The 217555-nt window shown below is 34.3% G+C and overlaps 5 protein-coding genes across 10 annotated transcripts; 3 read left to right on the top strand and 2 right to left on the bottom strand.

Annotated features, from left to right (window-relative positions):
- The first annotated feature begins 2789 nt into the window (after positions 1–2789).
- Positions 2790–3992, top strand: LOC129940672 (uncharacterized). 2 transcript variants are annotated; one of them, XM_056049075.1, is made up of 6 exons: positions 2790–2921; positions 2979–3088; positions 3177–3417; positions 3485–3551; positions 3621–3718; positions 3784–3992. In XM_056049075.1, exons 1-6 carry the CDS (start codon positions 2877–2879, stop codon positions 3949–3951), a joined length of 729 nt encoding a protein of 242 aa, XP_055905050.1. In that variant the 5' UTR covers positions 2790–2876; the 3' UTR covers positions 3952–3992. The 2 variants fall into 2 exon arrangements, with proteins under 2 accessions (XP_055905050.1, XP_055905049.1); XM_056049074.1 differs by having other exon boundaries at positions 3609–3718; positions 3784–3989.
- An 8364-nt stretch (positions 3993–12356) lies between these two features.
- On the bottom strand, positions 12357–176848 carry LOC129942563 (cadherin-87A). 5 transcript variants are annotated; one of them, XM_056051560.1, is made up of 30 exons: positions 176796–176848; positions 175313–175597; positions 35163–35236; positions 34739–35085; positions 34537–34682; positions 34365–34479; positions 33870–34062; positions 33702–33814; positions 33426–33620; positions 32496–32651; positions 32194–32320; positions 31554–32083; positions 31301–31494; positions 28691–29005; positions 28504–28634; positions 28344–28441; positions 27983–28207; positions 27813–27917; positions 24758–25357; positions 24438–24690; positions 24037–24382; positions 23671–23976; positions 23180–23357; positions 22955–23129; positions 22764–22891; positions 22430–22702; positions 22093–22355; positions 21935–22019; positions 21614–21760; positions 12357–16558 (listed from the first exon to the last, which is right to left on the bottom strand). In XM_056051560.1, the coding sequence occupies exons 3-30, from the start codon at positions 35224–35226 to the stop codon at positions 16484–16486; spliced, it is 5883 nt and encodes a 1960-aa protein (XP_055907535.1). In that variant the 5' UTR covers positions 35227–35236; positions 175313–175597; positions 176796–176848; the 3' UTR covers positions 12357–16483. The 5 variants fall into 5 exon arrangements, with proteins under 5 accessions (XP_055907535.1, XP_055907532.1, XP_055907533.1 ...); XM_056051557.1 differs by having other exon boundaries at positions 176546–176842; XM_056051558.1 differs by having other exon boundaries at positions 176550–176842.
- On the bottom strand, positions 26719–27618 carry LOC129942565 (uncharacterized). Its single transcript, XM_056051562.1, has 4 exons — positions 27446–27618; positions 27243–27376; positions 26986–27186; positions 26719–26921 (listed from the first exon to the last, which is right to left on the bottom strand). Exons 1-4 carry the CDS (start codon positions 27545–27547, stop codon positions 26741–26743), a joined length of 618 nt encoding a protein of 205 aa, XP_055907537.1. The 5' UTR covers positions 27548–27618; the 3' UTR covers positions 26719–26740.
- Positions 68548–73791, top strand: LOC129948679 (uncharacterized). The gene has a single exon (XM_056059762.1). It carries the CDS (start codon positions 68548–68550, stop codon positions 73789–73791), a length of 5244 nt encoding a protein of 1747 aa, XP_055915737.1.
- A 3581-nt stretch (positions 176849–180429) lies between the features above and the next one.
- LOC129942568 (mediator of RNA polymerase II transcription subunit 4) lies at positions 180430–181535 on the top strand. Its single transcript, XM_056051567.1, has 3 exons — positions 180430–180546; positions 180603–180783; positions 180839–181535. Exons 1-3 carry the CDS (start codon positions 180479–180481, stop codon positions 181358–181360), a joined length of 771 nt encoding a protein of 256 aa, XP_055907542.1. The 5' UTR covers positions 180430–180478; the 3' UTR covers positions 181361–181535.
- The last annotated feature ends 36020 nt before the right edge of the window (positions 181536–217555 follow it).

Genomic DNA, 217555 nt, shown 5'->3' with positions numbered 1-217555 from the left:
AAAAATGTATAAATAATTGAAAAGTAAAATACCTTTTGGCGAAAAATTAAGACTGTTTGTGATTTGTGTTGTTTTTAGCTGGACATAAATTAGCCCGTTTTGCAATCAAAGAGTGTATTTTTAATTTTTGTGTTTTTATTTTTAAAGAAAATAATAATTATTTTTTGAGGTAATTAAATATTCCTTTAATGATCTATATTAAAAAATAAAAACAAATTAATTAGTCATGGCAAAAGGAAAATGATGCTTAAAGGAAAAAAGAAGTCTGATCTTGAAAATTAAGTCATAAGGGCGGAGGGTAACAAACATTTCTAAGTTGTAAGAATGCTCCAGGAAGCTGGTTTATAATGCCGTTCGTCATTTCAAAAAGTTTGGAATGATTGAAAACGTTAAACAAAACCCACAGGCCAGAAAGACAACTACAAATGAAGATAGAATTATTTATAGGTTATCGACCAAGGATACGTTTAAGACCTCCAGTGCCATTCGAAGCGAACTTTCAACTAACTATGGAGTAAATGTTTCCTCAAGGACCATAAGACGCCGATTAAATGAAAATAATCTAGAATTGATAACGGTAAGTAAAATTTGATCAAGAAACTGTTAAATGTTCTTAATTCGTGTCCAGGCGAAAAATTGATGTTTCTACATTCCATACTTTTTCTTCTAACAGATATTATATTTGATGAAAAACTATAAAAATATAGTGCTGAGTAATGTAAATAAAATATAACTAATTTCATTATAAGAAAACAAATTTAAAATTAAATGGTTATTTTCTTTAACAAGTGTGCTAAATTCTTGTCCACCACTGTATGTATACTGGATAAAATGAAAGTAGAAATTATTATTATTGAAATAAAAAGAATAAGCTATCAATACAGGTATGTAAGTATATTTGAAAAGAAGACAAATAAAAGTCAATGGCGGATTCAGGGGGTTGTAATGGTGATGGCACCCCCCTGGAAGATATTTTTCTTTTCATTTTCTTAGAAATTCCCTTGAGTTCAAAACTTATAGTATTGCTGTAATGGATTTCACACCCCTTAAGTTAAGTTGCATAATTAAGAACTTTATCTAAAGCTGTTTTTAGTAATTTAACGATATTCACAAAAAAGCGATTTGCTTTCAAAATCAACTAAAATCTTTATTTAAATTATTAATTAAATACAACAAAAAAAAACCTACACAAGTATGTAGTCCAATACATATGCATCCTTTGCATCCTTTACTCTCTTAATTTCTTATGAGAGTGAAAATAATACAACCAACTCTTTTCCTCAACTTGGTTTTTGATTTAACTTCTGTAGTCTCCACAACAAATTTTCAGTTCTCCGAGCGCCGCCTGTCAACCATCAATGACATTGACATACTATACTGCTTCTCTACTACCCCCGGACGAAAACTACTCCCCAAAATAAAACAGAAAAGAAATTTGTATTTGGTTTACAATAAAATCCAAAATTTAAAATTCGTCGGTTCTTTAATCAGTTTGCCCAATAGAAGTGCAACAGCAGAAAGAAAATTTTCAGATGTTAGCCTTATAAAAGATACAAAAAGAAATTCACAAAAGGTAGAAACGGTGAATGCCTTACTAATTGCTAAGGAACTACTAAAAACAATTTCACAAAAAAAAGGGAGCCATCGAAGACTTTAATCGAGAATAACAAAACATTTTATAAGGCTCCAGTTAAAGCTATCATTGGTTTTCATCATTGATGGTAAACATTGGAATTTTTTTGACAGGTCGTTTATAGCTATCCTTAAACATTACTGTCATTGAAAAATTTTTACTGACAGAAATCTATCATTGAAATTTTGTGAAATTGGAACACAAATCAGTAGCACGATTCGTTTCACTTTTGAACATAAAATATCACAAAACACCGTCAAATATTGATTCAATTTTTTTTCGGATCGATTTAATGATAGCTATAATTGGTTCTTTAATGTTTATAACTTAAAATATGAAACATCGAATTTACAATAATGAATTTAATTTATTCAAACGTGTATTTTGAAGTAAAATGTAATTTCCATTGTTAATTTCTTATGAATTTAAATTATTTATTTTATTTATTATTTTAAAATGTTGTCCTTTGAGCAGTGAAAGCAAAAATTTGGTACGACATTAGATCCTTCTATTTGTGTGTTTTCGGAACATTAACTTCGAATTTGGACATTTTTATATTCATTTTCTTATTTTGTTCATTGTCCAAGCATGTGTTTGTTGTGTTTTTGTTTTACTCCTCAATTTAAGAAAATACTCCCTAAAGTTAGGGAAAAATACTACTCTTGACATTTTTAAAACGACAGCACTGCTCACAGCGCACAGGCTGCTTCTGCTTCATTTTACATGAACTGTCAAAATTTTTCAATTACATACAAAAAAACATGGCATCGTTTGTCTTCAACAAATTATACTAGATGTCAATGCTTGCTATGTCAGAAAAAGCTTATCTCAACTAAATACAAACAAATGTCGCTAAATATTTCATAACTTTTTTTGCCACTGTGCCTGGAAGGGCTAGTGTAGCTAATTTGAAATGAATTTTGTTTGGAACATTTACACCACTAGCAGTACATGTATAGTATGTCATGTCAATGATCAATGAACCAAAAATTCTTGTTCCATAAGAGCGCTATAGTTTTAATATACAAATTTAATATGACAGTTCCGGTTTCACTAGCTTTGTAGTGCATTCACAAAGCTAGTTTAATGTTTACTACGTAGTCACCAGATTTATGAATGCGCCCGATACTCTTTAAATGTCACTATGGTCTGTCATCTGTCACTTAACAGTATTTGTTTTCTTTTACAAATTTTTGTTGACATACATTTTTGTATTTGATACAAATTTTAAATCACACAAACTATGCATAAGCGTAAAAGAACAGAAAATTGGACAGCAAATGACAAGGTATAGGAATTAAAAGTTGTACAAAATAATTAAATAATTCTTACAAATTCATGACAGAGATTACTGCGAGAACTGTGTGCCGAAAGGCTTAATATTATTGAAAATAAATGTGTGGACACGGAAAATAATCGCCTGAAAAGAGAGTGTTGGGCCGAAATAAATGATGCGTAAGTTAATATGGTACACATTATATCAATCTATAGAATAAATAGAATAGTAATCTCATAATCTGTAGTATTCGATTTATTTGTGTAGATTCAATGAATTGAGTGAGACAAAGCGAGACGTTGCCCGAATTCAGTTCCAATGGAGGAACATGAAAATGAAGGCAAAAACTGCACAATCGACTTACCAAAAAGCCCTTAAAAAATCTTGTGATGATCCGCCACCTCAATCTCCATCCAAAGACGATCGAGAACTAATTGAACTTGTCTCGACTGAGTATAAGATAGACACAAATGTATTAGACACCTATGGTGTAGCCATGCAAATGCAGGTTTGTTTTCGGAATTCTTACACTAACTAATTCAAAAACATTGAATTTCAATGGCATGCCTACATAGATCAAGGATGAAAACGTTTCTGTAGATACATTAGATGAATTACCCGATGAATATAAGGATACTGAAGGTACTTAGATAGAGAAGAACTTTTCATAACAATGAGTAAAATTTGTATTTTTTGAAGATTACTTTACAGAAAACAATTACAGTCATAGTCGGGAAAATATGAGCGCCAATCTTTCATATTTGCAATCATCAACAAAAAGAATCCAAAGAAAAAAGAAGATCTTTCATGTAAGAATAAATATTCACATATTTAAATAATAATAATCTAATGTAAAATATTTACTACTGTTAAGGACCCTGAAACATCACAAAAGAGGGAATTATTTGAGCTTACGAAAGCTCATATGATAGAGGAACACGCGGAACGAATGGCAGTATTAGACATGGAAAAACAATGTCGACAGAAAGAACTCGAAAACCTCAAGCTGCAAATGGAACTACTGCGAAAGAATATAGGTTAATAATGTTATTTGTATTTATTATTTATTTATTTTACAACTAAAAAAAAACAATACAAAAATTGTGTTTTTTGTAAGTCTGGAGATGGGTTATCAACAAAAAAAAGGGCATCAATCACAGTAACGTCTTTGACTACAAAATGTCAAAAATGTATGTCTAAGAATTGCTTTAGAAAATGACACCAACGCTAAAATCAATCAAGGTCTACCCATCACTGTGCAGGTTCAGGCGACATAGGGGACTTCAAAGTAAGGCAAGTTTCTAGTATCTGATTGGCCAGCTGCCAAAAAACTGCCTTCCAATTAAGGCAACTTTATTGGAAATTTGACTGGAAAGATCAAATCAAATCAAATGGGGTGGCGCAACAGTCCGTTGTGAACCAGGGCCTAGTGACTTACAACTCTCAACCATTCCTGTGTGCGAGTACTGTTGTCAGGAATGGAAGGGACCTACAATTTTAGGCCGAATCCGAACGGCTAGTTTGAGAAAGCACTTTTTCATGACAAGAATTACTCTTGAAGGATTTGTCAATTCCTCGCAAGAGGCAGTACCCGCGAAAATTAATTTTTTTAAATTTAGGTGGCACAGGCAGGGATTGAACCCAAGACCCCTTGCATGACAGTCCAACGCACTAACCATCATGCCACGGGTACTACTGACTGGAAAGATAGTCAAGAAAAATCTCCCTAATTATAAAGTCAAGTGAACTTATGTCACAATGACAATCTTAGACAATTGATGATGTTTTTTTTTAATTCAACTGAAAGCTGAACTTTATTACTCTATGAATTATTTATTTTCTGCACAATTTCATTTAATCTTTTGTGTATAAGGGTTCCTTGTCAAATTGGAAGCGAAATAAGTTATATTTTTCTACAATACAATTGCCTGATTAGTGTTTTGTAGACAATAATGTTTTTGATAGTTTTTGTACAACGAACTGAAGGTAGAGTATAGTGAAGTAAAGTTTCAAGTTCGAAGATTATGATAGTTGAAAAACTAACTAGTTGCCTTGCTCAAAATGTACGTTCACAGAATGCAGTTTACTGCAAATGAAGTCCCTAATGTTGTCTGAACCTGCCCACTGTTCGTCTGGGAATTGAGTTAAAATTAAAATCTTATCGTGGATCTCCAAAACATTTCATAAAAGTTGCATCATCAGGGGAATGGTAATTAATTCTAACTTTATAATTTGTCTTCCACGACAAGTTTTTGAAATGTATGGAGATATTTAAAAATAAAAATTATGATTAGCTCCGTTGTTTTTGAAATTAGGTTATATCAATACATAGCTCTTCAGAAATTGTATGATTATTTCTAACTTCAGTTTTAATACCTCAATAAATTTCCTAAAATGTTCATTAGAAGTAAGACCTTAAATTTGACCTTGCACATGCGTAGTTTTGAAAAACATAAATCATATGATTTCACTTTTTCTTAAAAAAAATAGGTTTTAGATAATATATCATATATGTATAATTGTTGGTGATGTTCAAATGGTGGACATGTGCATTCAAGAGGACACAAGCGTCCACAGGTTTTTCTCAAAACCCACCTCTGTCTATCAACTCCTACTCTCACCTCCCCGCGGTGAACATCGGGTGCCTAGTACCTCAACTGGAGATTGGGTTCCAACCCCAGTGGAAAGTTGTTGGGGGCAGCAAACGAGAGAGGGGGGGAGAGGTGTTTCCACTAAGGCACCTCTCCTTATCCAGGCGGCAGCGGACGAATTCTCGAGATAGAATCAACGGTGGCGTCTACAGTTCCAGTAAGGTCGAACTACTTAGTGAACACCTTATAGGGCTTCTTCGACATATTCGGAGCCCAGGCCTATAAGGAGCGGTTCATCCGGCTCCCCTTCCTTGGAGTTATACTAAGGATCTGGCCCTCCAGGTTGGGGGTTGTGCCGTCGGGGTGACTTCCTGGCCACGTAAAAACATCATAGTCTCGAAGCAACAACAAGCCTCGGATACGGACGGATTCACTGTTGACAACCCACGCAAACGAAATAAGGACAACGAATTTCGGATATGTATGTGGAATGTTAGGTCCCTTAACAGACCACGTGCAGCCGAACAATTAGCGGAAGCCCTAAACTGCTGCAAGGCAGATATTACAGCCATCCAAGAAGTGCGATGGGATGGACCGGGTAAACGCAAACTAAAAGACTGCGATATCTACTACGGCGACTGCTACCGAGAACAAAGACAGCGTCTATTTGGGTGTGGATTTGTTGTTGGAACTAGGCTCAGGAAAAAAGTCTTGAGTTTCAACAGTGTGAGCGAGCGCATCACGACAATCCGCATCAAGGCTAAATTCGCCAACATAAGCCTAATATGCGCGCATGCCCCAACAGAGGAGAAAGATGAAGACACCAAAGATATGTTCTTCGAGCTCTTGGACAAGACATATGAGCAGTGCCCTGGCTATGACATTAAAATTGTCTTAGGAGATTTTAATGCCAAGCTAGGAAGAGAAGACATCTTTGGTGGCATAATCGGGAGATACAGCCTGCACGACACTACCTCCGACAACGGATTCAGGCTGGTCGATTTCGCTGCGGGGCGAGACGTTCTGGTAGCTAGTACGCAGTTCACGCATCTTAATATCCACAAGGGGACATGGAAATCTCCTGATCAATCAACCGTCAACCAGATTGACCACATTGCGATCGACGCACGACACTTCTCCAGTATCCAGGATATCCGAACATTCCGAGAGGCCAACATTGACTCGGACCACTACCTCGTTGTAGCCAAGGTACGGCTACGGATATCACGATCCAAGCCAAAACAAGGAAGTACTGTGAGAAGATTCGACGTTAGACGGCTACAATCGCAAGAGACTGCCATGTCCTTTTCCGATCGAGTCTCTAATAACCTCCTAAGGAGTCCTATGCTTCCTGCATTAAGCATTGAAAACCAGTGGCAATATTGCCTTGCAGCCATCAGAGATGCCGCCTCTGAAGTGCTAGGTTTCACACGGCCACCACAGCGAAACCCCTGGTTTGACGACGAATGCCAGCAAGCTCACGCAGCGAAACAAGAGGCATACAAAACGGCGCTGCACAAAAGGACGAGAGCTGCTCGCGAGCTCTACGAGCAGAAGAGGAGAGAGGAACACCGGCTTCTTAGACGGAAAAAAAGAGAGCATGAGAAACGCGCGATCGAGGAGATAGAGGGATGTCACAACAGGAATGAGGTTCGTAAATTTTACCAAAAGGTAAAAAAAACCTCCCAAGGGTACCAGCCACGAACCGAAGCCTGTAAAGACGATCAAGGGAACATCGTAGTAGAACCACAGTCGATGCTGAGAATATGGAAAGATCACTTCTCCAAATTATATAACGGCGATGACGAACCGAATTCCGCTGTAAGGGAGATAGAACCACTCAACCTCGGCGACGCAGATCAACAATTCCGCCTACCCGACCTTGACGAAGTGAAGATAGCTATATCTAAACTTAAGTCAAACAAAGCTGCTGGAGCTGACGGCATCGCTGCCGAACTATTCAAAGCAGCAGGCGATGACTTGGTAGGGAGCATGCACCAACTCATCTGCAAAATTTGGTCGGAAGAAAGCATGCCCGATGAGTGGAATCTCAGCATAGTGTGCCCGATACATAAGAAAGGAGACCCTCTAAACTGCGCCAACTACAGAGGCATCAGTCTTCTTAACATTGCGTATAAGATCCTCTCTGCCGTATTATGTGAACGTCTGAAGCCATTCGTCAACAACCTGATTGGTCCTTATCAGTGTGGCTTCAGACCAGGAAAGTCCACTATCGACCAAATTTTCACACTACGGCAGATCTTGGAAAAAACCCAGGAGCTTCAAATCGATACCCACCATCTCTTTATCGATTTTAAAGCCGCGTATGACAGCATCTATAGGGAAGAGCTCTACCGAGCAATGTCTAGTTTTGGCATCCCTGTCAAACTTATCCGTTTGTGCAGAATGACGATGGAGAATGCACGCTGCTCTATCAAGGTCGGAAAAGATCTTACCGATGCATTTGATGTCAAAAAAGGTTTTAGACAAGGCGATGCACTGTCATGCGACTTCTTCAACATCGTTCTGGAAAGAATTGTGCAAAACTCAACCGTCAACACTAGAGGCACAATCTTCCAAAGATCCATCCAATTACTCGGATACGCAGATGATATTGACATAATTGGAAGATCAAAGCGTGATGTCAGTGGAGCGTTTTTGAGCATTGCGACGGAAGCGAAGAAGATGGGTTTAGTGGTCAATGAGGGCAAGACCAAGTATATGCTGTCATCAAAAAAGGACACTGAACGACGACGTCTTGGACAAAACGTCACCATGGACAGCTATAACTTTGAGGTAGTTAAGGACTTTGTCTACCTAGGCACCGCTATTAATGCAGACAACGACACCAGCGCTGAAATCAAACGAAGAATAACTCTTGCAAATCGCTGCTTCTTTGGACTTAGAAGGCAATTGAGAAGTAAAGTCCTCTCTCGAGCATGTAAAATCACCATCTATAAGACACTCATCATCCCGGTTCTCATTTATGGCGCTGAGGCCTGGACCCTGTCAAAGAAAGATGAGAGCGTCTTAGGATGCTTCGAGAGAAAAATTCTTCGGGCGATTTTTGGTCCCGTACGCATAGATGGAGAATGGAGGAGAAGATATAACGACGAGCTGTACGGGCTGTACAGCGACACTGACCTAGTTAGCAGAATCAAAGTCCAACGGCTTAGATGGCTAGGTCATGTAGAGCGGATGGACATCAACGCTCCAGCCCGGAAGGTCTTCGAATCCAATCCCGAGGGACGGCGCAGTAGAGGAAGACCGCGACTCAGGTGGCGCACCCAGGTGGGAGAGGACCTCAACCAACTTGGCGTGCGAAACTGGAGACAGCTAGCTAGGGACCGAGCTGGCTGGAGACGCTTGTTGGTTGAGGCCCAGGTCCGCCCCGGACTGTAGCGCCACCTTAAGTAAGTAAGTAAGTATAATTGTTGGTAGAGATTGCGGATTCGAAGACGATATATGATTTTTAGGTATCAATTGAAATTCAGAAAACACCAGTTTCATCATTATATTCATGCTGATTACAGAATGCGACCTTTGTGTTTCGAAAGAATTCGGATCGAGCTTTTGATCATTTTAATATGACAGACATTTCAGAATTGACATTTACATTCCTCTGCAGTTTACTCCTCTAATTCTGTAATCGATGTGATTATATTTTTTCAATAAATGTATTTCAAGAATTTAGTATGATAGCCTTTTATTTAGACATTGGAATCGTTATTAGTACAAAATTTACTTTACAGTTCTAATTCTTGATGTGCCGTTTTTATTTCGCAGATCTGAAGCTCTTTGGTTCTTTTTGAAACAATTGTTAACTATTGTTGTTAAATAAAACTAAATTGTTGAAGTGTTATTGGGGGAGGTTGTTGGCTTAAAGTAAGTAAGAAGGTAAGTTTCTAGTACCTAATTGGCCAGCTGTCAGTTGATCATGTTTTTTTAAATTCAATTGAAAGCCGAACTTCATACCTCTGTGATTTATTTAAAGGTGTGTGTACTGTTCTTGTTGTATTGACATAAATAATAAAGTTCCCAGTTTGAAATGAATGATACATGAAAAATTAACGAGCTGGTTTGGTCCTTCTCTGCGTTCCAATAAAAAGGTTCAGACAGCATCAGGGACTTCATTTTCCAATCAAGTACATTCTTTGAACGCAAACTTTGACCAAGGCAGCTAGTTAGTTTTTCAAATGTCATATATTTCAAACTTAAACATTTTCTGAATCAAATGTTTGTTTTTTTTTTTTTAAACAAAAGGATGAAAAATAAAAAATAAAAAATTAATAGAAAAACATTGGTCATATTGTTAAAAATCGTAACAACCATGCTATTAGGAACGACAATAGTAAACAACTGTTTATAATAGTTAGAAAAAGAACCGACCTCACCCCTCTTTTATGAAAATGTTGGGAGCAAATGACAGTTCAATCATTGGCTAGGTTCAGATGACATAAGGAACTTGAAAGTTAGGAAAGTTTCAAGTATCTAATTGGCTAGCTGCCAAAAATTTACTTTCCAATTAAGGCAACTTTAATGGAAAGTTAGTCAAGAAAAATCTCCCTAACTATTAAGTCAAGTCCACTTCTATCAAAATGACAGTTGATCAAGGGCGGGTGTCGGATCACACACTTAGATGAGCCTTTTACTCTCCGCTTAAAAATGTTCTTTAATGTTTTGTAATAATAAAATAAAATAAATATGTACGAGTACATTAACCTAACCTTTACACATTTCAATTCCTAAAATGATAACTTTAGTTATCAAATTATTTTAGAACACTGTTGTCCAGCAAAGTATGGTCTAACTATTTATGTATGACTCCCTACATAAAAAGGATTCCAGATTCCCAGACTCCAAAAGTTTTCTAAATATGCCACATTTAAGAGCTAAAACACAATAGTTTGTATGGTTTTTGCTGCATTTCACAGATTTCAATGTAAGCAATTGTTTTGAAACGTAGCTTTTTTCCAAAAATAAAATATACGTCTCTTGTACCCATTTCTATTTATGCTAAGAACGCTAAAAAAATCAAAAATCCACAAAGTGAGAGATCGTAAAGGAGTCAACAAAACTTAAACATTTTAAAGAAAAAATGTTTAGTTCTTGAATTTAAGTAAATAGGTGCTTTCGAGTACTTTCGAGTAATTTATCTAAAAAATTAAATTAAAACAAATTAAGTTGGGAAGAAACGTTTGTATAGCACTCACAAATTACACGTTTCAGTATCTCTTTTCACTTCAAATCTCTAGAGATTCAAAGCTTGTATATCAAAAGATATGACCCGTTTATTATGTTTTTCAATTAGCAATTAGTTTAACAAAAGTGTCACTTTTGCTGTTTTTGGGACATTTATATTATTGAAATTCGTGCTTAAATATAATACATCCAAAGCAAATTCACTTCAAAAGTAGATTTATTTAATTTTTTAAAATCTTTTGTATTCAACAGAAAACCAATTTTGAAATTAATAAAATGCACGACTGGGTAGCTATAACTTGCTGATTTCTTCCAAAAAGTCTGTTTAAAAATATTTCCTATATTTAAGGATTTGAAAATGTACCTGCAAAATAAGTTTTGCTCAAAAATTTAAATGCCATTTTATTTTTCAAAAAAATTTAGATTAACTAATTTTTTTTCGAAAATCAATTTAAATTTCAAATTTTGTCTTAAAAATAGTATTGAAATTGAAAAATCACATGTTTTAACCAAAAAATTTATACGGGGACTGCTGTTATTTTTCGTATTAATAAAGTAAAAAAAACGCCTTACGCTAATCGGCTGGAAACCTTAATTTTAATCAACACAATTGTTTGGACTGTCCACTCCACTGTCGTAATGTCATATTTGATTAAAAGCTCTAGTTCGAAATTGTTTACTAGTTTGTTGTTGTTTACTAATTGAACGCTAGTTTAAGGAATTTATAGGCAACTTATTATAAAATTGATAATCTCTTATTCAAGGTTTCTTCTTAAGAACCTGAATATTTGCTGTTTTTCTGATAAATTTTTTTTTCAAATTCTATATCGAGTGAAAACAAAAATTTTAGTTGTTTTTGACAGCAAACCACTTTTTGGCGAATGTAGTTAAATTACTAATAAATCTATAGATGAAATCTTTACTTATACAACTTAATTGTATAAGCTTTATAGCTCATATGACCCCCCCTGGATCGTCAGTTGATCAAAAGTTGTTGAATTTGTCATGACCCCTTTGAACCCCCTGGATCCGCCATTGCAATTGATAATGTGTTTTCTTTCAATTGAAAGCTGAACTTTATTACTCTATGATTTATTGATGTTTCTGCAGAATTTCATTTAATACTTTCTGAAAAAGGGTTCCTTGTCAATATCAAATCGTGGTGGACTTCAAGATAATAATTTTGTTGGTACTTTTTGTACTATGAACTTAAAGTTAAGGTTTGCGAAGTAAAGTTCTGAATTTAAAATTCAATACACTTGAAAACTACTTGTTGTTTTGGTTAAAATGTACGTTCAAAAAAGAAATTGACTGCAAATGAAGTCCCTTATGTTGCCTGAACCTGCCCATTATAAAACCACAATAGAAGTTTGCTTCTGTTGATCTGCCAACTGTAAGAACCTACTCATAAGTTTCAAAAAAACAATTAGGCATTATAAATACGAGAGTACTAAAGATTTACTACACAATGTTATAGGGGAAAAGAAAAGCTTTAAAAAGGCAACACAATCAAAACTGGATTAACAAAAGAACAAAATAAATATAATACAGTAGAACCAAACATAAAATCCCGAATAAAAATCGGAAAATTTTAAGTTAGCTAGTTTAATTTAATTATATATTTATTATTTTTTTTTAATAAAACACAATGGGATACATAAATAACTTATACATTTATTGGCAATTTTATATTATTTTGTTCAATCTCTCAGTTGGTATGTAATAATTTTTGTTTTATTTATTTTTATTTTGTGTTGTTTTTTTTTCTTCCTTTGCTCTACAAATCTCTTTACATTTCTTACTAAAAAAAATTATAATATTCTAGACATATATATGTATGTATATATATTTATGTATATAATATTCTAGTTTATTTAAATATATTTATTTATTCATATTCATATTATGTATAAGTATTTATAAAAAGAATATTACGACAATTCTAACGCTCTTATCACTGTTTCTTTTTTTTTAGTAACCGTTAACTGTCTAAATAAACAAATTATATATGAGCTAGCAATTTGCATTAAATTGGTTTTAGTTTTGTATTTGTTTGCAAATATTTCAGTAAATAAACATTTTATTCCACTAAATATTCCAAAACTTAAAAAATAAATTTAAATGACGTTATTAAGATTTACCGATTTTGTATTTCATAGTTTTTAAAATTTAGTTAAACACAGGTTTATGCAAAGCAATTCCTTGAAACCAGATTTATTTATTTTCCAAAGTTTTTAAGTTTTGGCCTGATTCATCAAGTGAAAAGCTCAAAGTTTAATAGATTTCGATTGCAACAGAACTTGGCCATTTTTAGTTGGCGTTATTAAAATTGAACATCGAATTAAAGTTTAATATTTTATACTTTCTCTTTTTTATACCAGAAGTATATAAGGATCAAGTATCTGATAATTACTAGGTGTGAAGTTAAAGAGGGTGCGAAATAAGATTAAGACTTGAAATTTGTTGATAGTCAAATATTGACTTGAGAGACGGAAATCTAACAACCAAATAAATAATTCGTCAATGCAAAAGTTAAAGAGAAAAAAATATATAAAATAAATTTAAATATCAACGAAAAATATATAAAATAAAGTCTCGCATATTCGTCGCATTTACAAAGCTAGTGGCTACGTAGTCAAGGGATTCTGATTGGCTAAATGTAACTACAAAAGTAGTTGAAATTTCCCCTCCAACGTAGTGTAAAAATCGGCTACAAAGTTAGTGCCCACTGTTTTTGACGTTTCACAATCAGCTGCTCTGTAAGGACAAATTGAAATGAATCTTTCTGTATTTAAATACAAATATAAATCAATTTATATTATATCTTCTTTTTGGATTTTAAAAGACAAAAACTATTTAAAGTTCTGAAAACACAAAATATTTCTTATTTTATATATTTGTAATTGTTATTAATATGACAGTTCCGAATTGACTAGGTTTGTAGTGCAATTTTGCATTCACAAAGCTAGTTGAATTTTGACTACGTAGTCACTAGCTTTGTGAATGCGCCCATTTTGTGTGTAAAATGCAGGTTCATACACAAAGTGACTTAAAGGTAATACAAGTATCTAGTATCTAACTGCCAAAAAATTGTCTTCCAAAAATGCAACTTTATTGGAAAGTTGATGGGAAAGTCAGTCATAAAAATAAAATAATGTCAAAATGACAGCTTGTCATATTCTTTCTTTTAACTGAAGGCTGAACTTTATTACTCTGTGATTGATTTAATTTCATCAAAATTCCATTTAATGTTTTTTGTAAAAGTATTCGTAGTCAAATTGGAAAAGAAATAACTAATGTGTAATTCTTTACAATACGGAATGCATGTCTTCATGGACTTGTAGCTTGTTTAAGGAGTGTTTTGCAGACAATAAGGTGTTTGGTAGTTTTTGCAAAACCTACTAAAGGTTTAGGTTCGTAAGTAAAGCTCCCAGTTAGAAGAAATGTATGACACTTGGAAAACTAAGTAGTTTTTTTTGTTGTGTAGTTGACTGCTAATGAAGTCCCTTATTTTGTCTGAACCTGCCCAATATGTCCCATTTCTCCATTAGCCTTATGTAGTTCTAAAGTTTTTGAAGCCAGTTCAGTTTTTCAATTCATTGAATTCATTAAAATTAAACTTAACGAAAAGAATCAACAATTTGTAAAAACGTAAAAACTTTAGTGGTTTTCAATGACAAGAATCAAAGATTGAAAAGATAAGTTCATACATACAGTTACTCCCGAAATTGAGCATGCACACATATTAAAATAATTCGTTACTTTTAATATTTAAGATGTGCCGTTTTTGGCAAATTCGTTTTATTTTTGTATTATATTTTAATAAATTTTTGTTTGGGTCTGACGGAAGCAAACCGTTTAGAAAATGCCCAATACACAATTCTGTTAAACATGGAGGAGGTAATGTTATGTTATAGGGGTTTATGGCAGCAAGGGAAAAAGGAACCTTTAAATTAATTGAAATAATTATGGGAATATGTACCTTTCGGGACTTTTTTTTAAAAAAGAAATAACAGTCAAGCCGCAGAAAAACTGAATTAACCAGGACCATTTTACTTTCAAATAGATTAAGATCTTAATTATACATCGTTTGTTATGAAGGAATGGTTGCTTTATAATGCCAGAAACCAGTTCAAGATTCTACCTCAGTCACCAGATTTCAGTACCATTCAGCTTTTGTGGGAAGAGATCAAGGTAAGGCTCCAGAACTGCAATCTGAGCAACAAAAATCAACTCAAAGCGAAGGCCATAAATAAAATAGTAGAATTATGCCCTTTTCCGCAAAATTAAACTTTTCGAATTAATCGATTACAGGCTAAGATAATGACTACACAATTTTAATATTCCAATTTTACCACTTCAAAATCTCTTCTTACTTTGATTTTGTGTCATATATTTGAAGAATTTTCGAATTTTTTGGTGCATGTTCAATTTTAAAAGCAACTGATTCAGATGCAGTATACGAGTTGAGTTCAAAAAGTACCCGAAATTTTTAAAATTTGCGGGTCTAATGAGGAGTATTACCTTGAAGTTATGCGACGTTTGCATGAAGAAATCCGAAAAAAAACGCTCAGATTTAAAGAAAAACAATTCATTGCTTTTGCACCACGATAACGCACCTGCTCACTCGTCGTTGCTTGTTCGTAATTTGTTGGCCAAAAACAATACCGTATAGTCATGCCCCAACCTATATATTCACTAGATATGGCTTCGTGTGACTTTTGCCTGTTTTCAAAGTTGAAGAGACTCATGAAATGACGGTATTTTTCCTCGATCGAAGAAATAAAGGCCGAATAGCTGAGAATGCTCAAGGACATATCAAAAAGTGAATATGTATCAAGAGTGCTTTGAAGATTGGAAAAAACGCTGGCGTAACTCGTTAGTGTATTATATCTGGTGGGGACTACTTTGAAGGAGACCACATTGATGTAAACGAATAAATAAATATTTTTTGAAAAAAAAAACGAAAATTCCGGGTACTTTTTGAGCACACCTCGCATAACTAATTATTTATACTTAAATGCAGATCTCTCAATATTATTTTAAAAATTAGAAAATCAGAGTTACATAAAATGAAAACAATTAAATTTATCTGGAAAGATTGATCTGGTTTCAATGGTGTATTACCCCGCACATAAATTATAAATATAAAATATGTTTATGATAAAAAAAAAAACAAAAATATTAATTTGTTTTTTTTTTTTTAATAAAAAAAAAGTGCTAAATGCTTTTTCAAAATATTTGAATTTGAGCTGTATTCTTAATTCCTTATTTGATTTTGAAATCAACATTATTCGTTAATAAGATTATGTGAAATTAAAATACATAGCTTCTTATGAAAAATTAGTATGTTAATTATAATATAATCAAATATGCAAACAAAAAAATAATTAACAATTTATTGCAGTTTATAACTTTTCAACTGTTATATATATAGTAAACATATAACTAAGCTTATTGTCATTATAGAAATATTTTCATATTATGTATGTATGTGTATAATATATAAATGTATATCGTTTTATTTTGTTTTGTTTGCTTGTTTGTTTATTAAATTTGTTCGTTTGCATTTTGATGTGAGACTCAAATAGCGCGTCCGTTGATTAGTAGCTGTGTAATTTATGATGGCATTTAGCCATTTTATATTTGTTTGTTTCGTTATGCACTTTAAATACATAATTATATAGGTATGTATATAAATATTTGTATAACAATACAATCGAATATTTGTGTTTTTAATTTATATCAGGAGTATTGGTTATATATAATGGTTGTTGGTGATTATATAAGTTCCGCAACAGCATCATCACCTTCTCTTATAGGGGCTTGGAATGTTGAGCCTGTGAATTCGTACATCTGAGGATTTTCAAAATCCAGGATAAAAGACAAAAGCATATGGTTAAAAATAAGAAAATTTATTACAGTTTTTAAATTTTTCAAAAAATATAAAACGAAATAGAAAAACATGAAAGTTTGAAAAGGAATGAGTTATTTTTTAACTGAATATTATATGGTGCGAATTCTAGTGCAACTTTAGACTATGGAATATGGTTTGCCCAGGGGACAGACTAATAGGAGATCACAATAAAAACACAAATCCTATACTAATATTTTAAATAGGAAAGTCTGGTTGTATGATTGCTTGTTTTTTTGTGCGTCCTTTACGGCGCAACGGAGCTATATTATGGCATGATTTGTTGTGCGGAGATAGTTACGAAGCTGGAGAGTGCTTGAGCTACTTTTAACAGTTGTAAAATATCTCAATAACAGCTCTATAGCACTAACTTATAATTACATATACGATATGTTCTTTTTTTAGAACACATGAGTATTAGAAGAAATCATTAGGAGCTTTCTACTTTGGAATCTTTTAACGTTACCTATAATAAGGCGTCTCGTATGATAATATTAACTTACGCAACTATGTCGAAAAGCTATTAGAAATAGGAGATGAGAGGTTAAAATTCGATGCCGAGGACTAAGGCCCTTTTGCTGACACGGCTCATAACTATTTAAGTTGCACATAAGTTACTAAGTTCTGCTTATTGGTTTGCACAGAAATAATTGAACTTAAGTGAAACTTATTTTATGGCGAAGAAATAGTAGAATATAACACCTTAAGTTTCACTTAGGAGATTATGTTGTGTGATGACATTTCAGTAAATTGTTGTGCACAAAAAAACTAGGTCTTTGTTCAAACTAAAATAAAATAAAAAAAATGAATTTTGAATTAGCCGATTTGCTGGAAGATGATGTGGAGGTTCTTGAATTGATTGAAGTTGGTGTCCCCCGACAGGTTCACGATAGGAATGAGTAGTTTTTAGTTTTGATGAATTGCCCTTCTACAAAAGAACAAATCAAGAAGGATCTAGAACGGCCTTATAACAGGTTTGATACATGACTTTTATAACAAATCGTTGAACAAAACTTTCTGTCTTCTAGAAATAATTCAATTGCACCCATAAACCAGCTATTGGTAGCTCTACGATTCTTTGCTACAGGCAATCATCTTTTCAGCGTTACTGATTTTGGAGGGATGCGTGTTTCAACTTTTTCAAGAATAGTTTCAAGAGTTGCCACAGGAATTGCAAAGCTGTATGGGAAATATATTAAAATTCCATCTACATCATCATCAAGGTGGCCGATGATCTAATTCTAATTTCTTTTTTATATAATTACAAATATAATTTTTTTGAGTGCTTTAACGGTCCTGTAGCATGCTGAATCCGAATGGAAAGTAAGATTCCATGTTATTCTCTCCCCAGCTGTATTTTGTCCTTCCACTGCTGCTTTTTCTTGATAAGCACTTTCTTAAAGTGTTAGCTTTTCTTTTAGAGAAAAATTGGGATTTCTTGTCAGCCATTATTAATTGATTTTAAACAAACGCAAAACGTTTCACAATCTTTTCATAAAATTACCGTTAATGAAATATCACACATACTTTTACACAATTTGATTTTTTTTACATTTTACATGCAAACGAAGTTAGCTACGTTTCATTTTATATGTAACTTAGTAAAGTGAAACATACAAATTTTCTGACAACCAAAAATAAATTATGTTATACTTAGAATTTAAGATGTACTTAGTAATGGCACAGAATTAAGAAGAGTATCAGCAACGGGCCTAAGATTTGTGTAATTAAGTATAAAGTAATATTGAACATATTGCAAGTATTTACTCTGATTTACAAAGTTACATACATGACGATCAATTTACTCGTATCTGTCAAAAAAAGATTGTAAATAGAAACAAGGAACAATGTTGTTTTTAAAATGAGTCCAAACATTTTGTATGAAGTAGGAGGCATAAGGGAGTGAGGCTTCAATTCAGAGTTATTTCCTTATGACAATTAATTATGCTCAAGGGCAAACAAAAAATAGCGGAGGTAAACCTAGTTACCCATATGGACAGCTATATATTGCGTCTTTATCAGCAAAGACCACAATCACGAAATAAAAGACTTTCATATGAACAAAAAAGACGTTGGAAGAGGAAAAACGAAGATTCATGTTAAGATACCAGGGGTGGAATCGGGTAAGGTGATTTGTGATAGGTGATAGTCACAATCACCAAATTCGGTCTGTGTTAGGTGATATTCACCGGTGACAATCACGATTTGGTGACTTTTTCTGGTGACAGCTCTTGAGTTGTCACTTTCATTCGAAATTGATTTTTATTTTTAGTTGCTGAAATTTCAAGACAATATGAATGTGTTTGTGCCTTTCATTTTACATTCTGAAAATGAAAATATTAGTCATAATAGAAATGTCCGGCTCTTGAGGATTAACCTCCGCAATAAAATAAACATTCTTGATCTTCCAAGTCCAAAGTAAGTACGCATATGTGCTATATATGCGGTCAACACACATTCCCCCTATTCTTCGATGACTTTAAAATTTCTTGGAGGTGGTGGCTACCAAAGGCAAGTTGGCGCTGACTGGTCAGCTCCAATGGGACAAAGTACTGTTTGTGAGGTTATTTCTTTGACCTTAAAAAAATGGAGAGGAAATTGTGCCCACTTACAATCAAATTTAATCTATGGGCTTCAGAAGTAACAAAAATGTTCTTCTACGAAAAATATCAAATTCCTGGAGTCAGGATTTTGTTTCTTAGTAAAAATAAACTAATTTTATTACTTGTTTTTTATTTTATTATTTGTTTCCTAGTAATCGGCTGCATTGATGGGAGTCATATTATGATTCTCCACCCTTCGGAAAATGAGCATATGTATTTCAATAGAAAAGGAAGACATAGTGTAAACGCTTTGATAGTAAGTCAATTTTTTGATTCATTAATTTTTGTTGCCTAGATCTGCAACGAAAACAGAAAAATTCTGGCAATAAATGCAAAATATGGTGGGATTGCTCACGACAGCTTTGTATGGAGACAGAGTGCTCAAAACGTCAGTGAATTTCTTTTAAAGTGATACCAAATTCTAAACAAAATTTGGTGATCACCTTACACAGACGCAAAAATTAGTTTGATCACTTTTTATGATCACAAAGGTGACAATCAAAAATCACCTTAGCCGATTCCACCCCAGGTTACATTTTACACTGGACTTTTGCATTGGTCGGTCTAAGGCCATAGAAGGCATTGCGTCAGTTTTCACAACTCATCAACCGAAAATATTGCTACATGGAACGAAAGAAGAACTGCGTGCTGTTGTTCCAATGATTACCTCGAAATTCACAGAACTAAAAGGCAACACTATAACATGGTAGCTTCAAAAATAAATGTAATACATGCAGAAGCGGGATTCGTCAGACCATTTGTTCGAAGTCCGTCATTTGTGATGAGAATAAAAAGTGTAAAAGAAGCTTTTTAAAATTAAATCAATAAGACTAATCATAGATTAACGATGAGCCAAAATAGGTTCACTAATTTGGCTACACTTTCAGTCGAAAAGGAGCACACAAAAAATATAGATTTGTAAAATTAAATCGAAACATTTAGTATAATAAAAGTTCGCAAGTTTCATAGTTGGTAAAATTGTTGTGCAAAACATTTGCAACTTAGATATTACAACTAAATTTCGAACTATTTTCTTACTTCAAGGCAAGATAATGTTTATATTTAATAGCATAACCTTTTTTTTATATCGGCTATATATCTTCTGGGCATTGAAGCTATAGGGTTATTAATAAGCCTCTGAATTCTAGTGAAGAGGTCACTGTAGTGCTTAAAAATGTTGTTCCAAACTATTCTCTTCACAATTTCCCACAGGTTCTTCATTGTGTCTAGGTCTGGGGATTGGCCTGGCCATGGTAAAACCTCAATCTTTTTTTCTACAAACCACTTTGTGGTCAACTTTGACTTGTGTTTGGGATCATTGTCGTGTTGGAACCACCATTTTCCAATGGGCATAAGGCAGCATGGTGTTAGAAAGGTTGTCTATATAGTCTTTAGACTTCATTATGCCCTCCACTTGTCGAATTGGCCCGATTCCTTGGCCAAAGAAGCAGCCCAAGACCAAAATTGAACCACCTCTATGTTTGACTGTCCCTTTAGTGTATTTTAGATTAATCCTTTCACCTTTTGGCCAAATTTTTTTTTAAATAAATGCTCTTTTGCTATTTGAATACAACGCAATCCGGTCTGCAATGTCTGATAGTTGATGGGTCAATGGGTAACCTAAGTTCAATTTTTGCTTCCCTGGATGATTCCATGGGTTTTCTTCGGAAGAAATTTATTTTATTTTTCAATCATCTTTTACTATGGCGCATCGAGACTTTCCTCCTCTATGAAAGCATAACACCGTTCCACTTTTGATTACTCTACAAATAGTTGATTTTTGAATGGAAAATTTCCTTGGAATTTCTTATGCAACACCTTTTTTTAGTTTAAAAAACAATTTATCTTAAAAAACCGTTTTATCGATCAAAGTCCCGGCTAAAACTAACTAAAGCCTGTGGATCAGTTTTTTAAGATTATGAACAATATGGTGACATATAAATAAGTCCAGAGCAATAAAAATAATTTTATTGGAACAACTTTAATATCTATACACGAATGTTCGTTTTTTGATTTGCAGTGATTGTTGCAAAAGTTTTGCACAGTACTGGTTGTTTTGATAAAGGGTAGAAAGATGGGAAACAAGACAGATTGGATTCTAAAAAAGACAGCTTCAAACTCTCTACAAAAAAATCGAATATGTCACGAGAAAAACCGTAATAATCAGGATTAAAGTGAAGTGATACTAATGCAATAGTCATTTAAAAGAGTTGCATTTCAAAATTCGCTTGGTCAAAGATGTAACATGCAAATTTAACATTCAAGTGAACTCATTTAGTATAAGTGAGACTAAAACATTGAATTGTAATACTAAGAGTGCAATCATATAAAAAAAAAGTTATTAAGAAAATTGAGGTAAAAAAAATATTATCAGACAACAAAATGTTACATTACCGAAGGTGCTCTGTTATTTCTAAGCGTTGCATAATCAGCGAAATCATTCATCGGATGATTATCAGCATTTCTAGGCTGAATTGTTGCATAAGTATTGTCTACTGGATGATGTGCGTGTTCAATAGAATTTCTTCTGTCCAACGGTGCCTACAATAATTTTTGTTAGAAAATACACAAATTTTACAGGATATTAAAAAGCAAAAGTTAGTCATTATCATATCTTAAAAAAAAAAACACACACACAGAAAGCTTGGTGCTTCAAGGGGATAAATTGTGCTCAAAACAAACAGAAATTTAATTGGAAAGACAAAAATAACTTACCGGTGCACCATCAGAATTCGAGCTATGATCTGGCTCGGAGAATACCTGCATTGTAAGTTCTTGTTCTTCGTAAAGTTTAAGTTTCCTTTTAAATTAAAAGAAAAAATTCCATTTTAAATAAGATAAGTAACCAGAAAATAAAAACAAAAAGCACTTACTGTTCAATCCAAAGTGGATTTTCCGTCGTGTTAAGATCTTCGATAATTTGTTTTTTAATCAGTGCTTCTTTACGACGATTTTCCACTGGCACAGATAAATTCCAATGCTTGAGACAGCAACATAGCACAATGAAACTAATGACACCAACAAACAAAACAATAATCAGCGCCACTAAACCAGCCAAAGCCAAGTCGAATTCCTCTTGCACAATTGTTATGTAAGCAGGTACAACATTTTCTATCGCATAACCCGAATAATAGTCCTGAAATTATAAATAAAAGCAAAAAGAAAATTTTAAGAATCTAAATAAAATTAACATCAAATATTAACTCTTACCTTTAAATAGTCATAATTAGTATCAATAACTTTTAGAATATCATCGACAGGAGCAATTTGTTGACTTTCGTCCACAGCATGGAAGAAAAGATCACACCAATCCATTCGAATGCGTCCCATGGAGTCGACATGAAAACGTATTTCATCAACGATAATTCGATGTTGAGTGGCATTCCGCAGTTCAGCGATGATTTCATCTTGCTCTTGGTAAACTTCTTCAGGAGGTCGCGAAAGAATTATGCGAATAAGCTGAGATGAATCGAAGATCCAAATCTGCAATGAAATAAGTTAGATTACCAAAAGAATTAATACAAATTTGGTCACAGGTACATACATTGACTTTAACTTTAGCCGATCTCTCTGGAGGTTCCACTTCTTTAGCCATTATTTCCAGCTCGAAGCGATCTTGATTGTATTCTGCCATAAATGCTGATGTAGTGATCCTTCCTTCAGGAGATATGCCTTAAGAGAAAACATTTGATCATAAATATTATGCCAAATATTTATTGAAAAACAAAAACTCACTGAATGGGCTTGGAACAATCGAACCAGTTGATTTGCTTGAACCGTATTTGTACAGATTCGAAGCTATAATCATATATTCTATTTTGGCATTTTTACCATAATCCTTGTCGGTTGCATTGACAACTGTAACAAAACCATTCAAAGATGATTTTGCATTTATTCCAGCGTAGTAGACCTAAGAAAAACAATAATATTAAACCATCGAGAATAGAAAATAGAACTCACAGTTTTTTCGAAAATTGGTTCATTATCATTGACGTCAAGAACTGTAATGAGAACTTTTGCAATAGTATTGTCTCTTTCGAGAGTTTTTATTGAAAATGATGCACGTTCTTCTTCGGATATATGAAGTTCAGGATTTGTACTAGCCAGGATGTAAAGTGTATAGAAATCAGTCACTTCTCTGAAATATACGAATAAATAAACAATTTAATATTTCTCTAATGAGATAATAATAACAAATTTTACTATTGTCTTATAATTTCTTAAACAATCATGAACAGAAAAATAAAATAAAAAAAGAGTTAATGCTCTCATAGCATGTGAGTACCTATCTAAATTAAATATTGTGGCGTATGAGTGATTTTTTTACAATAATTATTGGTGCCTGAAGAAATCCGTGATACAAATCATAAACATGAGACTTCACTTCCTCATCGTATCCGAATAGATACTTAAGTGCTTAAAACTTAGTAATATTTAAAACACACACTTACCTATCGAGTGACTTATTGGTGAAAATGTCTCCTGTTGTTTTATCCACAAAGAAAGCTCCATCTTCATTACCCAACAACATGTAATAGTAAATATCTTTACTATGCTTACTTCTGGCTGAAGCTTGGATACGTCCAACTTTAACTTCTCTTCCGCTATTTTCGTTAATCGAAACCTTATACGGATTGGCAGAATCGGGAAATTCGGGCCGATTTTCATTGGCATCCACAATACTTATACTCAAAAAACGAAGTGTTTCAAATGGTTTTGGCGTACCGTGGTCTTGAGCTACTAAAATCAAATCGTAGCTAAAGAAAAAAAAATACATTTAGTAAACAAAATATTTTAAATAATTATATACATCTTACTTCGCTCTATCTTTTCGGTGTAGTTCTTTTTTGCTTCTTAACTCGCCTGTAAATTTACTTATCACAAATTCATCAGTTTCTTGAACATTTTGATTGTTTATCTGTAGATGGTATGAAATTCTTCCATCTTCGCCTGTGTCATTGTCATTGGCTTTCACTGTCATTATGAGATAATCTTCTTTTACCACGTCGCCTGGAATTTCAATTGTTGCATTGGACAATGCAGGAATGACAAATATTGGGTGATGCTGGTTAACACCTAAAACGTTAATCACAACCGATGCTGTACTTTCGAAAGTGCCAGCGCCTTGAGTATCTCTTGCAGATACTGTCAAATTGTATACACCTAAAATTTCAAATTAAATATTTCACTCAGAGATCATAGATTTTTAGAATTTTACCTTTCTTATCTTGAAGACTCTGGGCTGGATAGATTATTCCTGAATGTGAATCTAATTTGAAGAGTTCTTGTTCATTTCCACTTATGATGAAATATCGAACATCTCCGAATAGTCCTGTATCAAGATCGTCTGCTCTTACCTGTAGAAGTTTTGCTGGTGGATCTAAAGCTGCATTTTCGGCAACTGTGGATGTATACTCTTTCTGAGTGAACACAGGTGGATTATCATTCACATCAAGGACATTTATAAAGATCTGCAAACAAAAAATAAAAAATATTCCCAAAAAAAGTGTACAAATTATAAGAAAATCTTTAATTTACAGAAGCTGTTGCGGATTTCTGGAGCGTGGAAGGTGCTTTATCTTGTGCAACAGCAGTCAATGTTATCCGACTGGTCTTCTCTCTGTCTAGTATACTCGAATCGGCTACCATTATGCTTCCAGTATAAGCATCAATTAAAAAGTACTTATTGTTTTCTCCAATCAGTGAGTAAGTTATTTCTCCAAAAACTCCACTATCATCATCGAACGCTTCTACTTTGCCAGCAACTGTTCCGCGGGGTGAATTTTCTGTTATATTAAAGTAATATTCCGTTTGGGTAAAATGTGGTTCGTTATCATTTAAATTGATTATGTCCACAATCACTTCGGCAGTTGAATTTAATTGTGGGACGCCAGTATCTGTGACTGTTGCTGTAAATCGAACTTCCTTATTTGTTTCATAATCGATACGTGCTGTCGATGTGATAACACCCGATGTTCGATTTATTTCAAAGAAGGGATTTGGTGAGATACTGTATTCTCCAATTGTTGAGTCTTCATCGATAGCTTGAAGTGTTGTAAGAACTGAACCGATCGGTTGTTCTTCGACCATTTGCAGTTTGATTATGGGATTTTCGGGAGTCCAGGGTGGGTTGAATTTCTGGAACGAAGAATTAGAATTCAATTTTATTCAAGAGATGCTAAGAATATAAATTATATTAAAGGCTGTTTCAAAATTAACACAAGATTAAAATTTTTTGCCATTTGGGAAAGAAAAGTAATTCATTTTTCAAATTTTCACAAATAGCAGTGCCAAGGGAGATCGGTCTAAAGATGATCTTTTATGTAATACAAATACTTGCTAATGTCCATAGTCATCAATGACTTAGGCTGGCCATTCTAACGACACAAAATAAATGCACAAGTTCACCTGAGAAAAAATCAAGATTTCTGCACCGTAAATTGCACAAAATTCTATTCATAACATTGGTAATCTGAAAAAAAACCCTATTTGGACAGTTTGTTTTATATTATATTTTTCCTGAAAAAAGGAGACCCTCTAAACTGCACCAACTATAGAGCAATCAGTCTACTTAACATCGCCTATAAAATCTTCTCTGCCGTAATTTGTGAAGGTCTAAAGCCCATCGTCAACAACCTGATAGGTCCTTATCAGTGTTTAGACGAGGAAAGTCCACAGTCGATCAAATATTCACATTACGGTAGATCCTGAAAAAAAAAACAAGAACGCCAAATTGGCACCCACCATCTTTTCATCGATTTCAAGGCCGCATATGACAGCATCTACAGGGACGAGCTGTATAGAGCCATGTCTAGTTATGGCATCCCTGCCAAACTCGTCCGTGTGTGCAGGATGACAACGGAGAATTCACGCTGCTCCATAAAGGTTGGAAACAATTTAACAGAACCTTTCGATTTCAAAAAAGGTTTTAGACAAGGTGATGCGTTGTCATGCGATTTTCTTTACATCGTGCTTGAAATAATAATGCAGAGCTCACACGTCAACCCTAGAGGCACTATCTTTCAATAGTCTGTTCAATTACTAGCATATGCTAATAACATTGACATAATCGGAAGAATTCAGCATGATGTCAATGGGGCTTTTGTGAGTATTGAGGCAGAGGCGACAAAAATGGGTTTAACGGTTAATGAAGGCGAAACAAAGAACATGCTGTCGTCAAGAAAGGACATACAACTACGACGTCTGGGTCACACCCACAGAACAGCGCAGTAGAGGAAGACCGCGGATCGGGTGGCGCGCACAGGTGGAAAGTGACCTCACCCAACTTGGAGCGCTAAACGTGAGACATCTAGCTAGGGACCAAACTAGATGGAGAGTTTTTTTGTGTGAGGCCCTAGTTCACACAGGACTGTAGCGCCACCTTAAGTAAGTTAGTAAGTAATCCCCCCAAGAGGCCAAAAATCAAATGTCCCACACCTGGCAATAAAGATTTTGATGAAGAAGAAGAAGTGTCAAAGAAAACCAACATTATTGTTTGCCTTTCGTTTAAATTTTATTGTTTTAAGTATTGGAAAAGACTTCACTATTCATCTCGACTTCACTTGATTCCAATATCATCCGCCTTTGAAATATCTTAATATCTTGTACTTGTTTCTGTGAAATTCTTTTATGAAATTTCCGGTTTGGTATAACCTCCAATTCAGGATATCTCAATGAACTATAATAATTCCAGAACACATTTCTAAAAAATCAATCAATAGATGTAATATGTAACTCCAAATTTTAAAATATTTAATTTATCTCACAGCACAATTATTCCGAGTGTACATTTTGCTAATATTTTTATGTAAAATATACTGCACGCTGTTGAATCCTTATCCAAATAATTGTGACAAATTATGTATCCACACCATAATTCCCCCAAGTTCAACAAAATATTTTGAATAGCTTGCATTATAATAGTTGGAATTAGTAAGTCATTTAGTTCGTAATTCAAAATTGGATATCTTGAATATAAAATTGTTGTCCGTAAGAGTTAAAAAAAATGCATTTACCCACTTACAAGGCTACAATATGAGCAGCTAAACTTAAATAGCTAAGAATAAACTTAAAAACCACAAAACATGAAAGGATCAATGTAAGCACTTCTGGAACTAATGGTATTTTCAATCCAACATTTTTGATTGTCGTTTCGATCTTGGAAATAGAAAAACAAAACTTTTTGCATAAAATTTAACATTTTCTAAGTAGTGTTGTAAAATTAACCTCAATCAAATTCAGTTGCAAAATGCGAACAGACGATCTTGCAGCAGTGAATAACACCAAGAAAATGTTTAAAAATAAAACTTTTAAATTTGAATTTGACATTTTTTTTTTAAATTTAAATTTAATACAAATATTTTGTGTTAATTATTTTATAAAACCCCAAAAATTTTAAAATGTAATAATTTTTATCATAAAAAGGAGAGATTGCTCTGTTTTCTAGAGCCTTAGGTTCTATGTGAGTTGATGGCGGAGTAAAATTCTCATATAAATCAATATCTACAGAAACTTGAACATGATGATTTTGTTTTCAAAAGCCGATGTCTGCGAAAAATAGTAAAACAAGAATATAAGAAATTTTCAAACTTACCGGTGGAATTTCATTAACATCTATGATAGATATTATTAATAGACCTTTGCCTTGTTGAGTTGTTGGAGCTGTACTATCGGTTACCAAAACTGTTATTCGAATAACCTAAAAAATATTTGAAATGTTATTTAAGTTTGCTACCTAAAATAGAGAAAAACTTGGAATATTACCGCAAATAGATTACGTTCGAGTTTCTTGCTAACAACTACTTTTCCGTTTCGATTAACTGAGAAATATTCTTTTAATTCATCAGCATTTTCTAATTCGTTGCCATCTTTGTCAATAGCAGTTATTGGATCAGTTGCAGCAAATTCCAATGCTGTATGTGTATCAACATCTGGATCAATTGCTACCAAAGTATAAACTACTGTTCCAACAGGTTCATCTTCTCGGACCTAAAGAAAAGTTTGATTAGTAAAGTTAGTTTTAATTTCAATAGAAGTTTCTTCTTTCAAAGGAAATAGCTATTCATATGGAGAAGAAAACTCACTTAGGTTAAAGAAACCTATGACTACAAGAAATAAAACTAACCTCAGCACGTTGTGTTGCTGGTGTAAAATAGGGATCTTTATCATTGCTGTTTACTATAGTCACTGTTAATGTTGCAGTTCCCGATAGACTTGGTGTTCCTTAGAAAATACAGGTCATATTTTAATTAAGTATTGAACTTTTAAAACATAATTTCAGTTACCCATGTCAGTTGCTAAAACTTCAAGCTGATACGTGTTCCTCCGATCATAGTCCAATTTTCTGGATACAAATATCTCTCCGGAAGTCTCATCAATGCGGAAATCGTCAAAATTTCCTTGTTGTATACGATATCTAGTAAAAGAGGAATTTCAGTAACGATTTGTTGTTATATATTAAAAGTACTTTACCTTAACTCAGCATTAATACCAGAATCTAAATCGGTTGCTTGCAAACGTTCAACACTTGTTCCAATTTCGGAATTCTCCTCAACAATTGCAGAATAACTATCGGACAAAAATTTCGGTGCATGATTGTTAACATCGCGTACAGTTATATTGATTCCACAATTCACAGAGAAGACGCCATCATTGGCTTCAACGGCGAAAATCAAGTTGTCAGATCTTAAATGATTCACATCAAGCACTGCATCGGGCTTAATTGTAACTTGGCCGGATCGTTTGTCGATGTCAAAAATACTATCAATTTGTTCGTTACCAATTATTCTGATGAAAAACAAAGAAAAGGAAACAGAAATTTATTTAAAATTGTATACAAAATCTTCACTTTTATATCAATTGATGAATTAATTATTATATTACATCTACTAACTGGACGCTTTTACTTGCTTATTTATCATAACAAAGTGCGTTTACAATATGTATGAATACTTTATCTACAAGTTTAATTAAATATGTTCCTAAACGTCTTGGAAATCATTTAAAACTTATAAACGCTTACTTAATTTAAAAAATGTGAAAAACAATCCTTTACAAAGTTTTGAAAATTACATTCTGTGGTGACAGCTTTTTCAACAGTTTCGGAAGATATATGATTATCTAAATAAATATTTATAAAAACATTACATACTGAGAATGCAATCCAGCATTTTTTGTGATCCAAAGCTTTTCTGAAGTTTTTTTTAAACAGTCAAAAAACGATAGTGAAAATGAAAAACATCGAATGATTAACAAGGTTCGTGTGAACTTTTTCCTTATTTTTTAAAATCTGTTTATGTCGACCATTCTGCTTTGATTTATTAATCAACGGAACAGTTATTCCATTTGGAATGGTAATATTTCAACTTTTTGAATCAGACATGTTATCTCAAAACTGAAATCCACCTTAACTCCTGGACCTGATGGAGTTCCATCTCATATCTTTAATAAATCTCTTCTTATTGTGCAATTTCTGAACCAATCGAAATGCTCATATGTATGTCCCATTTATAAATTTGGGTGCAAAGAACTTGCTTGTAAACTATCTTCGAATATTTAAAATCTCTTAAAATCCTAAATTATTAAAGCTTAAAGATTTGAAATTAAACAATTAAAGTGCATCTCGGTGCGCCTTAATCAGACTAAATACTTTGGAAAAAGACAGTTTGTTCAGTATGCATTGTTTGTGAAAGATGTATTGTTTTCAAATTAAATGTCCACAGTTTCCTACCTATTTTGAGATAGAAGTTCTGGAAACACAATTGCGCCTAGGTATATAATAATTTAAGACATAAATAAAATGTTATGAACATTAGCCCTCAATTAACATATTTGAATCTAAAATTTAATTGCAATCTGTTGCAAATTAATTAAGTTTATTTTTCTATTTACATAATACAAGGTAGCTGATGCAAATAAAAATGGACGATTATGTTGAGGAAACTTGCATCTGGGTTGTGCCCCTATATCACGTATTAAAGTCAGCAATTCATGCCAAGAGAGTTTTGGGCCACGTCTGGCGGCACTCCTCAAAACCGATGAACGATTATAAAGCACTTTTAAAAGTTTGCCTATAGTGGAGAAGTCCGAAAGAGATACCACCGTAATCTTTTCGTTTGAGCACCAGAAATAATAGATGTCGTAGCTGATTCCATAAAAGTTTGGGATATCAGCAGACAAACATTGTGAACAGTAACGCATTTATTACAACTTATTTGTTTACAAGATTCTTATAAAAAGCAAACTTAACAACGCAGACTTCCCGATACGCTTGGAATTCTGTCAAAGCTGCTCAAAATGGTAGAAAAGCAGCAACCATGTTGAACTGCCTTTTTGTGTCTGATAAAGCCCTCCTCGACTTAAATGACAACATAAATAAGTAAAACTGCAGAATATAGCGTATGTAAAACCCACAAATCCTTAATGAAAAGAACTTCAGTCAATTCAGGTAACAGTGTGGTGTGCAGTTTCTTCGAGGGGAATTATCGCTCCATACCTCTTCGAAGAAAAGGACGTACAGTAACGGTATATGGTGACCGTTATTTAAAAAATGCTAAGGGAATCGTTTTTCTTCTATACTCTGCCAGAAAACAATTTCTTTCAGTTCGTTCTTTTTTCAACGGGGAAAAGCAACTTCGGATGTCACGAGTCCAGTTACGGCGAATCATAACGAAACTTTAATAATAAACTTATTTGAAGACATTCTCCATTCCCTTGGTACCCTTTTCTCCAGACCAAGGAAGTTCACAAAACAAAACCGAATTATTTGAAAACCCTACAGGTATCAATTAAATCTTTTAAGCAATCCCGAGGTCAACAATGCAGTCTCTTATGGCTAACTTTCTAATAAGGTACCGCTTATGTGTGAAACAGTTTATTAATGTAGCAATATTCATCACACACCCTGTATATACTATGTAATAATATTTCAAATTGTTAGTAATATCGGTAGATGAATAAATATTTAAATAAATTAAATGCCCTACTTAATTAGATGAAGGCATAATTAATATAATATAGCTAAATAAAGACGAATACAGAGAGTCATGCTGGTATTTGTATGTTACGAGACTCAAATCTCACCTGTATGTTATGTCTGATACGGTATCAGCATCTCTTGCCTTTACAACTAATGGCGAATCAAATACTGTCGATCCTTCATCTACTGAGGCTCTATACAATGGACTTTCACAAACTGGAGGTGAATCATTAGAGTCAGTTACTGATATCCTCAAAGAGACCACCGAAGTTTGACCTTTTCCATTGTCATCAGTTGCCTGTCAATATATCACATGCCATTAGTTATTTATTTTTCGTTTAACAAAAACGAACTCACCTTATATGACAAAAAATATGTAGTTTCAGTTTCATAATCTAAACATGTCTTTTGAGATGGTGGCGACACAACTTCGTTAGTTACTTCATTTGAATTCGATACATCGACATTTGCAACGGACATCTTTTTCATATTATTTTCCATTTCGTCCTTGGTGTTAATTACAGTATATTCAACAGCAGGTTCAGTGCTTATTTCAATATTTAACAAGCCACTCAACCCATTGGTCGATATGTTGACTTTTTGTCCTTCAGCACTCTTAATATCGTACTCATCTTCGAAATCGGCATCGGCATCAGCACCGGCACGTCTTCGTCGTCGTTTCCTTTTAACAAGTTCAACATTTCCATTTTTTGTTGTTGTTGATTTCTCGCAATCAGCTAAAGTTATAACACCCGTTTCCTCATCCACGTGAAATAATTCCGAACCGGTGCCGGATATACTATATCGTATACCAGCATCACCGTAGTTTCCGGAATCGATATCTTTAGCTGTAATCGATGTGATGTATTGACCAGGAAGAGCCGATTCTGTAAGTAAATTCAAATTAGTCTTACGCCAGGTTGGTAAACAAACAAACAAACAGAAGGCAAGAACAATAATGGCATGGAATGGAAAACAAAAGCAAAAAAACACATACCGGAAACAGAGGCTGAATAAGATTCCCGCTCAAAGATTGGTTTATTATCATTTGCATCTACTACGGAAATGGTAATTGTTGCGGTCGATGAAAGTTTCGGATTTGTTTCAGTTTCTTCAGCAATAACCTAAAATGAATAATTGTTGTTATTTGTTCGTGGCTTGATTGCAACAGAGTACCGGCAAAAAGTTAAAAGAAATAAAAAACAAATGAAGGGTGTTAAAATTATGGTTCTTCTTTTACCACTTCATTCTCGAGAGGGTTTAATTTTCACACCAACCAACAACAAAAAACAAACTTACCAAAACAATAAACTTCCTCTGATTGGGGTTCTCATAGTCTAAAGTTCCATCGCCAACGCGAATGTTTACTTGCGAGAATCCTGTCACGAACTTTGGTTCAACTTCGAAGACTCCAGAGACGTCATCCAACCGAAGGGAAAATTTTGAATTAATGCCCTAAAGGGGTAGAAAGAACGAAACAAATAAAAAATGCATAGAAAAATACCTAAATATATATGTATATAGAAAAGTTAAGGGATTTTGTGTGCTTTTTGTGTGTCTTACGGTTTCATGGTAATTTTTTTAGGGGCAAATCGCTTTTCATTTGGAAAACAGATGTATTCGGTTCGTGTTTGGCTTTTCAGAGTTTAAAATGTTGGTAGCTATAGCACAGGTTGGAGGAACTTGCTTATAAAAAGTGAAAGGCTATCACTGTTATTTGTTTGAGATTATCTCGGAATTGAGAACTTGGTTTTTGTTCAGAAGATAATTTTGGGGAGCAAGTCGTTGGAGTAATATTAAATTGGGATTGAGCTAAAAAGAAGAGCTTATAGAAATGATGATTTTAAAAGTTAAATGGGTCAAACTAAGAATAAGTATATGACTTATGAAATGTTTACGACTTGGTGGGTGAATGTTTTGTACACAAGAAGTTGATATGGAATGCAAAAGAGCATCTACATAATTTTCAAACTTTGTTTAATAACTTTATGTTAATTAAGTAACTTGTTTCAAATAAACGATCCATTTATTTTATTTTATTCACAAAACCAACAAAGAAGCCTTTGGAAATATACCCGAAATAAATTATTGTCATGTTTCTTAGTTCACAAGCTATACATGGCAAAATGTTCTTCGTTAACAAGTTAAACATAAAACACAAGATTTCTCCCCGGACGCTAATTATTATTTTATACAGATATGTAGATAGATACATTTCTACAAACTTACCACATCTCGGTCGGTTACATTCATGTCCAATGCTAAGGGAGTACCTGGTGCGGTGTTTTCCAACAAGGACACCTCGTATTCTTTCTTATTAAACATCGGTGGTGAGTCATTAACATCACGAATTGTAACAGTTGCTTGTGCTGTTGCCATAGTTAGGTTATCATTTCCCGGGACACCATCTATTAGTTCTCGTGCCTAAAAAGGTATATATAAGAAAATAAAAACAGTTTAGGAATATTTTTGGAAAAATTAAGGACAATTTTAAAATCTACTTACTCTGACCAGCAAAGATATTAGTCCAGTGCTGTCATTTAGTGCTTCTCGATCTAAAGGCCTAGCAGTTCTTAGTTCCCCAGTTCGTTCATCAAGAAGAAAATAGTCCATTGGATCTTAAAAAAAGTAACTTTTACTTGGAGGGAGGCTTTATTTAAAAATTTATTTTACTTGTCAAAAGATCATAAACAATCTTTCTGGGTTCCCCCGTATCTCCATCACGGGCTTGTATTTTCAAAACTAAAGTTCCAATTGGACTGTCTTCATCGATGACTGTCGACAAAGAACCTTGAAAGACCGGAGGTTTATCTTGAACGTCCTTAACGCGAACCTCAAAATTTGTATGTGTCAAATGAACTCCATCCTAAAATAAAATCGAAATCAGTTATTACAATTTAATTGTATTTTTAGATTAAGTAAGGTAAATTTAAGCTTAGCGTTAGAGCTTAATTCAGTGTTGGGTTCGGGAAAGGACACTTTTAGAAATGGGCTTGAATTAAAGTTATGATTAGGATTAGGGTGAAGGCCGAGGTTTAAATAAAGGTCAAATGTATTGGATAAGGAAAAGGCCAAGAATACGGTGAAGGCTCAGGTAAAGGGTCAATTAAGTCTACAGATATGGAGTAAGTTATTTAACTCAAGTTGATTTTTTAAATCCTTACTTACCGTAGCTTCAATCTGAAAATGATAAATCATTCGTTGATTGTAATTCAGTGTATCATTTAGCACCACAGCAGCTTGAAGAATATCTTGTTTGCTTTGAATAATCTCAAGACGAAATCTATTAAATAAAACAAAAATTATTTATATTCCAAGCGTCCAACAAAACAAAAAATACTTAGAGCACGCCTCGGGACTTTGATCTTGTGGCACACAAGATATTGCCAAATCATCACCAACAGTATCTTTATCTTTAACTAAAATTTTATCAAAAATGGTTAAACCTATAGCTGCATCTTCTTCCACATCAGCTTCATAGGGCACCTAAAAGCAATGTTTTTTTTATTTTTTTATTTATTAAAATTATTTGATATACATACATTTTGAAACTCTGGTGGATTGTCATTCTCGTCAAGTACAATCACAGTTATTGGTACTTGGACAACATTATCCTGATCGGATTCACCTTCGGGATTTACCCGATCTCGAATAGTTACAAGAAATGTTAGGGTTGCTTTTTCCTCTCTGTCTAAGGGTTTAATTAAGGTGATATTTCCAGATTCTGGATCAACTTTGAAATGATCCGAACCAATCGAACCAAAGGTAACATTACTTCCCTCAGGGTCAAAGGCTTCAAGCTGATATACAACAGAACCAACCGTTTTATTCTCTGACAAAACAATATTGTTCATCTCTTGGGTGAACACTGGAGGGAGATTTGTATCACCTATGGGATAAAATGTCCATATTATATTTTTTTTTTTTCCAATTTGTATCTATGTATATATATTATTCTTAACTTACATTTTGTTATCTTCACCAGGGCTAATACTATAAGCGGTAGAACAACATTTCCTATATTAAACATGGCGCTGGATCTGAAAAAATAAAAACAACAAACGAATTAATAAAATGAGATTAATGGAAGGGAGGTGATTATAAAAAATAAAAGATTTATGTCTTAAATTTTTAGAATATTGCTTTTACCAAAGTTTAAGAAAAAAATTTAATTTAAAACAACCAATGTTTCAAAAATAAACCTGTGATGCAAGAAGTTTTTTACCCCTTCTGATCTGGCTATAATTTACAAAGTCTATATTCGTCCAAAACTCGAGTATAATTCTTACATTTGGGCACCAAATACATACTTAAGGTTTCTTGATAGAATCAAAAAAGAGCTCTAAAAATGATTGGAGATCGTTCTCTCACCGAGACATTTGCTTCTCTTTAACACCGCCGCAAGGTATCATGCCTGTCATTATTTTATCGATATTTTTATAATCAATGCTCTAGCGAAATAGCCAGTTGCATTCCTCCCCTAAACAATTCAATCGTAATACCCTTGAGCCCAGTTTGGGACGTATTGTTAAGTACAGAGATTCTTTCATTAGCCGCACTACACGAATGTGGAATGCTTTACCAGGTTCAATATTTCCCAATGTGCACCGGTTTCTCCTTTCTAATCATATCCTTCTTTCCTAATTGCTCGCACTGTGTTTAATCATTATAAGGGTATTCATAACCCCTTTAGTGCGAGCACAATATATACAAAAAAAAATAAAGTTATGCATTTCATGATTTGGGGTAAGTACGAGGTCTGGGGCTTTTCGGTTCTTATATTTGACAGTTGAAAATTTGTCAAAACAGTTAAAATAAAATTGTAAACAAATTTAATTAGTTTTCATATTACCATTTTGTAAATTGATGCTTAAGGAAATAAGAAATGAGGGAAGGGGGTCCGTTCGTAGATTATGGTCCAACTTTGTGTAGTTCTTCGAGTGAAACAGATGGCGCTTTATTTGTTGACAACTTTGTATATACATAAAACTTGTAGCAGTATAATCGCAGGTTTGTATGTGAGCAGCACCTACGGCAACTGTAGATTTTATATAAAAAGTTGACACGCCCTTTTTGCAAAATAACAAACAAATATTCATCTTATGTCTATTTTTATTTGAGAAAGCTAATAAAAATAAAATTTTGTTTTTATGCAGTTTTCGAATTCATTGTGCAAATATTACAACGATGCGAAGCGCCAGTCAAAAAGATCGATTTTATGCTAAGCAACCAGAATGGGAAGTCAAAAATAAATTTTCTGATTTTCGTCTTTTTTGAAGACTTGTCAAGATACTTTTAAGTTTTTATTCTGAAATGTTGTCGTTCTACAGTTTTCAAGGAGAAGGCGTAACATTTTGTAGGACTATAGAAAATTCAAAACATGCATTTTAGTTAAATTAGTAAACTTTAGTTGAAAAATTTTGAAAAGAAATTCTTTGGAAATTAAGTGGATTTACATGTATCTGCATCTACAAAATTCTGAAAAGTAGAGGGAGGCAGATATACAGTCCCTGGCCATATTATTAGACGCACTGCAGAATTTTTATAATTGTTAGATTATTCACAATATTTTTAACGTCCAAAAATGGATGTATGATTACATTTGTATGCAGGATGGAGCTCCATGCCAAACAGCCCGGTCCAAAAAAACTTATTTGAGGGACGAAAACATCCCTCTGTTGGACTGGTCGGGAAAAAGCCCTGATGAACCCAATTGAAAACGTGTGGCATCTGATGAAGAGGGAAGTAGCTAAAGATGCGGACACTTATTGAGAGAGTAATTCAAGTGTAGAATCACCACCCGCGGACAAAGCAGGAAACAGTCAAGTCATGCATTGACAGTATGCCACGCAGAATTGAGGCTCTTATTAAAACAATATATTGACAAAAATTACAAAAATAACAACAGCAAAAAACTGAAAATATTAATTTAAAAAGATTCTTTAAGTCTGTTGCTTTGTTTCTAGAAAGTAGTTTATATTCTGCATACAAAATAATTTTAATGCATTATAATAAAAATAAAAAAATAAAAAGTTTTAAAATATCGTCTTCTATAAAACAGCTTTTTTTTTAAAATAATATTTTCTTAACTCCCGTTTATTCAAAATACCATTTTATCATAATCCTGCTTTTAAATATTCCGTTTAAAAAAAAGTTGATAAAACTTATTGATTAATGGTATTTATTTTTTTGCAAATGTTAACACAATCCAAGGATAACTCCAATTAAGGAAATTAGTAGCACGAAGTTAGTTTTTAATTACGAAATTTAACGGTCATCCTGCAAGAGCAGAGTCCATACATTTTTATTTAACAGGAAACTTATAATAAAAAAAAACTCCATCAGAGTACTTCCAAAATCCTGATTATTATGCGTTGCAAATTTGATTAAAATAGATAAATACAAAAATCTGCACAGTCGCTATTTAACCATCGGAAATCATACGCGATAGTGTGAGGGAATGTAAACCAACTCTAAGACCATGTCTACTATCCTTCTTAGCACAAAAATAATTACGGTACTTTTAATGTCGTTACTTCATTTATGCGCCAAGTTTTTACAATTATTTATAATCAAAAAGAAGAAAATGGTGTTCCCCTTCTTTATTTAATTTTATTTTATTTCATGGTCCAAAATAAATTATATTCACAATTGAAGACGATAGTGCCGAACAGTTTCCACAAACTCAAAATAATGTCAGATTTAAAGTTTTATAGTCAAACAAACTGATTGTACAAACTTATTGCGAATCTAGCTAAAGAAACGATAGTGTTACAGAAAAATTGGATTTTAAAATTCTATTGAAAAGTAAAACACTTTTTTATTTGTTAAGAAATAGTTTATTTTGTTTGCATACAAATTTTTATGTCGTTACTTCATTTATGGCCAAGTTTTTACAATTATTTATAATCAAATAGAAGAAAATGGCGTCCCCCTTCTTTATTTAATTTTATTTTATTTCATGGTCCAAAATAAATTATATTCGCAATTGAAGAAGATAGTGCCGAACAGTTTCCACGCACTCAAAATAATGTCAGATTCAAAGTTTTATAGTCAAACAAACTGATTGTACAAACTTATTGCGAATCTAGTTAAAGAAACGATAGTTTTTATACATTAAAATGTTGAGTGAATTCAGGGTGGACTTTAGTAACATTCGTGGTTTAAGAAAGAATTCCTATGCCACATATGTCCACATTGCGTCAAACAGGCCAGCTGTTGTGGCATTGAGTGAAACTCAAATAGGTGAAGATTCCGATCATTCGGAATTCAATCTAAATGGGTATAACTTAGTGCCATTATTTTTTCCTCATCATGGACTAGCCGTATATATAAGAAATGATGTTGCATACCAACTCCAGCCACAATATGGTTTGTGCACTAACACAAACTTTAACTTCATGTGGTTAAAATTCACGGTAAATAAACACATCATTCACACTTGTTTTTTATATCGAAGTCCAAATCTGGACAGAAATTCAACTTTTAACGAATTTGATGCTCTGTCTGACTCCATTCAAAGAATTGTTGCCCATTATCCTCACACTGAAATTGTCATTGCGGGCGATTTCAATGTACACAATTCTTCTTGGCTTCGTTATTCTGGTCAGTCAACACCGGAAGGAAGGTATGTTGAGATCTTTGCTGAGTTAAATCAATTAACCCAGCTTGTCGATGAGCCAATTCGAATCCCTGACGTTGCAGGTCAATCCGCCAACACCCTAGACTTGTTTCTTACCTCTGACCCTAATAAATACACAATTAGTGTATTACCGCCTCTAGGCACATCAGACCATTGTATCATATCTGCAAAATTCTCATGTCGAAAAAACCCAGTTAAAGAAAAAACTCCTATGAGAACCGTTTGGCAATATGAGAAAGCCAACTGGGACGGTCTCAATGAATTCTTCAGGAACTTTAACTGGTCACTATGCTTCCTCGATAGTGACGTGGATTCCAGCGCTGATATGGTTACAAATTTAATTCTTTGTGGAATGAGAAATTTTATCCCGAACAGGGTAAAATCTATCAAACCCAAAGAGAACTCATGGTTTGATTCGAGCTGTAAAGAGGTTATTAGGATCAGAGATGTAAGTTTCCGTTGTTACAAAGCCAACCCGACCGAGGAAAACCGGAATAAGTTTAAACAAGCTAGAAAGACCTGTAATGGACATATTCGACGAACCAAATTTTTGCATGATCAGAAATTAAGGCAAAAAATACTACAATGTCCCAAAGGTAGTAAAAATTTCTGGTCATTTGTAAAAAACGTACGAAACACCACGTCATCCTCGGTTCCAACGCTCGTCCACAATGACACTCCCTATGTAAGCTCGATTGATAAAGCCAATTTGCTTGCAGCACATTTTGCTGTTAATTCGACGCTACCGGATAGTGTCATGAGTCCTCCTGTTCTTGAGAGCGTAAATGATTCTATGGGACGAATCTTCTTTCGCACTCGTGCAGTCGAAAGAGTACTGAAAGACCTTGACATACACAAATCCGCTGGCCCGGATAGTATTCCCCCTATTGTTCTGAAGAGGTGTTCTTCAACGCTGGCAAAACCACTGCGTAAGCTTTTCCATCTGTCCTATTCTACAGGTCTCTTCCCGAGTGGATGGAAAACTGCATTTGTCCAGCCTGTCCCTAAAAAAGGCGAATCCTCCTCTCCCTCAAACTATCGTCCAATTGCACTTACGTCCCTTCTTTCCAAGGTCATGGAAACGCTGATTAATTTTCAGCTTAAGAAATATCTTGAAGAACGGAAGCTTCTTAATGACCGACAGTATGGCTTTCGTAGCAATAGGTCCACTGGTGATCTCATGGTTCATCTCACCGAACAGTGGAACAAATCTGTACATCGTTTTGGAGAAAGTAAGATTATTGCACTTGATATTTCAAAAGCATTTGATAGAGTTTGGCACCAAGCTCTCTTATCGAAAACGCGTGCTTTTGGTATTGATGAATCTCTTCTTCGTTGGATTAGAAATTACCTTTCTAACCGTTCAATACAAGTTGTATTGGATGGTTTCATGTCTGAAATTCATAAAATAAATGCTGGTGTACCCCAGAGCTCCGTTTTGTCTCCGACTCTCTTCCTTATATTCATAAACGATCTCTTGTCTGTCACTTCTAATCCATTAAACTGTTTCGCCGACGACAGTACCCTCAGCTTTTCATATTCGTTTCTAGATTCACATCCTTGTCCTTCGAATGTGGAATTTCAACGGCAGCGTATGATAAGCTCATTAAATTCTGATCTTGACAGCATTGTCCAATGGGGAATCAAAAACCGTGTAGAATTTAATGCTTCCAAAACTCAATGCTGTCTCCTGTCGTTAAAGCGTAACCCACCCCCGATGCCGCTATCCATGAGCGGCACTTGCATCCAGGAAACTAATCAACTTTCAATACTTGGTATGAATATCACAGATCACCTCTTATGGAATGATCACATATTTGATATCGCCAAAAATGCTGCCAGATGCTTAGGATTTCTCCGAAGATGCATGAAATTTTTCACCCCTTCTGATCTGGCTATAATCTACAAAGCTTTTATCCGTCCAAAGCTTGAATATAATTCGCATATCTGGGCAGGTGCCCCCAAAACAAATTTAAATCTTTTGGATAGAATTCAAAAAAGGGCTTTAAAAATGATAGGCGACAGAACTATAATCGAAACATTTACATCGCTAGAACACCGTCGCAATGTTTCATGCCTTTCGTTATTTTATAGATATTTTTACAAACAATGTTCTGTCGAATTAGCCAGTTGCATTCCACCCCTTAAACAATTCAGCCGTAATACTCGCACTTCGCTCATCAGTTTACCCTTGAGCTCAATTTCGGGCGTACTGTTAAGTACAGAGATTCTTTCTTAAATCGCACATCGAGAATGTGGAATGCTTTGGCCAACTCTGTTTTTCCCTCCCATTTTGATGTTCAGAACTTTAAGACCAATGTGCACCGGTATCTCCTCTTAAATCCTTCCCTATTTTCCTAACGCTCGCACTGTGTTTAAATATAAACATATAAAGGGTACTAATAACCCCTTGAGTGCTTGTGAATACAAAAAAAAAAAAAAAAAAAAGTGTCACAGAAAAATTGGATTTTAAAATTCTATTGAAAAGTAAAACACTTTCTTATTTGTTAAGAAATAGTTTATTTTGTTTGCATACAAATTAGACTACAAAAACTCTTTTTATTATGTCCGTCAAGTTAGCATTACCCTTTTTAAATTTTAAGAAACTAATAATGGGATTAGCTGTCGTAATTTTGTCGTGAAAGAAGGAAAGTCAAGGTAGCACAACCACCCCTTAAAATGGTCAAAATAAACTTAAGTTAAAAAACTAAATATACAATTAAATGTCGTGAATTTGGCTCAGATAGATGATAGATATTTCCCACAAATGTTCCCTTCCCAATGAAAATTACCTAAAACGTACTGTTTTCAAGAAAATCTAGAACAATCCTAGAAAAACTAAATATGTGTTCTAATGATGTTATCACCTTGGAATTTGTTTAAACAGTTGCTGTAACATGTCTTCTAATAAGTTATGCAATAGTTTGTCGCGCCCTTTTTTTTTGTAAATGTTCACACTTTAATGAAACACTAGTAACAAGTTTTTGTTAAACTCGTATTTGAACATTGTGGTAACACTGAAACCGACGAAGATGATATAATAAAGATGAACTTATTCCTTTTATGCAGGAAGTTATAAATTCTGCATTTTAGTCTTTTTTCATTATCTCACAAATATTAATTTTATTTAACAGAAAAACAAATGCACACTTCAACCAATTTTATGTTGAGTTAAAAAAATTACAAGTTTTGTTTGTTTAATGCCACTCTAAGAACACACCCATCAAACGTACCAACATGTAAACAGGATAAACTCGAAAATTGATTTCAATATACCCATATAAAAGTAATGTCTCTATCCGCAGCAGGATTTCACTTTGCCTTTTACCTGCAGTCATTGTACAGATAAATCGTTTTTTTCTTCAGTTCGATTGAAAAACGCCTGATGCCTGCGCCAGGTTTACACCTTTTTGACTTTCTTCATTATATGTAACTTAGCAAATAAAGCTAAAGGCGTTATTTCGCTATAAAAATTGGATAAAGCCAAATTTGAATATTCCCATATTTAAAGCAGCGAACAAAATTAAGGATAGCGAGACCAAGCAATTTTTACCAAGAAAGTAAAAAATTCAAAGAAGAATATTTTGGCGTTCAAACAAATGCCCTGATTCTACTTGGCGGAACAATTTCGCCTAAAGAATAGCATTTCTCAGAAAAAAGCTCTTATTCCATCAGTTGTATCACCACTTGGTTCACCGGATTGTCGAAACAATTTTGGCCAACAATGAGCATTTTCCAAAAAACAAAAGGAAATATATTTCTTCAGAAGTAAGGTACTTTATTCACCGACTGTTGGATTTCATAGAAATCAAACCAGTTGAAAAAAAACCTCCCTTTCGAATTAAGTTTTCGCAAAAAACTGCATTACCTTTCTACTTCATTATAAATACAAACTTATCTTTTAAATATAAAATATTTATACATTTTGCAGGTGAAATTATGTTACTCTACTCAACAGGATTATCGCTACAAATTTAAACAGTTTAATTCTTCCCTCTATTCACAGTGCGTACTGCATAATCTCTCAAAAAATGTATACTTACCTAAATCACTTACTACCTAATGTTTTCCTGCTAAATCGTTTTAAAGCCATCGCAGTTATTACGTTTACTAAAGTATGCAGGGTTGTGTTTTCTCTTCAGTTTAAATAAATAATTAAAATTTTTGTTTTGATTCTAATTTGCTTGATGTTCACTGAAATATACTCACAAACACATTAACATAAACACTGCTTTATTTTTGTTCTAAATCGTCTTATTTTCTTATTATTCTATTTGTGCTAAAAAGGATGTTTTATTTTTACCTCCCTTGATGGCAACACAAAACTTCCGGCGAATATTAATTTATTTTTGAAAATTCCATCAAAGTTAATAAGCAAGGCGACGCACACAGTCGAAATGATTCGCAAAATCTGCTCAATTTAATTATCTGCACCCATTTGCTTTCTTCCATTATTCGAAAAGAAAAAACGAATAAACTAATTTTCAAAAAAGTATTTCCCTAAAATGCACTCTCATTTTGAATTTTATAAGAAAAAAAATTGAACCCTTTTTTCGGGTTCAGTTTTTTTTTGTTCATACTCTAGCTAAAGTCAATTTATTCAACACCTGCTGCTTCTTATGCTGCTGCTGCTGATGCTTTTGCAGCAGCGGTATAAGAGCAGTCTCCATTTTTTCCTTGTTTTCGTTTTGTCTTTTATTTAAGGCAAACTTAAAACTTAATTATCTAAGAAACTTAACGATAGACCACTAAGAATCATGATTACCTCTTATATTCTCTAAACCACCAAATGACACAAATTCTTGACTTTATTCAATCACACAGAAAACTTAAGTTTAATTTTTTGAACAAAGGTTTATAATATAAAAATGATTAACTATTCTTAGAAAATTCGGCTACAGACCTCTTACAGCTTGTTGATAGGAACGGAGAATGTGAAATAGCTCCTGAACTCCTTTACCCAGCGTTTTATAAAACCAAGCATACAACTTGCTTTATTAACAACAAAATTATTACGATGTTTAAATTCTAAGTTGGCACAGAAGTGAACACTTTAAATGTGAAGACGCGACAGAGTTTTTGCTATGATATACAATAATCAATAATTAAAGGGTTGAGGGTGAGGCTATTTTTGCCACACCAAAATGTGAAACTATCAATGTCGGTTTATAAAATGATATGATATGTCATCAGCAAAAATAAGAACTTCACTAGACATGACGATACGTCGTTATCAGAAGTGTTTACAAAAATCGCTGCATACAATTTTTAGCGACTACAAGTCAAACCAATTCCGAAACAAAGAATGTCTTAAATGTACAAGCTAATGTTTGGAGTTTAAGAAGAACCAGGCTTCATAAGCTTATGGTCTAAAAGCTATGGGAAAGTATCAAACCTATGAACATCCCCTGAATTGAATTTTTAGTTAAGAAAGAAAAAGCATTTGTCGATCTTTAATAGAATGGTCCTGATTCTTACCGAGCGTCTATTGCAGATTTCCATCGGATAGAAAAAAAAGCTTTATACGGTCCGGATTCTAGAAGTATTTCAATTCGAACCGATGACATCCGTCATTATCGTAGGCTATCAAAACTGAAGAATCAAATACTTAATTACTACGTTTAATCATACTTTAAACGATGTTAATCAGAAGCTACTAAATTAAAGTTGAATATAACAAAATTCACTAAGTTACAGGCAGCGATAACAAGTGCCATGAAATACAGTCTCTGATAGCAAGCTTACTAAATTACAGTCTAAAATGCACAGCAAAAGTACACTTGGTTTCAGTCAGAGTTCAGAGTCCAAGGTTATTAATTCCCAACCGAAACTGAAATCGACAAACGAGATGAAATATCAAGCAGTGCTTGATATCTCACAGCGGAGTCAAAAAAATTGTGATCTGTCCAAGCTGTATGAAATAATCAAGGAGTCGTATCCAACTGTAGCTGACAACAAAGCCCGGGAGAACTTCATAGAACCATGGTTTGATGTAGTGTAGACTGTAGAAAGGCAGAAATTATCGTTTCCAGAAGGGAAACTTCTTTTTCAATACGCTACTCTGGGTTTTAACAATGAAACTCTTGATGCTGCAATAAGACACCAAGAAGTGATTTCGGCTGTAATGGAACTTAAGAATGGGAAAGCATGCGGACCGAATGGCATACCAGCAGAATTGTATCATTTTCCCGATTCATAAGAAAGGGAGCTTGGCCGAGTTGTCTAATTATAGAGGAATATCCTTTCTAAATGCTTCATATAAAAAATCACACTGGTCTTGCAAAAACGTTTTAATAAATAGATAGAAGACAACAAGCTCTTATAGGAGTTTCAAGCATAAGGACAGGTTATTCGACGGTTGACCACATTTGTACCCTTAAAAGTATAGCAGAAAAATATGAAATATAAAATAAATCTGCATTTGATATGATCGATAGACATGCGCTTATCTACAAGCTGTTTAGTAACGGAATGTCTTGAAAGTTCGGAAAAGTTATTCAGAATTTAGAAGAGTTGTCGAGAGGGTTTAAAACACAATTGGGATTCAGACAAGGCTGTACATTGAGTCCGAGTCTGTTCGACTTGTTTATTGAAGATCTTACAGATCTCTTACCAGCTGACATAGACTTCGCTGGATAATAAAAGCATTGCTGTTTGCGGACGACATTGTTCTTTTGGCAGCATCACCTGAATCATTGCAGTTAATGATAAAGCGCCTGTATCAATATTGTCAGTTTTGGAGTTTGATGGTGAATTTTAATAAGTCTAAAATTTTGATTTTTTAACGAGGAGGAGGCCACAATTCAGCGAAAGAAAAATGGTTGTATAATGGAGAAGTCATTGAAGTTGTCACGAAATTCAAATACCTTGGGGTTCACTTAATGAAAAATTTGAGCATGGAAATTCATCTAAGAGAGAAACTAGTTAAGGCTAAAGGTGCAATTAGTGCAACTTGGAAAAGGTATTTTTCGAACAAAAGTATAGCACGTAGCAGCAAGTTCAAGATATTTGAAGCGGTATCTGAGTCTGTCATGTTTTACGCGGCACAAACTTGGGGAACGAAACAATTCGAAACAGTTGAGAAACTTCTCCGATACTATATTTAGTGAATTTTTAGACTGCCAACAAATAGACCCAACTATGTTATTATGTTGAAATTAGGATTATCACCTATGTTCATACGAACCCGTGTACCCGTGTCATGATGGTTAGTGTGTTGGACTGTCATGCAAGGGGTCTTGGGTTCAATCCCTGCCTGTGCCACCTTAATTTAAAAAATTAATTTTCGCGGGTACTACCACTTGCGAGGAATTGACAAATCCTTCAAGAGTAATTCTTGTCATGAAAAAGTGCTTTCTCAAACTAGCCGTTCGGATTCGGCCTAAAATTGTAGGTCCCTTCCATTCCTGACAACAGTACTCGCACACAGGAATGGTTGCGAGTTGTAAGTCACCAAGCCCTGGTTCACAACGGACTGTTGCGCCACCCAATTTAATTTAATTTAATAATTTGAACAAATATTTAAAAACTCTCCTAGTTTGGTAACCATATTAGCAACAACGCCACCCCCTCGGCCACCCTATATCAACCTCCTCTAAGTATACGCTCATTATACATCCATTCGTTATTCTTTGTTATATGCTCTCTCCGTCTTTATGGCGTGAACTTTTCCCTAACTTTTCAAGGAAGTTAATTTCTGTTAGAAGAGCGCGCCATTTTTTCTTTTACTTGCTCTAAAAAAAAGGTTACAGAGCTTCCTCTTAGCACCTTCCGGACAGCAAGCAGCATTAGCTTCATCACCATCATCAGGAGGAAAATAATGAAAGTAAATCAAATAAAAAGAAAAAAGAAAAAACAACGTGAACATCCAGCAATTTCAATTTTATTTCAAATTGCATTTGAAATTAATTAAAACCAACTCCCCAACTCTCCTTTTGTCCCAGCAACTTTCCATCAGGTATAAACCAACACAGCCTACTTCCGTTTCCCGTTTTTACCAGCTGCTAATTTGCATTTAAGCCCCTATTACACTCGTTTGTCAGCGGAATTGCCATAGCGCGGTGTTCGGAATTGGGTCGTAAGACTCAAGCAAAGCATCAATCGTCCTTATATGGAGGAATGGCGATGATGGCAGCGTGGCGGACGGATGAATGGAAAGTTTTGTTAACCCTTACACGTCAAATAATCACTCCCATGAGGCTTTTTATGGAGAGTTGCGGACGCCGCCGCGCACCGCGCCACGCCACCGTGGGATACAAGCAAAAAGGTTAAAAAGTGAAAAAGGCTTCAAAACATATGTTATCCTCACATATTGTGCTGTTCTAAATCAAACCCAACCGAGCCACAAACCGCTTAGATACGAGCATATAACCATATACCATTCTCACATCCAGACCCATTTTATAAGCTTTATTTTTATTACAAACGGAATATGTGCAAAACTAAATGCTTTTTACGTATTCATAACATGGTTCGTTTGGCATGATACATATACCGCGTTAATGAATATAATCGACAATACCACGCGCGGCCTTTTTGGTCTAAGTTTGCGTAATCTACGCGCTTAGGCGTGTTGAAAATATTAAAAAAGATTAAAAAAAAGGTCGAAACTCAAAGCTAAACCCTTATAGAGATGAGAGTATACTTTAAGTCAAACAGAAATTAAGTGGATTTTGACGAAAATGATTAGGAACATGATTGTGTCGCACGTTCTTGCTTTCTAGTTGAATTATGAGAGTTAGCGAAATTCTGAAAATAACTAATTTTAACTTAAATTTTAGAGAGGATTTGTTAAGAAAATATCAGGATAATGTATATTCAACTTGTCGCTATGATTTCCATTCAGTGAATTAAAGCTGAATGAGATAAGAACTGAAGAAAGGGGGTGCGTTCATAGATTTTGGTCTGTGTGTAGATCTTCGCGGGCAACAGATGGCGCTATATTTGTTGGTACTTAATTTTTGCAAAATAACAAACAAATATTGTAATTTGCTTATCCATATATTTTTTTTTAAGACTTGCCAAGAAACTTTTAAGGTTTTATTCTGAAAGGTAGTCGTACTTCAGTTAATATGGAAGGGAGTAACCAAAATTTTAAAGGTCTTTATAAAACATAAATTTACAAAAAAGATTACATATAAGCTGAGCCGTCAGCTCATTGGAAAACACACAAATAATTAATTAGCAAACATTAGGTGAAATAAATTGAAAAGAAATTCTTTCGATTGTGTTTTACATGTTTGACATTAGTCTACGAACACATACATCAAACCTTAAGCAGGTATCAAACGCAAAAACGCCTAAAAGTGAAAAACTCGAAAATTGATTTTGATATTCGAATGAAAGTTATATCTCTATCAGCAGCAGGATTTCTCTTTACCTGCAGTGTTGTATTTGATATTGATATAAATGTCTACTGTACTATGAATATGTTTTTAGAATAGTGTTTTGGAAAACAATAACTAAACTTTATTGTAAAGGGTGATTTTTTTGAGGTTAGGATTTTCATGCATTAGTATTTGACAGATCACGAGAGATTTCAGACATGGTGTCAAAGAAAAAGATGCTCAGTATGCTTTGACATTTCATCATGAATAGAATTACTAACGAGCAACGCTTGCAAATCATTGAATTTAATTACCAAAATCAGTGTTCGGTTCGAAATGTTTTCGGTTCGAAATTTTGTTCAGCGATGAGGCTCATTTCTGGTTGAATGGCTACGTAAATAAGCAAAATTGCCGCATTTGGAGTGAAGAGCAACCAGAAGCCGTTCAAGAACTGCCCATGCATCCCGAAAAATGCACTGTTTGGTGTGGTTTGTACGCTGGTGGAATCTTTGGACCGTATTTTTTCAAAGATGCTGTTGGACGCAAAGTTACGGTGAATGGCGATCGCTATCGTTCAATGCTAACAAACTTTTTGTTGCCAAAAATGGAAGAACTGAACTTGGTTGACATGTGGTTTCAATAAGATGGCGCTACATGCCACACAGCTCGCGATTCTATGGCCATTTTGAGGGAAAACTTCGGAGAACAATTCATCTCAAGGAATGGACCGGTAAGTTGGCCACCAAGATCATGCGATTTGACGCCTTTAGACTATTTTTTGTGGGGCTACGTCAAGTCTAAAGTCTACACAAATAAGCCAGCAACTATTCCAACTTTGGAAGACAACATTTCCGAAGAAATTCGGGCTATTCCGGCCGAAATGCTCGAAAAAGTTACCCAAAATTGGACTTTCCGAATGGACCACCTAAGACGCAGCCGCGGTCAACATTTAAATGAAATTATCTTCAAAAAGTATATGTCATGGACCAATCTAACGTTTCAAATAAAGAATCGATGAGATTTCGCAAATTGTATGCGTTTTTTTTTCAAAAAAAGTTCTCAAGCTCTTAAAAAATCACCGTTTACTACAAAAATATTTCCCAAGAAAGTAATAAGAAGCTATTTAATCTCTGGGAACGAGAGAAACATGAGCTATATTAGAAAAACTATACTTTCGATAGGGAAATACAAAAAACCGCATTGGTCGGAGAATCTTTTTGTTGGAGTTTTAAAGGGCAACTGTAATTCTGAGTCCCGTTTAAAAGGGCAGAGCCATCGGAACATTATTCGATAAATTGGCAAAAGTTGTCCTTTTTATGTTTACAATGAAATATATGCGTACGCCAAGTCAAATTGACTATCAATAAATTGAAAATCAACAATAACCTTATAGCCTTGCACAACCAAACCCAAAACCGAGTTTTCGGCAAAAAGTTTTCGAAAACCCGAAAATCGTTCACACCGAACATTTACACGTTTTCATTTGACATTTGAATTTATTTAACACCGGTTGTCAAATTTTGTATTGATAAAAAAATGTGTGAGTAAAATGTTTTGTTCTTCTCAAATTATTTGTGGAAATAAAATGAATTCTACCCAATTCAAAATAATTTTAACGTAACACTATCTCTTCTCGAAGAAGAGTTTCAAATCAAATTCTGAAGACGGGTGGAATGGGCTCATGACATGAAGCAACAAGAACTACAAGCTCTCTTGGCTGCAACTATCCTATTTGTTTACTTCAACCGGTCCAAACAATTCTCTAAGGAGAAGCTAATTATTGTAAAGAAAATATATCATAGAATCAACAACAAACAAAACTGTTGTAATAAAAAATCAATTTATTTAAAACATTTTCTTCTTCTTTCACAATAAATTCAATCCAAAATACAGAGCTTATGACTATTGCTTCTGCTAGCCTAATGTCCCTTCGGAATAGCCATATATTGTAGCCGTCCAAACAACTTATAGGCGAGAAGATTCTAAACGATTTCCTGAAGGTTCTTATAGCCGGAGCAGAAAAGGTCAATTGCTAGTCCTAAGGACTGAGGATCTTCTTGATGTTGGCATCGCTGTCCACTGTTGTGGTTTTATTTACAGGAACAAGAATTATATTGAAATATTTGTTTTGACAGCAGCCATCAACTGTTTTGTTTGCATTTATTTGAGCGCTGAATGTTTCGAAAGGTTTATATGTTCAATTCAACTTTGAATTGCTACTAGTTTTCGATAGGTTTTATATAAAACTTGCGGCTTACCAAAAATGTATGGGAAAACTTGAGCCTTCGGCTAAAACCGATAATTTCGCGAAAACAGGGTTTTGGACTTAGTGTAAAGAGCCTATTAGCCAATTCCACCCAATCCAATTATTTAAACCATCGCTTTGAAATTAATAAATATTTCTTAAAAATATTTTCTTTTAAATCAATACTTGTTGCTTATCTGCAGAGTTTTTCATGTAGTTGCTTTTGAATTTATTTTAACAAATTACAGAATTGTAGAACAAATTGCTTTAGGGCCGAGAATAAACGCTAAATTAAATTTAACTATACAGGGCCTACAGACCTAGTCACACAAGTTAAACATGTATTCGTGAGGTAATTTTAAGTCGACAAATTTAAGATGTTATTTTACATTTCCACTTCCTTGTCGGGTTTCAACTAATTTTCAACTTATTGTATAGCTTTTCCAAATATAAATTCATATGTAATGTACGTATATTGAATATAATTAGGCGTTTTTACGTTTTTAAACTGTAAGTCTCTTTCATCCCTGAAATTACTTGTACATGGGAATGATTGAGAGTTTTAAGTTACTAGGCCCTGGCTCTCTATGAGCTGTTTCGGCAACTATGATTTATTTGTTTTTAAATGATAATTCCTAATTTTCCAAATTCTTTGTTTCACTTTAAAATGTTTTTATTAAAAAAAAAATTGGATTAATATTATCCCAATTTATTTTCTATAAAGGACTTAACGTTCAAACAGTAAACGTTTTTGAAGCCTTAAACTAAAAAACTCAGCAAGTTTAGGTTTTTAGAATTATTTTAGAAGTTTTAGAAATTATTTTTCTGTGTAATCATGAATTAGCTGAACTATATCAGTTGACAGGGGTTTGAGAAGCATTCAATTACAATTTCAACAATTTTAAGAGAACCGTTAAATTGATTTAATTTGTCTCCTCTCATATAGAATAGGGGCAACTAAGTTTCATGCTTAAAGTAGGACACTTTAAACGACAGTTTTATAATTATTAATTGTTTGCTTGAATTTTCCTCACTTGGAAACTTTCTCCTATTTATGGTTATGATGCAATTCTTTCTAAAGAAGGAACATTAATATTACCTCGATAGTGCCACAAGGCAGTTATTTTGGTCCTCTTTTTTTCTTGCTATTTGTCAATAAAATTCCTAATACATTTTTAAATTCGAAGTGCCTCATGTATTCTGCTGATTTTAAATTCTTTCGGTGCATACAAACTGAACATGAATGCATTCTATAACAAGAAGATCTTGAAAGTTTAACATTTTGTCGAAATCGTTTCGACTATAAAATAAACACATCATTTTATTCAACAGTAGCCCTTAAAAAAGACATGGATGTATTTTTTTATTAAAAACTAAACTTCTTAACACATATTGACTTTTTAGTGGCAAAAGGTAATTTGATACTGGATTTTATCTTCAAAATTCAAAAACGCATTGCAAGAGTTTTAGTGAAAATACTTCACTGAGACAATTAGATATATTGAGCACCAGAGGCTTCAGGGCAATAAAGAAGCTGAGGCCCCCTCGCCACAAATTATTTTCAAAATAAAGTAAACCATTTTTTTCACTCGAGTTTTTCAATAAACAATCTCTTGTGAAACCAAGTATTTTTTTGGTATTGAACAAACACATATAAAAAATATAAACGGAAAAAAGAATTATCTGAAATTAAATTTTAGGGTTAACGAACGGAACCTTTCGAACTTTTTTCTCCGAAAAATCGTTGATGATGTCGTTAAAATCCAGTTCTCGCAGTCAATCACTTTCAATGCACAGGAGAGAAAGCTTCCATAGACGGTTTTGTCCCATCGTGGTTCGAATGCCTTTTTTTATAATTTTCATTTTTGAAAATGAGCTCTCTCCAGTGTCATTTGTTAACATTAAAACCAAATACATTCTCAATGCAATTTCGATGTTTGGGAATGTAGCTCTGAAATTTTGATTTTCGTGAACTTGGTAGTAAAATAGTTCCAGCGATTGAGTTGTTCAAAAGTCCTTTTCCTTTTTGTACAAATTGAACCATCACCAAGAATAGGCTCTAAATATTCCGGATACACTTTCACCAATGCCTCTGCTGAAGCGTGCAAATTTTTAGCATCCATCTTCTCGATGTGATTCATGAATCCAAATCTCGAACGTTCAGCTTCATAAGCGTGCAATCTTTCAGTAAGAGAAACGGATAACTGGTCAATCACTGGGATGAAGGCTGATACTTTGTATTTTTCCTTGGGTGACAGATTTGCGTCTTGTGCTTTCGAGCGGATTCAACCTCACATTTCTCGTTTTGGTGCGGGTGCGTGATTGTACATATTTATCTGTATGGGATACTTTTTTGGCTGCTTCCTCGTATTTATCAAAATCATCTCGTTTGGATTAAATAGTGCACGCATTGCCGATTCAAGAATCATTTTTGGGTCTTGCAACATCTTGTTTGTAGCGTTTAAACGCTCCAAGATATCGTTCCAAAATGTTGAAAACAAAGCGGTTTTGAGTCTAATTATCTTCTGTAGAAGGTTCGTCGCTTCATTCCTCATGATGTCTTTTTGCTCTTTATTGGAAAATATGCTGGTTAGAGCTTCTTCGATTTCGGAATAGCCTTTGACTAAGGCTTTCGTAACTTCAGACCGACAAGACCAACGAGTGTCGCTGAGCTTTTTTAAGACCAAAAACTGGCCACTTTTCTTCTCCGATAATTTTTCAATCAGAAATCGGTGCCGCTCTGTACTGGTTGTAATCACAATTTTCAAGTTCTGTGGAACCTTTTTTAGCCCAATACTCGATCATTTAATTTGTTATACTAGCAGGCCAAAGACCGATGTAATTTTCGAGACCACAAACTCCTCCGAGGTTGCGGGCCAGAACCACCCCACTCAGCCAATAAGCGATTGGGGTACTCCCTCAAGATGGGTAGTGAATTGGAACTGCTTCTTATTGGTATATAGTAATATAATTGAATTATAAATGTTGTTATACTTAAAATATAGTGCTGAGTCATACACATCTGTCTATAATAATTGTAATAGAATATCATCTTCTTCTTAGCTTCTTCTATATCATTTAACTTAAGTTAGCTCTCTTCTATTGTTGACTTTCAAGCGAGCCACATCTTACCTAAATACTTTAATAAAACTTTATGTAAGTAAGTAAAAGTCTTCTTTAATCATTTACAAGAAGTTATGATACTTATCAGGGCCATTTGAGATATTGATATATTTCACTGATTTTTGTTATTTAAGATTAATATAATTAGATAATCATGTATGTACAAAGTACTGTAGGCTGTAGGTAAACGTAAAAGAGCAACAAAAAAAACATATCAGAGGAAAAGATTTGTATTAGTGTTTACTAGTTGGAATTTGAAACAAAAATTTTCCGGAGTCTCTATTGTGGGGGCCCCAGGGCTTCCGCCCGGTTGCACTTTCCTCAGTCCGGCCCTGTATTGACGAATCATATTTGTTGCTCTGATATTTCAGCGAGGATGCTGAGAAACCGATTGTTTTTTTATGTTCCATTTTACAGAACAAATAATGGTGGTAATAAACCATTTTCCAGGTATTTAAGAGAAGTCAATGCCGTCTGCGATATTATTCACTTTAGTCTTTATGTCGACCACTTTTTGACACATATTGGGCGGAATCTCAGCCATAACTTGACGAATTTTTATTTTTAAGTGCTCATGATGAGAAATTAAGCGGCCAGGAAATATCTGTTGCAATAAAACCATACACCCCAGCACCCATTCGACGTATTCACGACTTTGTGAATGGTCAGCTGAATTCAGTCGTTGAGTGAGCTGGACTTTGTATGGATGTAGGAGTAGATCCAAATGCAAAATACGCCATAATGTGCCGGAAGACAAGGAATCGACACATTCGGGTCTTCGGCAACACTTTCACTCACAGCAGCGATATCCTCATTGGTACGAGCGTAACGATGATGCACAGCCCTTACAATACATGTACACTATCGTAAATGTCAGACTTCCAACTGAAAACAAATTGATTTAACAACTTAGTTTTACAGGTGTGGAATTCCAAGCTTATACTTTTAGAAATCGCAAAATGTATAACCTGTTGCAATCTTAATTGGTAAGTTTTAGCTTAGTTTTTCGCAATTTTTAAGAGTAAAGAATTTTAGCTTCAATCACGTTCCTCTGCATAGTTACTATCCGCAATCTAGTACCATGGCATAATTTCGAAGCATTTAAATTCCTCATAAGTATTATTGGAGCCCCAATTTTTAAATCCAGTTTATGCGAGGAAGTCCTAATGTATTCAAATCTTGATCAGTCAGATTATTAATAGAAAGATAAGTTTGTTGATGGGCCTGAAACATTGAAAGAATTTTATTATTTATGCTTGTAACAGAAACGTTTTGAGGTGCTAAAATCGCTCGTTCGCGTAACCAATCATCCGTTTTCTCAGAAATTTGGGCGACTTGTCGGTAAACATAAGCTATTAAATTGTCTTGTGAAGTAACGCTAGTTGCAAATGTTGGTTCTATTAGTACTTCACCATCATCATTAAAAATATTTCTATTTCCTATATCCAAAAGAGTTCTTGAAAATTGTGCTGCAATTTTTGCTTGCATTCTAAATTTAGCAAGCAAAACAATTGATCAAGAACGTTTTTCCAGTCCCGTCAGGTGTATCAACAAAGAAAATGTTACCATATCCTAAATCACCATGTATGAAAGATGGAAAATGTACCAATGCATTTAAAAAAGACTTTTTGAAAGACACTCAATCAGGAGTAGAAATATTTTGCTGACACAGTTTTTTTTTAGGAACTCTTGGTGATGGATGGACTTGTAGTACGTTAATTGAATAACCGTCTTCACCACGACTAACAGGACTTTTCTGCTATTCATCGGGGGGAATTTTACTTGAATTTTCACTAATCATTATTCTGCTATTCATTCGAAGTGAATCTGTGTATGTTGGTAAAGTCGGTAATACTGCGGGGTATTCTTCTATTCACGTGAAAGTTTTCATTCTATACAATTCAGATCCACATATAAAATGCAGCGGATTTTTCATTTGATGTCTGGTTTGTTAATTTTTGTAAGCAAAATGTAAGTGAAAACTAATTTACTGCTAAATTTAGAATATTCGTTTTATAAATAAAAGAATATTAACATATTTAGGGGAAGGAAGACACTTTTTAACATATCTCCGAAGCTTACTGTTTGAGGATTCTCTTATTCAATTACAATTGGAATAAAAAGTCCAATACTGCCTATTTCCAAAAATTACACAAATTATTCTGTTTAGGTGGATTTATTTAACTTAATTTTTGTATGAATCAAAACAATTTATCCAACATTCCCAAGATTTTTAAATGAACAGCTATTTATTTGAATGTCAAATTGGTTTGGGATACTGTAGTTCACCCGATGGTTAGTGGCAGTGTGAAAGGGAAAAGGGAATCAAATGGGTGAATCGAATATACGATCCACGAATAGGGCTGTAAATATAAAAGGGTACTGCAGTGCATCGTAAGACCGGTGTATTTCACTTAAACGTTTTAGAGTGTTATCTTGTTCTCGCACAACAATATCCCTTTTTGTAAATTCTTGTCCAACAATTAATATGGCTACATCATCAACTTGAGGTGCATTATAACGGCCTCTGTGCTCTGTCTGTGGCTCACGGTAAGCTCTGAGAATGACTTGAAAATTTTCTATATTTGATGGCATTGCTTCACAAGCACTCTTGAAGCTGCGCACGTAAGGATTGTGACAATGTAACTAATATTGCAAGTCGTTTAATAATTCTCTGCAAGTATTTAGGGCTATCTACATTCGCCGTTGTTCTTCGCTGACCGAATCAAACATGAAATTTTCCGTTCGTCAGGGTTGTTTGGTAAAAGAGATCCAAGTAAATGATAGACTTGACTCTGAAATTTAAATGTAGGCATAAAATCTGCTTGTCTGATATCATTGGCACCAAATGACGGAAAGCAGAATTGTAAACACGAATCATATCAAGAAAATGTTTAGAATCTCGATGGGAATGATTCAATGACGGAAAGCAGAATTGTAAACACGAATCATATCAAGAAAATGTTTAGAATCTCGATGAGAATGATTCAAAAGACTTTTTAATGGTTCCGGTAGATCAGCAATTTCTCCCAATAAAACTTTTCCTTCTGAACAGCAGAGACCTCTGTTGTACGACAAAAATTGCACTTGGTATTCATATTTACCATCGAAACTTGAGATCAGTGACTTAGTGATATTTGGATTTTATATGTATAGATAACTGACTAACATTATCGGACTTTACTATTTATCCCTAAAACATGCTCCGTGATATCCTCTTTCATTTAAAAAAAAAATGCATGACAATAGGACAAGATGTTTCGCAGCCAAAACGCAACAAAGATTTCCTCTTTTGCTTGATTTTAGCTTTACATAGATTAATTCTTATTATCATTGTCAAGTAATCACTTAAGCGTTGTAACTCTGCTTAATGAAATAAACTGATCTAAACTTGACGGAAAAAAGGCAACCAATCTAGATCTTGATTTTATATCTAATCAAGATACATTTCTTAATACCCATCAACCATACGACTGTGAACAATACTCTTTCAATTAACCTCAATTTCTTATTTCTATAATAAATCCAGTATTCCGATTAGCATACCTCAGCATTTGACATAAGAGCATCATCCTTATAACCAAAAAAAAAGTAGCTACGCTAAGGTTTCTAGCTTCACAAAAAAATCACAGTTTTAACACAAATAACATTTTTTGGTAACAAAAACAAAGAACCAATAAAAATAAGTATCCCCGTTTATTTTCCATTGCGTAGGTTAGGTACCTTGCTGTGGTCTTTAAATTACCAACCCTCCTACCCATATCTCATGTACAACAAAGCAGAAAAAATCAAAAAAAAAGGATCAAGAAAGAGATGAAAGGCAAAAAGTTTTTCTTAACAAACAACAACAAAAAAATGAAAAATTGCCATTAGAAATAAAAAAGAGAAAATAACCTAAACGCCTTCAGGCATCAGGAAACTGTAAAAATAGAGACAAGAAAGTAAGCGAAACAAAAAAAAAAATATTTTAGAAACAAAAAGAGATAAAGGGAAAAACTTAGATAGGTTCAAGAAGTTCGTAAATTTCATTACTGAATTAGGAGGAAAAGCCCCATTTTTGTTCGTTCGTCCTTAACGACTCAAATAAATCATCTAAATGAGCAAAAATATATAGGTTGTCGTTCGTTACAGCTTTTTGGCTTAGATATACTTTGACTTGCTCCCACCCCTTTACCATCCCCGTTTTTACCAGCAGTTTGTTATTCATCCCCTTCTTCTTCTTCTTCGTTTTCGTTGTACTCAACAATATCTATGATATAATAAAGAAGTAAAAGAGAATATGAGAGAATAGAAAAAAAAACAACAAAATAATAAAGAATATTATTTAATGCTACGTTTAAGTTGTGTACTCAATTGTGAATTTATATTTATAAATATATAAATAAAATAAAAGTACGATCATAATTCCATTTGATATGCCTATAATCCTACTATCAACTTTGCCATAACGACTTTCTGGCCGACGCCTGTCGATTCGATTTAGGAAGACAGGAGAAAAAGGGTGGTTGGGGCGATTCTCAGGAGGCATTGGCGATGGCGCCCCCAACGAAAAGTATAACAGTGGGGTGGTTTTGCTGACAAATTTGATTATTATCAAATATCTATACTAATTTCTTGTCAATTCTATTGGTAGTTTAGAAAAGAAGGCTATACAACAAATGGAAGCTAAGTAGGTTACGTGAAGAAAGCGTGATATCAACATCTGATAGCCATATTTTCTCAGATAGTCAGGCCGCTATCAAATCTCTGGACTCTGTCTCTACAAACTCTATAACAGGCCATAATTGTTGACCATCTCTAATGGAGATGGCACAACAGTTTTATATTCACCTTTGCTGGATGCGCCGGGCCCTAGAGACATTCCAGGTAATTGTAAGGCAGATGAAATCGCCAGGAATGGTACAGTGCAGCCCATTCTACCACGTTTGCTACTTGTAAATTGTTGCTAAATCAAGGCGCTATGAAGAAGGCAAGCACCAGGTGGAACAAAATCACCACGTGTCAGCTCACGAAATACATCTGGCCAACACTAGATTCAAGCGTTCAAGCTGCTTGCTATCTCTAAGCAGATCGCATATAAGCTCGATAATAGGTGTCATTACCAGACACTGTCTGTTGGAAAGCACGCCACGCGGCTAAGCGTATTCTCAAATGACTTTTGCAAAAGCTTTATGGACGAGGAAGAGGAGGAAACAGTTCTTCACCTTCTCTGTGCATGCCCTACTCTAGCTTAAAAACGCAACAATTGCCTAGGAGAATTCTTCTTTTACGATCTAAACGATCTAAATCATATCAGCATAATCAGCCTCTCACGTCTCGTAAGGGACTCAAACTGGTTCAATTGAGCTTAGGAGGAAGTCACTTTAACCTAACCTGATTTAACCATATCGACTTTAAAATCGTCTAGAGTATTTTTTATCTTTGTTCTGTTGGTTTGGTTGAGGCTTTATCAATTTTCATTGATAAGAGCCTTCGTCTTCAAGAAGATTTTTTAGTCAATACTTTTGTAAAAATCATTTACATAAATCTACACAAAAAGCCACTACGAAACGAGATGCTCATAGGCCTTAACTTTAAGTTGAAGCTGATCGTGATTTAAAAAGTACGTGTCTAGAGTGCGTTTTCAGCCAGCTTGGTTAGCACAATTAGAAACATGAAACATACTCGCAGAAGTATTCTTGGGAAAAACTGTCTGGTAGGATCCTTCTGATCATGTAAGTACTACTTAATTTTTAAAATCTCGCAAGAGATTATGTGTCAAATGAGATTTAATTGAAAGCTATCAAAGAACAATATTTTTAAGTGCCATGATGTTCCTTTAGCGTTGGACTTAAGTGCCGTCCAAAACGATCCTACATTTTATTTTTATTCTAATTGGCCAGAGCGCTTCAGGTAAAAGCTTTGCTCTTTAAATTCCCCACTGTGAACTTCGGGTTAGAATTTTCCGCCTCGTTTTAATTTCCACCTCCCAATCGGAAAATGTACGTAGGTTGTTCTTGCTTTGACTTGTGCTGTGCTATGCTATTTTACTACAGCTATACATATGTACTACATCGTACAACCTATCGCTGCCGGTAGTTGTTCGATATCCTTCTCATCCTGCTGCTGCTGCTATACTAAGAGAAGAGTGAATGAATTGTGTAATTGTGTTTCGTTATCCTTAAATACCCTTGGGTTAAGGCATGAGATTCGCAAGAAGGGGTGTTTATGGATGAAAGTCACATAAGTTTGGTAGTAAGATGATACCCGTAAGCCAATTAAGACCGAGTAAAAGAGACAGAGAGATTCATTGGCAATGAAGGCCTTAATTTGTTTTTTTTTTCTACTGAAGTTTTGAGGGCGTTCTTGGCTTTGATGAATTATTTGTTATTTGTGATTTTGTGAAAAGCGCTGTATCAGACATTTGGTGGGAAAATATCTTTGTTTTTTGTTTTTCTTTTTGTTTTTGTATTTATTTTTGTTTGTAAGTTGCTAATTATGTTCATTAACAACGGTCTTTGATTCAGATATTTCAATTGCTGAGTAAATTTGCATAAAGTCACTTCATTAATTTGTCCTTGAATCAATATTTCAACATCAATTTAACTTAGTTAGGAAAGTTTTTGGAAGGAAAAAAGGGTCAGAAAATTGTTGGCGATAGATTTCTATCAAAAAGAAAAAGCTTTTTTTAAATCGTCGTGGGAGAAATAATATTTATTTTTTAACAAGCATGAAAATTGAGATTGTTTTTTTTTTTAAGAGCAACCATTTCTAGGATTATTTGACTTTACAATAAGAAATAGAAAAATATAGAAGGTGACGTCATGGGAGGCAAATAAATGTGCGGGACGACGGAGCTAATGGTTGATTGCGATATCTTTTGGAGATTTGTAGGGTTAGGGGATCTAAAAAGAATTTACAATCATAACTGTTGAGCGGACAAGTCAGCTACCATGCTGATGGAATATTTTATAAAAGTTTTACTATGATGACTAAATTTAAGATTAACGGTTCAAATAAATACGTAAAACTAATGTAGACTGAGAGGTTGAAATGGTAAACAAGTGTTTACAGGTTTTTCTCAAAACCCATGCTGATCTAGTTAACATAATTAAAGTCCAACGACTTAGATGGCTAGGTAATTTAGGGCGAATGGAACTAAACGCTCCAGCCCGGAAGGTCTTCCAATCCAATCCCGAGAGACGGCGCGGCGCAGTAGAGGAAGACCGCTACTCAGGTGGCTCACGCAGGTGGATTAAGACCTTAACCAACTTGGCGTGTGAAACTGGAGACAGCTAGCTAAGGACCGAGCTGGCTGGAGACGCATGTTGGTTTAGGCCCAGGTCCGCCCGGACAGTAGCGACACCTTAAGTAAGTAAGTAATGTAGAATCAAGAAGGCTTAGCAGTTGTTTTAGAAGCAGAAGCATGGACCTTAATAAGAACGGTAGAAAGACTGTTAGTTTGATTTTCAGCAGACAAATTGTATAGAGAGCGAATGAAGATGAACTTACAAAGTTTCGCGAAAGCTAAAAATGTAGGAAGTTAAGATTTAGCTCACTATCAAGCAAAAATTCAACAGACGGGATGGGTAGTTATCAGTGTGGGTCGCATCCCAGCCTCTTTTTTTTTACTTTTTAATTCAAGCACTTTCCTTAATGGTCAAGCAGAAAACACTATGGACTTGTTTCTAACCCTTATTAGTACACTATTAGCGTACAATCTCTTCTATACACAACTTACCTCCGTAGTTTATCTGCTAATTTCTCTTGCAAAAACCCTCCAGTTTAAAAAAGATCTCCTATAAGACAACTGTCTGGCAAATACGAGAAATCCAACTGGAACATTCTCAAAAATTATTTTGGGATCTTTCACTGGTCACTACGATTCCTCTATGGTGACGTTGACTACAATGCAAATATAATCACAAGTTTGATTCTTTTAAGAAATATGAACTTTCATCCCAAAGAAAACGCATGGTTTGATTTGAGCTGTAAAATTAAAGATGAGAGTTTCCATTTATTTAAAGCCAACTAAACTAAGGAAAACCCGTATTCGAAGACCCAAATTTTTGAATGACAAAAATACTGCAATGTCCCAATGGCAGTACAATTTTTTGGTCAAACACAAGTAATTCTTCGTCTGGAGGCTTCTTAATAACCGATTTCGTAGCAATAGGTCATATGGTGATCTTACTTAACAGTGAAATTAATTTTTAAATACTTTTAGAGGGAGTAATATTATTCGGACAATTTAATACAAGTAGTATTAGATAAGTCCAAGTCTAAAAACTTCAAAATAAATGGTGGTTTGCCCCAGGGTTCTGTTTTATCTCCGACACTCTTTCTCATTTTTATTAATGATGTCCTGTTTAAAACTTCAAATCCATTTACCAGTTTCGCTGACGATAGTACCCTCAGCTTTTCACAACACTGCTCTTCGGTTGTGGATTTACAACGGAAATGTATGATTAGCTCATAAAATTTTGACCTGAATTTAATTTCTCGAAAACTTAATGCTCCATTAGTGCGAGTGCATCAAGATGACTGAAAACCTCGAAATTTTCGGTATGTTTATCTCCAATTACCTTTTGTGGAAGGATCTTCTTCTGTACTCCAAACCTTGTATTTAATACTCATCTTTGGGTTGGTTCTTTTGAAACTTACTTAAGCCTCTTGTACTCTATTGGACGGATATGGTATTCCAATATAATTTTTGATAAGATCATTGTTGAATCATTTAAGTCACTTCAAAAACGTTGTCCCATTTTTTTACCGCATTTCTCCTCTACAGTAATTCAACCGTAATACTAGCGTCTCTAAGTATGCTCCTCAGTATACCCCGAGCTCTATTTTTGTCAAAATGTCAAGTACAGATATTCATTTTTTAGGTGTACTACGCGAATGTGGAATGCTTTTCTAAACTCTGTCTTGCTCAGTCATTGAAATATTCAGCAATTCAAACTCAATATGCACCTACACCTCCTTGCAAACGCTCCTTCCTCCACTGTGTCGTAGAGTACATCAGAAATGGACCTTAATAAGAACGGTAGAAAGACTGTTAGTTTGATTTTCAGCAGACAAATTGTATAGAGAGCGAATGAAGATGAACTTACAAAGTTTCGCGAAAGCTAAAAATGTAGGAAGTTAAGATTTAGCTCACTATCAAGCAAAAATTCAACAGACGGGATGGGTAGTTATCAGTGTGGGTCGCATCCCAGCCTCTTTTTTTTTACTTTTTAATTCAAGCACTTTCCTTAATGGTCAAGCAGAAAACACTATGGACTTGTTTCTAACCCTTATTAGTACACTATTAGCGTACAATCTCTTCTATACACAACTTACCTCCGTAGTTTATCTGCTAATTTCTCTTGCAAAAACCCTCCAGTTTAAAAAAGATCTCCTATAAGACAACTGTCTGGCAAATACGAGAAATCCAACTGGAACATTCTCAAAAATTATTTTGGGATCTTTCACTGGTCACTACGATTCCTCTATGGTGACGTTGACTACAATGCAAATATAATCACAAGTTTGATTCTTTTAAGAAATATGAACTTTCATCCCAAAGAAAACGCATGGTTTGATTTGAGCTGTAAAATTAAAGATGAGAGTTTCCATTTATTTAAAGCCAACTAAACTAAGGAAAACCCGTATTCGAAGACCCAAATTTTTGAATGACAAAAATACTGCAATGTCCCAATGGCAGTACAATTTTTTGGTCAAACACAAGTAATTCTTCGTCTGGAGGCTTCTTAATAACCGATTTCGTAGCAATAGGTCATATGGTGATCTTACTTAACAGTGAAATTAATTTTTAAATACTTTTAGAGGGAGTAATATTATTCGGACAATTTAATACAAGTAGTATTAGATAAGTCCAAGTCTAAAAACTTCAAAATAAATGGTGGTTTGCCCCAGGGTTCTGTTTTATCTCCGACACTCTTTCTCATTTTTATTAATGATGTCCTGTTTAAAACTTCAAATCCATTTACCAGTTTCGCTGACGATAGTACCCTCAGCTTTTCACAACACTGCTCTTCGGTTGTGGATTTACAACGGAAATGTATGATTAGCTCATAAAATTTTGACCTGAATTTAATTTCTCGAAAACTTAATGCTCCATTAGTGCGAGTGCATCAAGATGACTGAAAACCTCGAAATTTTCGGTATGTTTATCTCCAATTACCTTTTGTGGAAGGATCTTCTTCTGTACTCCAAACCTTGTATTTAATACTCATCTTTGGGTTGGTTCTTTTGAAACTTACTTAAGCCTCTTGTACTCTATTGGACGGATATGGTATTCCAATATAATTTTTGATAAGATCATTGTTGAATCATTTAAGTCACTTCAAAAACGTTGTCCCATTTTTTTACCGCATTTCTCCTCTACAGTAATTCAACCGTAATACTAGCGTCTCTAAGTATGCTCCTCAGTATACCCCGAGCTCTATTTTTGTCAAAATGTCAAGTACAGATATTCATTTTTTAGGTGTACTACGCGAATGTGGAATGCTTTTCTAAACTCTGTCTTGCTCAGTCATTGAAATATTCAGCAATTCAAACTCAATATGCACCTACACCTCCTTGCAAACGCTCCTTCCTCCACTGTGTCGTAGAGTACATCAGAAATCTCCTTGAGTGTGCTTCAATTGAAACATTTGAACACTGAGAATTATGTATGAATCGATTTCCAAGGTAACTCTCCTACAAGAAGATAGTAGTTGAGTCGAAATTTGTTTTTAATCAATCAATCAATTTTAAAAGTTACATTAAATTTAACTTCAAAAGTTTTTTTATTTTCTATTTTTAATTTTAAAATAAAGCTGTAAGGTATAGATTCTCCCAGGACTCTGACTACAACCTTATCTTTCAAAATTTGTGAAATTCCTGGCATACCAAACGCTGTGACCCAACAAACCCTTGACAACTACGTTACACGCATAAAGTATGTATATAGGAATTCCTTTTCACAAATAATACAACCTACTGGATGCTGATAATCGTATCGTTCTCAAGTTTTCCAAGAAATTCAGGGACTAGATAATGTTTTTTTTTATATTCCTATTTAAGACCGAAGTATTCTTACACTTATCTAAAATTCCAAACAAAACCCTAGGAACTCTAAATAAATTGATTCAGTTAAGTGAAATTGAGTTGAAAACCCCAACAATCTTTAGCACACGAAACGAACTTAATATCTTCTCATCATTTAGCTACATAATTTGTTGAAACAATGCAAGAATAATTATTGTCTTTAAAATTTCAGAGGCGTACATTATCAGAGGGAAAACCCAACCCCACTTCACCATTCTAAACCTACCCAACAGATTATATAGACCAGGCTCATTTTCCAAAAAAAAAAAATAAGAAAAAAAGAATTTTCTTCTCCATTAACCACCATCAACAGAAATTGTTCATTCTATTTGACATTTCCCAAAGTCAAAGTCCATCCGTATTTATATACCCCCCATCTATAAACTGACTATGTCTCCCACACTGCCTCTCAAAGCTCATGCAGAGGCCGACTCTGAGGCCGAGGCTGACTGTCACCCACATGATTATCTGCAAATGATTTTTGCTTAAAAATGAACAACGAAGATGTAGAAGGAAAAAAAAAGAAGAAAAAAACACAAAAATGTCACCCTAATCAACACGTCTTCAAGCGATTTCGGGCATTTTCATTCTTGGCTTAAACCAGATATCTCGTTAGTATGCTTGGCTGCACAAGAAAAAACCCCAAATGACAAACCAATTTGCAAAACTGGGCCTGTCTCTTGCGTATTCTTCTTCTCTTTATTTTCACCCTGCTGGTTTCCATTTATTGTGGGCTCTGGGTCTGCTGATGACTCTGAATTTGAAGGTCTGAAGGGGAAATAAACGATTCGAAGTATGTTTTCTTTTGCTCTTGCTTTTCTCCCAAGAAACGATTTTCAAACAAAATTAAATTATCGTTTAGTGTACCTACATCTTTGTTCCGCCATCCTCTCACCTACTCACCAGCACCCTAAAGCAGCGCCAGCTAGAGCCCACCTCCCCTTCCCATTTCACCGCATAAAAAATAGCCAGTTATAAATTGAAAAAGTTAATAAAGAGGAAAGTTATGCACCACCCCCAAAAAAAAAAACATGTGAGGCGAGCGAGAATGCTATTTGCTATTCGGGGCTCCGAGCTCTGGTGTGTTCCGTGTGGAACTGTCAGGTTGGCATGAGATCTACTGAGATGTAGGCCATACGACGACGATCCATTTCCATATCCATAGATTCAAGACACAACTGATGGACCGAGTGGAAATTTGAATTTGAAAAGTTGTGTGTTTTCTTTTTTCATTCTATTTGTATTTTCAAAACCATTTTCTTTTCTAGTAAGAATTTTCCCGTAGGAAGAAGATTATAACGAGCAACACAAATGCCACAATTATTCGCACATGTTACACGAGTAGTATACAATTTTTAAGCATGTAGTAACGGATGGTGGGCGGTGAATGGTTGAGTGTGTTTATAGTCGGGACCGTAAAGTTGCATTTTTAAATTATTTTTGTTTGTCATAAACTGCATTTTTTTGCATAATAAGCGCACACTCAAGGGGATAATACTACCCTTATTATGAAGACACAGTGGGAGCACTAGGAAAGGGAGGTTAAAAGAAGGCGTCGGTGCACATTGGTTTTGAAATCCTGAATATTACAATGGCTGGGACAGAGGAGGACAGAGTGTGGCAAGGCATTCCACATTCGCATAGTGCGGCTAAAGAACGAATCTCTGTACTTGACAATACGACCGAAGTTTGGCTCGAGGGTATATTAATGAGCATTCCTAGAAGAGCGAGTATTACGGTTGAACTGTTTAATTGGAGGAATTCAACTGGCTATTTCTCTGACTAGAGCATAAACCAATAAAATAACGGTAAAAGAGGGTGAGACAAGAAACATTTCGACGATGTTCAAGCGACCTAAAAGATACTATGATGGTGTTATCAGCAAATCATTTAAATGCTATACGTTCAATACTGTCCAAGAGGTTTAAGTACGTTGCAGGAGCATCATCTTAGATATGAGAGTTGATGCACATTTCAAGGATGTCAAGATTTTCAGTTTCGTTGATGCAAGTCCAATCCATGGATAATGGCAAGGGGGGTATATCTCCCTTTAACGATACAAGACAGCATTTGGTTTTCGAAACAATAAATTCCACGCTATTTTTTATTTCCCATTGTACAATGCTGTTTAGGTCGGAATTTATTGAACTTATCGTATTTTGTCGTTGCAATTCCACATCCGAAGGAAAAGGGACGTGAGTCTGAGAACGAATATGAAAAGCTAAGAGTACTATCGTCAGCGAAACAATGCATTGGATTAGAAGTTGCAGACAGGAGATCATCCATAAAAATAAGAAAGAGTGTTGGAGATAGAACAGAGCCCTGGGGCACACCAGCATTTATTTTGTGGTTTTCAGACTTGAACCCATCCAATACTTCTTGTATTCAACGATCCAACAGGGAATTACTAATCCAATGAAGCAGGGATTCGTGAAAACCGAAAGCACGCATTTTCGATAAGAAAAACTAATGCCAAACTCTATCAAATGCTTTTGAAATATCAAGTGCAATAATCTTACTTTCTCCAAAACGATGTAGATTTGCTCTGCTATTTGGTGAGATGAACCATTAGATCACCAGTGGACCTATTGCTACGAAAGCTTAATAGTCGAGATATTTCTTGAGCTGATAATTAATCAGAGTTTCCATGACTTTGGAAAGAAAGGACGTAAGTGCAATCAGTCGGTAATTAGATGGTGAGAAGATTCGCCTTTTTTGGGAATAGGCTGGACAAATGCTGTTTTCCATCCGCTCGGAACGAGACTTAAGGAGTAGGACAGATGAAAAAGCTTACGCAGTAGTTTTGCCAGCGTTGAAGAACACTTCTTCAGAACAATAGCTGGGATACCATCCGGACCAGTCGATTTATGAATGTTGAGATCTTTAACAACTCTTACCACAGTACGAGTGCGAAAAAAGATTGGTCCCATAGAATCATTAACTCGCTCAAGTACAGGTGTTTAAGAATGCCGAACATCGGACGCAACACCCTATAAAATATAACTTGCAAAATCATAACATTAAATTTCATTATATCTATGTATGCGCTTCCCGCAATGCACATCATATTTTCTTTTATGTACATACTCTATGTACTAACATAAACTGTAAATTCTCTATCTCCATTGAATTGCCTAATCTGTATACCTTTTTTAATCGTGACTCTGCATTCAATCACCAACGAGATCGGTTGGCTTAAACACTTAATCACAATTCACAACAAGTCAAACATATTTTGTACAGTCAAACATTCTACATAAATTCACACAGTTCACAATCATTAAATAATAAAATACAGTCAATTAATTATTAATAAGTTGAACAAAGTTATTTTATTTAAACAAACAACAGACGGAACATACATACAGACATTTACACGTAATTATAAACACAACAAGGAGGTACACGATTACACAAACACAAATTGGAATTGGTAACAAATTATCAAACTTACTAACACCAATTATTAAATTTACAAAATATTAACAATTTATTAAACAAAACACACTATACATTTTCACACAAATCGAACATTCATACATTCATCATTCATCCAAATCATAAATTTCATACAATCCAAATCATAAAATGGTCCTTCGAGCCGGATAACGCTTTTTTTATGAGAAACCAGTGCCTTTCAATTTAATTAATTGAACTTAAATAAAAAAAAAAAAAAAGCACAGTGCGGTTCGTAATAAAGTGGACAGGTTTTTTATTCCGGTTTTTAGACCACACATAAAAAAAAGAGGTGATTTTGCGGGAAGGTGTAGGCCGTTATTTAGGCGTATAGTTTTGATTATTTAGACAGTTAGTCGCTAACGTTTTTTTAACAAACGGTACCTACTTTTCCTAACGGGCATTTTATGCAGATATTTCATACATTTTGAAATTAAAATTAATTCAAAATACGCTTTAATTAATTCATTGTTTTTTCTAATTAAAATGAATAAAGTTATCGCAAAGCGTGGTCGTGTTAAAGGCTGTATTACTCTTACAGCAACATATGCTAGTGCGATTCCAATTTCGACGACTTCAGAGACATTAGAATTTCGTCTTGAAAAACTTAATGAAGCGTGGCAAGAGTTCATAACATTACAAAATGAACTTTTAGACTTTATCGGTACCAAAGATTACGTTGATCGTGAATCGGAATTTGCCGAATATGAGGCAAAATATTTTGAAACTCACGCTTTGCTGACAGATGCGATTCGCGTTAAATCTAAAGCTCACGGGTCTAGTGAAAAGGGTATCGCTCAAGGTTACCATACGCCGTCGGAAGATTCTGATATGAGCATGCCGTACAAGTCCGTTAAATTACCAACCATTACAATTGAACCCTTTTCGGGTGAATATAAAGATTGGCCAACTTTTCGGGACATGTTCCAGGGAACTGTCGATTCGAATAGAACAATTACCAATACGCAAAAGTTACACTTTCTAAAATCGTTTCTGCGGGGAGAAGCCGCGAATCTTCTCAAACATATTCAGTGTTCGGAAAATAATTATATTGAGGCTTGGACAAGATTAGAGCAACGTTACGATCAAAAGCATCTTATCGTCCGTTCTTTTATTCATTCGTTTCTTTCGCTTCCATCATGCAATATAGCCAACGTCCAATCGCTTCGTAAGATTACCAACGGTGCTGATGAAGCTGTGCGGGGACTCAACGCGTTGGACACGAACACACGTGATCCATGGCTTATTTATCTACTTCTCCAAAAGGTAGATCAAGATACTAAGAGGGCTTGGGCTGAGGAAGTTGGTTCACGAGGTGATTCAACCATACATGAATTTTTAGAATTTCTTCAAACACGTTGCCAGTGTCTTGAAGCTTGCAGTTCTTTTCCAAATCCTACCAGCACCCGAGCGGTTCGTGCGCATTTAGTGAAATCTGGTCCAAGCTGCCCAAAATGCCAAGAAGGGCACTTACTTTCAAGTTGTCAAGCCTTTAAGACCTTGAATATCGAATCTCGTCGTGAATTCGTACGAAACAAGTCACTCTGTTTCAATTGCTTGCGTTCGGGGCATGCCTCCAATAATTGTCGCCTCACAGTTCGTTGCCATTTATGCCGCTCTCGTCATCATTCTCTTCTCCATTCGTCTCAGTCTCAAAATTCTAATCAAACATCAAATCAAACTTCGAATTTTAATTCAAGTCGTAATTCAAATCAAGGTTCTAATGCAGTTTCTGATTCAAATCATCAGTCGATAAATTCTAATTCTGAAAATCCAACTCCACATTCTTCAAATTCACTCATTGCAAATCATTCAATCTCATTCAAACCTAATCACCAAGTTTCAACAATTTTACCAACAGCTGTAGCCCGAATTCGGGATAATCAAGGACTTTATCAAATCGTGCGCGTTCTTCTCGACTCTGGTTCTCAGGTGTCATTTATAACTGAGCAAGCAGCTCAACGCCTAGGGCTCCCTCGAAAACGTTTAAGAATACCAGTAGTAGGAATTGCGTCAAAATCTGCTGGAGTAACTAATGGTTTAGTCAATCTTAACATCGTCTCTTGCTACAGTTCCGAAATGATTGATCTCAGTTGCTACGTTTTGCCTACCATCACTTCATCGCTTCCACCACTATCAATCGATCAAATTCCTCAAAATCTTTCTTCTCTGAATCTTGCTGATCCTAACTACTGCGATCCTGGTCCAATCGACATTTTGATAGGGGCTGATAGAGTTTTCAATATCATAAAGGGAGCTGCTGAAATCGAAAAAGGAGGAACTCTTACTTCGATTCCAACTATTTTTGGCTGGGTCATAGCTGGTCATCATTCACAGCACTCACCAGTAAGATCAGGAATTCAAACATTTTGTACTCGGTTAGATCATGCTCAGGAGTTTGACTTAGAAAAATTCTGGAGGCTTGAGGAAGTTTCCAACGAACAACCACTGTCTCTTGAAGAACAGTTAGCTGAGGAAAACTTCGTCAAATCTCATACTCGTCTTCAAGATGGCAGATACGAAGTACAACTACCTTTCAAGTCAACAAAACTCAATTTCGGAGATTCCTTCGGTACGGCTCTAGCGCGTTTTCATTCCATTGAACGGAAGTTCAATTGCAATCCAAATCTGAAATCTGAATACACAAAATTCATAAATGAATATATTTCACTTGGACATATGGAAGAAGTACCTTCCAATGAAATTCTAAAGTCAAACAATTCAAGCTACTATTTGCCTCATCATGCAATCTTCAAAGGTGATAGTAGTACCACCAAAATCCGAGTTGTTTTCGACGCATCTGCGAAAACTCGATCGTCTCAATCTCTAAATGAAACCCTTCTTGTGGGTCCTACCATCCAACGTGACATATTTTCAATCTGTCTTAGATCTCGTCGACATGCCTATCTCATAACAGGAGATATTGAAAAAATGTACAGGCAGATCCGGGTTTCTCGAAACCACACAGACTTTCAGCGAATTGTCTGGCGCGAAAACCCTGAAGAACCATTGAAACATTTTCGTTTGCTCACTGTCACGTACGGAACTTCGGCTGCTCCATTTTTGGCTGTAAGAGTTTTGCAACAGTTAGCTGCAGAGTCTTCAAAAACTCATCCTCGAGCATCCAAAACTCTTCTCAATGATTTTTACGTTGATGACGTCATCACCGGTTCAGACACCATTGATGATCTTATTTCTCTTCGAATTGAATTGGTGGAGTTGTTGAAATCAGCTGGATTCAACCTTCGCAAGTGGACTACGAATTGCTGGCCACTACTTATCTCTTTACCAGAGGACCAGCGCGAACTTTCACCGGTGGACTTCGAAGAATCTAATTCTGTCAAAGTTCTGGGATTGCAATGGTGCCCATCCAGAGATATCTTTTCATATAAGGTCAAATTGAATCTAGTAAATTCATGTACTAAACGCCACATCTTGTCAGATGCTTCCAAAATCTTCGATCCTTTGGGATTTCTCGCGCCGATTGTAATAGGAGTAAAAATATTGCTTCAGGAACTCTGGAGGAAGCAGATCAACTGGGATGAAGAAGTTCCAGACTCTTTATCACAGCAATGGAACAACATCAGGAACGAGCTACATATCGTGGAAAACTTCGCAATTCCAAGGATCATGCTACAAAATAAAAATGAATGGGAACTGCACGGCTTTTGCGATGCATCCCTGGATGCATACGCAGCAGTCGTCTATTGTCGAAACATAAAACCAAATAATTCTATATCTGTTACGCTCGTTGCAGCAAAATCTAAGGTTGCCCCTTTAAAAGTTTTACCTCTTCCAAGGCTTGAGTTGTGTGGAGCCTTATTACTCGTTCGATTGCTTAACAAAATTAAGATTTCATTACAGGAACCAGAAGTCAAAACGTTTGCCTGGACTGATTCATCCATTGTCTTGCATTGGTTGGCCGCTCCCCCAAAGAATTGGTCGGTATTCATTGGAAACCGTACATCTGAAATCCTCACATCGTTGCCGATAAAATCTTGGAATCATGTACGTTCGGCTTCTAATCCTGCAGATGCCGCTACAAGAGGATTGTTACCATCAACTTTGGAAAAAACTACCCTTTGGTGGGAGGGACCCCAATGGCTTAGTAAAACTCGAGATCAATGGCCATCATCAAGTTACAATACGGCAGATATCGACACTCAGCACTTGGAAGAAAGAAAGGTTAAACCAATCGCACAGGTATTACATTCAAATATAAACTCGAATCACCCATTTGAAACTATAATCAATAACTCTTCAAGCTGGTTTAAAGTAGTACGTGTAGCATCATACGTGTTTCGTTTCATCGAAAATTATTTCCTACCTAAGGAAAAGCAGAATTTAAATCCACTTTTCACGGAAGAGTTATTCTATGCCAAAATTCGAATCATAAAATATGTTCAATCGTCTTTATTTTATTCAGACATTCATTCTTTAAAAACGAAAAACGAACTTTCATCAAAAAGCAGGCTTTTAAACTTAAGTCCATTTATCGATTCTTCAGGTGTTCTTCGTGTCGGCGGTCGGCTAGAACACTCAAATCTTACCTATTCAGAAAAGCACCCGATAATTTTGTGCAAATCTCATCGAGTCGCAAAGCTAATCGTGGATTTTACACATAAAAATCACTTACATGCCGGTGCCTCGCTTTTATTCGCCTTAATCAAACAAGACTTTTATATTCTGGGTTGCAGAAATCTCGCTCGAAAGGTTGTTCGGGACTGTACTCAATGTATTCGTCAGCGTAAAGCAACATCAAAACAGCTGATGGGAAATCTTCCATCCGAACGCATTCGGTACGCTCGACCATTCAGTAGAGTAGGCTGCGATTATGCAGGTCCAATATCACTACGTTTAAATCGGGGTAGGAACCCAAAATTCGTAAAGGCTTACATAGCGCTATTCGTATGTTTCGTGACAAAGGCAATCCACATCGAACTCGTCGGTGACCTGTCATCAATTGCCTTTTTGTCAGCTCTCGACCGCTTTGTGGCCCGCCGCGGTAAACCCTGTGAGATTTGGAGCGACAACGGAACCAACTTTGTTGGTGCTAAACGTCTACTCAACGAGCTCTACAATCATCTCTGCAGTCAACAACACAACAACATCGTCATCGACCACCTGTCTAAAGACAACATCAGTTGGAAGTTTATCCCACCGTCCTCTCCACATTTCGGAGGTCTCTGGGAATCAGGTGTTCGATCCATCAAGCTGCACCTGAAACGTGTCATAGGCGATACAATACTCACCTATGAAGAAATGTACACCTTATTAACAAAAATCGAAGCTTTGTTTAATTCACGCCCAATGTGGCAAACTTCTGATTGTGACCCTATTGCCCTAACACCTTCTCATTTTTTAATAGGGGAAGCATACACAGCTGTTCCTCAACCCGATGTTTCTAACTCTGTCATTTCAATTAAAACTAATTGGTCTCTTTTGCAGGCAATGCTTCAAGGCTTTTGGAAACGTTGGCATGCTGAATTTCTTACTTCATTGCAGCAACGCTCAAAATGGCAGAAATCGCAACCAAACCTCGAAGTTGATGATGTCGTTCTCCTCAAGGAACCCAATTTGCCTCCATTTAAGTGGATCGTTGGACGAATTATCAAAACCCACCCCGGAGCAGATGAAAAATGCCGAGTAGTAACTATTCGCACCAAATTTGGAGACTACGTTCGACCAACAATCAAAATTGCTCGATTACCTTGTTCTGAAAGGCCATAGGCTTTCAGGGGGGGCTGTATGTTTAAGAATGCCGAACATCGGACGCAACACCCTATAAAATATAACTTGCAAAATCATAACATTAAATTTCATTATATCTATGTATGCGCTTCCCGCAATGCACATCATATTTTCTTTTATGTACATACTCTATGTACTAACATAAACTGTAAATTCTCTATCTCCATTGAATTGCCTAATCTGTATACCTTTTTTAATCGTGACTCTGCATTCAATCACCAACGAGATCGGTTGGCTTAAACACTTAATCACAATTCACAACAAGTCAAACATATTTTGTACAGTCAAACATTCTACATAAATTCACACAGTTCACAATCATTAAATAATAAAATACAGTCAATTAATTATTAATAAGTTGAACAAAGTTATTTTATTTAAACAAACAACAGACGGAACATACATACAGACATTTACACGTAATTATAAACACAACAAGGAGGTACACGATTACACAAACACAAATTGGAATTGGTAACAAATTATCAAACTTACTAACACCAATTATTAAATTTACAAAATATTAACAATTTATTAAACAAAACACACTATACATTTTCACACAAATCGAACATTCATACATTCATCATTCATCCAAATCATAAATTTCATACAATCCAAATCAACAGGCGAATTCATAACACTCACTGGCAGCGTTGAATTTGCGACGAACTGCCTAACAAAAAGATAAGCTTTCTCCTAAGAGCTAACAAATGGAGGGGCATTGACAACGAGCGTAGGAACCGAGGAAGAGACAGAATTCCTCATATTTTTTACAAATGACAAAAGTTTTTACTGCCTTTGGGACATTGCAGTATTTCTCGCCGTAATTTTTGCTCATGTAAAAATTTGATCCGTAGAATAACGGCTTTGTAGGCCTTCCTGGCTTGCTTGAACTTATTCCGGTTTTCCTCAGTTGGATAGGCTTTCAAACAACGGAAATTTACCTTCTTGACCCTATTAACATCTTTACAGCTTGCAACGAACCATGCGTTTTCTTTAGGTCTGATGCTTTTAACCCTATTCGGGATAAATGTTCTCATTTCCAGAAGAATCAAACTTGTGATCATATCAGCGCTGGCGTCAACATCACCATCGAGGAAGCATAGTGACCAGTTAAAGATCCTAAAATAATTATTGAGACCGTCCCAGTTGGCTTTCTCGTATTGCCAAACGGTTCTTATAGGGGCTCTTTTTTTAACTGGACAGTTTTTACACGAGAATTTTGCTTATATGACACAATAGTCAGATTTGCCTAGAGGAGATAGAACACTAAGAGTGTACTTTCCAGGGTCAGAGTTAAGAAACAAGTCAAGAGTGTTTTCTGCTCGACCTACAACGTCCTTCAACTTCAACAATGTTTGATTCGATATTTTAAGTTTTGCAGTGTTTTTAAATCAATCTGTAGAAATTCATTATAAAATTATAGAAAAAAACACTGTTCTATCAAATTTATTGATAAAACAGTTGGCTTAATCTGTAATAGAAGTAGACATTTTTTACTTGATCGGATATCACTTTTCATAGTTTGATTTCGGTTTAATTTATCACTAAACAATTTTGGAAACTTATTTCTGAATATCCAGAATCGGCATTATTGGCCCATGGTTCTTTAAAAAGAACGAAAGAGCAGTTACGGTCAATTCAATTTCAAATTCCGACTATCTCAGTGCATTGATGAAATTGATGGCCACCTTCGAGATGTCGTTTTTAAAACCAAATAAAATAAAACTTTAAATGTACAGAAAAACTAGTTAAATCAATATTTCCAATACTTTTACAAATACATTTGATTTGAGCCATTTAGAAGTTGCGAGTTTGGTAACATTATATTCTTGATTTTCGAGAATCGAATCCCTGAAGATATGACATTTATTTATTTATTCACCATTTGACTTTGACACATTCGTGGAGCGAATACATATGATTAGGTACACTAAACGAACACTACAAAATTTGCCCAAATTTAACTATCAACAGAAATTAAAAGAGTGAATATATCTCTTTAAACATTCATTTATTACTTCGTTTGCCACAATATATTAAAGTTAATTGACATAACTAACAAATGATACATAGATTAAAATCGTTCTCATCAACTTTGAAATACATGTTTGTAATGGCAAAATTTTAAAGAAACTTTTGTTAACATTTTACTACGTAGCTGTTTACTAAATATTTAGTAATTTATTAACCGACTCCTCTTTCTAACTAGTAAATTACTTATTCCCTTTTATTAAAATACTGACATCTAAACATGTCTAAATAGTAACAGTTCGTGAAAATAAACAAACGTAAACAGCCCTCTACATTGGAATACCCGATTGAAAACTGGACCTTTTGATCTGGGCTGTTTTTTTTTACCTTCATCGTTTTCTTAAGGTGGTGTTGGAAATTTTATATAAAAAGATAAGTAAGAAAATGGAATAGATAATGGCACCGTAGCCACTAAGTGCAGCCCCGTTAAAACCCACAATGACAGTAATAAAGCTTTAACATTAAAAGATGCCACATGAATTTATCAAATTGCTAAAAGTTAAAGTATCTATTCCGTGACTTAAACAGATTGTTACAAGATGTTTAGTAAGAAGTCCGTTTAAAATTGGGCAAATCATTCAACAAAAAATTCGAAGAATGGTTTTGAAATTTTACTTAATCCTTTAAAATTTTGCGCCAAATAAACAAAAAAATATGTTATTCAAGAATCACTTCTATTAACAAGCTCATGTAGCTTTTATCATTGGTAATATAAATCAATTTATTTTTGATTTAAATCTGTCATAATAAACTTTTTGGCATTCCATTGAGCAAAATAAATGTCTTTTTTTTTATTTAAAATAAAATTTGAAGACTTCAGGTTTCTCAACACAGATATACCCTTCTTGGCATCAAATCCAATACAATTTGTATCTGTCAATTTGATTGATGTGGTTTGTAATGTGTTCGTTTGTGAAGTAAACAAATATTTTAGAAATAATAATGTTTTCTTAAAATATGGAAGCAGTTTTAAGTAAATTAGTTGGTACATTAAGCTCATTTTCGTATTTTGATGATTACATCAAGCAAATAATGTTTAAGAGCTTCAATAGATAAAGAAGAACAATGGTATAAAAAAGACTCCATTCACAGAAATAAAAATGTCCAATCCATAAACATCTTTCAAGTATTTAATTTAGTACTGTTACTATCCATTCATTCCATTAAATTTAGTGCCTTCCAAATTGAAATGACAACTCTGATACGCTAGTGATGGGTGTTTGGGATGGGGCATTGTAGACAGTACCCATGTTCATTTATATGAATGAATATGACAGTTGAGTGAGGGGGATGGTTGGTTTGGTTTGGTTCCATGCCCATTTCAATCTTCATGATCGCATTAGAGCTGCAATATGTACGCACGTCACGTTGCTCTATTTAGGTGGTAAACACAATGACAAAAGGCGAGGTCAAGCAAAAATAATTTCAATTCAATTTTAAAATTACATAACTACTAAATCATGCGGCAGATAATGTACTTTGTACTTCTATCTCTATCTTACAAGGGCTTTTTGACTTCGATGCGGTGCCGGTGTGGTTATATCGGTATATGGGATAAAAATTTGCTTCTTTCTTCTTTTTGCAATTCCATTTTCATAAGCCCCATGAACGGCTCAGCCCGGCCCGGCCCGGTCCGGACATTTTCCATTCCCATTGTTCATTGTTGGCACGACACGGCTATATGTATGTCTGCTACGACAACGACGACGTCGACGGCACTGAAAAGATGAGGTTTGTTTGTTTTGTTCTTTTATTTTGTTTGTTCCCTTTTTTATTTGCGCCTCTCTGCTATGCGGTAATGTGACACCATAAAAATATCATAAAAATATATATGATATTTATTTTTTATTTTGGGAGGGAAAACTTGATTTGTTATCAAATTGATAGTTTCCAATTTCAATGCAATACAAAATATTGGAAAGAATGAATAGAAATATGATTGCAATTTTTCAATCTTTTTTTTTTTACTTTTTTGCGTAAATATTGTAAGCAATTTATTATAAAAAAATAATATTAGATATTCATGGGATCGATAATGGGTTGCAGGAAAAAATGTGTGGGTATTGATTTTAATCCAATTTTTGTACAGATTATGTGGAAAATTTATGATTTTGATTAAATTTCACAAACAAAAATTAAACAAATGGATTTTCAATTGAAATCAAATTTAATGGTCTATACTCGACTCGTATATCTATCTATGTCATGCACACACTCGGGAGATTTAAAGCTTTCTGTCAATAATTTATTTATACAATTTTTATAATGGCATATAATTGTTTTTAATTGTGTCATTGCAAAAGGCAGTCTTTAAGGAAAAAAAAAAAAGAAATCGTTTAAAGCATCCACAGTGGTGCTTAAAACAATTTTTTGTTTGTAATGCCTTCTTTAAATCAAAAGAGGAGCGAGTGGAAATGATGTATTTTAAAATACTTTATGGTCAAAATTCTATATGAGACTGTACGATACTGTACATTTAAAATAATCTATTTCAAAATGATGTATTGTCAAAATACTGTATCTCATAATACTTTATAACACTAGAAGTTTTGACAGATCAAATTATTTGTTGCAATTGCAGATTATGATAGGAACAATTCATGCTAAAAATGGAAAAGATATACAAACAATTAAGAAGAAAATAATTAAAAAGTGAAAATAAGAAGAAGAAACCATTTATTTTGGTTTTGTTTTTATTTACTCAAAGACTTATGACTTAAATAAATAAATAAATTGGGTGGCGCAACAGTCCACAGACTTATGACTTGTCATAGGTAAATTATGTATGTTATTGTTCAAGGGAAGTATATTGTAAAATTATGCTAATGAAAAATTGTTATGATTTTTTTTTTTCAAAAAAGCATTCTGCTTTTAAATTTTTGTATTTCAAATTGCTGTTAATAGGTTGATAAATAAAAATCGATTTTTTCTTTCAGCCTTATTTACAGCATTTTGAAATACAGTACTTTTGAGATAAAGTACTTTGATTATACAGTATTTTATACATACAGAATTTTAAAATACAGTAGTGACTTCAATTATATTTTGTATTATATTATATTATAATGTGAGCTGATACCAAATTAGAAACACCATTATGCAACTTTTGCTGAGAACTGCTAACAGTTAGACATATTTTGCAATTCTGCAAAATAACAAAGGAACATTTCTTGGGAAATGTTTCCAGCATCAAAGAATTATTAGATCCTACCCCAGTACTTCAAAATAGTTTCTGCTATAAGCATAACATAAAGTTCAAATTTAAAATATAATATTATTATCTCAAAATTTCTTACTTATGTAACATTTACTTATTAAATAAATCCGTAAATTCATTAGATTTAAAAATTTTAAATGTAAATAATAATGTATGTACATATATGTATACTTAACTTAAATAGATATAAATATTTGTACTTGAAGTATGTATATGTACAGTTGTGTTCATAAAAATAGCAGTACTGATCACATTATTCATTATTCAATTATTTTAATAACTGAAATTCTTACAAAAAAAATGAACATGTTGCTTGTATCTAACGGTCTTTCGTTTTCATATTAGAGACTTTTACTCTACTTTTGCCGGTTAACACACAATATTTCAATCTCTCTGGATATAGAGTGTTCATAAAAATAGCAGTGCTTTTGATTTTATAATTAACAAGGTTAAAAATTAATTTTTTTTTTTAATTTTCGGTAAGTAAATATTTTACTTTTTAAAGTTTTAAGTATTTTTAACATACAAGTACATACAAAATTAATAAATATTGGCACAAAAATAAACAAGACACTGCACCGAAGCAATTCGAAAACTTATTCAAAAACTGCGTTTGGAGGGAAAAACCTACCAAAATATTCTACACATCCTAGGCTGCTCAGCAAAAATGGTCAGTAACACCTTAAAAGTGCAAAATACTACTGAAAGAACTAACAGAAAAATTATTCAGTTAGCAAAACAGAATCCTTTCATAGGCTCTAGGAAAATAAGAAATGGACTTCAAATGTCTGTTAGCGCTGTCACAATACGAAGACGTCTTTTATAAGCGAAGTTACCAGCCCGAAGTCCACGTAAGGTACCATTCTTGACGAAAAGGTATGTGGCAAAGATAATGGAGTTTGTTAAAGCACATAGAGATTGGGCTAAAGAGAAATGGAGGAATGTTCTATGGAGCGGTGAAAGCAAAATCGTCCTTTTTGGGTCCAAGGTTCGTCGAGAATATGTGCGAAGACCCTAAAATGCAGCATACGATCCAAGGTACACTATTGAAACAGTGAAGCATGGGGGAGGGAAAATTATGATATGATATTACTTTTCATATTACGAGGTCGGGCCCAATAATCTCTTCGGGGGTATAAGAGATGCAACCGAGTATGTGAAAATTTTCGAGGAGGTTATGTTACCATATGCTGAAGAGGAAATGCCGTTAGTTTGGGTATACCGTTATGGAGTGGCCCGCTCAATCCTCCGACCTTAACCCCATCGAAAATTTGTGGCGGGATGTTAAGAACGCAGTTCATAAAGCAAAACCCAAGAATTCGAAAAAATTGTGGGAGCAGTGTGTGATTCTTGGAACGCAATACCAGTCGAGAGGTGTCAGCTTTTAGTGAATCGATGGTTATGCAACAAAGTACTAATTGTAAGCTAACATTATTTGTATACTTTCATATAACTTATTACGTTTTCCTTACTTCTTACGTAATAGATCTAATACTTTATCATTTTTATGAACAGCCATATATTTAAAAGACGTTTTTACTGTGAAAAAGCTAACGGTAAAAAATCGATACTACTTATTTTCTGTTATTATAAATAAAATATTTTAGTTTGTTGTTAGAAGTTTAATGAAATATATTATAACGTTGATATTGAAGTCCTTTTCGTTTTATTTGGAGAGCACTGCTATTTTTATGAACACAACTGTATATAAGATTAATGAAAAATGGATTTTAAGTAACAGTTAAAGTTTTTTTCTATAAATAAAAATAAAATATTTATCACCTCGAATATTTTAGAAAACTCCGGCATATTTTAATGGAACAAAAATTAAAGTTTTTAAAATCTGATAAAAAACAACCTGGTGGACAAAAAATAAAAACCTAAAATACACAATTAAAAGTTAGTAAAAGTTTATTCTAATTTTATCCTATGAGAAACATTGATTTTAACATTTATTAAAATGTCTTTTTTTTAATAAAAAATAAAAGTCGACACAAGAAAATTGCTCAACACTGGTAGAAAATGATGATCGAATCAAATATTTCGAGAAAAAATGAAATAAAGGTATTGTCCTTAAAATTATTTAATTTTATGCAAAATGTTTCTTAAAAAAAAGGAAATCCAATAAAAAATAAAAACTTTTAAAAAATTATGCTAAAATTGATGCAAACTGGTTTTACTCCAATATGGGGAACAAAAACAAATATTAAAATCGAACATATTTTATCATATGGAAAATATTGTTAATAACTTTTAGTTAATGTTTTAGAAAAATTCAATTGACAATTTTTTTTACAAAACACGAAAATCTACAAACAAAATAAAGAACTGATAAGAAAGGATATTCGACTCAAGTATTATGAGAAGAAAGAAAGATTTTGACTTTTAATTTTTGTTATCTCAAACAAAATGTTGCTATTATTATTATTTTGTTAAATTTTTGAAAAACCGAACGAAGGGCGAGAATGGAAAATTAGCAGTTTGGCCCTCTTTTTTCTTAAATATATTTGTATATTTTGTAATAACCCATAAAAAATAATAACGAAAATAAAAGATTTTTGTCCACGGTGGACTCCTAAACTACTTAAATGATTTTAATCATATTTGTACAGCGTGTGGAGTTTGATCCAACTTTAAATATAGAATAGCTTACATTTCAATTTATAATCGCGATATTATTTTATTACAAATTATTTGTCTATTATTTGATAGTCACAATTATCTGTTAGTTCCAAACGATTCTAACAGATGGCGACATCTGTGGACTGAATGAAGTAAGTATTCAATAGATGGCCCTATGTCAAACTTCCACACGTTTCACAAAAGCTGCAATTTAATACCATGACCACCATACGTTGCTGAGGCTAAAGTATAGGTAGAATTTATTTTATAGTAAACGAAATGCAGTGAGTTTTACTTTGTTTTACGTGTTACTTATACTGAAGTATAAAATAAATGTATATTAAAGTGAATATAATACAACCAAATAAACAATACATTAAACTGCCAGATAATTTCTGCACTGTGCTTCAGGGAAAACATAAATTGATTCAGAGTATTTTTTGGGATACACAGAGTAATTACATGAACCGTAACTGGCTCAGTCATCGAGCTATTTTGGTAGCCAAAAATGTTGAAGTTGAATAAATTAACTTGCAAATAAAACAATTTGTTACCTGACGATCTGATGTCTTTTTTTTAATTGAATTGAATTTTTAGATTTACTAGATATACCTGTAATACTACCACATAATCTTCGATTAAAGATTGGTTCACCTATTATTCTCCTGCTCAATTTGAATCTACCTCAATTATGCAATGATACACGTTAAGTTATCAAAAAGATCACCGGAAATATTCTCGAAGAAACAATTTTAACTGGAAAGTTGTTTTGTTGCCAATTATTCATTCAATCATGATACATTCAGATTCTACCATACCCTTCAGAAGGTTACAGTTTTCAATTCGGTAAGCTTTTGTCATACTTCTTAATAAGTCTCAAGGCCAAACAATGTCAATTTGTGGTTTAGATTTGTTGCATGTACACGTGTAGAAAAACCGCCGAGCCTATTTGTGTTACCGAAAGACAGGTTAACTTTAAACCATTGTGCACCAATTAATGCTTAATTAAATTGAAATAATAAATATTATTGTTAGAAGATTTTTAACTATCCGCCACAGCTTCCTCATTTATAAGTTTTACTGTCTCATGTTATTTACTAAAAACTTTGTAATATTCTCATTTGTTGCATACTTGAATAGAAATAATAATAAATATTTTAAACTTAGTTTCTTTGTATTGATTTTGTTTAACATCAACTGTACGAACTTCATTGTAATGAGGGGTAACGGTAGTAGAAAATCAGGCATGAAGGTCTCCATGTTTTTTTTACAAATTGCAAACATATACATGCATATTTATGCAAAAAAAAAACATTATGTGTAATATTCTCCTACCATTTCTTTTAAATAGTTTACAACAATGTAAAATGACAAAATAAAACTTTAGCCACAGCAACGCGTGCACGGGTCAGCTAGTAATATATACATATATTTCACAATATCCCTGCTCAAAACTAGCCGGATATTTAAAAAAAAAATTAATTCTTGATGTTTAGGTTATGGGGAATCAAACTGACTTCCGTGTAGACGTAGGGATGCTATATGCTTGTCTACAATCTGGAAGGAAGTAGCGCTTACTTGCACCTTCACGTGGAGGCTCCCGGGGAGCAAGTTAGAGAATTCAGTGCAGCTGGATGATGAATGATGCAGATCAATTCATAACTATTCAAAAAGGCACAGCTTAGAACTGCACTGACAAAAATTCTCAACTTGTGATCGATCGCAAGAAGCTACGGTTTACTTCCTCCCTAAGATAAAATCTTACGAAAGATGGTAAACACAGGACTGTCGTTATACAAACCCAATAAGTATCAGTAAATATACAAATCGAATGACAATAACAAAGTGTCATCGATATTTAATATAAGTTTAAAAAAGTCTAAAGTAGAATTAAAAATCATTTTTAGGAATGATGTACATTGTAGATAAAGTTCGGAGGATTGCATCCCACAAGATGTCGGGCGACCGCTTCTAGGGTTATCTTCCCTAGATGTCACTTCATCAAAGACTAAATTAACATACCACTGAAGATGTGGCACCACGGGATATGTTGAAGCCTTCTGGTGATTTCCAGGAATATATGTTGGGATGGCCTCCTTGTGAGAGTATGGTGGTAGCTGAGGTTTATTCTATATGCATAGGGCACTGATTTGTCATTACTCAAAAAATCAATATATATAGATAGACTAACCCAGTACCAAAGGTTAACAAAGAGTTGAATTTGTTATGACTTGGTAGCTTAGAAAGACGAACAACCTCGAAGCATTTCGCCAAATAAGAGAGACTAAATCTTTACGTAAATCCTTTTGGTTAATTTCAAAAACTAAGCGAATATACAATGCGAGGGGCTAAGGCTTATAGCCAGGTGTTAATGTTGTAAGCAAATTATTCTTTCTGTTCTCTTGGAAGACATAATTGATTGAAAAGACTTAGCAGGATGTGAGTGGTTAAAACATGTCACACCAACGCAAGGCGTCAGAAAGTGCTACAAAAATATCAAGCCGGTACAAAACAAAATGTTCTTCATAAAAATATAAAATTCCAACTTGAACGGTCTATAGCATCATTCAAAAAGTTTAGAAGCAAAAAGTCAGTAGAAGCATGACATTGTGGTGGACGACCTCGCAAAACAACAGCTAAAACGGATATGTATATACAGAATAAAGTATTACCCGTGGCATGATTTTTAGTGCGTTGGACTGTCATGCGGGAGCGAGAGGTCACATCCCTGCCTGTGCCACCTAATTTTTTTTTTCACGGGTACTGCCTCTTGCGAGGAATTGACAAATTTTCCAAGAGTAATTCTTGTCATAAGAAAGTGCTCTCTCAAATTAGCCGTTCGGATTCGGCATATAAACTGTAGGTCCCCTCCATTACTCGCCTACAGGAATGGTTGAGAGTTGTAAGTCACTAGGCCCTGGTTCTCTACGGACTGTTGCACCACCTAATTTATTTATTTATATACAGAATATTGTGTGCTTAAAGTCCCTTTTGCGTCCTCGAAAAAACACTCGTGAGGATCTAAGTTTGTGGATAATGCCGTCTACAGTAAGAAGTACTTTAAGGGAAAGTGTTCTTTGTGCGTTTCGACCAGAAGAAAAGAAAAAGATAAGACGTTCAATTTCTTAATTAAAATGTTTTATTATTGTTTAATTTGGAAAAAATTAACTGAACTGGTTTAAAGTCAATGGAAAAGTGTGCTTTTCAGCGATGAAAGCAAATTCAACTTATTTTACTGCAGTAGCGAAAGAATAGTAAGGCGCTTAAGAGGGACACGTTTAAAGCCATCAAAAGCTCTTCTTGCGGTTAAGCAAGGTGGCACCTTTGTGATGATATGGGGTTATTTTTCCGATGCATGAGTTGGTATGATGCATTAAATCACAGGAATTATGGCCCGTTTTCAATATTGGGATATTTTTGAGTCAGCCATGCAACCATACCCTGAGAAAGAAATGTCTATGGACTGGATTTTTCAGTAGGATTCCAAACATTATTCAAATCTACTGAAAAAGTGTCTCAGATTGGCCGTCCCAATTCCCTGATTAAAACCTCATCGAGAACTTGTGAGTAATTTTAAAAAGAAAGCTTAAAAAAGACAACGAACGAGAATGAGTAGATGAATATTCCTGTCTCAATTATCGAACATTTTATCGTGTCAATGCTTCGTTGATGTCAAGACTGGAAAAAATATAATTTTTAAAAATGTAACAGACAAAGCTCTGAATTTAAATACATATTAGTTATTGTGTTGCTTATTTTTTTCTGAAAATTTTTGGATATAATTAATAAACTTTACCCAAAAGATCTGGAATCTTTCTAACCCCACTGTATATCCTTTTTAAAAACTTTTTTTTTATTTGTTTGTGTGTCTTATTTTTACACGAAGAATCCCAAACCGTTAAGTAAATTGCCATAGAAATAATATTAAAACCCTGATGATGAATTGGTATTTTTTCCAATTGACTATTTAAGTGTGTAAAGCTTTGGAGATTGGGTTCATGTTCAAAAGCGATAAACGCAATAATTGTGTGTAATATGATGGATCGATTTATGGTTTTCTATTTGCATTATATTCATTTGTTTAAATTATTGTGAAATATGCTTGTGAATAGATCTTTTTTTGTTTACTATAAAGAATCGAAATACTAAATTGGTATTGCAGTATCAATCATATATTATCACAATAAAAGGTGTTTACAAAGTTACGTCACTATACATGGGTAATAATAGTTGACCCGAAAAAACCGTGTCAAATTTAAGTCAGTTATATGTTTTGCTCACAAAAGAAAATGGTAGCATATTTTCTGTTATGCAATTTATTAGCTAAAGCACTGTTTGATGTGTGATTGCAAAATTTACTAAAACACGTGGGCGTTAAGAGAAAGTAATAAAAGAGCTCAAGCGGGAATGGAGTTGCAAGTTAAGGTACAAATTAAACAATCATTGTAAGCTAAGACTTTTTGGGAAAATTGTTGTTACTTAAGCTAAAGCTGTGGTAGACAAATGTTCACGTTGAAACCGGTAATTGAACGATAACCGGTAATTGAACGATAACCGGTAATTGAACGATAACCGGTAATTGAACGATGACAGCCTTACTTGGAAGAGAGGTCAAAAATAAACATACTTGGCTATTGGAAGGGCGAATCGATCTCGAACAGTTTAGGGGGTAGATGCAATTTGAAAAAAGAGGTTGGGATGAGGCCCACATTGAAAAGTTCTAATTCGAGCCCGCCTATTAATTTTACTAAAAGTTTAACAAAATATTAATAATGGGGAGCTACAAAGTCTTAACACCATTTCCTATCAGGTTTTGGTTTTCCTTCTAGATCTTCGTGTTTTGTGGAAAATTTTGTTAATTAGGATTTGTCAAAAAAAAATAAATGAAAGTAAAATCATCATTTTTTATGTGACAAAATAAGTTTAATTCCAATATTTGTTTTTGTTACCGAGATTGTTAGTCGAAATTCTGGTTTTACCGATTTTAGCAGCATCTGTTGAAAGAAACAACCTATATATTTTTTAAGTGCAACTTTTTAACAAACATTTTTTTATTGAATGAAATAATTTTAAGCTCAATACCTACGTTTTTTTCTTGAGATATTACCATCAAACATCAGTTTTTGCCAATTATGTGTAGATGTAGATTCACATTTTCTAATTAAAAAAAAACTGCAGTTTGAATTTTTGTTCAACACAAACTAAATTTTAAAAAACAATGTATAAGATACAATTAGTTCGAAAGTAAATTAAATAAAGTAAATCTTTATTCTATTCGAAAATCAATTTTTACCAACTTTTAGTCGTGTCGCTGTTCTAGGTTTTTATTTTTTATAAGAGAATCGTTATTTCGAACGATGTCAAAAAGTTATTCTTCGTCGTTTAAAATTATAGTGAAGGTTTTAACTTTTTTGTTTCGTAAAATATGATGAGACAATTTTTTTCTTCAAACCATTAATTGATTTTTTCGAATTATAAAAATTTGTTATGACGCCTCAAAGAATTATATATTATTTAGATATTTAGGGTGAACCAAGTTTTTCACTTATTTTATTATTAAGTGTTATAGTAAACAAAAACACACTTAATTTTTTCCAAAATTCTTTCTGCATCTCTTTTATGTAATTATTTGTAAAGCAAAGTTTATTTGGAGTATTCCTAAAAACATTTTCTTTATGTTCTAGAGCAGCGGTTAGCGGTTAGCAAGCGGAACTAAAGGTCAAACGGCGAACCTCGGAACCACGAAAGGTCAAACTTGGCTATACTACCAATTGAATTTAGTATCATGTGTATTAAATTCAAAAAAAATTAAAACATACTTCACCAACACACAAGGAAGTGCGTTTAAAACTCCTTTACGCAATTTTTAAAGCACGTATTCACAGACAAATAAATAAAATTGACATACAAAATGAAAACAATCGCTTTATTTTTAAGTAAAATTTTCTCTACAGTCGAATCGGCGGTTGTCAGTTCTATTGTGAGATTTAATTACGGAGCCTTCGTTCGATATCGAGTGTTTTATAATTGTTCGTGTTTAAAAACGTTTCGTACCAATATTATGGACCATCAAAGCGTTCAGTGAAAATAGAAAGTTTCTGAACGAGTGGACTGAACAGTATGCCTAATATGCAATAAAACTATTGCTATTGTTAAAAGTATCAATTAAAAACGGCAGTACGAAACAACTCATCAGCAATTCTACAAAAAAAAAGCTTCTTTGTGAATGTGAAACGGCGTATTCGGACTTACTGCAACACTACAATATTCGTTGGCAAGAGCAAGTTATGTCCTTCTTGCAAAACTTAGATACGACGCAAGCAAGAAAGCACTTGGAGTTTATAACAAAAGAGAGCTTTGGCTTTTCTTAAAAAGGTTCTGAAATATTCAAATGAGCTTAAAATCCAGTTACAAGGAAATGGGAAATTAATATATGATTTAAAAGAACTCTGAAGAAGAAGATATTGCTGTGTTTTCAAACTTTCTATTCGATCTTAAAAGCTGTAAGATTCCAAGATTTTGCAGAGATTGGGAAGCAACTTCAATTAATTAAATTGCCTTTTGAAGTCACTGTAGTAGTATTTTTTGAAGAACAAATATCGTTCAAGATACACTCCTCGCATTTGCTGAACCAAATTATAAAAAACTGAAACCATCGATATAATTTTTTCATTAATTTAATTATTATTACAGTAACATAAATGAAGGAAAATAAAAACTACAAAACTTTTTTACTTTTTTTCAGGACCTTAATTAAAATGTTTTCAACCGTATCTGAACCCCACTTAGAACTTGCCGACCCCTGTTCAAGAAATTTCAAGAAATATCAATAATAATAAATAATAAATAACTCAAAATGTTTGAAATAGTGCAAACATTTACAGTAAGTTAACATACCAGTTTTGAGAGCCAGACCAATGTTAACCTTTGAATAGTGTTGCCGTTGTTTTGTTTTAATTTTTCATTCTTAGCCATTTTTTTTTTAATTGTTCTATAATAAAACATGAACAGAATTTTGCTACTCTACAAAATAATATTATGAATTTTTAGCACAAAGTTATCCTATTATTTCACTACACAGTGAAAATAATCACAAAATACTATAGCTCTTATGTCTAATTGTGATTTAACGAACGATAATTATTTCAAACTTAAATCAGGAATAAATGTCAACCTGAGGCTACTTTTTGAAAAATTATAAGCATTGAAATATTGTAGTTGTTAAAAAAATTTACTTATTTTAGCTTTCAAACTACAGTTTTTTCTGTGTTCAGTGTGCTGAATTGAAATAAGTTTCAAAAACAACTTTTTGGCGCTTAAAGTTTAAACAAATTAAAAACCGTGATGTTTTGGATTTCTGGTATATTTAACTGGGAAATGAATTAAACTATTATTATCTGTAACTTAAAACATGCTTTGGTTTTTAAAAATAGCTATTTTGCTACTTAAAGGGTTATACACAGGAAGATATTTTTAACAATTTTTTTTCAAAAATTAAGAGCAATGTATTTGCGCCAAAATTCTTCGCATTTTCGTTTCTAGTTTCATTAAACAAATATATTCAATAATTAATACTTAATATCTCAAAACTGCTTGACTAAGAAACCCAACAAAAAATATATGAAGTATGTAGATCTGCATTTACTCTCAAAACAAAAGCCAACTTTAAAATTACTTTAAAGTACAAAGATGCACATTTGAAACACTAATGTGGAATATTTGTACCTATCGTTGGATTAAACTCCCCCTTTATAAAACCCTCTTTATTTCTATAATGCTTGTTTCTGTTGGCGTATCTTAATTCTCCACTTTAACTTCTGTAAACTTTGCGTAGACGCACTTTTGAAATGATATTGCGATACTCAATACATGTACTTTCACCTTTTTAGAGGATATTTTGTACATGAAAGAGTAGAAGAATATTTGTCAGTCCTGCTAGATTTAAAACATACATATAAAAATACATTTAAAAACTGAAACGGATTTCTTGTTTTCCTATAACGATGATCACTATGGCACAATTTTTCTTATATTATAAAGGGTGATTTTTTAGCTCTTATCTTTTTGGCAACAGCTGACGCACGTTTCGTGTTTTGTGTTACTGTCAAACATCTTCTGTTTAGTCTATAATTTAACCATGAATCGTCTTAAAAACAAACAACGCTTGCAAATTATTAAGTTTTATTATCAACATGCGGACTCTGTTAAAATAGTTTATCGAGCGTTTAATCGACCCACGTAAAATTTTTGGTGAATGGGCTCTTGGAAAGTTTTTGCCGAAGACACACTTTTTGGTTCAATGGGTACGTAAATAAGCAGAATTGACTACTAATGCATCCAGAAAAAGTCACAGTTTGGTGCGGTTTATGGGCTGGTGGCATAATTGGACCGTACTTCTTCAAAGATGATGCGAATCGTAACGTAACTGTGAATAGTGAGCGCTATCGGGAGATCATATCCAAATTTGTTTGCCCAAAGTGTGGTTTCAACAAGACGCTGCTACATGCCACACAGCACGCGCAACAACAAACTTTTCAAGAGGCGAGTTCAGTGAACATTTTATTCTACGTTCGGGACCGGTCAATTGGCCGCCTAAACGTGCAATTTAACGCTTTTAGACTATTTTTTGTGATGCTATGTTAAAGTTCATGTCTATACAGACAAGTCCGATTCAATTGACGCATTGAAAGACAACATTGAAGCATTTGTTCGTGAGATACCGCCCGAAATGTTGAAAAGAGTATGCCAAAATTGGACTAAGCGGATGGACCCTTTTCAAACATTAAATTATATAGACACCGTACTATCGATTCAAATAAAGATTTCATGCATTTTTTAATTGTGCTTTTTTTGAAGCTTTTTAATTTATAATCACCCTTTATATTTTAACTAATTTATTATTCTAAAAAGATTTCATGCATTTTTTAATTGTGCTTTTTTTGAAGCTTTTTAATTTATAATCACCCTTTATATTTTAACTAATTTATTATTCTAAAAACCTACACAAGCATATTCGTTAAAATGTGCGTTGTAATCTATACGTTAACAATTATTTTTTAATATAGCACGATTTTTAGAATTCCAAGAAGTCTAAATGTGTTTATTTTCAGTACAAAAATCTATGTAGGCAGAGTATAAGTATACTTACTTTGAAGCAAAGTATAAAGCCAAGTCCACTTACCTAGAATTAGAAAAGATAAATTTATTAATTTTATGAAAATATCATAATAAAAATTTCTTTAGTATTTAATGTTTTGTTTACGTATAAAAGAAACTAAAAAGAAAATTGAATTATTTGAGAATTTGAAAAGGAATTTGAAAGATTCGAGATTAATATTTTTAAATACAAGCACAATTTCTTGCAAATAAGTTATTTCATTACAAACTAATATATAATAAAGAACCATCAAGGCAATTTGAAAACAATCATATAAAATGTGTGTCCTGGTTCCTTCAAGTTATTTTTAAATGTTTTTCAAGTTAGAAAGTTCACACAAAACTATTTTTAATCAATTATTCTTTTGTTAGAAACCGTCCATTATACAAATTACAGAAATGTAATTACATTAAAAGAATCGCATTTCTCTAAGGTTATATAAATTGATTCATCCTGAATTGAATATTAATTGCTTTGATGTATAGGACTTCATCAGTTGCCAAAAATAAAAAAATATTCTTTGTGTAACCGAACCTTTTCTTTTTATTCTTTTATTAGATACGCCCTTTAAAACAATAGCCTAGCCTGAGCTGGACTGGACAGGAGGATAGGGAATGAGGAAACTGCTTATGTAATTAAGTATTTCTCTTTTGTGTCATTAAAATTTCAAAAGAAAATCAACTCCAATTACAATGCATTCGCTATTGATTCGCAGCAATAAAAATAAGGAGAATAGAGATAATTGACATCGAGAACGACGTGGACGATGATGGTAATAGAGTCAAGAGAATGTTAAAAACAAAAACAGAAAAACTAGGAACAGGCAGCGTCAGAATTAAAACGAAATGCCACAGTTGTCAACGACTAAAAGAATATAACTCTGGTCAGCGTAAACGAGTTCATAGTTCCGTGCATCCTTCAATAATTTATTTTTGAAAAACTCTACTCTGGTCTGGTTTAGTCTGATGGTGTAGTAGCCTGGTCTGATGCTCTGTTCGATGGTTCTGCATCTGCCCTGCCTTGTACTGCCTTGCCCTGCTTTGCCTTAGTCCTGTTCTGACAAAATTTGCAATTTAAATTCCTGGATGCTCGACACTCGGTGCAAATTCAAGAGTCATTGTAATTCATGACACAAAAAGCACTGGGATCATAGTGCAACACCTTTATAAAACTCTGAAAATAATTGACAAATTAATTTGTATGCCAATCACAAACAAGGGTCTTCCTGCTGGTGCTGCCACTGATGCTGGTGCTGTATAGTTGGCCCTGCTTCAGTGCTTTTTCCTGTTCGTCGTCTTCTTCTTTATTTTCCTCCAGTCAGTCTGTTCTGTTCTGTTGGTCTGTTGCTGGTGCAAGGGTGGAGACAATCTGTTGTCTCCACTTGAAACGAATAATTCTCTTTCAAGCGTGTCGTCATTGTCATCCCACTTCTGACCCACACACAACCTTTTCCGGGCCGCCTTTGTTATATGGAAAAAATTCCATTCCCATTTGGTTCGTGGTAAATCCTAATCCCAGTCACCTGTTCAATCTCACTTAAGTATATCTCTGGTGCTCATTGAACCCAGTGCCAGCAAACACACAACCTTTCCTCTGGTCCCTCGACCGCGGCATTTCATTCCAATCCAACCCAACCCACCAAATTTCCTTTACTATATAGTCAAGCCGGATGTTGTTGGCACTGGTGGCTGGTAGGGCAGAGCAGGGCAGGGCAGAACAAGGCAGTAGCTGGATGTAGAGTGTAGACTGCTTGTCTCCACACTTGGAATATTATGGCATGCATGCAAAATGGCGCTCACAAAACCAAATCACCCAACTAATTGCCCCTTTTGCCTTGTTAGTTGTAAATTTTAGGGTGATGGTGGCACACATTTTACAAAATCATGTAACGAAATAAATATTTCTTTATATTATATTTTGTAACTTTGCAAACATTTTAAACTATTTTGCGAAGCCCATAAGTTATGACACTTGTGGCCTAAAGTGGTACAAAATTGACGATTGAAATGAACTTCTACAAGGCATAAGCTATAGAACATAGGAAACTTTATTAATTTTTTCAGGGAAAAATCAAACCACAAAAGAAAAACAAATAAAAAAGTATGTTGCCAAACTTCTTAAAAATGTAGAATTCATATTAAAAACAAGTGAATCGATTTGAAAAAATCAAAATCTTTTCATTTCCTCTAACTTAACGCTTTTTTCATATTGAAGAGTTACACAACATATTACAAGTAAAAGGTTTTTCTTTGAGAACTTGACATTTGTTTTTAAATAAAATGCAAACAAAATATTTTAAAAACTGTATGATCGGTTTCAAGTACCGACTTTTACCGATTCATATGACCGACGGTTGCAGTGGTCGATTCTTCGGACCAAGTTTTCGATGGCTCGGCAGCTATTTCGCATTCAATGTTGTCTCTAAGCTCTTATAACGTCGTTCGGCTTGTGTAAACCAACGACTCACCGTAGCTCTACGAAAAATAGTTTAGAGGTTCAAGGCTGTTTCGAGGCGGCCAATGAACTGGGTTCTTAAGATAACACGCTATCTTATTAACATGTCACGCAAGTCATTATCCTCCCATTTTGGGCAAAAAATAATCGGAAATATGACCTAATAACGCCGCATTCAAACCGCAACAAACAGTTATTTGTTGTGGATAAAATGGTGATTCATGAAGCTACGACCTTAAATAAAAGGCTCCTAAAGTTGTGATCACTTATTAAGAATTTTAGTAGAACATTTTCGTTTACTTTATCATGATGAAAACGTTGAGTTTACTGAATAAATAAACAGTGACAGACAGTTTGATGATTAGTGAAAAGGTGCGTTCACAAATTAAATTCAAAGCTGTTAAATACCAATTGGAAACCCCGATATCAATAACCAACAATTGGAGAACCAATTTTTTTGATACATTTTGGATCTTGCAAACCGGAATTCTTTTAGTTCTTTCTAGATTATTGGCCAATTTGACAAGAAATATTTTTATAGAAATATTAAAATTAATTTTTAGCCGCAAACGCATACAATTTGCAAAATCTCATCGATTCTTTATTTGAAACGTTAGATTGGTCCATGACATTTACTTTTTGAAGATAATTTCATTTAAATGTTGACCGCAGCTGCGTCTTAGGTGGTCCATTCGGAAAGTCCAATTTTGGGTAACTTTTTCGAGCATTTCGGCCGGAATAGCCCGAATTTCTTCGGAAATGTTGTCTTCCAAAGCTGGAATAGTTGCTGGCTTATTTGTGTAGACTTTAGATTTGACGTAGCCACACAAAAAATAGTCTAAAGGCGTCAAATCGCATGATCTTGGTGGCCAACTTACCGGTCCATTCCTTGAGATGAATTGTTCTCCGAAGTTTTCCCTCAAAATAGCCATAGAATCGCGAGCTGTGTGGCATGTAGCGCCATCTTGTTGAAACCACATGTCAACCAAGTTCAGTTCTTCCATTTTTGGCAACAAAAAGTTTGTTAGCATTGAACGATAGCGATCGCCATTCACCGTAACGTTGCGTCCAACAGCATCTTTGAAAAAATACGGTCCAATGATTCCACCAGCGTACAAACTTCACCAAACAGTGAATTTTTCGGGATGCATGGGCAGTTCTTGAACGGCTTCTGGTTGCTCTTCACTCCAAATTCGGCAATTTTGCTTATTTACGTAGCCATTCAACCAGAAATGAGCCTCATCGCTGAACAAAATTTGTCGATAAAAAAGCGGATTTTCTGCCAACTTTTCTAGGGCCCATTCACTGAAAATTCGACGTTGTGGCAGATCGTTCGGCTTCAGTTCTTGCACGAGCTGTATTTTATACGGTTTTACACCAAGATCTTTGCGTAAAATCTTCCATGTGGTCGAATAACACAAACCCAATTGCTGCGAACGGCGACGAATCGACATTTCACGGTCTTCAGCAACACTCAGAAACAGACGCAATATTCTCTTCTGTACGCACTGTACGCATTCGTGTGGTTGGTTTAATGTCCAATAAAGTAAACTGAGTGCGAAACTTGGTCACAATCGCATTAATTGTTTGCTCACTTGGTCGATTATGTAGACCATAAATCGGACGTAAAGTGCGAAACACATTTCGAACCGAACACTGATTTTGGTAATAAAATTCAATGATTTGCAAGCGTTGCTCGTTAGTAAGTCTATTCATGATGAAATGTCAAAGCATACTGAGCATCTTTCTCTTTGACACCATGTCTGAAATCCCGCGTGATCTGTCAAATACTAATGCATGAAAATCCTAACCTCAAAAAAAATCACCCTTTACAATGAGAAATGGCCTAAAAAACGATCCGCAGTAGTCCGGTTTTTATATTTGAAAGTTGATACAATTGAATATTTGCCAGAATAATTTATCAAAAATTCAACAACAAAAAATAGCGAAATTCAGACCAGGGGTGAAATCGGGTAAGCTGATTTTTGATAGTTGACTATCAAAATCAAGAAAATACGTCTGTGTATTGTGATAGTAGATTTCAAAGTTTTAACAAATAATTTGACATAAAATACAAACTTCAAGAAGGGGTTTGTTCGCAGACTACTACATTAAAATGTGGTGTTCAAGATAGCTTGAAGCTCGCCTAAATTCTTTATATACCTGAATCGAGTAGAAATGAGCTTGATTCGCCTCGATTCCGGTCGGGGATCGGAGTCGAGTCGAAATTTGTGAAGAAAAAGCTGTGTGGAGGAGATGCGTTATGGTTTGTTTATTTGCATGTTTGTGTACAAAAAATATAGTTTTGTTTTAATTTACTTCTTATATGGTTAACTATTCAGTTTTCAATTGTTTAACACGAACTATCTCACTTGCACTTCATAAGAAACATCGAAACACACATTTTCATTAACAAAACTAAATAATATCAATTGTTACAGATTTATTTTTTCCTCCAATGGAAAACACATGATTCCAAATAGAAAACGAAATCACATAAGATACATTCGAGACTCGTATAAATGTGAAAAACCCATCACTAGTAGGATTCTAGTTAACCTTATATCGGTAGTACTCATACTGCGGATATTTCTTTAATAGATTTTCCAACAAAACACGGGTATTGCAGACTTTACACCTATTAAAACTCTTCACTGCAGATAAAAGTAAAAATAGGATTCAACTGCGGATAGAATTTTGGCGTTTGCTCGAGCCTCGATTGATAACTCTTGTTTTTATCTCGAAGTCATGTTCGGAGTGTATGATAAGTAGTTTTTTGTAAAATATTTCGTACTGTCCAGTGATATGTCACGCCTTTAACTGTTTGATGCGCTTTTTAAGTTTCCTGTTTTATCTGCAACCAAATTAACGCGAGAGAACAAACAACATTTGTCAAACTGAAAAACACTGCATTCTGTATCGTGTTGGTGTCATAGAAAGCTGTGAAATCTCTCCTAAGCCAACGCGGTTTTTGAAGTCTTCACATAAGGTCTCTTAGCTATCTAATTTAACCCATGGTTTCATTAGTATTCGCAAACTAATGTGACAAAAATGCATGTTTTAAATTTTTGTATAGTCGACTCCGTATCAACTGTAGCACGACTAGCTTTAGGAATAAAAATTAAATAGTGTCTTGGCAAGTCTACAAAAAATAAAAAAAAATATATAGCACCATCTGTTACAAGTGAAGACCTACCTACCATAAACCATAATCAAAGACCAATCCTCTTTTCTTGTTACCGAAAAAAACACAGTTAATGGGTTCATATTTTGTAAAAAAAAAGTGAAGCTCTGATGTTTTCTACCCAAGTACACTTGACTAGAAAGTAGGAGAGACTTTTCATGATTAACTTTTTAGTTAACTTTCCAATAAAGTTTGATTAGCCGGAAAGCATTTTTTTGGCAGCTGACCAACTATAGATACAAGAAACTGGCTTTTCCTTTAAGTCCCTTATGTATGTCGTTTGAACCCCATGTAATAAAGGTAGAGCACTTCAGCAGTCATTTATCTTTGTTTACACTTTTGACAGTTCAATGTCAAAAATATATATGGTTGTTATACATGAATCAAGTTCGACAATAAAACGTTTGAAAGTGTTTTTATGTTCCGTTTTGGTATTATAAACCAAAATAAAAAGTGCTTGGGTCTTCTCTTAACGTGGTTTAAAAATCGCCTTATTATCCATATAATTTTGTATTAAATCTTTTAACAAATTAAAAATACTGCCACCAGCTCCCTAATCTTGTGTTTTATTTTTATTTTTATTTTTTTGGGATATGGAATGCTGCCTTTGTGCCACTCGACTGAACGGTTTACCTATACTCTATATAAGGCTCCTCGACCACGGCTCCGATTTCGTCTCTTACTCAACTCTGCCAGCATCCGGTTGAATGAGGTTAAACCAACACATACACTACCATAATCACACACACTCCTCGTCCTCAGGGAAATGTGAGTATAATCCTCATTTTCTTTTATGGTCGATGCATGCACTAAATCACTTTGGTGACATACAGGCTCCCAACTGCTCCCGTCCCGAGTAGTAGCAGGAGCAGCAGTATAAGTGAGGAGAGGCCATAGAGTGAAGTGAGAGCATTTGTGATGCGGGACACTTGTTAGCCCCGATTGTGGGTCGGTTGGGTCGGGTCGGGTTGGTTTGGTTTGGATTGGACTGGATTGGATAGGGTCGAATTGGGTCGGAGTGGTGACGACTGAGGTGGCTGGTGGTTGGTATAGTGGCTGATCGATTCGAATGGTCGGGTCTATTGGTTAGAGTTTTGATATTTTTGTTGTTTTTTGCTTGCTTTCTGTGAACTCTTGTCTTGCTACTTGTTTTTTTTTTAATTTATTTGAGATTGTTCAGTGTGCTGTGTACATAATATAGACCTTGCGATTGTACCACAGATTTCGAGTTCGAGACGCCCGCTCGTCTATACGTGTGTATGCCTGTACGCCCGAAACTTCACCACCGCCCATTTGTTGTATCTTCCTCGCTAGAGCGAAACTATTTTGCTCATAAACATTGAATTCGGTCCTGGGCTGATGATGTTGAGGCTTTTTAAAGGTTGACGTAGAAGCAGAATTTTACAAGTGGGCACTCCGTTCTACATGTATTTATGTGAGGCGAGTATATGCAATCCGTTCTAGTCATCCTGGCGCTGATGTTTTTTGTAGTTTGGGCGTTTTGGGTGGGAGGGGATGGTAGAGTCGTACTCGACTGGTACTCATACCTAACTTGTATACTCAACTCAAGCTCGTACACTAACGATGATGAATCCTTGTGATGCCCATGATTGTGAAATGATGTGCGCATCTAAATCGTCGTCATCAAGCTCTCTAGAGCATGCTTCGTCATGTAGATTGTAGCTTGTAGCCCCATGTCCCATGTGCATGGGCGTTTGAGAGGATAATCAGTGATTATCTTGTTAGGTGGTGATGATGGGACGCATCATCAGCCAGACGGATAGAGGATGTGTGTGCTTTTGAGGAAATTATTGCAGTGCTCGCCGGCCGCTTCCAACTCTTCTCCATCTATATCTGCCTGCAGTTGAAAGGCAAATGCAATTTATGATTGTGCTCGTATGTGTGTGTGAGTGTAAAAGTGTCCTTTTTTCTTTTTGTTCTTTTCGTCGTCGATGTCCTGTCTGTCTCACCGAATCCTGTGTCTCGTTTGTGCATGTTTTCGATATTCTGACTCTTGAATGTTAGAGGGTTTGTATCCAATAACTAGCAAAGAGCATCCATTCCCTCGAACTTGTTCTAGTAGCAGGAAGTTTGCTACTTGCTACATACGGATGGATAAATGATGCAAGAAAATAGATGTTGTTCATCACGATGATGCTCTAACATGCAGAATAAAAACAAAAACAAGAGTAAGGAGTAGAAGTAGAAGTTGAATAAAATCAAAGTTCAAAGTGAACGCCAACGGGCCAACTTTTGTGATGTCGAAGGACTTTTTCTGTTTTTTTTTCGAATTTCGTATTTTTGTTGTCTTTGGACTTGTGTTTAGTCAATTTTTTTTTGTTTTGATTTCCGTTTTTCGTTATTGTTAAGTCTCTTTTATATTGTGTTTATTTTTGTTTCTCTTTTTGAATATTCCAGAGTCATTTGAAAGAATTTTAATACACACAAAATTGAAAAAGAAAGATTGACGCCTTTTTTATAGACACAAGACGTTAATAGTGTTTATTTTAACAATTGTACATATTCCCGAATAGCAAGCAAAACAAAAACAACTCCTTTGATGGAATTTTTAAGGACTTTAAAAGGAGCTTTTAAAGACTTTATTTTATGATTATGGAGTTATAAACGAGTATTTTTGCTCTAATTTTGTTTTTATTGTTTTGCAGGCTTTTATAGATATCGTAGACTTTAAGTAACCATTTTAAAATTGAATTTGAGTGCCTGGGTCTTGCTTTAGGGCTGGGCTGGGCTTGGGAGAGTGAAGGAAGATTTAGATCTATTATTTTTATGTATAATTATTAAGAGATTTTAATCTATTTATCATTCTAACCAAAGAGAATGTGAAGTTATTGGCTGTCTTATTGTTCTTTTGATTTAGGGGTCAGTAATTAACTTTTCAAAATGTTTGTTTTTGGTTTGTTGGGTTTGTTAAAGATACAATCAGCTCACATAAGTCAGAAAACCTTGCCATGATGGGGGGAAAATTTATACTTTGCGGATTTACACCATTGTGAAAGTAGTTACTATAGATTCAGATAAGCGATGAAGGAAAATCAAGGGAAGAGGGTGGAAATGAAAATTATCGGAATTTAGAGAATATATCAAGAGCACGTGCTTGGAAACATTTGTTCTTGTTATCTTGTGGACCTTTTTTGTATTATTATGAAGACAATGTTCAATGAAACATATTGTAAGATTTCAGAATAAAGTTATAGAGTTACGACTGTTAAAATTATTAAATTAACAGAAATATCTATAGAAACCCGTAACTGATGGGACTTTGCCTCAGACGTTAAGTTTTGGGGACATTTTTTATTTGAAATGTTAGGTTTTTCATTTTAAGATTGTTTTTCAGTGTTTATGCTTGGGAAATCTTCCTAACGTAGGTTGGAAGATATATGGATTACATATTTACAAGGGAACAAAAAGCTCAATTTAGGTCAAACACTGATAAATTTAATTTTGAATTTTAACAATTCGAAGCTAACTACAAATAACCTCGATATATTGAAGATCTAAGTATAAAAGGTTAGGAGCAGTAACGTCCTTTTGATATTCACCTCTTTTTAGACACCAATAAACAAAATTTTATTAGCTTCGCACTCGAAGTAAGTACAACTTTTGGTGTCAGCTCCAAAGATTAAGAAAAGTGAATTCATACAAATGTTAATATCATTACAGTATGTGTAAATTCATCATAATAACATCATAACAATATAAGGACTTTAAAGGAGAATTAAGGCCCAGCGAAGATCACATTATTTTTGTTTTGTGGCATGTGATTCTTCTTAAACGCCTTTAAAGGATCTGGTTTCGGAAACTCTTGGTGAAATGTAGGAAAAACTAAGTTTACATAAATCGGTACCAAGGTTTACACAGCATTTGCACTTTCACCCTAACGCAAAGAAAGTTAAGAGGACCTTAGAGAAGACGGGCCCTAGAGAGGATGTGACGTTTGAGAAGATGTGATTTTAGAGAAGATAGAGACATTTCATAGTAAATTTTTTTTTTAAAGTGAAGCAGCTTGAGACGTTAAAACTGCAAATGGAACGGGATGAGAACAACTCACGCAAGAAAATAATTTCAAAATGATGGATATGAAAATCTGAAAAAGATTTTTAGATATTGAAGGAGAAAAAAGGTAAAGACTATGACAAAAAAGATTTTTGGATATTGAAGGAGAAAAAAGTTAAGACTATGACAAAAAAGCATCAATTAAATTCAATTTTGTTACTTATTGCTATATTATTTCAATTCTATTACATTTTATTAATGTAAAGCTAGTGTTTTAATATCAGTACATAATTCAGTTTCGCATTTGAATAGCTGTTTGGTCATCATTGGAAACAAAATTAGCTGAATCTTGACTTAGAGAATGCTGATTATAAAGCAAGATTAGGTCTTTGGGAAAATCTGATTTGTAATTAATGAAGAGTAGTGCAATTTCTTTACAGCAAGGCGACAGCGGAATCGATTCTTCAACATTCCTATCGAGGTTTTGATGATGTTCCTAGTTTTTGAGTGTTTAGCGTTGAAAACACTTTGCTCCCTACTTAAGTCTGGCAATATGAAAAGAGTTATGAGGAACGGCTCAAAGGGATACCCTGAATCGCCTAAAAACGGTTTCATTTTCTCTTACTACAAGTTATTATGGCATAGCCAAAAGCCAGGATCTTTTTGCTGCTCCGTTATAACTCCTTTGCATACCATCTCTTAGCTCACTAGAGTTCCAAATCAAAGAGCCATGGCTTGTTTTAGAATGCCTTGCATTTGGGTATAATATGCGCATTCGATGATCACATGCAATTTCACGTTTGAGATAGATACAAAACATAATTGGCTTATGCTTACAAGGTTACAAGTACGAAATTCAGACCAAAAAATCTTTTTCTGTTGACACCAATTTATCTTTCTCGGAGAGTTCAATCTTGATCCACATTGGGCAAAGAAATTCTGTAATCATTTTCCTGAGATTGATGCTGAATTTTGGCTGTGCCAATCCCAAAATAACACTATTTTGAGAACTTCCTTCAGCGAAAATCCTTACGGTGAATTTCAAATTTCAAATAATCTGGAAAAAATTGTATTTTCAGTTTATACCACTATTTAATGTTGATGGTCTTGATGGGTCAACCTTTTATTTTCAAGATTTTGTAAAATAAAAAGTGTTTAAAACCTTCATCGAAAATGTGAAGAAGGTGTTGTTATATTAAAAGATGTCAGTTATTAGAAAACATTTAAGGTTGAGGTCGTTTCATCAACAATTACTGCAACTAGGTATAAGGAAGTATTCGTTAATACTCTAACATTTTTTGGCCTATTAACTAGCCCTACCAACATGATAAGACGCGTATATTGATTTTGGATAATTCTTTTCAAATTCTTTTCTTAAAACCTTAAAAGAGAAGAAATATTAAATATTTTAAAAAATTTTATTTAACTCGTCTGAAGATAGACAGTTTGGACAGTTAATATGGTGCGACAGAATATCACGAATAAATAAAACAGAGAAGATTTTTCGTCCATTTTTAAGTGACTCTAAACCGATAGGAGGAAGGAAAGAATTTCCGTATTCTATCCAAGTTTCCATACAACAAACCTAGTGAAATTCTTTTGGACTCTTTCAATTTCAAATGAATGAACTCTATAGTATTGGTTCCAAACCACACAACAATATTCTAAAACACATCTTACGTATGCACAAAAAAAAGATTTAATAGTATAAGGGTCTGAAAAGTCTGATGAATTTCTTTTAATAAAACTAAGCATGGAGTTAGCTTTGGCAGCAATATATTCAATATATTTGATAAAATTGAGTTTGAGGTCAAAAACAACACCAAGATCTTTCTTTTCATTGACTCTTTCAAGAACACTACTGCCAATTTTATATTCGAAAATAGTAGAATAGTAAAACCGATAGAATGAAAAACATTAACATTTTGAAACGTTTAAAGATAATTGATTTTTCGTGCACCATTCAATAAGCATGTTAAGGTCATCTTGCAAGCGAAGGCAATCATCAGTTTGTTTTATGCATCTAAAACACAATATCGTCAGCAAATAAAAGTCTAAGGAAATAATGGAAAATATCTGGAATGTCATTAATAAAAATAAGAAAAAGTAAGGGTCCCAGTTGAATACGTTGAGGGACTCCTGATGACACATGTACATGAATAGAGAGAACATTACCAATGAAAACAAATTAAATGCGTCCTGACAAGATTTCAACCATTGCAAAATATTTGAATGAAAACCAATTCTTGATAGTTTGTTTAGTAGAATAGTGTGGCTGGCTGTATCAAAAGCTTTTTCAAAAATAGTATAGATGAGGTCAACCTGGTATTCTGCCTCAATTTTTTATTGAGAACGTAGTTTGTGAAAATAGAAAGGTTAGTAGTTGTCGACCTGCCCGATACAAAGCCATGCTAAAAAGGCGTTATAATTTCTTTAAGCAAAAATGAAGAATTATCATTTCAAAAAGTTTTGGAACAGTGGATAATTTGTAGATTGGACGGTATTTAGATATTTTCTGTTTGGGTCCTGCTTTATGAATAAGAATTATGAAGGATTTGTTCCATTCAGAAAAAGAGAGATTAAAAATATAAAAAAAAGGTTCAGAGACTACTGCAGCACACATTTTTAAGACAATTGGAGCCACTTCATCTGGGACCCGAACGATTGTCATTATTAACATTTGAAAGTACTTCTTTAACTTTAGACTTGCTAATAACTTCCAACATTGATCGCGGTAACCGGATTGTCGTTTCCATAACAAGATTGTTGGTGACCAATGGTACTTGAGTTTGATTCAAAGTATTCAGCAAAAAAAATTACAAATCGGAATAGGTAGCACCTTTCCTTTATATTGCATATTTTTTCGAATTCCACTGTTTTTTGTTTTGTTTTTAATGAACGGCCAAAAGCATTTACTATTTTCTTTTAAACTAGTTTTGAGATAATATACATTTTATATAGAAACTTGTAATAAAATGCAATCATTCTTAATTTTTCTTGAACCTTGAAGCTTTAAAACCTACTTCCAAGTATGTTAATACATGATTTAATGAAATATATTGTTTCGATAATTCAATATGTAAATGTATCGTCGGAAGTAGAATTGTGGGCTTAAATATAATATTTAGTATATAGGCGCCTGAGGACATATACGTGTGTACATTGCACATTGAATATAATTCCATTTGAATATTTAACAACTGTCAAAATCCGTAGCTCAATCAAAATCTTATTCAAAATCTCTCAATCAGCACACAACAGCTACAGCACCTCAAGCACAATCCCAATCTCAAGCACAAGCATACAACCATGCATCGCTCATCAATTGATCAATTCAAAAATTAAATAAATCATATTATCCAAATATCCGCATCGAGTGACAGTGATTAGGGCTTTGAATGCAAAAGCAGTTAAATGGAAATTGGATTTGCGTATTCATTCCTTAACTCATCTCTCTATATATTCAACTCGTCGTCATCGTCATCACCATCGAATCTCTAGAATTTCATCTCATTAATAAATTGAAGGTTCCATTATTTGCGCGATGCGATGACACAATTGACATACACAAGTCAAAGTCTTTACTTATCGGTGGTGGTTGTGTTAATTATTTAAATTGACAGTGCAAAACAGAAGCTTATAATAACAGTTCTATAGTAATTACTATACTCGAAGGTACATGTATGCAAGTTATTATCAAGCTTCCTACCATATCGAACCTACCCTTGGGAAGAATCAGGAAAAAACTTGTATCGATTAGTGAAACATAAGCTAGACAAATGATGTCAATTTCGTTCTCATTCCCTTTTGGCGAACAGAATAAAAAAAAGGTCAAGACAAGGAAGAAACTAAAGCTAACAGAGAAAAAAAGACACAAAATTAATTCAGGAAATAGGGATATTATATTCCTATCTCGGACTGATACAATTGCCATTTGGTCACGTCCATATTAACCAGTCTGTTCCATAAGTCGTCGTTGGCGTTGTCATCGTCTCTCGTTGTCGTAGTCGTCGTCACCCAGCAGCATGTCAGCACATTCTTGGCCATGAAATGCTTCGATTTGAGTGTTGTTGTGCTCTTGTCAACAATCCCATCACAATTATTTTCTCTGCTATCTCTGATGGCAAGGATGAGGACGAGGACGACTATGACTGTGCTGAGTCTTTGCGAGAGTCTGGATCTCAAATTTCCTCAGTCGTCCTATCCTAGTCCGTAGGGAATGTGCGGTCATTATGTTTCCAGTTGTCTTTTTTTGTTTTTTCATTATTTAAGTTTTGTGTATGTTGTGTCGTCTGTGGATTGTGTGTCCTTAGGGCAGGAACTAAACCCACTCAATAAATGGGCCCACTTGTGTGTGAGGGCGAGTGTGAGTGCGATGAATTCCCAAAACGAATGACATTGGTATTAAAGTAATAAAAGTTAAATGCATTGGTCGCACGTATTTGTCCTTGGTTCTACTTACAGCTGTCAAATTGCAATATATTTGTCAATGGTTGTGTGTGGTTGTTTTTAAAATGAACTCTATTGTATAGTAAATTAAATATCATCAGTACAAAAAGAATGTTGGTATTGTCACAGGTGGGACAGTAGTTCAAAAGAGAGTAAAGAAATACTTCTAACTTAAGGACTTCAGGACTCTTATAACTATATAAAAAAAGTGATATAGTAAAGAAAGAGATTGTGAAGGGAAAAGGGAAGACATATAGGGTAAGGGTTATATAAATATAACGAAGTGTCTTCTCCAAACTATTTTTTTTCTTGGAAGCAATGAATAAAACAACAATTTCAACTAAAGCAACGGAATCAATTGTTCAGATTTATATACCAATAACTTACTCTGAGGACCTGCCCTATTTTTATCAAACGATTCTAGAAATAAAGGTATTTGATATTAGATTTGAAGTTATGATTGAATTGAATTTTTGTTTGAGGAAATTTGATTTGTAGGGATAGATGCGTCTTTGTCATTGGAGCCAGGCCAGACTAAGGCAACAAGTCTAGGGCTATAGGAACTTTAACTAGAGTTTCTATAGCGTGTAATATTCGTAAACGCCCTCACAGAAAAGAAGAATGTTAGCACCAAAAATATGTTCTTCCAGCTATTGCATAAAGCATATGAACAGTGTCGTAGATTCGATATTAAAATTGTCTTGGGAGATTTTAATGCTAAGCTAGGAAAGAAGAACATCTTTGGTGGAATAATACAAAAAAATAGCCACTTCTGATAACGGATTCAGACTCATCGATTTAGCTGCCCGGCGAAAAGTCAGGAAAACTAGTACGTTTATCCACAAACGAGCTTCGATTTCTCCAGATCAAGACAAGTTTGACATGCTTCCACCATCGTGCATATCCGAACTTTCCGAAAAGCTTACATCGACTCGGTTCACTATCTCGTTGTAGCCAAGGTAGCACTTTCCAGACCTAATGCAAAACAGGGAGATGCTCGTTTGCCCGATAATAAAAAAAGGAAACCCTCTCAAATGCACCATGCGAAAACTGCTATTAATATGACATGGAAACAATGCTTCATGAATAAGTGTATAGCACAGTAGAAAGTTTAATGGTTTAAACAGAAACACGCTTCGCCTGACGTTTACGAGTTCAGCCATAGGAATTCAATGCATGCTATCACAATGAAGCTTTGACCTCACGTTTCATTTGACAATCGTAAGGAAATAACGTAACGTGACTCCAAATGGAAGCTCTACTTCAAATTTGCTGAACATTTGCTTTGTCTGATAGCTCAGCTGTAAAAAATGTCAACAAACAAAATATATTTGCTTTTGAAGGGATAACCATTGTTTATGCGAAAAGGTTAAAATGTAAGGTATTGAAATATACATAAAATAACCATACAATTTGTACATGAAAAATTTTTATAACTGTAGAACAGAAAATAAGCTTCTAAGAACTCCGTAGATTGAGCTCCCGGACCCAACAAAGTCTTCTTCAGTCTGCGCTTCTTCTTCTACTTCCGCGATAAATTCTATTTGTTCGATTTCCCAATACATATCTTTAACTGCACGAAAAATCAAAACAACTTTTGAGAAAAATATTACATACATTACATTTCACAGAAGGACAGAAGAGAAAGAATAACAGACAGAAAGAACACACGACAACAGCGCGCGGTAGGTTTTGAGACGGTCTCCCATCTGTCTACTAACCACGCTCACTGATGCTTGATTTCGATGATCGGTGGGAACCGAAGCTTTATCAGTGACTAGGCCGTTGCCCTTTTGAGTAAAAAATAACAGCTGGTAATGACAGAAGTGTCATTTTTAAAATGTCATATCAGAAATGTCATTTAATGGAACCTCGAAGCAGGAACATCGCAATGCAGACGAAGCCGAAGCGTGTTTGTGTTTCAGCCATAAAGTATTTGAAGCATAAGTTGAGAGCATATTTTTACATGGATCGCAGGTATGAGGATGTATAAAGTGCAATGCGGCTGAAATACTCCTAACGCACTTCATAAAAAGAATATTTCATTTGCTGAAAAATACGCCAAAGTATGTAATAATGCAAACGGGTCTCTCTCCTTTATTTATCAAAACACTGAAGTTACAAGCTGATTTCTTACTTGTTTTTAAAATGAATGATTCACGGGCCGTAAAAAGAGTTGCCATAAAAAAGCGATACAAGATCAAAATAGTTGGTATTGGGTGTGCCAAGACTTGCTCAGAAATGTCAAATTAATTTTAGGATTTGAGGATTTAACAACCGCTAAAAACGTCTTGTATGAAGTCTTTTCTAAGGTTGATGAGAAATGTAGAGGTGAATATATTGCTGAAGCGTCTAATTCCTTGTAAAAAACGACGTACAGCAGAGTAAATCATAACCTTGCAGAGAACTACTATTTTAAGGATTCCAATAATGTCCGTGTGATTTCTTTGAAGGTCAGACTACGTAGTGAACTAATAGATTTAAATTTCATTCCACACAGACCTGATTTAGCCCTAGATTGTAATATGTGCAACCTATCAGAAAGAGAGGACAATGTCCACTTCTTGGGAAAATGTCCCATTCTCAGAGAAACCAGAAGGAATTTATTCAAAAAAGACTTTTTATCGGAAGTTTATTGAATGAAATAAATGTTGTCAAACTTTACGAATTGTGCAAAACTACGCTTAGATATAGAACTGCTATAAGGAACGAAGATTTCTGATTGTGTTTAAATATTACTTTTAATTTATCATGAACTTTATATTGTTTAAAAATTATAAAAACCATTTTTATACATTTTTGGTGTGTAATGTAAATTTTACTTTCTATCTATCTATCTTAAAACTGCACCAAATATACAGGAATTAGTTTCCTTAACATCTCATACAAAATCTTCTCGGTGGAATTTTTGAATTTAAGCAATCTGATAGGTCTTTATAAGTGTAGATTTAAATCAGGAAATTTCAAACTCGTTCAAATATTGACATTATGACAGATCCTGGAAAAATTCAAGCACATTAAATCGACACACACTACCTATTTATTGATTACAGAGCCGCATATGTGAGCATCTTAAGGGTTATAGAGCCATGTATAGTTTTGGCATTCCTGTCAAACTCTTCTGTTCGTTCGGAATGACCAGGAAGAATTCGCATTGCTCTTGAAAACAACTTAATCGAACCTCTTGATGTCAAGAAAGCCTTTAGACAAGGTGATGCGCTATCATTTGATTTCTTAAACATTGTCCTTGAAAGAATAGTTCAGAGCTTTTAGAGGCACTATCTTTAAAATGCTGTCAAATTTCTCGAATATACGTTTTTATGGTGGCTTTTGTGAGTATTGAATGTTTAAAATAACACCAGCACTGAGATCAAACCAAGAGTTACTCTTCGGGCGGACCCTGTCCAGAGACTGAGATGACTGGGTCACGTAGAGCTCATGAAAACGAAGTTTTCGAATCCACGCCAACAAGTAAATTGCTATTCAAGACATCAGAAAATAGTAAGCAAACAAAAATATCCTGAGAGAAACAAACAAAAATTAGTGACCCCTATAGGAAGGATAGGGGTCACTAATTTTAAGTAAGGACTCATCACTTTTTAATCGGTTTCAAAGTAAAATGATTCTCCTCAATTTTATATACATACATATTTGAGAAAGGTTGATTTTTTCGGAATTTATTTAACATTGAAATGTGGTTTGACAGGCACAATTGAAACAACATAGTTGCCACAAACTGTCAACATCGACTTACTCTTATCAGTAAGCCCATTTAAATGCATCTTCTAACAAAATTGAAATTTTATTTATGTTACCAATATTGTATACTAAAAGCTTCGTTTTTCCCTTATGGGTGGAAGTCACATTGTTCTTGGGAGGCGCACTTTAACTTATTTGCCAATTAATGGAGAAACTAAGACCCAGTCCAGTTAGTTTACACTAACTGACCCTAAAGCAATTAAATCGTATACCATATACCGTGGCCCAACTCTTCCTACCCTTAAAACAATGACGGATAATTAAAAAGCAAGAAAAAAAAAACATAAATTGTAATTACTCAAATTGGAATATGAAAATTTTGTGATGCGTTTGACATTGACAAAATATCAAAATGCAAACATTGTCAATGACTCGATCTGACTGGATGGCTCTGGCTCTATTTCTGGCTTTTGCTCTGACTCTTGCTCTTGCTCTGGGGCTATGTACTCATTTCCTGATGCAGTGACATAAATTTTGAATGCAAGTATATTTCAGGAATTGGATCTGATCCAGGAATCAATTATTTGTCACATACGCCACGCCATGGCCATACCCAGAGAGATTCGCTTTGTTATATTTCAATTCACTGAAATGCCGTAACAGGAAAAAAAAACGTCTGAGCTGAGCTGAGGGGTTTTCCCATAAAATTGAAAGTCCGTTTTTATGTCCCGTCAAAAAACAGAAACAAAAAATGTCGCGATGTGAGTTTCATTCGAAAACGACAACTATGTACCTGCCTTCATACATACGAGTATAGATGGACTTTTTTGGAAAATAATTTAGCCTTTGGTGCAATGTTCCGCGTTCATTTTAATTACGGCAGCGATTTTTTTGTTTTGTTGTTGTTATATTTATACCTGGCTATGGACTGGACATGGACAAGGACACACCACACGGACATGAGATCGTCTAAATCTCCATTGAATCTGCTTGTGACACGCAGAGGAGTTAACAAATTGTTAAATTTATCGTGCACAACTGCAGTGCATTCGTCAGGATATAAAAATTGTCGTCCACAATTGATTGAGGTGATATCAACTTGTATGTAATGTCGTTTATTTTTGTTTTAATTTTTTACTCCAATGCACATTTTTGTTTTACTTACAACGTTTTTTTATAATTTGCCTCCCTAAACGATGACGACTCGACGTTAAAGTGGCACGGTATCGGTGTTGGAAATAGTTATTCTGATTGCATACATAATACGCGAGTAGAAAACACGTTGCAGATGCAGCGCTTCGGTGCGGCGTGTATAGCAAGCGGAATTCGTTTATTCGTTTAGGTCTGGCTCTTCGTGTTGTGGGGTTTTGGGTTTTCGTTTTATGTTCCGTTCCAACATCGGCACTTAAAATACGCTCATTTCGTTAAATGATTTTTTATGTGCATTGTTCACAAAAGTAGTGCTTAGCTGTTTCTGTTTCTATTTAAGGTTGAAGTATAAAACTTTTATGGGTAGATGCTTTTATACATAAGAGGACTGTTTGCGATAGTTTCAATTTATGTGATTTTATTTTAAATCAAAAAAAGAAGATTGAATTTATATTGTTTTTTGGTTTTAAAATTTTTAGAACAGATAGTAAAAATATTTGCTTTTGTCGCACCAAATATGACTTCAGTTTGTACGTCCATTTGTAAATATGCGAAAAATGTGACTTCAAATTTAAATTAAATGACTAAATTCATTCATTCATCTCCGAAACAATGGTCACACTGGTAATTCTTCAATGTTTTTTTTTAAAGATGTGTGGTTTTCAATCTGGCAATACTTTTTAAGGAGTTCGTCTTTTTGACAGCTGTCACTTGATTTATGCTTAGCCATTTCACTATGATTAATAATTTTGGACATTTATTAAGAAAACAAAAGTTCGGTTAATACGACGTATCGCTTGCTTATGCTTGAGACGATTAACGACATGGAAGAGAATATTTGGAGAGTTATTGCTGCAATAACTCTCCAATCGGCCCCGATAACTGCTAAAATTGATCGAAAGTTGGCCGGCCGCCACTTGTTCAAAATCTTTTTATAAAATAATGGCAAACTTGATAAGTTATTAACTATAACATTATGTTATTAGCGATCTATTGACCACACTTATACCCTTCCTAGATGATAGAATAATTTCCAAGTTTGTAGTGTAAAATAAGTGTTCACAGGTTTTGGAACATTCACAGCACAGCGATCGTGATTTCAAAAATAAATAAGGCCCGCAGAATTATTGAGTGTCTAACACAGATTCTTCCTAACTTAAGAACTATGGTTTTTCAACAATAGCCGTGTTTTTTTAGGATACAAAATTGTGAAAAAATTGGCAGAATTTGTACGGAAGTAATTTTAACTTTATAAAAGGTACAGTTTCAAAAAAGATATGTTAAAAAAATATCAGGAGTAATTAATATTTAATTTGTTATCATGTTTACTATTGTTTTTAAATTAAAGTTATTTAAAATAAGCACTGAATGATTATAGATTGTTACGTATGTATTTTGAGTACTACTCTACGAACACATCCATTGAGCCAAAAGTCAAATCCCTATCTGCTTTATCGCTATCTTCCTATTGCCTTTTTGTCCTCACCCTGACGCACTTAAAGAGGATGCGAGTAAATGGAGATACAATAATGATCTTATTTGAATAACCGCTGCCTCCATCTACGTCATTAAACTTCATGCATTAATTACACTGTCCAAACAAAACTTTTACAAATCCAAATTGGAGTCTCAACTTATTATTTCTTTATTAGATCATGTTTTTGGAATATTCCTCTTTAAAAATGTAAAAGAAAAACAAAATACGGTGTTTTCAAAAAGGTTATAGTAAAATGATTGTTGATGATTTTGCCGTTTACAGTTTAAATCATTTTAGTAGTTTACCTAATTTCCGGAAATTCTCATAATCTATTAGATGTTTTTTATTTTATTGCTTACTTACTCACTTAAGGTGGTGTTACAGTCCGCGGCGGACGTGGTCCTTAACCAGCATGAGTTTTTTCCAAAATCTGGCGTAGTGTGAATATTTAGTCGATAGTGGACTTTCCTGAAGTCACTCTGATAAGGACTTATCAGGTTGTTGACGAACGGCTTCAGACGTTCACATAATACGGCAGAGAGGATCTTATATACAATGTTAAGGAGACTAATACTTCTGTAGTTGGCGCAATTTAGAGGGTCTTCTTTATTACAGCGGAATTCGGTTCTCCATCGCCGTTATATAATTTGGAGACATGGACTGCGGTTCCAATACGATGTTCCCCTGATCGTTCTTACAGGCTTCGGTTCGTGGCTGGTACCCTTTGAAGTTTTTTTTTAACCTTTTGGTAAAATTTACGAACCTAATTTCTTTTGTGAGACCCCTGACTTAGCTCTGTTCGCTTGCCAGCATGCGTCGTCAAGCCAGCGGTTTCGCTGTGGTGGTCATGTGAAACCTAGCACTAAGCTGCAAGGCAATATTGCCACTGGTTTTCAATGATTAATGCAGGCAGCATAGGACTTCTTAAGAGGTTATTAGAGATTCTTAAGAGGTTATTAAAGACTCGATCGGAAAAGAACATGGCAGTCTCTTGCGATTTTAACCGTCAAACGTCAAAACTTCTTACAGTACTTCCTTGTTTTGCTTTGGATTGGGATATCCGTAGCTGTACCTTGGCTACAACGAGGTAGTGGTTCGAGTCAATGTTGGCCCCTCGGAATGTTGGGACATCCTATATACTGGATAAGTGTAGTGCGTCGATCGCAATGTGGTCAATCTGGTTGACAGTTAATTGATCAGGAAATTTCCATGTCCCCTTGTAGATATTGAGATGTGTGAACTGCGTACTAGCTACCAGAACGTTTCGCCCGAAGCGGAATCGATCAGCCTAAATCCGTTGTGGGAGGTGGTGTCGTGCAGGCTGCATCTCCCGATTGTGCCATCAAAATTGTCTTCTCTTCCTAGCTTGGCGTTAAAATCTCGTTAGGCAATTTTAATGCCATAGCTCGAAGAATATGTCTTTGGTGCCTTCACCTTTCTCCTCTGTTGGGACATGCACGCATATAAGGTTTATGTTGGCGAATTTAGCCTTGATGCGGATTGTCGTGATGCGCTCGCTCACTGTTGAAACTCAAGACTTTTTGTCAGTCTAGTTTTAACAACAAATCCACGCGCATATAAACGCTGTCTTTGTTCTTTGTTTTCGGTAGCAATCGCCCCTAGTATACATCGCATTCTTTTAGTTTGCGTCTGCCCGGTCCATCCCATCGAACTTCTTAGATGGCTTCCGCTAATTGTTCGGCTGCACGTTGTCTGTTAAGGGACCTAACATTCCACGTACAGAACCGAAGTTCGTTGCCGTTATTTCGTTTCCTTGGGTTGTCAACAGTAAATCCGTCCGTATCCGAGGCTTGTTGGTACTTTTGCAACTAAGGTATTTTTTACGTGGTCAGGAAGTCAACCAACTACCAACCTGGAGGGCCAGATCCTTAGTATAACTGCAAGGACGGCGAGCCGGATAAACCGCTCCTTAATGGCTTGGGCTCCGAATAATTCAGAGAAGCTCTATAAGGTGTTCACCAAGTAGTTCAACCTTACTGGAACTGTAGACGCCACCGTTGATACCATCTCGAGAATTCTTCTGCTTGCTGTCGTCCGGATAAGATGCCTTAGTGGAAATACCTCTCTCCCCTTCTCTCGTTTGCTGCCCCCAACAACTTTCCATTGGGGTTAGAACCCAATCTCCAGTTGAGGTACTAGGCACCCGATGATCAGTTAAAATTTAAAAATACTTGTTTTCAGCATTGTTTTTATAATTTAGTTAATGTATTTTAAAAACTTAATGTGATGACCTTTTACGACGAATTCGTTATGGAAAACAAAACTACTGTTATACCGCTAAGCATTTATTTGTTAAATACATACATTCTTGAGCTTTTCTAAGTGTATTTCTTCAAGATATTGAAAATTTTCAAACAAAATACTTAAGTTAGTTAGATTATATTCATTAACTCCAGTTATATCACTGACACCTCTCTTAGTCAGTTCGTTAATAGTCTAAGCATAGGTCATTTAAGCATTAACTTTCCTGAAGTGGAAAAAACACTATCTTGTCTTGCTGAGGACTACAATTTTCGTTTCTAAAATTGTAGAATTGTTATCAGAATGGAAAACGTCCTTCGTTATTCCTATTCACAAATGTCGCCAAAACAGGAAATATCAAGCTTCCGCCTAATTAGTTAATTGTCACCAATAACTAAGATATTTGAAAAAATAGTTTGCAATAAATTGAATTTCTTATTAAACGAAACTATTTCCCCTTACCAACACGTTTTTTTACGGGTAGATCAACTTCCACTAACCTAACCAATTTCACGACTTATATAGACTCTATTTAAGTGGAGGTTATCTACGGTCATTTCGCAAAGGAGTTCGATAAGTTGCTAACAAAATTTGAGTAAATATAGGTATAGGCTAACAGGATATTTTACAGCACTAAGTTAACTTTTTTGTATTGATTCGACTATGTCTAGACCTTTTTCAGTAACTTCTGGCATTCCGCAAGAGAGTCATTTAGCTCCAATTATGTATGAATGCTCTAACTCAATCTCTTCCAAATTCAATGTCTTATTGCGAATTATTTAAAACAATTTTAACGTGTATAAAATCTAACCAATTGATGCAATACAAACCAATTAGCCATTAGCCACATTGTTAAATGTTAGTAATTTGCATTTAGCCCTCAACTGTTACCTATGGTTTATAATTATAATATTTAAAATCATATTCTTGATAGAGTTTCTACGAAAAAATATCTTGGAGTAATTTTTGATTTCAAGCCTATTTATTTTACGTAATTCCTTTGGCCACATGGTCCCTTACACTCTGAAAGCCCCTTATATCGCGTATTTTAGATCGGTCCTTGAATATTGCTGCGCAGTGTGGAACCCTTATTAAAATGTTTATATTTTTAGAATGGACAATTTTCAAAAAAAAAAAATACAAGATTTTTAATGCACAAACAAGGATGGACATTAAAATGCCTTCGTATATTGTAAGATGTCAGATAATTGACATTCACACATTAGGATTTTTTGGAATTTGAAAAGGCTATATCTCTTAAGATAGATTGATTTTAAAGCCGAATTAAGTTTAGTTTAGTTTATTTATTTAATCAATCAATCTGAGATTAACATTCTCTTTTAGATTACATAAATATAAATAAAAATAACGAAAAAATAGTAACTTAGATATATAATAAATATTTAAAAAAAAACGTACAGAAAACATAAATTTGACATATGTATATATCACAATAATTAATGAAATAACAAAATTAACATTAACATTAATTCGAACTAATCCCGTCAAAAAGGTGGGGAAAAATATCAATTGAATGCCAGTTACAAAATTTTTTCAACCAGTGCTATTTGGTAATTTGGCTACCGTAATTTATTTCACATATTAAGATTTTGAATGCTCTATGAATTGATGTACATAATATTCAGTACTTTATTTTTGCATGTGCATCTATTAAAATACTACTTGAGAATTTTTACTTGAGTTGTGCATTTTATTAACTTTATTTCGCGAAATCTGTCAGTTCTTCATGTTCAGTTTTATCGAAAGGTCTAAGAGTATAAAGTTTTATAAACACTGGAATTAATACTTTTTCACAGGAATGCTATTGAGACATCCTAAAGCTGAAATATTTTCCTTCTAATATTTCACAAGTCCACCATCACAAGAATCTAATATGTATGTTTTTGTATATACACTTTTCTCAAATTTTATGATACTTTAGTTGCTGTGCTTTTTCATAAGAAAATACATAACATTTTTTAACGAGAATTATGTAACATATATTGTGTGTTAAGGTTTGTTTACATTACACACTTTCCCGTCCATACTCTACAACACATCGAATTATTGCCAGAAATAGGTCATGCTTGCATTGCACTTGAGTGTCATTAAAAATTAAGCTTCGTTCTTGAAACTAGATTATATTGATTTGATCTCACACATTTGGTTATATTCAATTTGGATTAGCCTTTGGCCAGTTTTTTTGACGTCTAGAGAAAAGTCTCTTGAACTTGGCATTTGACATTGAACTTACATTTTTTTTTGAATAACAAAATTTTGTTTGAATAACAAAATCAAAAGTAGTGAATGATGGAAAGTGGGGAAAATGAATCATACAATCGACTTTGTGGACTTTACAACTATACTTTTTTTGTATTAGATGAGGACTAGATCATAAAAGTCTGTTGTTGTTATATTTAAAATGTCTTAACCAAAATTTCCACATAGATAAATGACTGTGGAGACCTCCATTTATTCGACGTTAATGCTCACTTTAAAGGCCCTTAATTTTTAACATGTGCAAACAAATTTAGGGAGGTGGGATTAAAGGCTTACTTTCACTTTTTTGTGACTTGATTAAAAACTATAGTCTTTTCTAAAAAAGTTGAAGGTACGCATAGAAAACCATTTTATCCGTTCAGTTCATAAAACGGTCGAAGACATTCAGGTGTTGTCAAAAAATAATTTTCGTTACATAGTTATCGTTACATAGAATGAAATTGAGATTATAATTAATAAAAAAAACTCTAATATCTTATAAACTATAAACGCAATGCAAAGAGTGCTGCGATATTTTATAATCAATCCAATGAGAAAGTATCGCCTGAATTTTATCAGGTTTATTCTCTCTTGGCACCAAATAACAAAACTATTAATATCCTCTTGGAGAAGTAAATGATCGTTTAGAGATTTTATGCTTTGAAGCTTTTTATATCTTCTACATTTATTAAGATATTACTGTATCCTACACAAAGGGAACATTACTGATACGTAAGATGACTAAATTCAAAAGTAAACTCAATTGCCAGTTGGTCAAAAGCTTTAAATAATTACACATAATATTCTTGTAAACAATTTGTTTAAGAAGCTTGGAAATACAGTTCAGTTTAGAGATAGTTATATAATTATTGTCAATGTCAGGCTTTGTTTCAAAGTTAAAAATGGATTATGTGTCTCAAGCTATCTAAAGATAGTCTCAGTTTTTCTCGCCTTCTATAAAGTTAGCAGAATTACTTAAATTTTTGGTCAAATTCCCAAACTTCGAACGGGAATAAAAAAGATATAAACAATTCATTTCTGATAACACGTTTTAGAATTTTCTAGCGATGGGTTTTTGTTTCTGGTATGAGGTCGAGGTGTCCTTAAAGTCTGTGCGCCCACAACAAACATTCCACACAGTTTATCTCTAGAGCTTCACTCATCCTAACACCTCTCTTAATGCAAGAACATCTCAACTAACTTATGGAAAACAATGGTTTGTTAATTCGATTAGGTTGTTCAAAAACACATTTTGAAATATTATTTTCCCAGTGTTTTATATTTGGTTACAAACTTGTTTACAATCAATTCTCTTTCTTTAGAAATTATATTTGATAAAATTGTTTGTGTGCGAGAGACTTAAAAGGTAACGAAAACAATCGATACTAATGTTATAAAGCTGTTTGTTTGTTTGTTTGAACGCTCTAATCTCAGGAACTACTGGTCCAATTTGAAAAATTGATAAATATTAATTTAAAGAGGCTATAGGCTTTAATTCATCAACCTACAAATATTACGAGCGGAGAAATTGATAATGTTTCAATACCGGGCTAACATTGAGTACGATGCGGAAACGGTTCGTTTTATTAAAAGAATGTATTCAAAAACTGTTCCTCTTTCATTCTGCTAAAAAAGTCCACAACAACTTACATATGTCTATCTATTAAATTTGGCTCACTAATTAACATTTCTTTGCCAACCAAATATGTTCTGAAATATAGCATGTGAGTAACGCCGCGGACACAGCTTGTAAAAGGTGATTTTTAAAAAACATTTTTATTTTGTTTAAACATTTCGGCCGGTATCTCACGAATAAATGCTTAAATGTTGTCTTCCAATGCGTCAATTGAAGTGGACTTGTCTGTATAGACATGAGCTTTAACATAGCCCCACAACAAATAGTCTAAAGGTGTTAAATCGCACGATCTAGGCGGCCAATTGACTGGTCCCGAACGTGAAATAAAAATGTTCACCGAACTCGCTTTAATAAGTCCACTGTTGCACGTGTTGCATGTGGCACCATCTAGTTGAAACCACATGTCATGCAAGTCAAAAACTTTTTTTGACTTGCATGACATGACATGACTTTTGGGCAAAAAAAAAAGTTGGATATCATCTCACGGTAGCACTCACTACTCACAGTTACGTTACGATTCGCATCATCTTTGTTCAAGTAGGGTCCAATGATTGGCATCATAACCCATAAACCGCACCAGACTGTTAATTTTTTTGAATGCATTAGTAGCTCTTGCAATGCTTCTGGCTGATATTCACTCCAAAATCGACAATTCTGCTTATATTATTACGTACATATTGAGCCAAAAATTTTTTGGTAAAAAAGTAGATCTTCGGCCAACTTTTCAAGAGCCCACTCACCAAAAATTTTACGTTGCTGTAGGTGTGTCAGAGTCAATTTTTGCACAGGCTGTATTTTGAAAGGCATAAAACCTAAATCCTTGTGCAAAATTTTTCACGTTGTTGAGTAATTGAGGCCCAATTGCTGCGAACGGCGACAAATCGATAATTGATGGTCATCATTAACACTACCCGATACAGCTGCGATATTTTCTTAAGTTCGCATTCTAAGTAAGCGTGTTGGTGGTTTAATATCCAACAGTCTTGTCAGCTGCTTTAGTGGGTCGATTAAACTGACCATAAAATGGAAGATACGCGCGATTAACTTTCTTAGCAGAGCACGCATTTGATAATAAAATTCAATAATTTGCAAGCGTTCTTCGTTTGTAAGACGATTCATGGAAAATTATAGACCAAACTGAAGATGTTTGACATTGAAACAAAACACGAAACGTGCGTCAGCTGTTTAAACCAGTGTTGCCAAAAAGATAACAGCTAAAAAATCACCCTTTATATTATTCAATTTATATTTAATATATATAATTAAATACAAATACGATTTGTGTTAACTTTATTAATTTAGTATTAGCGATGCATTCCATTTTAATACATTTTTAGAATGTCACAATATTACTAACAATCCTTTTGTAAGTGCTCTAAAAAAAACTTTAAAATGGACTTACATGTGTGCATAGGCTTAGTCCCAAAATTCTCCGTACAACAGCCTAAATTTAGCGTTTTTGTCATCAACTTAAAAAAAGGGCAAACCTTGAATGCAACAATCTTGAAATGCACCAATTAGACAAAATGAAAAACCACAAATATGATGCGTGGAATCTGAATCTCTGGTGTAAAGCTATTGCATTGCATCATGCCAATGTATAAAACATTATTTTGTGTATACAAGGGGCTTTTTATTTCAAGACTGAAGTAGGTTAAGAGTTCTATGTTTTCATATAAAAAGAAATCCCATCTCAAAATAACGAGATTACATCGCCATCTGTGTTCCAATGTTGCAACTTAAAACTATACCAAGATGGCAAGAATAAATATTAAAAAGGAAAATATTCTCAGAAAAGTTCTATGATAACACAGCGATAGGATTGCGCCAAACAAGATCAACTTGCCAAATTACCCAGAATGACCTTAAACTGTCACAAAGTGATGACGACAAATATTTATCTTACAAACTCTTCTTGGTACCCTAGTTAAGAAAAACACGCCCAACCCCACATCTACAACATAGGTCTCTAGTTCTCTACCCTATGTGCACTATTAAACTGAGCCTCTCACAATTTAACCTACCTGTTTGTTGATTCGTTTTCTTCGTTTTCACCGTCGTCGCGTCGTCGTCGTCATCGTAGTGGATTCCTCTCTGTGAATCTATAGTCCTATGCAATTCACATAAAGTCTCATATAGGCAAGGCATCGCGCATATACTTATCAAGATTGAGTATAAACCAGAAGGAGGTGGAGGCAGGGCTTGAAACAATTTTTATTGCTTTATGCAAATTAGATCACCGAAAGTTAGTGTTCGGGTTTGGGTTTGAGTTCGAGTTCCACCATCAAAGCTAGAGCACTGCAAAGGTAGGAGGTTATGGGTGCACAGGTACGAGTATATGGTGGTCTTAGCATGACGAGATACGAGTATAGCTGGTTGGTTTGGTTGGTTAGTTGGGTTGGAACTAAATCCCAAAGCTATTTTCTAGTTCGAATTTGTGGCTTCAAGTATAATAATAATATGTTTGAATATTACGCGTATCTTTCCCATCCCATCTATGAGCCGACAACCACCCCCAACCTGAATCTGCTCTAACCCCCTTCACAATTCCAATTCCAAATCCAATTCTCAAAAGCCAGCCACGAATAACTAACTGTGTGTATTACGCTACTAAGCAAATAGTATGTGAATAATTCATTAGCTATTATTGCAAATTCCGGATGGGAATCTCAATGATGTGCGCTTTTGCGTGGATTTATCATTTGATTAGCGTTGATGTTATCATGGGGGTAGAGAAGGGAATTGAGCATTTTCGTTAAATCGTAGTCATTGTAAGCAGCGACGGCGCGACGGCAACGGAGGGCTCTTCGTCGTTCAGTTTCTTTGACGTCCCATTACTGGCATGCATCTTTGTCTTATAATGAAATTATGCTTTATTTTATATTTCCATTATCATCTGACAATGCTTAAGTTAACAATGGGGTAGTTTTTATCAAAAATATGCATGGAATTATTTCCTTTATAGGCTTTCAACTATCTTTTACCTTTGGTGTATAACAAACAAGTATAGGAACGTTTTCAAGAACAGATACAATCTCTGCTTTGAGAGGAAGGCTTAGTTAAGATTGTAATTGAATGTATAACGAAGACGGCCCAGAAGTTTTGGAATAGAGATGATATATGGTGCGGACAAATAAGGAATACATTAAAGTTAGCAAGTTAAAGCCTTGAACTTTGATAATATTTCTTTTAAGGGACCCTTCGTTTTAATTCAAGACACGATATCTTAACTTTCTTTGGAAATACATAGTACATAAGAGAGGGTTTTGAATTCCTGAAAATTTAAATGACTGGGAAAGACATAAAGTGGGGTGAAACACTCAACATTCGACTATGAGTGGACGGCTAGAGAAAGAATCTCTTTTCTTGAAAATGTATGAAAAAATGGGTGTCGATTTGATGTCATCAGGCTTTTCCCTGGGTCTGCAATAATGAGAATATTTGAATGATTATAGACTTTCCTAGCCTCAAGCCAAACTGACAAGGTCCTATCAGGTTGTTGACGGTGGGCTTGAGACGTTCAATAATTACGGTAGAGAAGGTTTTGAATGCGCGATGTTCTAGAAACTGACTGTGTAGTTGATGCAGTTTAGGTGGTCTTATTTTTATAGAATCGAAAAAACAATTCTGAGTTTCTATTTATTGGACAAGTTTTCTTCCGACCAGTTACAAATTTTGTTCAGCGGCTTTAAAAATCCAACTTCCGCTCAAGGTTTATGCACTTGTAAATTCCGTTTTGCCTGCTCATAAAACTTTCGAACTTTATTTCTGGTTTGAAGGTTTGGCGATCGCTTACGCTATTGTAACCGTTCGACTCTTTTTCTTCTCCCAATATCTCTCCCTTTTGCTTAAGGTGTAGAAACTCGAAGGGCTACCTTTTCTACAAGGTATTAGTGCTAGTCGATGTTAGCTCTTCGGAAAGTCCAGACATGATGCTGGCAACGTGTCTATACCCCGTGGCGTGCATCTGAATATGGGCAATCTGGTTGATGTTTGATTGATCTGAAGAGCTATAAGTTCCTTTATGGATCTTGACAATGCGTACTGGCTGCCATGAAGTTTTGGCCGCAGCAATCTGAATCTGTTATCGTTATTGATTAACAATGGATTGTGCAATAATTGTATCATTTTCCAGTGCAAAAACTGTTTGTCTTGAGAAGCACTTTTAGGAAGAAATGCAATAATTCCTGAATTTTTTAACGTAGCCTCCGAGGTGAAAATCGGCCTCATCACTGAATATGAAGACCAATAAGCGAAAATACGAAAAGGTTGCTGGTGGTCGAAAAGTGTAAGTTCTCAACTGAACTTGAAAAGCTTTAAGAACTCCTTCTTTATAACTATAAAGTTAAGGGTTTAACCTTCAACCTAACCGCTTAAATATTTTTGTCATTATCATCTATTATAATTAAAGCACGAAATTACAATATAAACACTCAAAAGCCCGACAAAATTCAAAATTGTTGAACCTTTGCAGCACAGTCCGCAGTTGCGTTGCGTTGTGTTATTTAATTTGTGTGTATTCAATATTTTGACTGCCATAGCTGTTGCAGTTATGTACGTATCCATTGATGAGTGGAAGAAGGGAATTATCGTCAAGCTCCCAAAAAAAGAGATCCAACAAAGTGCGAAAACTGGGGAGGAATTTGCGTTCTACCTGCCGTTGCCAAAATAGTAGCAAAAGTCATAGTGGAACGTATTAGAGAACACCTTGAGGCCACACTCGATGCCGAACAAGCATGGAATTCGCGCTGGATCCTCCTGTATTGATCATACCAACACCCTGCGGCTCATTATTGAACAGTGCTTTGAATATCGATCACCACTACACCTGCTGTTCATAGACTTCGAGTAGGCCTTTGAAAGAGTTAACAGGGAGTATATCTGGTTAGCTTTCCGGAGGAGAGACATCCCAGAAAAACTAATTGTTATTACTAAGCAACATATGATGGATCAAAGTGTCACGTTTTGCACGATGGTAGGTTGTCAGATGATTTTGAAATGCGTAGCGGAGTCAGACAGGACTGTATTCTGTCGCCAATATTGTTTTCGTTGGTAATAAGCGATGCTTTGTCAGGTAGCGGAGGGATTCAATGGAATTTACTATCCTATTTAAAACACTTGGATTATGCGGACGATGTTTGCTTGCTCTCTCATAGGATCATGGATCTCTATCAAATGACAACAAGTGTGAAGAGAGAAGCAGGAGTTGTGGGGCTAAAAATTAATTCCGGCAGAACAAAAATAATAGCCTCGAAACTCGACCATACTCTCAAATAAATATTTCCTGAAAAAAGTGGAGAGCTTTCAATAGAAGTATGGTCTCCATCGAAGGCGGAACCGAACAAGACGTCATCTGCCGCATCGGCTAAGCAAAAGCGGCGTTCGGTATGCTGTCGAAAATTGGGAGGAATAACTCCATCACCTTAAGGACAAAGCTACGACTGCTTCGCACAAAAGTCGAATCTATGCTTCTTTATGGGTGCAGCACTTGGAAGATTACTTCAAACACTACAAGAAAGCTACAAACTTTCGTGAATAGATGTCTTCGTAAAATCCTCAGAATTTTCTGGCCAAACCGTATATCAAATGAGGTTCTTCATAGAAGGACAGGCCAGGTACCTACAAGGTCTATAATACGAAGGCTTAAGTGGCAATGCAGTGGAATCCGCTTATGCAAAAAGGAAGAAGATCTGGACTACTGAGAAGCATTGGAGGGAGCTGAAACACATCTCCGGAAACCGTACACGATGGCGGGTATGCGTAGTAGAGGCCCTATGCCCCTTAAGGGGTTCCCAACGGGCTTAACAGGCTTAAAATGACAAACCCAACAGAGTATAAATTAAGTGACAGCTTCCAAAAAGACCAACTCCGAAAAAAGTTTTACCAGATTGAAAACACACTTCTATAATGGCATAGTGAAATGTCAAGTGATGACAATCTAAAACGTGACAGCTGACCAAATAGCGAAATTGATAACTTCCAATAAATAAGTTCAAAATACATAAAACTCAATATGTCATAAATACGTAGCATAATTGTCGATTAAAATCAAAGACATTTTAAGGATCTGTGAGGTGAATTCGATAAAACAAGTCTTTTAAATAAACTCGAACACAACACTCGATCTAAGTTCACTCACAGTCCGTTCCAGTGATTGAACACTCTCCTGATGAAACTCTACCATCATTTCGTTGAGAAGCCGAATTATTGCTCTACTTACGTACAAAACCGTATATTTTCTCCCAATGAATGACTTCTTTGAATTACCAGTATTTAAAATTCCCTCTACGAACCTATCAAGGCTTTGATTTGACTTTTTCCATCAACGAGTATTTAAACAATTGACTTTTTGTCAGATTTACAGATCAAACATTCCTATGTGTTGCACTGTTGTACACTTCTACAATAAAAACACCCCCTCATCGATGGAACAACGATATAAAGTCCTTTTCAACATGTTTTTGTTGAAAGTACTGTTGCTTATATAATTTCTTCTGATTTTGTTTGTTTGTTTTTATTTATAGGTACACGAGTGTGTGTATTTTGTTTGTCAATTTTCGCGCGTATCTGAGCTTAAATGGTTCATTTATCTGTTTGAGAAAAGATGAAGCCAAGAAAAAAGAAACGCCAGAAACAAGCGACAAATGAAAGATATAAATGGTTTTGAAACTTTTTCTTTTTCGTCCTGCCTTTCCCACAGTGGGAACCTTAATTGAACAAATTTGTTAAAAGGAACAAGATAAACACCCACCCACAAGGACATAAAGAAAGGGGAAGTTTTTTTTAGTATGGGGTTAGGGTAAATAGAGTATAGACCTTTTTATCCGCTTTTGCCACGCCCACACCCACACCCACACCCACCTCCGCCTTCTAAGCCTGAACGAACGATAAAAAATAAAATAACAAACAACACAAAAGTTGCTAATGGAAGCGAGTGAATGCGTGAATCTGTTGTTGATGCAACCGCTTAAGTTTGTGAAATTCTATTTAAGAATATTATTTTGTTTACAGTGTCGTGGCGAGGAAGCTTACACGCGTTGGCTTTACCATTGTCGTCGTCGTTGAGTTTTATACGAGTTTGTGTGTTTGCTTTTGTTTTTGGGGGCAAAGAGAATAGGGGAAATATGTTGACTTAAATATACTCGTATACGTAAATTGAAAGGAAGACTTTTAGCCAAGTTAGTCGTATATACCAAATATGATGCTTGTTAGACAGATTTTGCAATAAACTAAGACGATATAGAAATGCCGATGTAGGGAATAAGCATCTCTGCTTTGTGTTGTGTTCTCAAAATTTAGGAAGCTACACGCAAAAGTTATCTTATTAACAAACAAGCAAGACAAAAAGAAAAAAAACTGTTTTAAGTCTATTTACATTGACGTTATAGCGGAAGTTGTTTTCGTAACGAAATTTCAAAGGTAATCATCTTAACAATTTCACTCTTCGTTGGGTGCGAAGGTCAATAGCCGTGTCTTGAGTTTGGTGGCGTTAAACAGCCTACCTCTTACTTACATTATGAAGGTGTAGATGCTGTAGGAAAGTTCTGCAACGGCAACAACAACAACGACATTGTTAAGGAAGAGGGAAAGGTAATTTTAGGTTTTATGTTCCTTAATGTTTGTAATTTGCATAAATAATTTTTTTTCGTTGTTTGTTAATATTTACGATCTTTTCTTTATAGTATATTTATGTAGGGGGAAAGAAAATGATTATTTTGGAAGATGGATCAGTTCTTGTTTTTTCTTTCTTGTTTGTTTCCTCGTTTTTTTTTTTTAAGGAGTGTACTGAAACAATTATAACTTTATTCTAACTTTATTCAAAAACTAGAAGGTGAGATGTTAAGGAAGAAGAATGTGTAATCATTTGTGTAGGGTGCTATGAGGTGAATTAAGGGTGTAATATTTTTTAAGAAGAGAAAATTCTCATCACTTAAAAGAATTTGGAGTTGGGCAGGAAGTTGTTTGCTATTACAAAGTTCATAACTTTCTTAGGAAATACCTATACAAACAAAAGGGCGGGGGTGTCAAAATGAACATCCTTAAGAAACCTGTTAAATTTTAATGGAGGGCCAGCTAGTTGGGAGCCAGATAAGCTACAGGCCCATCAAAATTAAGGTAGGAACCTTTTAATTTTTGTTTTTATTTAACGCAGAACCAGAGCCACAGATAAAATGGGCAGGATTCGAATCCATAATTTCGCTTTAAAAGTAAGTCCAAGGATTCATTACATTAGGGGAGTATTTAATTTTCATCTTGTTTGGAAACTCACAAGAAAAGATATAAATCAATCACTGTATAAAAATTTAATGAAGCGTTTACAATAAATCTTTTATAAAGGCTCACATTTTTTTAGTTTTTTTTTTAAAATTTAATTTAAGACATAATCATTTTTGACGAGAAATTCACACCTAATAATTTTGTCCAATGGTACGTTGAAATACACATCAGTATAAGGCTCTATGTATTACAACGCATTACAACTTTCAGACATTCAAAACCAATAAGCATCGGTTTTTTCTTTTAAATCCTTTCCCGACTGCTATAAGGTAAAAAAAAGTCAGACCCCCAGTCATAAGTTTGTAGTTTGGTTTGAAGATGATGACAGAAATTTATTAACTATGTAGGATTATACCCAACATTAAGTTAACAGTAGGAAGGCCGCTTCAAGACTCATTTGTACAAGTTTTGAAGTATAGCCTTGGCGATTTCGATCAGTGCAGTTCCCTACAAAATTTAAACTGTTTTCGCTTCAACTTCTTCCCACAAAAAGGGTGTGGCTTGGCAGATTTTTATATTTTTCTTAATGAAAAGAAAAAAAAATATTAAAATTTATCCAGCCAAGACATGTATATTCTTTTCAGGGACATTTAAAAAGAGTGTATTAGAGATTAGGAATTTTCTTAGACATTTGGTTTTCAAAAAGAAAAACGCAAATTTAATATTATGACCATAAGAACTAAGTTTTATTATGAAGACAAAGATGTTTTAGTTAAGTTGCTACCATGCCTTTTTTGAATTTATTCCAGGCCACACCACAGTCCTACGACGCGTGATAATTCACTAAACATAAGTGTACCTCAATAATCGTAAGCCTATTAAATGGCCAACTAAACTGAGGGTAAATTAAGGGCCACTACCAAGACCAACTCCGAAAAAAGTACTTTCAGATTGAAACCACAAGAATTACAAAATAAAGACAAAGATAATGTCACAGAAAGATGCAGGAAGGACTTTTAAAACAAAATATGTGGGTGGTTTTTTAAAGATAAAATATACATTTTAGTTGATCCAAAATATCTAACTTACCAGCGACGCTAACAACTTCAATTAAATTTTGTATTAAACAACGTGCCCAAAATAGTATAATTTTGAAAAATAAATAAATTAGGGGTTTATTAATAAAACAAAACAAAAAAGTGAAATACAAATATTTTACGACCAAAAAATAATTGTATGTAACGAAGAATAACGTTTTTGACATCTGGTAAGATTAGAAACTCAAAGCATTTCTTCAAAATCGCGAAGGAGATCAATGGGAGGAAATATAATATAGGCGTAGGCGTATCTGCTGAAAATCTCTCAGGCTCCTTCCTTCGAACAATTCTAATTTATTGTTCTCCTACGCTGAACCATTAACTGTTGAAGACACATTATAGACGCTGATATATCAATTGAGGAAATAAACGGTGATTTTTTAAGAGCTTGAGAACTTAAAAAAAAAAAAAACGCATAAAATTTGCAAAATCTTATCGATTCTTTATTTGAAACGTTAGATTGGTCCATGACATTTACTTTTTGAAGATAATTTCATTTAAATGTTGACCGCGGCTGCGTCTTAGGTGGTCCATTCGGAAAGTCCAATTTTGGGAAATGTTGTCTTCCAAAGCTGGAATAGTTGCTGGCTTATTTGTGTAGACTTTAGACTTGACGTAGCCCCACAAAAAATAGTCTAAAGGCGTCAAATCGCATGATCTTGGTGGCCAACTTACCGGTCCACTCCTTGAGATGAATTGTTCTCCGAAGTTTTCCCTCAAAATGGCCATAGAATCGCGAGCTGTGTGGCATGTAGCGCCATCTTGTTGAAACCACATGTCAACCAAGTTCAGTTCTTCCATTTTTGGCAACAAAACGTTTGTTAGCATTGAACGATATCGATCGCCATTCACCGTAACGTTGCGTCCAACAGCATCTTTGAAAAAATACGGTCCAATGATTCCACCAGCGTACAAACCACACCAAACAGTGCATTTTGCGGGATGCATGGGCAGTTCTTGAACGGCTTCTGGTTGCTCTTCACTCCAAATGCGGCAATTTTGCTTATTTACGTAGCCATTCAACCAGAAATGAGCCTCATCGCTGAACAAAATTTGTCGATAAACAGATTTCGAACCGAACATTGATTTTGGTAATAAAATTCAATGATTTGCAAGCGTTGCTCGTTAGTAAGTCTATTCATAATGAAATGTCAAAGCATACTGAGCATCTTTCTCTTTGACACCATGTCTGAAATCCCGCGTGATCTGTCAAATACTAATGCATGAAAATCCTAACCTCAAAAAAATCACCTTTTACAAGCTGTGATCCTAAATGCAAGGAATGAAAAAGCTTCAGGTGAAGACAGGATTCCAAATGAGTTTTTTAAAAATTCTACACCTACATTCTTTAACAATCTTCAAATTCTGTTCAACAAAGTTTTCTTCACAGCTGAAATCCCATCTTCTTTTGAAAAGTCTGTAATATTTCCTATCTTCGAATCCAATCCCTAGGGACGGCGCAGTAGAGGAAGACCGCGACTCAGGTGGCGCACGCAGGTGGGAGAGGACCTTAACCAACTTGGCGTGCGAAACTGGAGACAGCTAGCTAGGGACCGAGCTGGCTGGAGACGCTTGTTGGTTGAGGCCCAGGTCCGCCCCGGACTGTAGCGCCACCTTAAGTAAGTAATATTTCCTATTCACAAAAAAAGGACCTTTTGACGTTGTGGTAAATTGCAGAGGAATTTTTTTTATGAATGTAATATGGAAAATATTCTGTGGCGTTCTTGTAGAGAGACTTGAAAAGTGGGTCGAACGCAAAAATATTCTATCTGACCTTCAAGCTGGCTTCAGAAAAAATTATGCAACTATTGATCAGATATTTACTCTGTAGTCCATTGTCAAAGCGTTTCATGCCAGGAACAAAAAAGTTTACTCATTTTTTTGACTTTAAGTTGCGTTCGACCTGGTTAACAGAAATGCGCTCTTCTATAAGCTCGCACAATTTGGCATATCTTCCAACTTCATTAGAGTGATAAAAGAAATGTACACTAACAAAAAAGCAGCACTTTGGGATGGCACATCTTATTCAGAATGGTTTGAGACAAATACTGGTGTGAAACAAGGTTGTCTCCTCAGTGCATTGTTGTTTTCTCTGTTTATAAACGACGTAGTAGATGATCATCCCGGAGGAGTAAGAATTGCAAATTCTACTATTATTGTGTTTTTATATGCAGATGGCCTTGTCATACTCACTGAATTACCAGAAAATATGCAATTAATGATTAATCACTTATCGTGTTACTGCAAAAGATGGGGACCAACAATTAATACAGAGAAGTCAAAAATGATGGTGTTAGCGCCATATCCAAGAGTTCACAATGAAAGGCAATAGACTTATGATGGTGATGATGATTTTCAAGAAACAGCTAAAGAGGTCATATATTGAGGAGTTAAACTAAATGCGGCTTTAAATTTCAACAAACACCTAACTGAAAAAGCCAATAGCTCTCAAAGCTTACTTAACCTATTATAGAAAAATGTGTTTTCCAACAAAAGAATGATTTTGTCTGCAAAATATAAGATATTCAATGCAGTACTTAAATCAACTCTTTGCTATGCTTCTCAAGTTTGGGGGTCATCTGAGTACGAGGAAATTGAGAAATTCCATAGGAACTTAATAAAAAGCTCTTCAATCTACCCCAAAATATGCCTTGTTACGCTATATCCTTTATTCAAGTCGCTAGCTTTATTGGTGCGTGAGATACTTTGGGTTAACCAAAAATACGAACGCACATACCCACACGCTCAGACATCTTTCTAAAAACTTTTATTTAGACAACATATTCAATTCTAAAAATCGGACCGTTTTCAATAACTTCCTATGAGAAGTAAAAAATTGAAACTAATTTCATCTGATAAAAAATTTGGTTCTCAATATTCAGTAAAAATTTTATAAAAATCATTTTATTCATAAAAATTAAAATTTACAAAAATAAATAAAGTTATTGACTTGAAAATTCTGTGCTATTTTTTGTTGTTAACAGAAGATTATGTTCCCAAAAAATTCCAATCGGTATTTTTAATGAGAAATGAACGTTTTTATTTATTAAAAAAACAGCTAAAATTGATAAAATCGGGTTTTCGACTGAGAAATCTCGGAAGCAAAAAAAATATTGAAATCAAACCAATTTTATGATATAAAAAATATTGTTTTTAACTTTTAGTAATTTTTTTTTGAATATTTAAGTTAAAACTTTTTTTTACAAAACACAATAAGAAATGGTTTTCGAATCAAGTATTAGAACAGCAAAGAGAGATATTGACTCCAAAACAAAATTTTGTTTAGCTTACACAAAATATTGGTATTAATTTGACTAATCGACCGAAAGGCAAGGATAAAAAGTAATCCCAGCATCGCTGCTTTAATGGGTTTGTAGATTCTTCACGTAACCACAGAATTTTGCGTAGCTTCACAGAAATGTACATACATTAAAATAATCACTTACATCGTAACTATGTTGCACAGGGCTTACGACATCAGCAATGCTTCCACTCCCTTCAAACGTCTTCACAAACTTACTGATTGCGTCCGAAGTCAGTCGAAAAGTGACTATATAAATTTGAATCGTCATCATTTTGTATAAGAAGTTTTCATAATTTAAAGGCCTTGTTAGATTGTTAGTGACAGTTGAGTTTAACAGGTGTCAAATGCCACCGCTACCAACTTGAAACCACAAAATGAATTAGGTACTCTGTATTATAATTTATATAAATCTGCCTCAGATGTTTTCTTAAAAACTTCCATTATATTTATCGAATCATTTAAGCTGCATCGACTGTATTTGAAAGTGATAATTAGAAATCCCGGTAAATTTTCTCTCATTCGTTGAAAAAAGTGACCTAATTGCATGACGTCGAGTGTGAATAAATAGATAATATAGAACCATATAAATATACATACGTGGACGTGTATACGGAGAAAGAAAAAACTGCGCTCCAACTTAAAAAGATGTATCTATAAATTAAATTTTCTCATTATGACATAAGGGTGACATGCTCTTGTGTCTTCGTGACCTATTTCTATTTCCACATCTATATCTGTGATGCTCAGAGCATTCATCATACTGGCAATTTTTTGTCTTTGCTAATATGCGTTGATATAAAATAAATATAAATATAGAAATGTTGTTGATTGAGATGATGGATGATGACTTCTTAACGGTTGTTGCGTCTTCTTGTGCGCACTTTTGTTAATTAGACAAACGTTCCTTGGGTATATATTTGCTTTTTAAATTAAATGTTCATTTGTAAGGGAACAGAACACACTGTGGCTGTAGGGTAGGAAAGTAGGTAGGTACACCACCGCGCCCGTACACTTATACTCTTTTGTATTTTGAACGATGCGCCAGGCTTCCAGACTCTGAGGCTACAAAGCTCCGAGGATCCACCAGGACTCAGGTGCTGTTAGCTTCGAAAGGGAATTAAAAAAAGATGCTCGAGTGTCATCTGTTTTGTGCTGTCACTTAAATGGCGTGCCTATCAATTAGTGAATTCTTAAATGAAGGCAACCGATGCGATGCGAAGCGATGTGATGTGTAAGATGCGATGAGGGAATACTTCATCCGATTTAATGAATTAAAATTCATTATTTGTATTCGGGTGGTAATGGCATCATCTAGTGTTGTACATAGGTACTCACAGTACAACACGTGTATTTAATTCAAGTGAGTGTACCTGTGCTATGAATTTGAGATTATTCCTTGAGTGCAAAACCAGTGCCAGAAAACTGAAGGTTTAAGGGAGAACAAACCAAAAGGCTACACACAAAAAAGGGCTGATTAAATACATCGCTTCGCATTGGATCGGATTGGATCTCATCGGTGGTGGTGGAAGTAATTCGGATAAAGTTATTTATGCACAAGCATTGCATGAACTTTGTTTGAAAGAATAAAGTTCTTTGGATTTTCAAAGTATTTATTCAGAAGAATAAAGTACTTTTGCAGTTTATATACGTTTGAAATTTAAATCTCTTACTTACCTTACCTATAGGTAATACCTGATGCCCTGCAGCCCTGCCTGCAGCCTTCGGGCTTTGGCAGGAGGACGCTTTTGAATGAATGATATGCGTGATTCTACCTAGTTTCTGAAAAGAATTCCTAGGATTTTATTTATGTTTGTTTTTCTTCGTTTATTCGTTTTTTAAAGCTGTTACCTACTTTAAGATGCATACAGGATTTTACTATCTATAGATTGGACTGCAAGTTTTAAATGCGTTTTAAGTAAAATCCAAGTGATGTGGAAGCGTAAAAAGATACGAAGTTGGGATATGATCCACCAGATGCTCTTACGCAAATGATTTCGATTGGATTTTTTTTACAAATTTTACTAAATATTAACAAAAATATTTTTCATGAAATGTAATAATTTTATGATAAACTAGCTTTTACCCGCGGCTTCGTCCGCATTACATAGTTTTTATGGATGGTAGTATGAAAAAACCTGAGCTGTACTTTTTTGTACTTATGTTTCAATTGTGCAGAGATGGGATGAGGCCATACTAAGTGTGATTGTCATATTTGAGGTTAGGTTAATACATTTTTTTTTTTTTTTTTTTTTTTTTTTTTTTATAATAAACACACACTCAAGGGGATATTACTACCCTTATTATGCAGATGCACAGTGTGAGCACTAGGAAGAGGAGAGAGGGTTTAAAAGGAGATGTCGGTGCACATTGGTTTTGAATTCCTGAATATTGCAATGACTAGGAAAGACAGAGTGTGGTAAGGCATTCCACATTCGCGTAGTACGGCTAAAGAACGAATCTCTGTATTTGACAGTACGACCGAAGTTGGGCTCGAGGGTATACTGATGAGCATTCCTAGAAGCGCGAGTATTACGGTTGAACTGTTTAAGGGGAGGAATGCAACTGGCTATTTCACTAGAGCATAAGCCGTTAAAATAACGGTAAAAAAGGGTCAGACAAGAGACCTTGCGACGATGTTCAAGCGAAGTAAATGAACTTATGATGATATTATCACCTATCAATTTAAATGCTCTACGTTCAATACTATCCAAGAGGCTTAAGTAAGTTGCAGGAGCACCAGCCCAGAGATGGGAGTTATACTCAAGCTTTGGACGTATGTAAGTCTTGTAGATAACAGCCAGATCAGAAGGTGTGAAATATTTCTTGCATCGCCTAAGAAAACCCAAACACCTTGCGGCATTTTTGGCGACATCGCGTATGTGATCATTCCATAAGAGGTGGTTGGTGACACACATACCGAGAATATCGAGGTGTTCAGTCTCATTGATGCAAGTGCCATTCATGGATAATGGCAATGGGGGTATATCTCGCTTTAACGATACAAGACAGCATTGGGTTTTCGAAGCATTAAATTCCACGCGGTTTTTTAATCCCCATTGAACAATGCTGTTTAGATCGGAATTTAATGAGCTTATCATATTTTGTCGTTGCAGTTCCACATCCGAAGAAGAGGGATGTGAGTCTGAAAACGAATATGAAAAGCTAAGAGTACTATCGTCAGCGAAACAATGTATTGGATTAGATGTTACAGACAGAAGATCATTAATAAAAATGAGAAAGAGTGTTGGGGATAAAACAGAGCCCTGGGGCACACCAGCATTTATTTTATGGTTTTCAGACTTGAATCCATCCAATACTACTTGTATTGAACGATCCGAAAGGTAATTACTAATCCAATGAAGCAGGGATTCATGAAAACCGAATGCACGCATTTTCGATAAGAGAGCCTGATGCCAAACCCTATCAAATGCTTTTGAAATATCAAGTGCAATAATCTTACTTTCTCCAAAACGATGTAAAGATTTGCTCCACTGTTCGGTGAGATGAACCATGAGATCACCAGTGGACCTATTGCTACGAAAGCCGTATTGCCGGTCATTAAGAAGCTTTCGATCTTCAAGATATTTCTTGAGCTGATAATTAATCAGCGTTTCCATGACCTTGGAAAGAAGGGACGTAAGTGCAATCGGTCGGTAGTTAGAGGGTGAGGAAGATTCGCCTTTTTTGGGAATAGGCTGGACAAATGCCGTTTTCCATCCGCTCGGAACGAGACCTGAGGAGTAGGACAGATGAAAAAGCTTACGCAGTGGTTTTGCCAGCGTTGAAGAACACCTCTTCAGAACAATAGCGGGGATACCATCCGGACCAGCGGATTTATGTGTGTTTAGATCTCTTAGGACTCTTGCCACAGTACGAGTGCGAAAAAAGATTGGTCCCATAGAATCACTAACTCGCTCAAGTACAGGCGGAGTCATAACACTCACTGGCAGCGTAGAATTGGCGGCGAACTGCCTAGCAAAGAGATTAGCTTTCTCTAAAGAGCTAACAAAAGGAGTGTCATTATCAACGAGCGTAGGAACCGAAGAAGAGGAAGAATTCCTCATGTTTTTTACAAATGACCAAAAATTTTTACTGCCTTTGGGACATTGCAGTATTTTTTGCCGTAAATTTTGGTCATGTAAAAATTTGGTCCGTCGAATATGGGCGTTGCAGGCCTTCCTGGCTTGTTTGAACTTTTTCCGGCTTTCCTCAGTACGGTTGGCTTTATAGCAACGGAAACTAACCTCTTTGACCCTAATAACCTCTTTACAGCTCGCATCAAACCAAGCGTTTCCCTTGGGTCTGATGCTTTTAACCCTATTCGGGATAAAAGTTCTCATTCCCAGGAGAATCAAACTTGTGATCATATCAGCGCTGGCGTCAACGTCACTATCGAGGAAGCATAGTGACCAGTTAAAGATCCTGAAGTAATTATTGAGACCGTCCCAGTTGGCTTTCTCGTATTGCCAAACGGTTCTCTTAGGAGCTCTTTCTTTAACTGGATTTTTGCACGAGAAATTTGCTGATATAACACAATGGTCAGATGTGCCTAGAGGAGATAGAACACTAACAGTGTACTTATCAGGGTCAGAAGTAAGAAACAAGTCAAGAGTGTTTTCTGCTCGACCTTCAACGTCCGATATTCGGGTTGGCTCGTTGACAAGCTGAGTTAGGTGGTTCAACTCAGCGAAGATTTCTGCGCACACTCCATCGGGTGTTGTCTGGCCTGAATGTTGAAGCCATGAAGAATTGTGTACATTGAAATCGCCCGTAACAACGATTTCAGTGCGAGGATAGGACGAAACAATTCTTTGGATGGAATCAGACAAAGCATCAAATTCACGAGAAGTTGATACTCTGTCTAAATTTGGGCTTCGATAAAGGAAGCAGTAGTGAATGATTTGCTTATTCACGGAGAATTTAAACCACATATAATTAAAAAAGGAATTGGTGCAAAGACCATATTGTGGTAAGAGCTGATAAGCAACATCATTCCTAATGTATATGGCGAGGCCATGGTGGGAAAAGAATAAAGGCACCAAGCTATACCCATGAATAAAAAATTCAGCAGGATCGGAATCCTCACCTACTTGGGTTTCACTTAGTGCCAAAACAGCTGGCCTGTATGAAACAGTATGGCGGTATGCTAACAAAAAATTTGCCCTTAGCCCACGAATATTACAATAATCTACTCTGAATTGTCCAGTCATTGCAAAATAAAAAAAATGTCTAAAACCAATACAGATAGAGATGAAAAATAAAATTCACTGAATTGCAACACAGAATAATTATCAATACCCTTCACTGCTAGTGTTATGCCTTAACAGTGACGAGAACCGATCCGACCCTGTGATGCAAAACAGTAAATTCAATTCAAATAATCTGCTGAAACACAGATTAGCAAATGCACCAATTCCAATTGTAATTGATACATAAACTAGGCTGTGCAACTGTGGAAGAAGGGGAAAGTAAGGATGGGATGGTACTCACTGTGAAGTGCTGTGCTGAGTGGCTTATCATTTTTTTGTTTTTGGTGTGTTTTTGTTGTTTTTTGAGTGGCGTGATTTCTATGATATTTTATTATGGGGTTGCACTATTGTTTTTTTTTGTTGTTGTTTTTTTTGGAACCACTAATATTAATTTATGTTTATTTTTTTGTTATGGTGAATTATTGTTATTTTTGTTTGTTTATACTGTTTGTGTATATGTTTAATTGTTATTAAATTTATTTGATGACAAAAAAAAAAACCACTCCACGACACGTTTACGAACAATAAAAATAAAAAAGAACGAGCACAGACAGAACGGAGACGCACAACACAGGGGCAACCTTCCCCAACAAAGGTTCACTGACAACCTCGGGTATCAAAATATCTCCATACCAAATTTCATGCAAATTGGTTCAGTAGTTTAGGCGTGATTGAGTAACAGACAGACAAACAGAGTTACTTTCGCATTCATAATATTAGTATAGAGTATGGAAGTATGGATAATAAATAAAAGGTACAAAATATTTACTAAATATCAAAAACGTTATTGTTCGTCATGAACTGTTCACATCAATTGAAGCCGTTTCACTTCTTGGACAACTAAACGAAAAATCATCTTTATAAATATGTAAACAGAATGTATTTGAAGTCAATATATCAACCAGTTCTTGAGATATGGACGACAAAAAAATGGTATCTCAAAAGTACAAACGTAGACAAAGGCATCTCTCTAAAAATCTTTGACTAAGAAGACCTTGAATTGTCGAGAAATGTCAAAATTTGGAATTGGAAAAAGTCGGGTCAGATTACAATAACTTCATATGGGTCCAAACTTTGTTTCAAAAATGCGAAATTTTACACAAGTTTACAGTGTCAGAATTTGTAATAAAATATTTACAATATTTCTAGCTGTGTTAAGTCAGAATCCACACCTATTCATTATGTCACATCGTCTGTTAAATGAAACATCATAAAAAAGTAGCTTACGCTGCTCAAAATTAATGTTCATATGTCCACCAAAAATTATATCCATCAAAATTTGTTTTTAAAAAGCTTTCAACCAAAACGATAATAAGATAAGAAGTAACTTCACTCGTGAATGAAAAACCGCATTTGAGCAGTTTTAATACAAACATTATTAATTTGGAGTGTTTGAATTTGATTTGGAATTTTTTAAATATTTAATCAATAGAGAAAGTTTAGACAAAAAATGTAATTGTCAAAATTATCAGAAATCTAAGATCTGAAAGAGAAATCTTTAAATGCACCAAACATCATGAATTTTCATCTTTACAACAATTACTGTTGGAATTGTTTCCGTTCTTAATCTTTAAATACTTCACTTGTTAAAAACCAATAGGTTAATGGACACACACAATATAATGTCGGGAGAGCCTAGCCTAGTCTAGATATGTTTTTAAATTGTAGTGCGAGGTCAGAATAGGTTTTACACCCTTAGATGACAGGCCAGCTACATGCATTCTAAAGACTAGAGACCTATAAGCCTTACATCGCTTAGTCAAAAAAACATTTAAAAGACTTAGGCCAAAAGTTTAATCTCCTACACAACATGCTTACTCCAAAAATGCAAAAACCGCCATGAATGAAATCCTTACCAAACATGAGCGAACCAAATAACCCTTACAAGGGTGCAGGAGGAACAAGCACAACTCCTACTACAGAATTGGGAGTAAAACTCAATCTTTGACCGCTGGACCTACATATATGTAAAAGATCGGTTGACAAATCACTTTATCCTATTTTTCCCAACTCTTTTCACCATTTGGCACGTTATGTTAATTTTTCATTTTATAATTATTTTAAAAGCACGAATTGTAATAAATTTAAATTTAACTACGCACAAGCTAATTACACAGACATTGCCAGTTTATTTGTCGGCTATGAATTTGTTTGCATTTTATAATTTCTTCATTGATAATTTGAAAGCGGAATTTAATATGCATGTTGATATGCATCCTTGGTTAAACAAGAGGCGTTGTAACTCAAGTAATACAAAAAACAAGGCTTACAAAAGAATACGCACTTGGTAAGACAATATTGATTTAAAAAATAATTACATTCGGCTAGCGCGAAAATTCGATGTTCTTAAAAAAATTTTATATAAAAATTTCATTTTATTGATTGATAAAACATAAAAACTAATGCCAAATGTTTTTTGTCATTTATTAATGGTAAAAAAATGTCAAATGTCACTATTTTGGTTCTACATTTTCGGATCTTTTAAAATTTTGTAATTCATTTGCCCATTATTTTGAATCAAATAATTCGAAATTTAGTTTAGATCCATTAAGAACAGCTAAATTATCTAATCATGACAATAAGGTTGACATAGGACAAAATTCTAGCAGACTTTTATTTGCAGATGAAAAACATCTTTAAATGATGTTATTCTTTTGCAAAATGAGAGAGAATGGTGTGCAACTACCAATTATTTATGAACGTTAATAAATGTCAAATTTGTTTTGTTCCTTGTTCTTGTAAGTTTTGGAAAAAAAGCACCTTGATGTATTGTTTGATTACAAACTAAACTTTAGCAAGCATACATAATATATTGTAGGTAAATCAAATTCAATGCTAGGTTTTATTTAACGTAGTTCCAAAGACTTCAAGGGCCCTTTTTTCCTTAAATCTCTATTTAACTTCTATGATAGATCAAACTTAGAATACTGTGGTGTGTTTTAGAATCCTTACTACAATATTTATTGAAATAGAATTGAAATGATCCAAAAAAAGTATAAGGTTTATAATTCAGATATTAGGTTTTGACATCAAAATCCCGTCGCACTCGACTAGATGTAAACTTCTTAGAACTCTATCGCCTGAAAATAGAAGGAAAATGTTTTCAAACCAAATGCCCTTTCCTTTTATCGTTGATGGATTTGTATGCTCCCTCGCGTCAAAATAATCACATTTCAAATCATATTGATTTTAATTTTCACATAAACAGATACACTTTAAAAAATAATACACTTTTGTTCTTTTCGAATTAAATAATCAATCCAGGTTTAAATAATTATTATATTAAACATTTAATATTTTATATTGTTACGCCAATTTACTTTTTGACTATTTATTTCTCGACCTTTTGTAGTCTAATTGTAGATCTCTAATTGATGTAAATACATAAATAAATACTCGTAAACACAGACTACATGAACATTTTACTACACTTCCACAAAACCTTTAGCGCCATCTTTCCTGATAGGAAATAAAGTCAATGTTCCACTAGGAATGAGTCGTCAATATCCATATACGAGTATGTATACAAACGGTTCGAAAACGGATGCTGGAGTAGAAGCAGGTTTCTTCTATGAGACACTGAATCGTGCAAATTTCTTCAGACTTCTCAATGTAAGCAACGTCTTTTAAGAATTGGCAGTGACTTACTCCACCATTTTCAATGATAGCCAAGTACCATGACAAATCGAAGAACTCGCGGTTCTTAGCTCACAGCAAAACATTGGACTCTGCTGGGTACCGGGTCACAGCGATGTACCTGGGAATGAGAGAGCTGAGGATTGGTACACCGCTGAACCAACCATAGTCACTCCATTACCTGAATTAAAACGCACATTTTGGTAGCAAGATACTCCAAGAAACCAATAAAAGATGAAAATGTTTTGGAACCCAAGCCTCGGCCAGGAAATGATGGCCCAAATTCGATTGCTTATGCATCTACTCAAAAAAATCATTACGACTGCTTGTTGTAGTACCAGTTGATTCTTTGATACTGTGTAGATATTATGAATATTCCTATTCAAATCTGTCAATTTCGACCCTTCTAAATTCAAAGTTCTATACTGCTTCCAAAAACCCCGATCATGAAGTACCTGCATAAGTAATTCCAGTTTCCATATAACTTTGTGTGGCTCACTTTACTTCTGTAACCTGCTCTGGTATTAAACTAGAAAAATAACAAAAAATAATCAAAGAAAAGCAGCCAGAAACAGCACTTATAAAATACACTATTTAGTTAGTATATGCCCTATATTCAGACCACAAAGAATTATGCATTTTGGTAAACCCACTTTAACATTACAAGAATCTGTACAACTTTTAAACGAATGTGAATGGAAAACTCTTAGCAATTTCTTGAAAACAGTTTACAAATACAGAAAATTGTTAATATCTGAATACATTTAAATACCTGCCATTTTGAATTTATTGAAAATTTATTTTATTTATAGTCATTAATTAAATTTAAAATATAAATTTGCCAATCAGGCTGACGGCTAAGCCATAGCTTTAAGATTCAAATTTTGTAACAAACTATTGTATTTAACTGTTAATAAATGAATAACTTACTTACTTACTTACACTATTTAGTTGACATCTTGTTGTTTTTCAAAGAAATTGAAGAATAATTTAGATGGAAAACTTAATTTCTGCTTACTGACCTGTAACAATCCTCAACATTTTTAATATTAAAGAAATTGTTAAACCCACAAGGTTACAAGGAAACAGTGAAGTGCTTTTTCTTCCCTAAAATTCCCTTTTATGAAATTCATATACAAATTATACCAGTGACCTATGTTATATGAGCATAGATAGTTATTCATTACTTCCAACGATATGGTCTTAGTATAAATAGAAATCTAAACTAAATTTATAGTAACATTTGGCAGAAGTTGTTCTACCACAAATTCTGAATAATTTTAAATTTGAGGAAACACTTTAAAACATCCGCAGCGCAGTTTCGACGCGCGCCGCCGCCGCACCGCCCTTTAAAACAATAGGTACCTACCCACACACTAATTTTGTAATAGAACAAAGGCAACATAAAATTCTCAAATTCATGTAAAATATTCAGCAATGTTTCATTTCATAGAAGTTTATTATATTTTATTTTTCCTACAACAAAACACCTCAATTCATTCTCCTCAGTTGCAAACATTTTTCAAACCGCCTTCAGCTCTTCGTTTCGTCATGTGGTCGTATGCTTTTATCAGTAAAGTTTATAACAAAAAGAAAAAAAATAGTGAAACGTGTTAATTTTTTATTTTACATAAGATGAAATTATTGAAATCCTTTAATGAAATATTAAATAGAAAAAAATCATTTAACTTTTGTAAACTTTTAAACATACCAAAAACATGGTTTTGATTGTTCGGTCGTCGTCGTAGGTGGGTGGCAAGTGGAAGGATAACTTAACATATCTTCAGACTTCAGAATGATGAACAAAAGATATGGAAACAATTTTCCTTATTCTCCATTCTCAATTTCAGACAAAAGATAAACATTTTCTCCTAAGGGTTGATGTGTTCTTTTCATAATCTTGATGTCGACATGTTGATTATTTTCTCCCCTTTCCATAACCGACACAAAAGCACACAAAACAAAACAAAAAAATTAATAAAATATCACCAAAAATTCTGATGATGTGCATGTTCTTGACTACATCAGCTCTAGCTTCAGCTTCAGCTCCAGCTCTAGTGTCAGCTCCTTCCATTCATAAATCTCTGAAAGCTCTAAATTTCACAAAATATCTACCTAACAAAAATTCCTTAAACCATAGAAAACTTAAAATTCAAAACAAAAATTGTTCTATGTAGTACGAACATAAGTATGTCCTATGTTGCCACTACTGCTGCTGCTGGCGGCAAGGTATTAGATTATAAAGGACCCTTTCCCTCTTATGCTTGAATATATAGGGGATTTGGTTGAAAGTTTATCAAAATTCACTTTTCAGCCATTCACTGAATAGGTAATTCAATTTATTCATAAACTTTCACTATCATAAACTTCAACATTAAATTTAATAAAATAAAATAAAATAAAATAAAATAAAATAAAATAAAATAAAATAAAAGGAACAAAAACTAAATAAAAATATATAAGATCTTAACCATATGGAAGTGATTTGTATAAATTATTATGATGATGAATAGAAAAGCTAGAGTATTGAAATATTATTTTCTATGCATTGGGCTGGATCCTTTAAATTTAGAAGTGTGTGTATTTTAAATATTTTTCGAGCTAAATTATTATTTTTAAATGATGTTTTCATTATTCAAAAGTATAATGGGTATACCTGCAGGACTTCACAGTAGCCTTAAATGAACTAATTCTTTATTTGTTGCTTTGGTAGTATTCAAATAAATGTGAATAAACTAAAGCCCATTATAATAAAACGAATAAATGTAAATGACTGGGTCGTTTGTTTTAAGTCTTATGAATAGATGAAATTAATTCAATGGCGGATCCAGAGGGGTCGTAGGGGTCATGACCCCCGGGAGATAATTTGTTTGTTATTTTTGAAGGAATTCCTTTTAATTCAAAACTAATCGTATTGCATTAAGGGACCCCCATTATATTTTGAATTATTAATTTTTTATATGAAAACAAAATTTGTATCTTACTTCCTTAAACTTTATTGCTAAAAGTACTACTTTTAACTGAAGACTGGACCAAGAACATTATATGAATCGGATATTCAGCCCTATTCCAAAAACAGCACAAATTCATTAACTTTTGACCAATGGACGATCCAGGAGGGGGTCATATGGGCCATAAGCCTTATACAGTCACGTTTTATATAAGTAAGGTTTTGTTAGTAATTTAACCACATTTACCAAAAAGCTGTTGGCTGTCAAAAACAAATCAAATTTTTGTTTTCACTCAATTTAGAATTTGACAAAAACTTTAGTCATGCTTTAAATTATTTTCATACAATTTGTTTCTAAGAAAAAGAGCAAATGTTCAGGTTCTGAAGAAGAAACTTTGAATAAGAAATCATCAATTTGAAAATATGTGATTTTTTTTAAATTGTGTGTTCTTAATTTAACTTCTTTCTACAAGAAACACATTGTATTTTGGTATTGCTCTAGAAGCCTATACCTCATAAAACCTTCATTTTTTTTTAGGTTTTTCAAGAACTAATGTACCGATTTCATAAATCTTCATTTTCTGTGCAAGCTCTTGTCGATAATCAAACGATCAAGTTGATGATGATTTTTGATGATCAAAAAAGTTTTTTTTTATTTTTAAAAAAACATTAATTTTGTTTACAAAACTCGATAACGAAAATTTATATATTATAAAATTTATATCTATAAGCACTTTATTAAGTGCTTACCAAACATATTGTTATATTAAACAAAATTTAAAATGATTTTCGAAAAAAAATAAGTCGCATTTTTAAATCTTAAAATATAGGAAATATTTTTAAACAGACTTTTTCGCATGTTCTAGCGACTGTGGTGTATTTTATTAATTTCAAAATTGATTTTCTGTTGAATACCAAATATCTTAAAAAATTAAATAAATCTACTTTTGAAGTGAATGTGATTTGGATGCTCTAGAACTGAGATTTTAACACCAATTTCAAGAATATAAATGTCCCAAAAGTGGCACTTTTGTTTAACTAATGACTAATTGAAAAACATATAAACGTTTTATATTTATTGATATAAAAGCTTTGAATCTCTTGAGATTTGAATTGAAAAGAGATTCTGAAACGTGTAATTTGTGAGTGCCACACAAACATTTGTTTCCAACTTATTTGTTTACCTTAATTTGTTTCAATTTATTTTTTTGGAGAAATTATGTACTTAAATACACCTTTATCCTTAAATTCAAGAAGAAAGCATTTATCTCTCTATAATTTTAAAGTTTTGTTGACGCCTTTAAGGTCAAAATACGAGTAAGCAGACTGATAGCGATAGTAATAATAGACTCCCGCAAATTGAGTCCGAAAAAACTACGTCAAAAAAAAGCTCGACAGTTCTTCACATCAGATCGTCTCTCTTGAATTTTTGTAGCGTTCTTCGCTTTAATAGAAATGGAACAAGAAAAGAATATATTATTTCTTGAAAAAAAGCTACATTTCAAAATAATTTCTTACATTTCTGCATGAAACTATTGTGTTTTAGCTCTTAAATATGGCATATTTAAAAAAACTGTTGTAATTTTGGAATGCTTTTATTTGTAGGGAGTCACCCAAATTAAAGAGATAGACCATACATTGTTGGACAACAGTGTTCTATATTTTAATAACTTAAGTTGCCACTTTAGCAATTAAAATGTGAGGATAAGATCCACAATATGTTATTTAAATTTTGTTTGCCTCCTTTACAAAAACATTAAAGAACATTTTGAAACGAAGATTAAAAAACTCATCTAAGTGTGTTACCCCTCTTGATAAAAAGTCTGGATCAGTTTTTAGTTAATTATTAAAGTTTTGATGATATTTCATATTGAAATCATTAAAAGAAACTTCCCAAAAGCATACTCGTAATGCATAACAATTACCTAAACACGATAAAACAGAACTATTTAAAGCTTACAGAATAGTAAAAAAAACTGATCTACCTTAAGAAATTAAAAAAAGAACTGCACATTTTTCACAACATCAAAGGTCATGTTAAGTACGCAATTTTAATTAATATATTTTCCTGTAAACAAAATATGTTACTTTGTAGAAAAAGAAAAGTAAAAATAAGCAAAATAAAAGTTTTTTTTAATTTAACATACCAATGCATTTTATATTCACACGTGCTTTATCGCTTTATCAGAATCAGAAATATTTAAAAAGAAAAAACTTGCTTTTTTGTAGTTTATTTTTCATTTTAAGAATAATGGCTCATTTGGCTTAAACAACTTATAAGAAATCTTCACTATATTTCCACGGTATATGTATTTTGTCAAATAAACATGATTATTTTGAGATTCGAACGAAAAACAAAAAACGTTGATTCGAGTGACTAGATCTATCGTTCAAATAAATTTTGTTTATTTTGAGATTCGAATGAAAAATATTCATTACAGAAAATATACCGAAATGAACCTTATTTTGGAGATCAGCTGTTCTAAATGATTTGATTTTGTGTGACTGCACTAAATTTTCGAAGAATCTTACTTTTAATTCATAGTTTGTCACAGACAGTATCTGAATTGAAAAATTAAGGGAAGTTAATAAAGTGATAAAGAAAAACGTTCAAGACATGAAATTAAACATTCGTAACCATGTTGGTTTAAATTTTCATGTTGTGTTTATACCGTTTAAAATGTTATGTATATACATTTGTCACACATGATCACACTTTCAATTGAAATGAAAACAATCAAAATTCATAAACTTCAAATCGGTGTAGTTTTTCTTATTTTGACAACGTAAACAATGGCATTAGTTTTGTTTTTTAATTCTCATGCTTTTGCTATTCACGCTATTGAGCTCCACGGCAGCATCTCTCCAAAACCGGTTAGCATCTACACGGTTTACAGGAAACCCTTTGCTACCTCCGGATTCTCCTCCATCAACCTTATCAGGACTTCTTTTTGCTCCCTATTGCACCAATTAGAATGAGACTGCGTCCTTTATAAAATAACAAACAAAAAGCTCGTCAATATAACTAATTTCGTTTAATTATCGTATAAAATTTGTTAAAACTTACATATTTCTTTAGAGTAAAACCAAATTAAAACAACAACATGCAATGGAAGTAGTTTTAACAGTTATATAAAAAAATATTTAGACTCTCTTATGCAAAATAACATGTTTTTTTTTGCTTGTTGATTGTTTGGAAATGAACCGTTTCTTAGGTAAAACTGTGTTTTTGGTGGACATTAAAATAGAAACACATTAGAAAACAGAAATTAATATCTAACTAGTATCAACAATATTAAAAATCACTTTAGGGAGTAAATTTAAATTATATTAATAATGCTAATTCTAAAGAAAACATGGGTCACGGTAAGCATTGTTTCCTAGAAGAGAAAGCTGACATTTTAATTTTACGAAGTGAGGGAAAATCTTTGAGAGCAATAGCCAAAATAATGAGCAGATCTCTCAAGTTATTTGCAAAAGCAATTTGACCGGCGTAAACCAAAATACGGCTTGGAAATCCAAGAAAAAGAACCCCAAGAGAAGACTGAAGAATCACTTGCACCGCAAAAAAATGATCCTTACAAGTCTTTTGTAAGTTTGTAAAACAAACTACATGTTCTAATATCTTCTAGAATTATTCGTAGATGAATTGTTGAATTTGCTCAGAAGGATTGCAAGAATGGAAACAAAAATATAACAAAGAGGTTTAAATTCGCCTACGATCATTTGGATTGGCGTCTGCCAAAACGAGGCAAATGTGGAGGAATGTTTTGTGGATGGACTAAACAAACATAAATTTGTTTAGAAAAGGGGGAAGAATGGTGGAGGCAGTATCATACTTCGGGTTAATTTTCTTGGTATGGCGTTGGCCAAATATATTTGATTAAGGATAAAATGATCAAAATATGAAGGTAAATATCATGAAAGATACGATGCTGCCTTATGCGGACGAGATCATGCATCTCAAATGTGTTCTACTGCATGACCACGAACCTAAGCACACATCCAAATCTGCTCAAAAGTATTTTAAAGACCAAAAAATCTGCGTTTTGGAGTGCCCATCCCGGCTAACAAAATACCTTTATTCAATTTATTTTTTTTTTATCTGTGTATCTTTTTTAATGTCCACGATGTTTGTTCCTTTTTTACATTTATGAATTAAAAATATTTTAAGTTATAGTTTTACTATAAATAATGGGTAATTTAAGTTTGAAAGAAAAAAATAAGAAAATGTAGACCAAACTTGAAAAAAAAAAAACTTTTTAAGTCAATACAAAATTGAATCTTTTAAAAGTCTGTGTGGTGTTTCTAACTTAATATCTGTATTATATTTGCAATATAAGTGTTTATTGATCACTTGAAACTTTCTTGTAACCTTTTTCCCTTAAATATTCTAAAACCGCACCCACGAAACTTTTTATATTAGGCTCAAGTAATTAGATGATCGTGGTATAAACCCACTAAGTAACCATAGTTATTGTTCGTTCATAGATTATGGTCTTACTATGTGTACTAGATCTTCGCGAGCAACAGATGGCGTTATATTCTCCTGTACATACTTTTAGCAAATTAACAAACAAATATTAAAGCTTATGCCTCTTTCCGTGTAATTAAACAACTAAGTCCAGCCAGCTTACAAAAACGAAACTATAATTTTATTTATTTTTACGACGCGCAAAGATTAATGTAATGCTAATTGTCAACGGACTGTTGCACCACCTAATTTTTTTTAACGTTGAAAACCAAAGTGAGAAATAAGACTTACAAATTTTCTTATCTTTATCTTCGTCATACTAAAGTTGATACAAACTGCAGAGCCTCCACAAAAATTTGACAACATGCTTTTTTGTCGCATTAGTGTGGGTAAAATAAGTCAGCTAAAAAACCTTATGTTGAGGCTTCAAAAACTTGGTGGCTTAGGACTTCGGAGAGATTGAACAGCTTTTTATTACACCAACACCACACAAAATACAGCTTTTTTTCTTTTAAAAATGCTGTCTGTGGCGTTATTTTGGTTGCAGATAAAACATAAAATTTCAAAATGTGTAACAAAAGGTAAAATTCTAATTCTAAATTCCTTATCACGCTTTACGAACATGCTTTTGAGATACACAAGAGCTATTAAGTGTATCAAAATGTATGACGTTTATCTGCGGTCAACATTTGAATTTGTGATTCCAGTACAGATTTTTTTGCATCTATTATTTTTTAATACATTCAAAATAAAATGTGTATTTTCTTGGAAAATTTGAGTTTGATTTAGATTCAACGCTGAGGCTTATTTTTTAAGAAGCTAAATCTTATTTTTTGTTTGATAGCCAAAACTTATTTTCTTCCTTCATGCCATTCAGGATTTTATCTTGACAGATACTTAAGGTACAACTTTTTTCCTTCTCAAAACAGGTATCTTAATGGCTTTGTGAGGCCTAAGTTCAAACTACAAAATCCCCATCAAATTACCTATTTCAATTTATGAATTTTCTTGTTCTCTAAAAATATTCTCTTTTGTTATTATACCATAAACATTTACGACGACTATTTTTGTTTAAAAGAAACATTCAAACTAAAATTCAGGTACATTTTTGTTTTTATTTTGTATGATGACTGTATTCACTTAGCACGACAAAGAAAACGAAAGCTGTCGTAAATGACAGATGACATCCATCATTTACATGGGTGAATATCCTTGTAAGTGTTATATGTACATATAATAAGAAAAAAAAAACATATAATGCAAGTGTGTCCTTAAGCTATAGTGACACATAAAATCACACGTTTTTATGTTTTCAAAGTGTTTTGTGATTTTAAAGCCAAGTTAATGTTGTTGCCTACAATTCACATTTCAATTCTTTTCTTTTTTTGTTCTTCATTAAGTCGTCATTATTCTTTTATACGTACGTACATATGTACACCAAAATGTTTTATTTTTTTTACTTTTTCTTCCTATTTTTTAAAAAAGGAATTTCCCTCATCATAAAAATAAGACATTACAAACACACGTGAGACACAACACACACTAGACTGATTCAAAAAAAAACTATTAAATGTCTCGATTTCTAAATAAAGCCATGAATTTAAATTAAACTAAAAGCTAACAATATTAAAAGTAGTGCAGAATTTAGAAACCATGTTAAAAACCTTTCAAATTTTTTTAAGAAAAGTTCGCACTCATGATTTGAATACAGGAAGTTCTTATATGTTATGTAACGTATTAGCAAAACAACTCACATAAAATGTTAATGGAAAATAGAAAAACGCGAGGAGCGACCTCTAAACATCAATTTCAAAAGCTTATATTTTAGTTTTAACCAAAAAGCAAGTTACGTTGAAATAAATCGAAGATATTTTAGTTTTTTTTTTGAATCAGTCTAATACACAAGTTCACCTTCATACAAACATACATATGTATGTACTAAAACAAGAATTTTCCTTAAACGAGTATACTTATATGTATGTATATGAAAGGAAAATGAAATGTATGAATATCATTTATTAAGGTTAAGATGCCTTTCACCTATGTAGGTAAACGACGTTATAAACCACAAACTAGGTATGTGACAAAATACATAAATAATAACCCTTTCTGTTAGAAAAGGAAGCATCACACAAGAGAAAAGAGGGAAAACGAAGAAGAAAAAAATAACACAAAAATAAACCAACTTAACGATGACTTGAATAATCATAAATTCAAAATTGAAGTTTTTGAAGGATAAGTTATTCATATATAAAAATTTAAATATTCAAAGGATTCAAATGGGTTTCATGTTTTTGTTCTTAAATCGCATGTCGTCGCAGTCGGCAATTCGAAGCCACCATTTGGTCACACTTGTCAAACAATGTCAAAAGCAAAAACTGTATTAAATCTTATGTTTGACTATGTTAATAACAGGTATTACCATACTTTAAGCTTTAGCGATGACGACAACATGAGAAAATGTGAGACTTTTCAAAATGCTTAAAACGCCAAAATGTATTATAACCTAGTTTCCATCGTACTGTCTCTCCTTCCGTGAAGAAACATGACTATACATATTTACTTTGGTCAAAAACTTTATTCTTCATGCTTAAACTCATTTTTTTAAGGGAATACAATCTTTTGAAGATTCATTTAGGTGTAATCAGAGATTGCAAACATTTTTAGCGAACGTTATGAAAAAGACCGCGATTAAATAATAAGTCACATACTTGTGAACAAAAAACAAATTACAATTTTTTAATATAAAAACATTGGTTATTAAAAACATTTTAGTATCCAAGTCTCAAAGTGAATTCAATGGATAAAATCTTCAATTTGAAATGAATACGTTTTTTAAAAATTGATTTTACAAGAAATTTTATTCTTGTGGAATCTGCAGCACATTTTAGGTGATTTTTTGATACAATTTGTTGCCAGTGATGAATTTTCATTTCGTCTTGATGGCTTTATTAATCGTCAAAATTATCGCATCTGGATTTAGAAAACCCAAGAGTAATTGTTGAGAAACGAATGAATTCACGATAAATCTATAATCTATTTTACGAGCTATGAATGTAAATAACTATTCATTTATTGCTTGAGTTATTTTCTGCTATCAGAATTATCCATCCAGATATATCGCCAATTCACTTTTTTCTTTGGGGTTTTTTGAAGTTATGTATATGGTCTATGCGTGAACCCATACGCACAAAACGCCTTGAAATAGGAAATTTAAACAGGTGCAAAAAATTGTATTTTCTATAATGTATAGAGATTCGTCTTTAACAACACATCGAGAATGTAGAATACTTTACTTACCCTGTGTTTCCCTCATAAATTGTATATTTAAAATTCTTAAAGTTTTCCAAACACCCTCATTGTGCTTAGACATGGTGTATTAATAACGAGTGCAAACTATTAAAACAATTATAAAAATGTTCAGTCTTGAAATGTGAATTTGTATTTTATAATTTCTTGAAAATAAAATTGAAATAACTTATTTATTGTTTGTCTAACGTAAATCTCGCTAAGAATAAAAAGAAACATATTCTTATTGATAAGTTAACACATTTTCGCAAGCTATTTTACGGAAGCGGTTGATGAATCAAATGCAGTAGACTCTTCTTAGCCAGATTTTTCATTTTTTCAACATTTAAATGATATAAATGTCGAAATGAATCTACATACTGTTGCATAATTACAAAGTGCAACAGTGTTGTATTAAAAAGTTCGTTTATTCCAAAGATTGGAAAAATCTTTTTTATAACTCCATTTCATGAGAAAGGTCCTACAAATGAAATCATGAACTTGTGACCTATTGCTAAACTATCTGTGATTGTTAAACTGTTTTGAGTTTATCTTGTTTTTGGATAAGCACTCTTAATAATCTTGTTCAATTTTACGTTCTTTTGTTTAGATGGTTTTGAGAAACTAAACCAAGTGGATTGCTTGTTCAAAGCTTTAACGACAAATTCTTAAATTTTTCTACATGATACTTAAAAAAGACAATATACGTGTAGTATATGTAATAATTGTTAATTCTGTTCAAAGGTTCTTTCTGCTCTCTAATTATCAAAAGTTTCCTTTCATTAACTGCCCTTCTTTAAAAAACCATAGAAAATATTTTCAATTTTGTTTTACGGCAGCAATAATAAATTGATCACCATTGGTTTAAACATCACTTTTAGTCGATCTACCATACGACTCACAAAGCCCCTTAATCAAATCTTTAGCAGTTCAAACTATGGCGATCGTATCCCTCTAAACTAATTGAAATATTAAACGAAGTTTATTTTCTAATAAGTTCAACAAATGTTAAATTGCATTTTAAATTAATTAATTTAAAAGTATACTCAGGCTCCTCTAATTTTTATGTATTTTAAACACGAAATAGTGCTACAATGTTCTCTGTTAAAAAAAAAGAAACTTGCAAGGTGAATGTTAATATGTGGAATATATTCTTATCGGAACTTAAAGTTTTTTTTTCGAAATCATATTTTTTAGTGCTAAATGAAAACTTTCCTCCCCATACAACAAAAAAGAGTGTTTCTACGATTCCATGAGCATATTTTGGCAAAATTATTTTAAAATCATACGAAAAGGGTGCTGAAATTAGTACAATCTTTAAGTAGGTACAAAAACAAATACTGAAAACAAATTTTTTGCCGAATCCAAGACTATAAAAGTCACCTTATCATCATCGTCGGCTCGATAACCGGGATACGGTCCGAGCCTCATGCAACAAGTCTCTTTCCGATCGCAAGCCGACACCAATCGGATGTGCACCCCAAGGCTTCGGGCGTCCTGCTCTACTCAATCTACCATAGAATATACTAAAAAGGACTTTCCAAGCTGGTTCCTCTTCGCTTATATGAGCTGAGTGTCCAGCCAACCCTGAGTTTATGTATCACAATATCTGCTTCGAGGTATATTGCATACATTTCACATAAGGCGCCAACAATTTTCTGCAAAACCTACCTATTGAACTCGGTTAAGAAGTCGGAATGCCTTTTACTAAGCAGGTTTTGGATCCATATGTGAGTACTAGTAAAACCATTGTCCCGTACAGCAGCAGCTTCGAAATTATGGCAAGGTTTCTAGATTAAAAAAGCCACCTACATTCTACAATTGATGACTAAGGTTGCCTTACCTAGAGGGTTCTCTAGACAAAACATTTCTTTCTTATAGGAACATCCCCACAATCTACGAAAAATCACTTAGAGCATCGCGTTGGATTCGTTTGTTTATCCAAGAACTTATCTTTGTAATCCAAAAAAAACCCAAAAAACACGTTTAAAAGAGAGTCGCATCTTAAAACTATCAAAAAAAGTTTTAAAATTAGTTATTAGTTGTTTGTGAAAATTTAGTAAAAATAATTCTTCTCCCTTCCTTCCAAAACTATTTACTCGTACATTATCTTTCATTCAGCAAAAAGTCTGGTAACACGTCATCAAAATTAATAATTTAGAACATAAAGAGTGATGTAATTTATAGCTGTCTTATCTTAATTCAAAATTCATAAAACGTCTCAAAGGTAGTCAAAATTTTTCATTCGTAAAAAAAATAAGGAATCGGTTTTGACAAATCCCTCCTTCGTTAGATTAGAAATTTCTACTCGGACCGTTGAATTAAAGATTCGTTGTATTGCTTCAAGTCTGAGAAACACTAAATAATTGCTGGGTGCCTTAGGGTTATGTTTTGTCTCCCACACTCTTTCTCATTTTTCTTTATGATCCCCTGTCGGAAACTTCTAATTTACTTATCTGCTTCGCTGACGACAGCATACAATCAGCTTTTCAAATTCGTTTTTAAAACCCTCCCTTTCAAATGTGGATCTTCAACGTGGAAGGATCACATCGGTTGAAAATGTCGTAAATTTTTTGGGTTTTCTAAGGCGATGCAAGTTTTCCTTCCTTTCGGATCTGGCTGTTATTTATGAAACTAATACTAATACGTCCAAAGCTTGAATATAATTCTTATTTCCAGGCTGGTGATCCTGCAACTTACTTAACCCTCTGTTTCACAGTGAAATCACAACAACAAAAAATTGATACTTTTCTGATATGTAACTAGAGGTTTCATGACAAAAAGCCAATCTATAAGTGCGGAATGTAATTGACACCTTCGTGAACAAAGCGTTAAAATTAAAAAATACAAAATAAAAAAAAATTGCTTTGATAATGAAAATTCTAAATAGCAAACCAAGAAAGATGTTTACTAGCTGAAAATTCTAACAATTTGTCAAATTTGGTCAACATTTCGCCAAAAAAAAAACTATTTTCGCCAAAAACTAATTTTATCGAAATCTCCACTGTCTCCTTAAATTAATTTCGATCCAAGAAAAAGTTGCATGAAGATGAAGAAAATCGATGCTGGATGATGCAGGACACACATATTTTTTCATCATTCCTTGACCCTATTATGACACCTTTAGTGAAAAAGGGATCTAAAAAATAAACGAATATATAACCGACTATACTGACAGTGGCAAAGCGCATAATAAATGGAAAATATAGCACGATTTTACACATCGTATTTCCTTCAAATACTTTTTCATAAAATATCCTTTTTTGTGACTTGAAATTTTCTTCTTCTTATCATTATTTTCTTTTTCTCTATTTTTTGATAAATTATTACTAAATGATTCAGCATTCACACATTGAATTCAAGCTAAACTATGTACGAATATATTCTTATATGTTTTCTTTTACTTTTGTGTGCTTTTGTTTCGAAGGACTTTTGCACTTATTCAAACCAAAAGTAGGTTGGTCTTGTATTTCTTTAGGTACCTAGGTATAGTAGTAGTTACGAACATTCTGATAGTATATAGTGGATTGGATACATTTAGCGAGCTCCTTGAAATCACAGTAGTTCGGTTTGTACTAACGGCGGTGGCGACGAATATATTTAGTTCTATAGCAAATCGAGAACTCCCACTTCCATACAACTTAATTCGATGGGGAGGCGGCCGGCGGCGGCAGGGTTGTTATGAACGAATTTATACATAGAAATGCAGAATACTTGCAAGGATTTATTACACTTCCGACTTTTGGTTTTGATACCCAATTTGTGGTTGTTATAGTTTGCACACAAATTCGCCAAGTCTTCGCTAACTATATTTTGATCCCGTATGTTCGGGTTTTCGTTAAGATTCACATCAACGAACCACGATTCCTATATTTTCAGTTGAGTACATTACATATACTTTACTCATGTACAATCTGTTGGATTTATACCACATGTATTTTATGGATTGTGTATTATCACAAATTAACAAACATGGGTTTTTAAAGAGAAGATTGAATTTTGGCTTGTGTAGGAAATAATTGAAATAATAATATGCTTATACTTTCAAGTTACAATACAATTGCGTGAAACATCACAGTCAAATATAATACAACTTGTGGCCAATTAGTCAGCTTAAGAATTTTCAGGGATGTGCTTCTATTGCAGAAACATGCTCTATTCCGAGAATAAAATATACAGCAATTTGAATATCTGAACGTAAGAGATGTATTTTTAGGGCGACTATGTTAAGCCAGACAACTTTTTGTCAACATTTACGTTTTTCAATTTAGAGAAATGGAAAACCACTGAAACCTCTGAAAATCATTAAGTATAAACTTCTTTTCGTCACCGGACCTAATTCGTCAAAATTTTAAACAACCTATTTATTAAGGGTTTACCATTTTACTAAGCAGCAATTTTCTAAATATTTAGCAGTTTACTAGCGACTCCAGAATTGTGAATATTTGTTTCCGTTTTGCTAACTATTTGCCTAAACATTGACAATTCGTTAAAATAAACACAGCGAACAAACTTAAACGGACTTATTAATTTGAGTTCCCAACTGAAGACTGGAGCATTCCATCCATTTCTCCTATGAGATTAATTGTACATAGTTAGAGTCTCTAAGCCTTCGATTTGTAATTCGGTTTTATGTGTTTAGGTTCTCAACTAAGAACCAAATTGTTTCGTTGTCAAATCTATATCTAGAGTAAAATTCTTCATCGTTCAGCACTTCAAAATTATTTTCTGGGGACTTAAAACATCGCAATGTTCTGTATAAAGCCAAGTCTTCAAAATTTAGAAATCCTCGTCTTCCGTAAAATATGTTTTTAATTTAAAACAAAACAAGAATAATAGCTCACGAAAACGCACCAATTAACTTTGATTTGATTTATTGAATTCGTTAAAAAAACTAACGTGAGAACTTAAGACTAATATTACATTTATTTTTAGATTTATAGATTTACAGTGCTTTAAGCAATTTGCAAAAAAAGCTAAACTGTAGTATTGAAAAAATATATTTTGAAAAGTAATACTTGTTGTAAACTGAAATCAATTTGTTGAGGGGACTGTTTTTACCATAGTTCGATCTGCTTGATATAGATCGCAAAGGAACTTGTCTTTTAATACTTGAACGGCTATGAATAAAGTTTAATTGTTCCAAAATTGATGGTGATATGACTGATCCATTAATTATTAAAGCACAGCTGAATGTACTCTCTTTGTTTAGAAAGCGATGGCAGATTTATGAACGTGGGCCTTTGATTGTACGGTGGAGGTTCGAGCATTTTGGACCATGGGAAGAAACGAAGGCAGAAGCGCATTAATCTTTTTTGTGCTCCATCTATTCTGTTTATATGGACTGAATAAAAGGGAGCCCATATTCCAAAATTGGTCTTACAAATGATGAAACAATCGTCAAGTGAGTCAATACGTTTGAAAATTTTAATGTCATCAGCGTAAATTAAAACAGATGAGTGATTTATAATTGAAGGAAAGTCGTTAACGTACAAAATAAATAGTAAAGGTCCTAAGTGGCTACCTTGTGGTGCGCCAGAGTTGGTATAAAAATATGATTACCGCCCATTCCTAAAAACTACGCTGTATGATCTATTATATAAGTACGACGAAACCCAACTAACAAATTTTTAGTTAAAGCCTTGGGATTAAAGTATGGAAGTTAATGTTTTATGGCACAATTTATTAAATGCCTTACTGAAGTCTGTGAAGCAACAGTCAACTTGTTTCCGTTTTTAAACGAATCTAAACAAAAAGAACTGAAAGAGGTTAGTAACTGTTGACTTATTTTTAACAAAACCATGTTGACTGTCACAATTAAACGATATGACTTTACAAATAATGGACTCAAATAACTTAGGGATGACGGACAGTTTTGCAATGGGACGATAATTTTGTATTTTATTTGTACTACCCCTTTGATGTATCAATGTTCTCTTCCAAATTTCAGGAAAAATTGAAGATTTGTGCGACTCATTAAAAAATATACGAAGAGGATATGATAAGTAGGATGCCCATTTTTGTCAAAATAGAAGAAGGTACACCATCTAGACCAGGACTATAACAAACGTCAAGTTCTGAAGCTTTGCGAACGATTTCAACTTCAGAGATCCAAAGACCTATTGAATTCAACTGAAGGGCGTTTGACAAGAGTTCGCTACTTCGAAAGCATCTTTGAAAAAATTGCCAACATAATATTTGAAATTTTTTCAGAGTCTAAGTTCGTTGTTGAGAGACATGCATAACATAGCTCCAAAAGTTTTTTGGGTTGTTTTTTATGTATGTCGGTTTCAGTATTTAAAATAAAGTCATTATAAAGAATATCTGAATAGTCAATAAACATATTTCTTAGCTCATTGTATATTACCAAGTCATTATCAGCTTTTGTTTTATTATATTTAATCCAGGCCTTGTTTCTTTTATTTTTTAAGTTTTTTAGACCAGACTCAAACCATGGAGGAGATTTAGAAATATTGCGGGGTTTTCGCAATGGTGTTTTCTCATTCAAAAAGTTAAAGAGAACACAGTAGAATTTATAGGCTATAGCATTAATGTCACAGTTCTCAAACAAATGATCCCAGTTAACATTACATAACAGATTGAAAAGTTCATTAAGTCTGCATTTTTTAAAGTTAAATTCAAGATTTTCTTTGGAGAAATTAGGAAAATTACATACATTTAAATTAAAACATAGGTCTAATGCTGGGTGATGTCGGTCTTCTTCGACAAGTAGGGTATTTGCTGAATTTACAGCAATCTCAGCATTGAGTTTGTCCGAGAAGAAGAAGAAGTCCAATATTTTGTTAAAATTGTTGGCAATCCCATAAATTGGCTTAGTCAGTGTGAGGAAAGACCGTCAATTGTCAAGAATTCCTTAGTAGGGGACATGTTAATATGAGATAGATAGTTCTCATGATCTGTTTAGTCCAGATCAAGTTTGGAAGATTGAAATCTCCTAAGACTAGTAACTCGTCTTGTGGCTCAATTTGATCGTTTAGTTTATCTATGGAATCAATTAAGTTTTCATAAACGTTGTTAGGAGAGCTCTGGGTATATATGTGACGATAATGTATAGCAGTCCTGTCGCAGTTTTAACTTTTATGCAAATCATTTCTACATCAGATTGATTAAAGTCGTCATCCAAAGTGCATATCAAGCAATTTTGTACGACAAGCAAAAGTCCAGCTCGTACAGTGCTGATGTCATTTAAGCAGTGTCTATCTCGTCTGTACACTTGATAATTCGAATCGAAGAGTTCCGTATCCAAGAATGTATTGTTTCCCCAAGTTTCAGCCATAATGATTATGTCGTGTGGTAGAATGGTTAATTTAAAGTAGACCTTATTGATCTTTGTCCGTGGTCCGTTGACATTTTGATAATAGATTCAAATTTTTTGAAGCTGCTTCTTTGATGATGTGGCATTGTCTGGATATTGCGAAGATGGTTAGAAGATGATATTGTCGTGCTGATTTGCTTATTTTAAAATTTGTGGACTATTACACCTATAGGCCACATAGAAACGGAGTTGAGAAGTCCAAAGATAGAGTCGGGCATTCTTAGTTTGAAAGATGCATATTTCGAATAGTTGCGGTTGATCCATTTGTCTACTTTTATAGTAGTCGAGAAACCAAACTTTTTTTGAATATAATTCTTAATGTCAGGAGCATTAGTTGAAGGGTCGAGTTTTGATATGAATGCCAAATGAACAAAGCTAAGTAAATTGGTAAATGTGGGTTTAAAGTTTACTAAACCTTTTAAATTAGTGCGCTAAGCGATTAGAGACAAAATTCTTCCAACACCAAATGTTCAATCCAGAAAATGAAAGCGTTTAACTCAGTTGAAAACCTTTGGAGAATTTAGACTCTCCGAGTTTACGCCCATAATACAAAATTTATCAGTGTTTCCGAGCTTTAAGAATCAATTTTGAATGCAGACGATTTGATACCAACAAATTTTGAAAACAGTATTCTATAAAGAGGTTTAATGTTAATTGAAAATATGGGCTAAAAGATTTCATATCAATTTTTATTAACAAATTTACTCAAATAAAAAAATAATAAAACGAATTGGTGCAATACAAGACAAATCCGTTTTTAGTTTCTTAACTAGGAAAAAAAACTATATACTTGTTAACTCATATTAAATATTTCAGTTTTCATTCTGATAATTATTATGATAACATAAAAATGCTTCAACCTTAACATTGAACACATTTTAACGCCTTGAACTTAAACTTTACATCAACCAAGAATGATTGAATTATCTATAAATAAAGTTTTTGTAGATGCACAACAGTTTGAAGGTGAAATGTGTTGACTTTAGCGCAAAATTCATTTTAATTTAAGTTTTATGTTGAAAAATTTAACGAACGCTAAAAGCTTTTAAAATTGGCAAAAAGTTACATCCCAATAACTGACATCTTCCTCTGATGAACTTAACTCTCTTACCTTTACCAAAAAGGAAACCATTGCATTAAACGTCTCGTAAAAATAAACTAACTTGGAGTATTTAAGTGAGCATATTGTCTTAGTTTTGTAAAAGTTCCCCAAGTCTTAAATATTTATTGTACTTTAATTAAAAAGAAGAAAAGTTAAACAAATAAAAAAAAAACAATTTAAATCTCTTTGCAAACCTAAACAATTTACCATCATTACACTATCTTCTTGAAAATCCATAACAACTTCTCCTGAGTCAGCATTGTTTTCTTTTTAAGATGTTAACTACAGCAGGAAAATTTTATTTGCTGACAAAAAGTCAGTTAAGGAAACAATTTCGAAATAGAAAATAGCTAATATTACAAATAATAGCTGGTTTACACTCTCAGTTGACAAATTAAAATTGAACAAGTTATCTTGTCTGAAATAATTAATTGAGTTTAAATAATCACTAATTAATATGATGTGTTTTTAACTAGAAACAGACAAAATGAATGAGAAAAAATATACTGAGGTGGTTAAATTTTAGGGAAAATCAACTTCAACAAAGTACATTCTTAGGTAATAGTAATAGTTCTATGTCAAAAGACCAACAAACAAAAAACTTAACGTCAAAAAATCATTTCAAGTGATTTTCTTTGTATTCACAAAACCAACTCTAACCTCAAATGCTTCATTTCAATCAGAAAATTTTGTTAGGATTTGGTAGGATTTGTCTGATATAAAAAAAACGTTTCGTCAAGTTGCAAGTTGTAACTATAGAGCTTTGAAATTGTGTTATTTTTACCGACATTTTTGGATCGGATGGCCGACGTTTTGTTTTTCAAAAAAAGGAGTATACAACGTGTAACCAGAAGAATGTACTTTGCAGTTAAAAAATAATTTGCAAACTGCTGCATCCGTGGCATGATGGTTAGTGCCATGGACGGTAGTGAAGGTAATTTGCTACATGGCCCTCATACGGCCAATGATCGTTTATGGTTGTCCTGTGTGGTTCAACGTTGCCCCTTCCCAGATGGAGAAGTTTCGGGTGTTCGAGCGGCAGTGTTTACGACGCTGTACCGGCTTATATCGAACAGCCGAATCTTCTTATGTGCATTACTATTCCAACGAGGTCCTATACAACGGGGCTCGAATCAACAGAATTGACAATTTCGTGATAAAACTCGTTCGAGGTCACATTGCAAGAGCTATGTCTTCGAACAACAATTTAATTTTCGGGGCGTTCTATCCGAACGACGAGTATTTTGAGAGTGCACGCTTGAGCGGCTTCATTCCCCCAGAGGCATTCCTCTTTTTAGATAGATGCGGTCTGATACAGGATAGATTGGCAGTTCCGTTAATCTACCACGTCAGACGAAGAACCGTGGATAGGCGACTCCTGTACAATCGGGACGTCATGGCACAAGGCGGAGCAGAGCTCCTTCGGTTCAGTAGGGCTGTGTCCGAGCGGAACCGAACTGATAGGGTGAAGCAGGAGAACCAGTTTTGGTGGCTTCAATCGGCACTTGATAGTGGGTAGTCGGGATGGGGTTTAAGCTTTGGCCGGCTTACATACATGTTTTATAGTTTTAGGGTTTAGTTTTAAGTAGAATAGGCATGGTGGCACAAAAAAAAAAAATACAAGAAAAAATAAAAAAATAAAAAAAAAAAACTAAAGAAATTAAAAAAAAAACATGGAATATAAAAAACAAAACAAAAATTAAAAAACGTACAAAAAGACAATAAAATATAAAAACAAAAAATGTTAGATTTGATGCTGTGGTTGTTCTAGTTTTAAGTAGTTTATAGGTAGAATAGGTAGTTTAAGTTAGTTTTAAGTTTTATTTAAGGACCTAACTAGTTTTATGAATTTTTGTCTAGCTTTAAGATAGGTTTAAGATTGAATAAATAAAAATGAATTTGAAAAAAAAAAAGTGCCATGGACTGTCATGCCAGAGGTCTTGGGTTCGATCCCTGCCTATGTCATCTAATTGATGTGGAATTGACACATTCTCCAAGAGTAGTTCTTGTCATGAAAAAAGTGTTTTCTCAAACTAGCCGTTCGGATTCGGCATATAAACTGTAGGTCCCCTCCATCCCTGACAACAATGCTCGCACACAGAAATGATTGAGAGTTGTAAGTCACTGCCGCGCCACCCAATTTTTTTTTTATTTTTTAAACTGCTGCATTGCAAAATTGAAACTTTTTTAAATGAATTTTTCAAATGAGGTAGGAATTTCAGGTTGAGTAGTTCGCTTCTTAAGTTGACCATTATAGCAATGAAGTTTGCATTATTTGCATATTGGAAGTAATTCCTTTCTGCGAGATTATGGTTAAGCCTACTGTAAGTTGTTCTGAACATTCTGCTCTACACTTCTTATCTACCGCTGCTATAACATTGCACATAAGAGCTTTACTGTGCGATATATTTTCGGTATTTAAAATTATATTTAAATTGCATCCTTCTGTGAGTCTTGACCACCCACGGTACCAGTGATTTTGGTCTTGTACAGCATTTCTTCGATGCATTTCTTTTTGAATATTAGGTTCCACAGGCTGCAGTACTGGTATTCTCTATTAACGTATCATAAGTTGTAACGATTCTGGGAAATACGCAAAAATGACTATATCATCAGCAAACATCAATGCTTCAATAAGAAAAGGTAATCTACAAGGTCAATTATGAAGAGAGAAAACAAGATGGGACTTAACGTGAAGCCCTGTCTAACTGCTGATGTGGTTGTCAACCGATCAGCTCCGTTCTACACTGCAGCCTGTGTTCCTCTATACAGCTCTTCAAGAACGCGACCATATAGCTTGTAGAATAAAGCACCTCGGTTTTCTGAGTCGAATGCTACCTTAAAGTCAATAAAGAATACATACAATTTTCTCCCCTGCTTAATTAAGCTGAAAATGTCATCTATTATAGAGTACCTGATCTAAGGCCCTCTTGATTCTCTTTCAACATGTTTTGATCTGCAATCCGCGTTGTGAGACGCTTCTGCAACAGCGATGTACAAGTACAAATCTTATGCGACGAATTAAGAAAAGAAATTCAACGATAGTTTGTTGCATCCAACAAGGATCGTTTTTTATGTATCGGGAAGATTATAGCATCTTGAAATTTACTTGCATAAATATCCCTCCCAAATACTCCCTTAAAATATGTTACCAGACCTTCTTTTAGCATCACTGTTCCGTATTTATAGAACTCAACAGAAATACCATTTGGATCCGCCGATTTTCCATCTTTAAGAAATCCTAGAGTTAATTCCACTTCTTGTAGGTTTATTTCCGTAATTAGGACTTCGTTTTTGAATCCAGATATCGCATAGTACCGATTTGTTTTTAAGCTGGCTGAATTCAATAATTCTTTTAAATGAGTTTCTTATGCACTGCGAATTGATTGCCATTCAATTCCCACGCTAGCTTCCAAAAATTCCTATTTGACATCCCTCATCAAACCTCCTTACAACATTCGCTCCTTTTTCCACTACACTGTTGTTGGGGGTAAGAGACTTTAAAATTTGTTTTAACATAGGGAACTCTATATTTTGCTGTAATTGAAGTTTTATATGAAGTTGTTGTCTATGTGCCCGGATTCTAGTTGAGTCTGGGAAGTAATCGCGTGTTAAAGGTTTCTTAATTCAGTATCAACCACACATTTAAACGTAAGAAAATCGAGTGCACAAGTTTTTAGGCTCACTGTAGGTAGAAACGTAAACCAGAGTTTTCTTGACGTTCAAGTTGATAGTAAAAATATGTTCAGCTCAAGAATCATTATACGAGTTGTGTTCAAAAAGTACCCGGGATTTTTAAATTTCGCGGGTCTGGATCTGGAAAGTCCGAAGTTTAAAATTGTTTTGTTGTAATGGTATTCATGCTCCTAAAGTATGATGACATGTTTTTATGAGCTCGGCGATTTTTGCTTTTTTGCTGAATTTTAACAAAAAAAACAATCGCATGAACATCTCTCAGGAGCTGTTAAATGACGTCAACGACAATCCAAGTTTGCTTGAAAGGCTCATAACTCGTGATGAAACATGAGTGTACGGTTATGATGTCGAAACCAAAGAAAAATCGTCCACCTGGAAGCATCCAACGTCACCAAGAGCGAAAAAAGCCCGTCAAGTTCGATCAAATGTGAGTTTTTTGCTTATTGTTTTCTTTAATTATAATGGCATAGTGCACCAAGAGTTCTTACCACAAGGTCTACCGGTTAATAAGTAGTATTACCTTGAAACCCTCAAAATTATTGAAAAACAATGCATGGCTTTTGCACCACGATAACGCACCTGCTCAATCGTCGTTCCTTGTTCGTAATTTTTTGGCCAAAAATACCGTCGTCATGCACCAACATCCATATTAATGAAAGGACGGAGTTTATCCTCGATTGAAGAAATAAAGGCCGAATCGCTTAGAATGCTTTAGGAGATATCAAAAAGTAAATATCAACAGTGTTTCAAAGTTTAAAAAAAAAACGCTGCCATATCTAAGGGGACCACATTGATGTAAACGAATAAATATTTTTTTGAAAAAACGAAAATTCCGGGTACTTTTTGAACACACCTCGTATGTATTCATTTTATAAAAATCCAGCACAGGTGACCCTTCAAAATGCTTTGTGGTTGATTAAAGCTCCAGTGGTTAAAGTGGTTGATTAAAAAATCCAGAGAAGGTGACCCTTCAAAATGCTTTGTGGTTGATTAAAGCTTTAACAATGTTTTTAAAGAACATGCGTTTATCTTCCTAACCTCTAGAATGTATGCATTAATAGACAATTGAATGAATCTTAAAACTTCAATAAAAAACAAATATAAAGATGAAATCATTGTCTTTCGAAAAAACAATAATGTTATGCAAAACTTTAAACAAACCGAAGATAAAATTAGGTAATTTTGCGGAACCTCCTTGGTTTTTCAAGGACTTCTGATGTAGTCACATACCTTAACGAGTAAGATGAGAACACAAACATTTAAATTTAACTTTCGGCACAGTTATCTGAAAGTTTGGTCTATATTTTGCAACCATTTATTATTCAACAAATTAGGTACTAATTAATTCCCAAGATTTTATGTTACAATGACCCGAGATCTTAATAATTTTTGTAGGTATCTTCATATGAGAACCATCGTAGATTTACTATCTTACAGAGAACCACAAACCGTTTATTACTTTTGTCCATTTCGTTTATATATTTTTTAAATATTTAGTTGCCAAAATCAACAAACAAATATTATAGTTAACAAGTTTTATTTTGTATTCGTTTAAATCGATCTACTGAATAAAAAGTTCCAAACCAATACCAACCCGTGCCTTAGCATTGGTTGAGGTAAATTTATCTTAAGACATATAAACCGTTATATAACTCTCCACTTACTGACTCATATTGTTTTCTTTTTTGTCTCTCTTATTTGCATACACTTCATCTCTTTCAGCAGCAGAAAATATCCCTATCCCAACAACAATGTAAGAAAAAGCGCTAAAAAAACGCTTACGATTTGCAAAATAAAATAAAAATCCACGCTAAAATAAAAAAAAATCTGTAACCGGTTTGATTCCCCATTCCAAGAAGAAGAGAATAAAGAAGAATGGAGAATGGAGAACAAAAAATAAAAATAAAATAATACAAAAAACTAGTTAAAACAAAAAACACAGAAAACACCATTAAAACGAAGTCAAGCTCTTTGTTTGTGCTTTGTATAGTATTTCGTTCGAAGGTCGGCTGCGACTCTCGGTCTCGACTTGACTCGACTCAGCTATCAGCTGCTGCTGGTTTTGCTGCTGCTGGTTGATACTACCTAAGCTCAAAAATAAAATAACGACAAACGACGACGACACAACAACAAAAAACGCCATCGAATCGACACAAACAAAAGAAGGAGGTTTATAAGGCAGACAAACAGAAGAGACATTTTCCTAGAAGATTCTGCTTCTGCATTGCCACTGCCAGAGCACTGAACCAGAAAACCCCATTTGAGATGTTTACATTCTTCCAAATCGAAAAATCAAAAAAAAAAACTTTAAATTCCTCAAAAACACCCAAAAAGCACACACAATTTTGTGGGTATCACTATCTTTGTAGCTGTAGCTGAAGCTGGTTGTGCTGTTGCTATTGCTGATGCTGCTACTGCTACTGGCGCTGGAAGCACTAAAATCCCAAAAGAAAAACGTTCCAAAATCCCAGAGCGACAGAGATAGAGGAGATAGCGTATGAAAATGAAACCCAAAGACTCAAGAACCAACAACCGAGATGAGGAATAGAGGAAATAAAAATGTCTTGTTGGCAAAAGCTACTAAGGCCACAATGACGACGGACAGACGGCCTGCCTGGTCTGCCAGACTATGACTATGATGTTGATGACTGTCTATGAATATAGCATGGCTTCAACATTTAGAAAAGGAGCAGTACAGGTTTAAAAATTCAAATTAAAAAAAAAAAACATTGAAACCAGAAAAGAAACACCTTCTTTAACCTCGAACTATTAGTGTGTTCATATTTAGTGTTGCCATGAATACGAAGTTTTCTCTGCATTTTTTACATATTTTACACCATTACCAAAGATGCTTTGAGATCTTGGTTTATGTGATGCTGGCTCTCCTGATACGACACAAGGTTAAGCGATGCTGCAAGAAATTATTGTTTGACGCTTGAAAAGAGATTTACGAGAAGGTGTATACTGTATTTATATATATATTTTTATTTGCAATGCGGCTCAGACATTTCCATGACAATGATTACTGTGTTAAAAGAACTATGCAGTCGTGGTTTAAAACAAAATATCTAAGGGTTCGGTTGGTTAGAACAGGGTGGAAATAAGTGTAGCAATATTCACATTTTTGTATGTTCTTCCGCAGCTATCAACAGTAGTGTAGTATAAGCTTTAAGAAGTTAATATTGTAAGCAAATCTTAGGGGCTTTATAAATAGGTATGAGTTGAGTTTGACAGCTCGTGGTGGCCATATTATTTCTTTTACTTTCAGTTAAAATGTCTTCTTTAAATGGCTGCGTCAATCCCAGATAGAGTATCCGGAAATTTGTTTGTTAGTGTTTTACGTGTACAATCTTTTTACTTGTAAAAGAACAGCTAATCCAAAACAGTTAGGATGTCAAATAACGAATCAATCCAAAGGTATCCAAGAATTTCTGGTATCTGACAGAACAGCAGGGGTGGAATAGCGTAAGCGTATTGTTGATCATCAAAATGGATGATTTTGCTCCACGTAAGTGACAGCTAATTAAGTGTCACTTTCATATATTTTTATTAACCTTTTGTTAGAACTTCAGCTCCACTATAAATTTAAAATTTAGTGGAGAAAGTGGGAAGATATAAAAGTTAAAATATAAATAAGTGAACAGTAATGTATACTTCAATGCACATTTTCTATCAGAGCACCAGAACGAGAAATCACTAGAAAAAAGGTAAATTGCTGAGAATCAACTTAAGGAATAAAGCAAATAGTTTGGTAGTGCCTAATCCAATGTAACTATGAAACTTTCTATAAATATTTATAAATATAAGTTATTTACAACATAATGCATGTACCTAGTACATATAAATTATTTATTTCAGATTCTTGAAAAAGTTTTGATTGTGTAAAGAAACGTACCATCAGAAATAAAATCAACACATATTCCACCCATCCTTCAACTGGCTGCAATCTTTTTGAAGGTAGTGGTTATCAACGACAGGTTGGGGCTGATTGAGCTGAACCGATGTGCCAAAGTACTATAGCTGAAATAAGCCCCGAGGTTATTTTTGAAAAAAAGAGAATATTTTTTTGACAAATATTAAATTTATACTATTTAAATTTTGAAAAAAAGCACAAAGTTTCATGTGACTAAACATACCAATAATAATATGAATGTGCTACCAAGCAATCATAAACTTTCAGTGATCACCTTACGCAGAACAAAAAAGAGTTGATAATCAAAATTGACTATCAAAACAGTGACAGCCAACTATCGCTATTCCTACCCAGATTCAACATATTGTTGATTTTGAAAGAACATGAAATTGATATTAAAAATTTTGTTTTACAATAATTTTGGATCTCGAAATCTAAATGTTTTGTCTTTTTTTTTTGATCAGTTGGATGTTGTTTGATTTTTTGCGAGCTATAGCAAATTAGGTATCCGAATTGTTGAAAAAAGTATCTAAGGTATCATAGCAAGTCACAGTATCGAGCAAAAAGTTCAAATGATAGAACTTTACTACCAGATCGGGTATTATCTAATGCGCCCTATTTATTGGGTAAATACTCGTCCTTCTAAGTCGTTCTTCCAAATCGACTATTCAACTTTTGGTGGCCAAAAACGCAAGATCTGTCGAAAACATCGCCGATGTTCGTCGCTTACTAGAACTGGCCTATCGCAACATGGCAAATTTCGCGTTGTCCTGATACGTCTTGCACGTTGCACCCATACAAAATTTAACTCATCCAGGAGCTGAAACCAAACGATCATACGCAGCTTCGTGTGTTCGCTAATTGGACTCTTGAGCAATTGGAAGTTGGTCTAAATTTTATTCGAAAAATCATTTTGAGCGATGATGCCCACTTTTTAATGAATTGGAACGTGAATAAACGAAATTTCCGGATTTGAGACGATATCAATCCACTCTAGATTCATGAGGTGACAATGCATCCAAATAAAGTTACTAGAGGCTTTATCATCGTCACCAACTTCTTATTGCTTGACCTTTAGAATGCTCGCCACCCAGCGATGTTATGTTGATAGGGTTCTCAAACAAAAATTGATTACACTTTAAGAAGCTGTAACTGTTTTTATATTTACATATATGGTATTTTTAAGTTCAGTGTCAATGGGGACCGTAAAACCCGTGGCATGATGGTTAGTGTGTAGGACTGTCATACAAAACGTCTTGGATTCCTTGCCTGTACCATCAAAAGTTTTTTTCACGGGTACTGCCTCTGGAGAGAAATTGACAAATTCTCCAAGAGTATTATTATTATTATTCCTTTGTTTCATTAAAAAACATTTATTTTACAATTTGAAAATCAAAATACACATTATGCAATCGGGCAAATTGAGTCAATTCCTCAAATGGCGATGCTTCTGTTCGCAAAAGAACCTTCATGATAGATGTGTGAAGATTTGAACTTGGTTTACTCATTACTCTTGTTAGAAAATCTGCATACAATTTCTAATTTTTAATATAAATCGACGAAATTCCAGACTCAACATGAATTGCATAGGTTGGAGTCAAATTAGGTAACCGAAATAATCCTTTGAAAAAGAGGCGTTGTATCAACTCAAATTCTTCAAAATAGGTGTGACCAAACACTTGAATACCGTAAGACAAGCAAGTGTTAATGGTTGCTTGGAAAACTCGGTATTTAGATCCTAAGTCTATGTTTTTGTTTGAGAAAAAAGTAGGTCACATTATGTTGAGAGCAACTTAAGCTTCTTTGCTCTTACTCTGAACATGTTTATGGAAGCTAAAGTTAGCAGACATCAACACTCCTAGAAATTTGAATTCCTGTACTATTTCAAAAGGTTGGTTGTTAAGAAACCACCCTTCTTCTCTCAACCTTCTACAGGTCCATGCCTCAAATACCATTATCTTTGTTTTCTCTGAGTTTATTTTAAGGTCCCAGACATTGCAGTATGTTTAGACCCTATTGATTTGTAGCTGGAGAAAAGATACGTTATCCGCTAGCATAACCAAGTCATCCGCGTAAAGAAGCACTTTTATACGAATATAAGAAAAACCTACTCCACCGGATAAATTAACTGAAATATCATCAATGAGGGGGCAAACAAGATTGGGCTGAGGATACATTCTTGGGATACATCCTTGCAGTCGTTGGAAACCAATTTGAAACCTCGACCCAATCCCTACTGAAAAGTTGAATCGCCCCCTTCGATGAATTCAAATCTCTAAGATCTTTTGCTGAACACGCCTATTAATTTGGCGGAGCAAGGAGCGACTAACTGAACTCATACATATGTGCTAGGAGGTGCAGCAGACGTCAAGTACTTCTTCATTTGTTCTACTTAGCCATTACAAAAAAATAAAGGAATATATTCCAAAAAAAATTAAGAAACATTTTTACAAAAATTGAATAAAACAAAAATGCATATAAGCTGAACTTCTTTTCAGGACATTCTTTATTGGTAAAAGTTTTGTTTTTGGCGATAGGGAGTTTAAAAAATTTAAAAAAAATTCTCAAACTCTTATTTAAATATCTGATACCTGCAGTGGGTCTAAATAAAATAGCACGTATTCGCCCGAGTGTATTCAATGTTGATTTTAGGAACAATGATACTACAGCATATTTTTGTGGTAAAGCTTAGTATTCATTTTGAAATCGAGCTGTTGAAGGGGATAAGTGGTTTTCCTTTTTCTTTTGTTAATAACTCTATGTATAGAATGAGTAAGAACAAGAATTTCAACTTCACTACGTAGTAGGTATATGCGTAAATTCAAGAAGATAGTTACATACCACATATATAATTAAATTAAGTAAATGTGTCCAGTTTTCATTACAAGTTCAAATAAAGAAGTTTAAAAATAATTGGAATTAGAATTTCCAAGTGGTTGTGGGTTTTAAGCCATTAGGGTTTGGTTATATAGGATGTCATGACATGCCATTGCCAAATGCATTGATTTTTAGGGTGAGGGTTTTTTTGTGGCTATACTGGTTTGGACTTGATAATAATTACTTTGACGTTTTTATAGCAAATAATAATCGAGTTTACACTTGCATTAAAAAATGCTTCAATACATTCTCAGTTGTTTTTTTTTTCACTTAAACAAAAGTTTGAATTCTGAGAAGAATTTCCAACAGAAAGAGCAACGATTAAAGCCACTTTAGAAATTCAACCATGGCTACCATTATTTTGAAAATTCTTGTTGCTTAATCGATCAGTCGAATTAAATTGATTTGAATCTTGCATAAACGAAAAGTAGGCAATAATTATCACCTTAGCCAATACCACCCAAGATTCTTATAATCATGTCATCACCATTTTCAAACCAGTAGATGTTTACATACATACGTTTCGTGTCATATGGATAGGGACAAGCTTTTTTTATTTTTGATTTGACGATATTTTTCAAACCCTTATGTTTTTTGGAAAAACCCAAATATGGAATCAAAGAGGTTTGTATTAAGTATGTATTTTAAAAATATATTGGATTAAGTTGATAAATACAAGTTTTAGGGCGGTTTTTCCGAAGAAAGTCATAAAAAGTACTTGCTTTTTTTATGTTACAGGAACAAGATCTAAATCTACCTATTAGCCGGTTTTAAATCAGATTAAAGGATACTCTGATTGTTTTGGAGCTTAGTACTAATTTGATAGAATCAAGAAGTATGGATAGAGGTAAGGGTCTTACCAAGGAGGAAATAGGCTTAATTCAAGCTTACCGGGATCAATCCGTTTTATAGCCAGCAAAATTAAAAGAAGTTCACCAACAAATTAAGAAGAAACCATCGTTGAATGCTGCACGCATGAGCCTTGATTTTGCAACAAATAACATCAGGTGGAATCAAGCCCAGCTAATTTGGGCTCATGGATATAGCTGCTATTTCTTATTTCAGAAAAAGTAGATAGTGTAATGGTATGGGAAGCTATCACCTATTAAGGGACCATGGAACTCGATTTTCAAAGCTCGAAAAATTACGGCAAACACTTACAAAATGATTCTGGGATAAGCTTTTTCGCAGTTTCCTGCATTACTATTCCAACGAGGTCCTATACAATGGGATCGAATCAACAGAATTGACAATTTTTTGATAAAACTCAGGTCACATTGCAAGAGCTATGTCTTCGACCAACAATTTAATTTTTGGGGCGTTAATCTACCACGTCAGACCACGAACCGTGGATAGGCTACTCCTGTACAATCGGGACGTTAAAGCACAAAACGGAGCAGAGATCCTTCGGTTCAGTAGAACTGTGTGCGAACGGGGCCAAACTAATAGGGTGAAGCAGGAGAACCAGTTTTGGTGGCTGCAATCGGCACTTAACAGTGGGTAATCGGGATGGGATTTTAAGACTTGGCCAGCTTACATACTTGTTTTATAGTTTTAGGCTTTAACTTTAAGTAGAATAGTCATGGTGGAACAACAAAAAATAATTACAAAAAAAACAATAAACAAAATATTTACAACAAAAAACATGATATAAAGAAAAAAATTTTAAAAAAATGTTAGATAGTTAGATTTGCTGCTGTGGTTCTACTTTTAAGTAGTTTATAGGTAGAATAGTTAGTTTAAGTTAGTTTGAGTTTTTATTATTTTTTTTTATTTGTAATAAACAAAAAATAATTCATTTTTTTAAGTAAGTAAGTATTAGTAACATAGATCTTAGGGCCGAAAGGTATTAGTATTAAGTGTTATATTTTAACTTGGAGTGTCCGTATGGGACCAGTAAGTTAGTTGTAAGTCATGGTTAATTAGGCTAGTTTTTTTAATTTTTGTCTAGCTTTAAGATAGATTTAAGATTAAATTAATAAAAATGCCAGAGGTCTTGGGTTCAATCCCTGCCTGTGCCATCTAAAGTTTTTTTTTCACGGGTACTGCCTCTTTCGAGGAATTGACAAATCCTCCAAAAGAAATTCCTGTCATGAATATTGCTTTCCCAAATTAGACGTTCGGATTCGACTTAAAACTGTAGGTCAAGATAAGAAAGTTCTCAGAGCCAGAGCTGAAGAGCTTGAACTCGCATGTGAGATCGATCGAGCAGACTCGCACTCGGACTCAGTTTCATATGCAAAACAACGAGTTCTCTCTCTACAGTTCTGACTTATTGATATGAGAACGATCTCAAAGCTCTTTAATTCTTTATATGCACTTGCACTAGGTTAAACAGTCGAGTCAAGAAGGAAAATGGTATCATTAACCAAGGCCATACCCTTCATCACCCATTAATATTGCTGAAGAATTATTATTTATATGATTAAATAAGAAACTATTTTTCAAAATACGGGAGTCGTGGACTGATCCTGGCCAGCAAACTTTAATGCTTGTAAATTTTTCATTCGCGTTGCACGTAGCCTGTACATTTATTGAGTAGTATCCTTTGCGGTGGCAGAGTGGTTTCCATGTGTACAATCCAGAGCACCAATGGCGTTAGGAAACTTATACTTACTGCTCCATAGCCTTTGCGCTTCTTGTATTTCTTCAGTAGAGTGTGGGAATATGATCCAATCAGTTGCATGGCTTGCAATTTTTGTTGCGACTTCCTGAACCACGTTAGATAGGGTTGATTGATTGACACCAATATCTTAACCAACACCGCTTTGATATTCAAGATCTCCTACATAACGCAGACATATCCTCATTTTTTCTTGATGAGTCAAAGCACCATCGCGTGTATCCAGCATTGGGTCAAAAAACGAATCTCTCCATAATTGCGCACCTGTTTCACTAAATCTACACAATTTTAAAAAATGTTCACCAATCGGACATCTTCTTTTTTTATAAACACGATTTGTAAAAAAATTATTCAGAAACTCGGCCATTTTGATATTTGTCTTTTAACTGAGTAAAGGAAAACCCATCCTCAATAATTTGTGAGATCGATCTCACGCAATCGAGCGTTTGCTCATCTTTTTGCATATCAAAACTAGAACTTTCTCACATAGAGCTTTCGTCGAGAGATCGACCTCAACACTTTGAGTTCGAACCCACAGGTTGAGATCGATCTCGGTCTCTGTAATTTTCTCCTTCTCAGAAAAGTGAGTAAGGAGCTTGAACTCACCTTTTTGCATATGAACCAATGTCGTGGCGGTTATAGGCTTTGATAATGGCTCTACAAAATATTTCTTTTTACTTTGATATCCAAGAACATTTTGGTTGATTCCAAATATTGCACCAACCAATAACGCTAAAGACTTGAATTAAATTTTCTAACATATAAATAACCAAATATGTATAATTCTGGAAAAAAATCAACTAACGGGTTTTTTTAAATCAAAAACGCTGACAAAAATATCATCGCCCCAAATGTTTTAAGGATCAAAAATGGTATAACCTCTGGAATGCATCTATGCAACGAAGAATAACATTTTTTACATCTGGTGAAGTTTTGAGAAAAATTGAGAAAAGGTTTTTTACAAAACACAAAAACCTAAAAATCTCTATAAAAGTTCTTACAAATTGATATACGACACAAAAGTTTATTTAAAAATGTAAGATATTGGCTTCAAACAATTTTTACCTTATACAATAAGAAACTACGCAAAAAAAGTAGAAACTGGTGTTCGATTCCAATATTTAGGGAACAGATGAAGGTATTGATTTCAAAATTAATTTATTGTATGAATTGCAATTTAAAATGTAGGGAACAAAAGAAAATATTAAAATCAAACATATTTTATGATATGGAAAATATTGTTGCTAACATTTAGTTAATGTTTTAATAAAAACTAAAAGGATACATTTTTCTTTACAAAACACGAAAATTTTCAAAAACAAAACAAAAAATGATAAGAAATGGTTTTCGATTCAAATATTATGAAATAAAGGAAGATATTGGCTTAAATTTTTTATCTCCCTTAAAATATGGTTATTAATATTTCGTTAAAGTTTTAGAAAAATCGACAGACGGGAACTGTTGGGTGTGGGTAGCACCCAGCCCCTTTTTATATTTTCTATATAGAACAAAATATTAAATAAAAAAAAATTAAATATACACATAGTCCAAAAAGTCTCGAATATCGAATTTAAGATACCAAATTTTTTTGTAAAGTATCAGGAATGAAAAAATTATATCAACAAATAATTTTTTATTTTAAAAACTTAAAATAACAAAAATCCACAAAAAGATAAAATAAGGAACAAATAAGTCTCCGTAGATTCATTTTTTGATTACATTTCGTTGAAAAACAACTTAACAAAAATCACTTGACTTAAGGAAAAAAGTAGTTTAACATTTAGTAGTACCTCTTTTGTTCTTGATAACTTCCTCCAATCTGTTTCTCATGGAATAGACAAATTTAACGGTCGTATCTGGAGAAATGTTATTCCATTTGTCAAGTAGGATCGTTTTGAGGTCATTCTTCTTGGCGATTGTGTGCTGACGAATCTTTTTTTCTAAGTTTCTACAGGTGCTTAATAGAATTGAGATCTGGAGACTGAGCTGGGTGTTTCACTTGCGTACTAATATTTTACAGCAACCATTTCTTTAGCCACCTTGGCCGTATGTTTAGGAACATTGTCCTGTTGAAAAGTAAAGTTGCTACCAAGACCCAATTTTTGGGCAAATTAATATAGGTTTTCCTCAAGAGTATCCATTGTATTTTCTATGAAAACGAGGTTTCCAACGCCGGAAGATGCCATACACCCCACACCATTACATTGCCACCGCCGTGCTTGAGAGTAGATATTAAATACGGCGTCCATTTGAACCAAAGATGTTGAATTACCTTTCGTCAGTAAATATAACCTGGTCCCAAAACATATTTTCTTCCCCAAGGTGTGAAACCGCATACTCCAGCCTAGCTTTTGTATTAGCCTTTCGAATGAATGGCTTCTTCCGGCACACTACACCATTAAAACCATTTCTGATTAAAAGGTTTCTAATTGTTTGGGGTGAGACATCAATTCCATCACTAGTTTTTAACTTTCCTGCTAAAACTGGGGCACTTTGCTCCTCAACAATCTTCTCTCCGTACGAGGATCAATCTTTTTCGGGCGGCCTGATCTTGGTTGTTTTGCAATAGTTTTCGTTTTTTTATAATTGTCCAATACATACTGGATTGAAGACGGTGGTCTTTTGAGTATTTTAGAAATTTGACCCAAAGACGTTCCCTCATTTTTCAAGTCAATTATGATTTGTTTTATGGCCAAGGGGAATTTGAAAGATCTGCAAGGAAACATTCTTGCAGTTGTTCTTTTGCATTATAAGATTCATAACGGTATCCTTTGTTCATATACATTTTTTTTTATGTTGTTTAAAAGTCAGAATACATGTGCTAGCATCAATGCTAACACTTTAGCCTTATTATTGGACATTACTATTTGCTTTGCAGTTATAAAACAAAAATTATCTCCTGAATGGAGACTTTTGGTCTATGTGTACATTAATATGATATTGACTTCCTGCTTAAACGGCAGAAAATCCTGAACAAGTCCTATCATCTTTTATCGACTTTAAGCCCACATAATTATAATGGCATTCATTGTCAAGAACTAAACTTTAGTTAGGAAGTAGCTTTTCCAAATTTGTCCAAACATGCTCAGGGTTTCAGCAAAAATTGTAACTTCTTCAACATTGTTCTGGATCAATCGTTAAAACGGAAGACACTATCTTCTTTATATCGGTATATTTGCTGATGTCATAGGATCTTTCAGGGCGATTGCAGAGAACAATGTGAAAAAAGTGGACATTGGAGTAACCAAATACCTTCTATCAACAAACAAAAAATATATGACACCCGCATTCCTATTTATAAAAAAGTAGTTAAAAAGACAGTCTAACTCGTAATAAACTTAAGGCCCGCGAATGGCACATTGATGTAGATCCTGCAATCGGTTAAAACATTCGAACGCGCTAAAGGCTGCTGAGTAGGGGGACTATAATGACAAAAAGGAAGTCATGTTGAAAATATAGCTACGTATTCTCATTCAAAGGTTCAAATGTCTTCCGAAAGTTTCTAAAGATGGGTATTACATTGGCTCGTTTAAACCGGGCAAGTGGACAACATTACTTTAGCTAAGAACAGGTTGAAGAAGACAAAGAAAAAAAATCTCCGCTTTAATGACCAAATAACTCATCATCATCACAAGGTCATCCTCGTCGGTCTCAGTCTCAAGTTTTAATAAGTCAATCGAATATCATTGATTCAAATAAAAGAAATAAAAGACTTTTTAAAAAGAATGTGAGATGTTGAGATATTCAAAATTCAAATCATCCAATTACATAAAATTGAATTGGGACTTAAAAGCTCATTAAAAAAGAATATCTCTTATAAGATTTTCATTAATTTGGCAATTCTCATTGTGTCTGATAATAGAATTGTTAATAGTTTGCCCAGAAATAAAGTGGTCAACTGGGTACAACTGTTTTCAAACTAAATAAAAGATATGTAAGTTTCTAAAGTATACCCCGGAAAATCATCAGTGTTATTACTTTTCTTTACTGTTCTGTTGAATGGTCCACAGTACAGCACTCAGATAGTGTTATAAAAGATAAATCTACAACCTAAAACCCGCAACGCAACCCATATACCACAACCAACAACCCGCAAGCAAAAGAGATTACGATACGACTTACCTTTATTATGTGCTGCTTCTTTAGATGTTTCTCAATAAGACATCACAATTTCCATGTATCCAGATGTTTTCTCCGACTATGAACTTCTTCCTTTTTGATGTGGTCTTCTGTCCAATATGCTTGTAACGTTTAGCAGGAAGGTAGGTATATCAAAGCTCAAGCAACAACAATATATAATTTCAATGAAACACCTCTCTTCGTTTTCTTTTATTTTTCTTTTTTTTGTATTCTACTTCAAACACATTTTCCCACCACAAACGATTGACGACACTTTTTTTTTTCTTTCTGTGGAACACACAACAAAACAAAAACAAATAAGAGAAAAATATGATTTTTATTTTGTTGACGTAGTCGTAGTTGTCTTTGTCGATGCCCCACCGAGCGCGCCCGTTTTAGCAAGTCGTCAAAGGTTGGTATAGGTATTCTTTTAAACCGACATCGACACGACACGGCACGACAAAACCACACATAACACTTGAATATTCGAGAGGCTGTGACCTGTGTTCAGGGCTTTCAGAAGTGGTATCCCCGCATCACAACATCACATCACTATTCAGAGTATTCACTACCGTTGTAACGTCGTCGCTCGTCGTCGTCGTCGTAACACCACTTGACCCAAAAATCAAATTAAGAAGAAGAAAAATTCATGCGAAAAGTAAATGGATGAGGGAAAAACTCACAATCGACATCGACGGAGCCGACATCCAAGCGAGTGGGGGCAGAAATAATAAATCAGTAAAAATTAATTCAATTACACCTGAAAATGAATTGAAATAGGAAGAAGGAATATAAATATGGGAGGCTTAACGTTTAACTTTGGTGTTGTTGGGGGAGTGAGATCGAGATGTGAAAAAAACGCACGTCGTCGTCGATGAATTTGAAATGAGGACGAATAAGATGGCAAACAGGCGGACGGGCGGACGGACGGAAGTGATAGGTGGACGCTGGACACTGGGCGCTGCTGGCTGGACGGGTTTTAATTGATCGTAATTAATTTAAGAAACAAAATAAAATGAACACACTTTGACTTTATTCATCAACAACAAGATACAAGAGGAAGAGGAGTAGGAGGAGACAAAAGTGAACAAACCCGTTTACTTGATGTTGATATCGTATTCGTATCGTTGTTGTTGAGTTTGAGTTACACAGAGATAGACTGCTTGGCTTGTAGATGCAGTATTTGTTCCACGACGACGGTAGTTTTAATTTAAGTCGAAGCGACGATTTACTTACTTACGAAAGAGGGGAGCGAGCGTACAGACAAAACAATCGAAAATATAATATTTTTGTTTTATCTTTCTTCAGTCCGGCCTCTGTCTCGGTCTGGATCAAAAATCCGGCGGAGTCTGATTGCTTTTAGTTTATTTTTATTTGAATTCCGAATCTATGTGATCACTGCGAGACTAGACGAAAGACGGAAACACCACGGTCACGAAACAGTGGGAATAAAATGGTTGCGCAAAAATATGGTGCTAAAACTAACCTGCTAGTTCGCCGAGCCCGAGCGATGGAATGTCACTGTGTTTAGAAAGAAACTGGAAATGAAAATACACCTCTACTGAATTCTGTGTTGGTGTATAAAAAAGCTTTTTTTATTTCTTTTGCTGAAATGTCAAATTTTTGAGCTTTTTATTTTGTTTTGACGTTTATAAAACCAACACTTGTAGGGAATTTCATAAACACATAGAAAAATGTTTGTATATGGATTTAATGTTTTTATTTACAATTGGGAAGTGTTCGGAAAGTGAAGTTATGTTATGGTTATCTTAACGTGTGATGTTGTTGAAGTGAAGGAAAATAAAATGCATTTTGGGTGTGTTGAAAAATAACCGTTTGAAAAAGCTTTGATTGGAGTTGTAGTTTCGGCATTTTTAGTTATAGTTGATTTAGAGGTAAGTGTTGAACTTTTGAAGATGAAATGTTTGACTGTTAACAGTCGAATTGGTTTTTCCTGAACACCGTTTAATTTAATAAATATGATTGAAAATCATGAAAATGAATATAAAAATAAACCAGCATGGTGTTCATATAATCGTTTCGCCCCTATGTAATGGTTGGGCTCATCAAAAGATGACCATTACACCTTGTCTTGAAGTAAGTGAGTTTGTGATTTTGAAACTAGCTTCCCATTGAATACTTTTGACATTAAGGTTCGTGCTGTTCTTTTATTTTCATTCTTTATGACACTTCTACAATGCATTTTTTCAAAGCAAAAGATTCTATATGATTCAAAAAGTAAAAAAAAACAAACACAATTTAGTCGGTATCACTATTGCTGTAGCCAAAGCTGGTTATGCTGTTGCTTTTGCTATTGCTGCCATAAGTTGGTGATGATCAACCTATAGCGATCTTCGTTAACGGTGATGGCATGGCCTGCATCATTTTCAATGAAGGAAGAACCGATAACGATAACTTTATTTGGATGTTTTGGCACCTCGTGAATCTAGCGTGGATTGATAAGGTCTCAAATTCATTCTTTCTCACATTCAATACAAATTGGGCATCATCTCTAAAGATGATTTTTTGAACAAAATTTTGACCAACTTCCAACTGCCTCCAATTTCCATTAACGAACATACGAAGCTACGTATGATTATTTGTTTTCAACTTGTATGGGTGGGTGCAGGACGTATCAAGACGACGCGAAATCAGCCACGTTGTGATCTGCAATTGGCCAAGTTGTAGTGAGCGACAAACAGTGGCTAAGTTTTCGGCAGATCTTGCGTTTTTGGCCACCAAACGTTGAATAGTCGATTTGGAAGAACGACTCAGAAGGACGATATCATTTTCACTTGTTGCTTAATGCTGTGACTTGCTATTATGATTTTATTTATTTATTTATAATTCGTTAAATACTAACGTTAACAATTCTTAATATATACTTTAAATCTAAAAACTGCTAAAATAAGTATTCAATGGTTTCTGGAGTCTTATACTTCAACGACTAAAACTAAAGTTTAAACTACCAAGAACTGATGGTGATAAAATTTGTCCGTTTATTATTCCAACAATAAAACAAACCTGCAAGTATTTCCTTTAATTTGTCAAAGAAGGAAGATTTATGAGAGAAAGTCTCTGTGAATAAGGCGGTAATGTATGAATACCATGAAACAACGCAAGGGATCGTAGAAAAAAAACACAAAAATCTTTTCTGAATGGCTTCGAGTCTTGTGAAGTGTACGGCGTAGTAAGGTGGCCATACTATACAAACATTTTTCAGGACTGGTTTCACAAATGAAACAAAAAGTAATTTTAAAACATATGGATCATGGAAATCACGGCCAAATCTCTTAATAAAACCCAGAACTCTATTTGCTTTTCTAACTATGAAGTTAATATGTTCATTGTTAGTTAAGGATCTAAGACAACATCTAAGTCAGAAAATACATATACTATAGTTAAAGGACAAGAATCAAACATGTAACTAAAAACGATTGGAACTTTTTAGCGTGTATTGCTTTGGATACAATGCAGTCTCTTATGCTTCAATGGCAGAACATATACATAGATGTTACTCACCAGGAAAGAATTTAGTTGAATTTATTAGTGGGGCCAAAACGAAGTATTAAGATGGGAGCAGCAACAGAATCTTTGTTTATGCAGTATGTATAAGAAGGCTAGAAGAGCATTAGAGCGAGTATTATGCAGATGCACTTTTAACTTTTCATGGGATCTAGTGCTCCTAGGGATTTCTTAGGTTCCCTGACATATTAGGTTTCACGAGTTTCTTGTAATCCTAGGGTTCCTGAGATTCTTTGAGTTATTGGGTTCCCCGGTATGCTAGGGTTTCTAGGGTTGTAATTTTCTCCCAGGTAATTTGGTTCTCCGGGTTCCTAGTAATCATAGGGTTTTTGAGGTTCCCCGGGTTACTAGATTTAATAGGGTTCCTAGGTTCCCCACGTTATAATGTTTAACGGGCTCCTAGTGTTCCTAGAGTTCCTTGGTTCCCCGAGTTCCCGGTTTATTAGGTTCCCCTTTTAGAGCTGCTTAGAGGTGTTTAGTAAATTCAATAAATAAGGTTGTTAAAGTTTGTTTCTTAGATTTTTGTTTTACCTTTTCTTTCTATCCGGTGTTCTAACCTCTCCGTTGACAAATAATATTACCTATCCAATTCTGGTCGTTCACAAACATATTTCATACTTAAGTATCTCAGAAAGGTTAGCGGACAGCCAACCAAACACCATCACATTGAACTAGATATGGACTGGTAGTTTATACATATTCTCATACAAAACAAAAATTATAATTATTTTTCAAAGCCATCTGCTTTTTCTTTTCTTCAAAAAGCTATTTTTGGTAAAGAAGTTTAGGAAAGTACTTTAAAATTATACGTTATGTTATTATGTTAGCCCCGTATTACACTCTGTTCAGTTAGAAACAGGTTTATACAAAATGGCTTGTAGAGGGTAACAACATAAATTGCTTAGCTGGAGAGCCAAAATCTTTGAAACTCCTTAAACTGTTTTGTTTGCTATAAGTTAAGAAGTCGGGCTGGTGGTTTGAAGACTTGGAAGCATGCTGATATTAACAAACATTTCATTAAATTTCGATCTATAATATTTAGAAAGTCAATCATAAACTTGATAGTTTTTTTTTTCTCGAATCGATACCTTACATACAAATCATCTTCATTTATTTCAAAGGGGTCCAATCGGTTTTTTTAGTTGTTAGCATTCCAACATACAGCAAAATATCAAAATATTGATATATGCTTAAGTCTTTTGACACTTAAATTTTTGATTTTAAACTTTCAAATAAAATGTCTTGTAAATTATTTTACTCAATTAGTTTGTTTATTTTTGACTTTTCATAGATTTAGAAACAGCTTAAACATAGGTTCCGTCGTATTTATTTTTAGTATCCAGATTATCGTTTAAAAATGGGTTCAAATTGTCTATGAATAACATAAACTGAAGTTTAATTTAACAAAGACAAAATCAAAACTTATCAAGGAACTATGAATATGACCCATTACGTTTTTAAATATTTGCTTGTGGAGCCAGATGTAGGCAATCCCTTAATATCCAAATAAATTATCGTAAGCAAGAACCAAGTCATAAATACGTTCCACAAGTGACATAAGTGTCAAAATAAAAGCTCTTTTGTTTTTCTTGCTCTTGCTAATTGATTGGTTTACTTGCATCGTTTTGCTTTTAATTTATAAAAATGGCATTTCATTTGAGTACAAAAGAGCGTCTTCTTCTCCTTGTTGACGATATTGAACTTATTTCCAAGTAAATGAATACAAATTTATAACATAATTATATTCCTGAATAAATTATCTTTACAGGGAACTCATTGAAAATACAATCGCACCAAAAACACAAAAGATATCGAGTGCCGAACATACGGCTCTCGTCGACTTACTAGTTTCTAAAGATGATGAATTTCGGAAAATGTTGGAATTGGCCGAAGAACAGGCCAAAATCGAACAATCAATGGATGAATTGAGAGCCAAAGTTGATGTTCATGTGAGATCTTTTTGAGAAAATGTTAAAGAACGTTCATAACGTTTTTCTTTTTAAGGATCGCGAAATACAAAAACTGCAAAAACAACTGAAAGAAGCCGAACAAATTCTCTCGACGGCTCTGTTCCAAGCAAGACAGAAACTTGCAAGCATTGCACAAGCCAAAAAGCGTCCTGTTTCGTCTGAGGAGCTCATTAAGTACGCCCATCGAATAAGCGCGGCGAATGCTGTGTGCGCCCCACTCACTTGGATGCAGGGTGACGTTCGACGTCCATATCCCACAGACATCGAGATGCGAAGTGGATTCCTAGGCAAATCCGAACTGAACATAAATGGAGCAAGCATCCCGCATCAAAACAACATCAGCGACATACAACGCAACCCTTCCACCGGCGAAGTACCAAATGCATTCCAAAATCAATTCAATTGGAATAATCTGGGAGAGTTGCATATGTCGATGGGTTCGTCGGGCAATTCAGTTGCATTGGAGACACGAGCCCACAAAGAAGCCTCACAAGATGACGTGGAAGTAATGTCCACCGACAGTTCGAATAGCTCTAGTTCGAGTGATTCACAGTAGAAATTGGACTCAAGGCCGTATGAATGCGTAGATTATGGTAGTTTTGTTGATACAAAAAGAGTATTTTTAATTAAATTGTGTGTCGTAACTTAAAAACAAACTTCGAATAAATGCCAGTTGCACAAACATTCGTCGATTAGAGGATGCAAGTGTTGTACAACTGGTTCTAAATGTATTTTATTTGAAAAGAGATTTTGTTGGAAGATGAATGTTGCCTAAAAACTTGGTCTATTTCAAAACGTTAAATTTATTTGTGAGAACACGTTTTTGATTTCTTGGAAACTGAATAATTCAATGTTTATCCAGATCTCAATATTTCTTTTCAAAAAGTTTGAATTAACGTCGTGTATATAAGTTATGTACATATATGTTTTAACTGGTGTTCATTGCTAAAAGCATATAACATTATGAAGGTTCAGACCTCAGACGACATAAGGGACTTGAAAGTTAGGCGAGTTTCTAGTATTTGATTGGCCAGCTGTCAAAAAAAATAATTTCCAATTAAGGCAACTTTAATGGAAAGTTGACTGGAATGTTAGTCACCAAAAATCTCCCTAACTTTTAAGTCAAGTCTACTATCAAAATGACAGTTGATAATTTTTTTTCATTCAACTGCAAGCTGAACTTTATTACTCTATGATTTATTTATTTTCTGCACAACTTTATTTAATGCTTTCTGTAAAATAGTTCCTTGTCAATTTGAAAAAAAAAAAATAACATATTTCTTTACAATACCAAATGCAAATCGTGGTAAACTTGTAGCTTGCCTGAGGAGTGTTTTGAAAGCATTAATTTTGTTGGTACTTTTTGTACTATGAACTTAAAGTAGAGATTTGGGAAGTAAAGTTCTGAATTTAAAATTCATGACGCTTGATAAACTAACTAGTTGCCTTGGTCAAAATTTACGTGCAAAAAATGAAGTCCCTTATGTTGGCTGAACCTGCCCATTCTAAATCCAAATAGTATACATTTGTCGCGCATTGTACTGGACTGTCAACTATAAGATAAGTGTGGTTAAGTTTCAAAGAGCAAAGAAACCCCTTCACAGCGAAATTGTTTTTTTACCATATCAAAGAGGTTTAAAAATTCCAAACTTTTCTATTTATAACTTAAAAATTGTTCAACATATTTTTATATTAAAAAAGCAATTTGTGCGTAAAAATCTACCAAATAATAAAATCATTAAGAAAAAAGAATTGTATTTCGTTAGAGATTTTTTGTCGTGTAAGTCCCTTTTTGAGACTTTACCGACCATGAAGTAATTTTAATATACAGTAAACCGCCAATAAGTGCTACTTGCTTCAGAGCCTGAAAACAACATTTTTACTTTACTAATATTTGATTATTCTCTAAAGTGATTCCTTTATTTATTGGTTTCGGGGTGCAACTGACTTTTTATTTAAACCGCATAAATTGGCTATATCAGAACTTTGAGGAGGCCACTCCAGAACTTTAGTAAATATATATCCAAACCTTAATTTGAAAAAAAAATATTTAAGCTAACGGCAAATTATCGAGACATTCGCTGTCAAAATGACTGTCCAGAACTTTGATTGAAGAACTTCCTAACTTGTGGTCTTCTATCATTGCCAAACACCCTAAACTTGTATTCTTCACTTCAAAAGATCAAATTCCAAAAACTTTGGGGTTTTTAAAAGATGTTCTAAAACGAAACTATTACCTGGTTTAAATTTTTCTTAAGCCTAGTACATACTTGTGAACCATCTCGTGAACCCATACAAATTTCAGTTTTTGGTTCACCCGTGAACTTGCTCGTGAAGCTGAGTGGAGAACAAAGTGGAGAGTTTTCGTTCACGGGCAATTCACGTGCAAAATGTACGGGAACTGTTGGTGAAGCTTTGACATTTGGTTTGTTCATGTTCACAACGTGTACTCACAAGTGTGTACCAGTGAGCAATGTCAAAAGTTCACTTTCTCCACTGGCGAACGTTCACTTCACGAGGAAGTATGTACTAGGCTTTAACCTCAGCAAGAGTCGTTTTATGTAGATTTATAAACAAATTAAATCCTTAAAAGTTTTAAACTTTGATATTGAAGAGTGATCTCCACTTTACTATTAGCAAAATCTAAAATTGGAGTAACGAAAAATAAAATAACACACAATTTGAAAATATTACAGTGAAGTGATTGATAACAGCTGATAAAGAATGGGCGCATTCACAAATCTAGGGACTACGTAGTCAAAATTCCACCTTCTTTTGTGAATGCAAAATTGCACTACAAAGCTACTCAATCCAGAACTCTCATATTAATGACAAATAAGAAAATAAGAAACATTTGTGTTTTCAGAACTTTAAATAGTTTTTTCTTTTTAAATTTAATAAAACCAAATAGAAGATATAACAAAGTTGATAGTAGTAATATTTGTATTTAAATACAGAAAGGTTCATTTCATTTTGAATTCTTGTGTCCTTACCGAGCAGCTGATTGTGAAACGTCAAAACTAACTCTGTAGCCGAAATTTGTACACTACGTCGGAAGGAAAATTTCAACTAGTTTTGTAGTTTGATTTAGCCAATCAGAATTCCTTGACTATGTTGCCACTAGCTTTGTGAATGCGACCCATATGTTTGCATACATTTAACATTTTTTGAATAAAGTTGTAACGAAACCTAACGAAAAATAATTCATGCCAACTCCTGCGTCTAAGTTCATAGAAGATCATTAAGTAGTAAGGTTCTCTGTGGAGTAACTAAGATTTAAATCATCATCCTGGTTTTTCTATATGGTAAAGAGACTTAAAGCTGCTGTCGAAGATAAAAAGTCTTTAACAATTTTTTTCAAATAAGAGGATTGGAGAATATTCAGCTGTTTTTGACAACTATTATTTTGTGGACAACAACGGAAAGTTTATGACACTCATTCTGGAGGACTCCTCAGTATACCAGGACTCCGACTAAACAAGGACGAAAGAAAATAAGAGCGGACCTCATATACAACTTGGTGTGCAAAATTGGAAGTAACAAGGCAGAGACAATTTTATTGGCTCAGACTGAAACGCCACGTTAAGTAAGTTGTGACTGATTTTGGCAGCATAAATTAACAAACGTTCATAGTTTATGATATTTCTTTCTATAAAATGTGTGGTAAAAGCTTACAGCACAAAGCACAACCAAAGCTATACCATACATTTTATTGAAGACAATACAATTTCGATTAAGGTTCCTACGTTTTAAGTCAAAACCCAAACCGTTTGGCTTTAAAAACAAGAGTACTTTCGTTTTTGTCTGTTGCCCAAAATCTGAAAATATGTATGTATGTTTTGATCCCATCTTGACAGTTAAAAAGTGACGTTTTGCAATTAAAATAAAATAAATTATTTAAAATAAAGTCTATTAAGTATGGTGGAAAATTATAAGAACAATTAAAAAGGTTTGTATTGAAATCCAAGTTTATAAATTAAGTACCTCATACATAACTGCAGAAAAATTTCAGATTGATGCACATTTAAAGGGCAGCGGTACGATTGACCACAAACTAAAATCTTTTGTAACGTAATCTCCCATTTTTAAATCTTTTATTTAAAAATCGGGCTTTTTTAGAAAAATGCCTCGCTAGTGTGATAAGTTGTCGCTGTATCAAAATCTCTCAAGAAAAGATTACGCATATGCAATATAAGGCAAATTTTAGTTTGCGAGAATTTAATATTGCGTGCTATCATTACGAGATTTGGCATCTTCAAGATTTTGATATAAAAGACTTCGTAATGGGAAACTTTGAAATGCCGTCAATCGTACCCAACCCATTTAAAAGCAAATGGGAAAGCATTTTTAAATTTAACGAGGAAAACAGTGTTTATTAAATTTTTGTTGTTGGAATAAAGAAAACCATTCAGTTTAAAAAAAATTGATAGTCTTAAGAGATTTTCAAGAAAATGAACAATCCTAAGTGAAGTAGGGGTCGTCACTCGTAATAGGAAACCACTCATTTAATTGAACTGCCCTGATAGCCCTGAATGTTGGCAGAACTGTCTTAACGGTGCTTTAAGTGAAGTACGTTAATTTATTTGATTGTTAATATTTTGTCTGTTAGGCTTTAAGGATTAAGGCTTCCCTTTACCTTTTTCATTTGATATTTATGAATAGTTTAAGTTTTGGTGATATCAAAATAAGTAAATTGTTAGATGTTATAGGTGATCTTGTAGATTGTACTTTGTTGTGACTTCTTTTTGCCCAAAGGGATTTTGACCTAAAACACTGTGTTGAAATATGGAGTTCCGGTATATGTATATCAAAGACCAAATGAATTAAATATTTTGTGTTGAAAAGAAAGTGGAAACGGATAGATCCAGGTCTCTGGCAAGAACCGACAATGTAAGTACAACCCTAAACAACATCAACATTGCAACTAATAAAACACAATAATAAGATAGATAGGTAAATAGATAAATAAATTTTATTTTCTGGTGCTGGTGTTCAAAATGAGTTAAGACAATAACTTGTTAAAGTTGTCTTGTCAGGTTAAAGTTATACTATTTATATTTTTGCTTAGTTTGAATTTACTTTAAATATTATATTCATTAACAATTAATTAACGATAGTTAAGAGCATATTTGCCATTCAGTATTTGAAGAAAATCGGTGCGATTTATTGCTTCAGCTCCTAGAAATAATCTTCGGCATGAATTGAAAATAAGACAGATGCTGACGAAGTTGTAGGTGTTCTCAGCTGCATGAGGATTACACATTGTCAACAGTGTCATGCTGAAATGCCCTAGCATTTAAGTTAAGTAATCCACACCTCATTCTTAAGATCATACTTATCATTTCTCATGAATTTGAGTCATTAAAATAGTTGGGAACCTCTTTGTATAATAAATACATTGCTGAATTCGTCGTGAAATTGTGATTGTAAAGCACGTCCAGTAGAATCTTTCCACTGTTGTTCTTTCAGTTTAATCAAAAGCATGTTGTGGACATGTTTCCAATCAAAATTAGTTGCTTCATAGTTGACAACGATGCCAGTCACGCCGAAATGGCCTGACCATTCCTGGGCCCAATCAATATTTTTGCAAAGTACTGCGGATGAAAGTATTCGTGGTAATCTAGAGCTGGGTAGACTGAAAACTTTTCGCAAATATTTCAAATGTATTTCAAGGGTAGTAAGAAATGCTTTTAGAAGACCGGTTTCGATGTTTATAACGTAGTTTGGTGTATTATCTGGTAGGTTGAAACATCTTATGACGAAAAACCTTTGGAGCTTTTCACATTCTATGTACTCTTTACTAGAGCACATTAATACATAATTGATCTGGCGGCTGAGTCATGGACTTTAAACTTTGCTGAATGTGGCACTAACTTATTTTTCAGGAACTTAGAGCAGGTTGCGTTGATTGCATTTTTTGATGTTGCAAGCCTCTTTGTCAGATGTTCAGATCAAGACATATTATATGTAAAGACGACGCCAAGATATTTATACTGGTTTGTTATTTTTTCTTCTACACCTTTGAAATTCCATTTTTCCCTTAATGCTCTTCGGCTTCCATTCCTAAAAATAACAATTTCAGATTTCTCAAGATTAACTTCAAGGTTCCATTTATTGCAATAGCTGCTGAACTTGTTTATAATTGTTTGAAATAAAGCTGGACTCTCAGCCAAAATTACAATATTATCAGCATACAAAAGAACATTTATACCGATTCTTTCCACATGTATTCCGATGGGGAGTTTAGAATGTAGGTAATTTAAGAACAAGAAAAAAACAGAGCGCTCAAAACGCAATCTTGTTTAACGCCTTTGCTAGTTCTAAAGAAATTAGAGGTACTGCTTCCATCCCATACGGCGGCAACTGTATCTTGGTATAATAGTTAGATAATTTGTTCCATTTTCGTCGAGATACCCAATGTAATAAGTTTGTGAATAAGAGATTCTCTGTTAATATCGTCGAACACAACTTTTAAGTCTACGAACCAAGCATAAAGTTTCTTTTTCTGGCTCAGTTGCAGCTGAATAAGGCATGAAAGATTGAAAATCTGATCAATGGTACTATAATCTTTTCGATATGCAGCCTGGAATTCATTGAGTACATTGTTGTTTTCGATCCAAGTAGTGAGGCGGTTTAGGAGAACTGAGGTGAACAATTTGTAGAGGGTATCTAAAAATGAAAGCCCACGATAGTTATATACAAGACTAGCGTCACCTTTTTTGAAGAGCGGAAATATAATTGATTTTTTAAAGGATTGTTTCTGTTTCGTATATTCTTTTCAGCAAAATATGAACCTCCCCAATAAAAGAATTACTCGCATTTTTATAAAACTCATATGGAATCTTCTTTTGAAGATTCAATCGCAATCTTTACTTCATTCAAATCAATTGGGTGATCAAGTTAAGCTATTTCAACTAGATTTGTTTCACAGAAATATTCTCCGCTGCTTAATCGATCTGAATTAAGGGAGTTTTTGAAATATGACATGAATTCAGAAGCTGTAATTTGGGTTCCAGTATTCGTAGGATTACCGCGTATCTCTTTAGCCAGTTTCCACCAATTTTTTGCTGTGTTAATACTAGCAAGTTGACTGGAAATGCATTGGTAGTACGATCTTTGTTTTTCTTTACATATGTAGGGCTTTGTACTTCTTATTTGCTTAGCAATAGATTTTTTTGCTTGCATCGAGATTATATTTTCTGTAAATGTTAAGTAGCTTAAGTGAAGATTTTCGAGCTTTATAACAATACATATCAAACCAGGGTTTCTTTCGCTCAAACTTCACATTGGTATTAATAGGGTTCCCGTATGCTGCATAGATACACTCTTTTAAGAAGTTGCATCGTGTTTCAACACTATCCAAAGGCACAGCAACTTCATCAATTCTGTTCAGGTATTGAGCGCGTCTATTGGTAAACCATTTAAGTCTTGGAAGCAACAATGAACTGGGAGAACTTTGTCTATCTTCAAAAGCTTAAAGACCTAAAACTAGCGGCATGTGCCCGAAAAGGTTTTACTTTCAATTGAGAAACTTTTAATCATTTATATGAAGGGCAGCGGTAGTCACTAACTGAGGATCTTCTAGTTTCCACCTAAGTAAACTCCCCAGTTTTATCGCCAAAGCCTCTCCCGTTAAGAATAAATGTACCGATGTCTTCCAAGAGCTCACAAAACATATTGCTGTATCGTTTGAAATTCTCACTTCAGTGATACGTTGTGATATCCGTCAATCGAATGTTTCTTTGACTCCTGATCTAACGTTAATATCTCCCATAAGAATAAAGTGGTTTGATTGAAATTCATCAAAGAATGTTTTTAATTTTACGAAATCACGCATCCAATTATTGCAGTTTAAATAGTTTGGATCCAAATTAAGAATATATCCCAAAAAGTTGCATTGCAAGAAGACAGAAGACACATGTAAATTGAAGAATTTCAGATGGTATGTGGATTCAATAGTTTTACGGAATCCATATAAGCATCCTCCACTAGCCCTGCCAAAGTTAGAGGACAATAATATATAAACATATTTATTTATAAGTAACTGTGTGTAAAGTCGTCTTAGCCATTTGGCTTCAAGCTAACTTTGCTTGTTAGAATCCTAGATATCCAGATCGTTTGAATCAATTGCCTCAATAAAATCAGAATGGTTGGCAGAGCCATTTCGGTTCTTCGTGAATAGCCAGTTTAAAGAGCCAATGTACCTTTTTATGATTCGAATTAATTCAAAGAAAAGAGACACTGTCCTTGAAAAAATCATGCTTCAAATAACAAAAACAGACAAACAAAATTTTTTAACTCAGATTAAATATCTAGTCCGTAAGTTTTTTGTTGAACTTGGTTCCAATCAGAATTTAAAGAATTTTTAGAATATGTATGCTATTAGGCTTTTAAGACGATTTCAATACGTAGAATAAGATAAGTTGTTTGCTTTATGTCTTTTTTCTTGTTTCTCTTTTACCACGCATTTATGACCAATTCCCGACAATTAAACCAATTTCTAGTTTTCTAAAATTTTAAAGTGCTAGTACTTTAAAATCATGCTTGCTTTATATAAATCCAGGCTAACAATGATAACCAACAAATCAATTTTAAATGTTTTTATACCATTCCTGGCATCTTCAATGACAAGAATTACCCTTGGAGAGTTTGTCAATTCCTCGCAAGAGGCAATATCCGTGAAAATAACTTAGATGGCATAGGCAGGTACCGAACCCAAGACTTCTGGCATGACAGTCCAACGCACTAACTATCATGCCACAGGAACTACTAAAAATTAGTTGGAAACATCTACTTACTTATAACATCAATTAGAGTTAATATTATACTCAAATAGACTAATGAATAGCACACGTTTTATTTAAAACATTATATTATAAACTAAGAATGTAAAGTTAAAAAAAGACTGAGCATGAGCATATATTTGAATGTATTTCTATGAACATTAAAGACAATATAATTTGATAAGTTATTAATTTCTCTAACACTTTGAGTTATTGGTTCGTTGAAGGCATAGTTCATTCTATGAGCGTTTTCGCGAAATAAGAAACGATTTTTCAAATCACGTGAAGGAGCGTATAGATCTATGAGAGCTAATAAAAAAGGACAGTCCATATGGTAAGATAAGATGTCATGAATAAAAGTTACAATGTAAGAGGGCATTTCAATGTTTCTCCTTAATTTACTAAACATATGTCGTGTGATTTATAAAAAGGATTCCAAATGATGCAGCAATATTCTAGAAGTGACCGTACATAACTTATAAAAAGACTCTTCAACGTATACGGATTAGTAAGTCAACAGAGTTTCGATAAATAAAACCAAGAATGGAATTCGGTTTGTTAACTAAAAATTCGATATTTTTGTGAAAGTTCAATTTATGGTCAAAAATAACACCAAGATCTTTTTTTGTTAAAACTTTTTCCAGTGTATGATTTCCAATGTTATAATTGTAGTCAATTGAAAATTGGCGGCGAATGAAAGAGAGTGATTGACATTTAGGAATATTCAGATTTAATTAATTGATCTTACACCAGTCAGAAAGTCTTTTGATATCATTTTGCAAAAGATCGCAAACGCTTTGTACCTTGTATACGTCTAAAAAAGTTCAGATCATCTGCAAACAGGAGACACATTGAGTTTTAAAGTACATTAGGTGAGTCATAATAAAAGATCGGACCTAAATGGCTTCCCTGGGGAACTCCTGATGAAACAGTTATAGGATTTCATAGATTTGAATCAATATGTACATACTGACAACGATTAGTTAAATACGTTTTTAAACAGTTAAGCATATTAGAATGAAACCCGATTATTTTAAGTTTGTTCAATAGAATATGGTGATGCACCCTGTCAAATGCCTTAGCGAAATCTGTGTTAATAACATCCACTTGTTGACCTTTCTCCATTTCATTCACTACATAATTAGTGAAAATAGCTAAGTTCGTAGGAGTGAATCTACCAGAAACAAAACCGTGTTGAAAAGGAGATATTATTTCTTTTAGTACGAATTTTAATTTTCCGCAAATTATCTTTTCAAATAACTTCGCTATCACACATAGTTTACTAATAGGCAGATACTTACAAACGTCTTGTTTAGAACCATTTTTATAGATTGGTATTATATAGGAAGTTTTCCATTTAGGAAGAAACAACCCATGATGAAGTGAGTTATTAAAAAAGATGAATAATATTTTGCAGCAAGCGGAAGCATACTTCTTTAAAAGAATAGTGGGAATTCCATCAGGGCCAACGTTTTTATCTTTGTTTAACTCATTTAATGCATTTTGTACTTCTGGTAAAGTTATACTTAAGTGTCCTAAAACATGATTACAGTTTCTTTAATTTTGTGGTAGACAATCGTTGTCTAGAAAATTTGTTATTAATGCTGTGTAGTGGATAACTCTCCAATTCATTTGTTTTAACTAGTACGTGGGGTTTGTATGTGGAAAGAAAACTGAGGACAAATAAAATCTCCGAAAAGTAAGTAACATATTGAAAAGATCTAAAATATTTTAATAATAATACAATTTATTGTTAAAAACAATTTTGTTATTTATCTGAATTTTAAGAACACCGTTTTAGAAATTCTAATTGACAGCAACTGAATCCTTTGAAAAGGACGTTTGGCTTGTGATACAAACAAATATATTTTATTTTGAGCATGTATGTAGGCATTTGCTGGCATGATTTTCATTCTGAGAAAGGTGTCTATTATAGTTGATTATAATTGTTATTAAGAAGAACATATCTTGAGACCCACAACCATAAATTTATTAAATTGGTGGACCAAGATGTGCTCTATTTTTCCCGACCACTTAAGATTGATCCATATTGAAAAAAAAAAACAATTAATTTGGATTTAGGATCTTAACACCTTTCTTAAAATTGATTGCTAATTCACATCATATTCTAATCACTTCTGGTGGTTAACAAATTTTGAGATAATTATTGAACCAATAAAGAGTGAAAACGGGAGAGCTGATACAATTATTTTAGTTCATTAGTGTTTTAATTCCAACACTTGAACTGCTCTAAATTCAGTTATTTATTTATTGAATATGATAAATATTCTTTTAACTGTGACGCAAGACAAAATGTTTTGCATACGTGGTTTCATTTAGCAATTACCAATCATCAAAGTAAACATAAATTTGAAATACCAAAAATACAATGAGGCAAATGTGATACATGAACGCATGAGTTAAACGCAACATCTAATATTCGTTTGCTTATCGAATCTACTCTACCATATGTAATGGAACCAAAGATTATAATTGGAACCAAAAAAGTTTTGAAAAACATCAATCTTGTAGTTTGAGGTCTGAGACCTCTATAAATAAATGCAAAAATAGGTGGCGCAACAGTCCGTAGAGAACCAGGGACTAGTGACTTACAACTCTCAACCATTCCTCTGTGCGAGTAATGTTGATAGTGATGGAGTGGACCTACAGTTTATATGCCGAATCCGAACGGCTTATTTGAGAAAGTACTTTTTCATGACAAGAATTACTCTTGGAGAATTTGTAAATTCCTCGCAAGAGGCAGTACCCGTGAATAAAACTAAAGGTGACAGAGGCAGGGATCGAACCCAAGATCTCTCGCATGACAGTCCAACGCACTAACCATCATGCCACGGGTATTACTACCTCCATAAATGCTGCTTATTAAATTTGTGCATGATTGTTTTAGCTAAGAGGTTTGTTAAAAATTGTACAATGTACAAAAAGGATAAGCGGTGTTATAAGACCTATGCTTAAGTTCAGGGTCTCCCTTCGTTATGCAAATCAAGGACACCTATTCATAATTGTAATCATCCTTAGCATAATTATTTTGTCTTAGATTGTTCTTGAGATCACTTCATATAACCCTATTTATGGAATATTCCGCTTGCAGTGTGCATTCATTCCCCCCGTTCAGATCAAAAGCTTTCACCAAGTTAAAGGTTTGAGTTCTTAATGCGAAATCATCCGACCATTGTACGTTTTGAAATATATATTTAGTTATTAATAAAGGAATTCAATTTAATGAAAACTATATAATCAAAATGCTATTTCAAGTCATAAATAAATAGTAAAGGTAAACCAGTTTAAAAATGTTTTTTATTATCTCTTGTATTTTGTCTTAACAGTTCATCTTCGTATGATCAATATCCAAATTTCTTATTATTTTTTAACTTGAAGTTGTTGAACAGTTGTTGTTTTCTAAAATTCATTCCATTTCCATGTTTGGCGTAAAAAGCACTACAGAAACTATTTATTCTTTCACCTCATCACACCAAGAACTTTTCTCTCGAAACGACCCAAGGTGCTTCCATCCGCTTTTGTCATAGTCCATGTTTCTGCAATGTATAGCAGGTTTGGGATGATGAGGGTCTTATATAGCGACACTTTAGTCCTTCGATAGAGGGTTTTGCCACTCAATTGCTTTCTTATCCCAAAAAAATGGTGGTTAGCAAGAGTTATTCTTTGTTTGATCTCAGCGCTGGTGTTGTTTTCTGCGTTTACAGCGGAGCCTGGGTAGACGAAGTCCTTGACTACCTCAAAGTTACGTCTGTCGATGGTGACGTTTTGACCGAGACGTCAGTGTTTTGGTCCTTTCTTGACGACAGCATGTACTTTGTGTTGCTCTCAGTAACCGTTAAACCCATTTTTTCCGCCTCTGCCTCAATACTCACAATAGCCCCGTTGACATCACGCTGAGTTCTTCCGATTATGTCAATGTCATCAGCATATGCTAGCAATTGGACAGACTTTTGAAAGATAGTGCCTCTAGTGTTGAGGTGTGAGCTCTGTAGTATTCTTTCAAGTAAGATGTTAAAAAAATCGAATAACAACGCATCACTTTGTCTAAAACCTTTTTTGATATCGAAAGGTTCTGTTAAATTGTTTTCAAACTTTATGGAGCAGCGTGAATTCTCCATGGCCAAACGGACGAGTTTGGCAGGGATACCAAAACTGTAGATGCTGTCATATGCGCCCTTGAAATCTATGAAAAGATGGTGGTTGTCGATTTGGTGTTCTTGGGGTTTTTCCAGAATCTGCCGTAATGTGAATATTTGATCGATTGTGGACTTTCCTGATCTAAAACCACACTGATCAGGACCTATCAGGTTGTTGACGATGAGATTTAAAAGTTCACATATTACGGCAGAGAAGATTTTCTAATACATTTTAGAATATTTACTAAGTTTGTTTAGCAGCAACTGCAAACTTGGAGTGTATTGGGAGCAAAAACGATGTTATCTTTGAAAATAAGAACTTTTATGCTCAAACCTGCAAACTCAGATCCCGCCAGCAAGTGCGAGGCTATGTCATTAAAAAAAAAAGTAAAAAGAATTGTGCACTAAGAACACACCTACGATTTTGATGGGTTCAACACTCAATAATTACTAAGTCCCCACTCATGTATGCTATTTCTAACTGCATTGATTTTACTAGATGCTTCCTCCAAGAGGTCAATAGGAAAAGACAAATAAATACAGCAGCTACCACCACAAAAAAAATAATTTTCGCGGGTACTACCTCTTGCGAGGAATTGACAAATCCTTCAAGAGTAATTCTTGTCATGAAAAAGTGCTTTCTCAAAGTAGCCGTTCGGATTCGGCCTAAAATTGTAGGTCCCCTCCATTCCTGACAACAGTACTCGCACACAGGAATGGTTGAGAGTTGTAAGTCACTAGGCCCTGGTTCACAACGGACTGTTGCGCCACCCCATTTGATTTGAGCTACCACCACTTCGATCTTAATCATGTTCTTTTGTTTTAACTTTTCCCCAACTCCATAAAAGCTGATTTTTTGTTTATTAAAATATAAGTTTTTGTTTTGTTTTTTAGTTTGGTCCACTCTTGATGTACAAAAGGAACCGTTTTTTTAAATTTATAGATTTTAGTCAAGAAATATTGAGAATATTAATATTGCACGATTTACATACACACACAATAATAAATTAACATATTTAAAATAAGTTGAATTAATAAGTATGCAAAAATAAGTTTTCATAAAAAAATGCATATATTTTCAAGTCTTATAATTAGAATTCGCTGATAAGTTTTCGGAGAAAAATGCTCAATATTTGAAAAAAATTCTTGAGAGATGGTATTTGTATAGCACGTCCCTTTTGCATTCCGACGAATACAGGCATAATTTGTTTTTAAATATAAATTTTCGATCTAATTTAGTAAACTTGAAATAGTAAACAAAATTAATAGTCAAAAACTTGATGAAAAACAAGAAATGAAAAAAAAGCAGCATATTAGATAAAGTTTCCTCGGCTCAATTAAGAGTTTTTGCGAACAAAACAAAAATATTAATTGTCGTTTAAAAAATGGGATAGTAATGCTTATTGCCACTGTTCTTTGAAATTATTGTAAAAATAGTTCGTGAAATAAGTGCTACCAAGAGCAATAGTTTGGGCTGTGTTGTTTAACAATCTAGAGAAGGGACGCTTTACTGTCGGACTGCTGCTTACCATCATATAATTTTTTTTTATAACTACCGAACACTAAAAGGGTTTTATATACCTTAAATATGCCAAAGACACAGTGTGAGCATTAGGAAAAGAGGGAAGGGCTAGGAGGTGATGGTGTACATTAATTTTGAATTCCTGAACATAGCAATGATAGGGAAAGATAAAGCGTGGCAATCTCTGTACTTCATAGTACGGCCGAAGTTGGGCTCAAAGGTAAAGTGATGGGCATTCCTAGAAGCGCGGCTATTATGGTTAAATTGTTTAAGGGGAGGAATGCAACTGCTATTTGCTATGCTATTTCACTAAAGCATACTCCGTTAAAATAACGGTAAAAAAAGGGTGTGACAAGAAACCTTGCGTCGATGTTCGAGTGACGTTATCGAGTTGATGATGCTAATGTCACCAATCATTTCAAAAGATCTTCTTTGAATACCATCCAAGAGGCCTAAATAAGTTATTTGACCACCAGCCCGAAGATGAGATTTATATTCAAGATTGTAGCCAGTTTAGACGGAGAGAAAAATTTCGTCTGAAAAAACCTAGACATCTTGTGGAATTTTTGGCGACATCGCGTATGTGATCGCTCCACGAAAGGTGGTGCTGATGCACATTCTGAGGATGTCGAGATTTTTCGCTTCGTTTTCAAAGCATTAAATTCCATACGGTTTCTTATTCCCCATTGTACAGTGCCACATTTTGCCGTTGCAGTTCCACATCCGGAGAGGAGGGTTGTAAGTGTGGAAACGAATATGAAAAGTTCAGAGTGCCATCGTCAGCGAAACAATGTATTGGACTAGAAGTAGCAGGCAGGAGATCATTTTTAAAAATGAGGAAAAGGGTCTGAGCAAAACGGAGCCCTGGGGCACACGAGTATTCTAAAACAACTAGTATTGAACGGTTCGAAAGAAAATTTCTAATCCAACGAGTGTGTTACGCTTTAACGACAGTTCCACTGTTCGGTTAGTGAACCAAGCTGTCCCCTTGGGCTCATTGAGCATGCAGCTTTTTGTGTAAATGAAGACCTAGAGAAAATTGAAAAGTGGTCTCAATTAAATGGTCTCCTCTTAAATCCAAAAAAATCTAAGTGCTTAGTAATATCAAGGAAAAGTCTTGATCTCAACTATTTTCCTTCGATTGTATTGAGCAATGGTTCAATTGAATATGTGGAAAGTGCGAAAAATCTCGGGGTTACTTTCAATCGCAATTTGACCTGGGATAACCATATTAATGCACTTGTGGGCAAGGTATTTGGTGTACTACGTACCCTATGGGTTACACATTCTCTTACACCTGTTCAAAAACGTTTATTACTTGTAAAAACTTTAATAATGCCAATATTGATGTATGGTTGTGAAATTTATTGTAATTGTAATTATGTTAGCAAACGGAAGCTCAATGTTGCGTTTAATAGTGCAGTACGTTATGTTTATGGCCTACGAAGATATGACAGATTGTCTAGCTTTGCTAGTAGGGTGCTGTCTATGCCTTTTGAAAGTTATTTGAAGTTTCGTACATTAATTTTTCTCTCTAATATATTAATAACGCACCAACCCCAATACTGTTTTCATAGAATTAGAACTGCAACCTCCCATCGATCTCATCAATTGGTTCATCCTCGATGTTCATTCTTAACATGTGAGCGTCAATTTTTTGTAAACTCCGTCCGTCTTTGGAACTCTTTACCACGTCGTATAAAAGATATACAAAATACAGCAAGATTTAAAAGGAATCTAAAGGAATACTATTCAGGAAATTTGTGAATTTTATGATTTCAACTGAAATTTAATATCTGTTTGGTTTCTCTTCTTTTTTTTTTCTAAATGATATGTATTAATTTATTGTTATATTTTTTTTTTTTTTGCTCTCCTTGTAAAAATTAGCTTGTAACTAAATTATAAGATATTGTATCTTACTGTTATAAAGCATTCACGAAATAAAAAAATAAAAAAAAAAAAAAACATGATATCACCAGTGAACCTATTGCTAAGAAAGCCGTATTGGCGGTCATAAAGAAGCTTCCGTTCCTCAAGATATTTCTTAAGCTGCTAATTAATCAGCGTTTCCATGACCTTCGAACGTATGTGCAATCGGTCGATAATTTGTGGGAGAAGAAGATTCGCCCTTATGGGAATAGGCTGTAGTTTTCCTAACGCTCGGAATGAGACCAGAGGAGTAGAACAGATGAAAAAGTTTAAGCTGTGGTTTTGCTAGCGTTGAAGAACACCTCTTCAGTACAATAGCGGGGATACCATCCAGACCAGCGGATTTATGCATGTTAATAAAATTGTCCCGAACATTAAAGTGGACATTATTTTGCTTTGCGGCATGTTTTCGAAAAACACTCAAAATTAATAAATATGATAATCTCATTCTTTCTTATGTAGATTCTTTCCTGTGTCATGTGTCATTTTTGTATGAAGTACAAGTGTAGTTAGTTTTGATGGTTGCTTATGACTTATTTAACAGTTATTATAAATATAAACAAAAACAACAGCATCTCACACTATGATTCAGATGATTAGACTGATTGTCCGAGCCGGAGTGTAAAATTGATGAAGCAATATATGACGGCCCTCGAATCATTTGATGACAAAGGTTAAAACATTAGACGAGGTTTAGATACATATGTACATATGTACATCTCTTTGATAAGTTTTTAGGACTATCGGTAGAAATATTGTAATTAAGTTTATAACAATTAAATTACCTGAACAACAAACTAATATTAAATTAAACAAGCCCAGCTGAAAAGGTTTTTTGATTTTAGAATTAGAATTTTAGCTTCTTCGAGAAAACAAGTGATGTTATTTATTTATTTATTTATCTTTTAAAGCTAGGATTCTTGAGGTTTCAAATATTGAGTTGTTTTTAAATGTTTTTTTTTTTAAGTATTATTCCAAAGTATGGTTTTAATCAAGACTGTGGCAATCTGAGCTGGTTGGGATTGTTTTTGTTGCGGAGGCGTTGCGTTGGTGTGATGAAATGATGTGTTAAAGTTTAGCGAATTTACTATTTTTGTGTGTTGAACAGTTAAAAGGGTACATCGGCGTAGGTAGAAAGGGGTTTATATCTTTGTGGCGATGGTGGAATAGGCTCCAGTTGTGGCTCTTTTTCCAAAAGATATATTTCCTGAGGATAGAACGAAGATGTTTAAAGTGAATACAGGGGCTTTTTTGACTGATTTTGCGGCACTGTCCATTTACATTAGTTTATTTCAATTTTAGTCTTAATACTGATACGATTTCATTGTTGTTTTTGGTCTTACATTGATAACTAAGATGATGTCAGAGTATTTGATGCATTTTTAGAATGATTGACTGCTGATTTATTCGCTCGAAGTATAGAAAATACCTTTGCTGTAAAGGCCAACTCCGGGAGAATGCCAATCCTTATTGCTGACCCACATTCTTTGTCAACGCATAAGGTGTAGTGCCCGTAGCCTTGGACCTATTGGTGAATACAAATCTCCATCCATCACATTTTAAGTCAAGGCGATACTTGATTACAATTTGCAATATGTGCTGATTTCAATGTTTTATATTTTGAGAGCCCTAAAATCACGGGCTGAAACGTTCGGGCAATGAGGCTTTTTTTTGGTTTGGCGGATTGTTCTGTCTTGATTGTAGTGATTGCGGATGAAATTTGATTTTTTAGTTTATATTTCGAGCCCTGCTAGGAAATTTTTTGTTCGAAAGCCGTTTATGCTTCTTCTGGCTACTAAGTGGTTGAGTGGTTTAATGATGTTTAAAAGATAATTAAGACAGTGATTTTATTTATAAAACATATAATCCATTTTTTTAGAATTAATGTTTTAATAATTTTAATGTCGTGTTGTTCACCTCTGGCATGACACACAACTCACTAACAAATACGCCTTAGTTAAAATCTCGTTTATACCATCGAGATCAATAATAAATCAGATCCCTGGGGAATACCGTTATGATGTGGGCACCTGGTTTTCAGACAAAGTTTTTTCGGTTTGTTTAGAATGATTTTACAAATTAATAGAAAGTATTATGGTTTAATGGAAAATGCTAAGAACTACCACACCAAAGTAAGCCATAGGTTAAGGTTATCTTAGGTTATAGTGGCTGTCCATGATTAAATGGTTTTATGGCCCATTGTGATATCATATGAATCTTGCTCCTAAGCTCAATGGAATCAGTTTACCCTTACGAATCGTGACAGGCTGATTATGATAATATGATTTAGATCTTGCGTTTTTGAGCTAGAGCAGTTCATGTACAGATAAGGTGAAGAACTGTTTCCTCCCCTTTCTCGTCCATACAGCTTCTGAAAAAGTCATTTCCTAATAGACAGTGTCCGGTTATGGCACCTATTATCGAGCTTATATGCGATCTGCTTAGAGATAGTAAGCACCGTGATCGCTTTAAATCTAGTGTTGTCTAAAAGTTTGTTGTGACCTGACACGTGGTAATGTTGTTCCGCCTGGTATTTGCCTTCTTCATAGCATCTTGCATTAGCAATAGTTTACAAGTAGTTATTAGTAAGCTATAGGTTTAAGTTTGACAAACGTAAACTCTGTTTACAAAAAAAATCCAAACGATCATCTTTTACATAACGCCCTTGCAATACACAAAATATAATAATATTCACTAATTTTCGATAATCTTTTACAAGATTAACTCCTTACTTGTTTAATTAGTTGATGATTAGTGAAACTAATTTGATTGGTTTCATCTTTAAAATGTTAAACAAGATCTTTTTTTAATGTAAACACCTTCATAATATTGAAAGTGAAAATAGAAGAGAAGTTATATTCACTTCCTGTTGTTTATGTACCTACGTATTTTTCTAAACGCTTGCTAAACTGACTTGATGAATCCGATGTTGAATCATATCTCCTTTAAAATAAAAAATGAATCCAAAACACACGTCATATTTTATCCTGAGAACTTGATAACACAAAAAATATAAAAAGACACACAACTTTAACTTACCCTGTCGCAATCGCAACTCATCACCCCAATGGAATGCGCTCACATGCACCACGTTTAAGGCACTGCGAAAGCGAATGCGAACGCAAAGACCAGACTACTATTGCTATGCTATTGCTGCATGCATGCACGAAACGGCACGGCACACACATTAACGACAAGGGCGGCAGGTGAATGAATCAACAGCACAAGCTGAGCTAAGTTGAGCTAAGCACTGAGAACTACCATTCAACCAGTTTCACATCCTACTTCCGGTTCGCATTTCGCGAATACCACCACAATAACGAAACTGCAAAAAACCCGCTGTTGTGTCATAGATCTTAAAAAAGCTCCTCCGCATAGCGCAATCCAAGCAAACAGTTCCCGATTAGTTTGCTTTGGAATCTGACTTTCTGACTATGATCATAGAAAAAAAGAAGAAATTAAAAGAGGGATGACGAAATCGAACAACATAATGGTAAACATTCGACAGACGAAGAGTTTTGGTTCGATTTTAGAAACAAAAAATTATTAGTATTTCTTTCAATTCGAAAACGAAAAACCAGGAAAACATAACGAACCATAAGGGCAAACCAAAGTGCATTCATCAAAATGAAACAAAAACTCCCAAAACCAAATCGTACGAAAGCAAAGTTGTGAGGTTATAAGGGGAACTCTTCCACCTTCTTCTCATCCCTGTGTGCGGGTGTCTCTAGAACAGAATTTGATGGCAGTACTAATATATTTATTCCTCAGAGTTAGAAAACCATCCTCAAGTTACTCGGACGGATGCAAAACAAAGGAGGAGATCCAAAGAAGAACCTTTTTACGACGAGACACAAGAAACGATGAGATGGTATAGTAGATGGTAGAAGGGCTAAATATGAGGCTGAGGGATTGGACTTGGGCGGAGAGAAAAAATTATTTTCGATCCGAATTTTCGATTTTCCTCTAAAATTCTGTATATTTCTTCCATCACACCAGCCTTGCCTTGCTTTGCCTTTGCTGCTTGCTTTGCTAGTTTTATTATATTCGTTCGGTTTGTTTCGGTTCGGTCGGTGTACCTTGAAGCATTTTGCTCTTCCCCCGCACTGCACCGCACCGCACAACACCCGGCATTCGGCACTCGGCTCAGGCACTACTACTAGGTACTGCTGTTTCATCATCACCATCAACATCATCTGGATTTTCCATCGGGCAGAGGGCACTTTATTTTATACCGACAGTCAGTCGAGTCGGTTGCTCGTTCGGTCGGTCGAATGTGCTGGTTGGTTGGATGGTTGGTGCTATGGTTAATGCCTTCCAACGAAAAACGAGATTCAATGAGATACTTGGCATGGCAGAGGGACGGACACAGCTGAAGCGGGGGCAGACAAAATGGTTTTATTTCGAATTTTATATTCTCTCTTCGTGCTGGTTGTTGTACTGTACGTAGTAAACCTCTTTACCTAACCCCTCTCCTCTTCCGTCCTCTCATCTAAAAGTTAATGCAGCAGCAGCACTGTGAAACGATTGTGCGCTGTGCTGAGTTTTGAAAATTTTCGATAAAACAGAGGGTATCTTTCTATATACGAGTAGGTAGGTACGATACGATACGACGTAAGGTATTGACACATCTATACGACTACGACGACGACTAGAATAAAATAAACCCTCTACTCCACTCCACTTCACAAAACACTATAGAGCCTGCTTTAACATCTGCCGTGTGTATTCGTGATTTTATGCGTATGTGTGTGTGTGTTTCTGTGTGTGTACGGATGAATGTTGGATTATTGCAGATGCCAAAGAGGAAGGACGGTTGTTTTAATGTTTAAGGCTAAGTTCGCATTGAAGATTTTTTTTTTAGTTTCTTTTCAATTTAAAGCTTAAATTAGAAACTATTTTAAGTTTAATGATTTTATAATTTAACGGAGAACTATAGAGTTAAAAGTGCAGTATTAAAATCTGTAGTTTTTGTTTTGTTTATTTTATACATTTTTCTGTGGCGATTGAAACGGCATTGTTTTATTATTTATCATTAACTTTCTATAATTTATACTTGTTTCATTATCACTTGGCATTATAAGCTTTCTTATCAGAGAAATATTTGATATCGTATTTTATAATTTTGTGAATTCTAATATTTCAATCTTTTTTAAATATTCACTTGAACAACATATTATTTTAAAATATATTGTTGTGCCTCGACTCAAAAGAAAACATGTATAAGTTCAAAAATGCAACTAGTTGCACAAGCCATGCCAAAAAATTTATGCAATGCATTAATGAACAGAAAAACAACAGCAGATATACAATATCAAAAACCAGTTCATAAATATCATCAAATTAGGCGCCTATAAATTCGTTCAAAATGTCCAATAAAAATGTTTAATTAGGACTTATTTTAAATGTTTTGAATGGAACAAATTCATTCATTTTTATGAAGTATAAATATTATATTTCAACATATTAATAACAAATTATTTTATTTTTTACCAAAAATTTAATAAATATTCAATTATTTTACCTACTTTACCAACAGAAATAAAGTGACTGTAGCTTTGATCGCATTTCAGCTTTCAGGCTTTTTTTTGAACAGAGTTACCGACTGCAGTAATGGAGTGTATGTACAGTTATGAACGCAAATATTGCATTACTGCTGCATTTTTACATTAATGAACTTATCCCATATCTTATATTCAAGATGATTAAACTTTACGAAATTTACACGAAAACCAACTACAGGAGCGAAGTACTTATAGAAGCAAAATTTAACAAAACATTCGAATTTCCTCACAAAAAGCCGATCACTGTGTTGCAGTAAACTTACGACCAATTTGGACAGAGTGGTATAGTTTCTGGTTTTCCCAAGCTGAGTGAGCCACAGTTTAATAATTTTCGACATAATAAAGGAGGGTTCACAGCTAGCGCGTAGCGGCTGAAGTAGAAGGCATCATGACCTCCATTCCAGCTTGGAGCCATTGTTTTAAAAACAAATCTTATCGAAATTTTATCAGAAGAACAACGAGTGCGACATCTTTAAAGTGAAAAGGAACTTGGTGACCGTATATCGGATCTTGCTGGTCCTTTCGCTATACAGAATAACATTCTTCGTCAACTTTGGTTACGACGAGTGCCATCACAAGTACAAGCTATTTTGGCTTTGAGATCTGATCTCTTCGCTTGCCAATTATTGGAATTAATAGACAAAACACATAGTTGAAGCTCTTCCAGGCCCTCTTCCTTTTGGCGTCCATGCTACATCAACAAAGAAGGACACTGACCCTAACCTTTTATATGCTATAGAACATCTCTCCAGGCGAGATGCTCAGTTAACAGCCCAACAAAGCTATACTGCCCGTACCGGTACTACTGGAAAGCAATACTCAAGAATCTGATCGTATTGTCACACAAAATATCAGCATAAAGCGCTTAAATGCACTTTTGTGTAAAGAACTATTTGCCGCCCCTAAAGGTATTTCGTTTACATAACTTTGGAGCTTCTAAATAGATATTAAGTTGATGTTCGTAGCCGAGTACTAGCGCGTAGCGGCTGAAGTAGAAGGCATCATGACCTCCATTCCAGCTTGGAGCCATTGTTTTAAAAACAAATCTTATCGAAATTTTATCAGAAGAACAACGAGTGCGACATCTTTAAAGTGAAAAGGAACTTGGTGACCGTATATCGGATCTTGCTGGTCCTTTCGCTATACAGAATAACATTCTTCGTCAACTTTGGTTACGACGAGTGCCATCACAAGTACAAGCTATTTTGGCTTTGAGATCTGATCTCTTCGCTTGCCAATTATTGGAATTAATAGACAAAACACATAGTTGAAGCTCTTCCAGGCCCTCTTCCTTTTGGCGTCCATGCTACATCAACAAAGAAGGACACTGACCCTAACCTTTTATATGCTATAGAACATCTCTCCAGGCGAGATGCTCAGTTAACAGCCCAACAAAGCTATACTGCCCGTACCGGTACTACTGGAAAGCAATACTCAAGAATCTGATCGTATTGTCACACAAAATATCAGCATAAAGCGCTTAAATGCACTTTTGTGTAAAGAACTATTTGCCGCCCCTAAAGGTATTTCGTTTACATAACTTTGGAGCTTCTAAATAGATATTAAGTTGATGTACTGGAAAAATTTTAAAAGTGTAAACTCAACTTTAAAAATCGGAATACACACAACACAATCACCTTATCCTCTGCACAGCCATGGGATTTCATGCACTCATAAACGTATAGAGTACACAGTTCCACCTTCCACCCGAACCGAACCCAAACTCAAACCCAAACCCAGTGTTTGGTTCTTGCTTCGTCGTCGCAACGAACGATTGTGCCACATCAACCTAATGGCAATATGTATACCTACCTACAAACGATTATACATCTATGTGTTACTCGGGTTATACCACATCTGCCGTATAACTCCGGCATAATAGACACACGTCCGTACATATACACATCCCAGCAAGCAGCAACGGCAGCAGCAACAACACCACACAAAGCATAATGAAATCCATGGCACAGTCATAGCGATAGCAGCCAACAACCAACCTTCCGCAGAATGTATATAACCATAGCCAAGTCCATAGATATAGATACAGATACAAATATATGTATGTACGTACTCGTAAATGGATGGTTCATGGCCCAGCACCAGAGGATGGAATTGGAACGGGAAGCAGGACGAGGTATCGGGGGCGCCGTGGTCTTATGAGATACGACCGACCTGCAAGAGGATGACGAGCTGGATGGTTGGTGGGTGAATGGGTCGTACGGATCGGATCGACTCTGTGTGTTGTGTGCTTGATGTGCTATGTACTGGGTCTATGGACTAAAACCCTTACCCACTCCCCAATCTGAAGTGAGTAGGTATACTTGTACAGCAACGGATGAGGACTGTCGACTGTGGACTGGGGACGGGGAGTGTTGGGTTGGGTTTCTTTTCGCCTTGGTATACAAATTCCTTTAACGCTTTCTAGTTTAAGTTGTGTGCTTGCGATAATGGCATCTCTCTACTCATCGTCGTTGTCGTCGTCGTCGTCGTTGTGGCCCGTTCGTAGCCGAGTACTGTTGGAGGAATACTACTGCTGCCTCAACGACGTCGAAGAAGAACCAAGAAGAGTTTTGTGCTTTTGTCCTCGCATCAGAGCTCTCTCTGGGTACATATTCCAGCTATATAGACGTTATTAATGTTGATGATGATGAAGAAGTGGTGGGACTCCTCCACAGAGGACTTAGAATGGGGGGTTTGACTCAGAAGGTCTTTTTAATCTGTAGCGCGTTTTTTTTCGTTTTTTTTTATTCTTTTTACTATTTTGTTCAACTTTTTTATTTTTATTTTGGAGGACATGGTGAAAAGCTTTTCGTTCTCTCTTCTCTTTTATAATTCTACAACTACTGGTTCCTGTTTTTCTTTTTCTTATATTTCATTTTCAATTTTTCCTTTTGCATTATTATGGCAGGAAATTTTATTTTAGATCCTTTTTTGCGTTTATGCACACCACATACACACTTGTACCACATTCTAAGGACGAACGAAGAAGACGACTACAAACTCTATACGAACTAGCTAACGAACGAACGAACGGACAAGGGAAGCATTTTCTGACATGACATTGTTATCAAAATGGGAACGAAGTTTCTTCTCTATTTCTGAGCATTTCCTTATTTTTTTTTGTGGGAATGTATTTTTTTTCCGTATTGTTGAGGAAAAATTCAGAGAAAACAAACAGCTCCATTTTTTGGAACAGAAAAATATGTTAATTAGAATCGTTTGTTAATAATAATTGTCGACGTAAAATTACCGCTAAATTTGGCAAATGGTAAGCATACGCCACGGTTAACAATAAGATATTTGTAAACACAAGGGTCAAAAATTTGCGAATTATTCTCTGTTTTTGACGGGTTTCCTATACTCGTTGTATGTAATTCTTTATGGTTAGAAAATCAAGATTTAATTGCATTGGTTTTGGAGATATTATTTGTGGAGTGTTGCTTTATTGTTTGACGTGGTTAGTTTTTATCCACGCAGTTTTAAAATTTTAGAAATTAATATAGAAGCATATTGCTCACATGTAGAAATCAAAGTAGTTCAAAATGTATAAATTAATCAGGGTGACCATGTGCTAAAATTTGTTTGCACATTTTTGTTGCTTAATGTTTCTTAATAAATAATTATCTATTAATTTTAAAAAATTTAAAGAAAAAATTGTTATTTGCTGTCATTTGGATATAAATTTTAAATAAAATGGGTTTGAAGATTTAAACTTTTCAACAAATATTAGTTGGCTATCATTTGGCACGTTTATACGGATGGTCGGTCTTATGGCTAGTGAATTTAAGCCATAAAAGAAAGTTCGAAACATTAAACGGTTGACATTTCGATAAAAGGGAAAAGGGTTAACAGAAATTAGTTACTTTTTTTTCAATCGTTTCATTTAATCGACAAGGCAATAATATCTTTGATATCACCATTAAAACTTCATTAAATTTTTGTCAGCAACAGTTTTCAAGTCCAAATGGAAGCCTTTATCCTTAAAAAAACTTTTAGAATATCTTTTAAAACACATTCAAAGGAAAGTTTACTACAATACAACTATAATTATGCATAATTTTGTTTCGTGGTTTCAACATTCATCTTCAAAACACTGAACCATAAAGTTTCTAATTACTAAATTAAAATATTTTGTGTTAATTGTTGAGAGTAAACTATTTTAACTCTTTTTTTCTGCATATATGTATTACATATTGGTAACTCAGTCCAAAGCAGTTCCAGAGTTGATAACTTTTAATAATTAATTTAACTTTTATTTCAGTTACAAGAAAATAGTTATTTTAATTACTTCTAAATGTAATTAAAGTAGTAGCCGAGGCATGATGCTTAGTGCGTTGGACAACCGAAACAGCAGCAGCAGCAACACCAGAAACAACCACAGCCCAAAAAGGAGAAGATGCCTCCAATTAGGACCTATCAGGTTGACCTGCAGGACTTGAAACAGGTATGTAAGTCGGCCTCTAAGGGAAATTTTGTACTAAATATTTTGAACGAAAAAGAAAAGCGGTATTCGGTGCAGTGCTTCCCACTGGCCGAATACAAGCTAGTGAAAGAGTTACTAAAAGAGGCCACAGCTGAGTTCTTCAGCTACACGCCCAAGACCATCTCTACTCTTTGTTGCCTGGCCTGGCGCAATTTAGACCATAATGGGCGCGCTGCCGGAGACGCGCCTTAAAGTTCTAGCTGTGAATGTAAATTCACTGATTAGGATTAAACGAAGAGCCAATATGTTCCAATTGTTGACAGACTACAGTCCCAATGTGTTTATGGATAGTGAAACTAAGCTAAACCACAAACACAAATTGACTCATAAAAATTACAATATCGTAAGAAGAGACCGGCCCGAATCCACTCAAGGGCGCGGTGTCGCTCTCTTTATACGAAAAGGCATTAATTATAAAGTCATATACAACAATGAATTGCGAAAGCTCAAGACGCTAGAAGTTTGCGTTGTATGCATCTCTCTCTCTCTCTCTCTCAAGGGAAGCGGATGTATATGATTGCGGCTTATGCGGCTGGAGCTCCGCAGGTTACTTACTTTGCTTCAGAACTCGAGATTCTTTTTAGGGAACTGAAACTGAGCTTGGAAGAAAACTATTTCATCTTTGCCGGTGATTTGAACGCAAAACATGAAGATTGGGGAAATCAACATAGTAATCACAGAGGTTACCATCTTTTTAATTTGATGAATCCTTACAGCGTGGAAGAAGCGGCTCCTTTCTGGATCTTTTGCTCTACGACACCAGACTGACAGTAACAGACAAAGTGGGTAATCACCCTCGAAACTGCTTACAGACAGTTGAATACGACAGTGATCACTGTGGACTGGCTGCTGTAATGCAGATTCCGAACGAACGCGTGGATTTGGAGGAATACGTTGCAACGCATTCTTATAATTACAGTAAGATGCGTTGGCCTCGTTTCACCAACGCCTTGCTAGAGAACTTCGTTCGAGTGACATAGCCCCACCAAACAACAGAAACCTGGCAATTACAGAAATTGACCAACATTTACAACAGATGGACGAAACAATAAAACAAACGATGGAACGGACAATACCAAAGTACAAAGAACGGAACCAAATGGACGCTTACAGAAACGCGACTATTGACGCACTGCGAAGGCACAAGAGTGGCTTACTGACAAGACTCAAAAACTTGTACAGACGACTTACAGATCCACATGACTTGGAGGTTAGGACACTGAAGTCGTCAATAAAAAATGACAATCTGTTGATTCAGGAGAACTACAGGTTATCAATTAACATGTACTGGGACCTCAAGATCCGGTCAGTTAATTCGAGTGACCCTAGTATGTTCCCTAAAATCAACAAGATATTCAGGAAAAAAAACGACAATGATCTTCCGAGTCTAAAACTCCTAAGAACCGAAGAGAACAGAGACGTACTGAGGACAGCGCAAATAGATCCAGAAGAAGCCATCTTTGACGATGACTTTTATATAATTGAAGATCCGAAGGAAAAAGTGGAGGCGGTGGGAGCTGCTAATTTGAGAAAGCACTTTTTCATGACAAGAGTTACTCTTGGAGAATTTGTCAATTCCTCGCAAGAGGCAGTACCCGTGAAAAGACTTTAGGGATCGAACCCAAGACCTCGGCATGACAGTCCAACGCACGGGTACTACACATGAAAAGAGTTAACCATGCTAAAAAAAATAAGAGATATAATCGGATTTGAGAGGGGTCAAAAAATTAAAAGCTGATAAATTTTATTGCTGCATTTTAAGTTTACCCCATTAGATTATAGTCATTTTTATAAAATTACGTTTTAATAAGATAAAAAACGGTTTAAAACTTTATTTGTAATGTATAGTAACTCTCAAAACTGTGCCTACACCAATAAGAAACAGTTTTTAATAATTAATATGCAATTCTTTTGTTTTTTTTTTTTCAATTTTGTTTTATTTAATATTTTCTGTTAAAGAAACAAAGAACAAACTGTAAAAACAATTACAGACCTCAGAAATGCTTCAAATACATGGCACACAATTAAGTCTACATTTGGAGATCAAAGTTAGAAGAAATGTTAAGTTTGGTCAAATTGGATGATTGATATTTTGTAAAAAAGACAGGGATGTTATTCTCCTAAATTTCAATGGATTGTACTTTTTGTACTATGAACTTAAAGTAAAGGTTCGCGAAGTAAAGCGAAGTTCTTTATTTGCTTGAAACAAGAATCTGCCCAGTTTGGATCAATGCAGATATGTCCACTAATGAATAGCGAGAAACTATTTTTTTCAAAGAGCAGGCTTACCAGGGATAGTTGTATATGTAGACGGAACTTACATTGGTCTCATAGCTTCTGCTCAGTTACAACACCGATATTTAAATAGAACAAGTTTTTATAGCTTAAATGCGATGGTCGTAAAGTACTTCAAAATTGAATCTTGATTTTTAGGTAAAACTTTTTCTTTTTAAGGCTTGCAAAGTTTGGAGTTGTTCTATCATAATAAACCCAAATTTCTCGGTCGATATGACAAAACTAACGAAACATGACTCCTCTATTTCACACCAGACTTCTAGCGACAGTTAGCAAAATTGACTTTATTCTGATCGTGATAATAGATGTTTAAAAAATAGATTAGAAAGAATAGATAGATTAAAAAAAAGGAGAATAATAGAAAAAAAAGGTTTGAATGGTCTAGAAAGGTTATTCAGGGTTAATGTTTTTATAAGATATGCTTAACAAACTGTTATATAGTCGATTAAATATAGTGCACTGCTTGAAGAAAGTTCAGATCAGTTTTTATTGCATAGTTATAGTGGATATAATAGTTGAACATTCAAAACCAATAAGTTTAATGTTAAAGTCATTCTAGCAATTTACTAAGCTAAAAACATGATTAAGTTAATTTTAAACGATTATAAAATTTGGCCAAAGTTAACATCAAGGAATGGCTACTTTAACTTTTACCAATTTTCTTATTCCCTATGACATCTGTCATTAGGAAAATAGTTCTTTGGTAGTCTTAAAGAACTCGTATACTTTGCCGAAAACAGCTTTTAAGGTTTTATCAAAGTCTTTAAGCGGGTGAAAAATGACAACAGATAGAGCAATAGGTTATACACTCAGTTTTCAGGAAAGTTATATAATTTTCAGGGTATCACAAGGGATCTACATTGATCTTAAGTGTGGCGATAACTAAATCATTCGCCAGCCCATTTACCTAAGTAAACCTAACTTAGAGATAATGTCTAGCCAATTTTACTTAAATGAGTTGATTTGTTTGTTTTTTTAAGAAAATATTTTCGGCAGAAGATTTTGAAATGTTTGAAGACTCTTCCTTCGAAGACTGTAGCTAAATGATAGAAAATTTCACTCTAGACATGGGCCTTACAATGTAATAGTTCGGTTCTTGGCTAAAAACCTAAGCAGCTAGGACTGATATACAAATTGAAGGCTTAGTTACCTTGGAATTACAATTCTTAAATTTATTTTGTGTATTGAAATATGTTTTATGTTAATGCTGTTAAGTAAACTTCCAAATGGAACACGAGGTTGTCCCTACATATGCACAATTAATCTTAAAAGAGCATGAAACGGAATGGCCCAGTTTATAATTGGGAATGCTAATTAATAGGTCCGTTTAAGTTTGTTTGCTTAGTTATTTTTATGAACTGTCATTGATTGAATTATCAATTTACTATTAAGCAAAATGAAAACAAAGGTTTAAAATTTTGGAGTCTCTAGTAAAAGAGATAAATGTTTAGAAACTGAACTTAGCACAATGTTAAGTTAATTTTTGGGTAAACCGAAGCGATCTGTGGTCATTCATTTTATTTTTTGCGGTCGCCATTGCAGATCGTTTAAATTTATTAAAGTGAGCTTTCATGTTTAAGTGATCCCTTAACATCAAAAACAAATTTTACAAAAGCAACCATTAAAACTTAAGTACTAAGTCTTGCTGCGCTTGCGCCATATCATCATCATCATCAGCAGCAGCTTTAAAACTTACTGAACTTAGTCTTTAAAAATGCCAAAAAGCTCTTAAGCTGTAGCTTAAGTTCACATTTATACAAATGATGTGAGCAAATAATACATTTTCGTCTCACTCATGATCGAAGGTTGTTTTCTATTTCTATTTCTATTTTTGTTTGATGTTTGTGCGTCTTTACTTTGCTGGCTTTGTTACTAATGCTTATGGCCTGTGTTCACTTTGCACTAGCGCTGTTATTTGATTTCTACTACAGCAAAAGCCGTGAGTTTTTTTTTTTGTAGCACTCCATCCTCAGGGTTCCATGTCATGCGGATTCATTATGGACGAGATGGGAAAAGGTGGTCGCCGACACCGACACCGAAACCGTCATCATCATCGTCGTCGTTGTCGTCGCAATCTTAGTTGTTGTTTCGTCGTCGTTGCCGCGGCGCGACGCGGCACAACAAATTGATCCAAAGAAGAAAAGTTGACAGGCAGTTGTGCCGTGTGTTGTATGTTGTGTGCTGTCCGCAGGGTGCAGGGATGGCATGCGTTCTGTCGCAAGTGACTTTGGGTCTTAGCTTTTATTTTCTTCAACCTACCTCCCGTCTTTACCCAATCCAACCCAACTCAACTCAATCCATCGCCCTTCTCCTCCTCTTCTCTCCACTTTATATAGCTTATTTTTTATTTTGTTGTTGTTTTTTTCTTCGGGCAAATAGCAAGTTGATTGCATCAACTTTGCTGTTTGTTGTGGGACTTTGGATCTACAAAATGTGTAGTATGTAATGTTGTTGGTGTATATTGTGTTGGCAGAAGAGTAGATTTGGGGTTGAAGACTACAAACGGTGTGTCTGTTAAAGTATTAACAGCAGAGAACACGGCACGGGACATACACTTACAGACACAAAGGAACATTATTGAAGGCGTCGTACTGGCCGTATAGTCAAGAGAGCAGTTAGGTAAGTTGTGATGGACAAACTTGAGGGTAGTTTTGCTTGTCGTTGTCGTCGTTTATGGCTAGCAAAGCAAGTAAGCAAGCAAAACCAACGGCAACCCTTGTCGTTTGTCGTTGTTGTTGGTGCTTTTGTCGTCGTCGTCATTTTCATTTTCATCGTCGCAGTCGCTAGATGTTAGCTTAGATGGGCTTTTGACTGGCACAGGTACAGTATAGGTAGATACTACAATGAGTGGGTGGCTTTTGATGTGCATAATGTGTGTTGAGGGAGAAACACAAATGCGTCATTTATAGTAGTCGTAGAAATAGATGAGGATTGTTGTGTTTATTCGATCTTTCAGATAGGAATTTTGTAGGTGTTGCATGCAACGTCAAAGTTAAATTGTTAGATATTTTCTTTTTGGTGAATTTATAAATTATGATGAAATATTGAAAGAGAAGGATCAGATTTCAATTTAATATGAGGTATTTTTTATTGGTTTAACACAAATAATATTTGCTGGTAGGTATCACAAAAACTGTTAAGCAGTCAAATTTGTAAGAAAGTTACTGATCATGAAATTATTCCATCAAGGTCAAAAACAAAGTGGTTCGTCCCATTGATTACTCACCCTAAAAACTATCCATATTTAGAGTGGACTTTCCATACCCTGGTTTTTATCACAAATATATTTTGTTATATAAAAATCTTTACATTTTTCATATTAGTTTGTATTAATATTAAAATACAATAGCACACAACTTTGGTCTTTACAGAAGGGTGTTTTGCACTTCTTACAAAAGGGTAATAGCACCCTGGGTAAGGTTCTTGTGTTAAGGGTTTATTCAAATTGAATTATCAAACCATATTTAAACTTCGTTTCTGAATTTTACATTTTGTTTTCTTGAAATTAAATTCTTAAGTCTTCTTGAAAAGAATTGATCACGAAAAGAGTGAAATGATTGCAATAGGATTGATTTCATATAACGTATGCATGTACTATGAATTTTCAGGGTACGATAAAAAGGGGGTTGACATTTTAAACCTTTCACAGTACCTACATAAAACACCTTTTAAAAAGATACGATATCAGTGCATTGCAAATGATAAAGGCATGTTTCAGGAATGCTAGAGATAGAAGCGGAAAACACACATACCTATTGAACATTCAGTTTCTAACTTTAAATGTCTACCAATTTGTTTTCAGTTTCATTCTTTTTCTGTCAAGCTGGCAAGACAAAAACGATCTTAATGCTTTTCAATTTAAGGCGAAACATGTGGGGGGTGGAGCCCAGCTCCGATTTTTCAGTCGTATAACGATTAAAGTCCAACGATTGACACCAATATTCCGGCCCGAAAGTCGTCGACTTCACGCCCACCGGACAGAGCAGTAGGAGAAGTTCGTGGATCAGCTGAGACATATTAGTAGAAGGTGACCTCAGCCACATTGGACTGCACAACTGGAGACATCTAAATATTGACCTAGCTGGATGGAGAAGTTAGTTAAGGTTCACACAGGACTTCAAGTTAGGATTATAACACTACTTAGTTCGAAAACACCTTAAGACATATTTATTTCTATTACACATTTTGTTGGCTTAAATTTAAAATGATATCGAACGTTGTTATTATTACATTAGAGTTCTTGCTTTTTAAAAATACACAAAGAAATCTTAAGATAGTAGTCAGTAAGTCATTGTGGAAAAAAGTGGACATTTGTTCTTGAAAATTGTGTTAAAATGTGTTCTCATTGGGCTCCACAGAGGTGACACATTTGGAATTTTCATTACTTTATCTTGCTCCCATTTTGACTTTTAATTTTAATTTGCTCTTTTTAACCACAAGTAAGAGGGATATATAATTAAACTTTATAATACATACTGTCAAAAGCAATCAATAATTGGAAACAAAAATTTAATTTAAAACTAACAGCTGTCAGTTGTTCTTGAACACCAAAAGGAGTAGATCGACCTTTAAACAGAAACCTTCTAAATTCAACAAAAAAGTCACTATGGACAGCTATAGTTTTGAGGTAGTTAAGGACTTTGTCTACATACCTAAGCAACGCTTCAAACTCAGGCAATAACTCCAGCGCTGAAATATAACGAAAAATAACTCTTGCAAGTCGCTATTTTTTCTGAATTAGAAGGAAATTGAGTAATAGTCCTCTCTCGACCATCTAAAATCACCAACACTTTTCATCATTCATGGCGCTGAGGCCTGGACCCATTTTAAGAAAGACGAGAGCGTCTTAAGATACTTTGAGAGAAAAATTATTCGGGTAATTTTTGGTCCCGTGCGCATAGATGGAGAGTGGAGAAGAAGATACAACGACAAAATGTGCGACATCAACGTTCCATCGCAGAAGGTCTTCGAATCTACTCCCGAGGGACGGCGCAGCAGAGGAAGACTGTAACTCAAGTGGGAGAAGACCTCAACCAACTTTGCGGGCGAAACTGGAGACAGCTAGCTAGGGACCGTGCTGGACCAAGTCCGCCCCAGACTGTTGAGCCAGCTTAACTAACGACGGTTCAGCTCGTAAAGAACTGACAGCTCAACAGCTGTTAAAAATGTCAAAAAAAAATATTTGCTCTTTGGAAGGATGAAATAATAGAAACGACATTCAAAGCAACCTCGAAGCAGGCCAACCGTAACGCAGACTAAGCCGAAGCTGAAGCGTGTTCGTGATTCAGCCATTATGAGGATTCTAAAAATGCTGCTTTGAGAAATACTTTTTATGCCCAGAACTAATTTTATAAGATTTGTCGATTCATCGCAGTAGGCGTAAAAAGAACTTGTTTTTTAAATAACAAGTCTGAATCCATCGAAATGTTAAAAGACTTTTATAAGAAAGTATTGTTATTTTTCACAGTTGGAAAACCACATGAAATATAAATATTAAGCTGTTAAAGAGGAATTTGCCACAAAATTGTCAATTTTTAAATTCATCGCATATAAAGAAAAATACGACCCTAGAATGAAAACGCATTGATCGATTGAATAATTTTGCTAGGTTTTTAACATTACATATTATCTTCACAAGTCACAAACGAATGGACCACGACATTTTCGATGATTGATCGCAAATCATAAGCAATAGATGTTTTTCTCCCTCGAACCTTGATCACTAATAACTTAAATGACCCTTTCCTCCGAAATTTCTTTGTTAGTGTTTTTGAGATAAGTACATAGATATGAATTTGAAGGTCTCACACTATTGGGGTTTAACTTTTGGAATTCACGGTAACAAACAAAATTTTGCGCAGGAAACAAACATTTCTTAAAGATTCCCGAATTGTTTCAACTTTTCCACTAAATTCGTTCCACATCCATTCTTTCATTCTATGAAATATTTTTAAAAATATTGTAGTTTCTGATTTAACATCTCAAATTTAAAAATTAAGTTGGATACAACTTATAATGTTTTTATTTTCAGAAGCACTACCTATTGATATGAAGTATCTAACCGAAAAAGTATCTTACGGTAGAACCTTCCGTTTATCAAGAAATTACAGGTTTCTTAATTTTTTTTTAGATTCTAGAAGCTTTTCTGAAACAATATTAAATTTTAATAAATTTCGTTTTAGGCCAACAAATTTAATTTAAGTAAAATTCTTTATTGACTGCTATGTTTCTTTGAAGCTGTAACATTTCCGTATCTACATAATATCTGTTTACTGAGTTTTTTAAGAAAGCCTTACATTCCACGATTTCATTTTTAGTTAGTATGATTTAATAACTTAACCTCAAAAAAGTGAACAAATGTAAGAAAAGAATTCAACAAGGAAAAACTTTTTCATTCACTCCACTAAAAGTTACCCACTTTTCCCGCTGAAATTCAAACTGTATACAATTGATGGACAAAAATCTAACAATACAATTGTAAAACTTCACACATCGACATTCTATTCGCTAAACAAAATGCTACAAGTTGCATCTAAATCATCCGGCCATCAGCCCGCCAGACAATTTGATTTACAACCCTCCTCCATATAGTACATTTGCCAAGGAAAAAAAATAAAATAAAGGGAAAGTCCTAGACTAAAGCCCTCACTAACGGACTCAAGTGTGCAATACGAGAGCGCGAGTTCTAAAATGTCATTGTTGAAATGATAATCCTCCACTGCCGTCGATGTCGTCAGGGGATAGGAGATGAAGAAGAAGAAGGACCGTATGAAAAGGGAAAGGTCCCCTCATGGTCCTGGCTTATTCCATCAGCGCCCATGCCAAAAATGCATCAACCACCCTCTCTCTCTCTCTGCTGCTGCATAATACAAGATACAACACAGATCGCCCTGACTAAACTGACGAACAACTACCGTACCGACTATACGTGTTGGTAATCAACATCAACCTCGTGATAGTCGCAAGTCGCCCTCTCACGTTAGAGTAGGCAATATAGCGGCATAAAATCGTCCATCCTACAGAAGTTGCAAAGGCAATGTCGACGTCGAAGGCAAAGCGATGCGAAACCATTCTACGGTCTACGCTCCAGAATGAATGAATGAAAAATGAATGGGTAAACTTTCAATTCAGAGAGTTTCTCGAATTCAATTCCAAATCCAAAGACGCGTTATGCTCTACGCTTTACCCAAAATATCGAGATTTGAGATATCCAAATAAATAGAAATAGACAGAGAACTGGGGTCGGGGTCGGAGAAAGGGCTAGGGCTAAGGCTAGGGGCGGGCGGTGAGACGGGCTAAGCACGCACGCACACGTGTGCATTGCATATGGAAGGAAAGATTGCCGTTTTACTTTCTGCTTTCTGGGCGATGCGATGCGATGATACTCGTACACCACACACTACGTCATATGAACGTACATTTCCATTTGCTTAGCTTTGCTTCTCTATTCCGTTCATCGTTTTTGATTAATGGTAACTTGTTGCCTCTGTGGAAAGAAAGATAGCTAGGGGAGACAGATTGAACGAAAGAAAGTGCCCCAAAGCACATGGTTAAGTAGAAGAGTATCTGTATGTATTTTTTTTCATTTCTTTTATTATTTTTGAGATTTCGTCGTAAGTTTTTGAGAATAAGCGCATTAGTTGCGTCCTCTCTAGCTGCAATTCTTTAACTTGAAAAAAATGAAAGCAAACATCCAAAAAACTACCCCCATAGCCAGAAGACGAAGTTTTGCCCAAAAAACACAGAGAATTGAAAATTTCCATGTTTAAGAGGGTGAATCTTGTGTTTATTAGAGGTGTTGTTGGATTAGAAAAAAGGGGGGGTGATGTTGGTTGGGATTGAGATTGGGATCGGGATCCAACGGACGAATTTTGGGAGAAATTTAATCAGAATTTTGCATCATAGCTTCTGTTTTATACGTATCTAGATACCTACATAGTGCGTTGCTGTTCTGTTCAATTCAGTACGGTTCTGTTCGGTTCAGTTTGTATTCGTACATTTGTACCCTGAAAAAGAGG

This window comes from Eupeodes corollae, chromosome 1 (genome assembly GCF_945859685.1).
Source record: "Eupeodes corollae chromosome 1, idEupCoro1.1, whole genome shotgun sequence".
Lineage (NCBI taxonomy): Eukaryota > Metazoa > Arthropoda > Insecta > Diptera > Syrphidae > Eupeodes > Eupeodes corollae.
The sequence above is the reverse complement of the archived record's forward strand: the minus strand, read 5'-3'. Positions and strand labels throughout refer to the sequence as shown.

Bases quoted from the DNA above. Each gene is read 5' to 3' on its own strand.
- LOC129948679 (XM_056059762.1), top strand. From the start codon at position 68,548: ATGAATAAAGTTATCGCAAAGCGTGGTCGTGTTAAAGGCTGTATTACT.
- LOC129942565 (XM_056051562.1), bottom strand. From the start codon at position 27,547: ATGTCAAATTCAAATTTAAAAGTTTTATTTTTAAACATTTTCTTGGTG. The intron at 27,377-27,445 runs GTTAATTTTACA...TCTATTTCCAAG, and splicing joins TGCAACTGAATTTGATTGAG to ATCGAAACGACAATCAAAAA. The intron at 26,922-26,985 runs GTGAGATAAATT...TTGATTTTTTAG, and splicing joins ACACTCGGAATAATTGTGCT to AAATGTGTTCTGGAATTATT.
- LOC129942563 (XM_056051560.1), bottom strand. From the start codon at position 35,226: ATGTTTAATATAGGAAATGTTGTTCTACCGCTTATAGTATTAGCCCTG. The intron at 34,683-34,738 runs GTATGTATATCA...CATTGCTTTTAG, and splicing joins ATCCACCAGAGTTTCAAAAT to GTGCCCTATGAAGCTGATGT. The intron at 28,635-28,690 runs GTAAAGTACTTT...CTCTTTTACTAG, and splicing joins GGTATTAATGCTGAGTTAAG to ATATCGTATACAACAAGGAA.
- LOC129940672 (XM_056049074.1), top strand. From the start codon at position 2,877: ATGCATAAGCGTAAAAGAACAGAAAATTGGACAGCAAATGACAAG. The intron at 3,418-3,484 runs GTTTGTTTTCGG...ATGCCTACATAG, and splicing joins GTGTAGCCATGCAAATGCAG to ATCAAGGATGAAAACGTTTC. The intron at 3,552-3,608 runs GTACTTAGATAG...TATTTTTTGAAG, and splicing joins TGAATATAAGGATACTGAAG to ATTACTTTACAGAAAACAAT.
- LOC129942568 (XM_056051567.1), top strand. From the start codon at position 180,479: ATGGCATTTCATTTGAGTACAAAAGAGCGTCTTCTTCTCCTTGTTGAC. The intron at 180,547-180,602 runs GTAAATGAATAC...TTATCTTTACAG, and splicing joins GATATTGAACTTATTTCCAA to GGAACTCATTGAAAATACAA. The intron at 180,784-180,838 runs GTGAGATCTTTT...TTTCTTTTTAAG, and splicing joins GAGCCAAAGTTGATGTTCAT to GATCGCGAAATACAAAAACT.